Source organism: Anomaloglossus baeobatrachus, chromosome 9 (assembly GCF_048569485.1).
Source record: "Anomaloglossus baeobatrachus isolate aAnoBae1 chromosome 9, aAnoBae1.hap1, whole genome shotgun sequence".
Lineage (NCBI taxonomy): Eukaryota > Metazoa > Chordata > Amphibia > Anura > Aromobatidae > Anomaloglossus > Anomaloglossus baeobatrachus.
Window position 1 is genome coordinate 25,889,687 of NC_134361.1, and position 284,771 is coordinate 26,174,457.

The following is a 284,771-nucleotide window of genomic DNA, read 5'->3' on the forward strand; positions in this document are numbered from 1 at the left end:
TTAAAAAAGTTTGAGTGTGCAATGCAGGCAGACGTGCTGCAAATAACGTTCCAATACTGTGAATTGACAAAAGTACAATAGCCACGTTTAGGATACAACTAGGTACACTGAGTGTTTGCTACTATAAATGGCTGAGTTTAAAAAAGTTAGAGTGTGCAATGCAGGCAGACGTGCTGCAAATATCGTTCCAATACTGTGAATAGACAAAAGTACAATAGCCACGTTTAGGATACAACTAGGTACACTGAGTGTTTGCTAGTATAATGGCTTAGTTAAAATGAGTTTGAGTGTGCAATGCAGGCAGACGCGCTATGCAAATGTCTTTGCACTAGTGGGACTATAGCAAAGTCCAATAGCCACGTATAGGATGCCACTAGGTACACTGAGTGTTTGCTAGTATAATGGCTTGGTTTTAATGAGTTGGAGTGTGCAATGCAGGCAGACGCGCTCTGCAAATGTCTTTGCACTAGTGGGACTATAGCAAAGTCCAATAGCCACGTATAGGATGCCACTAGGTACACTGAGTGTTTGCTAGTATAATGGCTTGGTTAGAATGAGTTGTAGTGTGCAATGCAGGCAGATGTGCTCTGCTAATGTCTTTGCACTAGTGGGACTATAGCAAAGTCCAATAGCCACGTATAGGATGCCACTAGGTACACTGAGTGTTTGCTAGTATAATGGCTTAGTTAAAATGAGTTTGAGTGTGCAATGCAGGCAGACGCGCTATGCAAATGTCTTTGCACTAGTGGGACTATAGCAAAGTCCAATAGCCACGTATAGGATGCCACTAGGTACACTGAGTGTTTGCTAGTCTAATGGCTTGGTTAGAATGAGTTGTAGTGTGCAATGCAGGCAGATGTGCTCTGCTAATGTCTTTGCACTAGTGGGACTATAGCAAAGTCCAATAGCCACGTATAGGATGCCACTAGGTACACTGAGTGTTTGCTAGTATAATGGCTTAGTTAAAATGAGTTTGAGTGTGCAATGCCGGCAGACGCGCTATGCAAATGTCTTTGCACTAGTGGGACTATAGCAAAGTCCAATAGCCACGTATAGGATGCCACTAGGTACACTGAGTGTTTGCTAGTATAATGGCTTGGTTTTAATGAGTTGGAGTGTGCAATGCAGGCAGACGCGCTCTGCAAATGTCTTTGCACTAGTGGGACTATAGCAAAGTCCAATAGCCACGTATAGGATGCCACTAGGTACACTGAGTGTTTGCTAGTATAATGGCTTGGTTAGAATGAGTTGTAGTGTGCAATGCAGGCAGACGCGCTCTGCAAATGTCTTTGCACTAGTGGGACTATAGCAAAGTCCAATAGCCACGTATAGGATGCCACTAGGTACACTGAGTGTTTGCTAGTATAATGGCTTGTTTAGAATGAGTTGTAGTGTGCAATGCAGGCAGACGCGCTCTGCAAATGTCTTTGCACTAGTGGGACTATAGCAAAGTCCAATAGCCACGTATAGGATGCCACTAGGTACACTGAGTGTTTGCTAGTATAATGGCTTGTTTAGAATGAGTTGTAGTGTGCAACGCAGGCAGACGCGCTCTGCAAATGTCTTTGCACTAGTGGGACTATAGCAAAGTCCAATAGCCACGTATAGGATGCCACTAGGTACACTGAGTGTTTGCTAGTATAATGGCTTAGTTATCAGTTGGAGTGTGCAGAGGACAAGAGGGTACAGTGGCAGGATTGTGGTGCTCTGGGTAGAGGAATGGAAGCCTGCCTTTCTATTCCCTCCTAATGGTGAAATGCAGGTAGGAAATCCCTGACCTGGGCTACACAGACGCTGTTGCTGTTTGCAGGACCTGTCACCTATGGCTCTCTGACCCTGCCGGTTGGAGCCCTTAAAAGGACTGCTATAAAGTGCTCTCCCTAAGCTGTCTAACGCTGTGTATGCAGCGCATACAGCTGTATCGGCTATAGGACTCAGGAAGACGGAGCTGCGACAGTGATGTCTGACACCAAAGACGCAGAAGGCAGATAATGGCGTCCGTGAAGAAAATGTCCGGTTTTATAATGCAGGGACATGTGACATGCAGATCCTATCACACATGCCGTTGCTTCTCTGGCTCAAAGTCCACTTAGCTGTGTGTGTGTCTGGGATTGGCTGACATGCTGGCCCGCCCCACAAGACGCGCGCACTTAGGGAAGGAAGACAAGAAAAAAAAAAAAAAAAAATGGCGATCGCCATTATAGAAACAGCAGTGATCTGAAGGCGCTGTTCACGCACACTATACACTGAAATGTGATAATAGTTTGATTCACAGAGTGACTTACACTATTACAGCAGAAACCAAGCTATGATTTAGCTGTTTTTTGGCTGCTAGAACCGTTCTCGAACGTTTCTAGAACTACCGAGCTTTTGCAAAAAGCTCGAGTTCTAGTTCGATCTAGAACATGCCCCAAAATCACTCGAGCCGCGAACTGGAGAACCACGAACCACGAACCGCGCTCAACTCTACTCACTAGGCAAAACACTGAGCTTAGACTCTGGCTGGGGTAAATCGGACTAGCCGCCTCTCCACACTTAGACGTGGTGGAAGGAGCAGCCAACTGGACGACCCGAGGCACGGCCAAGAAAGGCAGCCGGCGCCTCGGCGTAACAGGAACCGCAGCAGGCTGCTTGCGGCTATGGCGGCGCCGCTTCATAACAGTCTGCTCCCAAGCTACAGTGAGTACAGACCAGGAAATGGTCTGCAGTGATGCCCAGAAGCTTTGAGTCAGATTCAGGCCCTGATGACCAAGTTTCTGAGCATAATGTAGACCCTCATTCCCAAACTGTAACACCTGTTGGTGGAGACAATGAGGAACATACTGATGACGATGAGACGCAGATACCAGATTGGGATGACAACTTAACTATTCAGTCAGGGCAGGAAGAGGTTAGGTCTGAGGGAGAGGGGAGTGCAAACACAACGCTTGATGATGAAGTTATAGATCCCACATACTGTCAACCCTCAGTCAGGCACTCGAGGAGGAGCAGAGGCGGTGGAGGAGGATGCAACTGACGAGGTTACCTTGCGCCTTCCTGGACAGAGTCAGAGTACTGGAAGCACATCAACAAGCCACCACTCTGCCTCTGAGCACTAGTCGGGGGGGCTCTGCAGGTCGCATGTCCTCTAAGCCTTGCCTAGCCTGGTCCTTTTTTGACCTTGCAAAGGATCTCCCAAATGATGTGATCTGTAAAATTTGTTGGCAATCTATAAGTAGAGGCCAAAACCTCACCAGTTTGATAACTTCTTTCATGAATCGTCACATGAATAACAAGCATAAGTCCCAGTGGGAAGCTCACTGTGCTGCAATGCGGCCTAGCGGAGCGGGCCATCCACCGCCTGCCCCTTCCAGTGCATCTGTGCGCTCTTCATCTTCTATGACTGTGGGGACAGCTGTCAGACCTGTTCTTCCACGCAGTCCTTCCACCATTTTAACCACAACAGGCAGTTTGCTTGGTAGGTCGTCAGTTGGTTTGGAAGGGGAAACAAGGGCTGGTGTACAGCTCTCTCAAACCTCGAGAGCACCAACTTTGGATGAAGGCAACATCATGTCTCTGCCTGCACTTTCCTCACAGGCCTGTAGTTTTGCAGGGACACCCAACTCACCACCGTCTCCACACAGCAGCCAGATCTCGGTCTCTCAGATGTGGACAAATAAAAGGCCATTTCCTCCGAGCCATGACAAAGCTAAGAGATTGACTTCATCCCTCTGTAAGCTCTTGGCTACCGAAATGCTGCCTTTCCGCCTGGTGGACACAGCAGATTTTCGAGACCTTATGTATGTCGCAGTGCCCCAGTACCAGATGCCCAGTCGCCACTACTTCTCCAAGAAAGGTGTGCCTGCGCTACACCAGCATGTCGCACACAACATCACCGCTTCCTTGAGAAACTCTGTGTGTGACATTTGTGCATTTCACCACCTATACTTGGACCAGTAAGCATGGACAGGGGCATTATTTGTCGCTGACTAGGCACTGGGTAACTATGGTGATAGATGGAGAAGGGTCTGCTCAACAAGTCTTGCCGTCCCCACGACTTGTGCGTTAATCCTCTGTATGTCGAAGTTCCTACACTGCTTCTGCCTCCTCAACCTCGTCTGGGTCCTCCACCTCCGCCCCAAGCCTGCCTGGTCAGGCCACCCGTGTTGCAACTGCGCACAAGGAATCCTGCACACCTCCTTACTATGATGGCAGCAGAGCTCAACGGTATCAGGCAGTCTTTAGCTTGAAATGTCTTCGAAATAAGAGTCACACAGCGGATGAGTTGTGGGCAGCTCTGCTGTCCAAGTTTCATAAATGGTTGTCTAGACTCAACCTGCAGCCAGGTAAAGCCATGTGCGACAATGCTGCAAACCTGGGTGTGGCCCTTCGCCTGGGCAAGGTGACACACGTGCCTTTTATGGCTCACGTGTTGAACCTTGTTGTGCAGCAATTTTTAACACACTATCCATCACACTGCCTCCGCCGTGTGTTACAGATGATGTGGTATGCTTTGGATCATGAGCTGTACCATGCCCGGCCATTACACTGCCTCTGCCGTGTGTTACAGGGGATATCTGCTTTGGATCATGAGCTGTACCCTGCCCATTCAGCACACTGCCTCCGCCGTGTGTTACAGATGATGTGGTATGCTTTGGATCATGAGCTGTACCATGCCCGGCCATCACACTGCCTCTGCCGTGTGTTACAGAGGATGTGGTATGCTTTAGATCATGAACTATACCACGCCCGATCATCATACTGCCTCCGCCATGTGTCACTGATGATATGATGTGCTTTAGATCATGAGCTGTACCATGCTTGGCCATTACACTGCTTCTGCCATGTGCTACAGATGATGTGGTGGGCTTGGGATCATGAGCTGTATCATACCCGCAAGCACACTGCCTCCACCGTGTGTTGCAGATGATGTGGTATGCTTTAGATCATGAGCTGTACCATGTCCGGCCAGCACACTGCCTCTGCTGTGTGTTACAGATGATTTGGTATGCTTTGGATCATGAGATGTACCATGCCCGGACATCACACTGCCTCCGCCGTGTGTTACAGATGATGTGGTATGCTTTGGATCATGGGCTGTACCATGCCTGACCAGCACACTGCCTCTGCTGGGTGTTACAGATGATGTGGTATGCTTTGGATCATGAGCTGTACCATGCCCGGCCATCACACTGCCTCTACCGTGTGTTACAGATGATATGGTATGCTTTAGATCATGGGCTGTACCATGCCCGGCCATCACACTGCCTCCGCCGTGTGTTACAGATGATGTGGTATGCTTTGGATCATTGGCTATACCATGCCCGACCAGCACACTGCCTCCGCCGTGTGTTACAGATGATGTATGCTATGGATCATGAGCTGTACCATGACTTCGCTATACTTTTTTCTTTCCACCATTCTGGTAGAGGTTGATCTTGGTTTCATCTGTCCAAAGAATGTTCTTCCAGAACTGTGCTGGTTTTTTAAGATTTTTGTTTAGCAAAATCCAATCTTCATTTTTATTCTTGAGGCTTATGAGTGTCTTTAACCGTGCAGTGAACCCTCTGTATTTTCTTTCATGCAGTCTTCTCTTTATGGTAGATTTGGAAATTGATACGCCTACATCCTAGAGAATGTTGTTCACTTGGTTGGATGTTGTGAAGGGGTTTGTCTTCACCATGGTAATTATTCTGCGATCATCCACCACTGTTGTCTTACGTGGGCGTCCAGGTCTTTTTGCATTGTTGAGGTCACCAGTGCTTTCTTTCTTTCTCAGGATGTACTCTTAATATTGTAGCAATTTGTTGGATGTTTTATTTCTTGTTGATGTTTTCGCAGATGAAGGATGGCTTGTTTCACCTGCATGGAGAGCTCCGTTGACTGCATGTTTATGTCTCAGCAAAAACTTCAAAATGCAAACACCATACCTCAAATCAACTCCAGGCCTTTCATGTGCCTAATTGACACTCAAATACTAAAGGAATTGCCCACACGGCCCATGAGACGGCCTGAGAGTCCCTTTAAAACTCTGGTGGCACATGTAAAGGAGCCAAAACTCCTAAACCCTTCATCAAAATTTAATGTGGATACCCTAAAAGGAAAGGACTGTATGTCCATTATATAACTAACAGGTAAAAAAACTAAATTTGTGTCAGTGTCCAAATATATATGGACCTAAATGTATGTACAGAAATACAAAAGCAGTGCTATACAATCTGTAAAGATGTTCCTATAAATAGTGTTGTTTTTTCTGAAGGACACAATCTTTGGGTGTCAGGCCTTCAACTGGGACGCATGATATCTCTTGGTCACTGTTAATGATACCACTGGGCTACAAACATACTGGCTTTGAGAGTGCAGAAGGTCTGGCTGCCTCCAATTTGCTCTACCAAGACGAATAAATCTCCACCAAAGAATGCTGTGATTTTGGAGAAAGTGCAAACCTGCAAAATTTGCAATTTTGGGACTTGGTAAATGCTAAATATTTGTAGTCTATTTGATCATTCTTAGATGGCGTTATAACTTCAATCCTTTCTAACAATCAGTTGTCCTAAATATCTTTCCTTAGTAGAACATAAGGCAAAGTTGTCCACCAAATTGATTTCGAGACAGTAAACCCAACTTTAGTCCATGGATCTTGGGCACAGCAGGTGCCATATGTCGGGCATTTTGGGGCCTTCCTTACGTAGCTCATCCTGTTGTACTACTTTACAGCACTCTACTAGTACATGATATTCATTCCGAGCTGGCAAGTTATTTTCCCAAAACATTAATGAACAAAATGTCTTGGCTAAGTCTTTTTTTCATCATTGATCAAATGGATAGATGTTTTCAGACGTGGCAAAAGTCATGCAAACATCCACTGGAGAATTTCTATACTGGACGTGAGTACTATGGTGCACATTACTTACAGTAAATACAAATGCAACATAGATGTAAATGTTCATGAAAATAAATATGTGCTTATACTCTGGGTCCTCGTTCTCCTTCAAAGGAGGGATTGGTGGGTTCATTTTAGGGGTTAATAATACCATAACTTGAGTGGTGATGGTTGTGATGGTATAGTGAATGACATTCTCTTCCATGGTGTTCATGTCGCGGTGGTTGTGGTGGTGAATGTCTTGGTGGGTGTCTCGGTGGATGTGGGTGATGGTGAGGTTCTGGATTAAATGTGAGGGCTGAGGGTTATTGTTATAAAAGGTATTGTGGGGATAGTACGATGTGTAGGTGGAGGGGCCAGTCAAAGTGCTTGTGGAACCTGGGAGAGCGCTAGCAACACCCGGACCAACACCTGAGCTTATAGCCAGAAAATTTGCAGGGTATAATAAAGAACAGACCTGCAAGAACAAAAGTGAAGTCAGATCATCAATATTCACTAGACACCTCCGAGGAGTAGTAGTAGGACATCTGTTACCAATTTTTTTGACAAACCTCTACAATTGGAGGTAAACTTTAGATATGTTTTGTTACTTTCCAAAATGCACGAGGTCCACCAAGACCGGCCAATGTCGAAGTAATAGATTTTTACAGTAACTTAAGTTGACGTTTTCTGATTTTTAACTAAATACCATTCAGTTTAATCAAACGTTTAAAGGGGTATTCCCACCTCCAAGACTCTATCACAGTATGTAGAAGGTGTAATAAAAATAATATTAGCAAATACCTGCAATTAGAAATGTATATAGTTCTCCTGATATAGCCATGTCACTTACCTCATGTGCAGGGCATTGCAGTTTAGCTCTCCATGGTTAATTCACATGACATCCCATGACGATACTGGCTCCACTGCATACCAAAGTCACAGCACACGGGCAAATTAGAAAACATGGCCGCACGCTGTGGCTTCAGACATTGTTTTTTGCCAGGAAATGCAGGTCTGATTGAACTCAGTTCATCTGAGAAGAGATCACTAAGTTCAATAAGGTCACCTTAGGTCAGTGTACCTGCAGTCACAGGTGGAGCAGCATGGGAACCTCCAGCTGTGACCACAGATAAATTGAGTGATGTCACCACTTACAGCTGTGGCTCAGTAAGTCTCTGCCTGAAGCCACAGCATCTGGGCATGTTCTCTAATGTGCCCGTGTGCTGCAGCTTGAGGATGTAGCAGAGCCAGAATCATCATGGGACCTTGTGTGGATTACGTTGGACCTAGGTGTTTGGGTTAATAAACTATATATTTTTTTAAATGATTATTATTATTATTATTTTAATTATTATTATTTTTTTAATTATTTCAAATAAAGGATTTTTTCTGTGTTTCTGTTTATTTCTATTTACTGACAGTATTAGTAAAAAGGGGGGTCACCTAGATGCCTCAGATTACTGATATAGAGCTTAGTGGCAGCTGTGATCTGTCTTTAACCCATTTTATTACCCCGATTGCCACCGCACCAAGACAATCGGGATGGGCTGGGTAAAGTGCCGGAATTGTCGCATCTAATGGATACAACAATTCTGGGTGGCTGCAAGTTGCTATTTTTAGGCTGAAGGGCCCAATAACCGTGGGTCTCCCAATCCTAAGATGTTAAAGGAAGCTGCATAGGGTCCATCTTAATTTGATACACAGCTAAGATAAGCATTCAGCTGGGGGCTGCAGCCTGTAGCTGTATGGTTTATCAGTACTGGGCATCACAACATGGGGGGACCTTATGAAAATGTATTTATTTATTTTTACACTATAGGGAAATAGACAGCATGTAATATTCCAATTAATCACAGACACTGTGACACAGGGTGGGGGCGTGGTCTAACTACAACCAATCAGAGATGACTGATGTGGGCAGGGGAAGCAGTGAATATGTATGAGGGTTAATGAGTGGACCCATAATTAGTGTAATAGCTGTGCTGGAGACTTGGTAAGTATAACAGTTCTGTTCTAATCTCCCTAGCTCTTGCTACCACCATTTTACAGCACAATGTTTGGGTCCCCATAGACTTATATGGGTTTCGGTGTCCTGGTAGATGTTCAGGTTCAAGTGTGGTCCTGAACCGGATTTTTTTTAAAAATCCAGCTACACCCGCCAAACCCGAATACCTGTGGATTTGCCCATCTCTACTAACAAATTACCATTTTCATCACTGGTGGTCAAAAAAGCTGACAGACTGGGAGTTTATTCACCTCCCCAGGGTCCAGCGATCTGTCCTTTCTGGATGTTCAGTCTTAGAGGATGCTGAATGCAAAATGATTAACGATTCAGCTTCGTCTCCTTTCCTGCCGGGAACTAAGTGAAAGGAAAATGCAGCTATAGAACAAATAGCTTATCAACTCACTCAATGATGGGGCTGAGCGCTTTATGATCACTCTGCCTAATCTTTAAGGAAATAAGTCTGGTGCTGCTGTAAGTGATGAGACGCCTACTTTTTTTTTTAGCAAAAGTTTTCCTTTTGTAAAACCTGTGTAAAGTCCACCAAATACAGTCATGGGACTTACTTGAAATTACTTGTACTTTGTGGTAATAAATCAGGTCCATTTTAGAAATGTTTAATACCTAAATAAAAAGATACTTACTGCAAATATACCAAGTATCCCTAAAATTAACCTAACAAAATGAGAATCACTTTCCAGTAGGGAAGTCCTCCAGAACTTGTAACTATAAATCAAACAAAAAAAAAATCAGAAAAAGTGATAACAACAACTAAAACTGTTGGTAAAAGCACAAGTCTGGGAAAAAGAAGTCATACAGTCATAAAAGAGCAAGTAGTTATTAGCATTTGAATTTTAAAGCAGCTGATAAAGATAATACTAAAACTGGAGCATAATGTTCAAATAAAAGCTACATGTGAGCTATCAATGCCAGGTAGCTGCTGCAAAAGCACAGAATAATTTATATAAAACCGGAGATACAAAATAATTGTATTCTAATAATAATAATAATAATTATTATTATTAGTATTATTATTATTATTATATAGATCTCTGATAACCAAATCTGACAACGATAGTTCTATTCACTACTCACCAGATGGCAGTATAATACAATTAATGTGAGCTCTCAAAAATGTAGTTTTCAAAGATTTTTTCCAATGAAAATAATTTATTACCAATTCTCAGGCATTAATTTATAGACTGGTGGAGGACCGACCAACTAGACCTCCAATTGATTTCCACAAGATTGTAAAGGCAAGTCCAATATTCAACCACTACGCTATGAACCTGCCAGGAAAAATTGGGTACTGTTCACTGCTGCTCCATTCTAACACTAATAAGGCTGCAATGTTGTGCTGATAGGTGGGTTTCCCAGTGGTCGGGCATCTTATAATCTATAAGTTATCACCTATCCCATAAATAAAAAACATCACCAGACAAAACCACTAGTATCTAACTTTACTCCTTTAGACAATAGTTTTATTCATTACTCACCAGATGGCAGTATTATACAACTAATGTGAGCCATTCATACTGCTGAGTAGAAGAAACTTCTCACATTGAGTATGTTTTCAATATGTTTTATGACAATGCAGCTTAATTATCGTATAAGTAGCAGTTCACACAAAACTCCAAAAATGGTACAGGTCAAAAATGTTGTCCCCCTCAACTTAATATTTGGTTGCAAAAAATAAGAAATACATAACTGCAATCAATCCCTTCCTTTAACCGTCCACAGCTTCTTCCTCCTCTCACCTGGAATTTCGGACTCTTCTTGATAAACTGCTCCAGGTCTTCCATATCTGAAGGCGTCTTCTCTTCTCTTCTCCCAACAGCAATTCTAAGATCTCTCCACAGGTGTCAATGGGATTTATATCTGGACTCATTGCTGCCACTTCAGGACTTTCCAGCACTTTGTTTCCATCCATTTCAGGGGCTTCTTGAAGTGTTTGGGGTCATTGTTCTGCTAGAAGAGCCAATGACCTAGGATGCAAACCCAGAATATGACACTGGGAACTACATTGTGACCCAAAATCCTTTGGTAATCTTCAGATTTCATGATGTCTTGCACACAGTTAACGCCCCCAGTGCCAGAGAGAGCAAAACAATCTCAAAACATCTCTGACCTCCACCATACCTGACTGTAGGTTCTGTTTCTCTTCTTTGTAAACCTCATTCCATTTTCGGTAAACAGTAGAATGATGCGCTTTACCACAAAGCTCTATCTTGGTCTCATCTGTCCACAAGACACTTTCCCAAAAGGACTTTTGTTACTCACATACATTTTGACAAATTGCAGCCAAGTTTTTTTATGCCTCTGTGTCAGCAGAGGGAGCCTCCTGGTCTCCTCTGTAGCATTTCATTTCATTCAAAGGTCAGTGGATAGTTTGTACTGACACTGATGCACTCTGAGCCTGCAGGACAGCTTGAATTTCTTTGGAACTTGATTTGGGCTTATCCACCATCCAGGTTATCCTGTGTTGCAACCTTTCATTAATTTTTCTCTGCTGTTCACGTCCAGGGAGATTATCTACAGTGCCATGGGTTGTCAACTTCTTGTTTATGTTGTGTGTCATGGACAAAGGAACATCAAGATCTTTGGAGATAGACTTGTAACCTTGAGATTATTAAAGGGAACCTGTTAGCAGATTTGGGGCCTATAAGCTTTGGCCACCACCAGTGGGCTCTTATATACAGCATTCTAACATGCCGTATATAAGAGCCCAGGCCGCTGTGTAGAACGTAAAAATCATTTTATAATACTTACCTAAACGGTCGCTGTGGAGCAGAATGGTCAAATGGGCGTCTGCTCGCGCCTCCTCTTTCGGCCATGTTTGTCCTCCTTCTGATGCCTGTGTGCATGACACATCATACGTCATACACACTAACCGGACCCGCATAGGCGCACTATAATACTTTGATCTTCTCAGGGAAGATCAAAGTGCGCCTGCGCAGGACCTCAATGCCGGCCTGTGTGTATGACGTAAGATGTGTCATGTACCCCGGCTTCAAAAGTAGGATGACAAAGATGGCCGAAAGAGGAGGTACCAGCACCGGAGAACGGACACACCCATATGACCCAACTCCACTGCAATGACCATAGGTAAGTATTATAAAATGATTTTTACATTCTACAGAGCAGCCTAGACTCTTATATACCGCATATTAGAATACTGTATATAAGAGCCTACTGCTGGTGGCCGCAGCTTAGGCTACTTTCACACCTCCAGTTTTTGCAATGCGGCACACTCCGGCACTTTGCAGGAAAATCGCAACCGTTTTTTTTTGCTGCTGGTTGCGTTTTTTCTGCATAGACTTTAATTAGTGCCGCATTGTGCCGCAAGGCCTTGCGTTCCATCCGGTTTTTGCCGCATGCGGCAGATTTAGCCGATGCGGCGGCCGGATGGAACGTTGCCTAGCACGTTATTTCGTGCGGCAAAAAAAAACCGCATCGCGCCGCATTCGGCCGATGCGGCGTATTTTTCAATACATGCATATGGCGGCCGGATGCGGCAAAAAACGCATCCGGCCGCCGCATGCGGTTTTTGCCACTGCGCATGCTCAGTAGCATGCCGCAAGCGGCAAAAACCGGACGGGCCGCATGGCAAAAACTTATGCAAAGGATGCGGTGTTTTCACCGCATCCGTTGCATAGCTTGCACAGCCGGATTGAGCCGCAGAGCTCAAGCCGGATGTGTGAAAGCAGCCTTATAGACCCCAAATCTGGTGACAGGCTCCCTTTAATATTTTTCTCCAATTTTGGTTTTCAAGTCCTAAGACAGTTCTCTTCCCCACTCTCTGTTCTCCATGCTTTGTGTGGCACACACACAGACACACAATACAAAGACTGACTGAACTTCTCTTTTTATCTGGTTTCAGGTGTGATTTTCATATTGCTCACATCTGTTACTTGCCACAGGTCAATTTGACTAAACAACACTTCCTTGAAACAAAGTTGATTATCTACAATTTTGTCCTGCCTATTTTTGAAGTTTTTTTTATAATTTTATTAACCCTTTTCCTCAGGCAATTTCCGCTTTTCTGTTGTTTTTTTTTGCTCCCCTTCCTCCGAGAGCCGTAATCCTTTTTATTTTTCCATCAATCTTGCCATATAAGGGCTTATTTTTTGCGGCACGAGTTGTACTTTTAAATGCAAGCAAGAGTTTTACCATATAGTGTACTAGAAAGCGGCAAACAAATCCCAAGTGCGGAAAAATTGCAAATAAAAAAGTATGATCGCATAATTGTTTTTGGGATATTTTATTCACCGCATTCACTATATAGTAAAACGGATGTATCAGTGTGGTGCCTCAGGTTGGTGTGAGTTCGTAGACACCAAAGATGTATAGGTTTACTTTTATCTAAGGGGGTAAAAATTATCACAAGTTTGTCCAAAAAAAGTGGCACATTTTTTGCGCCACATGACAAAACCCGTAGCGTTCTCATTTTTTGGGATATGTGGCTCAGTGATGGCTTATTCTTTGCATCTCGAGCTGATGTTTCTAATGGTATTTTTGCGCAGATGCTACGTTTTGATCACCTGTTATTGCATTTTGTGCAATATTTGTGGCGATCAAAAAAACTAATTTTGGAATTTGGATTTTTTTTGCGGCTATGCCATTTACCGATCACCTTAATTAATTTTATATTTTGATAGATTGGGCATTTCTGAATGCGGCGATACCAAATATGTGTATATTTTTATTTGTTTATCCCTTTAATATTCACTGGGGCCAATGGGGGGTGATTTGAACTTTTAGGCTTTTTTATTTTTTTTTAATTTTTTAAAACTTTTTTTTTCCTTTTTTAATTTTTCTAGTCCCTTAGGGGGCTATAAGTATCAGAAGTCTGATTGCTTGCTCATTTCTGTAGATCACAGCTGCACAGCTGAGATCTGCTGAAATGATGCTCTTCACTTACAGGGAGCGCTCTCCCGGCAGTAAGAGGAAGTGACTCATGATAGCTGCAAGAGTCATCACATGACCCTGTGCTACCATGGCAACTATCGACTCCACGTGATCATGTCACGGGACTTCTGATGGCGGTGGGTGAGTGAGCGCTTACTGTGCCAGGCATGTACATTGTTACAGTTTAACAGCACAATGTGAGGGGTTAGCAGGTGCGGGTGGATCGTGGATCCACTCGTGCCTGAGAGGAATACATGTCTGTTCAAATCAGCTGACATGTGCAGGGATCACCGCCGGCTCACTGTGGCAGCTGGCGGGGATTACCCTGACACGATCCATGACATACCCAGTACATCATGTGTCATGAAGAGGTTAATGTCCAATTTGTATTTTTTTATTATTTTGTGTTGTTCCAATATTCACAAACAAAATAAACCTATGTATAACAAAACACGTGTAATTGCAATAATTTTCTGTGGGAAATATTTAACTATCTGGAACAAAGTTGCAAACACTTTCAACCCTAATTGTATAAATGAGGACAGCCTACATGTGACCAAGCTATGGATTCACAGAGAAGAGCAGTTCACTGTTAATTTTGAACTTGTTACTGAGATAACTTCTTTTTTCACTTCCATTCACTTCATTAATAATTCTCAAGATGATGTAGCACAGCCCATTTCACTTTTTCTATTGTTCCGACCAAGTGTCGTCGCCTCAGACAGATGAATTTTCTCATCTCAACCAAGAAATATTAAGATAGGAAAACTCATTTATATGATTTGTTGCAAAAAAAACAACCCCTGTTTGAATAGACTGTGAAAAAAGGAACTTACTTGGTGCTGAACTTGCAGATTCAGTTGTTGCAGAATTTGATATGTTGGGACTGGTAGATGCAGTTCTTGTAGAAGCTTGAGTAGTGGTGAGAATTGAAGTAAGGCGGGAGTCACACTTGCGAGTGACTCGTGAAAGTCTCGCATCGCATCACCCGGTACGGCCGCACACTCTCCAGACTGGAGCGACTCAGCTTCATAGAAATACATGCAGCCGACCCGCTCCTATCAGGAGTGTATGAGGCCGTAATGGGGCTCCACATCATATGTATCACATAAGAAGACAAAAGAATTATATACACCACCCCATAGGTGGAGAACGTATTTCAATTTTGCTTCACGTAAGAAGCAGTTTGGCTGCAGCTTCACTTTCTTCATGTTTGCGTGTTTACAGGGTGTTTCCATGGAAGAGGAATTCACTAATTGGAGAATCTAGCAAGCCATGAATAATTGATGCAGCCTTGTTTTGTTACTTAATTATATGTTACAGATTGTATCGGAGTATTCAGAGGAAGCGCTATAATAATAAGAGCAGAACATCAGTCAGGTAGGATATGCAGCCTCCGAATTTGTGGGATTTTACGTTTTGCAAGAGTTTTGGTCTCTTGAGGTGCAGATATGGGTTCTGGTCTGCTACTATCTGGTCCATCCCAGGGGACTGGTGTTCACTTTTATTGTCAGAAAACAATATTTATCCTCTAGGACCCGTTGCATGGATAGTCTCTAATTCCTAGAATATGGGGCTATTCTTGCTCGATAACATGTCTCATCACTATGAACATGTTGGTGAACAGGTCCTTCCACCCATCGTGTTCATAATGATAAAAGATTTAATTGAGCAGCAGCAAAATGCCTCGGAATCATACAGATCTCTTACCAGTTTATAGATCTCTTATACTTCATGTGGCTGATATACTTCAATCCAAATGACTGTACAATCCTTTTTGAAAGTCCTTCTCGCTTATATTTCAATGAGCGTTTGTCCTATTTCAGTCCTTAACATGCTATTTTTTATGCAGGATTTCATAGGTATCTTAATTTGGATTTTCAGAGAGATTACATCAGGTTTAAGAGATCCAATTAATGTATGAAGATTGTATTATGACGTTTGATGACAATTTTAAGAGGCGGGGAAATAACCTTCAAGGAGCACATGCTGCCCGCTAAAACTATAGATGATATCAGACATTTCCCAAAATATTTTTCTTTAAAAGATGAAAACCTAATAATTGTGGGATGTAATATATATATATATATATATATATATATATATATATATATTCTTTTTTGTTTCTTTTCATGGCTTTTCTAATAGTTTTGCTCGTTTGGTAAATTTTTTTGCTTAAATAGAACTATGACTAAGGCGTAGGCGAAACGTGTCGGTTCCTCTTTCATCATGGTTTCAGTGTTTTACTCTTGTTATACATATTTTTACTGATTAAATAAATATTAAATTTTACTACTGTAATTTTTTTCATTGTGGAATGTTCCTCTATCCCTGAATTCTTCATTTTGTTTTGTGTCTACAATACCTCGTCAAGGGATTTTTCCATGCTGACTGAGAGGACCAAGATACAATATGGTGGAAGTGATGAGCTGATTCATAAAATCCCTTTTTTTCTGACTTGTTTAATTTTTTTCCCCATAATTAAACCTAAGAGTCCCAAAAATTGCTTGATTTCCAGTGAATATTTTTTTTTCATTAATTGACTGACATACAATAATGTTTCTTTGCATCCTAATAATAAAATTCTATGGCGTTTTTAGTTAGAAGGAAGGGTCATCTCAACAAACCTCACAATAAATGCTCACCTTAGTTCAGAGACAAAATATAAATAATAAATCTCCCCCCATTCTAAAATGTTTTAGCCGCTAAAATTCAGAATGGAGGACTACCCACCACCGGCGCAAGTATTGCCTTCGTTTTCCTAAATTATGAATTGTAATTTTATTTTCAAGGATTACCAATTTGGGGAAAATTCTTACTTTATTAATAAATAATTATTTTTTTTAAATATGTGTTTGAAATATTGACAATATTTTTAATTAATTTTATAGATTGTATATCATCTTAGGAATTTTATTTTATTTTTTATTTTTATTTATTGTCAGCCTCTAATTTTAAAAATTGATTTACAGAAAAATCTAAAAATAAAAATTTGTCATCGTCTTTATTGCTTATATATAATCTAAAAATAAAAAATTCCATCATTTTTATTGCTTATAGTATTTCTTTCATAAGTGTTTGTTAAATAATTTCTAAATCTATTTTGAAGCCTATTAATATTATTAAATTGGATCTTAAATAATTGTAATGCCAGCAATTTAGATTTAGTTGATAATACCAAAGTAAATGTCGTAACAAAACTAATTTTTTAAGCAATTTTACTAATTCAAATGGTTTTAAGAATTTATATCACCATCAAAAAATGTCCTTTATATTTCAATTTATTGTTAGCTTCAACATTTTAAGAATGTATTATCAAAAAAATCTATAATAAAAAGTTCCATCATCTTTATTGCTTAAATTATTTATTTCTAATTTTTGTCAAATCAGATCTAAATCTTATCTTTGTCCATTCATGTAATTATATTATATCTTAATTTATTATAACGCCAGCGTCTTAGATTTAGTTGATAAAACCAAAGATACTATAATGCCGAAAATAATTTTTTAAGCTATTTTATTAATTAAAATGATTTATAGTGAATGAGAATATATCTAAAATGAATCCAACTGGTATGGTACTTACCTTTTAGTAATAAGAGGAACAAGAGAAAAAGGATGGATGGACCAGGATGGAATGTATATTGGGACCAGAATGACATATAGGGCCAGGATGGAAGACATATGGGGACCAGGATGGGGAGATTTGGAGCCCAGGATGGGGGACATATGGGGACCAGGATAGGAGAGATATGGGAACAGGATGGTAACATATGGGCACCAGGATGGAGATCATGCAGGAAGGTCCAAGGATGCGGACATTGTTACAGAAAGGAGCCAGGACAGAGGACCTAGGGGCCTAGGATGAGGAGATCATTACAGGAAGATGACAGGATGGAAGACATACTTGCTGTAAGAGGAGCAAAATGAGGAATATTCAATATTAAATTATAGTGGCAATTGGGGACATAATTACTGTAGTTGTCAATTAAGGGACACAATTAAGGGACAGGTGCTATGGTTGCTGCATATCAAAATGCTGATTATACAACGTGAATATTGCACAGAGGTACCTTAGGCTGGCCACAATAAATTACCACCCTAAACTGTGCAGTTTTAAAGTATTGGGGGAATCTGAGGGGGTCATAAAACCAGTCGGTATCTAGTGTGACCACCATTTGGTTCAGACAGTGCAAAACATCTCCCTTGCATAGAGTTGATAAGATTGTTGATTGTGGTTCTATGTCTCCCATCCTGACATATATACATCCTATCCTGTGCCCATCCAAGTATATACATCCCGCATCTTTGTTTATATGTCTCCATCCTGGTATCATTCTGGTATATATGCCCCCATCCTGCTCCTATCCTGGAATATATGTGTTCCCCGCTCCAACAATGCATGGCATCCTCTTCTGCATCTCAAGACGTCCCTGCCATGTACCACCAGTAACTTGTAATTTTCAGAAGCGTCATTTATAGATTCATTTGCCTGCATAATCCCCCAAAAAATCCCCATTTACAAACCTAAAAATGTAGCAGAACCTTCCTCAGAAAACCATTCATACCCTCATTGATAGCAGATGAGATTGTAAGTGCAGGGATTTCAGCATGGGTGTCATACTTCATACTGAGAGAATCTAGAAGTTATGATTAAATTACTTGCATTTTTTGGCATTTACAGTCAGTAAAATGTCTCTATCCTGTGATTTCCATTATTCACCATCTTTAACGTCTTGATGTTGAAATTTCAATGCTGCAGAGCATATATACTTTATTACGTCTTAGGGCTCATTCATGTGTCTTTTTTTTCAAGTAAATGATATCATTTTGTGTCATTTTGTGAAAATTTGTAACGATTTTTCTCATTCCGTCAAATATCACTAACATATGAATGGCCTTGTTTTCTATTATATTGTAATGCTCATACTGGCATACCCAGCTGTTCTGCCCCCTCCCCCAGTGGGGATGTCGGCACTCTCAACTGCCTGGCTGCCCTGTGGTGGCTTCTCCATCCCCGATCCATGCTGCTGCCTCCCAGGGCTTGCGCACGCCGCACAGGCCTTCTGGGAATACCCGTAGGGTATGTGAGCGGGACACGCCCTTCTTTTTAAAGAGCCAGTATGCACTGTCCTAGAAGTGACCTCTCTGCTCGGTTGAAAGGCTGCACGTTTTCAAGGCACCTTTCCCTGAAGGGAAGAGCCTGGGCAATAAGTTCCTAATGAAGCTAGTCCTCTTTGTGCTGCTGCTGTCATTGTACTGTGTTCTGCTGCTGATTCGTATATGTTTCAGTGCATTACCAGTCCTCTGCTGCTGCTGCTGCTACCATTCACACCTGCCAGCTACCATGTTATCCGCAGCTGCAAGTATCCATGCCAGCCATTGCTACCTTATCCATCCATCCATCCATCCATACTGGCCAAATCCACAACACCGACTGCTGCTGCTATTGCTACAACCAGAGACTGTATTGCATCTGTGGCACCAGCTGCCAGGGTACCGCTGATCCCCTGTGGCTGCCCTTTGCTGGCTGACTATCTTTGTGTGTACCTATTGCCACCTCCGGTGGTGGTAAGGAAAGGGTACTTTACATGCTGCGATATCGCTATCGATATCACTAGCGAGCGTACCCACCCCCGTCGGTTGTGCGTCACGGCAAATTCGCTGCCCGTGGTGCACAACATCGCTAGGACCCGTCACACATACTTACCTGCCTAGCGACGTCGCTGTGGCCGGTGAACTGCCTCCTTTCTAAGGGGGCAGTTCGTGCGGCATCACAGAGGTGTCACTAAGCAACCGCCCAATAGAAGCGGAGGGGCGGAGATGAGCGACCGTAACATCCCGCCCACCTACTTCCTTCCTCATTGCCGGCGGCCGCAGGTACGGTGATGTTCCTCGTTCCTGCGGTGTCACACATAGCGATGTGTGCTGCCTCAGGAATGACGAACAACCTGCGTCCTGCAACAGCAGCGATAATTGGGATTAGAACGATGTGTCATCGATCAACGATTAGGTGAGTAATTTTGATCGTTAATGGTCGTTCCTGCGTTTCACACGTTTTGGGTCAAAGAATCCCATTCTACAAATGCTACAAATAATTAAGTAAGACAACCACTAAAGCAGGCTTTACACACAGCGACATCGCTAGCGATGTCACTGGTGAAAGCACCCGCCCCCGTTGGTTGTGCGTCACGGGCAAATCGTTGCCCATGGCGCACAACATCGCTAACAGCCGTCACACGTACTTACCTGCCTAGCAACATCGCTGTGACCGGCGAACCGCCTCCTTTCTAAGGGGGCGGTTTGTTCGGCATCACAGCGGCGTCACTAAGTGGCCGCCCAATAGCAGAGGAGGGGCGGAGATGAGTGTCCGGAACATGCCGCCCACCTCCTTCCTTCCTCATTGCCGGTGGATGCAGGTAAGGAAATGTTCATCGTTCCTTTGGTGTCACACATATTGATGTGTGACGCCGCAGGAACGACGAACAACCAGTGGCATGCACCACCAACGATATTTTGAAAAGGAGCGACGTGTCAATGATTAATATTTTTTGACGTTTTTGCGATCGTTGATCATCGCTCCTTGGTGTCACACTTTGCGATGTTGCTAACGGCGCCGGATGTGCGTCACCAATGACGTGACCCCGACGATATATCGTTAGCGATGTCGCAGCGTGTAAAGCACCCTGAAGACTCAGCGGCCGGTCCAGTTCTCTCCTTCAGGCAAGTTTTTGTAGCTTTGGCCCAGTGGACCCACTAATCCTGTGCTTGCCCCACGAGCATCATATATATGTATGAGTGCTATCAGCAAAAAAACAGATAACACTCATACTCACATACAGTAGTTGACATGTAAGTGATCCTTTATTGTAATTTTAGCTGTCCATTAAATGAACGTCACATTCAGAAATAAAAAAATGAACTTAAGTTGCATTGAAATTCTTGTTTAATATAAGCATTCAGTAAGTGAAATAAATATATAAATCAAATCTACATAATGATGTCGTAGTATAAAAAAATAATGAAATACATTCTGATATATACTATATCAAGTAAACATTATATGAAGCATTTTTGTGAATATGAATAAGGAAATTATACACAGATAGGAGCCAGCCCTGCTTGTTCATATAGTAAATTATATGGCAGAAAAAAATAAGTATCAGGGCAGGCAAAAGGTGTCAAAATGGCAGATAACTATTTTTTGTAAACTATTTATAGGTGTACTCCCATTTTGTTTAATTATTGCATAAATTAAATTTACATCATGGGAACATCTGTTTATTGGTGATCTACCATAAAAACTTGACGTTTGGTAAATATGAAATATATGTAATGTATTAGCTCATTTTCATATGGGGTGTTACCCTTTATAATGCTCCAGTTGTTCTAAATGTCGTTCCTTAGTAGAAACAGAACATAAATTTGCCAAAAATTTGATTTTGAGAGAGAAAATCCATCTTTAGTCCTTCATCTTGTCTTGGACACATCTGGTGCCATTTGTTAGACATTTCGGTGCTTTGGTTACGTAGCTCATCCTGTTGCACTACTACAGTACTATGGTAATATATGGTAATCATTTGGAGCTGGAAAGTTATTCTCCAAATCATGAAATCATTAAGTCTTTCCCAATATTGAACCTCAGCAGAAGGGGCAACAGTCATCCAAACATCCATTGGAAAATTTCCAAATTGGATGAGAGTACCATGGTGCTCATCCCTGAAAATAAGTACAAGTGGAACATAAATCTAAATATTTATGAAAATGATTTTGTGCTTATACTCTGTGTCCTCGTCCTTCTTCAACGGTGGGATTGGTAGACCCATTGAAGGGGTTAATAATGCCATGACTTGAGTGGTGATGGTGAGGGTGGTGATGGTGTAGTGAATGCCGTTCTCTTCCATGGTGCTCATGTCGTGGTGGTGAATGCCGTTCTCTTCTATGATGCTCATGTCGTGGTGGTGAATGATGTTCTCTTACATGGTGCTCATGTTCATGTCGTGGTGGATGTGAATGTCTTGGTGGATTTGGGTGATGATGAGGTTCTGGATGAAAGTGTGTGGGCTGAGGATTATTGTTATAAAAGGTATTGTGGGGATAGTATGTTGTGTAGGTGGAGGCACCAGGCAGAGCGCTTGTGGTACCTGGGAGAGCGCTAGCGACACCAGGACCAACCCCTGAGCTTATAGCCAGAAAACCAGAAGGGTATATTGAAGAACAGACCTGCAAGAACAAAAGTCAAAGTCAGATCATTAATATATTTCACAAGACACTCCCAAGTAATAGTAGTGTTACCAAATTTTTAGACAAGTCTTTACTATCATAGGTACATTTTCTACTAATCACGATACATTTTAGATACTTTTTGTTATTTTTTCAAAATGCACAAGGTCCATCAAAGCAAAACAATGCCGAAAAGCTGAAGGTTTCTGATTCTTATTAACGACCATTCAGTTAACTTCAAACTTTAAAGGAGTTGTCTTGTCCCATGATCGCAGCCTTCTCCTCATGTCCTGTTAATTCCATGTCTTAGGTCTTCTATTTTTGAGGAAGAGTGGACATATCTCTCTTTATACTTAAGACAAACACACCATGGATAACATGATTCACCAATGACTCTAATCACAATATACTACATTTCACCTATAGAGGTTTTTGAATGGCTAATTGTTACTTCTAAAACAGGAAGGCGACAGAGCACCGAAACGCGTTGTCTTTGTAATCTGCCACCTATATAGTCAGTATTAAATTTCCTGTGCATAGTGCTAATTTTTAATGGTTGAATAACAGCTATTTTTTATTATATCCGGAGGATCTCCAGCTGGACTATTTTTTCTTTCTCTTTGGATTCCTATGTGCAGTAGGCAGCCGTGAGTCCCTTCTTGGATCCTGGATGCACAGGAGGAGGTTTATCCGGGCACACTGTGAGCACTTCCATGTATCTTATTTTTTTATATATTGCACACAATATGCACATATTTATTTTCTTTATGGTCTTGACGGTAATGATGTGGACAAGAAACAATACAGCACCAAAGTCAATAATAATTGGAGCCATGAGAGAAAAATAATTTTCTTGGTTATAAAAGGGATGTGAAGATTTTTTCAAGATGTTCTCATGTATAATAGTGAGTATATGAGCATTCGGGGAACATAAGGGGGTTATTATCCTATTTTCGGTTAATCTACGGTAAAGTAGGAAGTAATACCCTATAGGGCGCATAATTAATGATGAACTCTTCCAAATTGTTCCTTATTGTGCTTTAATATCGTGAGGAATTATATCAGGAGCTTTCTCAGAGCTGAAAGTGCAGGGGATGAGTGGAGCTGATGGAAGAGGACATTGCATGCCATGGAGGAGTAAGGACGTGGAGTGAGGGAGATACTTGGAGGATCGGAGGGGAATTTGTGGCAGGGGGACAGGTGAATGGGGAGGATTATTTTTCTTATTTTTTTCCATCCTCCCATCCCACAAATTGACTGGCAAGCCATCATTTTATTGGATTTGTGCTAAGCAGATAAAAAAAATGGATTTGTTGAATGTGAATTATTTTTGGGATAATTTGAAGTTAATTCAGTGCGCCACAAAATCAATTTCCTCATCTTATTTTGGTAAAAAATTAACATTTTGTTTCATGGTGGTCAAAAAGGAGCCAATGCTTTAATACTTGGCAGTTGGTAGTTAGTTCACCTCCCCAGGCTCCAGCGATATTGGGTCATTCTTATTCTTTAGGTCAACACACACGGCGAGTAATACGGAGCGAGTGGAATGCAATAACAAACCACATTCCACTTGGACCAATATTACTCTATGGGGCAGCTTCCATGAGCGATTTTTTTTCTCAGCCATAATCGGACCAAGAAAACAGTTGCAGCATGCTGTGGGTGCAATGTGATCCTGTTTCACTCGCACCCATTCAAGTCTATGGAGGAGAGAGAAACATTGCATAGCACTTGCATTACAGCAGAGTACAATGCGATTCTCGCATCAGCCGGCAGCGGAGGAGATGGGAAGATAAATCCCTCCCCTCCACAGTGCCGGCCCTCCTCTCCGCAACTGTGGTCTGATGGCAGGATCGGACCACAGTTGTATGACACTCGCATGACACTCGGCTGCCGCTGCGAGCGGGTGCCGAGTGTCATGCGAGCACTCGCACTTATCCCCGTGTTGCCTCAGCCTTAGAGGAAGCTGAATGCATTGTGCACAACAATTCAGCTTCTCCACCCCTGATCATTTACAGTAGATCAGTGCCAGGAATAAAGGGAAAGGAAAATGCAGCAATAGCACGAATAGCTTATCATCAACTCTCTCAATGATGGGGCTGAGCACTTTATGATCCTTCTTGTTAATCTTTAAGAAACTTAGGGGTACTTTACACATTGCGACATCGCTACTGAAATATCGTCGGAGTCATGGTTGTTGTGATGCACATACGGCGCCGGTAGCGACATCGCAACGTGTAAATCCTAGGAGCGACGATGAACGAGTGCAAAACAGTCAAAAATCGTTGACCTGTGTTACGTCGTTCATTTCCATAATTTCTCTCCGGTTGCTGATTCGATGTTGTTTGTCGCTCCAGCGGCGTCACACATCGCTGTGTGTGAAGCCTCAGGACCGACAAACATCTCTTTACCTGCGTCCACCGGCTATGCGGAAGGAAGGAGGTGGGCAGGATGTTATGTCCCGCTCATCTCCGCCCCTCTGCTTCTATTGGCCGGCCGCTTAGTGACATCGTGGTGATGTCGCGGTGACGCCGAACGCACGTCCCCCTTGAAGGAGGGATTGTTCGGCGGTCACCGCGATGTCGCCGACCAGGTAAGTGCGTGTGAAGCTGCCGTAGCGATAATGTTCGCTACGGCGGTAGCAATCACAAGATATCGCATGTGCGACGAGGGCGGGTACTATCGCGCTGGACATCCCTAGCCGATGCTAGCGATGTCACAACATGTAAAGTACCCCTAACTGTAGATTACAAGACATACTTTCCTACCAAAAGTTTTTCTTGTGTAAAACTAGTGTAAACGTCCACCAAATATAATCATGGACATGTATATCATGGGACACATTTGAAGTTACGTTTTCTACATGGTAATAAATGTAATGTAAAGTCTAAATGAATTGACACTTACCCAAAATATACCAATTATCCCTAATATTAAGCCAGCTGCTACGCCGACCGAGATGAGAATCACTTTCCAGTATGGAAGTCCTCCAGAAGCGGCAACTATAAAACAAACATAACACAAATCATAAATTGTGATCACAACAGCTCGACGTGTTGGAAACAATTTTGTAAAAAATAAGTCAATATAAGAAATGAGTTATTATATATGTAAGGAAGCTGTTAAAAAAAATAATAAAACTGAAGTATACTAGTCAGCTATCACCCCATCACTGATTGGCAGTTTTCTGCCTATGCACTGGGTACATAAAAGCTGCCAAACAGTGATGGGGGCAGACAGTCATGAACATAGAGGACTGTCTAGAAGCTGGTTTAGTAGTCCTCTATTTATAATCTCCTTCTGATAAAAATGCGTTTTTATCAAAGTATGCAAGTGACACATCTCTGGAATCAGGGTCTGTGTCTCAATATTAAGTTGCTCTCAGATTAGGCAGCAAAAACTTCCCTTTAGGCTTGAAACACACATCCGTGAAACACGTGCGTGTTTGGTCCGTTTCCGTGTATACTGGAGACATGGCCAAACGTGCACCAATGTTACTATATCTCTGCGGTTACAATTGCGTTTTTGGTTATGTCCGTGAGTCCGTCTCCGTGATGCGTTTTTTGGTCCGTGTCTCACCAGTGGCCGCGGGTAACCTCAGTGACAGCAGCTGATCGCGCTACTCATCTCATTAGCTGCGTGGAGGTGACCGGAGCGGCGGTGTCTTCTGCTGCTCCTGTCACCTGCATGCAGCAGAGCTGGACGCGACGCTGGAGGTCCGTGGAGTACGCCGGACATGGAGGGTTTGTCGGGGTTAATAAATTGGTAATGAGGGAATTTGTTTGTGTTTTTTATTTCTAATAAAGGATTTTTCGGGCGTGTGTGTGTTTTTTTACTGTAACTTACAGATTAATCATGGAAGGTGTCTCCTAGACGCCTGACATGATTAATCTAGGACTTATTGGCAGCTATGGGCTGCCAATAACTCCTTATTACCCCGATTTGCCAACGCACCAGGGCAAATCGGGAAGAGCCGGGTACAGCCCCAGAACTGTCGCATATAATGTATGCGGCAATTCTGGGCGGCTACTGACTGATATTGTTAGGGTGGGGGGCCCCCCATAACGTGGAGCTCCCCATCCTGAGAATACCAGCCTTCAGCCGTATGGCTTTATCTGGCTCGTATTAAAATGGGGAGGGACCGCACGCCGTTTTTTTTAATTATTTATTTATTTATTTTACTGCACAGTATAGACACGCCCACCGGCTGCTGTGATTGGGTGCAGTGTGACACCTGTCACTCAGCGTGGTGGGCGTGTCTCACTGCAACCAATCATAGGCGCCGGTGGGCGGGTAAAGCAGGGAATACGAGATTGATTAATGGGCGGCCGGCTTTTTCAAATTAGAAAAAGCCGCCGGAACAGTGTGAACGTCGTGCAGCGCCGGTGATCGGGGAACGGTGAGTATGAGAGAGGGGGGGACACTTCAGTCACTCGGGGGATTAGTGGTCACCGGTGAATCCTTCACAGGTGACCGCTAATCAGTACACGGCACACAGACAGAGCCGCGGCATGACAATGAAGTCGGGTGAAGTTCACCCGAGTTCATTCTCATCCCGCTACTCTGTCTTCCGACATGTAGTAACGACATTTTGCATCACACACGTACATTTCACACGGACAACACATACACATGTCAGTTATTTCACTCACGCACACACGGACATTCCACACGCACATACGGCTAGCATACGGGATACACACGCAGGCCACACATACCATAAAAACGGACCTAAAAAACGGAAAACGGACCCGAAAAACGGCCCGTTTTACACGGACGTGGTTTTCACGGATGTGTGGCGGAGCCCTTAATTCCCTTTAAGATTCCATTTAATGTATAGATCAGTGGATCTATTATATGAGCCAGCCATTTCGCTCAGTAGACGAAACGTCAATCTTTGAAAATGTTTTCAATGTTTTATGAAAGTAAAATTTAATGGTCTTACAAGAGTCAATTCTAAGGTGGGCTTTGCACGTTGCGACATCGCAAGCCGATGCTGCGATGTCGCACGCGATAGTCCCCGCCCCCGTCGCAGGTACGATATCGTCTGATAGCTGGCGTAGCGAAAATTATCGCTACACCAGTTTCACATGCACTCACCTGCCCTGCGACCATCGCTCTGGCCGGCGACCCGCCCCCTTAGGAAGCCCCCATAGCGATGTCACACGGCAGGCGGCCAATAGCAGCGGAGGGGCGGAGATGAGCAGGATGTAAACATCCCGCCCACCTCCGTCCTTCCGCATAGCCGCCGGCGGCAGGTAAGGAGATGTTCCTTGCTCCTGCGGCTTCATACACAGCGATGTGTGCTGCCGCAGGAACAAGGAACAACATCGTACCTGTCATGGCACCAGCATTATGGAAATGTTGGTGAATGCAACGATGATACGATAACGACGTTTTTGCGCTCGTTCATCGTATCATCTAGCATTTACACAGTACGATGTCGAAAGTGACACCAGATGTGCATCACTTTCGATTTGACCCCACCGACATCGCACGTGCGATGTCGCAACGTGCAAAGCCGCTCTTAGGCGGGCTTTGCATGTTGCGACATCGCAAGCCAATGCTGCGATGTCGCACGCGATAGTCCACGCCCCCGTCGCAGGTACGATATCATGTGAAAGCTGGCGTAGCGAAAATTATCGCTACGCCAGCTTCACATGCACTCACCTGCCCTGCAACTGTCGCTCTGGCCGGCAAACCACCTCCTTCCTAAGGGGCGGGTCGTGCGGCGTCATAGCGACGTCACACGGCAGGCGGCCATTAGCTGCGGAGGGGCGGAGATGAGCAGGATGTAAACATCCCGCCCACCTCCTTCCTTCCGTAGAGCCGCCGGCGGCAGGTAAGGTGAAGTTCCTCGCTCCTGCGGCGTAACACACAGCGATATGTGCTGCCGCAGGAACGAGGAACAGCATCGTACCATCGCTGCAGCAAAATTATGGAAAAGTCGGAGCTTGCAACGACGATACGATAACGACGCTTTTGCGCTCGTTTATCGTATCATCTAGGATTTACACACTACGACATCGCAAGTGACACCGGATGTGCGTCACTTTCGATTTGACCCCACCGACATCGCACCTGCGATGTCGTAGTGTGCAAAGCCGCCCTTAGACTCTCTGATATTCTTCATGGGAAACCTACCAACGGCCAAGATACAGATTTACGAAAAATGTGCAGCTCACTGAGCCAACCTCCTTTTCTAACTTCCATTCATTAGGCTATTTCTGAACACCTGTGGTCGCCTATCTCTGGTAAATGTTCCCGTCTCAACCACGGATAACTAAGATACAAATACTCATTCACTTGTTTTGCCTTAAAATTTCTCATTGCATGGAATGCATAAAATGGCACTTACTTGCTGCTGGAGATGCGGTGCTCATTGAAGCTGAAGTTGTCAGGAGAAGGGTAAAACTAGTGGGAGGTGCAGTTGTAGTAGGCGGTCCTGTTGTAGTAGATGGTGATGTTGTACTGGGAGGTGCAGTTGTGGTGGGAGGAGCAGTGGTAGTGGGAGGTTCAGTAGTAGTGGGAGGTGCAGTTGTAGTGGGAGGTGCTGTTGTAGTGGAAGTTGCAGTAGTAGTGGGAGGTGCAGTTGTAGTGGGAGGTGCTATTGTTGTGGGATGAGCAGTTGTGGTGGGAGGTGCAGTTGTAGTGGGAGGTCCTGTTGTAGTAGGTGGTGCAGTTGTAATAGGAGGTGCAGTTGTAGTGGGAGGGGCAGTAGTAGTGGGAGGTGCAGTTGTAGTGGGAGGTACAGTTGTAGTAGGAGGTGCAGTTGTAGTAGGAGGTCCTGTTGTAGTGGGAGGTGCAGTTGTAGTGGGAGGTTCAGTTGTAATGGAAGGTGCAGTTTTAGTGGGAGGTGCTGTAGTAGTGGGAGGTGCAGTAGTAGTAGGAGGTCCTGTTGTAGTGGGAGGTACAGTTGTAGTGGGAGGTGCAGTTGTAGTGGGAGGTGCAGTTGTAGTGGCAGGTGCTTTAGAAGTGGGAGGTGCAGTAGTAGTAGGAGGTGCAGTAGTAGTAGGAGGTCCGGTTGTAGTGGGAGGTGCAGTTGTAGTGGGAGGTGCAGTGGTAATGGGAGGTGCAGTAGCAGTGGGAGGTGCAGTTGTAGTTGGAGGTGCAGTAGTAGTTGGAGGTGCAGTAGTAGTTGGAGGTGCTGTTGTAGTGGGAGGTGCAGTTGTAGTGGGAGGTGCATTTGTAGTGGGAGGTGCAGTAGTAGTAGGAGGTACAGTTGTAGTGGGAGGTGCAGTTGTAGTGGGAGGTGCAGTAGTAGTTGGAGGTGCTGTTGTAGTGGGAGGTGCAGTTGTAGAAGGAGGTGCAGTTGTAGTGGGAGGTGCAGTTGTAGTGGGAGGTGCAGTAGTAGTGGGAGGTGCAGTTGTAGTGGGAGGGGCAGTTGTAGTGGGAAGGGCAGTTGTAGTGGGAGGTGCAGTTGTAGTGGGAGGTGCAGTTGTAGTGGGAGGTGAAGTAGTAGTGGGAGGTGCAGTAGTAGTGGGAGGTGCTGTTGTAGTTGGAGGTGCAGTAGTAGTAGGAGGTGCTGTTGTAGTGGGAGGTGCAGTACTTGGTGCTGCTGTAGTAGTAGAAGGTGCTGTTATAGTAGGAGGTGCTGTTGTAGTAGGAGGTGCAGTTGTGGTGGGAAGTGCAGTAGTTGTTGGTGCAGTAGTAGTAAGAGGTGCTGTTGTAGTGGGAGGCGCAGTAGTAGTTAAAGGTACAGTAGTAGGTGGTGCAGTAGTAGTAGGAGGAGCTGTTGTAGTAGGGGGTGCTGTTGTAGTGGGAGGTGTAGTAGTTGTTGGAGGTGCAGTAGTAGTTGGAGGTGCTGTTGTAGTGGGAGGTGCAGTAGCAGTAAGTGGTGCAGTTGTAGTTGGAGGTGCAGTTGTAGTGGGAGGTGCAGTAGTAGTTGGAGGTGCTGTTGTAGAGGGAGGTGCAGTTGTAGTAGGTGGTGCTGTTGTAGTGGGAGGTGCAGTAGTTGTTGGTGGTGCAGTTGTAGTAGGAGGAGAAGTTGTAGTGGGAGGTGCAGTTGTAGTGGGAGGAGAAGTAGTAGTAGGAGGTGCTGTTGTAGTGGAAGGTGCAGTTGTAGTGGGAGGTGCAGTAGTAGTGGGAGGTGCAGTTGTAGTTGGAGGTGCAGTTGTAGTGGGAGGTGCAGTTGTGGTGGGAGGTGCAGTTGTAGTAGGAGGTGCAGTTGTAGTGGAAGGTGCAGTTGTAGTAGAAGGTGCAGTTGTAGTAGGAGGTGCAGTAGTAGTGGGAGGTGCAGTTGTAGTTCGAGGTGCAGTTGTAGTGGGAGGTGCAGTTGTGGTGGGAGGTGCAGTTGTAGTAGGAGGTGCAGTTGTAGTAGAAGGTGCAGTTGTAGTAGGAGGTGCAGATGTAGTGGGAGGTGCAGTTGTAGTAGAAGGTGCAGTTGTAGTAGGAGGTGCAGATGTAGTGGGAGGTGCAGTTGTAGTAGGTGGTGCTGTTGTAGTGGGAGGTGCAGTAGTTGTTGGTGGTGCAGTTGTAGTAGGAAGAGCAGTTGTAGTGGGAGGTGCAGTTGTAGTGGGAGGAGCAGTAGTAGTAGGAGGGGCTGTTGTAGTGGGAGGTGCAGTTGTAGTGGGAGGTGCAGTAGTAGTGGGAGGTGCAGTTGTAGTTGGAGGTGCAGTTGTAGTGGGAGGTGAAGTTGTGGTGGGAGGTGCAGTTGTGGTGGGAGGTGCAGTTGTAGTAGGAGGTGCAGTTGTAGTGGGAGGTGCAGTTGTAGTAGAAGGTGCAGTTGTAGTAGGAGGTGCAGTTGTAGTGGGAGGTGCAGTTGTAGTAGGAGGTGCAATTGTAGTGGGAGGTGCAGTTGTAGTAGGAGGTGCAATTGTAGTAGGAGGTGCTGTTGTAGGAGGTGCAGTTGTAGTGGGAGGTGCAGTAGTAGTTGGTGGTGCAGTTGTTGTGGGAGGTGCAGTTGTAGTGGGAGGTACAGTTGTAGTGGGTTGTGCAGTAGTAGTTGGAGGTACAGTTGTAGTGGGAGGTGCTGTTGTAGTGGGAGGTGCTGTTGTGGGAGGTACAGTTGTAGTGGGAGGGGAAGTTGTAGTAGGAGGTGCTGTTGTAGTGGGAGGTGCAGTTGTTGTGGGAGGTGCAGTTGCAGTAGTAGGTCCAGTTGTAGTGGGAGGTGCAGTAGTAGTTGGTGGTGCAGTAGTAGTAGTAGGAGGTGCTGTTGTAGTGGGAGGTGCAGTAGTAGTTGGTGGTGCAGTAGTAGTGGGAGGTGCTGTTGTAGTAGGAGGTGCAGTTGTAGTGGGAGGTGCAGTTGTAGTGGGAGGTGCAGTTGTAGTAGGAGGTGCAGTTGTAGTAGGAGGTGCAGTTGTAGTAGGAGGTGCTGTTGTAGTGGGAGGTGGAGTAGTTGTGGGAGGTGCCATAGTAGTTGGTGGTGCAGTAGTAGTAGGAGGTGTTGTTGTAGTAGGAGATGTTGTTGTAGTTGGGGGTGCAGTTGTAGTAGGAGGTGCAGTTGTACTGGGAGGTGCAGTTGTAGTAGGAGGGGTAGTTGTAGTGGGAGGTGCAGTTGTAGTGGGAGGTGCAGTAGTAGTTGATAGTGCAGTAGTAGTGGGAGGTGCTGTGGTAGTAGGAGGTGCAGTTGTAGTTGGTGGTGCAGTAGTAGTGGGAGGTGGAGTAGTAGTGGGAGGAGCAGTTGTGGTGGGAGGTGCAGTTGTAGTGGGAGGTGCAGTTGTAGTGGGAGGTGCAGTTGTAGTAGGAGGTGCTGTTGTAGTGGGAGGTGCAGTAGTAGTGGGAGGTGCAGTAGTAGTAGGAGGTGCTGTTGTAGTAGGAGGTGCTGTTGTAGTAGGAGGTGCTGTTGTAGTGGGAGGTGCAGTTGTAGTAGGAGGTGCTGTTGTAGTGGGAGGTGCAGTAGTAGTAGAAGGTGCAGTTGTAGTGGGAGGTGCAGTTGTAGTCGGAGGTGCAGTTGTAGTAGGAGGTGCAGTTGTAGTGGGAGGTGCAGCTGTAGTAGGAGGTGCAGTTGTAGTAGGAGGTGCAGTTGTAGTGGGAGGTGCAGTAGTAGTAGGAGGTGCTATTGTAGTAGGAGGCGCTGTTGTAGTAGGAGGTGCAGTTGTAGTGGGAGGTGCAGTTGTAGTGGGAGGTGCAGTTGTAGTAGGAGGAGCAGTTGTAGTCGGAGGTGCAGTAGTAGTGGGAGGTGCAGTTGTAGTGGGAGGTGCAGTAGTAGTGGGTGGTGGAGTAGTAGTGGGAGGGGCAGTTGTGGTGGGAGGTGCAGTTGTAGTTGGAGGTGCAGTTGTAGTAGGAGGTGCAGTTGTAGTAGGAGGTGCTGTTGTAGTGGGAGGTGCAGTAGTAGTGGGAGGTGCAGTAGTAGTAGGAGGTGCTGTTGTAGTAGGAGGTGCTGTTGTAGTAGGAGGTGCTGTTGTAGTGGGAGGTGCAGTTGTAGTAGGAACTGCTGTTGTAGTGGGAGGTGCAGTAGTAGTAGAAGGTGCAGTTGTAGTGGGAGGTGCAGTTGTAGTGGGAGGTGCAGTTGTAGTAGGGGGTGCAGTTGTAGTGGGAGGTGCAGGTGTAGTAGGAGGTGCAGTTGTAGTAGGAGGTGCAGTTGTAGTGGGAGGTGCAGTTGTAGTGGGAGGTGCAGTAGTAGTAGGAGGTGCAGTGGTAGTGGGAGGTGCAGGTGTAGTAGGAGGTGCAGTTGTAGTGGGAGGTGCAGTAGTAGTAGGAGGTGCTGTTGTAGTAGGAAGCGCTGTTGTAGTAGGAGGTGCTGTTGTAGTGGGAGGTGCAGTTGTAGTGGGAGGTGCAGTGGTAGTAGGAGGTGCTGTTGTAGTAGGAGGTGCTGTTGTAGTAGGAGGGGCAATTGTAGTAGGAGGTGCAGTTGTAGTGGGAGGTGCAGTGGTAGTAGGAGGTGCTGTTGTAGTAGGAGGTTCTGTAGTAGTTGGAGGTGCTGTTATAGTGGTAGGTGCAGTAGTAGTGAGAGGTACTGTTGTAGTAGGAGGTGCAGTTGTAGTGGGAGGTGCAATAGTAGTTGGTGGTTCAGCAGTAGTAGGAGATGCAGTTGTAGTGGGAGGTGCAGTTGTACTGGGAGGTGCAGTTGTAGTGGGAGGTGCAGTAGTAGTGGGAGGTGCAGTAGTAGTTGGTGGTGCAGTAGTAGTAGGAGGTGAGGTTGTAGTGGGAGGTGCAGTTGTAGTGGGAGGTGCAGTTGTAGTAGGAGGAGCAGTTGTAGTGGGAGGTGCAGTTGTAGTGGGAGGTGCAGTTGTAGTGGGAGGTGCAGTAGTAGTTGGTGGTGCAGTAGTAGTAGGAGGTTCAGTTGTAGTGGGAGGTGCAGTTGTAGTGGGAGGTGCAGTTGTAGTAGGAGGAGCAGTTGTAGTGGGAGGTGCAGTTGTAGTGGGAGGTGCAGTTGTAGTGGGAGGTGCAGTTGTAGTGGGAGGTGCAGTTGTAGTGGGAGGTGCAGTAGTCGTGGGAGGAGCAGTTGTAGTTAGAGGAGCAGTAGTAGTTGGAGGTGCTGTTATGGTGGGAGGTGCAGTTGTAGTGGGAGGTGCAGTTGTAGTGGGAGGTGCTGTTGTAGTGGGAGGTGCAGTTGTAGTGGGAGGTGCAGTTGTAGTCGGAGGTGCAGTTGTAGTGGGAGGTGCAGTAGTAGTTAGTGGTGCAGTAGTAGTAGGAGGTGCAGTTGTAGTGGGAGGTGCAGTTGTAGTGGGAGGTGCAGTTGTAGTAGGAGGTGCAGTTGTAGTAGGAGGAGCAGTTGTAGTGGGAGGTGCAGTTGTAGTGGGAGGTGCAGTTGTAGTGGGAGGAGCAGTTGTAGTGGGAGGAGCAGTAGTAGTTGGAGGTGCTGTTGTAGTGGGAGGTGCAGTTGTAGTGGGAGGTGCTGTTGTAGTAGGAGGTGCTGTTGTAGTGGGAGGTGCAGTTGTAGTGGGAGGAGCAGTTGTAGTGGGAGGAGCAGTAGTAGTTGGAGGTGCTGTTGTAGTGGGAGGTGCAGTTGTAGTGGGAGGTGCAGTTGTAGTGGGAGGTGCTGTTGTAGTAGGAGGTGCTGTTGTAGTGGGAGGTGCAGTTGTAGTGGGAGGTGCAGTTGTTGTGGTAGGAGCAGTTGTAGTGGGAGGAGCAGTAGTAGTAGTGGGAGGTGCAGTTGTAGTGGGAGGTGCTGTTGTAGTAGGAGGTGCTGTTGTAGTGGGAGGTGCAGTTGTAGTGGGAGGTGCAGTAGTAGTTGGTGGTGCAGTAGTAGTAGGAGGTGCAGTTGTAGTGGGAGGTACTGTTGTAGTAGGAGGTGCTGTTGTAGTGGGAGGTGCAGTTGTAGTGGGAGGTGCAGTTGTAGTGGGAGGTGCAGTTGTAGTGGGAGGTGCAGTAGTAGTGGGAGGTGCAGTTGTAGTAGGAGGAGCAGTTGTAGTGGGAGGGGCAGTTGTAGTGGGAGGTGCAGTTGTAGTGGGAGGTGCAGTTGTAGTGGGATTAGCAGTTGTAGTGGGAGGAGCAGTAGAAGTCGGAGGTGCTGTTGTAGTGGGAGGTGCAGTTGTAGTGGGAGGTGCAGTTGTAGTGGGAGGTGCTGTTGTAGTGGGAGGTGCAGATGTAGTGGGAGGAGCAGTTGTAGTGGGAGGAGCAGTAGTAGTTGGAGGTGCAGTAGTAGTTTGAGGTGCAGTTGTAGTGGGAGGTGCAGTTGTAGTGGGAGGTGCAGTTGTAGTGGGAGGTGCAGTTGTAGTCGGAGGAGCAGTAGTAGTTAGTGGTGCAGTAGTAGTAGGAGGTGAAGTTGTAGTGGGAGGTGCAGTTGTAGTGGGAGGTGCAGTAGTAGTTGGTGGTTCAGTAGTAGTAGGAGGTGCAGTTGTAGTGGAAGGTGCAGTTGTAGTGGGAAGTGCAGTAGTAGTTGGTGTTGCAGTTGTAGTGGGAGGTGCTGTTGTAGTAGGAGGTGCAGTAGTAGGGGGAGGTGCAGTAGTAGTTGGTGGTGCAGTAGTAGTGGGAGTTGCAGTAGTAGTTGCTGATGCAGTAGTAGTGGGAGGTGCAGTAGTAGTGGGAGGTGCTGTTGTATTAGGAGGTCTAGTTGTAGTGGGAGGTGTTGTTGTAGTGGCAGGTGCAGTAGTAGATGGTGGTGTAGTAGTAGTGGGAGGTGCAGTAGTAGTTGGTGTTGCAGTTGTAGTGGGAGGTGCTGTTGTAGTAGGAGGTGCAGTAGTAGTGGGAGGTGCAGTAGTAGTTGGTGGTGCAGTTGTAGTGGGAGGTGCAGTTGTAGTGGGAGGTGTTGTTGTAGTGGCAGGTGCAGTAGTAGTTGGTGATGCAGTAGTAGTGGGAGTTGCAGTTGTACTTGCAGTTGTATTAGTTGTTGCTGCATTGGTTATTTGTGCTTCACAAATAGTTAGAGCTGTAATATATTTTAATAGAAAATAGTAGAATTTAGGTGTAAAAATTGTTTTTTTTTCACATACAGTCTTACACATTATTTTCTGTACAATAGACCTCAATATTACATACACCCATGTTTGTTAACATGGCCTGGTGATATGTGTTGTATTCCACTCACTAAACCACAAAAAAACAAAAAAAAAACAAAAAACAAAACATTTTTGAGCCAGCAGAATATTGATATGACGGGGTGCCTCCTATGTGATGTCCATTAACTTCTATATAGTGCTGTAAATAATCAGGGGTCACCTACTTGGGGCACAGAGCACATTGTGACATTCTTATTTTGTAGCTGATTGATTGCTCTCAGTGAGAGAAACAAAATTATCATTTTGTAATCCTGATGCTGATTCTAATTTTGTTCATCTCACTGAGAGCTATCAATCATTTTTCATCTGGCTAACACGCTGCCAAAACTATTTTTCTTTTAACTATTTTGCAGTTGGCATGGCTCCTCCTTACATTACAGACATCTTGTGTGCTATAGTTTTATTCATGAGTCATGTAGTCTATTATATCCAGTTTTTCCCCGAGGTGCTTTAGATGTAATGTATAACCAGTTTGGTGAAGCACAATATCAATCAAGTTCTCACAGTTCAATGGTTGGATTGAAGTTACCACACTGCTTCAATAATGGCAGTCGAAGAAATGTAGATTATACTGGAATCATAAAAATAGGATGGATTGGATACTAAAATATGAACTTAGAGATTGGTTTAGTTGTGGGTCAAATCGGATGACCCTAGGTGTTAGGGTACTTTCACACTTGCGTTGTTTGGCAGCCATCGCAATCCGCCGTTTTTGGAAACAACGCAATCCGTTAAAGGATGTGTGATGTTTCCCATAGACTTGTAGTGATGACGCATTGCGACGGATGGCCTTGCGTTGTATCCGCCGGCCGAAGGTGAGGTGCATCTGCCGGGTGGAAAGAACGCAGCATGTAGCGTTTTTTTGCGCTTCCCAGAGCGTCAAAAATCACAAGCAGGACCATCCACCAAGGCAGCCAGAGATCAATGTTTGTATCTTCAGCAAGGACTGCTGGGAAACACCACTACTTAAACCTGAAGGGACATAGCTACAAAGCAGCTACAGCTGAAACACTAGGAACTGCTGAACAACAAAACTGACATTAACTCATAAGGTACTGAAAGAAATTAAACCACGTTTAAATGTTGAGTCCCAGATACAAAAGTGGAATTCCAACCCTGAATCCATTACTAGTCTCCAAAAATAGAGACGATCATGACATTTTGCTTGTGTAAATTTTGCTGGATTGAAAAAGACTATTTAGAAAAATTATATTCATTTCTCCCCCAGATCTTATCTTCTTCTTTTTCTGGTGCACTCTTCACTTACTGTCTGACGGTCTTCTTCGCACCTCTAGTATGAATACTTGGCATGAAGAAGACTGTCAGCCAAGGAGTGACGGCTGAAGAAGAATGACAAAGGAGGGAGCTGTGCCAATAAGAAAAGGGCTTGGGGAGAGGTGAAAAATATCTTCTTATTTTCCTTTTTTTTTCTCCTTATTATGCTTTTTGGTGTACAAAGACACCAAAGAACAATAAGACATTCATCTAGTAAATTCAACGCGAATCACGTTTTTCTGACCAAATTGGAGTAAACGTCTTCTAATTCACTCATTAATAGATATGTCATAAACATCTCCCGGCAGAGTAAATAACCATCATTTTCCAAAGCCTCGTCATCTCGCACTGCTTAACTCGGGATATCCTGACTCCAGTGGAAAAGTATGAGAGGACACATTTTAGGCCCAACTAGATATGGAGAAGGTGGAGCTCAATGTTTGTTTTGTTAATATCATTGTACGGCTTTTTTATTTGGATGGAAGTGACATCTCAGCAAGTCAGAAAGCCTCACATTAATGTTCACATTATTTTTGAGACCAAATATGAATTATAAATCTCCCCCTATTCTAAAATGCTTTGTCCTCTAAAAATTGAGAATGGAGAACTACCCATGAGCCAAATATTGCCTTCAATTTCCTAAATTATGAAATCACACTTTTTTTCCTAGAATTTACCGGCCCATGAGGATAATTCTTTTTATTAAACAACTCAATTTTTTGAATATTTGTTTGAAAAACTGACGATAATATTTTTAATATCTTTTATATTCTAGATTTTATATCATCATCAAAACTTTCCTTTAGATTTCTACTAGCTGTAGTACCCAGCATTGCCAGGATAGTAACTATCTCTCTTTCTTTCTTCCAGTCTCTGTCTCTCTCTCTCTGTGTGTCTGTCTCTCTATCTCTTTGTCTGTCTGTCTCTTTCCATTTGTCTCTCTATCTCTTTGTCTGTCTCTGTCTGTCTCTTTCCCTGTCTGTCTCTCTGTCTCTTTCACTGTTTGTCTGTCTCTTTATCTCTTTCCCTATTTGTCTCTCTCTTTCCCTGCCTGTCTCTATCTCTTTCCCTGTCTGTCTCTTTGTCTGTGTCTATCTGTGTCTGTCTGTCTCTTTGTCTGTCTGTTTCTGCCTGTCTCTTTCCCTGTCTGTCTCTTACCCTGTCTGTCTCTTTCCTTGTCTGTCTTTTTCTGTCTCTTTCCCTGTCTGTCTCTTTCACTTTCTGTCTGTGTCTGTCTTTATGTCTGTCTCTGCCTGTCTGTCTGTTTCCTTGTCTGTCTCTGTCTGTCTCTGTCTGTGTCTGTCTCTTTCCTTGTCTGTCTCTGTCTGTCTATGTCTGTCTGTCTCTTTCCCTGGCTGCAATGTGACACACCAACATTCTTCTGAAGTTCTGGCTGCATAGTGGCTCCCTGCTCCATTGACTTTAATGTAAGCAGGTTTTTTGTCGAATAACTGTAAAGCACAGGCTTAAAATTTCTCCTCAAAACATAGTCTATTACGATCCCTGAGTCACATGGGGTGTCTGTGTAAAATGTTGTGATTGTACATGCGACGGTGCGGATTCCTGTAGTGGACATACACACATACACACACACACACACACACACACACATAGATACATACATACAATCAGCTTTGTATATTAGATTTATTGTCAGCTTGAACATTTTGAAAACATATTACCAAAAAATCAATAATAAAAAGTTCCATCATCTTTATCGCTTATATTATCTATTTGGACTTTTTGTCAAATCAGATCCCAATCTTATCTTTGTCCATTCAAATAATTATATTATATCCTCATTTATTATAATGCCAGTGTGTTAAATTTAGTTGATAGTACCAAAGATAGTATTGTGACAAAAAAAAAAAATTTAAGCTATTTTACTAATTAAAATTATTTCAAATGAATGAGAATATATCTAAAATTAATCCAACTGGTAGGGTACTTACCTTTTAGTAATAAGAGGAACAAGAGAAAATGCCCATTGGGCCTCGTTCCACTCCCCATGGTACCTCTCTATTAGTCCTGTGTCTTGAAGATGCAGATAGAGAATATCCCAAACTCTTAGAAGTAGGAAGTGGCGTCTTTATATAGCCTTTGTGATTTGATGATTGTCTTTTTAAACAATGTCTGATGTGTAAGATTACAAAAATCTCACGCTCGGACAACCCCTATCACATTTAGTAAATTGATCTTTAATTCACTTAAGTAACATTAAAGCAGTTATAATCTCCCGACATAGCACATTATTTGCCTTCTCCATGTGTGACTCATCAGACTTATCCGAATGGAATGTGCCATGGCTCCCTGTTCATCTGACTATAATGATATTTAATTGTTAATTATCTCTTAATTAGAAACCAGTCTTAGGCAAGACAATTTAAATATCACAAGTAAAATTTTTATTGCAGCTACTGAAGGTTATGTAAAAAGTTCAGAAGGTCTACCGGACACCACTGCCTATTAGCACACTGTACAAAGAGCCAGTAAGATGTAGTACAGCGTATTCCCCACTAGGTGGCAGCAGAGTAGTGAAGGAGAGACAAAGTAATACTGTAACAGAAAGGCAGCCGAAGTACAGCAGAGTAACTTCAGCAGGCAGTTAACAGGCAAACCACCAGGGGGCAATAGAGTAGTCAAACAGTCAGGGTCTAGCCAGAAAAGTCAAGTCACTGCAAAGGGAGGCTCAAAATCAAGTCAGAAAATAGAACCGAGTCGGAAGTCGGGAAATCAGGAATGCAGAGAGAAACACAAATAACAGACAGGAGCGGAAAGTCAGAGACCGGGACAGGCAGATGAACGGGGGACGGTACAAGTCAGGACACAGTAGCAGGGAGGCAGAACAGATCGGAAACACTCACCAGAGCCAGTATACACGCTGCAAGGCAGAAATATCAATGGCACTGAACCATAGGTAGAGAAGCAAGATATAGCGTCCTGGGATCCAGAACGAGGCAAGGGAAGTTAACCTCTGACATGACCAGGCCAGAGCTGGGTGTAACCAGCAGCAGGGAAAAGCTGGCCTGGATCATGACACCTACTATGTTGAGCTTAACATCGAGTTCCCCAAAAAGAGTTATACCATGGATCTTTTTGGAATGGGTGCAGGTTGGCCAAAAGTTTCTTTGTAAGCAAGCACAAAAAGACTAGTTATGGGCGAGTATCGGGGGTGCTTGAGTGTCATGCACGAGTCCCCGCAGCTGATGCAGGGATTGCTGGCAAACACAGTAATGCTGTAGACATGTTGTCTATTTGCATTACTGGGTTTGGCCGGCTACATTGCATCATTGGGCTTTATATGGAACCAGAGGGAGCAATGGTTGGCATATTTCAGTTCAGGAAGAGTTGATGTAGGAGGGACAGCTTAGATTAGAGCAAGCATATAGGCACAGTTGTACACTTGCACCCTTTAGTGCCTTTAATGTGGCACTAAAGGATGTTTTTCGCCTTGTTTAATGTAATATTTAAAGAATGAAAGAATTTTACAAACTGGCGCCATCCCCCATAGTTTTCACAACCAGCCAAGGTAAAGCAGACAGCTTCAGGATGGTATTATCAGGCTAGGTAGGTCTATGGTTATTGAGTCCTTCCCAGTGGGTTACTTTTGGGTCACTTCCTCAGCATTTCATTTCTTTCAAATGTCGAAGAATGGTTTGCACTGACAAAATTTAGGACCTGCATTCCCTTCATGTTGTTCAGGTGTATAAGGCCTTGTAGCGAGACTTTTTCTATGTGCACAACAGGCCATTTGTATCAAATATTGTTCACTAATTTGTCTAAATCTGTTTTAGTGATCACTTCTCCTTTGCCAAGATAATCCATCCACCTCACAGGTGTTGCATATCAAGATGCTAATTAGACAGCATAGTTACTGGACAAGTGTGCCTTAGACTGGCCACAACAAAATATCACTCTTAAATGTGCAGTTTTAAAATATTGGGGGACCCAGGGGGTCAGAAAACCAGTCAGTATCTGATGTGACCACCATTTGCCTCACACACTGCAACACATCTCCTTTATATAGAGTTGATAAAGTTGTTCATTGTGGGTTGTGGTATATATGTCCCCTTTCCTGGTATATATGACTCCTAGCCTGGGCTCATCCTTGTATATATGTCCCCCATCCTGGTATATATTTCCCCATCCTGTGCTGATCCTGGCATATATGTCCCCATCCTGATATCTATGTCCTCCATCCTGGTATATATTTCACCCATCCTGGTATATATTTCCCTATCCTGTGCTCATCCTGGTATATATGTCCCCATCCTGGTATCTATGTCCTCCATCCTGGTTTATATATGTCACCCAACCTGTTATATATGATCCCCATCCTGGACCCATCATGGAGTTTATGTCCCCCATTCTGGTATAAAGGTCCAACATCCTAGTATATACTGTACAGTGGAGAAAAAAATTGATACATTGCCAATTTTGCAAGTTTTCCCACAAGAAAGAATGGAGAGGGCTGTATTTTTTATCATAGGTAACTTCAACTATGACTGACAGAATCCAAAACAAAATCCATAAAATCAAATTGTATGAATTTTAAATAATTATTTTTCATTTTATTACATAAAATACATTTTTGATCACCGACCAACCAGCAAAACTTTTGGCTTTCACAGACCTGTTATTTTTTCTTTAAGAAGCTCCTACCTGCACTTATTATCATTACCTGTATTAATTGCTCCTGTTTGAACTTGTTTTCTCTATAAAAGACAATTGTCCACATATTCAATCACACTGCAACCTCTCCACCATGGCCAAAACCAAAGAAGTGTCTAAGGCTACCAGGGACAAAATGACAGACCTGCACAAGGCTAGGATGGGCCACAGGATAATAGGCAAGCAGCTTGGTGACATAGCCATAACTGTTAGTGCAATTATTAGAAAATGAAAGAAACACAAAATGACTGTCAATCTTACTTGGTCTGGGGCTCCATGCAAGATCTTGCCTCATGGGGTAAGGATGATTTTGAGAAAGTTCACTAATTAGCCCAGAACTGCACGGAAGGTCCTGGTCAGTGACCTGAAGAAAGCTGGGACCACAGTCTCAAAGATTACAGTTACTAACCCTACACTGTCTTGGATTAAAATCCTGCAGAGCACACAAGATCCCCCTGCTCACTCCAGCCCCTTTTCAGGCCCTTTTGAAGTTTGTCAATGACCATCTGGATGACCCATAGGAGGCATAGAAGAAAGTAATGTTATCAGATGCGACCAAAATAGAACATTTTGGTATCAACTCTACTCGCCTTGTTTGGAGAAAGAAGAATGAGTACAACCCCAACTTTGTGGGTGTTTTTCTTCAAAGAGGACAGAAAAATGGCAAAGTATTAAATGGAGAATGGATGGGGTCATGTATTGTAAGACTTTGGGCAACAACATCCCTCCCTTGGTAGGAGCATTGAAGATGGGTCATAGCTGGGTTTTCCATCATAACAAGCATCCGAAACACACAGCCAGGACAATTAAGAAGTGGCTCCGTAAGGAGCATTTCAAGGTCCTGGAGTGGCATAGCCGGTCTCCAGACCTAAACCCAATAGAAAATCTTTGGGGAGGGCTGAAACTCAATGTTGCCCAGCAACAGCCTCAAAACCTGAAAGATCTGGAGAAGATCTGTGTGGAGAAGTGACCTGAAAGATCTGGAGAAAATCTGTATGGAAGAGTGACCTGAAAGATCTGGAGGAGATCTGTATGGAGGAGTGACCTGAAAGATATGGAGAATATCTGTATGGAGAAGTGACCTGAAAGATCTGGAGAAGATCTGTATGGAAGAGTGACCTGAAAGATCTGAAGAAGATCTGTATGGAGGAGTGACCTGAAAGATCTGGAGAAGATCTGTATGGAGGAGTGACCTCAAAGATCTGGAGAAGATCTGTATGGAGGAGTGACCTGAAAGATCTCAAGAAAATCTGTATGGAAGCGTGACCTGAAAGATCTGGAGAAGATCTGTATGGTGAAGTCACCTGAAAGATCTGGAGAAGATCTGTATGGAGGAGTGACCTGAAAGATGTGGAGAAGATCTGTATGGAGGAGTCACCAAAATCCCTTCTGCAGTGTGGGCAAACCTGGTCAAGAGCTAAACGTCTGACCTCTGTAACTGAAAACAAAGGTTTCTACCAAATATTAAGTCATGTTTTTCTATTGTATCAAATACTTATTTCATGCAATAAAATGCAAATTAATTATTTAAAAATCATTCAGTGGGATTTTCTAGATATTTTTTTTACCTCTTCATTCTTTGTAGATGGGAAAACTTTCAAAATCGGAGGTGTATCAATTACTTTTTCCCCCCACTCTATGTCCCCATCCTGGTATATATGTCCCCCATCCTGACCCCAGCCTGATATATATGTTCCCGTTCTTTAACTCCTTTACACCCAGCGATTTTTCATTTTTCTTTTTCGTTTTTTTCCTCCTCAGAGCCATAACTTTTTTATGTTGTTGTCTTGTTGTTTGCTGGACGAGCTGTACTTTTGAATGAAAAAAATGCCAAATGCGGTGAAATTACAAAAAGAAGTGCAATTGCATGACTGTTTTGGGTTGGTTTTTTTTTTACCATGTTCAATATATGGTAAAACTGACATGCCATTCTCATTTTTTGGGATCTGGAGCTCAGTGAAGGCTTTTTTTGTGACATGAACTAACATTTTTAATTATACTATTTTTGCACAGATATGATGTTTTGATCGCCAGTTATTGCATTTTAATGCAATGTTGCAGCCACCAAAAATGTAATTTTGGCATTTGGAATTTTTTTTATTGCTACTCTGTGTACCAATCAGGTTAATTGATTTTATATTTTGAACTAGGCGATACTTAATATGTGCATTTTTTTTAATTGCTGTATTTTCAATGGGGCGAAAGAGGGGTGATTTGAACATCATATTTTTAAAAGCTTTTTATTTTACCTTTTTGACTAATTTTACTAGTCCCCTAGGGGACTTTATCCATCTATACTCCGATCATTTGTGCTGATCAGAGCGATGCTGCAGCATCGCTCTGATCAGGAGAAATGCACTGTTCCTGTGAGTGTTGGCACTCTGTCAGCTCTCACAGGAAGTGTCGTGGTAGCGTCAGGGGTCATCAGCTGACCCTGCGCTACCAAGGCAACACCATGGCGCCACATGATTGCGTCACTTGGTCTGGCGTAATTGCTAGTGTGGCCATTTAAATTGCCCTGTCAGATGTTGACAGCATGATCTATGTGATTAGCAGGCGCGAGTGGATCTCTGATCGGATCAGCAAACATGTATGGAATTACCTTGGGCTTGCCACCAGAGCCCATGGTAACCAGGGGGACAAGACTTTAGAAGGAAGTATATATATGTCCAAGGTCGTGAAGGGGTTTATGCAAGTTTAAAAAAAAATGGTTCAACTCATCTTCTCCAGCTCCCACACCACATGGCGTCCTCTTTTGCAACCAGCAGCTGACTTCAGTACTATTGTGATTAATATGTAAAAATTAAGTTTTGTGTGAAATGCTTACAAATATTTCCTGTTTGCAGAATTTTTTTCTTTGCATTTTAAGTAGCCCAAGCATGTCTTCAAGCATGTGACATCTGATCTCTGAGCTATAAAGTGTGAATACCATATGGCCTATCCATTACTGAATAGCATTTGTGTCCACTGGTATGCGAGATAAATGCTATTCATATTTGGGGAATATTTAAAGAAATTCTTTAAACTAAAGATAATACTTTCATAATGCGCATTTATGCGCGTAATTAATAAAGAAAGAATAGTTTTGTTAACTGTATGTATATGTATGCATACTGTTACGGGGGGCTGTCTGATAATAAAACCTAAAGGAGTATCAGACAGTCAGGGTCCACCGTGCAAAGCTTCTGCTGCAGACTATGGCAGAGTGCAATACTTCTGTTAAACTCACAGAGGAATATAATTAGTAAATAAGGCAATTCCTCCCTTACTTGGAGGGTGTGTGGAATGGTCTCTGTTAATAATCACAGAGACAAAGGCAGTGAGTGTGAAATGGCACCTACCTAGGTCCGTTCCTCTAGTGGTGCCAGGAGACGGACAGCAGCGTAAACCGCACAAAGCTCCTACCTGCGTTCGCTCCACTAGTGTGCGAGGACACGAACCACTAGATATGGCACCTGCCTAGGTCCACTTTTCTAGTGGTGCTAAAGAGACGAACAGAAGCGTAAGCCGCACAAAGCTCCTACCTGCGTTCGCTCCACTAGTGTGCGAGGACACGAACCACTACATATGGCACCTGCCTAGGTCCGCTCTTCTAGTGGTGCAAAAGAGACAGACAGCAGCATAAGCCGCACAAAGCTCCTACCTCTGTTCGCTCCCCTAGTGTGCGAGGATACGAACAACTGCCAGACGCAGTATAAGGAACGTTACCCTAGCGGCAACATCCACCTACGAGTAGAATCACAAGGCCCAGCCGGACCATGTGCCTCAGGCACCTGCCTATGTCCGCTCCCCTAAGAGGTAAGGATACGGACTGCAGCTGAAGCTGTAAGGTATAACAACGCTACCCTGCCGGTAGCGCTCACCTAGCATAGACAGAGAGATGCCTAGAGGAACGTGCACAGAGCGTCTACTCTCATGCATGAACCAAGAGGACTGAGCGCCGTGCGGCATGCGTCAGGGTCTTATATAGACTCTGTGCCTCATCCAAGATGGAGGACACCTGAGCCAATCCGCTGCCAGAACGACAGGAATGACGTCACGCTGGCCTATCACCGAGCAAAGCGTCACAAGCACATGACCAGCGACCAATCGGCATAGAAGGTGTCAGAGACATGTGACCTCGTGTCAGCGATGATGTCACCCGCACATGTGCAATGGCTCCAAGATAGGACTTAATCTCCAGCGCTTGCACATGTGCAGTAGCAAGAAATCTGGACATAGTCTCCAGTGCTCACACATGTGCAGTAGCAAGAAATCTGGACATAGACTCCAGTGCCACAGCAACCGTAACACATACCTTCTTATGTGATCTGTATGGTTTGGAAAATATCACCTCTATGATAGTCGGAAGATATATGTGTGACAGACAAGTGTATGAGCAGCTGCTAACTGTAATGTGAGACAGTGACTTTGTATGTGCAGTGTATCTACAGAAATACATACAGCGGCACTCTAGAATGCTAATGTTGAGAAAGAATAAAGTTTGTGGACTGAACAATATTGAATGCAATAATGGATTGTATTATATTGATACGGTATGCAGTCATTTATTCCAAAGGAACTATCATCTAAAGATTGTGTTTATGCTGGAAAGAATCAACAGACATCAGATGAAGATGAGAAGATGCCACATGATGACCAGATGACATCAGTTGATGATCGGATCCATTTGCATTGTTTTAGATTTAGAGAAGTATAATTATGAGTTTTATATGAATATTAGTCATGGTGTACCATAACATGAATCCACATTGTTATATTATTGAACATATAACAATAATAATAATTATTATTATCATTATGGACATGAACCTATTGCCAAGGATGAAGAAGGAAGATCTATTATCCCAATGAAGAATATATTTTGAAGGCTTTTTTCAATGTATATCGCCTGTAATAGGGGGAATGTAAAAATGTAAAGGCCTAACTTAAATAATTACCGTATTTTTCGGACTATAAGACGCACCGGACTATAAGACGCACCCTGGTTTTAGAGGAGGAAAATGGGAAAATAAAACTTTAAGCAGAAAATTTAAGCAGAAAATGTGGTCATGACACACTGTTATGGGGCGAGGATCTGCTGCTGACACTGTTATGGGGGTAATGTCCCCAAATTCTCTACTAAGGTACCCCATCCTGGTAATGATCCTCCTGCCTTGTATATGATCCTGCTATAAACCCCCATCCTGCTCCTATACCAGCATCCTGCTCATATTCCCCCATCCTGCTCATATACTCCCATCCTGTTCATATACCCCATCCTGTTCATATACCCCGATCCTATTGATATACCCCCATCCTATTGGTATACCCCCCATCCATCCTGCTCATATTCCCCCATCCGTCCTGCTCATATACTCCCATCCTGTTCATATACCCCCATCCTGTTCATATACCCCCATCCTGCCTGCTCATATACTCCCATCCTGTTCATATACCCCCATCCTGTTCATATACCCCCATCCAGCCTGCTCATATACTCCCATCCTGTTCATATACCCCCATCCTGTTCATATACCCCCATCCTGCCTGCTCATATACTCCCATCCTGTTCATATACCCCCATCCTGTTCATATACTCCCATCCTGTTCATATACCCCCCATCCTGTTCATATACCCCCCATCCTGTTCATATACCCCCCATTCTGTTCACATACCCCAATCCTGCCTGCTCATATACTCCCATCCTGCTATATGCCCCCATCGTGCTCATATACCATCCTGGTATATGGCCTGTATCATATAGCACAGAGAAAAAAACAAACGTTTATACTCACCTTTTCCTCACTCCCTCCAGCACCGATCATCTTCCTCTCTGCGCCGCTGACCTGTGTCTGTGGAGCCGTTCCCCTGCTGCATCGTGATGTCTTCCTGTCTGTGCCGATCAGCTGACCAGCTCAGCACAGATCAGCTGACCGGCACAGACAGGAAGACATCGCGTGCAGCAGGGGGGCGGCTCCACACACGGGGACGGGTGAGTGTACTGATTCACTGCACCCCGCGCTGGTAATGATGTGCGGGGGGCAGTGAATACAGCCGCACATGATCACTCCAGGCTGTAATTGCCAGGGGTGATCATGCGGCCGGCTCTTTGCTATGCGCGCGTCCCCGCTCGTCCTCCCGCCCACCTGTCAGCGCTGGCTTCTGCACTGAGAGATGGGCGGGAGGATGGGCGTGCATATGTAATGAGCGGGCCCACGTGGTCACGGCAGGCGCTGCTGCTGCCTGCTCGTGCCCCCGATGACCCGCAGCACCTTCATTCCCAGCCGCAGCCCTATAGTCAGACCATAAGACGCACCCCCAACTTTCCCCCAACATTTGGGGGAAAAAAAGTGCGTCTTATGGTCCGAAAAATACGGTAATATACTGCATTGGGGACACGTACAGTCATATGAAAAAGTTTGGGCACCCCTATTAATGTTAACCTTTTTTCCTTATAACAATTTGGGTTTTTGCAACAGCTATTTCAGTTTCATATATCTAATAACTGATGGACTGAGTAATATTTCTGGATTGAAATGAGGTTTATTGTACTAACAGAATATGTGCAATCCGCATTTAAACAAAATTTGACAGGTGCATAAGTATGGGCACCCTTATCAATTTCTTGATTTGAACACTCCTAACTACTTTTTACTAACTTACTAAAGCACTAAATTGGTTTTGTAACCTCATTGAGCTTTGAACTTCATAGGCAGGTGTATCCAATCATGAGAAAAGGTATTTAAGGTGGCCACTTGCAAGTTGTTCTCCTATTTGAATCTCCTATGAAGAGTGGCATCATGGGCTCCTCACAACAACTCTCAAATGATCTGAAAACAAAGATTATTCAACATAGTTGTTCAGGGGAAGGTACAGAAAGTTGTCTCAGAGATTTAAACTGTCAGTTTCCACTGTGAGGAACATAGTAAGGAAATGGAAGAACACAGGTACAGTTCTTGTTAAGCCCAGAAGTGGCAGGCCAAGAAAAATATCAGAAAGGCAGAGAAGAAGAATGGGGAGAACAGTCAAGGACAATTCACAGACCACCTCCAAAGACCTGCTGTTATAAAGAAAAAAGCTTAACATTAATAGGGGTGCCCAAACTTTTTCATATGACTGTATATATATATATATATATATATATATATATATATATATATATATATATCACCTGTTATACCATCACCCATTCCCTGTAGACTGTGAGCCCTCGCGGGCAGGGTCCTCTCTCCTCCTGTATCAGTCTGTTATGTACTGTTAAAAAAAAAGTAAGGAATAACGTTTGGAACACCATTCTATGTCTGAATTGGGTGCAAAAACCTAAAAAACATCACTAAATGGAGATAAGGTATGCACACCAGTGACTATGCAAGCAGAATACATGTAATAGCAGAAACTGCTGTGTGAATACTGACATGAAAAATCCAATAGCTATATGTAAGAGTGAATATGTGAAAAATGGAACCTGCATTACTGCCATGAACATATGAATCAAGAGAAATTTAGCTACTGAATTGATCAATGCAGAAGAGCCCCAACACTACGCCAAAGTATTTCTCTACGTTGGGGTCCCTAGCTTGTGTGTGTCCTCTCATGCAGCTAAAAAACTTACCGTGTATGGGAAGCTGAGGTTTTTAGGTTTTTGCACCCAGTTCAGACATAGAATGGAGTTCCAAACGTTATTCCTATTTGTTAGTAGTTTTTCGTTTGTGAACCCTCCCCATACACACCTATTGCCAATCCACATGATACGCATAAATAGCCTGGGTCTCAGCCTCCCATACACGGTAAGTTTTTTAACTGCATGAGAGGACACACACAAGCTAGGGACCCCAACGTAGAGAAATACTTTGGCGTAGTGTTGGGGCTCTATTGCATTGATCAATTCAGTAGCTAAATTTCTCTTTGTTCATATGTTCATGGCAGTAATGCAGATTCCATTTTTCACATTTCATTCTTACATATAGCTATTGGATTTTTCATGTCAGTATTCACACAGCAGTTTCTGCTATTCCATGTATTCCCCTTGCATAGTCACTGGTGTGCATACCTTATCTCCATATAATATTGTTATGTACTGTTAATGATTGTTGTACGTATACCCTCTTTCACTTGTAAAGCGCCATGGAATAAATGGCGCTATAATAATAAATAATAATAATAATATTTGCTGACATCACATGTGTTATTTCTTGGGATTCCATGTTTTAAAGCCAGAAGTTACTAAGATGGACAAAACTAGGTACAAGTACTCATATAAATACCTCGTCACATGACACTCAGGGAGGCTCAATCGAGGGGCTTCATCAACAGAACACATGCTGCTTGATGCTGCAGCATGTCACACTATGACTTGAACCATTCAGGATCCAACAAAGATAGGTGAGAAAGATACTAAACTTCTTATGATTTTATAGAGAAATTGACTACTTTGCTCCAAATACTGACATATTTGGTATTTTGTTACTGTAATACTTTTTGGAAGGAAATCCATTAAACCATTATATGTTTCTATAATAATTATTGTCATATTTTCATTGGAATATTACATCTGGTGAACAAGTCCTGAACTTAAATATTTAAATAAATAAATATATATATATATATATATATATATATATATATATATATATATATATATATATATATATATATTATATAAAGCTGAATATGTGTGTATGTGTGTGTGTGTGTGTGTGTGTGTGTGTGTGTGTGTGTGTCCGGGATTGACATCTGCACCGTCGCAGCTACAGCCACAAAATTTTGCACACTCACACTTCTGGATCCAGAGAGTGTCATAGGCTATGTTTTGAGGGGAAATTTTAACCCCGCGCTTTACAGTTATTCGTTAAAAAACCTGCCTCCATTAAAGCGAATGGAGCTGGGAGCCACAGTGCAGCCAGAACTTCAGAAGAATGCGCAGCCACGCCCTTAAATGGAATGTTGGTGTGTCACAATGCAGCCAGGGAAAGAGACAGATATAGACAGGGAAAGAGGCAGACACAGACAGGGTAAGAAACAGACATAGACAGGCTAAGAGACAGACACAAATAGACAGACACAGACAAAGAGACAGACTGACAGGGAAAGAGACAGACAGACAAAGACAGAGACAGGTTAACAGACAGACACAGACAGACAAAGAGACAGAGACAGACACAGGGAAACAGACAGACAGGGAAAGAGAGCGAAAGAGAGAGACAGACAAAGACAGACAAAGAGACAGACACAGGGAAAGAGACAGACAGAGAAAGAGACAGACAGGGAAAGAGAGGGAAAGAGAGAGAAAGAGACAGACAGGGAAAGAGACAGACAGGGAAAGTGACAGAGATAGATAGGCAGACAGGGAAGGAAATTGAGACAGACGGAGAAAGAGACAGCGACAGTCAGAGACAGACAGGGAAAGAGACAGAGAGATATATACAGAGGGGGAGACAGACAGAGAATGGGAGAGAAACAGAGAGACAGTTACTATCCCGGGCGTTAATACATTCTATTTATACATTCTATTCCGGGAATGTTAATACATTCTATTCTGTTAACAACAGTTATTAACCCGGGCGAAGCCGGGTAATACAGCTAGTATATATATATATATATATATATATATACAAAGTATGTTTAACATAAGACTGTAAGTGCGGGGATTTCAACACGTGGTTCATACTCCATAATGAGTAAATCAAGATGTTTAGATTAATTTGCTTCCATTTTTTAATCATTTACAGATCAGTAAAATGTCTCCAGCCTGTGATTTCCATTATTCCCCAATTTTAACGTCTTGATGTTGAAATTTCAGTGCCGCAGAATGTATATACTATACTACACCTTATTGCTTATTCGCATGTCTTTTTTTTTACATATACTGTATATAGTTTCATCAGTCATTGTCTGCAAATTTGTAATGATGTTTCTCATTCCGTGAAATATCACAAACATATGAATAACCCTGTTCCCTATTATATGTATGAGTAATATCAGCAAAAAACACAGACTTTACTCGATAATGGACGTGTAAGCGATGCCTTATTCTAATTTTAGCTGACCATTAAATGAACGTCACATTCAGAAATAAAAAAAAAATAACTTTAGTTGCATTGAAATTCTTGTTTAATTTAAGCATTCAGTAAGTTTATTTATTTAATCGTATGAACGTATATCTTACCATCATATAAAAATAAACACCAGACAATAGACAGTGATTGAAAAATATCAAAAGGGTAAAAATCAAATTTGAATATCAAGATTTTCTATATATGCAATAGCGTTATCATTTACAATATAGAAATCCTTCTTGTCACCATGGTAGGATCTCAGGGGGCTCCTCAACAATGTTCTGGATAGTTTGTCGATCTGCTCCACAGTCACAGGTCGGAGAGTCATATTTTCCCCACTTATACATAAAATCTGCATTCAGTAAGTGAAATAAATATATAAATCAAATCTACATATTTATGTCTTAGTATAAAAAATAATGAAATACATTCTGATATATTCCATATCAAGTAAACATTATATGAAGTATTTTTGTGAGTATAAATAAGGAAATTATACAGATAGAAGCCAGCCCTGCTGGTTCATATAGTAAATTATATAGCAGAAAAAATAAATATCACTGCAAACAAAGTGTGTCAAAACGGCAAAACTATCTATTGTAAACTACTTAAAGGCGTATTCCCATTTTGTACAATTATTGCATAAATTAGATATACAGGATGGGTACATCTATTTATTGGCAACCTTGCATGAATATTTGCACTTTTGACATTTGGTAAATATTAAATATATATACATTAGCTCATTTACACATGACACATGTAACCTTTCATAATGATCCAGTTGTCCTAAATATCGTTCTTTTGAAGAAACAGAACATATATTTGCCAAAAATTTGATTTCGAGAGAGCAAGCTCATCTTTAGTCCTTCCCCTTTTCTTGGGCACATCTGGTGCCATTTGTTACACATTTCGGTGCTTTGGTTACGTAGTTCATCCTGTTGCCCTACTACAGCGCTCTACTAATGTATGGTAATCATTTGGAGCTGGAAAGTTATTCTCCAAATCATCAAGACACACAATCTCATGGCCAAGTCTTTCTCATTTTTGAACCTCAGCAGAGGAGGCAACAGTCATCCAAACATCCATTGGAGAATTTCCAAATTGGATGTGAGTACTATGGTGCTCATCCCTGAAAATAAGTACAAATGGAACATAAATATAAATGAAAATAATTTTGTGTTTATACTCTGGGTCCTCGTCCTCTTGTGAATGTGGAATTTGTAGGTAGAGTGTAGGAGTTAATACTGCCATGGTTTGGTTGACGATGTAGTGAATGCCGTTCTCTTCCATGGTGCTCATGTCGTGGTGGTGAATGTCGTTCTCTTCCATGGTGCTCATGTCGTGGATGGTGAATGCCGCTCTCTTCCATGGTGCTCGTGTTGTGGTGGTGAATGACATTCTCTTCCATTGTGTTCATGTTGTGGTGGTTGTGGTGGTGAATGTCTTGGTGGTTGTCTCGGTGGATGGGGGTGATGGTGAGGTTCTGGATGAAAGTGTGTGGGTTGAGGGTTATTGTTATAAAAGGTATTGTTGGGATAGTATGATGTGTAAGTGGAGGCACCAGGCAGAGCACTTGTGGTACCTGGGAGAGCGCTAGCGACACCCGGACCAACCCCTGAGCTTACAGCCAGAAAACCGGCAGGGTATAAAGAAGACAAGACCTGCAAGAACAAAAGTCAAAGTCAGATCATCAATATATTTAGCAAGACGTTTCCGAGTAATAGTAGTGTTACCAAATTTTTAGATAAGTCTCTACTATTATAGGATCATTTTCTACTAATTGTGGTAAATTTTTGATATTTTTGTTACTTTTCCAAAATGCACAAGGTCCATGAAAGCAAGACAATGCTGAATTGATAGATTTTTACAATAATTTGAGTTGAAAGTTTCTGATTCTTACTAACTAATGACCATTCAGTTAACTTAAAACTTTAAAGAATTTGTCCTCCTGTCCAATGATCACAGCCTTCTCCTCCTTCCCTATTAAATACATGTCTTGTGTCCTCTATTTTTTATCAAGAGTGGAATTATCTCTCTATATACTTACCCCAAACTTGCCATTGATAATATGAATCACTAATGACTCGAATCTCAATATAATACTACATTTCACCTACAGGGGTTTTGCATGGCTAATCTTTACTCCTAAAACAGCTAATCGTGAAGAGCAATAAGTTGCTGGTCCAACTTCTGCTTAAATGGACCTGCGACTTTTATTTTTATTTTTTAACCCGCCCCACCTATAAGGTTTCAGAGATTTGGGCCTTTTATTGAGTGCACACAATATGGACATTTATATTTTCTTTTTGGTCTTCTAATGATGTGGACAAGAAACAATACAACACCAAAGTCAATAATAGTTAGAGCCTTGAGAAAATATATCCCTTGGATATAAAAGGGATGTGAATATTTTTTCAAGATGTTCTCATGTAAAATTATGGGTACATGAGGATTCAGGGTCCATGGGGGTTATTATTCTGTTTCCTGGTAATCTAGGGAAAAATAGGAAGTTAATACCCTCTAGGGTACACAATTAATGATGAGCGATTCTTGCAACTTGATTGTTCCTTACTGTGCTCATGAGAAATTATATTGGACGTTTTCTCAGAGCTGAAAGACCAAATTTTGTAGGAAAATGGTGGAAGAGGAGGTTGCATGCCATGGAGGAGTAAGGACGTAGACTGAAGGAGATGCGTGGAGGACCGGAGGGGAATTTGTGCCAGTGAGACAGGTGAATGGGGAGGATTATTTTTCTTGTTTTTTTTTTCAACCCTTTAACACCCAATCCAAATTGTTAAAATATTGGCCACCATGTTATTGGATTTGCGCTGAGTCAATAAAAAAATGAATTTGAGAGAATGTGATTTGTTTTTTTGCAAAATTTGAAGTTAATTCAGTACGCCACAAAATCAATTTGCTCATCTTTATTTGTAATGGATTAACATTTTATTCCGTGGTGGTCTAAAAAAGAGCCAATGTTTAAATACTTGGCAGATTGATAGTTAGTTCACCTCCCCAGACTCCAGCGATATCTAGTCATCTTCAGTCTTAGGCCCCCTTCACACGTCCGTGAAACACGTGCGTGATTTTCACGGGCGTGTCAAAGGTGCGTTTTCCCCTCCGTGTGTCGTGTTTATTTCACTACGTGTGTTCTTCGTGTGTTATCCGTGATAACACACGGAGAATGGATAATTTCTACTCACATGTTGCTGGCGTCGCTGTCCGTGGTGCTGAACTTCGGTCTCCAGCCCTGCCGACTCCCCGCTTCCGGCCGCAGTGAAGTAAATATTAAATGAGCATATTGAGCATCGGTCGGCAGCAAGTGACAGCAGCGGCAGGGACAGGGGGGCTGGAGAAGGTGAGTATTATTGTGTTATTTTTTTCTCTGACGTGTGTTTTCTCCGGCGCGTGTCACACGGGATCGCATCCACACTACATCCGTGTGATATGGGTGCGGTCTGTGTGACACCCGTGCTGCCGAAGAAAAACGGACATGCATCCGTGTGGAGCACACAGACACACGTATGCTCCACACGGAGGCACGGGCCAATGGCTGCACACGTGCATGCACATAAACCCATTGATTTTAATGGGTTTACATGTGCCCGTGTCTCCGGTACATGCGGGCACGGACCTAGCACGTACCGGAGACACGTGCGTGTGAAGGGGGCCTTAGAGGAAGCTGAATGCAATGTTCACAAAGATTCAGCTTCTTCTCCTCCCCTGATCATATACAGTAGATCAGTGTCAGGAATAAATAGAAAGGAAAATGCAGCTATAGCACGGATAATTGATCAACTCACTCAATGATGGGGCTGAGCGCTTTATGATCGTTCTGCCTAATCTTTAAGGAAATAAGTCTGGTGCTGCTGGGCACCGCTAAGTGTAGATTACAAGGCATAAATCTCTACCAAAAGTTGTTCTTGTGTAAAATGTGTGTAAAAGTCCACCAAATATAATCATAGACATTTATATTATGGGACACATTTGAAATTACTTTTTCTACATGATAAAAAATCAGATTCATTATTAAGGCAATGTCTAAATGAATTGCTACTTACCCAAAATATACCAAGTATCCCTAAAATCAAGCCAGCTGCTACGCCTACCGAAATGAGAATCACTTTCCAGTATGGAAGTCCTCCAGAAGCGGCAACTATAAAACAAACATAACACAAATCATAAATGGTGATCACAACAGCTCAACCTGTGGAAACAATTCTGTAAAAAAATAAGTCATATATAAGCAAGGAGGTATTATCATTATAGTTGTAAGGAAGCTGTTAAAAAAATACTAAAACTGAAGTATACTGATCAGCTACAAGCTAAGTGTGAGGTATCAATGCCAGGCAGCTGCTGCTAAAGCACACACATTCATATGATCCGGAGCTACAAAAAGCTGTTTTACGTTTTACTTCCTCAAGTATTTAAAGATTAATTATTTTTTAAATCTTTTTACCAATACTCAAGGTTTCTCTAGTGCTGTCTGGCCAATGAAGGAGCAAACAGATGGGTTCTCAATAGTAGAAACTAGCTCTCAAAGGGGATTGTGAGCAGTGATTGCCATCTGTGATGGCCTCTGACATGGTCTATGAAGAGTGATTGTGCTCGCGTCATTGGGGACAGATTTTAAACAGATAAAATAAGGATTTTTCCTTAATTCATATTTTTAGTGGGTTTTTTTTACACCTACCATTTTAAATCTTTGTTATTATTATTATTATTATTATTATTATTATTATTATTATTATTATTATTATTAGTAGTAGTAGTAGTAGTAGTAGTAGTAGTATTAATAAATAGATCCCTGATAACCTCATCTGACAGCTCTCGGAAATGTAGTCTTCAAAAGTTGGTCCAGCAAAAATAATTTATTAGCAATCCTTAGAGGGAATCTGTCGCCAGGTTTTTGGCACTCCCTCTAACAGCGAAATAATTTTCGGGCAGAGACCCTGATTCCAGCAAAGTGTCACTTACCGATCTGCTAACTGTTATCTGAATGTTTAGCTCTGTCTATCACCACCATCACTGATTGGCAGTTTTCTGCCTATGCACAGTGTACACAAAAAGCTGCCAATCAGTGGTGGGGGCGAGGTTATACAGAGCTCATGCATATGGAGGACTACCTAGCAGCTGGTTTACTAGTCCTCTATTTATAATTTCCTGCTGATAAAATTGTGATTTTATCAAAACAGGTAAGTGACAACTCTGGAATTAACATGTCTGTCTACATTATGGTACTCTCAGATTAGGTAGCAAAAACTTGGTGACAGATTCCCTTTAGCGTATAGATCGGTGGAGGTCCAACCAACTGCACCCACAACTGATCCCTATTTTGCCGATTGAAGGGGTTCCCACTGTTGGACGCCCAAATTCTTTGTTATTAGCAATCCCATAAATAAGTTGTAATTTAAAACAAAACTATTCATCTTTTACATTCCGCCATTAAACAATAGTTGTACTCACTACTCGCCAGATGACAGTATGATACCATTAATGTGAGTCAGACATATTGTTCATTAAAATGAACTTTGCGCTTTGAAAATGTTTTCAATGTTTTATGAAAGTAAAGCTTAATGGTCGTTCAAGAGACAATTCTAAAACTTTCTGATATTCTTCATAGGAAACTTAAAGATGGTCATGATATAGATTTACGGAAAATGCGCGGCTCACTGAGCCAACCTCCTTCTAACGTCCATTCAAAAAGCTGTTTGTGAAATTCTGAACACCTGTGGTCACCTATCTCTGGGAAATGATCTCATCTCCACCATGGATAACTGAGATAGGAATACTCATTCATTTGTTTTGTCTTAAAAATTCTAATTAAATAGACTGCATAAAATGGCACTTACTTGCTGCTGGACTTGTAGTTGTAGTTGGAGCACTATTTGGTGTGGTGGTAATGGCAGTTGCAGTGCTTGCTGAAGATAAAGTTGTAGTGGGAGGTGCAGTTGTAGTGGAAGGTGCAGTTGTAGTGGGAGGTGGAGTTGGAGTGGAAGGTCCAGTTGTGGTGGGAGGTGCAGTTGGAGTGGGAGGTGCTGTTGCAGTAGGAGGAGCAGTAGTAGTTGGAGGTCCTGTTGTAGTGGGAGGTGCAGTTGTAGATGAAGGTGCAGTTGTAGTGGGAGCTGCAGTAGTAGTAGGTGGTACAGTTGTAGTGGGAGGTGCAGTTGTAGTTGAAGGTGCAGTAGTAGAAGGAGGTGCAGTTGTAGTGGGAGGTGCAGTTGTAGTGGGAGGTGCAGTAGTAGTTGGAGGGGCAGTAGTAGTGGAAGGTGCAGTTGTAGTGGGAGGTGCAGTTGTAGTGGGAGGTGCAGTTGTAATGGGAGGTGCAGTTGTACTGGGAGGTGCAGTTGTAGTGGGAGGTGCAGTTATAGTGGGAGGTGCAGTAGTAGTAGGTGGTGCAGTTGTAGTTGGAGGTGCAGTTGTAGTAGAAGGTGCAGTTGTAGTGGGAGGTGCTGTAGTAGTGGGAGGTGCAGTAGTAGTAGGTGGTGCTGTTGTAGTGGGAGGTGCAGTAGTAGTTGGAGGTGCTGTTGTAGGGGGAGGTGCAGTTGTAATTGGAGGTGCAGTAGTAGTGGGAGGTGCAGTAGTAGTGGGAGGTGCAGTAGTAGTGGGAGGTGCAGTTGTAGTGGGAGGTGCAGTAGTAGTAGGAGATGTAGTTGTAGTGGGAGGTGCAGTTGTAGTGGGAGGTGCAGTTGTAGTGGGAGGTGCAGTTGTAGTTGGAGGTGCAGTAGTAGTAGGAGGTGCTGTAGTAGTGGGAGGTGCAGTAGTAGTGGGAGGTGCAGTTGTAGTGGGAGGTGCAGTAGTAGTGGGAGGTGCAGTTGAAATGAGAGGTGCAGTAGTAGTAGGTGGTGCAGTTGTAGTTGGAGGTGCAGTTGTAGTGGGAGGTGCAGTTGTAGTGGGAGGTGCAGTGGTAGTTGGAGGTGCAGTTGTAGTGGGAGGTACAGTTGTAGTGGGCGGTGCAGTTGTAGTGGGAGGTGAAGTAGTAGTAGGTGGTGCAGTTGTAGTGGGAGGTGCAGAAGTAGTAGGTGGTGAAGTTGTAGTGGGAGGTGCAGTGGTAGTGGGAGGTGCAGTGGTAGTTGGAGGTGCAGTTGTAGTGGGAGGTGCAGTTGTAGTGGGAGGTGCAGTAGTAGTTGGAGGTGCTGTTGTAGTGGGAGGTGCAGTTGTAGTGGGAGGTGCAGTTGTAGTGGGAGGTGCATTAGTAGTAGGTGGTGCAGTTGTAGTTGGAGGTGCAGTAGTAGTAGGAGGTGCAGTTGTAGTGGGAGGTGCTGTAGTAGTAGGAGGTGCAGTAGTAGTAGGCGGTGCAGTTGTAATGGGAGGGGCAGTAGTAATGGGAGGTGCAGTTGTAGTGGGAGGTGCAGTAGTAGTAGGAGGTGCAGTTGTAGTGGGAGGTGCAGTAGTAGTGGGAGGTGTAGTTGTAGTGGGAGGTGCAGTAGTAGTAGGAGGTGCTGTTGTAGTGGGAGGTGCAGTTGTAGTGGGAGGTGCAGTAGTAGTTGGAGGTGCCGTTGTAGTGGGAGGTGCAGTTGTAGTGGGAGGTGCAGTAGTAGTTGGAGGTGCTGTTGTAGTGGGAGGTGCAGTAGTAGTAGGTGGTGCAGTTGTAGTGGGAGGTGCAGTTGTAGTTGGAGGTTCAGTAGTAGTAGGAGGTGCTGTTGTAGTGGGAGGTACAGTAGTAGTGGGAGGTGCAGTTGTAGTGGGAGGTGCAGTAGTAGTTGGAGGTGCTGTTGTAGTGGGAGGTGCTGTTGTAGTGGGAGGTGCAGTTGTAGTGGGAGGTGCAGTAGTAGTTGGAGGTGGTGTTGTAGTGGGAGGTACAGTAGTAGTAGGTGGTGCAGTTGTAGTGGGAGGTGCAGTTGTAGTTGGAGGTGCAGTAGTAGTAGGAGGTGCTGTTGTAGTGGGAGGTGCAGTAGTTGTGGGAGGAGCAGTAGTAGAGGGAGATGCAGTTGTAATGGGAGGTGCAGTTGTAGTTGGAGGTGCAGTTGTAGTGGGAGGTGCAGTTGTAGTGGGAGGTGCAGTTGTCGTGGGAGGTGCAGTAGTAGTTGTAGGTGCTGTTGTAGTGGGAGGTGCAGTTGTAGTTGGTGGTGCAGTAGTAGTTGGAGGTGCAGTTGTAGTGGGAGGTGCAGTAGTAGTGGAAGGTGCAGTTGTACTAGGAGGTGCTGTAGTAGTGGGAGATGCAGTAGTAGTAGGTGGTGCAGTTGTAGTGGGAGGTGCAGTAGTTGTTGGAGGTGCTGTTGTAGTGGGAGGTGCAGTTGTAGTTGGAGGTGCTGTTGTAGTGGGAGGTGCAGTAGTAGTGGGAGGTGCAGTTGTAGTTGGAGGTGCAGTAGTAGTAGGTGGTGCTGTTGTAGTGGGAGGTGCAGTTGTAGTGGGAGGTGCAGTTGTAGTGCGAGGTGCAGTTGTAGTTGGAGGTGCAGTAGTAGTAGGAGGTGCAGTTGTAGTGGGAGGTGCAGTTGTAGTAGGAGGTGCAGTAGTAGTTAGAGGTGCTGTTGTAGTGGGAGGTGCAGTTGTAGTTGGAGGTGCAGTTGTAGTGGGAGGTGCAGTAGTAGTAGGTGGTGCAGTTGTAGTGGGAGGTGCAGTAGTAGTAGGAGGTGCTGTTGTAGTGGGAGGTGCAGTAGTAGTGGGAGGTGCAGTAGTAGTGGGAGGTGCAGTAGTAGTAGGTGGTGCAGTTGTAGTTGGGGTTGCAGTTGTAGTGGGAGGTGCAGTTGTAGTGGGAGGTGCAGTAGTAGTTGGAGGTGCTGTTGTAGTGGGAGGTGCAGTTGTAGTTGGTGGTGCAGTAGTAGTAGGTGGTGCAGTTGTAGTGGGAGGTGCAGTTGTACTGGGAGGTGCAGTTGTAGGAGGTGCAGTTGTCGTGGGAGGTGCAGTTGTAGTGGGAGGTGCAGAAGTAGTGGGAGGTGTAGTTGTAATGGGAGGTGCAGTAGTAGTAAGTGGTGCAGTTGTAGTGAGAGGTGCAGGTGTAGTGGGAGGAGCAGTTGTAGTGGGAGGTGCAGTAGTAGTTGGAGGAGCAGTTGTAGTGGGAGGTGCAGTAGTAGTAGGTGGTGCAGTTGTAGTGGGAGGAGCAGTTGTAGTGGGAGGTGCAGTAGTAGTGGGAGGAGCAGTAGTAGTGGGAGGAGCAGTTGTAGTGGAAGGAGCAGTTGTAGTGGGAGGAGCAGTAGTTGTTGGAGGAGCAGTTGTAGTTGCATTAGTTGTTGGTGCAGGATTTGTTTGTGCTTCACAAATAGTTAGAGCTGTAATATAATTGAAAATAGTAGAATTTAGCTTTAAAAATGTGTTTTTCACATACAGTCTTACATATTATTTTCTGTAGAAAGGTCCTCGATGTTACATACATTCCCCCTTGATAAAGTGAGCACTAAAAGACATGTGAAATGCGCGTTGGGTGGTTTCTATCAGTCCCCCCTGCAGGTTTTATCTCCTTGAGCCGGTTTGTATGATGTTTATCTCATTCAATTGACTTAACCCTTTATACATTTTATTCACTGACTGGTTCAATCTCACATTGCCCTGCAGGGGGCTGACTGCTGATTTTTTTTCTACATGGCTTCCTAGCTGACAACTTTGAATGGGCAATTTGACCTTTATATGTACATTTAATCTGTCAGGATTTTGCCATTACCTTGATTCTTTAATGTTTGTCTGTTTTGTATGTCTTCACAGCTGGTCCATTTTCTATGCCATTTTGACTGTGTTATATAATCATGTTAGGTTTTTAAAACTTGTTACCAATAAAATCTAGTTTTATTTTCCTAAGTTCACCTTCTTTCTCCTTTATTATCATGTCTATTTTGGTGGACATATGCATATTGTATGGGTTTATCCCTTGATTTTGAATAATTGGACTGATGGATTTCTTGATCCTTCTATAATAACATAGGTTGGTGATATGTGTTGCATTTTGCGCCCTGCTTTACAAACAATCGTTTGTGAGCCACCAGAACATTCATAGGATGGCACTATGTATAAGCAATGTGTCCTGTATTCTGTTGTATTCCTTGATGCCCAAGTAGATAAACACCTATGTAGAACACAGCAGTGTCACTCTTTTCTGCTGTAGTGGGGGTCTCTCTTATGTGATATTCATACACTCATATGGGGCTGTAAATAATCAGGGTTCTCCTATTTGGGGCACAGAACACATTGTAACATTATTTCGCAGTTGGCATGGCTCCTCCTTACATTAAAGATGTCTTGTGTGCTATACTTTTATTCCTGAGTCATATAGTCTATTATATCCAGCTTTTCCCCGAGGTGCTTTAGATGTGATGTATAACCAGTTTGGTGAAACACAATATTAATGAAGTTTTTTCAGTTGCTATTGATAGTAGACCCATCTGTAAGATCAAATAACCTAAAAAGATATAACATATGGGAGCCTGTTCTAGTGTACCAACATTTTTCATTAAAAAAATGAAGATCTCTGGAATATGCACTAATTTTGTGATGGTTTGGGTCCCAACTCATGTATCTATGCAATTATAGGTGCCCTGATGGGTGGATGGAACCTGCACAGGTATGGAATGGAGATTACACTGGAATCATAAAAGTAGGCTGGATTGGATACTAAGATGGGAACTTAGATGAAGTAGCTGGAAAGACAAAAAGGCGCAGAGAGGGTCTTACCCGGATGGATTTCGGGTGTAGGATTCACGAGATTTGCTCACATGTAGTAAAAGGTTCTCGGCTGCTGAAATTCCCGTAGTATATGTACAGAAGATATCTTGGATTGAAGGGGTTAAACCCTGAGTGGCTATGCAGGAAAAGACTGCAGAGTTTAATATTCCAAATAGTGAGTTTATTTCTCTACGTGTTTAAGAGCTCAGGCTCCTTCATCAGGAAAATTCATCAGGATTTTTCTCCTGATGAAGGAGCCTGAGCTCCGAAACGCATAGAGAAATAAAATTATTATTTGGTATATTGAACTCTGAAGTCTTTTCCTGCATGGTAGTGTGGTCTTTAACTCCATCCATCCGAGATATCTTAAGAAAGGAACTTAGGCATGGATTTTAGTAGGGACTCAAATCAGATGACCTGTTAAGCGGTTTCAACAGTTTTAGGAGATAAGAGCAAGGAGGGCACAACAATCTTTTGTTATATGACAGCAAAATTCTTTAAAAAGTCGTAATTCAAATTGCATCCTCTGAGTGGCCACATATGTGATAAGAACTTCTTGGAAATGAATCTTATCTTCCTAAAACATCAAAAAGTTTGAGATTCACTAAAATCCCTATTTTAGGATTTGACTTGTGCAAAGTTTGCTGGATTTCAAAAGACCAGTTAAAAAAAATATATGTTTGCCTTTCCCCAGCCCTTATCTTCTTCTTGTTCTGGTCCACTCTTCACTTACTGCCTGCCGATCTTCTTCACACCAATAATATGAAGTCTTGGCATGAAGAAGACTGTCAGCCAGTGATTGAAGGCTGGATGAGAGTGACCAAGGAGGGAGATGTGCCGATAAGGTAACGGCTTGGGGAGAGGGGAAAAATATTTTCTTATTTTCCATTTTTTTCTCCTTACTATGCTTTTTGGTGTAGAAAGACACCAAAGAACAATAAGACATCCAAAAACATTGAGAATGGAGGACTACCCACCAGCCAAGTGATGATGAAATCACATTTTTTTTTCCCAGAATTTACCGGCCTATGAGGCTAATTTCTGCTTTATTAAATAACTTAATTTTGGAAATATTTGTTTGAAAAACTGACCATAATATTTTTAATATTGCTATATTATACAATTTATATCACCATCAAAACTATTCCATTATATTTCTATTTATTGTCAGCTTCAACATTTTGAAAACTGTACTACCAAAACATCTTTAAAAAAAAGTTCCATCATCTTTATTGCTTATATTATTTATTTAGACTTTTTGTCAAATCAGATCTAAATCTTATCTTTGTCCATTTAAATAATTATATTAGATCCTCATTTATTATAATAGCAGCGTCTTAAATTTAGTTGCTAATACCAAAGATAGTATTGCGCCGAAAATAATTTTTTAAGCTAATTTACTAGTTAAAAGGATTTAAAATGAATGAGAATATATATAAAATGAATCCAACTGGTATGGTACTTACTTTTTAGTAATAAGAGGAACAAGAGAAAAAGCCCATTGGGCCTCGTTCCGCTCCCCATGGTGCCAATCTATCTTAGTCCTGTGTCTTGAAGATGCAGATAGAGAATATCCCAAACTCTTACAAATAGGACATAGCGTCTTTATATAGTCTTTGTGATTTGATGATTGTCTTTATAAACAATGTCTGATGTGTCACATTACGCCCGGTCAACCCCTATCACGTTTAGTGGATTGACCTTTAATTTACTTAACTAACATATTAGAGAAGTTATAATCTGCCTACAATATATATATTATTTGCCTTCTCCATGTGTGAATCATCAGATTTATCCCGGTGGAATGTGCCAGGGCTCCCTGTTCTCCTGACTATAATGATACTTAATTGTTAAGTATCTCTTAATTAAAAATCAGAAGCAAGACACTGGAAATTTCACAAGTAAAATCTTTATTGTACTTAATGAAATTTCTGGAAAAAAAGTTAAGTAGGTCTACCGGACACTAGAGACGAGCGGTTCCGTAGAGGCTTGGTTCGTCGGCAACAATAAAACAAAGGCTTGACAGGGTCGATCCGGACCCGAACCCTGGAGCAAGTCACTGATTGTCAGGTGGAGTCTCCACCCACATAAAGCCAGCAAAATGGAAAACACGATCAAAGGTCCAGATATGAAAATTCATTTTTATTATACCAAAAAAGAGGAGGAAAAATGGTGACAAAAAATGTGGCGGATATAGCAAAAACCACCTGGGTTAGACGGTACATATAGGCAATCTAATTAATAATTATATATGGTAGTTGGAAAAATAATATTATATTACTGGTCAAATATACAAAAAGGGATATATGCCTAGTAAAATATTACCACAGTGAACAAAATATAGCCAGAGGACTGACACTGAACCATACTATAATAGACCAAATGAATAGTCCGATATAGAAAAATTACATACAAGAGTCCTGTGGTAAATAGGGGATATCAGACTGTACCTGAACGATAATTAGACCCAGGAGTGAGCGTCTACCCGACACACGGCGTTTGGGTGCAAACTTTCGTCAGGGGGCGGTGACCATACAGCCAGTCATAAGCACATCACTACTGGGAGAGGGTGGAAGGGCTTTTTCCAAAATTCTTTTGGGGTTGCACACTACATGTAATTACGCTGTTGTTACCCCCAGTGTGTTCCGTTCAATCCCTGCAAGGGGATCGCACTGGGCTGAGCACCGAGCATACCTAAGCACAACGTTGCTCATGTAAATTATGTTCGTACGTAAAGCATTTGATACTCAAGTCTTGATTTTTAAATTTGGTGTTCGGGTCGAAAGCCGATCCACAGGTTCGCACATCTTTATTGGACACCACTGCCTACGATGTTGGGCTTAACATTGAGTTCTCCAGAAAGATAATTATACCATGGTTATTTTTGGAAAGGATGAAGGTTGGCCAAAACTTCCTTAGTAAACAAACACAAAAGGACTAGCTATGGTTGACAATGCTTGGCACACTCATTGCTCGGCTAACTTACAGATTAATCATGGAAGGTATCTCGGGGAGACGCCTGACATGATTAATCTAGGATTTAGTGGCCGCTATGGGCTGCCATTAACTCCTTATTACCCCGATTGCCAACGCACCAGGGCAAATCGAGAAGAGCCGGGTACAGACCCAGAACTGTCGCATATAATGTATTCGGCAATTCTGGGCGGCTGCTGACTGATATTGTTAGGCTGGGGGCTCCCCATAACGTGGGGCTCCCCATCCTGAGAATACCAGCCTTCAGCCGTATGGCTTTATCTGGCTGGTATTAAAATGGGGGGGACCGCACGCCGTTTTTTTTAATTATTTATTTATTTATTTCACTGCACAGTATAGACACGCCCACCGGCTGCTGTGATTGGGTGCAGTGACACAGCTGTCACTCAGCGTGGTGGGCATGTGTGACTGCAACCAATCACAGGCGCCGGTGGGCGGGTAAAGTAGGGAATACGAGATTGATTAATGAGCGGCCGGCTTTTTCAAAATAGTAAAAGCCGCCGGAGTTTTTATAACAGCCGTGCAGCGCCGCACCGGAGATCGGGGAACGGTATGTATTAGAGAGGGGGGGAACTGACCGACAGACAGCGAGAGGGACAGACAAGACAGAGAGACCGACAGACAGACAGAGAGACCGACCGACGGACATAGAGAGAGACCGACCGACGGACTGAGGGAGAGAACGAAACAGAAAAAGAAAAAAGACCGACATCACATGAAAAAAAGCACAAAACATACAGGGAGCAAACAGAGATGCGTCCGTGTCACTCGGACATGCGCACAGACCCAATGATTTTCATTGGGTCCGTGCTGCGTGTTGCGTGCTGAAAACGGACATGCTTCCGTGCAAAACGGAGACACAAACGTAGCACGCACACGGACCCACGGACCTTAATGAAAAACGCACATGTGTCCTCAAACATTAAATAACATTGGTGCACGTTTGGCCGTGTCTCCGGTATATACGGAAACGGACCAAACACGCACGAGTTTCACGGATGTGTGCTTCAGGCCTCAGATGGTGACACTGTCAAAATCACCTTGAGATCTATAGATAAATCATATTGCTGTTCTGTATAGATATATACTACTCTATCTCAATATTCTTGTTTGGGACCAGCACATACTTTTTGCATTTTATATTGTTCTACCTCATTCAAATATTTATTATTCCTGTATAAAATATGAAAAGTATAATGATTGTGGTTGCTCCACTTTGTCTGCTGCAGGACAGTTTTTCATATACTATTATTTGGTTGTAGTATTTGGTTTTGTATTTGGTCCCTCTTTTTCTTCTGTACTATCACTCCTTTTTATGTTATGTATTTTAATAAGTAATTTAATAAAACATATTCATTTTATCTCTTGCTTTGCTTCATGTTATAGGGGTTTATTTTGATCTCTTTATCTCTTAAACTATAGAGAGGGTTCTACACTTGCACCCTTTAGTGCCTTTAATGTGGCACTAAAGGGTGCTCTTAGCCGGGCTTTTTTTAATAAATAAATAATTTTTAAAAAATGGCGTGGAGTTCTCCCCTATTTTTGATAACCAGCAAAGGTAAAACAGACAGCTGGGAGCTAGTATTATCAGGCTGGCAAGGTCCATGGTTATTGGGCCCTAATCAGCCTTAAAATAGCAGCCGACAGCTGCCCTAAAATTGATGTATCCATTTGTTGTCTCAATTCTGAAACTTCATCTCTTCCCAATTGTCCTGGTGCGGAAGCAATCGAGGTAATATTTTTTGAGGTTGATTTCAGCTGTGAAATATCATCTGGTATCAAACCCAGGGATCTGTAATGGAAATGAGGGATAGTGTTAGGGAGTCCTTATTCAAATAAACTATATTTTCCTGTGTGTATTTTTTTAACTTTACACTTACTGGAATAGTAATGGGGGTGTGAGATAGACACCTCTCCATTACTTAACCCTGGGCTTGATCCCAGCTGACAATTCACAGCTGACATCAACCCCCAAAAATATTATCCCCATTGCCACACCACCGGAGCAATCGGTAAGAGGTGGGGTAAAGTGCCAACTTATGGATGCGCCAATTCTGGGGTGATAGTGGGCTTGTGTTTTTACTCGAGCACTTTAGTGCTTACTCATCACTACAAAGACACAAAGAATGACTTTTTTAAATCCAAATTTTGCATTGCCATTGTTTGTTATTAACCAGAGATGAGTGGATCAATTCACAATGGATCGAATTTGTGTTTAATTTCATGAAATTTGCAGTTTCATGCAAAGTTGAACACTTTGACATTTGATTTATGGTTGGCAAAAAACACAACTTACCCACATTGCTGAAGCATCATGGAGAAGGTGAATGCCTTTTTACCTGACTATACCACATTTCCACAATGCCCTGCAGCTAAGACATCTAGCAGATTATCATTTCTTGTATAGTGGTGGACAATACCTGGGCTGTCACAGATTACCAGTTCCCAGTGGAGCAACGTTTGTACGACAGAGTTGTTTTCTATCTCCAGAGTCACTAAAGCGGGCTTTACACGCTGCGACATCGCTAATGCGAACTCGTTGGGGTCACGGAATTCGTGACGCACATCCGGCCGCATTAGCGATGCCGTTGCGTGTAACACCGATAAGCGATTTTGCATCGTTGCAAAAACGTGCAAAATCGCTAATCGGCGACACGGGGGTCCATTCTCAAATCTCGTTACTGCAGGAGTAACGAGGTTGTTCCTCGTTCCTGCGGCAGCACACATCGCTGCGTGTGACGCCGCAGGAACAAGGAAGCTCCCCTTACCTGCCTCCCGGCCGCTATGAGGAAGGAAGGAGGTGAGCGGGATGTTACGTCCCGCTCAGCTCCGCCCCTCCGCTGCTATTGGGCGGCGGTTTAGTGATGTCACTGTGACGCCGCACGGACCGCCCCCTTAGAAAGGAGGCGGTTCGCCCGTCACAGCGACGTCGCCGGACAGGTATGTATGTGTCACGGCCGGGCGGTCGGGCAGACCCAGGAGGTGGATCCACTGGACCGAACTCTCTGAGATGGTGGTAGGGAGTCCGGCAGCTGAAGCACTGATGTGCAGTAGAACAGTCCGTGCAAGTGAAGGCAGCGGAGGAGTCCCAGGGACCACGGAGTCACAGAAGGTGGTCTTGGTGACGTAGCTCAGGTTCGGAGGCCGAGGTGATATCAGGCGGGGTCCGGAACCTCTGGAGCAAGATGACGGGTCACCGCAGGGATCCGGGATGGTACGGACTGTCAGATGGCAGACGGACAGCGTGCGGGGATCAGGACACGGCAGACTGGATGGCGAGGCAGGTACGGCTCTACAAAGACAGATAGGTGAGTACAGGCACATAAACACCAAGAGACCTGACTCCTAGCTCAGGGAACACGAAGATCAGGCCCCGCCCCCTTGGACAATGACCCCCTATATACCCCGTACCTGTGCAACCTCATTTCCTGTTAATGGACGCTGGCCCTTTAAGAAAGGGTCAGTGACCGCGCGCGCGCCCTAATGCGCATGCGCGCCGCCCGGGTGCCAGAAGCCAGGGAAGGAGGCTGCGAGGAGGACGCAGGGGAGCCGGCCAGGTCCAGGGAAGCTGTCGGGCGCCGGGATCGGGGGCCCGGAGCCCTGGGACGGACGGAATCCGGTGACTGGGGAGCGGAGAGCGTGGCAGGTGAGCCGGGGAACGGGGGTGAGGACCCGGGGAGCGTGACAGTACCCCCCCCCCCACGCCCCCCTCCCCGCAACCGGGACATGAAGGCACGGATAAGAGGAGTGCCCACGTTCTCCCTGGGCTCCCAAGACCTATCCTCAGGACCATACCCTTCCCAGTCCACCAGGAAGAACTGTCGACCTCGTACGGTCTTCATGGCCACGATATCCCTTACCGCATAGATGTCATCATCGGCAATAGGAGGAGGGGCCGGACTGGCAGCAGCGGAGAAGGGACCAAGGACAACCGGCTTGAGCAGAGAGACGTGGAAGGAGTTGGGTATCCTCATCGTGGCCGGGAGCTGTAGCTTGTAGGATACCTCATTGATCTTGCTGAGGACCTTAAACGGCCCGATGTAGCGAGGACCCAGCTTGTAGGAAGGTATCTTCAATCGGATGTACTGGGAAGCAAGCCAGACCAGGTCACCAGGAGAGAAACACGGAGGATCCAGACGTCTCTTGTCAGCGTGTTTCTTCATCCGCTGGGAAGCGCGCCCAAGGGACGCTTTGACAGAGTCCCAAATGGTAGCAAAGTCACGAACTGCAGTATCAGCAGCCGGGACATCCGATGAAGGGGATATAGGCAATGGGACGGCGGGCTGGAGTCCGTAAACAACATGGAAGGGAGATTCGGAGGATGACTCACTGACGTGGTGGTTATGGGAGAATTCAGCCCAAGGCAGAAGCGAGGACCAGTCGTCGTGATGGGCGTTGACATAGTGACGTAGGTATGAGGTCACGATTTGATTGACCCTCTCCACTTGGCCGTTAGACTGAGGATGGTAAGAAGAAGAAAAGTCCAGAGTCACTCCCAGATGTTTGCATAGAGCCCTCCAGAAGCGGGAGGTGAACTGAGTTCCTCTGTCGGACACTATGTGGGATGGAAAGCCATGCAAGCGGAAGATGTGATGTATATAGGCTTCCGCGAGTTCCTGAGCAGAGGGCAGTCCGGCCATAGGAACGAAGTGGGCCATTTTGGAGAATCGATCAACCACGACCCATATGACTGTGTGCCCGGAGGATAATGGCAAGTCCGTAATAAAGTCCATTGCTATGTGTTGCCACGGAACTGAGGGTATCGGCAGAGGCAGAAGACGGCCATGGGGCAAGTGTTTGGGCGTCTTGTTCCTGGCACAGGAGGAGCAGGCAGAGACAAAAGCAGCGACGTCCGTGCGAAGGGATGGCCACCAGTAATGGCGTACAATCGCACCCCATGTTCTCTTCTGACCAGCATGCCCGGCTGTTTTTGAGGCATGACCCCAGTGTAACACTTTTTGCCTGTCGGTATCGGAGACATAGGTCTTCCCGGGCGGTATCTGGGCTAGGGTAACAGGGGCCACCGGAATGATGTTGCTAGGACAGATGATGGGTTGGGTAGTCTCTTCCTCCTGCTCCATGGGCATGAAAGACCTGGACAAGGCATCAGCGCGTACATTCTTGTCCGCGGGTCGGAAGTGAAGCTGAAAGTCGAACCTGGCAAAGAATAAGGACCACCTGGCTTGCCGTGGGTTCAGTCGCTGAGCGGACCGCAGGTATTCTAGGTTCTTGTGGTCCGTGTAGATGATCACGGGATACACTGCACCTTCCAGGAGGTAGCGCCATTCCTCCAGTGCCAGTTTGACTGCCAAGAGCTCTCGGTCCCCGATGGTATAGTTGCGTTCAGGCGCTGAGAAGCCCTTGGAGAAGAATCCGCAAGTCACCATCTTCCCGGAGGAGGACTTCTGCATGAGCACTGCTCCGGCTCCTGAGGAGGAGGCATCCACCTCCAAGGTGAACTGGCGGTTCAACTCCGGACGGTGAAGTACAGGCGAGGAAGCAAAAGCCCGCTTCAAAGAGCCAAACGCGGCGTCGGCCGCAGGCGACCAGTCCTTTGGATTTGCCTCTTTCTTAGTCAAAGCGGAAAGTGGAGCAGTCAGAGCAGAGAAGTGAGGGACGAATTGGCGGTAGTAGTTGGCGAATCCCAGGAAGCGTTGGATTGCCTTCAGTCCAGAAGGGGGAGGCCAGTTGAGAATGGCGGAGACCTTCTTGGGATCCATCTGCAGTCCAGTCTCAGAGATGATGTACCCCAGAAAGGGGAGAGAAGACTGCTCAAAGACACACTTCTCATACTTTGCGTACAGACGGTTCTCTCTTAGTCGTCGTAGAACCAGCTGTACGTGCTCTCTGTGGGTTGGGAGGTCCGGAGAGAAGACAAGGATGTCATCTAGATATACTACCACACAGGTGTAGAGGAGGTCTCGGAACACGTCGTTCACCAGTTCTTGGAAGACGGCAGGGGCGTTACACAGGCCGAAGGGCATCACGCAGTACTCATAATGTCCATCGCGCGTATTAAACGCGGTCTTCCATTCGTCACCAGAGCGGATGCGCACCAGATTGTAAGCACCCCGAAGATCCAGCTTGGTGAACAGACGAGCTCCTCTAAGCCGGTCAAACAATTCGGGGATGAGCGGCAGAGGGTACTTGTTCTTAACAGTGATCTGATTCAGACCCCGGTAGTCGATGCAGGGACGTAAATCGCCCTCTTTTTTCTTGACAAAGAAGAAACCTGCTCCAGCAGGAGAGGAGGATCTCCGAATGAATCCCCTAGCCAGGCTCTCTGAGATGTAAGTCGACATAGCCCTTGTTTCGGCTGGAGATAAAGGATATATCCGTCCTCGTGGTGGCGTTGTTCCAGGGAGCAGGTCGATGGCACAATCGTAGGGGCGATGTGGCGGCAGTACCTCGGATTCTTTTTTATCAAAGACATCAGCAAAGGACCAATAAGCCGAGGGCAGCCCCGGTAGGTTCTCAGGAACCGGAGGTCGTCGGATGGGTTGTGTGGATTTTAGGCATCTCTCATGGCACGAAGCACCCCAGCGGGTGATTTCGCCAGTGCCCCAGCTGACTGATGGTTCGTGAGTCCGTAACCATGGAAGGCCCAGCAGGATCTGATGGGACATGTGCGGAAGGACGTAGAAGGCGATGTTCTCGGTGTGAAGAGCACCGATGCGCAGTTCAACCGGCCTGGTGGTCCAGGAGATGGTGTCAGAAAGGGGTCTCCCATCCACAGAGGCAATCACCAGGGGCTTGTTGAGTGGGATAACAGGCACCTGGTATTTGTCCACGGTGGCTTGCTGGATGAAATTGCCTGCTGCCCCGGAATCAAGATAAGCCTCAGCCGTGAACCGCGTCTCTCCCGTTGTCACTTGCACGGTCCATGTGACCGGATCAGAGAGAGTCCCAGCACCTAGGGTGGCCTCTCCTACCAACCCTAGGCTTTGGAGTTTCCCGGCCTTTCCGGACAGGAACGGAGGAGGTGTGTGCCCTCACCGCAGTAAAAGCAGAGACCCTGGGCAAGCCGCTCTGCTCTACGTTGTGCAGACTGACGCACTCGGTCAATCTGCATGGGCTCGTGGACGGGACTCCCAGCTGTTGATGACTGAGGTACGGAGGGCTTCTGAGGAGGAGATGAATGCCGTAACGGGCGTCTCTCACGAGATAGCTCTTTGGAGCGCTCCTGAAAACGTATGTCCACACGAGTTGCTAGGGCAATCAGGGCATCTAGGGTGGAGGGCACGTCCCGACCCGCCAACTCATCCTTGATGCGACTCGAGAGTCCCTCCCAGAAGGCGGCTGTTAGGGCCTCATTATTCCACCCGAGTTCTGAAGCCAAAGTGCGAAAACGGATGGCGTATTGGCCCACCGTCAGTGTTCCTTGACGTAGGCGGAGGAGTGATGAAGCAGAGGCAGAAGCGCGTCCCGGCTCGTCAAAGGTGCTGCGGAATGCCTGCAGGAACTGTTGAAGATCCTTGGTCATGGGGTCCTCCTTCTCCCACAAGGGGTTCATCCACGCCAGCGCCTCGCCCTCTAGGTGGGACATTATAAAGGCGACCTTGGCTTGGTCGGAGGCGAACAGATGTGGCAGCTGCGTGAAATGAAGGGAACATTGATTTATGAAGCCCCTGCAGGTCTTGGGATCTCCAGCATAACGAGGAGGTGACGCCAAACGGAGTCGGGAAGCATCTGACGAGGTTGCCACTGGTGCGGGGGCCATGGCTTGCCTGGCGGGGGACCTGGGTGCCGCAGGCGTCATTGATGCTTGTAATGTGTACAGGCGGGTGTCCACGGAGGTCATGAATTGCAGCATGCGGGTCTGGACTTCACGCTGGCGTTGGAGTTCCTCTTGCAGAGCCATTAGTGCTGCAGCGGGATCCATGGCCTGATCTTACTGTCACGGCCGGGCGGTCGGGCAGACCCAGGAGGTGGATCCACTGGACCGAACTCTCTGAGATGGTGGTAGGGAGTCCGGCAGCTGAAGCACTGATGTGCAGTAGAACAGTCCGTGCAAGTGAAGGCAGCGGAGGAGTCCCAGGGACCACGGAGTCACAGAAGGTGGTCTTGGTGACGTAGCTCAGGTTCGGAGGCCGAGGTGATATCAGGCGGGGTCCGGAACCTCTGGAGCAAGATGACGGGTCACCGCAGGGATCCGGGATGGTACGGACTGTCAGATGGCAGACGGACAGCGTGCGGGGATCAGGACACGGCAGACTGGATGGCGAGGCAGGTACGGCTCTACAAAGACAGATAGGTGAGTACAGGCACATAAACACCAAGAGACCTGACTCCTAGCTCAGGGAACACGAAGATCAGGCCCCGCCCCCTTGGACAATGACCCCCTATATACCCCGTACCTGTGCAACCTCATTTCCTGTTAATGGACGCTGGCCCTTTAAGAAAGGGTCAGTGACCGCGCGCGCGCCCTAATGCGCATGCGCGCCGCCCGGGTGCCAGAAGCCAGGGAAGGAGGCTGCGAGGAGGACGCAGGGGAGCCGGCCAGGTCCAGGGAAGCTGTCGGGCGCCGGGATCGGGGGCCCGGAGCCCTGGGACGGACGGAATCCGGTGACTGGGGAGCGGAGAGCGTGGCAGGTGAGCCGGGGAACGGGGGTGAGGACCCGGGGAGCGTGACAGTATGTGTGACCGGTCTGGGCGATGTTGTGCGGCACGGGCAGCGATTTGCCCGTGTCGCGCAACAGATGGGGGCGGCTACCCACACTAGCGATATCGGGACCGATATCGCAGTGTGTAAAGTAGCCTTTAGTCTTTCTCTCATTGATGGTAAGGTCTTATGATTATTGGGGTCCTCTCTCTTTGTCTCTAAATTGTAGAGTGTAGGTTCTTATGGTCAGGGGCGTCTTTTCTCTCTGTCCTGTAGCGTGTAAGCTCTTATGTTCAGCAGGGTCCTCTCTCGCTTTCTCCTATAGAGTGTAAGCTGTTTTGTTCAGGAGGGTCCTCCCTCTTTCTCTCTCGCTTTCTCCTGTGAGTGTAAGCTCTTATGATTATCAGAGTCCTCTCTCTCTCTTTGTCGCTCTCCTCTAGAGTCTAAGTTTTTAAGGTCAGCAGTGTCCTCTTTCTCGCTTCTGTAGAGTGTAGGCTCTTATGTCAGCGGTCTCCTCTCCCTCCTGTACAGTGTAAGATCTTAGGGTCACCAGGATCCTTTCTCTATTGTCTGTAGACTATAAGCTCTTGTCAACAGTGGAATTCTCTTTCTCTCCTGTAGAGTATAAGCCCTTATGATAAGCAGAGTTCTTTCTCTCTCTCTCTCTCTCTCTCTCTCTCCCCCTCCTGTAGTGTGCAAGATCTTATGGTCAGCGTAGTCCTCTCCTTCTGTATCTTGTATTTTCCTAGCAATTACAAGGCTTCCAGTTGAGATCCGAGCCAATTTATTCACTGCTAATTGATTATTTGGCAAAATTTGGTGGTCAGTGAATTCAAATTTCAAAAGATCTGCTCATTGTTATTATTAACTGGTTACTAATTGGTTTAGTTTTGTTCAGTGGCCATCCTAGTTACTGATGTATACACATGGAAAAACCATCAACTGGCTTAGAAACCCTAATAAAGCTGTAAATCCCATCATGACCACATGGTGATTACAAATAGACATACATATAACACATGGATTGCCTTCACTTCCATTGAGAGTGTTTTTCAAAGTTGGTCATTTCATGCGACTCATTCTCAGATATGTAGAGCCACAAGAGAAGAATCGGAAGTAGTGTTGAGCGAGTAGTTAATTATTCGTACTCGCTAAGCTTTTAGTGAGTACTGTCCACTACTCGCATATTCGTTACGAGTAGCAGGCGCAATGAAGGTCAAATGGAAATACTCGCTAAGTAGCGAGTAACCCAACAGCTGTACTTTTTGTGCGAGTAGCGAATAGTACGGCTTTCAGGTTACTCGCTACTTAGTAAGTATTTCTCATTGACTTACATTGCGATCACTACTTGTAACGAGTATGCAAGTAGCTGACAGTAGCGAGTACAAATAGTTAACTACTCGCTCAACACTAATCGTAAAGGCACATTGGTTTTTCTATCTCCATGGAAAAAGGTAAGAAACATAGATGTTGCAAATTAATTTGCAAGTCTTGGTCTACTAGGTACATCAATGATCTGTGGCTACCGGATGGGAACACTATGAACTGACTGCCTTTCAGCATCTACAGCTCTTCTTTTGATTAGCTAGCACAATGAAAAGTCACATTTGATGATGGCAAATTTGGGTTATCAAAAAGAGGAAAAGGGGATTTGATTGTGTAAGAGGCGGTTTTCATGGCTCCAGTCTTGAGGCCACAGATTACCAACATGGCCACTACATCGGTTCCTGCAAACCAATTTGCACTATTAGTAGTAAGATACAAAGGCAAGATTCATTGTAGAGTAGGCAAAAGTATCCAAACTTTTCGGGAAGTCAAATACCTCCAAAACAAAGCTAACTTTATATTTAATTAAGTAAGACCTCCAGAGCTTACCTAAACGATTGTGAGTGGTCACCAATGGTTTGCTTCCTACTCTGCCCCTGCAGTTAGAATTCAGTGTACTTTTATATGATATATTTTTCATCGTGTTTGACTCATATTGTTCAGAAAGGTCATTTATAGTTATATGTGCTTGCCTAATGCAAAAAAAGCCACAAAGTCTCAATTGTGAGCCCAAAAACACACCAAATGTCTAAAAATAAACAACAGGAAACAAAAAGACAAAACCTTCTGTTAAAATCAACCACAGTCTTCAAACAAAAGACATGAATGAAATTTGTCACTACTGGAAGATTTTTTACATGCCATTCATATGCTGATTCCAGCTATTGTAATGCTGGTTTCAATTATTGCAATCCAGACTCCAATTATTCTGGATGTGATCAGCTGTTGAGTCATGTTTTTAATTTATAATGAAGAAATATTAAGTTCTAAATATGGCTCGAGCGCTGATAAACACCTCAACATACTGAAATGGTAAGCTCACGCAGGAGTGGCAATTCAAAGTGACAAGTCGAAATTCAAAGGAAACTCAAAAAATGTACAAACTTTCCAAATGTGGTGGCTCCAAAGATAAGCCCTATTATTTGGAGAAGTACCAGAATTAAGACTCTGCACATGGAATTTTTAAAAAATTTTTTTGAGGGGAGTGGATCATAAAATCACCTAAATACACTTGAACCACCCCACCCCATTTATGTCAATGTTAATTCACTTTGGTATATAGAGTTGTTTTGAGCTTTTTCTACTTTGGGTTCTTGAAAAATAGCTGGTGGGAAACAAAGGATATGTTCTCCATTCGCCTTTTATACCCAGGACAACCCAACGTGTTTTTGAGTTTTTAGGAAACTAGAGTTTTTATTCCTGAATCATCTTTTCAGGCTGTTCTTGGTCGTTTTGGTAATCTGAAGGGTTTTTTTAAGGGTTTTCCTTTTTTGTGGTCTTTTTTCCTGTCTTTATTTTTTTTTGTTCATTCCATTGAATAATGACAAAACTAATAGCATTTTTTCAATCAGAAATGATGGCAAACTGCTCCAAAACTGTCAGGTCATCTTCCAGGCAACTTTTGAGCTGTCCCTTTAACTTGCATTGTGAAGTACAGATCATATGAAGACTTTCCTTGTCCCTGCTAATTGTCCTGAGGAAGGGGGCTGTGACCCCTGAAACGCGTTGACCTGTATTGTGCGTCTGCAAATAAAGACATGGAATAATTTATTTTGGACTGGAATTGGTGATAAGCGCGGCGTGACATTCAGTTTCCTTCCAATATTCCCTCTGACCTCTTCGGGGCTGCAGCTATTTCACCTAGCTACCACGTCATTATAGGAGTTGTGACTGGCACAACTCCTATAGGTGAGTGCACCTTACTTACTAAGATTTGGTATTTCCCTGTGAAGACCCTATGCGTTTTTGCTCCACAGCCTCTGATTTTCCTGAGTATGAAACGATAGGATGGACATATCACGTCTTTTCACTATCACTTGACGTTTGTAGAAACCTGAAAATTGTTAAAAGGCGATCAAATACCTTTACAGCAAGTTGTTTTTGTATAGAAAAGTATAGATTCATTCTTTTGAATGTTTTAATAGGTTTTTCAGGTGGTTTCCACAGCAGAATCCATTCGAAAAAGACGTTATGTGCCTCGTCCCATTTTTTACTCAGTTTCTGCTTCAAAAACTCAACAAATAATCTCAATGTGAACACACCTGAAGGGACACTGAGTCTTCTTGCTGAGTTTTTGGAGTGGAAACTCCAAGTTTTTAGGAGTCAAAATGCAATAAACAAGCCCTCAGATGGCTATTTAGATGGAAAAATAAAAAAGTTATGGCTATTGGAGGAAAAAGAAAACCATAAAATAGCAATATTGGGAAGGAGTCAAGGACCCTACAAAGTTTCCTGTTTGGATGTATTTCTTATGAATAGAGATGAGTGGTGTTCGAATCGAACTGTTCGCCAATCTCAAATTCGACCTGTTTTAGGCGATGTTCGAGTCGTTCGACGAACGCGAACAATTAGCTTCAAGTTCGATAGTTCGAGGTTATGTTCGATAACGGTTCGATCAGCAAAAGCGTAACTGGCTTTTCACAGTAATACTGTCATTCAATGTTCATACAGTGGAACCTTGGTTAACAGAACAATCCGTTCTGGGAGTGTGCTTGTTAACCAAGTTACTCGTTCAGCAAAGCAAGATTTCCCATAGGAAATCATTGCAATGCAGACAATTCGTTCCACAACTTGTTAAATGTCCCATCCTGGTCCCCTATTGTACCATTCCACACATACAGAAACATACACAAACACTTACAAGCACATACAAACAGAGACAAACATATACGCATACACACATATTATGCTCACCTTACCTTCCGTTCCATCGCCGGCCTCCTGGGACTTGCAGTTCGCCGGTACAGGATGTGTATCAGGTAACCATGTGACCGATGCCCCGGAGCTTCCGCTGCCAGTGCGCTGATGTCAAAGGCAGGAGCTGCTTGCCTCTGGTTTGCCAGCGCGCTGCCTTTGAGTAGAGTCTGACAGAGGAAGTTCCTCCCTCGTCGCGATGGTTACCCAATACACGTAGTTCGCAGCTACAGGATGTGTATCGGGTAAACCATCGTGACAAGGGAAGAACTTCCTCTGCCAGACGCTACTCAAAGGCAGTGCGCTGGCCAATCAGAGGCAAGCAGCTCCTGCCTTTGACATCAGTGCTCTGGCAGCGAAAGTTTCGGCATCGGTCGCATATGTTACCCGATACACATCTTGTACCGACGAACTGCAAGTCCCAGGAGGCTGGCGATGGAACGGAAGATTAGGTGAGCATAATATGTGTGTGTGTGTTCGTGTTTGTGCATGTTTGTGTGTTTGTATTTGCCTGCCATTATTTTCAATGGTGTTCAAAAGTGTTCGACGAACGTTCGACGAACACACCTGCCATTCGACGAACCGAACTCGAACACTAGATTGGTGGCTCATCTCTACTTACGAAGCCCTCATGTAGAAAATAAACTGGTAGAATGCGAACAACAAGCTTTGTCTACTTACTAAACAAGTCATAGTCTGTAACTATGGATCAGTACAAGATAAATAATGTCAAGTATTTAAATTGAGATATGACTCAACTTTTTATATAGATTGATTACTCAACATATGTAAATTGCAAAAACATGTAAATTAAAATAATAAACTCATCAAACTAAATTGTGACAAAATTATTTTAAAAATAAGTAGTGAAACATTGTGCACAAAAATCTGTAAATTTAGAAAAGTTTTTCCGCTGATTAAAAGAAAAGAAAGCAAAGTAATAATATTTCAATTTTATTATTAGTTTCTAAACTATCGAGAGAATTTATGACTCTTGTTTGTACATGTTTATTAGAAACCAAAACCTGGCAGCGGAGCTGTTACTTTATGTGCCGCTCTCATAAAATAGGGTTTTATTTTATTGTTTATAGAAATTTAAATACTTTGAAGTTCTCATAAATGACAAGTCTAGTCCTCAAGCCATCCAAAATGATTTATTAAAGTAGAGCAATGACTTTTACAATTAAGTTTTGAGTCATCTGTTTGGTTACAGCATTTATAGTAATATAGATCATTTAAAACACCACTCCAGTGTATTTTTTTTATTGTACTACTGGAGTGGCGCTTTTAATCTAAATCCCCAGCCACCTGTCTCATACTCACCTTCTGGCGGCTTCAATTTCTATTACCGCTGCTCTGATCAGACTCTAGTGACTTGTGTACTGCCTGCAGTTCCAGTGTTTCATGGAGGCGCCAGAGGCCACAATTCCATACAAGTCCATGAGAGGATCACTCTGAATTGTTCTCCCTCGTTCTGCCTTGTTCTGACATTGTTCTGACCTCATTCTATCCTCATCCTGGCCTCGTTGTGGCTTTGTCCTGGCCTTGTTCTGACATCGTTTTGACCTTGTTCTGTTCTCATCCTGGCCTCGTTGTGGCCTTGTTCTGACATCGTTGTTCTGTCCTCATCCTGGCCTCGTTGTGGCTTTGTCCTGGCCTTGTTGTGGCCTTGTTCTGACATCATTCTGACCTTGTTCTGGCCTCATCCTGGCTTTGTTCTGCCTTTGTTCTAACATCATTCTGACTTTGTTCTGTCCTCATCTTGGCCTCGTTGTGGCCTTGTCCTGGCCTCGTCCTGGCCTTGTCCAGGCCTTGTTCTGGCCTTGTTCTGACATCGTTATGACTTTGTTCTGGCCTCGTCCTGGCTGCGTTCTGGCCTTGTTCTGACATCGTTCTGACCTTGTTCTATCCTCATCTTGGCCTTGTTGTGGCCTTGTCCTGGCCTTGCTCTGGCATCGTTCTGACCTTGTTCTGGCCTCGTCCTGGCTTCGTTATGGCTTTGTTCTAACATCATTCTGACTTTGTTCTGTCCTCATCTTGGCCTTGTTGTGGCCTTGTCCTGACCCTATTCTAGCCTTGCCCTGACATCGTTCTGACCCTGTTCTGGCCTCGTCCTGGCTGCGTTCTGGCCTTGTTCTGTCCTCACCTTGGCTTCGTTGTGGCCTCGTTCTGGCCTTGCTCTGGCATTGTCCTGGCCTTGTTCTGGCCTTGTTCTGACATCGTTCTCACCTTGCTCTGGCCTCATCCTGGCCTCGTTCTGGCCTCATTCTGACATCATTCTGGCCTCCTTCTGGCTCTCATAGAGATGCATTGGGAGCTTGTGAAGTAATTTCTGACTTCCGGCCAGTGAGAAATTACTGTCACAAGATGGCAGAGTGACATCAGTAGGAGGTAAAACCACCAAAAGATGAGTACTGTATATGACAGGGGGCTTAAATTTAAAGTCAGTCTAAATAAGAGTAAGTGGTAATCCAGCACCTGTAGTCCAGTCTTCAGTGAAAATTAAGACATCCTTTTTTCACAAAACATGTTAAAAGCATACATGTTTAAAATCAGAACTGGCTCACGCATTTCAGGTAATAGAGACCCTTACTCTATGACCCGAAATGCGTAAGGGAGTTCTGAATTTAAACATGTATGTTTTTAACGTGTTTTGTGAATAAAGGATGTCTTAATTTTTACTGAAGACTGGACTACGGGTGCTGGATTACCACTTACTCTTATTTAGACTGACTTCTGCAGGGGTGTACCGCCCCTTTTCTTCATCCGTGCACCCTAGGTGGTTTGGATCTTATGGCTATGGTAGGCTGAAATGTACTCCTTTTCAGTTGGAATTTGCTTAAATTTAAAGTGCCCCTCTATGCTGGAGTAGTGCTTCAAAGGGTTTTTCTGCCTTCTGGATTTACAAGCAATTGGCTATAATCTATGGAGACACCTCGCAGCAGGTGCTGAATAGAGATGAGCGAACTCAAACTTTAAAGTTCGGTACACTGAAGACAGACTTTGCAAATAGATCATTGTTCGGCTTTGGAGTTCGGGTGTTTTATGCATCCAAATCACTCAGGCAAGCATCATTGTGCTCGGGTACGCTCGGTGCTCGGCCCAGTGCGAGCCACTTGCAGTGTCTTCAAATATGACATGGTGTCCGCAATATATTCTAGCCAAGATGTTACTAGTTGCTGTCTGATCCATGCCGTGCAGACAAACAGTAGTTTTCCACCACATATGGGGTATTAGCATACTTAGGAGAAATTGCACAAATGGCATGGTCCATTTTTTACTGTTACTTTTGTGAAAATAAAAAAATTAGGACTAAAGCAATATTTTTGTGGGAAAATGTAATTTTTTATTTTCACGGCTCAATGTTATAAAATTCTGTGAAGTACCTGGGAGTTCAAGGTGCTCACCACACATCTAGATAAATTCTTTGATGGCTGTAATTTCCATAACAGGGTAATCTGTGGGGGGTTCCATTGTTTAGGCACATCAGGGGCTTGGCAAATGTGCCATGGTGCTTGCTATCAATTCCAGATGATTTTGCATTCCAAAAGTCAAATGGTGCTCCTTCCCTGCCAAGCCCTGCTGTGAGCACAAACATTAGTTTTCCACCCCATATAGGGAATCGGCATAGTGAAGAGAAATTTCACAACCTTTCTGATTCATTTTTCCTGTTACACTTGTGAAGAGAAAAAATTTGGAGCTAAACCAAACTTTTTGTGAGAAAAATTAGATTTTTTTTTATATTCACAGCTCAACATTCTAAAATTCTGTGAAGCACCTGAGATTTCAAAGTGCACACCACACATCTTCATAAATTACTTGAGTGGGGTAGTTTACAAAATAGGGTCACTTGTGGGGTGTTTTCACTGTTTAGGCACATCATGGGCTCTGCAAACATGACATAGGGTCCACTATCGTTTCCAGAAGATTTTGCATTGCAAAAGTCAAATGGCCCTCCTTCCCTTCCGAGCCCTGTCTTGCACACAAACAGTAGTTTTCCATACAGGGTATCTGCATACTCAGGAGAAATTGCACAAAAAATTATGCAGTGCATTTGTTCCTGTTACCCTTGTGAATATTAAAAAGTACGGCTAAAGTAACTTTTTTTGGGGAAAAGTAATGTTTTCATTTTTTCCTTCCACATTGCTTTAATTCCTATGAAGCACCTAAGGGTTAATAAACTTCTTGAATGTGGTTTTAAGCACTTTGAGAGGTGCAGTATTTAAAATGGTATCACTTTGGAGTATTTTATGTCACATATGCCCCTCAAAGTCACTTGAAATGTGATGTGGTCCTTAAAACATATATTTTAAAATTTTTGCTGAAAAATGAGAAATTACTAATAAACTTTTAACCCTTCTACCTAGAGATGAGCGGACCCATGGATGTTTAATCTATACAGAAATTTCCAGACAATCTATCCATTAGAGGTGTAAAGGAGGATCAGGCATGTAGAATTTCAATGTGCCTGATCCTTCTAGCTGTAGATATGCTTCTGATATTTTCTCACACTTCATTGCATATGCATTTTAAACCGTGCATGAACATCTATGGAGGAGTGGGAGAAATAGTCGTCAGCATGGTCAATGGCCAACCTTACAGGGGCTTCCAGGAATAAAAAGAAAATGAAATAACTAAAATAAAGGTCATTATAAAGCAGTTCCTAAATACATTTAATTAGCAAATCATAATTGTTTTCTCTGTAGAGGTCATCACTATAGAATTAAACTGAAAGAAAAGGCCACTTTACACGCAACGACGTCGCTAACGATGCCGGATGTGCGTCACGGAATTCGTGACCCCGGCGATATACGTCGCTGCGTGTGATGGGGCCTTTACGAGATGTCGTTGGGGTCACGGAATTCGTGATGCACATCCAGCCTCGTTAGCAACGTCGTTGCGTGTGAAACGTACGAGCGACCGATAACGATGCAAAATACTCACCTAACCGTTGATCGTTGACACGTCGTTCCTTTACCAATTATCGTTGCTGTTTTTGGATGCATGTTGTTCGTCGGTCCTGCGGCAGCACACATCGCTACGTGTGACACCGCAGGAACGAGGAACAACATCGTACCTGTGGCCGCCGGCAATGAGGAAGGAAGGAGCTGGGCGGGATGTTTCGTCCGCTCATCTCCACCCCTCTACTTCTATTGGCTGGCCGCTTAGTGACACCGCTGTGACGCCGAACAAACCTCCCCCTTAAAGGAGAGATTGTTCGGCGGTGACAGCGGAGTTGATGAACAGGTAATAGTGTGAGAAGCTGCCATAGCGATATTGTTTGCTACGGCAGCGATCACCCCGTGACGCGCTACCGACGTGAGCGGGTGCTATCGCTCGCGACATCGCTAGCGATGTCGCGGCGTGTAAAGCCCGCTAAGCATGTCCTAGAATGCTAGGAAAGATACCTGAGATCATGTGCAGTGAGAAACCCGACCCCCTTCATATGTAAGAAGATGTGCTGCACTTATACAAGCTGAGATGCTGAGCGAAGAAGAAGCTGCTCACACTGCTGTCTACCCTGTGTATCTGATCTAATACTGGAAATACAATGGTTGAGGGAAACAAAATCTGCTCACACTAGTGTTCACCTTATCTGATCTAATACAGAGGATTTGAAGGTAGCTGAGGTATTAAGACGCTACTCTGCTGTTCACCCTGTCTATCTGATCTAATACTTCTAATACTGTAGATACCAGGAATGCTGAGGTAAGAAAACGCTGTCACACTGCTGTCTACTCTGTATATCTGATCTAATACTGGAGATACAAGAGGTGCTGAGGAAAGAAGTAGCTGCTCACACTGCTGCCCACCCATCTTTCTGATATAGTACTGGATAACTGGGGATGCTGTCACGCTCCCCGGGTCCTCTGCTCCGCTCCCCGGGTCCTCTGCTCCGCTCCCCGGCTCACCTGCCACGCTCCCCGCTCCCCAGCCTCCAGTACCCGCGCTTCCCAGGCCTTCTGGTCCCCGCTCCCGGCGCCCGTCGGCTTCCCAGTCCCTGGCCGGCTCTGCTGCGTCCTCCTCTCAGCTTCCTGCCCTGGCTTCTGGCACCCGGGCCGCGCGCATGCGCATTAGGGATCGCGCGCGGTCACTGACCCTTTCTTAAAGGGCCAGTGTCCACTGACAGGAAATGATGCATACAGGTACAGGGTATAAAGGGGGTTAATGTCCAAGGGAGCGGGGCCTGTTCTTCGTGTTTTCCCAAGCTAGGAGTCAGGTCTCCTTGTGTTCTGTGAGATACTTACCTCTCTGTCTTCTAGAGCCGATCCTGCATCGCCATCCGGTCCTGCTGTATCTCGAACCCCGAACGCTGCCCATCTGCCATCCTGACAGTCCGTACCATCTCGGTTCCTTGCGGTGACCCGTCATCTCGCTCCAACGGTTCCGGACCCCGCCTGACATCATCACGGCTTCCGAACCTGAGCTCCGTCACCCGGACCACCACCAGTGACCTTGTGGTCCCAGGGACTTCTCCATTGTGTTCCAGTGCACGGACTGTCCTGCTACCTAAAGTGCTCCGGCTACCGGACTCCTTTCCCTCATCGGGGAGTTCGGCCCAGTGGATCCACCTCCCGGGTCTGCCCGTCCATCTGGCCCTAACAGTAAGAACAGGCCATGGATCCCGCCGAAGCACTAGCGGCCTTGCATGAGGAACTCCAACGCCAGCGTGAAGTCCAGACCCGCATGCTGAACTTTATGACCTCCGTGGACGCCCGCTTGAACACGCTACAAGCCTCGGTCACATCTTCAGCGCCCCGGGTCTCCACTAGTCAATCCACGGCCCCCGCTCCCGTGGCAGTCTCCTCGGATGCTTCCAGACTGCGTTTGGCCTCACCACCCCGGTACGCCGGAGATCCCAAGACCTGCAGGGGGTTTATAAACCAATGCTCCCTCCATTTCACGCAGCTGCCACATTTGTTTGCCTCCGACCAAGCCAAGGTCGCCTTCATCATGTCTCACCTAGAGGGCGAGGCACTGGCGTGGATGAACCCCTTGTGGGAGAAGGAGGACCCTATGACCAAGAACCTCCAGGAGTTCCTGCAGGCCTTTCGCAGCACCTTTGACGAACCCGGACGCGCCTCCGCGTCTGCTTCATCTCTTCTCCGGTTACGTCAGGGAACTCTGACGGTGGGTCAATACGCCATCCGTTTCCGCACCTTGGCTTCAGAACTCGGGTGGAATAACGAGGCCCTAACCGCCGCCTTCTGGGAAGGACTCTCGGGTCGAATCAAAGATGAGCTGGCTGGACGTGACGTACCGTCCACCCTGGACGCCCTGATTACCCTAGCGACTCGAGTGGACATACGCTTTCAGGAGCGGTCCAAAGAGGTGTCCCGTGAGAGACGTCCGGTAAGGCATTCCTCTCCTCCACAGAAGCCCGCCGTACTCCAGTCAACGGCCTCTGGTGTCTCCGTCCATGAGCCCATGCAGATCGACCGTGTGCGACAGTCTGAACAACGCCGAGCAGAGCGGCTCGCCAAGGGTCTCTGCTTCTACTGCGGAGAGGGCACACACCTGCTACGCTCCTGTCCAGAGAGGCCGGGAAACTCCAAAGCCTAGGGTTGGTAGGAGAGGCCACCCTAGGTGCTGGGACTCTCTCAGACCCAGTTACATGGACTGTGCAAGTGACAACGGGAGAGACGCGGTTTACGGCTGAGGCGTACCTCGATTCTGGGGCAGCAGGCAATTTCATCCAGCAGGCCACGGTGGACAAGTATCAGGTGCCTGTTACTCCACTCGCCAAACCTCTTGTGATTGCCTCTGTGGATGGGAGACCCCTCTCTGACACCATCTCCTGGATCACCAAGCCGCTTGAACTGCATATCGGTGCTCTGCACACCGAGAACATCGCTCTCTACGTCCTCCCACATATGTCACATCAAATCCTGCTGGGCCTTCCTTGGTTGCGGACACACGAGCCTTCAGTCAGCTGGGGCACTGGCGATATCACTCGATGGGGGTCTTCTTGCCATGAGAACTGTCTGAAGACCATACAACCTATCCGGCGACCTCCGGTTCCCGAGTCCCTACCGGGACTGCCCTCAGCCTATTGGTCCTTCGTGGACGTCTTTGATAAGAAGGAATCCGAAGTACCCCCGCCACATCGTCCTTACGATTGTGCCATTGACCTGCTCCCGGGAACTACACCACCTCGAGGACGGATATATCCACTGTCTCCAGCCGAAACAAGGGCCATGTCTACGTACATCACAGAGAGCCTGGCTAAGGGATTCATTCGGAGATCCTCCTCTCCTGCTGGAGCAGGCTTCTTCTTCGTAAAGAAGAAAGAAGGCGACTTACGCCCATGTATAGACTACCGGGGATTGAACCTAATCACCGTAAAAAACAAGTACCCCCTGCCGCTCATCCCCGAATTGTTTGATTGGCTCAGAGGAGCTCGTGTGTTCACCAAGTTGGATCTTCGGGGTGCCTACAACCTGGTCCGTATCCGCTCAGGGGATGAATGGAAGACCGCGTTCAATACTCGCGATGGGCACTATGAATACTGCGTGATGCCCTTCGGCCTGTGTAACGCACCAGCAGTCTTCCAAGAATTAGTGAACGATGTGTTCCGGGACCTTCTCTACGTTTGTGTGGTGGTATATCTGGATGACATCCTTGTCTTCTCTCCGGACCTCCAGACCCACCGAGAGAACGTGCAACTGGTTCTACAAAGACTGAGAGAGAATCGCCTGTACGCCAAGTACAAGAAGTGCGTCTTCGAACAGTCTTCTCTCCCCTTCCTGGGTTACCTCATCACCGATACCGGACTGCAGATGGATCCAAAGAAGGTCTCTTCCGTTCTCAACTGGCCTCCTCCTTCTGGACTGAAGGCAATCCAACGCTTTCTGGGATTCGCCAACTATTACCGCCAGTTTATTCCTCACTTCTCGGCTCTGACTGCTCCTCTTTCCGCCTTGACCAAGAAGGGGGCTAATCCAAAGGACTGGTCACCTGCGGCCGACGCCGCGTTTGGCTCTCTAAAGCGAGCCTTTGCCTCCTCTCCTGTACTCCACCGTCCAGAGTTAAACCGCCAGTTCACCTTGGAGGTGGATGCCTCCTCCTCGGGAGCCGGAGCAGTGCTCATGCAGAAGTCCTCCTCCGGGAAGATGGTGACTTGCGGTTTCTTCTCCAAGAGCTTCTCAGCGCCTGAACGCAACTACACCATCAGTGATCGAGAGCTATTGGCAGTCAAACTGGCTCTGGAGGAATGGCGCTATCTTCTGGAAGGAGCAGTGTACCCCGTCATTATTTACACGGACCACAAAAACCTGGAATACCTGCGGACGGCTCAGCGACTGAACCCCCTGCAAGCCAGGTTGTCTTTGTTCTTTGCCCGGTTCGACTTCCAGCTCCATTTCCGACCCGCGAACAAGAATGTACGCGCTGATGCCTTGTCTAGGTCTTTCATGCCCATGGAGCAGGAGGAAGAGACATTCCAACACATCATCTGTCCTAGTAAGATCATTCCGGTGGCTCCTGTCACCCTGGCCCAGATACCGCCTGGGAAGACCTATGTCTCTGAGCCTGACAGGCAAAAAGTGTTACACTGGGGCCATGCCTCGAAAACAGCCGGTCATGCAGGTCAGAAGAGAACATGGAGTGCGATTGCACGTCATTACTGGTGGCCATCTCTTCGCACGGACGTCGCCTCTTTTGTCTCTGCCTGCTCCTCCTGTGCCAGGAACAAGACTCCCAAACACCTGCCATATGGCCGTCTTCTGCCTCTGCCCATACCCTCAGTTCCCTGGCAACACATAGCGATGGACTTTATTACAGACTTGCCATTGTCCTCCGGACACACAGTCATATGGGTCGTGGTGGATCGGTTCTCTAAAATGGCCCATTTCGTTCCTATGGCTGGACTGCCCTCTGCCCAGGAACTCGCGGACGCCTATATACATCACAACTTCCGCTTGCATGGCTTTCCATCACACATAGTGTCCGACAGAGGAACTCAGTTCACCTCCCGCTTCTGGAGGGCTCTCTGTAAACATCTGGGAGTGACTCTGGACTTTTCTTCGGCCTACCATCCTCAGTCGAACGGCCAAGTGGAACGGGTCAATCAGATATTGACCTCTTTCTTACGTCACTACGTCAACGCCCATCATGACGATTGGTCTACGCTTCTTCCTTGGGCTGAATTCTCCCATAACCACCACGTCAGTGAGTCCTCCTCCAGTTCTCCCTTCCATGTTGTCTACGGACTTCAGCCGTCTGTCCCCTTGCCTGTATCCTCTTCCTCGGACATCCCTGCTGCTGATGCAGTACTCCGTGACTTTACAACCATTTGGGACTCAGTTAAGGCCTCCCTTGCACGTGCATCCCTGCGGATGAAGAGACACGCGGACAAGAGACGTCTGGATCCTCCGTGTTTCTCTCCGGGAGATCTCGTCTGGCTTGCTTCCAAATACATCCGACTGAAGATACCATCCTACAAGCTGGGAACTCGCTACATCGGACCATTTAAAGTCCTCGGCAAGATCAATGAGGTCTCCTACAAACTACAGCTCCCGGCCACGATGAGGATACCCAACTCCTTCCACGTGTCTCTGCTCAAGCCGGTTGTCCTTGGTCCCTTCTCCGCTGCCGCCAGTCCGGCTCCTCCTCCTATTGCTGAGGACGACATCTATGCGGTAAGGGATATCGTGGCCATGAAGACCGTACGAGGTCGACAGTTCTTCCTGGTGGACTGGGAGGGGTATGGTCCTGAGGATAGGTCCTGGGAGCCCAGGGAGAACGTGGGCACTCCTCTGATCTGTGCCTTCCTGTCCCGGTTGCGGGGAGGGGGGCGTGGGGGGGGGTGCTGTCACGCTCCCCGGGTCCTCGGCTCCGCTCCCCGGGTCCTCTGCTCCTCTCCCCGGCTCACCTGCCATGCTCCCCGCTCCCCAGCCTCCAGTACCCGCGCTTCCCAGGCCTCCTGGTCCCCGCTCCCGGCGCCCGTCGGCTTCCCAGTCCCTGGCCGGCTCTGCTGCGTCCTCCTCTCAGCTTCCTGCCCTGGCTTCTGCCACCCGGGCCGCGCGCATGCGCATTAGGGCGCGCGGTCACTGACCCTTTCTTAAAGGGCCAGTGTCCACTGACAGGAAATGATGCATACAGGTACAGGGTATAAAGGGGGTTAATGTCCAAGGGAGCGGGGCCTGTTCTTCGTGTTTTCCCAAGCTAGGAGTCAGGTCTCCTTGTGTTCTGTGAGATACTTACCTCTCTGTCTTCTAGAGCCGATCCTGCATCGCCATCCGGTCCTGCTGTATCTCGAACCCCGAACGCTGCCCATCTGCCATCCTGACAGTCCGTACCATCTCGGTTCCTTGCGGTGACCCGTCATCTCGCTCCAACGGTTCCGGACCCCGCCTGACATCATCACGGCTTCCGAACCTGAGCTCCGTCACCCGGACCACCACCAGTGACCTCGTGGTCCCAGGGACTTCTCCATTGTGTTCCAGTGCACGGACTGTCCTGCTACCTAAAGTGCTCCGGCTACCGGACTCCTTTCCCTCATCGGGGAGTTCGGCCCAGTGGATCCACCTCCCGGGTCTGCCCATCCATCTGGCCCTAACAGATGCTGAGGTAAGAAGAGGTTACTCACACTGCTGTCCATCTTGTCTATCTGATATAATACTGGAGATGCAAAAAAGTGCTGATTTAAGAAGAGGCTGCTCACACTTCGGTCCATCAAGTCTTTCTGATCTAATACTGGAGATACCAGCTGTGCTAAGGTAAGAAGAGGTTGTTCACACTGCTGTCCACCCTGTCTATCTGATCTAATACTGGAGAAATCAGGGATACTGAGATAAGAAAAGACTGCTCACACTGCTGTCCACCCTGTATATATGATCTAACACTGGAGATATCAGGAGTGCGGAGGTAAGAAGAGGCTGCTCACACTGCTGTCCACTCTGTCTATCTGATCTAACGCCGCAGATATTGGGGTACTGAGGTAAGAAGGGGCTGCTCACACTGCTTTCCATTATGTTTCCTTGATTTAATACAGGAGATACCAGAGGTGCTAAAGGGAGAAGAGGCTGCTTACACTGCTGTCCACCATGTCTATCTTATCTAATACTGAAGATTCCAGGTGTGCTGAGGTAAGAAGTGATTGCTCACACTGCTGTTTACCCTGTTTATCTGATATAATACTGGAGATATCAGGAGTGCTGAGGTAAGAAGAGGCTGCTCACACTGCTGTCAATGCTGTCTTTCTGATCTAAGACTGGAGATACCAGGGGTACTAAAGGAAGAAGACGCTGCTCACACTAATGTCCACCCTGTCTTTCTAAATAACAATATAAGTATCTCCAGATCACAGCAATGGCACTTCCTACTGTACATTCTCACCAGCACCTGTCCTAGCATTCTTGGACCTGTTTTCCTTAGTGAAACAATATGACATTTTAACTCTATACTGATTATCTCTTTGGACAAAATCAATTATGATTTGCTTATTAAATATATTTAGGAATTTATCTATAGAGACATTTCCATTAGTTATTTATTTATTTCTATTCCCAGAGACTTTCTCTATGTCTCCCGGAGGTTTGATTATTGTAGTAACAGTAGACATGGGGTCAAGAGCTAAAGCAACAAAACCTCTTTCACCACTATGTAATAACGTATTCATGGATGTATGAAGAAGAAAGTGGAGTTTTCATCATAGCAAATATCAATGTCAAAGGTCAGGAAAACCATAATGTGTAGGAGACGGAGACTGGAGGAAGATATTGCTTATACTTTTGGATACTAATTTTAAATGCCAGATATCCAAAACTCATTGGTTGGAATTGAATTAGGTTCTTTATAACAGTCGGAGCAAGAAGATGAAATTGTTTTTATAATCCATTGTCCCATATTGCAAAAATGTGTGATACTTGCCCTCCAATGTTCAAATAAATCGTCCTCTACAGAGTTGGAAACAACTATGTAAACATTTATCCTGACAAATAGTTTATAATATTTGACATTTTAATATTCTCAAAGTTTTATTTTTATGCAAAATAAATATATATTACAATAGCATTTGTGCTTATTTACTATAACGTCCTCGTCCTTCTTCATGGGTGGGTACGAATGTTGTATGGATTAATATAACCATGATCTGCGTGCTGTGCTTGTACGTGATGCTGAAGACATGGTGGTTGTTGTGGGGAATGCTGCGGAGGCTGTCTGGGTTGATGTCTTTGTGGTTGTGGATCAAGATGAGGTCCTTGGTTAAACTGCAGAAGCTCAGGGTTATTACTGCAAAAGTTAGTAGAGTGTGGCATGTAGGTTGAGGGGCCAACCAAAGTGCTTGTGGTTCCTGGTAGAACACTGGAGACACCTGGACCAACACTTGAGCTTATAGCCAGAAAACCAGAAGAATATATTAAAGACAAGACCTGAAAAGACAAAACTTAGTTAAAGTCACTCATCAATCTTCTTCACAAGATATTACCCAGCAGTACTGAATGAGACCTTCACAGTGATAGTAGGACATCTATATTTGCATTTTTGCCTCTGGATTTTAAAGGGAACCTGTCACCTGATTTGTCCCTTATAAACTGCGGCCACCACCGGTGAGCACTTATATACGTCATTCTAGAATACTGTATATATAAGAGCAAAGGCCACTCTGTAGAACATAAAAACATATTTTCTTATACTCACCTGTGAGGCGGTTGGGTCCGATGGGTGTCGCTGGTCTAGGTCCGGTGCCTCCTCTTTTCATTTCATGGCCGTCCTCCTTCTCAGCTCCGTGTGGATGATGTGTCCTACATCATCCACACAGAGGCCGCCATTGCACTCCTGCGCATGCGCACTTTGATCTACCCTACTGAGCGCAGATGAAAGTATTTTAGTGACCATGTGCGGGCGGTCGTTCACCTTTCCCAGTGTCTGCGCATTACAGTACATTGCTCTGCCCACAACAGGGCAGAGAAAAGTGCGCATGTGCAAGAGCACAACGGCAGCCTCTGTGTGGATTACCTAAGATGCTTCATCCACATGGAGCTGGGAAGGAGGACGGTGATGGAAGGAGGAGAAGAATAGGTGCCGGACTGAGGCCAGCGACACCCTTCAGACCCGACAGCGCCCCACAGGTGAGTATCATAAAAGATGTTTTTTACTTTATAAAGAGTGACCTGGGCACTTATATACAGTAATGTAGAATGCTGTATATAAGAGCTCACTGGTGGTGGCCGCAGCTTATTGGGGTCAAATCTTTAACATTTTCCCTTTAAGGAGATTTTCCCATGAATTCTATCCCTTTGAATATAATCTCTTAGGTTCCCTTTATGCAGATTTTCTCATGAATTCTGTCCCTTTGAATGTGATCTCTTAGGTTTCTCACTTGCAAAATCACTCTATGATCCAAACCAGAAAACCAGAAGTGTCTTTTTTTCTTCTAGTTGTCAATCTCCATGTATAGCATGGTCCATCATTGGTTTTAATGGACTTCTAAACTTTGTGTATAACCAATCCAAAGAATCCTAAACAGTTCATGCACTGTCACTCTTTCTCAAAATGAATGGTTCTTTATTGGTTTTATGAGAAAGTGACAATGCACTGTATGTACAACCCTGCGATTACATGGAATTACGAGCTGATCTACAAAAATTTACAAGCCAATGCTCCTTAGTAAAAATTGGCTAATATTCATTCCTTAGTCATGTTGCGAGGCTTATTAAATGGTGAACCAAAGATTTATAGGGTAGCTTCTAGAAAACGTATAAATAAGAACACAGCTTCTTTCATCCATGAGACCTAATTTGAATGCACTTGTCCCCGGGAGTCCTCCTGGACCTATAAAATCATGTATGAGACATTTCTCTCTCCACAAAAATAAACATTTCCCCTACAAGACCAAAATCAACATCTAGAGATCCTCTTGGATATACGAGGGCTATGAATATTATATTTCCTGGGTGTCTATCGTAAAACAATAAAGGGGGCTTTACACGCTACGATATCGTTAATGTTTGGTCGCCGGGGTCAAGTTGTTAGTGACGCACATCCGGCGTCATTAACGATATCGCAGCGTGTAATACTTACCAGCGACCTTAGGCGACCTCAAAAATGGTGAAAATCGTTCACTTATGGAGAGGTCGTCCCAAAGTCAAAAATCGGTAAGGGTTGTTTAGCGTCGTGGTTCATCGCTCATGCGGCAGCACACATCGCTATGTGTGACACCGCATGAGCGAGGAACGTCTCCTTACCTGCCGCCGGCCACAATGCGGAAGGAAGGAGGTGGGCGGGATGTTACGTCCTGCTCATCTCCGCCCCTCTGCATTGATTGGCCGGCCGCTGTGTGACGTTGCGGTGACGTTGCTGTGATGCCGAACGTCCCTCCCCCTTGAAGGAGGGATTGTTCGGCAGTCACAGCGACGCCGCCGACCAGGTAAGTATGTGTGACGCTGCGTAGCGATAATGTTCGCTACGGCAGCAATCACAAACAATCGCATGCGCGACGGGGGCGGGTACTTACACGCTCGCTATCGCTAGAAATTGCTAGCGATATCGCTAACGTGTAAAGCCCCCTTAATACTTTTGTCCCCGGTAGTCTAAAATAAAACAAGTAGTTGTTATTTAATGTATTCTCTTCCCCAAAGCTATGACCTGTCTACGTGTTCTACCCCACATGAAGCTGAACATGGTTAGCATGTCCCATACAATTTTCTTTTTTCCCCTGATCATACAGATCAGTGCAGATGAGGAGAACATCAGAGGTTTTCTCGCTATTTAATTTCTTCCACTAAGGCCTCTTTTACACATCAGCCTAAAAGACATGTTTTTCACTAACATGTTAAAGATGCATTTGGCCCTCCGTGTGCCGTGATTTTGGCACACGTGTGTTCTCCTAGCGATCAGGCACTCCTATGCTCACCTGTCCCCGCTGCTGCTCTCCGTGGTGCTGATGTCTCCAGCTCTGCTGTCTCCGGCCGCCGCTGTCTTCCCTCTGCTGTTACTTCCGGGTGGCAGTGCAGTGAATATTTATGAGCATAATGAGCCAGCCTGGAAGTAAGTGATAGCAGCGGCCGGAGACAGAATTGCTAGAGACAGGTGAGCATGAAAATCCCATTATTTCAAAGATACGTGTTTTCTCTGGTACAATTCACACGGATCACACCATAATGTGGTCCATGTGACATCAGTGACGCCAGAGAAAAACTAACTTGTTTCCGTGAGGAACACATGGACACACATGTGAGCTGCACGGAGATACGGTCACTGAGAAATCACTGATGTTTGCGCCGATCCATTGATTTTAATGGGTCTGCGTATGTCTGTGATTCTGGTACATGCAAAACAGCAACATATGTACCAGAATCACTGATGTGTGAAGGAAGGGGGCCTAAAATGGTTGGTTGTTCGTTACTCGAGCCGAACAATTGTTGATGTCGTCTCGAATGACGAGCATAATGGAAGTTAATGGGACTCTAGAGCATTTTTCCAGCAGAAATCACTAAAATGAGTGCAAACACCACTGAAGAAGAATAGGAACAGCATGAAGAAGATGCCTGGACGCATCTCTGACTCCCAGGTCGCTGCTGAAAAAAATGTTGTCAGGGTATTAGGCCACTTTTATGGAGTGGCAATAAAACATACAAAACTGAACACCTAAAATGGATTTCTCTGAAAAAAATGTTAAGAAACATGCTTTACTGGATAATGACTTGTATATAAGGCAAAATAAAAAAGAGAAAAAAAAAAACGCCTCTGCAACTTTAGGCTATGTGCACACGTAGGGATTTTGCACTTTCTCATTGCTTTCAATGTTGAAAAAATGATTCAAAAACACTGAAAGCACTGACATGCTCCTTATTTAAAAAACGCAGCTTTTTTCTATTTCAATCAGGAAAATAAAAAGGAATTGTGTGCATGAGATTTTGCAATTTTTTTCACATTTGTAAGGAATGGGACTCATAGACTCCAATTTTTTATAGGGCCTCAGGCAGCCCTCACTCATAATTATTAGAGGAACATCAAGCAGGCAATTCTACCCAAACGCTAGCTGCTCAGAATTAAAGAGGAAATTTTGCAAGTGGACTTTGTGATGGAGTAAGCACACTGGGTGTTATGTACTTGCATATCCTGACTGCTTGTCCTGTAAATGCTGCCATTTAGGCTTGTGGAGATTGAGGCTTTCACAACCTGATGGCGGCAGCCGTCTTAGGATGCTCAGTCCCTAGCCACCAATACATTTCCTAGTGTGCCATCCCTGCCTTACACCTGCACTTCTCCCATAACATCACCCTTGCCCGGACCAACACAGTTAGTTTGCATCAGCAGTATACTTATAGAAGGACTGTAAAGCAATATAACGGGATTATATGTCTCTAATCCAAAACTATCCCTCCTCCAGCAGCTATCCCTACACTAAATGCAGTTAGTAACGGAAATAATAGGGAAAAGAACAGATGTAGACTTGAAATGGATTTTTTGGTTTTAGGATGCAGCAGCCAGCTCTGTAAGGCTAGCATTACAATGAATGCAGCTAAGAGCGATATTATTAAATAGTAAATGATTTTTTTTAGGTATCAGCAGCACAGTCTGTAAGGGTACAATCACTGCCTACAGGCCTCCAATACACAATCCCTACTCCAGAAGCTTGCCCTACACTAAATTCAGTTAAGAGCGGTATTATTAGAGAATGCAATAGATTTATTTTGGGTAGCAGCACAGTCTGTAAGGCTACAATCACTGCCTACCTGCCTTTACACAATCCCTACTCCAAAAGCTTGCCCTACACTAAATGCAGAATTAGAATGGTATTATTAGATAATAGAATTTCTTTCAATTACCAATGAAAAGAACTGTTTATTTAATGTTGTACCATAAGGTACTGTCACACTATAAGACACTGTCCCTTCTCCAGCAATATCTCTCCCTAGTCCCTACACTATTTCCGGGTAGAGTGCGGCACATATGGCGTCTCTGGGTCTTCCCGATGATGCTATGCGGCCAACCAATCACAGTAATTTCAATATTAGGAGGCAATCCCAGCATGTTTACTGGTTGATAAAAAGCCAGGAAACATGCGGGGTGGGAACTCGATCATGGCATCCAAACAGCAAAATGCTCGATCAAGTACTGAGCACATTGAGCACACTAATGCTCGATCGGATACCGAAGCAGAGCCACTCACGTTCACTCATCAATAGATAAAATCCTCTATTTTATTGTTATAAGAAATTAATTAATACTTACTGAAAATATGCCCAGTATTCCTAGAATGAGGCCAGCCGCGGCAGCAGCTAGAGCGATAAGAATGACTGCCCAATTTGGAAGTCCTCCAGTGCCCGTGCCTATAAATCAAACATTGCTATAATGTTAAACAGCTTTACAACAACTTTAAATATAGGACATGTCTGTGGAAAAGAAGTCACGCTCATGAGCAAATTTATTGGCAACTAGCATTACTCCATCGATTGTAAAACTAGACTCTACGGGTTAAATATAAACCAAGCATTGGCCCTCAATGCCAAGCAGCAGCTGCAAAAGCAAAGAAATCAGGTGATAAAAAACAGAAGGTAGAAAAGGGTTTTACTAATATAAAGCTTAGCACACAATGGCTAAGTGAAAATAACCAGTATAGTTATGTGCACAACAGCAAAACATCATCCAATGTACAAAACATATAATCAAAACCGATTCAACTCAATCCAGAATATATGTTAAAAGATAAATGAACAAGATGCAAAATAATAAATATGTAATATACTCATTCTCTTTGCTTTTATCTGTATTAAATCTTTTACAACCACATTTTATCCAACAGGAGTAGACTTAAGGAGGTTGTCCGGTACTTTAATATTGATGGCCTAGAATTAGAATAGGCCATCAGTACCAAATCGATGAGATTACGACATTTTGTCTCTGCTCCCGATGCTGACAGTGGCTGGATGTGATGAGTTGTAGAGTTGCACAGCTTCATCAACCGCATTGTGGCCGTGACTGGATACTGCACATCCGCCTCTATTCCAATGAATTGGGCTGGATCTCCAGAAACCCACTGTGGCCACTATACACGTGACCAAGCTATGCTTTTCAGCTCAACAACTAAACAAGTCCTACCACGGCCGACACTTAAAACAAATGAGTGATAAAAATTCCATTTGTCAAACTGATCTGGTATTGATGACCTGTCATAAGGCTATCAATATAAAGCGCTGTCCAAGCCATTAAACCTTCTGCACACTTCACCTGGTCTTCCACAGGTAAAATAGTATAATGCATAGGTTTCTTTGCATCTTGTTAATATACTTTGTATATCCAATATGTTGTTTTTTATTTGTTTTGAATTTAGCTTTTGATCATATCCTTTGATACTTCCTGTTTTGTTTTTTTTTTAAAAAAAAAAAACAAAACTATTTTTTTCCTATGTATTTGCCTTTTTTACCTTATGGGGTGGTCCAGTGTAAACAAGTTATAACCTACCTGTTGTAACCTATCTACATGATAGGTGAAAACTTGACTTTTACCTGTATGTCTTACTCCTGTTTGGGTTTGCTATCCAAATAAAGCTTGTTGAAAGGTTACAAAGCAGCCAATCAGTAAGCTTTTCCTATGCGGGCCATCGCAGACATGTCAAGTATTACTATGTGGTTGGCTAGGAAAATCACTGGTAAAAAAAAATGCTGTGTGCTCCCGCCTAGAGATGAGCGAAACGGTCGCGGTTCGGCTCGAGGTCGGTTCGCCAAACGGAGGTCCCGTTCGAGTTCGGTTCGTCGAACGTTCGACGAACCGAACTCGAACTGCATAAGAAACAATGGCAGGCAATCACAAACACATAAAAACACCTAGAAAACACCCTCAAAGGTGTCCAAAAGGTGATAAACAACTCACAACACAACACAAACACATGGGAAAGTGACAAGGACAAATTCTCATGTGAAAACAAAACAGCGTTACAAGGAAAAAGAGGACGAGACACAGATATAGGCATGGCATGCCCTTCTAAAATCATGTAAAACACCGCAAGGTGACTCCAAGCGGAGTCTCCCTTTTTTCCAAAAATTGTGCCCCACACACACCCACCCCTTCAGTGGCAGCAGTTGTGCCCTAGTTGTACACTTCACAGCTAGATTTGCATCAAGCACATTCAAAAATACGCTATTCTTAACCGTCCCCAGGATGACACCGGGATAGGTAGCAAAGTCTTTGCTAAACCATGACTTGTTCATTTTGGCTTCTTTTAAAAACAATGTAAGCAAGGGTTACACCAAGCAGAGTCTCCCTTTTTTCCAAAAATTGGGCCCCACACACACCCACCCATTCAGTGGCAGCACTTGTGCCCTAGTTGTACACTTCACAGCTAGATTTGCATCAAGCACATTCAAAAATACGCCATACTTAACCGTCCCCAGGATGACACCGGGGTAGGTAGCAAAGTCTTTCCTGATCCCAGCTCTGTTCATCTTGGCTTCTTTTAAAAACAATGTAAGCAAGGGTTACTCCAAGCGGAGTCTCCCTTTTTTCCAAAAATTGGGCCCCACACACACCCACCCCTTCAGTGGCAGCAGTTGTGCCCCAGTTGTACACTTCACAGCTAGATTTGCATCAAGCACATTCAAAAATACGCTATTCTTAACCGTCCCCAGGATGACACCGGGGTAGGTAGCAAAGTCTTTCCTGATCCCAGCTCTGTTCATCTTGGCTTCTTTTAAAAACAATGTAAGCAAGGGTTACTCCAAGCGGAGTCTCCCTTTTTTCCAAAAATTGGGCCCCACACACACCCACCCCTTCAGTGGCAGCAGTTGTGCCCCAGTTGTACACTTCACAGCTAGATTTGCATCAAGCACATTCAAAAATACGCTATTCTTAACCGTACCCAGGATGACACCGGGGTAGGTAGCAAAGTCTTTGCTGAACCATGACTTGTTCATCTTGGCTTCTTTTAAAAACAATGTAAGCAAGGGTTACTCCAAGCGGAGTCTCCCTTTTTTCCAAAAATTGTGCCCCACACACACCCACCCCTTCAGTGGCAGCACTTGTGCCCTAGTTGTACACTTCACAGCTAAATTTGCATCAAGCACATTCCAAATCCACCAGCATTTACTCTCCCCAGGATAACACAGGGGTAGTAAATTCCTGGTGGATCCATGACTTGTTCATTTTGATGAACGTTAGTCTGTCCACATTGTCACTGGACAGACGCGTGCGCTTATCTGTCAGCACACACCCAGCAGCACTGAAGACACGTTCAGAGACAACACTGGCAGCTGGACACGATAAGATCTCCAAGGCGTAACTGGAGAGCTCTGGCCATTTTTCTAGATTTGAAGCCCAAAATGAGCAAGGCTCCATTTGCAAAGTCATGGCATCGATGTTCATTTGGAGATACTCCTGTATCATCCTCTCCAGCCGTTGACTATGTGTCAGACTTGTTGTCTCTGGTGGCCTTGCAAAGGAGGGTCTAAAAAAATTATGAAAAGATTCCATAAAATTGCTGTTACCAGCACCAGATACGGTGCTACTAGTACGGGTAGACTGTTGAAGATGACGAGACCGTCCCATGTTTGTCAAGTTACAACTGGGAGATTCACTCCCTGCACCTGCACGGTTGTTTGGTGGAAAAGCCGAGCTAAGATCGAGTAACAGCTTCTGCTGATACTCCTGCATACGTGCGTCCCTTTCTATGGCTGGAATTATGTCACAAAATTTGGACTTGTACCGGGGATCTAATAGTGTGGCAATCCAGTAGTCATCATCACTTCTAATTTTGACAATACGAGGGTCATGTTGGAGGTAGTGCAACAAGAAGGCACTCATGTGTCTTGCGCAGCCATGCGGACCAAGTCCACGCTGTGTTTGTGGCATAGAGGTGCTACCCGTTCTTTCTTCCTCTGACATCTCCCCCCAACCTCTTTCAACTGAAATTTGACCAAGGTCTCCCTCATCCGCTGAGTCTTCCATGTCCATGGACAGTTCGTCCTCCATTTCTTCATGTTCTCCTGCACCTTCCTCAACATTTCGCCTGCTACTATGCGCCCTTGTTGATCCCTGTCCCCAATGGTCCCATGCCTGCTGCGTTGGTGATGATGAACGTCTGGACCTTGGTGATGTTGTTGTCCCTTGCGCATATGAATCCTCCTGTAGTTCCTCCCCTTCCTGTTGTCCCACCCCCTGACTCCGAATAGTGTTTAGCGTGTGCTCCAGCATGTAAATGACTAGAATTGTCATGCTGATAATGGCATTGTCAGCGCTAAACATATATGTCGCCATGTCGAAACTGTGCAGAAGGGTGCATAGGTCCTTGATCTGAGACCACTCCATCAGGGTGATCTGCCCCACCTCTGCATCTCGTTGGCCCAGGCTATACGTCATGACGTATTGCACCAGGGCTCGGCGGTGCTGCCACAGTCACTGTAACATGTGGAGAGTCGAATTCCAGCGTGTCGGCACATCGCATTTCAGGCGATGAACCGGCAGACCGAAAGACTTCTGGAGCGATGCAAGTCGCTCAGCTGCGGCGCTTGAACGGCGGAAGTGAGCAGACAGTTTTCGTGCCCTGGTCAGAAGGCCATCTAGGCCGGGATAGTGTTTTAAAAATTGCTGGACAACAAGGTTCAACACGTGAGCCATACAAGGTACGTGTGTCACCTTGCCCAGGCGAAGGGCCGCACCCAGGTTTGCAGCATTGTCGCACACGGCCTTACCAGGCTGCAGGTTGAGTGGAGACAACCATTTATTAAACTCGGACCGCAGAGCTGACCACAACTCCTCAGCTGTGTGACTCTTATTCCCAAGACATGTCAAGCTAAAGACCGCCTGATGACGTTGCGCTCTGCTGCCAGCATAGTAATGAGGGGTGCGTGATTCCTTCTGCGCAGTGAGAACGCTGGTGGCCTGACCAGGCAGGCTTGGGGCGGAGGTGGAGGACCCAGATGAGGTGGAGGAGGCAGAAGCAGTGGCGGAACTTGGACAGACAGAGGATTGACACACAAGTCGTGGGGACGGCAAGACTTGTGCAGCAGACTCTTCACCATCTATCACCATAGTTACCCAGTGCCCAGTCAGCGACATGTAACGTCCCTGTCCATGCTTACTGGTCCAAGTATCGGTGGTGAAATGCACCCGTTCACACACAGAGTTTCTCAAGGAAGCGGTGATGTGTGCGACATGCTGGTGTAGCGCGGGCACACCTTTCTTAGAGAAGTAGTGGCGACTAGGCATCTGGTACTGGGGCACAGCGACAGATATAAGGTCTCTAAAATCCTGTGTGTCCACTAGGCGGAAAGGCAGCATTTCGGTAGCCAAGAGCTTACAGAGGGATAGAGTCAACCTCTTAGCTTTGTCATGGGTCGCAGGAAATGGCCTTTTATTTGACCACATCTGAGGGACAGAGATCTGGCTGCTGTGTGTAGACGGTGTTGAGTAGGGTGTCCCTGGAAAAATGCAGGTTTGTGAGGAAAGTGCAGGCGGAGACATGATGTTGCCTTCATCCAACGTTGGTGCTATCGATGTCTGAGAGAGCTGTACACACTCACTTGTTTTCCCTTCCAAACCAACTGACGACCTACCAAGCAAACTGCCTGTTGCGGTTACAGTGGTGGAAGTTGTGCGTGGAAAACCAGGTGTGACAGCTGTCCCCACAGTCCTAGAAGATGAAGAGCGCGCGGATGCACTGGAAGGGGCAGGCCGTGGATGGTTCGCTCCGCTAGGCCGCATTGCAGCACGGTGAGCTTCCCACCGGGACCTATGATATTTATTCATGTGACGATTCATGGAAGAAGTTGTCAAACTGCTGAGGTTTTGACCTCTACTAACAGAATCACGACAAATTTTACACATCACATAATTTGGGTGATCTTTTTCTATGTCAAAAAAGGACCAGGCTAGGCAAGGCTTAGAGGGCATGCGACCTGCTGAGCCCCCCCGACTAGTGCTCAGAGGCAGAGTGGTGGCTGATGATGCAGTTGTAGACGTGCTACCAGTGCTCCGACTTTGTCCAGGAAGGCGCAAGGTAACTTCGTTGTCGGTTGCATCCTCCTCCACCGCCTCTGTTGACCTCCTCGAGTGCCTGACTGGGGGTTGACAGTAGGTGGGATCTAGAACTTCATCATCAATTGTTGTGTTTGCACTCCCCTCCCCCTCAGACCGAGCCTCTTCTTGCCCTGACCGAATATTTAAGTTGTCATCCCAATCTGGTATCTGCGTCTCATCGTCATCAGTATGTTCCTCATTGTCTATAACCACAGGTGTTACAGTTTGTGACAAAAGGTCAACATTATGCTCAGAAACTTGGTCCTCACGGCCTGAATCAGAGTCACAAAGGTTCTGGGCATCACTGCAGACCATTTCCTGGTCTGTACTCACTGTAGCTTGGGAGCAGACTTCTGATTCCTAGGCTATAGTGTGACTGAACAGCTCTGCAGACTCAGCCATCTCAGTACCACCATACTGTGCAGGGCGGATGGAGACTTCAGAGCTGGGAGAATGCAAGTGTGATTGGGCTGACAACTCAGAGGACTGGTGTTTTTTGGATGCGGTACTTGAAGTGGCTGAGAGGGCACTTGTTGGACCACTTGAGATCCATTCAAGCATTTTCCTTTTTTGGCCATCATCTACCTTTGTTCCTGTTGTTCGTGTCCATTAGAAAGGGAGCACATCGGATTGTCCACGGTAAGTAGTAGACATCTTACTTTTGCTGGTAGATGGTCTATCTTCAGCAGATGATAATGGAGCTTTGCCACCTTCCCCACGGACAAACCCTTTTTTTCCTTTTCCACCACGCCTCTTCCCCTTTCCACCAGCATCTGTCATTTTGCCACTCATGTTGATTGCGACAAGATTGTGCACTGAAAATGTGGTAGTAAAAATTGAGAGGTGGTGTAGATTGCAGCGGTGGTCTAGCTTTATTAACAGCAGAATAATAAAGAATAAATATCCCTGACAATGCAACTACGGCCCTTAAACTGGCAGCATAAATTGCTAGTATAATGGCTTAGTTATAATGAGTTTGAGTTTGCAATGCAGGCAGACGTGCTGCAAATATCTTTGCACTAGTGGGACTATACAGAAGTCCAATAGCCACGTTTAGGATGCCACTAGGTTCACTCAGTGTTTGCTAGTATAATGGCTTAGTTATAATGAGTTTGAGTGTGCAATGCAGGCAGACGTGCTGCAAATATCTTTGCACTAGTGGGACTATACAGAAGTCCAATAGCCACGTTTAGGATGCCACTAGGTACACTCAGTGTTTGCTAGTATAATGGCTTAGTTATAATGAGTTTGAGTGTGCAATGCAGGCAGAGGTGCTGCAAATATCTGTGCACTAGTGGGACTATACAGAAGTCCAATAGCCACGTTTAGGATGCCACTAAGTTCACTCAGTGTTTGCTAGTATAATGGCTTAGTAACAATGAGTTGGAGTGTGCAAAGTCCAGGAGGGTACAGTGGCAGGGTTGTGGGTCTCTGGGTACAGGAAAGGAAGCCTGCCTTTCTATCCCTCCTAATGGGGAAATGCAGCGAGGAAATCCCTGACCTTAGCTACACAGACGCTGTCATCTTGTGTAGCTGTTAAACTCTGTTTTCAGGACCTGTCACCTATGGCTCTGACCCTGCCGGTACGAGCCCTTAAAAGGACTGATAGAAAGTGCTATCCCTAAGCTGTCCAGCGCTGTGTATGGAGCGTAATACAGCTGTATCGGCGATAGGAGCTGCGCCAGTGATGTCTGACACCAAGGACGCAGAAGGCAGATAATTGCGTGCTGGAGGAAAATGTCCGGTTTTATAATGCAGCGACATGTGACATGGACATCCTATCACACATGCTGTTGCTTCTCTTGCTAAAAGTCCACTTAGCTGTGTGTGTGTCTGGGATTGGCTGACATGCTGGCCCTCCCCACTACACGCGCGCGCTTAGGGAAGGAAGACAAGGGGAAAAAAAAAAAAATGGCGATCGCTATTATACATACAGCAGTGATCTGAATGCACTGTTCCCGCACACTATACACTGAAATGTCATAATAGTGTGAGTCACAGAGTGACTTACACTATTACAGGGGAAAGCCAGCTAGGAATTAGCTGTTTTTTTTGCTGCTAGAACCGTTCTCGAACGTATCTAGAACTATCGAGCTTTAGCAAAAAAGCTCGAGTTCTAGTTCGATCTAGAACAGCCCCCAAAATCACTCGAGCCGCGAACTGGAGAACCACGAACCGCGCTCAACTCTACTCCCGCCCTATTTTGAGGGAGGGTAAAATAACAGCTACATGCTGCAGCCCCCAAATGTGAGCTTTGCAATGGATGGATATCAAAATAGAGGGGGTCCTACAGCATTTTTTAAATACATTTTTTAAATGATTTTAAAATATTTTATGGTCCCCTCATTTTTTATAACCAACCAGGCAGTTGGGGGCTGGTATTATCAGGATGGGAGGAGCCATGGACATTGGCCCACCCAGCCTAAAAATACCAGCCCGCAGCTGCCTAGAACTGGCACATCACAGTAGATGTGCCAATCCTGGCGCCTAATCCGGTTCATCCCAATTGCCCTTGTGCATTCGCAATAGGGGCAATATAAGGGGTTGATGACAGCTGTGTTTTGTCAAAAAATAACAGCTGCTATCAAGGCCTGGATTAATAATGGGGAAGCATATATAAGACATCCCCATTATTAATCCTGTATGTGAAAAGTAATAAAACACATAAAGCTTAAAAAAATTCCTTTATATGGAATAAAAAACACACTCTTTCACTTCTTTATTAACTCCAAATACACTTTTGCAGATTTGACATAATCCATACGAAGTCCGACAATGATCTTCAGCTCTGCTAAATCTAAAGGGTGAAGAGAGGGAAAACATGTCCATTCTCTGCATGCTTTGGGAATTACTGACAGCCGAGTGGGGACCTGGCTGTGAGCAGGTGTTGTTACACCCGGTGTAGCGCTGGCATCCCTGCACTCCTTGCTCCTGAACACTTCGCTCCTGAAGCTGTGGTACATTACCAGACTCTCATCTGATGCCTTCAGATGCCCTTGAAGGTGTCGTGTTTGGGTGGAATGCTCCAATCTGAATCCAAACTCTTTGTTCCAGAACCTGTAGGAGATACGCCTTTTTAGAAGATCCGCTTCCTTGAGGTCCCAAAACTGCATTGTCTGTCTCGGTCTGCCTTGGATATGTGCTCTTAAGTTTTCTCTCAACTGGAAATCCAGTGACATGCCCCGTTGGGTCCTGTTATGCCACGAGAACTGCCTGGTTTGTGCCCTTCCATGCCGGATTCCTGTGATTTCAGCTTGCCAGCATGTCCTGCTTCCCTCCTGTCTGCTGGCTACCATTGACTTAGAGCAGAGAGGCCCTTAATCAGGCCTAAAGAAGAGGGGGTGTAAGGTGGGTGTACTGTAGCACTGGTGTCCCCGCACCCCTTGCTCTCCTCCCAACAAGAACGCGAACTTGCTCACTGCCACGGCCGGCTTTCTCCACACTACCTGGTGACTCTGCGGTGCTCCATGTGGGTGCCTCCTACTTCCACCTCTCGAGGCCTCTGCACGTGGCACAGGTCCTTCGGGAGTGCTCGTAGGGTGTGCGTGTGCACCACTGCAATTCCCTTAAAGGGTCAGCGCATCACTCCCAGGAAGTACATCTCAGCCTATCGCTGAGAGGCACTGGGTACTTAAGGCACTCCCACTAGGGGATGGGCTTGATTAATGCCCTAGTTCAGTTAGTGTTCTGTGCTCTATCCAGTAAGTTGCCAGGTCCCTGTCTGTCCTGTCCATCCTGTCCTTCCTGTACCTGTTCCCAGCCCCTCCTGTTGGCACCTGGTTCCAGTCCTGTCCTGCCAGTACTTGGTTCCAGCTCATCCTTTCCTGTTGGCACCTGGTTCCAGTCCTGTCCTGCCTATACCTGGCTCGAGACTGTCTTCCCCTTTTGGCACCCTGTTCCAGCCAGTCCTGTTCTGGCAGTACCTGGTTCCAGTCCTCTCCTGCCCTTTTTACATCTGGTTATAGTCTTGTCCTGCTTGTACCTGCTACCAGTCTGTCCTGTCCTGTTGGTACCTGCTACCTGTCTGTTCTGCCCAGTTGGTACTTTTGACTGTGTCTATCCTGGCCGTGCCACCTTCCTTAGCCACTATGGTGGTCCCAGATTTGCTAGTGACTCTGCCTGTCTGTCCTGGTCGTACCATCTGCCTCAGCCTCTTCAGTGGTCTCAGCCTTGCTGGTGATCCTGCCTGTCTGTTCTGGCCATGCTGTCTGCCTTGCGGTGGGTGTGTACACAAGCCCCTCCCACTAAATGGTAGGCCTGGGGTCCGATGTGGTCCAGTGGGTCCATTTTAGCTAGGAGCTGTACCATCTTTGTTGGCGAGCATTACACCCGGTTTCCCAGGATGTCAGTGAGGACACCTGTTCACTGGCGGGTCCCCCTCAGCTGTCAATGCTTTCAGAGCCTGCAGAGAGTGGACATGCTTTCCCTCTCTATAGCCTCTGGATGTAGTAGAGCTGAGGATCGTCATGGGACTTTGAAAGGATTACATCGCATCTGCAAGGGTGTTTTGAGAGTAAAAAAAAAATGGGTGAAAGAGGGTGTGTGTATTTTATTTCAAATAAAGGATTTTTTGTTGTTTGTGTTTTATTGCTTTTCACTTATAGGATTAGTAATAGGTGTATTTCATAGATACCTCCCATTAGTAATCCAAGGCTTGATGACAGCTGTCTTTTCTCGACAAATCACAGCTGTTATTAACCCTTTATATTACCCCAATTGCCAAGGCACCAGGACAGTCTAAACGAGCAGGGTAATGAGCCAGGAATGGCACATCAAATGCAAAGTGGCAATTCTGAGCAGCTGCAGGCTAGTATTTTTAGGCTGGGGGGCAATATCCAAGGTTCTTCCACTCCTGATGATACCAGCCCCCACGTTTATGCTTTACCATGGCTGGTTATCAAAACTGGGGGGGAAGGGGGCTACGCCTTTAGTAAAAGTATTTTTTTAATTTATTTAATTTTTTAAATACTGTAGGATGCCCACTATTTTGATACCCAGCCATTGTAAAGCTCACAAGTGGGGGCTCCAGCATGTAACTGTTTTTTTTACCGGCACTGGCTATCAAAATAGGGCTGGAGCACAAGTCATTTTTTTAATTTTTTTTTCTTTTTACACTACCATACAGCAAACTGACTAACTGACTGCAACCATTCAAAGATGTGGACACAGGTAAGAGGCGTGTATAGCAGTCTGCAACCAATCACACACACTGGCAAAGAAGGTGGAAGAAGGAAGCAGTGAATATTGATGAACCTTAATAAGCGGGCCCAGAAAATAGTTTGACTGCAGTGTAATCCTCCAGGAGAGACAATATGTATAACTATCCTGCTCTTACTACCATTTAATTTCCATTTGTAGACCCCTAGAAATTACAACAGCCATTTTACAGGCCAGAATTTCTCGTCCAAATTGACTAGTGTGGGGATCGTTGTCCAGTGTCAAGTTTCGAGTCAACTTTGCCTACCAGTCCTTGCTGGTTCAGTGAACCCATATATCCACTGGTTTGCTCATCACTATTATGTTATAGCACCTATTGTTCAACCCAACCAAGATCGGGCATAAAGTATTCACTGAGGCATATATTTTGAATGCTCTGCATTATTATCTACTCAGTAACAAAACCTTGGTAACAACAACCATAAAAATTAGTACTAAATAAAAAAGCAACATAGGTGAAAAAAGACATAAAACCTTTGAAACCTGAACATTCCTGATGTTCTTGGTTGAATATTCTGATCAAACTGCATAAAGCCCACAAGCATCTCACGGCAAACTTCTGCCAACAAACGCCGTAGTGACAGTGCACCAGCAGGGCAGGTGACCTGGTGCCTCACAACAACCATGCTGCAAGGCTGAGCCCCAAAGACTTCAGGCCACACTGACCCACTGACACAAGCCAACCACAAAAATGGCTCCGCACAGAAGAACTGCCCTGTGATTGGAGGTGGACAACCCATCTTTCACAACCTCCCAGTCTGTGAACTGAGCAAAAAGGCATGGATTAAATATTTTACTTACTGATGACCGAAGTGGCAGTAGTAGTTGGAGCTAAAGAAGTTGTTGAAACTGCAGCAGTTGTTGTAGCTGCAGTAGTAGCTAGAGATGGAGTAGTAGTTGGAGTTCCAGTAGCAGTTGGAGCTGCAGTAGTAGTTGGAGCAACAGTAGTAGTTGGAGCTGGAGTAGTGGTTGGAGCTGCAGTGGTCGTTGGAGCTGTAGTAGAAGTTGGAGCTGCAGTTGTTGTTGGAGCGGCTGTAGTAGTAGGAGCTGTAGTAGTTGAGGGAACTGCAGTAGTTGTTGGAAATGCAGTAGTTGTTGAAGATGGAGTAGTGGATGGAGCTGCAGCAGTAGTTGTAGTGGCAGTAGTTGTTAGAGCAACAGTAGTAGTTGGAGCTGGAGTGGTTGTTGGAGCAACAGTAGTAGTTGGACCTACAGGAGTTGTTGGAGCTGCAGTCGTAGTAGGAGTTGCAGTAGTAGTTAGAGCTGCAGTTGTTGTTGTTGGAGCTGCAGTTGTTGTTGGACCTGCAGTGGTAATTGGAACTGCAGTAGTTGTTTGAGCTGCAGTAGTAGTTGGAGCTGCAGAAGTAATTGGAGCTGCAGTAGTAGTTGGAGCTACACTTGTTGTTGGGGCTACAGTAGTTGTTGGAGCTGCAGATGTTGATGGAGCTGCAGTAGTAGTTGGAGCTGCAATTGTTGTTGGAGCTGCAGTTGTTGTTGGAGCTCCAGTGGTAGTTGGAGATGCGGTAGTAGTTGGAGCTGCAGTTGTTGTTGGAGCTACAGTTGTTGTTGGAACTGCAGTTGTTGGAGCTGCAGTTGTTGTTGGAGCTGAAGAAGTTGTTGGAGCTTCAGTGGTGGATGGAGCTGCAGTAGTTGTTGAAGCTACAGTGGCAGTTGGAGCTATAGTTGTTGTTGGAGCTGCAGTAGTTGTTGGAGCTGCAGTGGTAGTTGGAGCTGCAGTAGAAGTTGGAGCTGCAGTGGTAGTTGGATTTGCAGTAGTTATTGGAGCTGCAGTGATAGATGGAGATGCAGTAGTAGTTGAAGCTGCAGTTGTTGTTGGAGCTGCAGCTGTTGTTGGAGCTGCAGTGGTAGTTGGAGCTGCAGTGGTAGTTGGATCTGCAGTTGTTGTTGGAGCTGCAGTCCTTGTTGGAGCTGCAGTTGTTGTTGGAACTGCAGTTGTAGTTGGAGCTGCAGTAAATATTGGAACTGCACTGGTAGTTTGAGCTGCAGTAGTTGTTGGAGCTGCAGTGGTAGTTTGACCTGCAGTTGTTGTTGGAGCTGCAGTTGTTGTTGTTGTTGGAGCTAAAGTGGTAGTTTGACCTGCAGTTGTTGTTGGAGCTGCAGTTGTTGTTGTTGGAGCTGCAGTTGTTGTTGGAGCTGCAGTGGTAGTTGGAGCTACAGTAGATGTTGGAGCTGCTGTAGTAGTTGGAGCTGCAGTAGTAGTTGGAGCTGCAGTTGTTGGAGCTGCAGTTGTTGTTGGAGCTGCAGTAGTTGTAGCTGCTGTAGTTGTTGGAGCTGCTGTTGGAGCTGCAGTAGTAGTTGGAGCTGCAGTAGTAGTTGGAGCTGCAGTTGTTGGAGCTGCAGTTGTTGTTTGAGCTGCAGAAGTTGTTGGAGCTGCAGTAGTTGTTGGAGCTGCAGTGGTAGTTGGAGATGCAGTAGTTGTTGGAGCTGCTGTAGTAGTTGGAGCTGCAGTAGTAGTTGGAGCTGCAGTTGTTGTTGGAGCTGCAGTTATTGTTGGAGCTGCAGTGGTAGTTGGAGCTGCAGTAGTAGTTGGAGCTGCAGTAGTAGTTGGAGCTGCAGTTGTTGTTGGAGCTGCAGTGGAAGTTGGAGCTGCAGTAGTAGTTGGAGCTGCAGTTGTTGTTGGAGCTGCAGTAGTAGTTGGAGCTGCAGTAGTTATTGGAGCTGCTGTAGTAGTTGGAGCTGCAGTAGTAGTTGGAGCTGAAGTTGTTGTTGGAGCTGCAGTAGTTGTTGAAGCTGTAGTAGTTGTTGGAGCTGCAGTGGTAGTTGGAGCTGCAGTAGTTGTTGGAGCTGCTGTAGTAGTTGGAGCTGCAGTAGTAGTTGCAGCTGCAGTTGTTGTTTGAGCTGCAGTTGTTAGAGTTGCAGTTGTTGTTGGAACTTCAGTGGTAGTTGGAGCTGCAGTAGTTGTTGGAGCTGCAGTGGTAGTTGGAGCTACAGTAGATGTTGGAGCTGCTGTAGTAGTTGGAGCTGCAGTTGTTGTTGGAGCTGCAGTGGTAGTTGGAGCTGCAGTGGTAGTTGGAGCTGCAGTAGTAGTTGTAGCTGCAGTTGTTGTTGGAGCTGCAGTAGTTGTTGGAGCTGCAGTGGTAGTTGGAGCTACAGTAGATATTGGAGCTGCTGTAGTAGTTGGAGCTGCAGTAGTAGTTGGAGCTGCAGTTGTTGGAGCTGCAGTTGTTGTTGGAGCTGCAGTAGTTGTAGCTGCTGTAGTTGTTGGAGCTGCTGTTGGAGCTGCAGTAGTAGTTGGAGCTGCAGTAGTAGTTGGAGCTGAAGTTGTTGGAGCTGCAGTTGTTGTTTGAGCTGCAGAAGTTGTTGGAGCTGCAGTAGTTGTTGGAGCTGCAGTGGTAGTTGGAGATGCAGTAGTTGTTGGAGCTTCTGTGATAGTTGGAGCTGCAGTAGTAGTTGGAGCTGCAGTTGTTGTTGGAGCTGCAGTTGTTGTTGGAGCTGCAGTGGTAGTTGGAGCTGCAGTAGTAGTTGGAGCTGCAGTAGTAGTTGGAGCTGCAGTTGTTGTTGGAGCTGCAGTGGAAGTTGGAGCAGCAGTAGTAGTTGGAGCTGCAGTTGTTGTTGGAGCTGCAGTTGTTGTTGGAGCTGAAGTAGTAGTTGGAGCTGCAGTAGTTATTGGAGCTGCTGTAGTAGTTGGAGCTGCAATAGTAGTTGGAGCTGAAGTTGTTGTTGGAGCTGCAGTAGTTGTTGAAGCTGTAGTAGTTGTTGGAGCTGCAGTGGTAGTTGGAGCTGCAGTAGTTGTTGGAGCTGCTGTAGTAGTTGGAGCTGCAGTAGTAGTTGGAGCTGCAGTTGTTGTTGGAGCTGCAGTTGTTAGAGTTGCAGTTGTTGTTGGAACTTCAGTGGTAGTTGGAGCTGTAGTAGTTATAGGAGCTGCAGAGGTAGTTGGAGCTGCAGTGGTTGTTGGAGCTGCAGTGGTAGTTGGAGCTGCTGTAGTAGTTGGAGCTGCAGTAGTAGTTGGAGCTGCAGTAGTAGTTGGAGCTGCAGTTGTAGTTGGAGCTGCAGTTGTTGGAGCTGCAGTTGTTGTTGGAGCTGCAGTAGTTGTTGGAGCTGCTGTTGGAGCTGCAGTAGTAGTTGGATCTGCAGTAGTAGTTGGAGCTGCAGTTGTTGGAGCTGCAGTTGTTGTTGGAGCTGCAGTATTTGTTGGAGCTGCAGTAGTTGTTGGAGCTGCAGTGGTAGTTGGAGATGCAGTAGTTGTTGGAGCTGCTGTAGTAGTTGGAGCTGCAGTAGTAGTTGTTGCTGCAGTTGTTGTTGGAGCTGCAGTTGTTGTTGGAGCTGTAGTGGTAGTTGGAGCTGCAGTAGTTGTTGGAGCTGCTGTAGTAGTAGGAGCTGCAGTAGTAGTTGGAGCTGAAGTTGTTGTTGGAGCTGCAGTAGTTGTTGAAGCTGTAGTAGTTGTTGGAGCTACAGTGGTAGTTGGAGCTGCAGTAGTTGTTGGAGCTGCTGTAGTAGTAGGAGCTGCAGTAGTAGTTGGAGCTGAAGTTGATGTTGGAGCTGCAGTAGTTGTTGAAGCTGTAGTAGTTGTTGGAGCTACAGTGGTAGTTGGAGCTGCAGTAGTTGTTGGAGCTGCTGTAGTAGTTGGAGCTGCAGTAGTAGTTGGAGCTGCAGTAGTTGTTGGAGCTGCAGTGGTAGTTGGAGCTTCAGTTGTAGTTGGAGCTGCAGTTGTTGGAGCTGCAGTTGTTGTTGGAGCTGCAGTAGTTGTAGCTGTTGTAGTTGTTGGAGCTGCTGTTGGAGCTGCTGTTGGAGCTGCAGTAGTAGTTGGAGCTGCAGTTGTGGGAGCTGCAGTTGTTGTTGGAGCTGCAGTAGTTGTTGGAGCTGCAGTAGTTGTTGGAGCTGCAGTGGTAGTTGGAGATGCAGTAGTTGTTGGAGCTGCTGTAGTAGTTGGAGCTGCAGTAGCAGTTGGAGCTGCAGTTGTTGTTGGAGCTGCAGTTGTTGTTGGAGCTGCAGTGGTAGTTGGAGCTGCAGTAGTAGTTGGAGCTGCAATTGTTGTTGGAGCTGCAGTTGTTCTTGGAGCTGCAGTAGTAGTTGGAGCTGCAGTAGTTATTGGAGCTGCTGTAGTAGTTGGAGCTGCAGTAGTAGTTGGAGCTGAAGTTGTTGTTGGAGCTGCAGTAGTTGTTGAAGCTGTAGTAGTTGTTGGAGCTGCAGTGGTAGTTGGAGCTGCTGTAGTAGTTGGAGCTGCAGTAGTAGTTGGAGCTGCAGTTGTTGGTAAATCTGCAGTTGTTGTTGGAGCTGCAGTAGTTGTAGCTGTAGTAGTTGTTGGAGCTCCAGTGGTAGTTGGAGCTGCAGTAGTTGTTGGAGCTACAGTGGTAGTTGGAGCTATAGTTGTTGTTGGAGCTGCAGTAGTTGTTTGAGCTGCAGTGGTAGTTGGAGCTGCAGTAGTAGATGAAGCTGCAGTGGTAGTTGGAGCTGCAGTGGTAGTTGGAGCTGCAGTAGTAGTTGGAGCTGCAGTGGTTGTTGGAGCTGAAGTTGTTGTTGGAGCTGCTGTAGTAGTTGGAGCTGCAGTAGTAGTTGGAGCTGAAGTTGTTGTTGGAGCTGCAGTAGTTGTTGAAGTTGTAGTAGTTGTTGGAGCTGCAGTGGTAGTTGAAGCTGCAGTAGTTGTTAGAGCTGCTGTAGTAGTTGGAGCTGCAGTAGTAATTGGAGGTGCAGTTGGTGGAGCTGCAGTTGTTGATGGAGCTGCAGTAGTTGTTGTAGCTGCAGTAGTTGTTGGAGCTGCAGTTGTAGTTGTAGCTGCAGTAGTTGTTGGAGCTACAGTAGTAGTTGGAACTGCAGTGGTGGTTGGAGCTGCAGTAGTTATTGGAGCTGCAGAGGTAGTTGGAGCTGCAGTAGTAGTTGGAGCTGCAGTTGTTGTTGGAGCTGCAGTGGTAGTTGGAGCTGCAGTAGTAGTTGGAGCTGCAGTTGTTGGAGCTGCAGTTTTTGTTGGAGCTGCAGTTGTTGTTGGAGCTGCAGTAGTAGTTGGAGCTGCAGTAGTTGTTGGAGCTGCTGTAGTAGTTGGAGCTGCAGTAGTTGTTGGAGCTGCAGTTATTGGTGGATCTGCAGTTGTTGTTGGAGCAGCAGTAATTGCTGTAGCTGCAGTAGTTGTTGGAGCTGCAGTGGTAGTTGGAGCTGCAGTTGTTGTTGGAGCTACAGTGGTAGTTGGAGCTATAGTTGTTGTTGGAGCTGCAGTAGTTGTTTGAGCTGCAGTGGTAGTTGGAGCTGCAGTAGTAGTTGGAGCTGCAGTTGTTGTTGGAGCTGCAGTTGTTGTTGAAGCTGCAGTGGTAGTTGGAGCTGCAGTGGTAGTTGGAGCTGCAGTAGTAGTTGGAGCTGCAGTTGTTGTTGGAGCTGCAGTAGTTGTTGGAGCTGCAGTGGTAGTTGGAGCTACAGTAAATGTTGGAGCTGCTGTAGTAGTTGGAGCTGCAGTTGTTGTTGGAGCTGCAGTGTTTGGAGCTGCAGTTGTTGTTGGAGCTGCAGTAGTTGTAGCTGCAGTAGTTGTTGGAGCTGCAGTGGTAGTTGGAGCTGTAGTAGTAGTTGGAGCTGCAGTTGTTGGAGCTGCAGTTGTTGTTTGAGCTGCAGAAGTTGTTGGAGCTGCAGTAGTTGTTGGAGCTGCAGTGGTAGTTGGAGATGCAGTAGTTGTTGGAGCTGCTGTAGTAGTTGGAGCTGCAGTAGTAGTTGGAGCTACAGTTGTTGTTGGAGCTGCAGTTGTTGTTGGAGCTGCAGTGGTAGTTGGAGCTGCAGTAGTAGTTGGAGCTGCAGTAGTAGTTCGAGCTGCAGTTGTTCTTGGAGCTGCAATGGAAGTTGGAGCTGCAGTAGTAGTTGGAGCTGCAGTTGTTGTTGGAGCTGCAGTTGTTGTTGGAGCTGCAGTAGTAGTTGGAGCTGCAGTAGTAGTTGGAGCTGCAGTAGTTATTGGAGCTGCAGTAGTAGTTGGAGCTGAAGTTGTTGTTGGAGCTGCAGTAGCTGTTGAAGCTGTGGTAGTTGGAGCTGCAGTACTTGTTGGAGCTGCTGTAGTAGTTGGAGCTGCAGTAGTAGTTGGAGCTGCAGTTGTTGTTGGAGCTGCAGTTGTTATAGTTGCAGTTGTTGTTGGAACTTCAGTGGTGGTTGGAGCTGTAGTAGTTATAGGAGCTGCAGAGGTAGTTGGAGCTGCAGTTGTTGTTGGAGCTGCAGTGGTAGTTGGAGCTGCAGTTGTAGTTGGAGCTGCAGTTGTTGGAGCTGCTGTAGTTGTTGGAGCTGCTGTTGGAGCTGCAGTAGTAGTTGGAGCTGCAGTAGTGGTTGGAGCTGCAGTTGTTGGAGCTGCAGTTGTTGTTGGAGCTGCAGTATTTGTTGGAGCTGCAGTAGTTGTTGGAGCTGCAGTGGTAGTTGGAGATGCAGTAGTTTTTGGAGCTGCTGTAGTAGTTGGAGCTGCAGTAGTAGTTGGAGCTGCAGTTGTTGTTGGAGCTGCAGTTGTTGTTGGAGCTGAAGTTGTTGTTAAAGCTGCAGTGGTAGTTGGAGCTGCAGTAGTTGTTGGAGCTGCTATAGTAGTAGGAGCTGCAGTAGAAGTTGGAGCTGAAGTTGTTGTTGGAGCTGCAGTAGTTGTTGAAGCTGTAGTAGTTGTTGGAGCTACAGTGGTAGTTGGAGCTGCAGTAGTTGTTGGAGCTGCTGTAGTAGTAGGAGCTGCAGTAGTAGTTGGAGCTGAAGTTGATGTTGGAGCTGCAGTAGTTGTTGAAGCTGTAGTAGTTGTTGGAGCTACAGTGGTAGTTGGAGCTGCAGTAGTTGTTGGAGCTGCTGTAGTAGATGGAGCTGCAGTAGTAGTTGGAGCTGCAGTTATTGGTGGAGCTGCAGTTGTTGTTGTAGCTGCAGTAATTGTTGTAGCTGCAGTAGATGTTGGAGCTGCAGTGATAGTTGGAGCTACAGTTGTTGTTGGAGCTACAGTGGTAGTTGGAGCTATAGTTGCTTTTGGAGCTGCAGTAGTTTTTTGAGGTGCAGTGGTAGTTGGAGCTGCAGTTGTAGTTGGAGCTGCAGTTGTCGGAGCTGCAGTTGTTGTTGGAGCTGCAGTAGTTGTAGCTGTTGTAGTTGTTGGAGCTGCTGTTGGAGCTGCAGTAGTAGTTGGAGCTGCAGTTGTGGGAGCTGCAGTTGTTGTTGGAGCTGCAGTAGTTGTTGGAGCTGCAGTAGTTGTTGGAGCTGCAGTGGTAGTTGGAGATGCAGTAGTTGTTGGAGCTGCTGTAGTAGTTGGAGCTGCAGTAGCAGTTGGAGCTGCAGTTGTTGTTGGAGCTGAAGTTGTTGTTGGAGCTGCAGTGGTAGTTGGAGCTGCAGTAGTAGTTGGAGCTGCAATTGTTGTTGGAGCTGCAGTTGTTGTTGGAGCTGCAGTAGTAGTTGGAGCTGCAGTAGTTATTGGAGCTGCTGTAGTAGTTGGCGCTGCAGTAGTAGTTGGAGCTGAAGTTGTTGTTGGAGCTGCAGTAGTTGTTGAAGCTGTAGTAGTTGTTGGAGCTGCAGTGGTAGTTGGAGCTGCTGTAGTAGTTGGAGCTGCAGTAGTAGTTGGAGCTGCAGTTGTTGGTAGAGCTGCAGTTGTTGTTGGAGCTGCAGTAGTTGTAGCTGTAGTAGTTGTTGGAGCTCCAGTGGTAGTTGAAGCTGCAGTAGTTGTTGGAGCTACAGTGGTAGTTGGAGCTATAGTAGTTGTTGGAGCTGCTGTAGTAGTTGGAGCTGCAGTTGTTGTTGGAGCTGCAGTTGTTTTTGGAGCTGCAGTGGTAGTTGGAGCTGCAGTAGGAGTTGGAGCTGCAGTTGTTGTTGGAGCTGCAGTTGTTGTTGGAGCTGCAGTAGTGGTTGGAGCTGCAGTAGTTGTTGGAGCTTCTGTAGTAGTTGGAGCTGCAGTAGTTGTTGGAGCTGCAGTAGTTGTTGGAGCTGCAGTGGTAGTTGGAGCTGCAGTAGTAGTTTGAGCTCCAGTTGTTGTTGGAGCTGAAGTTGTTGGAGCTGCAGTAGTTGTTGAAGCTGTAGTAGTTGTTGGAGCTGCAGTGGTAGTTGAAGCTGCAGTAGTTGTTAGAGCTGCTGTAGTAGTTGGAGCTGCAGTAGTAGTTGGAGCTGAAGTTGTTGTTGGAGCTGCAGTAGTTGTTGAAGCTGTAGTAGTTGTTGGAGCTGCAGTGGTAGTTGAAGCTGCAGTAGTTGTTAGAGCTGCTGTAGTAGTTGGAGCTGCAGTAGTAGTTGGAGGTGCAGTTGTTGGTGGAGCTGCAGTTGTTGATGGAGCTGCAGTAGTTGTTGTAGCTGCAGTAGTTGGTGGAGCTGCAGTTGTAGTTGTAGCTGCAGTAGTTGTTGGAGCTACAGTAGTAGTTGGAGCTGCAGTTGTTGTTGGAGCTGCAGTAGATATTGGAGCTGCAGTGGTAGTTGGAGCTGCAGTAGTTGTTGGAGCTGCTGTAGTAGTTGGAGCTGCAGTTGTTGTTGGAGCTGCAGTTGTTGCTGGAGCTGCAGTGGTAGTTGAAGCTGCAGTGGTACTTGGAGCTGCAGTTGTTGGAGCTGCAGTTGTTGTTGGAGCTGCAGTGGTAGTTGGAGCTGCAGTAGTAGTTGGAGCTGCAGTTGTTCTTGGAGCTGCAGTTGTTGTTGGAGCTGCAGTAGTTGTTGTACCTGCAGTAGTTGTTGGAACTGCAGTGGTAGTTGGAGCTGCAGTAGTAGTTGGAGCTGCAGTAGTAGTTGGAGCTGCAGTTGTTGGAGCTGCAGTTGTTAATGGAGCTGCAGTAGTTGTTGGAGCTGCAGTAGTAGTTGGAGCTGCAGTTGTTGGAGCTGCAGTTGTTAATGGAGCTGCAGTAGTTGTTGGAGCTGCAGTAGTTGTTGGAGCTGCAGTAGTAGTTGGAGATGCAGTAGTTGTTGGAGCTTCTGTAGTAGTTGGAGCTGCAGTGGTTGTTGGAGCCGCAGTACTAGTTGGAGCTGCAGTTGTTGTTGAAGCTGCAGTAGTAGTTGGAGCTGCAGTTGTTGTTGGAGCTGCAGTTGTTGTTGGAGCTGCAGTAGTAGTTGGAGCTGCAGTAGTTGTTGGAGCTGCTGTAGTAGTTGGAGCTGCAGTAGTAGTTGGAGCTGCAGTAGTTGTTGGAGCTGCAGTAGTTGTTGGAGCTGCAGTGGTAGTTGGAGCTGCAGTAGTAGTTGGAGCTCCAGTTGTTGTTGGAGCTGCAGTTGTTGTTGGAGCTGCTGTAGTAGTTGGAGCTGCAGTAGTAGTTGGAGCTGCAGTTGTTGTTGAAGCTGTTGTAGTAGTTGGAGCTGCAGTAGTGATTGGAGCTGCAGTAGTTGTTGGAGCAGCAGTAGTTGTTGGAGCTGCAGTGGTAGTTGGAGCTGCAGTAGTACTTGGAGCTCCAGTTGTTGTTGGAGCTGCAGTTGTTGTTGGAGCTGCTGTAGTAGTTGGAGCTGCAGAAGTAGTTGGAGCTGAAGTTGTTGTTGGAGCTGCAGTAGTTGTTGAAGCTGTAGTAGTTGTTGAAGCTGCAGTGGTAGTTGAAGCTGCAGTAGTTGTTGGAGCTGCTGTAGTAGTTGGAGCTGTAGTAGTAGTTGGAGGTGCATTTGTTGGTGTAGCTGCAGTTGTTGATGGAGCTGCAGTAGTTGTTGTAGCTGCAGTAATTTTTGGAGCTGCAGTTGTAGTTGGAGCTGCAGTAGTTGATGGAGCTACAGAGGTTGATGGAGCTGCAGTAGTTGTTGGAGCTGCTGTAGTAGTTGGAGCTGCAGTAGTAGTTGGAGCTGCAGTTGTTGTTGGAGCTGCAGTTGTTGTTGGAGCTGCAGTAGTTGTAGCTGCAGTAGTTGTTGGAGCTGCAGTGGTTGTTGGAGCTGCAGTAGTTATTGGAGCTGCAGTTGTAGTTGTAGCTGCAGTAGTTGTTGGAGCTAAAGTAGTAGTTGGAGCTGCAGTTGTTGTTGGAGCTGCAGTAGATATTGGAGCGGCAGTGGTAGTTGGAGCTGCAGTAGTTGTTGGAGCTGCTGTAGTAGTTGGAGCTGCAGTTGTTGTTGGAGCTGCAGTTGTTGCTGGAGCTGCAGTGGTAGTTGGAGCTGCAGTGGTACTTGGAGCTGCAGTAGTAGTTGGAGCTGCAGTTGTTGTTGGAGCTGCAGTGGTAGTTGGAGATGCAGTAGTTGTTGGAGCTGCTGTAGTAGTTGGAGCTGCAGTGGTTGTTGGAGCTGCAGTTGTTGTAGGAGCTGCAGTGGTAGTTGAAGCTGCAGTAGTAGTTGGAGCTGCAGTTATTGTTGGAGCTGCAGTTGTTGTTGTAGCTGCAGTAGTAGTTGGAGCTGCAGTAGTTGTTGGAGCTGCTGTAGTAGTTGGAGCTGCAGTAGTAGTTGGAGCTGCAGTTGTTGTTGGAGCTGCAGTTGTTGTTGGAGCTGCAGTAGTTGTTGTAGCTGCAGTAGTTGTTGGAACTGCAGTGGTAGTTGGAGCTGCAGTAGTAGTTGGAGCTGCAGTAGTAGTTGGAGCTGCAGTTGTTGGAGCTGCAGTTGTTAATGGAGCTGCAGTAGTTGTTGGAGCTGCAGTAGTTGTTGGAGCTGCAGTAGTAGTTGGAGATGCAGTAGTTGTTGGAGCTGCTGTAGTAGTTGGAGCTGCAGTGGTTGTTGGAGCTGCAGTTGTTGTTGGAGCTGCTGTGGTAGTTGAAGCTGCAGTAGTAGTTGGAGCTGCAGTTGTTGTTGGAGCTGCAGTTGTTGTTGGAGCTGCAGTAGTAGTTGGAGCTGCAGTAGTTGTTGGAGCTGCTGTAGTAGTTGGAGCTGCAGTAGTAGTTGGAGCTGCAGTAGTTGTTGAAGCTGCAGTAGTTGTTGGAGCTGCAGTGGTAGTTGGAGCTGCAGTAGTAGTTTGAGCTCCAGTTGTTGTTGGAGCTGCAGTTGTTGTTGGAGCTGCTGTAGTAGTTGGAGCTGCAGTAGTAGTTGGAGCTGCAGTTCTTGTTGAAGCTGCTGTAGTAGTTGGAGCTGCAGTAGTAGTTGGAGCTGCAGTAGTTGTTGGAGCTGCAGTGGTAGTTGGAGCTGCAGTAGTAGTTGGAGCTTCAGTTGTTGTTGGAGCTGCAGTAGTTGTTGGAGCTGCAGTGGTTGTTGGAGCTGCAGTAGTTGTTGTAGCTGCAGTAGTTGTTGGAGCTGCAGTGGTAGTTGGAGCTGCTGTAGTAGTTGGAGCTGCAGTTGTTGGAGCTGCAGTTGTTGTTGGAGCTGCAGTAGTTGTTGGAGCTGCAGTAGTTGTTGGAGCTGCAGTGGTAGTTGGAGATGCAGTAGATGTTGGAGCTGCTGTAGTAGTTGGAGCTGCAGTTGTTGTTGGAGCTGCAGTTGTTGTTGGAGCTGCAGTTGTTGTTGGAGCTGCAGTGGTAGTTGGAGCTACAGTAGTAGTTGGAGCTGCAGTTGTTGTTGGAGCTGCAGTTGTTGTTGGAGCTGCAGTAGTAGTTGGAGCTGCAGTAGTTGTTGAAGCTGCTGTAGTAGTTGGAGCTGCAGTAGTAGTTGGAGCTGCAGTTGTTGTTGAAGCTGCAGTTGTTGTTGGAGCTGCAGTAGTAGTTGGAGCTGCAGTAGTTGTTGGAGCTGCTGTAGTAGTTGGAGCTGCAGTAGTAGTTGGAGCTGCAGTAGTTGTTGGAGCTGCAGTGGTAGTTGGAGCTGCAGTATTAGTTGGAGCTCCAGTTGTTGTGTGAGCTGCAGTTGTTGTTGGGGCTGCTGTAGTAGTTGGAGCTGCAGTAGTAGTTGGAGCTGAAGTTGTTGTTGGAGCTGCAGTAGTTGTTGTAGCTGCAGTAGTTGTTGGAGCTGCAGTTGTAGTTGGAGCTGCAGTAGTTGTTGGAGCTACAGGGGTAGTTGGAGCTGCAGTAGTTGTTGGAGCTGCTGTAGTAGTTGGAGCTGCAGTAGTAGTTGGAGCTGCAGTTGTTGTTGGAGCTGCAGTTGTTGTTGGAGCTGCAGTAGTTGTAGCTGCAGTAGTTGTTGGAGCTGCAGTGGTTGTTGGAGCTGCAGTAGTTGTTGGAGCTGCAGTAGTTGTAGCTGCAGTAGTTGTTGGAGCTGCAGTGGTTGTTGGAGCTGCAGTAGTTATTGGAGCTGCAGTTGTAGTTGTAGCTGCAGTAGTTGTTGGAGCTAAAGTAGTAGTTGGAGCTGCAGTTGTTGTTGGAGCTGCAGTAGATATTGGAGCGTCAGTGGTAGTTGGAGCTGCAGTAGTTGTTGGAGCTGCTGTAGTAGTTGGAGCTGCAGTTGTTGTTGGAGCTGCAGTTGTTGCTGGAGCTGCAGTGGTAGTTGGAGCTGCAGTGGTACTTGGAGCTGCAGTAGTAGTTGGAGCTGCAGTTGTTGGAGCTGCAGTTGTTGTTGGAGCTGCAGTGGTAGTTGGAGATGCAGTAGTTGTTGGAGCTGCTGTAGTAGTTGGAGCTGCAGTGGTTGTTGGAGCTGCAGTTGTTGTAGGAGCTGCAGTGGTAGTTGAAGCTGCAGTAGTAGTTGGAGCTGCAGTTATTGTTGGAGCTGCAGTTGTTGTTGGAGCTGCAGTAGTAGTTGGAGCTGCAGTAGTTGTTGGAGCTGCTGTAGTAGTTGGAGCTGCAGTAGTAGTTGGAGCTGCAGTTGTTGTTGGAGCTGCAGTTGTTGTTGGAGCTGCAGTAGTTGTTGTAGCTGCAGTAGTTGTTGGAACTGCAGTGGTAGTTGGAGCTGCAGTAGTAGTTGGAGCTGCAGTAGTAGTTGGAGCTGCAGTTGTTGGAGCTGCAGTTGTTAATGGAGCTGCAGTAGTTGTTGGAGCTGCAGTAGTTGTTGGAGCTGCAGTAGTAGTTGGAGATGCAGTAGTTGTTGGAGCTGCTGTAGTAGTTGGAGCTGCAGTGGTTGTTGGAGCTGCAGTTGTTGTTGGAGCTGCTGTGGTAGTTGAAGCTGCAGTAGTAGTTGGAGCTGCAGTTGTTGTTGGAGCTGCAGTTGTTGTTGGAGCTGCAGTAATAGTTGGAGCTGCAGTAGTTGTTGGAGCTGCTGTAGTAGTTGGAACTGCAGTAGTAGTTGGAGCTGCAGTAGTTGTTGAAGCTGCAGTAGTTGTTGGAGCTGCAGTGGTAGTTGGAGCTGCAGTAGTAGTTTGAGCTCCAGTTGTTGTTGGAGCTGCAGTTGTTGTTGGAGCTGCTGTAGTAGTTGGAGCTGCAGTAGTAGTTGGAGCTGCAGTTCTTGTTGAAGCTGCTGTAGTAGTTGGAGCTGCAGTAATAGTTGGAGCTGCAGAAGTTGTTGGAGCTGCAGTGGTAGTTGGAGCTGCAGTAGTAGTTGGAGCTTCAGTTGTTGTTGGAGCTGCAGTAGTTGTTGGAGCTGCAGTGGTTGTTGGAGCTGCAGTAGTTGTTGTAGCTGCAGTAGTTGTTGGAGCTGCAGTGGTAGTTGGAGCTGCTGTAGTAGTTGGAGCTGCAGTTGTTGGAGCTGCAGTTGTTGTTGGAGCTGCAGTAGTTGTTGGAGCTGCAGTAGTTGTTGGAGCTGCAGTGGTAGTTGGAGATGCAGTAGATGTTGGAGCTGCTGTAGTAGTTGGAGCTGCAGTTGTTGTTGGAGCTGCAGTTGTTGTTGGAGCTGCAGTGGTAGTTGGAGCTACAGTAGTAGTTGGAGCTGCAGTTGTTGTTGGAGCTGCAGTTGTTGTTGGAGCTGCAGTAGTAGTTGGAGCTGCAGTAGTTGTTGAAGCTGCTGTAGTAGTTGGAGCTGCAGTAGTAGTTGGAGCTGCAGGAGTTGTTGAAGCTGCGGTTGTTGTTGGAGCTGCAGTAGTAGTTGGAGCTGCAGTAGTTGTTGGAGCTGCTGTAGTAGTTGGAGCTGCAGTAGTAGTTGGAGCTGCAGTAGTTGTTGGAGCTGCAATGGTAGTTGGAGCTGCAGTATTAGTTGGAGCTGTAGTTGTTGTGTGAGCTGCATTTGTTGTTGGAGCTGCTGTAGTAGTTGGAGCTGCAGTAGTAGTTGGAGCTGAAGTTGTTGTTGGAGCTGCAGTAGTTGTTGTAGCTGCAGTAGTTGTTGGAGCTGCAGTTGTAGTTGAAGCTGCAGTAGTTGTTGGAGCTACAGGGGTAGTTGGAGCTGCAGTAGTTGTTGGAGCTGCTGTAGTAGTTGGAGCTGCAGTAGTAGTTGGAGCTGCAGTTGTTGTTATAGCTGCAGTTGTTGTTGGAGCTGCAGTAGTTGTAGCTGCAGTAGTTGTTGGAGCTGCAGTGGTTGTTGGAGCTGCAGTAGTTGTTGTAGCTGCAGTAGTTGTTGGAGCTGCAGTGGTAGTTGGAGCTGCTGTAGTAGTTGGAGCTGCAGTTGTTGGAGCTGCAGTTGTTGTTGGAGCTGCAGAAGTTGTTGGAGCTGCAGTAGTTGTTGGAGCTGCAGTGGTAGTTGGAGATGCAGTAGATGTTGGAGCTGCTGTAGTAGTTGGAGATGCAGTTGTTGTTGGAGCTGCAGTTGTTGTTGGAGCTGCAGTGGTAGTTGGAGCTACAGTAGTATTTGGAGCTGCAGTTGTTGTTGGAGCTGCAGTTGTTGTTGGAGCTGCAGTAGTAGTTGGAGCTACAGTAGTTGTTGGAGCTGCTGTAGTAGTTGGAGCTGCAGTAGTAGTTGGAGCTGCAGTTGTTGTTGAAGCTTCAGTAGTTGTTGGAGCTGCTGTAGTAGTTGGAGCTGCAGTAGTAGTTGGAGATGCAGTAGTTGTTGGAGCTGCAGTGGTAGTTGGAGCTGCAGTATTAGTTGGAGCTCCAGTTGTTGTGTGAGCTGCAGTTGTTGTTGGAGCTGCTGTAGCAGTTGGAGCTGCAGTAGTAGTTGGAGCTGAAGTTGTTGTTGGAGCTGCAATAGTTGTTGTAGCTGCAGTAGTTGTTGGAGCTGCAGTTGTAGTTGGAGCTGCAGTAGTTGCTGGAGCTACATGGGTAGTTGGAGCTGCAGTAGTTGTTGGAGCTGCTGTAGTAGTTGGAGCTGCAGTAGTAGTTGGAGCTGCAGTTGTTGTTGGAGCTGCCGTTGTTGTTGGAGCTGCAGTAGTTGTAGCTGCAGTAGTTGTTGGAGCTGCAGTGGTTGTTGGAGCTGCAGTAGTTGTTGTAGCTGCAGTAGTTGTTGGAGCTGCAGTGGTAGTTGGAGCTGCTGTAGTAGTTGGAGCTGCAGTTGTTGGAGCTGCAGTTGTTGGAGCTGCAGTAGTTGTTGGAGCTGCAGTAGTTGTTGGAGCTGCAGTGGTAGTTGGAGATGCAGTAGATGTTGGAGCTGCTGTAGTAGTTGGAGCTGCAGTTGTTGTTGGAGCTGCAGTGGTAGTTGGAGCTACAGTAGTAGTTGGAGCTGCAGTTGTTGTTGGAGCTGCAGTTGTTGTTGCAGCTGCAGTAGTAGTTGGAGCTGCAGTAGATGTTGGAGCTGCTGTAGTAGTTGGAGCTGCAGTAGTAGTTGGAGCTGCAGTTGTTGTTGAAGCTGCAGTTGTTGTTGGAGCTGCAGTAGTAGTTGGAGCTGCAGTAGTTGTTGGAGCTGCTGTAGTAGTTGGAGCTGCAGTTGTTGTTGGAGCTGCAGTTGTTGCTGGAGCTGCAGTGGTAGTTGAAGCTGCAGTGGTACTTGGAGCTGCAGTTGTTGGAGCTGCAGTTGTTGTTGGAGCTGCAGTGGTAGTTGGAGCTGCAGTAGTAGTTGGAGCTGCAGTTGTTCTTGGAGCTGCAGTTGTTGTTGGAGCTGCAGTAGTTGTTGTACCTGCAGTAGTTGTTGGAACTGCAGTGGTAGTTGGAGCTGCAGTAGTAGTTGGAGCTGCAGTAGTAGTTGGAGCTGCAGTTGTTGGAGCTGCAGTTGTTAATGGAGCTGCAGTAGTTGTTGGAGCTGCAGTAGTAGTTGGAGCTGCAGTTGTTGGAGCTGCAGTTGTTAATGGAGCTGCAGTAGTTGTTGGAGCTGCAGTAGTTGTTGGAGCTGCAGTAGTAGTTGGAGATGCAGTAGTTGTTGGAGCTTCTGTAGTAGTTGGAGCTGCAGTGGTTGTTGGAGCCGCAGTACTAGTTGGAGCTGCAGTTGTTGTTGAAGCTGCAGTAGTAGTTGGAGCTGCAGTTGTTGTTGGAGCTGCAGTTGTTGTTGGAGCTGCAGTAGTAGTTGGAGCTGCAGTAGTTGTTGGAGCTGCTGTAGTAGTTGGAGCTGCAGTAGTAGTTGGAGCTGCAGTAGTTGTTGGAGCTGCAGTAGTTGTTGGAGCTGCAGTGGTAGTTGGAGCTGCAGTAGTAGTTGGAGCTCCAGTTGTTGTTGGAGCTGCAGTTGTTGTTGGAGCTGCTGTAGTAGTTGGAGCTGCAGTAGTAGTTGGAGCTGCAGTTGTTGTTGAAGCTGCTGTAGTAGTTGGAGCTGCAGTAGTGATTGGAGCTGCAGTAGTTGTTGGAGCAGCAGTAGTTGTTGGAGCTGCAGTGGTAGTTGGAGCTGCAGTAGTACTTGGAGCTCCAGTTGTTGTTGGAGCTGCAGTTGTTGTTGGAGCTGCTGTAGTAGTTGGAGCTGCAGAAGTAGTTGGAGCTGAAGTTGTTGTTGGAGCTGCAGTAGTTGTTGAAGCTGTAGTAGTTGTTGAAGCTGCAGTGGTAGTTGAAGCTGCAGTAGTTGTTGGAGCTGCTGTAGTAGTTGGAGCTGTAGTAGTAGTTGGAGGTGCATTTGTTGGTGTAGCTGCAGTTGTTGATGGAGCTGCAGTAGTTGTTGTAGCTGCAGTAATTTTTGGAGCTGCAGTTGTAGTTGGAGCTGCAGTAGTTGATGGAGCTACAGAGGTTGATGGAGCTGCAGTAGTTGTTGGAGCTGCTGTAGTAGTTGGAGCTGCAGTAGTAGTTGGAGCTGCAGTTGTTGTTGGAGCTGCAGTTGTTGTTGGAGCTGCAGTAGTTGTAGCTGCAGTAGTTGTTGGAGCTGCAGTGGTTGTTGGAGCTGCAGTAGTTATTGGAGCTGCAGTTGTAGTTGTAGCTGCAGTAGTTGTTGGAGCTAAAGTAGTAGTTGGAGCTGCAGTTGTTGTTGGAGCTGCAGTAGATATTGGAGCGGCAGTGGTAGTTGGAGCTGCAGTAGTTGTTGGAGCTGCTGTAGTAGTTGGAGCTGCAGTTGTTGTTGGAACTGCAGTTGTTGCTGGAGCTGCAGTGGTAGTTGGAGCTGCAGTGGTACTTGGAGCTGCAGTAGTAGTTGGAGCTGCAGTTGTTGTTGGAGCTGCAGTGGTAGTTGGAGATGCAGTAGTTGTTGGAGCTGCTGTAGTAGTTGGAGCTGCAGTGGTTGTTGGAGCTGCAGTTGTTGTAGGAGCTGCAGTGGTAGTTGAAGCTGCAGTAGTAGTTGGAGCTGCAGTTATTGTTGGAGCTGCAGTTGTTGTTGGAGCTGCAGTAGTAGTTGGAGCTGCAGTAGTTGTTGGAGCTGCTGTAGTAGTTGGAGCTGCAGTAGTAGTTGGAGCTGCAGTTGTTGTTGGAGCTGCAGTTGTTGTTGGAGCTGCAGTAGTTGTTGTAGCTGCAGTAGTTGTTGGAACTGCAGTGGTAGTTGGAGCTGCAGTAGTAGTTGGAGCTGCAGTAGTAGTTGGAGCTGCAGTTGTTGGAGCTGCAGTTGTTAATGGAGCTGCAGTAGTTGTTGGAGCTGCAGTAGTTGTTGGAGCTGCAGTAGTAGTTGGAGATGCAGTAGTTGTTGGAGCTGCTGTAGTAGTTGGAGCTGCAGTGGTTGTTGGAGCTGCAGTTGTTGTTGGAGCTGCTGTGGTAGTTGAAGCTGCAGTAGTAGTTGGAGCTGCAGTTGTTGTTGGAGCTGCAGTTGTTGTTGGAGCTGCAGTAGTAGTTGGAGCTGCAGTAGTTGTTGGAGCTGCTGTAGTAGTTGGAGCTGCAGTAGTAGTTGGAGCTGCAGTAGTTGTTGAAGCTGCAGTAGTTGTTGGAGCTGCAGTGGTAGTTGGAGCTGCAGTAGTAGTTTGAGCTCCAGTTGTTGTTGGAGCTGCAGTTGTTGTTGGAGCTGCTGTAGTAGTTGGAGCTGCAGTAGTAGTTGGAGCTGCAGTTCTTGTTGAAGCTGCTGTAGTAGTTGGAGCTGCAGTAGTAGTTGGAGCTGCAGTAGTTGTTGGAGCTGCAGTGGTAGTTGGAGCTGCAGTAGTAGTTGGAGCTTCAGTTGTTGTTGGAGCTGCAGTAGTTGTTGGAGCTGCAGTGGTTGTTGGAGCTGCAGTAGTTGTTGTAGCTGCAGTAGTTGTTGGAGCTGCAGTGGTAGTTGGAGCTGCTGTAGTAGTTGGAGCTGCAGTTGTTGGAGCTACAGTTGTTGTTGGAGCTGCAGTAGTTGTTGGAGCTGCAGTAGTTGTTGGAGCTGCAGTGGTAGTTGGAGATGCAGTAGATGTTGGAGCTGCTGTAGTAGTTGGAGCTGCAGTTGTTGTTGGAGCTGCAGTTGTTGTTGGAGCTGCAGTTGTTGTTGGAGCTGCAGTGGTAGCTGGAGCTACAGTAGTAGTTGGAGCTGCAGTTGTTGTTGGAGCTGCAGTTGTTGTTGGAGCTGCAGTAGTAGTTGGAGCTGCAGTAGTTGTTGAAGCTGCTGTAGTAGTTGGAGCTGCAGTAGTAGTTGGAGCTGCAGTTGTTGTTGAAGCTGCAGTTGTTGTTGGAGCTGCAGTAGTAGTTGGAGCTGCAGTAGTTGTTGGAGCTGCAGTAGTTGTTGGAGCTGCTGTAGTAGTTGGAGCTGCAGTAGTAGTTGGAGCTGCAGTAGTTGTTGGAGCTGCAGTGGTAGTTGGAGCTGCAGTATTAGTTGGAGCTCCAGTTGTTGTGTGAGCTGCAGTTGTTGTTGGGGCTGCTGTAGTAGTTGGAGCTGCAGTAGTAGTTGGAGCTGAAGTTGTTGTTGGAGCTGCAGTAGTTGTTGTAGCTGCAGTAGTTGTTGGAGCTGCAGTTGTAGTTGGAGCTGCAGTAGTTGTTGGAGCTACAGGGGTAGTTGGAGCTGCAGTAGTTGTTGGAGCTGCTGTAGTAGTTGGAGCTGCAGTAGTAGTTGGAGCTGCAGTTGTTGTTGGAGCTGCAGTTGTTGTTGGAGCTGCAGTAGTTGTAGCTGCAGTAGTTGTTGGAGCTGCAGTGGTTGTTGGAGCTGCAGTAGTTGTTGGAGCTGCAGTAGTTGTAGCTGCAGTAGTTGTTGGAGCTGCAGTGGTTGTTGGAGCTGCAGTAGTTATTGGAGCTGCAGTTGTAGTTGTAGCTGCAGTAGTTGTTGGAGCTAAAGTAGTAGTTGGAGCTGCAGTTGTTGTTGGAGCTGCAGTAGATATTGGAGCGTCAGTGGTAGTTGGAGCTGCAGTAGTTGTTGGAGCTGCTGTAGTAGTTGGAGCTGCAGTTGTTGTTGGAGCTGCAGTTGTTGCTGGAGCTGCAGTGGTAGTTGGAGCTGCAGTGGTACTTGGAGCTGCAGTAGTAGTTGGAGCTGCAGTTGTTGGAGCTGCAGTTGTTGTTGGAGCTGCAGTGGTAGTTGGAGATGCAGTAGTTGTTGGAGCTGCTGTAGTAGTTGGAGCTGCAGTGGTTGTTGGAGCTGCAGTTGTTGTAGGAGCTGCAGTGGTAGTTGAAGCTGCAGTAGTAGTTGGAGCTGCAGTTATTGTTGGAGCTGCAGTTGTTGTTGGAGCTGCAGTAGTAGTTGGAGCTGCAGTAGTTGTTGGAGCTGCTGTAGTAGTTGGAGCTGCAGTAGTAGTTGGAGCTGCAGTTGTTGTTGGAGCTGCAGTTGTTGTTGGAGCTGCAGTAGTTGTTGTAGCTGCAGTAGTTGTTGGAACTGCAGTGGTAGTTGGAGCTGCAGTAGTAGTTGGAGCTGCAGTAGTAGTTGGAGCTGCAGTTGTTGGAGCTGCAGTTGTTAATGGAGCTGCAGTAGTTGTTGGAGCTGCAGTAGTTGTTGGAGCTGCAGTAGTAGTTGGAGATGCAGTAGTTGTTGGAGCTGCTGTAGTAGTTGGAGCTGCAGTGGTTGTTGGAGCTGCAGTTGTTGTTGGAGCTGCTGTGGTAGTTGAAGCTGCAGTAGTAGTTGGAGCTGCAGTTGTTGTTGGAGCTGCAGTTGTTGTTGGAGCTGCAGTAATAGTTGGAGCTGCAGTAGTTGTTGGAGCTGCTGTAGTAGTTGGAACTGCAGTAGTAGTTGGAGCTGCAGTAGTTGTTGAAGCTGCAGTAGTTGTTGGAGCTGCAGTGGTAGTTGGAGCTGCAGTAGTAGTTTGAGCTCCAGTTGTTGTTGGAGCTGCAGTTGTTGTTGGAGCTGCTGTAGTAGTTGGAGCTGCAGTAGTAGTTGGAGCTGCAGTTCTTGTTGAAGCTGCTGTAGTAGTTGGAGCTGCAGTAATAGTTGGAGCTGCAGAAGTTGTTGGAGCTGCAGTGGTAGTTGGAGCTGCAGTAGTAGTTGGAGCTTCAGTTGTTGTTGGAGCTGCAGTAGTTGTTGGAGCTGCAGTGGTTGTTGGAGCTGCAGTAGTTGTAGCTGCAGTAGTTGTTGGAGCTGCAGTGGTAGTTGGAGCTGCTGTAGTAGTTGGAGCTGCAGTTGTTGGAGCTGCAGTTGTTGTTGGAGCTGCAGTAGTTGTTGGAGCTGCAGTAGTTGTTGGAGCTGCAGTGGTAGTTGGAGATGCAGTAGATGTTGGAGCTGCTGTAGTAGTTGGAGCTGCAGTTGTTGTTGGAGCTGCAGTTGTTGTTGGAGCTGCAGTTGTTGTTGGAGCTGCAGTGGTAGTTGGAGCTACAGTAGTAGTTGGAGCTGCAGTTGTTGTTGGAGCTGCAGTTGTTGTTGGAGCTGCAGTAGTAGTTGGAGCTGCAGTAGTTGTTGAAGCTGCTGTAGTAGTTGGAGCTGCAGTAGTAGTTGGAGCTGCAGGAGTTGTTGAAGCTGCGGTTGTTGTTGGAGCTGCAGTAGTAGTTGGAGCTGCAGTAGTTGTTGGAGCTGCTGTAGTAGTTGGAGCTGCAGTAGTAGTTGGAGCTGCAGTAGTTGTTGGAGCTGCAGTGGTAGTTGGAGCTGCAGTATTAGTTGGAGCTGTAGTTGTTGTGTGAGCTGCATTTGTTGTTGGAGCTGCTGTAGTAGTTGGAGCTGCAGTAGTAGTTGGAGCTGAAGTTGTTTTTGGAGCTGCAGTAGTTGTTGTAGCTGCAGTAGTTGTTGGAGCTGCAGTTGTAGTTGAAGCTGCAGTAGTTGTTGGAGCTACAGGGGTAGTTGGAGCTGCAGTAGTTGTTGGAGCTGCTGTAGTAGTTGGAGCTGCAGTAGTAGTTGGAGCTGCAGTTGTTGTTGGAGCTGCAGTTGTTGTTGGAGCTGCAGTAGTTGTAGCTGCAGTAGTTGTTGGAGCTGCAGTGGTTGTTGGAGCTGCAGTAGTTGTTGTAGCTGCAGTAGTTGTTGGAGCTGCAGTGGTAGTTGGAGCTGCTGTAGTAGTTGGAGCTGCAGTTGTTGGAGCTGCAGTTGTTGTTGGAGCTGCAGTAGTAGTTGGAGCTACAGTAGTTGTTGGAGCTGCTGTAGTAGTTGGAGCTGCAGTAGTAGTTGGAGCTGCAGTTGTTGTTGAAGCTTCAGTAGTTGTTGGAGCTGCTGTAGTAGTTGGAGCTGCAGTAGTAGTTGGAGATGCAGTAGTTGTTGGAGCTGCAGTGGTAGTTGGAGCTGCAGTATTAGTTGGAGCTCCAGTTGTTGTGTGAGCTGCAGTTGTTGTTGGAGCTGCTGTAGCAGTTGGAGCTGCAGTAGTAGTTGGAGCTGAAGTTGTTGTTGGAGCTGCAATAGTTGTTGTAGCTGCAGTAGTTGTTGGAGCTGCAGTTGTAGTTGGAGCTGCAGTAGTTGCTGGAGCTACATGGGTAGTTGGAGCTGCAGTAGTTGTTGGAGCTGCTGTAGTAGTTGGAGCTGCAGTAGTAGTTGGAGCTGCAGTTGTTGTTGGAGCTGCCGTTGTTGTTGGAGCTGCAGTAGTTGTAGCTGCAGTAGTTGTTGGAGCTGCAGTGGTTGTTGGAGCTGCAGTAGTTGTTGTAGCTGCAGTAGTTGTTGGAGCTGCAGTGGTAGTTGGAGCTGCTGTAGTAGTTGGAGCTGCAGTTGTTGTTGGAGCTGCAGTTGTTGTTGGAGCTGCAGTAGTAGTTGGAGCTACAGTAGTTGTTGGAGCTGCTGTAGTAGTTGGAGCTGCAGTAGTAGTTGGAGCTGCAGTTGTTGTTGAAGCTTCAGTAGTTGTTGGAGCTGCTGTAGTAGTTGGAGCTGCAGTAGTAGTTGGAGATGCAGTAGTTGTTGGAGCTGCAGTGGTAGTTGGAGCTGCAGTATTAGTTGGAGCTCCAGTTGTTGTGTGAGCTGCAGTTGTTGTTGGAGCTGCTGTAGCAGTTGGAGCTGCAGTAGTAGTTGGAGCTGAAGTTGTTGTTGGAGCTGCAATAGTTGTTGTAGCTGCAGTAGTTGTTGGAGCTGCAGTTGTAGTTGGAGCTGCAGTAGTTGCTGGAGCTACATGGGTAGTTGGAGCTGCAGTAGTTGTTGGAGCTGCAGTAGTTGTTGGAGCTGCAGTAGTAGTTGGAGATGCAGTAGTTGTTGGAGCTGCTGTAGTAGTTGGAGCTGCAGTGGTTGTTGGAGCTGCAGTTGTTGTTGGAGCTGCTGTGGTAGTTGAAGCTGCAGTAGTAGTTGGAGCTGCAGTTGTTGTTGGAGCTGCAGTTGTTGTTGGAGCTGCAGTAATAGTTGGAGCTGCAGTAGTTGTTGGAGCTGCTGTAGTAGTTGGAACTGCAGTAGTAGTTGGAGCTGCAGTAGTTGTTGAAGCTGCAGTAGTTGTTGGAGCTGCAGTGGTAGTTGGAGCTGCAGTAGTAGTTTGAGCTCCAGTTGTTGTTGGAGCTGCAGTTGTTGTTGGAGCTGCTGTAGTAGTTGGAGCTGCAGTAGTAGTTGGAGCTGCAGTTCTTGTTGAAGCTGCTGTAGTAGTTGGAGCTGCAGTAATAGTTGGAGCTGCAGAAGTTGTTGGAGCTGCAGTGGTAGTTGGAGCTGCAGTAGTAGTTGGAGCTTCAGTTGTTGTTGGAGCTGCAGTAGTTGTTGGAGCTGCAGTGGTTGTTGGAGCTGCAGTAGTTGTAGCTGCAGTAGTTGTTGGAGCTGCAGTGGTAGTTGGAGCTGCTGTAGTAGTTGGAGCTGCAGTTGTTGGAGCTGCAGTTGTTGTTGGAGCTGCAGTAGTTGTTGGAGCTGCAGTAGTTGTTGGAGCTGCAGTGGTAGTTGGAGATGCAGTAGATGTTGGAGCTGCTGTAGTAGTTGGAGCTGCAGTTGTTGTTGGAGCTGCAGTTGTTGTTGGAGCTGCAGTTGTTGTTGGAGCTGCAGTGGTAGTTGGAGCTACAGTAGTAGTTGGAGCTGCAGTTGTTGTTGGAGCTGCAGTTGTTGTTGGAGCTGCAGTAGTAGTTGGAGCTGCAGTAGTTGTTGAAGCTGCTGTAGTAGTTGGAGCTGCAGTAGTAGTTGGAGCTGCAGGAGTTGTTGAAGCTGCGGTTGTTGTTGGAGCTGCAGTAGTAGTTGGAGCTGCAGTAGTTGTTGGAGCTGCTGTAGTAGTTGGAGCTGCAGTAGTAGTTGGAGCTGCAGTAGTTGTTGGAGCTGCAGTGGTAGTTGGAGCTGCAGTATTAGTTGGAGCTGTAGTTGTTGTGTGAGCTGCATTTGTTGTTGGAGCTGCTGTAGTAGTTGGAGCTGCAGTAGTAGTTGGAGCTGAAGTTGTTTTTGGAGCTGCAGTAGTTGTTGTAGCTGCAGTAGTTGTTGGAGCTGCAGTTGTAGTTGAAGCTGCAGTAGTTGTTGGAGCTACAGGGGTAGTTGGAGCTGCAGTAGTTGTTGGAGCTGCTGTAGTAGTTGGAGCTGCAGTAGTAGTTGGAGCTGCAGTTGTTGTTGGAGCTGCAGTTGTTGTTGGAGCTGCAGTAGTTGTAGCTGCAGTAGTTGTTGGAGCTGCAGTGGTTGTTGGAGCTGCAGTAGTTGTTGTAGCTGCAGTAGTTGTTGGAGCTGCAGTGGTAGTTGGAGCTGCTGTAGTAGTTGGAGCTGCAGTTGTTGGAGCTGCAGTTGTTGTTGGAGCTGCAGTAGTAGTTGGAGCTACAGTAGTTGTTGGAGCTGCTGTAGTAGTTGGAGCTGCAGTAGTAGTTGGAGCTGCAGTTGTTGTTGAAGCTTCAGTAGTTGTTGGAGCTGCTGTAGTAGTTGGAGCTGCAGTAGTAGTTGGAGATGCAGTAGTTGTTGGAGCTGCAGTGGTAGTTGGAGCTGCAGTATTAGTTGGAGCTCCAGTTGTTGTGTGAGCTGCAGTTGTTGTTGGAGCTGCTGTAGCAGTTGGAGCTGCAGTAGTAGTTGGAGCTGAAGTTGTTGTTGGAGCTGCAATAGTTGTTGTAGCTGCAGTAGTTGTTGGAGCTGCAGTTGTAGTTGGAGCTGCAGTAGTTGCTGGAGCTACATGGGTAGTTGGAGCTGCAGTAGTTGTTGGAGCTGCTGTAGTAGTTGGAGCTGCAGTAGTAGTTGGAGCTGCAGTTGTTGTTGGAGCTGCCGTTGTTGTTGGAGCTGCAGTAGTTGTAGCTGCAGTAGTTGTTGGAGCTGCAGTGGTTGTTGGAGCTGCAGTAGTTGTTGTAGCTGCAGTAGTTGTTGGAGCTGCAGTGGTAGTTGGAGCTGCTGTAGTAGTTGGAGCTGCAGTTGTTGTTGGAGCTGCAGTTGTTGTTGGAGCTGCAGTAGTAGTTGGAGCTACAGTAGTTGTTGGAGCTGCTGTAGTAGTTGGAGCTGCAGTAGTAGTTGGAGCTGCAGTTGTTGTTGAAGCTTCAGTAGTTGTTGGAGCTGCTGTAGTAGTTGGAGCTGCAGTAGTAGTTGGAGATGCAGTAGTTGTTGGAGCTGCAGTGGTAGTTGGAGCTGCAGTATTAGTTGGAGCTCCAGTTGTTGTGTGAGCTGCAGTTGTTGTTGGAGCTGCTGTAGCAGTTGGAGCTGCAGTAGTAGTTGGAGCTGAAGTTGTTGTTGGAGCTGCAATAGTTGTTGTAGCTGCAGTAGTTGTTGGAGCTGCAGTTGTAGTTGGAGCTGCAGTAGTTGCTGGAGCTACATGGGTAGTTGGAGCTGCAGTAGTTGTTGGAGCTGCTGTAGTAGTTGGAGCTGCAGTAGTAGTTGGAGCTGCAGTTGTTGTTGGAGCTGCCGTTGTTGTTGGAGCTGCAGTAGTTGTAGCTGCAGTAGTTGTTGGAGCTGCAGTGGTTGTTGGAGCTGCAGTAGTTGTTGTAGCTGCAGTAGTTGTTGGAGCTGCAGTGGTAGTTGGAGCTGCTGTAGTAGTTGGAGCTGCAGTTGTTGTTGGAGCTGCAGTTGTTGTTGGAGCTGCAGTTGTTGTTGGAGCTGCAGTGGTAGTTGGAGCTACAGTAGTAGTTGGAGCTGCAGTTGTTGTTGGAGCTGCAGTTGTTGTTGGAGCTGCAGTAGTAGTTGGAGCTGCAGTAGTTGTTGAAGCTGCTGTAGTAGTTGGAGCTGCAGTAGTAGTTGGAGCTGCAGTTGTTGTTGAAGCTGCAGTTGTTGTTGGAGCTGCAGTAGTAGTTGGAGCTGCAGTAGTTGTTGGAGCTGCTGTAGTAGTTGGAGCTGCAGTAGTAGTTGGAGCTGCAGTAGTTGTTGGAGCTGCAGTGGTAGTTGGAGCTGCAGTATTAGTTGGAGCTCCAGTTGTTGTGTGAGCTGCAGTTGTTGTTGGGGCTGCTGTAGTAGTTGGAGCTGCAGTAGTAGTTGGAGCTGAAGTTGTTGTTGGAGCTGCAGTAGTTGTTGTAGCTGCAGTAGTTGTTGGAGCTGCAGTTGTAGTTGGAGCTGCAGTAGTTGTTGGAGCTACAGGGGTAGTTGGAGCTGCAGTAGTTGTTGGAGCTGCTGTAGTAGTTGGAGCTGCAGTAGTAGTTGGAGCTGCAGTTGTTGTTGGAGCTGCAGTTGTTGTTGGAGCTGCAGTAGTTGTAGCTGCAGTAGTTGTTGGAGCTGCAGTGGTTGTTGGAGCTGCAGTAGTTGTTGGAGCTGCAGTAGTTGTAGCTGCAGTAGTTGTTGGAGCTGCAGTGGTTGTTGGAGCTGCAGTAGTTATTGGAGCTGCAGTTGTAGTTGTAGCTGCAGTAGTTGTTGGAGCTAAAGTAGTAGTTGGAGCTGCAGTTGTTGTTGGAGCTGCAGTAGATATTGGAGCGTCAGTGGTAGTTGGAGCTGCAGTAGTTGTTGGAGCTGCTGTAGTAGTTGGAGCTGCAGTTGTTGTTGGAGCTGCAGTTGTTGCTGGAGCTGCAGTGGTAGTTGGAGCTGCAGTGGTACTTGGAGCTGCAGTAGTAGTTGGAGCTGCAGTTGTTGGAGCTGCAGTTGTTGTTGGAGCTGCAGTGGTAGTTGGAGATGCAGTAGTTGTTGGAGCTGCTGTAGTAGTTGGAGCTGCAGTGGTTGTTGGAGCTGCAGTTGTTGTAGGAGCTGCAGTGGTAGTTGAAGCTGCAGTAGTAGTTGGAGCTGCAGTTATTGTTGGAGCTGCAGTTGTTGTTGGAGCTGCAGTAGTAGTTGGAGCTGCAGTAGTTGTTGGAGCTGCTGTAGTAGTTGGAGCTGCAGTAGTAGTTGGAGCTGCAGTTGTTGTTGGAGCTGCAGTTGTTGTTGGAGCTGCAGTAGTTGTTGTAGCTGCAGTAGTTGTTGGAACTGCAGTGGTAGTTGGAGCTGCAGTAGTAGTTGGAGCTGCAGTAGTAGTTGGAGCTGCAGTTGTTGGAGCTGCAGTTGTTAATGGAGCTGCAGTAGTTGTTGGAGCTGCAGTAGTTGTTGGAGCTGCAGTAGTAGTTGGAGATGCAGTAGTTGTTGGAGCTGCTGTAGTAGTTGGAGCTGCAGTGGTTGTTGGAGCTGCAGTTGTTGTTGGAGCTGCTGTGGTAGTTGAAGCTGCAGTAGTAGTTGGAGCTGCAGTTGTTGTTGGAGCTGCAGTTGTTGTTGGAGCTGCAGTAATAGTTGGAGCTGCAGTAGTTGTTGGAGCTGCTGTAGTAGTTGGAACTGCAGTAGTAGTTGGAGCTGCAGTAGTTGTTGAAGCTGCAGTAGTTGTTGGAGCTGCAGTGGTAGTTGGAGCTGCAGTAGTAGTTTGAGCTCCAGTTGTTGTTGGAGCTGCAGTTGTTGTTGGAGCTGCTGTAGTAGTTGGAGCTGCAGTAGTAGTTGGAGCTGCAGTTCTTGTTGAAGCTGCTGTAGTAGTTGGAGCTGCAGTAATAGTTGGAGCTGCAGAAGTTGTTGGAGCTGCAGTGGTAGTTGGAGCTGCAGTAGTAGTTGGAGCTTCAGTTGTTGTTGGAGCTGCAGTAGTTGTTGGAGCTGCAGTGGTTGTTGGAGCTGCAGTAGTTGTTGTAGCTGCAGTAGTTGTTGGAGCTGCAGTGGTAGTTGGAGCTGCTGTAGTAGTTGGAGCTGCAGTTGTTGGAGCTGCAGTTGTTGTTGGAGCTGCAGTAGTTGTTGGAGCTGCAGTAGTTGTTGGAGCTGCAGTGGTAGTTGGAGATGCAGTAGATGTTGGAGCTGCTGTAGTAGTTGGAGCTGCAGTTGTTGTTGGAGCTGCAGTTGTTGTTGGAGCTGCAGTTGTTGTTGGAGCTGCAGTGGTAGTTGGAGCTACAGTAGTAGTTGGAGCTGCAGTTGTTGTTGGAGCTGCAGTTGTTGTTGGAGCTGCAGTAGTAGTTGGAGCTGCAGTAGTTGTTGAAGCTGCTGTAGTAGTTGGAGCTGCAGTAGTAGTTGGAGCTGCAGGAGTTGTTGAAGCTGCGGTTGTTGTTGGAGCTGCAGTAGTAGTTAGAGCTGCAGTAGTTGTTGGAGCTGCTGTAGTAGTTGGAGCTGCAGTAGTAGTTGGAGCTGCAGTAGTTGTTGGAGCTGCAGTGGTAGTTGGAGCTGCAGTATTAGTTGGAGCTGTAGTTGTTGTGTGAGCTGCATTTGTTGTTGGAGCTGCTGTAGTAGTTGGAGCTGCAGTAGTAGTTGGAGCTGAAGTTGTTGTTGGAGCTGCAGTAGTTGTTGTAGCTGCAGTAGTTGTTGGAGCTGCAGTTGTAGTTGAAGCTGCAGTAGTTGTTGGAGCTACAGGGGTAGTTGGAGCTGCAGTAGTTGTTGGAGCTGCTGTAGTAGTTGGAGCTGCAGTAGTAGTTGGAGCTGCAGTTGTTGTTGGAGCTGCAGTTGTTGTTGGAGCTGCAGTAGTTGTAGCTGCAGTAGTTGTTGGAGCTGCAGTGGTTGTTGGAGCTGCAGTAGTTGTTGTAGCTGCAGTAGTTGTTGGAGCTGCAGTGGTAGTTGGAGCTGCTGTAGTAGTTGGAGCTGCAGTTGTTGGAGCTGCAGTTGTTGTTGGAGCTGCAGTAGTAGTTGGAGCTACAGTAGTTGTTGGAGCTGCTGTAGTAGTTGGAGCTGCAGTAGTAGTTGGAGCTGCAGTTGTTGTTGAAGCTTCAGTAGTTGTTGGAGCTGCTGTAGTAGTTGGAGCTGCAGTAGTAGTTGGAGATGCAGTAGTTGTTGGAGCTGCAGTGGTAGTTGGAGCTGCAGTATTAGTTGGAGCTCCAGTTGTTGTGTGAGCTGCAGTTGTTGTTGGAGCTGCTGTAGCAGTTGGAGCTGCAGTAGTAGTTGGAGCTGAAGTTGTTGTTGGAGCTGCAATAGTTGTTGTAGCTGCAGTAGTTGTTGGAGCTGCAGTTGTAGTTGGAGCTGCAGTAGTTGCTGGAGCTACATGGGTAGTTGGAGCTGCAGTAGTTGTTGGAGCTGCTGTAGTAGTTGGAGCTGCAGTAGTAGTTGGAGCTGCAGTTGTTGTTGGAGCTGCCGTTGTTGTTGGAGCTGCAGTAGTTGTAGCTGCAGTAGTTGTTGGAGCTGCAGTGGTTGTTGGAGCTGCAGTAGTTGTTGTAGCTGCAGTAGTTGTTGGAGCTGCAGTGGTAGTTGGAGCTGCTGTAGTAGTTGGAGCTGCAGTTGTTGGAGCTGCAGTTGTTGGAGCTGCAGTAGTTGTTGGAGCTGCAGTAGTTGTTGGAGCTGCAGTGGTAGTTGGAGATGCAGTAGATGTTGGAGCTGCTGTAGTAGTTGGAGCTGCAGTTGTTGTTGGAGCTGCAGTGGTAGTTGGAGCTACAGTAGTAGTTGGAGCTGCAGTTGTTGTTGGAGCTGCAGTTGTTGTTGCAGCTGCAGTAGTAGTTGGAGCTGCAGTAGATGTTGGAGCTGCTGTAGTAGTTGGAGCTGCAGTAGTAGTTGGAGCTGCAGTTGTTGTTGAAGCTGCAGTTGTTGTTGGAGCTGCAGTAGTAGTTGGAGCTGCAGTAGTTGTTGGAGCTGCTGTAGTAGTTGGAGCTGCAGTAGTAGTTGGAAGTGCAGTTGTTAATGGAGCTGCAGTTGTTGATGGAGCTGCAGAAGTTGTTGTAGCTGCAGTAGTTGTTGGAGCTGCAGTGGTAGTTGGAGCTGCAGTAGTAGTTGGAGCTAAAGTTGTAGTTGGAGCTGCAGTTGTTGTTGGAGCTGCAGTAGATGTTGGAGCTGCAGTGGTAGTTGGAGCTGCAGTAGTTGTTGGAGCTGCTGTAGTAGTTGGAGCTGCAGTTGTTGTTGGAGCTGCAGTTGTTGTTGGAGCTGCAGTTGTTGTTGGAGCTGCAGTGGTAGTTGGAGCTGCAGTAGTAGTTGGAGCTGCAGTTGTTGTTGGAGCTGCAGTTGTTGTTGGAGCTGCAGTAGTTGTAGCTGCAGTAGTTGTTGGAGCTGCAGTAGTAGTTGGAGCTGCAGTAGTTGTTGGAGCTGCAGTAGTTGTTGGAGCTGCTGTAGTAGTTGGAGCTGCAGTAGTAGTTGGAGCTGCAGTAGTTGTTGGAGCTGCAGTGGTAGTTGGAGCTGCAGTATTAGTTGGAGCTCCAGTTGTTGTGTGAGCTGCAGTTGTTGTTGGGGCTGCTGTAGTAGTTGGAGCTGCAGTAGTAGTTGGAGCTGAAGTTGTTGTTGGAGCTGCAGTAGTTGTTGTAGCTGCAGTAGTTGTTGGAGCTGCAGTTGTAGTTGGAGCTGCAGTAGTTGTTGGAGCTACAGGGGTAGTTGGAGCTGCAGTAGTTGTTGGAGCTGCTGTAGTAGTTGGAGCTGCAGTAGTAGTTGGAGCTGCAGTTGTTGTTGGAGCTGCAGTTGTTGTTGGAGCTGCAGTAGTTGTAGCTGCAGTAGTTGTTGGAGCTGCAGTGGTTGTTGGAGCTGCAGTAGTTGTTGGAGCTGCAGTAGTTGTAGCTGCAGTAGTTGTTGGAGCTGCAGTGGTTGTTGGAGCTGCAGTAGTTATTGGAGCTGCAGTTGTAGTTGTAGCTGCAGTAGTTGTTGGAGCTAAAGTAGTAGTTGGAGCTGCAGTTGTTGTTGGAGCTGCAGTAGATATTGGAGCGTCAGTGGTAGTTGGAGCTGCAGTAGTTGTTGGAGCTGCTGTAGTAGTTGGAGCTGCAGTTGTTGTTGGAGCTGCAGTTGTTGCTGGAGCTGCAGTGGTAGTTGGAGCTGCAGTGGTACTTGGAGCTGCAGTAGTAGTTGGAGCTGCAGTTGTTGGAGCTGCAGTTGTTGTTGGAGCTGCAGTGGTAGTTGGAGATGCAGTAGTTGTTGGAGCTGCTGTAGTAGTTGGAGCTGCAGTGGTTGTTGGAGCTGCAGTTGTTGTAGGAGCTGCAGTGGTAGTTGAAGCTGCAGTAGTAGTTGGAGCTGCAGTTATTGTTGGAGCTGCAGTTGTTGTTGGAGCTGCAGTAGTAGTTGGAGCTGCAGTAGTTGTTGGAGCTGCTGTAGTAGTTGGAGCTGCAGTAGTAGTTGGAGCTGCAGTTGTTGTTGGAGCTGCAGTTGTTGTTGGAGCTGCAGTAGTTGTTGTAGCTGCAGTAGTTGTTGGAACTGCAGTGGTAGTTGGAGCTGCAGTAGTAGTTGGAGCTGCAGTAGTAGTTGGAGCTGCAGTTGTTGGAGCTGCAGTTGTTAATGGAGCTGCAGTAGTTGTTGGAGCTGCAGTAGTTGTTGGAGCTGCAGTAGTAGTTGGAGATGCAGTAGTTGTTGGAGCTGCTGTAGTAGTTGGAGCTGCAGTGGTTGTTGGAGCTGCAGTTGTTGTTGGAGCTGCTGTGGTAGTTGAAGCTGCAGTAGTAGTTGGAGCTGCAGTTGTTGTTGGAGCTGCAGTTGTTGTTGGAGCTGCAGTAATAGTTGGAGCTGCAGTAGTTGTTGGAGCTGCTGTAGTAGTTGGAACTGCAGTAGTAGTTGGAGCTGCAGTAGTTGTTGAAGCTGCAGTAGTTGTTGGAGCTGCAGTGGTAGTTGGAGCTGCAGTAGTAGTTTGAGCTCCAGTTGTTGTTGGAGCTGCAGTTGTTGTTGGAGCTGCTGTAGTAGTTGGAGCTGCAGTAGTAGTTGGAGCTGCAGTTCTTGTTGAAGCTGCTGTAGTAGTTGGAGCTGCAGTAATAGTTGGAGCTGCAGAAGTTGTTGGAGCTGCAGTGGTAGTTGGAGCTGCAGTAGTAGTTGGAGCTTCAGTTGTTGTTGGAGCTGCAGTAGTTGTTGGAGCTGCAGTGGTTGTTGGAGCTGCAGTAGTTGTTGTAGCTGCAGTAGTTGTTGGAGCTGCAGTGGTAGTTGGAGCTGCTGTAGTAGTTGGAGCTGCAGTTGTTGGAGCTGCAGTTGTTGTTGGAGCTGCAGTAGTTGTTGGAGCTGCAGTAGTTGTTGGAGCTGCAGTGGTAGTTGGAGATGCAGTAGATGTTGGAGCTGCTGTAGTAGTTGGAGCTGCAGTTGTTGTTGGAGCTGCAGTTGTTGTTGGAGCTGCAGTTGTTGTTGGAGCTGCAGTGGTAGTTGGAGCTACAGTAGTAGTTGGAGCTGCAGTTGTTGTTGGAGCTGCAGTTGTTGTTGGAGCTGCAGTAGTAGTTGGAGCTGCAGTAGTTGTTGAAGCTGCTGTAGTAGTTGGAGCTGCAGTAGTAGTTGGAGCTGCAGGAGTTGTTGAAGCTGCGGTTGTTGTTGGAGCTGCAGTAGTAGTTGGAGCTGCAGTAGTTGTTGGAGCTGCTGTAGTAGTTGGAGCTGCAGTAGTAGTTGGAGCTGCAGTAGTTGTTGGAGCTGCAGTGGTAGTTGGAGCTGCAGTATTAGTTGGAGCTGTAGTTGTTGTGTGAGCTGCATTTGTTGTTGGAGCTGCTGTAGTAGTTGGAGCTGCAGTAGTAGTTGGAGCTGAAGTTGTTGTTGGAGCTGCAGTAGTTGTTGTAGCTGCAGTAGTTGTTGGAGCTGCAGTTGTAGTTGAAGCTGCAGTAGTTGTTGGAGCTACAGGGGTAGTTGGAGCTGCAGTAGTTGTTGGAGCTGCTGTAGTAGTTGGAGCTGCAGTAGTAGTTGGAGCTGCAGTTGTTGTTGGAGCTGCAGTTGTTGTTGGAGCTGCAGTAGTTGTAGCTGCAGTAGTTGTTGGAGCTGCAGTGGTTGTTGGAGCTGCAGTAGTTGTTGTAGCTGCAGTAGTTGTTGGAGCTGCAGTGGTAGTTGGAGCTGCTGTAGTAGTTGGAGCTGCAGTTGTTGGAGCTGCAGTTGTTGTTGGAGCTGCAGTAGTAGTTGGAGCTACAGTAGTTGTTGGAGCTGCTGTAGTAGTTGGAGCTGCAGTAGTAGTTGGAGCTGCAGTTGTTGTTGAAGCTTCAGTAGTTGTTGGAGCTGCTGTAGTAGTTGGAGCTGCAGTAGTAGTTGGAGATGCAGTAGTTGTTGGAGCTGCAGTGGTAGTTGGAGCTGCAGTATTAGTTGGAGCTCCAGTTGTTGTGTGAGCTGCAGTTGTTGTTGGAGCTGCTGTAGCAGTTGGAGCTGCAGTAGTAGTTGGAGCTGAAGTTGTTGTTGGAGCTGCAATAGTTGTTGTAGCTGCAGTAGTTGTTGGAGCTGCAGTTGTAGTTGGAGCTGCAGTAGTTGCTGGAGCTACATGGGTAGTTGGAGCTGCAGTAGTTGTTGGAGCTGCTGTAGTAGTTGGAGCTGCAGTAGTAGTTGGAGCTGCAGTTGTTGTTGGAGCTGCCGTTGTTGTTGGAGCTGCAGTAGTTGTAGCTGCAGTAGTTGTTGGAGCTGCAGTGGTTGTTGGAGCTGCAGTAGTTGTTGTAGCTGCAGTAGTTGTTGGAGCTGCAGTGGTAGTTGGAGCTGCTGTAGTAGTTGGAGCTGCAGTTGTTGTTGGAGCTGCAGTTGTTGTTGGAGCTGCAGTAGTAGTTGGAGCTACAGTAGTTGTTGGAGCTGCTGTAGTAGTTGGAGCTGCAGTAGTAGTTGGAGCTGCAGTTGTTGTTGAAGCTTCAGTAGTTGTTGGAGCTGCTGTAGTAGTTGGAGCTGCAGTAGTAGTTGGAGATGCAGTAGTTGTTGGAGCTGCAGTGGTAGTTGGAGCTGCAGTATTAGTTGGAGCTCCAGTTGTTGTGTGAGCTGCAGTTGTTGTTGGAGCTGCTGTAGCAGTTGGAGCTGCAGTAGTAGTTGGAGCTGAAGTTGTTGTTGGAGCTGCAATAGTTGTTGTAGCTGCAGTAGTTGTTGGAGCTGCAGTTGTAGTTGGAGCTGCAGTAGTTGCTGGAGCTACATGGGTAGTTGGAGCTGCAGTAGTTGTTGGAGCTGCTGTAGTAGTTGGAGCTGCAGTAGTAGTTGGAGCTGCAGTTGTTGTTGGAGCTGCCGTTGTTGTTGGAGCTGCAGTAGTTGTAGCTGCAGTAGTTGTTGGAGCTGCAGTGGTTGTTGGAGCTGCAGTAGTTGTTGTAGCTGCAGTAGTTGTTGGAGCTGCAGTGGTAGTTGGAGCTGCTGTAGTAGTTGGAGCTGCAGTTGTTGTTGGAGCTGCAGTTGTTGTTGGAGCTGCAGTTGTTGTTGGAGCTGCAGTGGTAGTTGGAGCTACAGTAGTAGTTGGAGCTGCAGTTGTTGTTGGAGCTGCAGTTGTTGTTGGAGCTGCAGTAGTAGTTGGAGCTGCAGTAGTTGTTGAAGCTGCTGTAGTAGTTGGAGCTGCAGTAGTAGTTGGAGCTGCAGTTGTTGTTGAAGCTGCAGTTGTTGTTGGAGCTGCAGTAGTAGTTGGAGCTGCAGTAGTTGTTGGAGCTGCTGTAGTAGTTGGAGCTGCAGTAGTAGTTGGAGCTGCAGTAGTTGTTGGAGCTGCAGTGGTAGTTGGAGCTGCAGTATTAGTTGGAGCTCCAGTTGTTGTGTGAGCTGCAGTTGTTGTTGGGGCTGCTGTAGTAGTTGGAGCTGCAGTAGTAGTTGGAGCTGAAGTTGTTGTTGGAGCTGCAGTAGTTGTTGTAGCTGCAGTAGTTGTTGGAGCTGCAGTTGTAGTTGGAGCTGCAGTAGTTGTTGGAGCTACAGGGGTAGTTGGAGCTGCAGTAGTTGTTGGAGCTGCTGTAGTAGTTGGAGCTGCAGTAGTAGTTGGAGCTGCAGTTGTTGTTGGAGCTGCAGTTGTTGTTGGAGCTGCAGTAGTTGTAGCTGCAGTAGTTGTTGGAGCTGCAGTGGTTGTTGGAGCTGCAGTAGTTGTTGGAGCTGCAGTAGTTGTAGCTGCAGTAGTTGTTGGAGCTGCAGTGGTTGTTGGAGCTGCAGTAGTTATTGGAGCTGCAGTTGTAGTTGTAGCTGCAGTAGTTGTTGGAGCTAAAGTAGTAGTTGGAGCTGCAGTTGTTGTTGGAGCTGCAGTAGATATTGGAGCGTCAGTGGTAGTTGGAGCTGCAGTAGTTGTTGGAGCTGCTGTAGTAGTTGGAGCTGCAGTTGTTGTTGGAGCTGCAGTTGTTGCTGGAGCTGCAGTGGTAGTTGGAGCTGCAGTGGTACTTGGAGCTGCAGTAGTAGTTGGAGCTGCAGTTGTTGGAGCTGCAGTTGTTGTTGGAGCTGCAGTGGTAGTTGGAGATGCAGTAGTTGTTGGAGCTGCTGTAGTAGTTGGAGCTGCAGTGGTTGTTGGAGCTGCAGTTGTTGTAGGAGCTGCAGTGGTAGTTGAAGCTGCAGTAGTAGTTGGAGCTGCAGTTATTGTTGGAGCTGCAGTTGTTGTTGGAGCTGCAGTAGTAGTTGGAGCTGCAGTAGTTGTTGGAGCTGCTGTAGTAGTTGGAGCTGCAGTAGTAGTTGGAGCTGCAGTTGTTGTTGGAGCTGCAGTTGTTGTTGGAGCTGCAGTAGTTGTTGTAGCTGCAGTAGTTGTTGGAACTGCAGTGGTAGTTGGAGCTGCAGTAGTAGTTGGAGCTGCAGTAGTAGTTGGAGCTGCAGTTGTTGGAGCTGCAGTTGTTAATGGAGCTGCAGTAGTTGTTGGAGCTGCAGTAGTTGTTGGAGCTGCAGTAGTAGTTGGAGATGCAGTAGTTGTTGGAGCTGCTGTAGTAGTTGGAGCTGCAGTGGTTGTTGGAGCTGCAGTTGTTGTTGGAGCTGCTGTGGTAGTTGAAGCTGCAGTAGTAGTTGGAGCTGCAGTTGTTGTTGGAGCTGCAGTTGTTGTTGGAGCTGCAGTAATAGTTGGAGCTGCAGTAGTTGTTGGAGCTGCTGTAGTAGTTGGAACTGCAGTAGTAGTTGGAGCTGCAGTAGTTGTTGAAGCTGCAGTAGTTGTTGGAGCTGCAGTGGTAGTTGGAGCTGCAGTAGTAGTTTGAGCTCCAGTTGTTGTTGGAGCTGCAGTTGTTGTTGGAGCTGCTGTAGTAGTTGGAGCTGCAGTAGTAGTTGGAGCTGCAGTTCTTGTTGAAGCTGCTGTAGTAGTTGGAGCTGCAGTAATAGTTGGAGCTGCAGAAGTTGTTGGAGCTGCAGTGGTAGTTGGAGCTGCAGTAGTAGTTGGAGCTTCAGTTGTTGTTGGAGCTGCAGTAGTTGTTGGAGCTGCAGTGGTTGTTGGAGCTGCAGTAGTTGTTGTAGCTGCAGTAGTTGTTGGAGCTGCAGTGGTAGTTGGAGCTGCTGTAGTAGTTGGAGCTGCAGTTGTTGGAGCTGCAGTTGTTGTTGGAGCTGCAGTAGTTGTTGGAGCTGCAGTAGTTGTTGGAGCTGCAGTGGTAGTTGGAGATGCAGTAGATGTTGGAGCTGCTGTAGTAGTTGGAGCTGCAGTTGTTGTTGGAGCTGCAGTTGTTGTTGGAGCTGCAGTTGTTGTTGGAGCTGCAGTGGTAGTTGGAGCTACAGTAGTAGTTGGAGCTGCAGTTGTTGTTGGAGCTGCAGTTGTTGTTGGAGCTGCAGTAGTAGTTGGAGCTGCAGTAGTTGTTGAAGCTGCTGTAGTAGTTGGAGCTGCAGTAGTAGTTGGAGCTGCAGGAGTTGTTGAAGCTGCGGTTGTTGTTGGAGCTGCAGTAGTAGTTGGAGCTGCAGTAGTTGTTGGAGCTGCTGTAGTAGTTGGAGCTGCAGTAGTAGTTGGAGCTGCAGTAGTTGTTGGAGCTGCAGTGGTAGTTGGAGCTGCAGTATTAGTTGGAGCTGTAGTTGTTGTGTGAGCTGCATTTGTTGTTGGAGCTGCTGTAGTAGTTGGAGCTGCAGTAGTAGTTGGAGCTGAAGTTGTTGTTGGAGCTGCAGTAGTTGTTGTAGCTGCAGTAGTTGTTGGAGCTGCAGTTGTAGTTGAAGCTGCAGTAGTTGTTGGAGCTACAGGGGTAGTTGGAGCTGCAGTAGTTGTTGGAGCTGCTGTAGTAGTTGGAGCTGCAGTAGTAGTTGGAGCTGCAGTTGTTGTTGGAGCTGCAGTTGTTGTTGGAGCTGCAGTAGTTGTAGCTGCAGTAGTTGTTGGAGCTGCAGTGGTTGTTGGAGCTGCAGTAGTTGTTGTAGCTGCAGTAGTTTTTGGAGCTGCAGTGGTAGTTGGAGCTGCTGTAGTAGTTGGAGCTGCAGTTGTTGGAGCTGCAGTTGTTGTTGGAGCTGCAGTAGTAGTTGGAGCTACAGTAGTTGTTGGAGCTGCTGTAGTAGTTGGAGCTGCAGTAGTAGTTGGAGCTGCAGTTGTTGTTGAAGCTTCAGTAGTTGTTGGAGCTGCTGTAGTAGTTGGAGCTGCAGTAGTAGTTGGAGATGCAGTAGTTGTTGGAGCTGCAGTGGTAGTTGGAGCTGCAGTATTAGTTGGAGCTCCAGTTGTTGTGTGAGCTGCAGTTGTTGTTGGAGCTGCTGTAGCAGTTGGAGCTGCAGTAGTAGTTGGAGCTGAAGTTGTTGTTGGAGCTGCAATAGTTGTTGTAGCTGCAGTAGTTGTTGTAGCTGCAGTTGTAGTTGGAGCTGCAGTAGTTGCTGGAGCTACATGGGTAGTTGGAGCTGCAGTAGTTGTTGGAGCTGCTGTAGTAGTTGGAGCTGCAGTAGTAGTTGGAGCTGCAGTTGTTGTTGGAGCTGCCGTTGTTGTTGGAGCTGCAGTAGATGTAGCTGCAGTAGTTGTTGGAGCTGCAGTGGTTGTTGGAGCTGCAGTAGTTGTTGTAGCTGCAGTAGTTGTTGGAGCTGCAGTGGTAGTTGGAGCTGCTGTAGTAGTTGGAGCTGCAGTTGTTGGAGCTGCAGTTGTTGGAGCTGCAGTAGTTGTTGGAGCTGCAGTAGTTGTTGGAGCTGCAGTGGTAGTTGGAGATGCAGTAGATGTTGGAGCTGCTGTAGTAGTTGGAGCTGCAGTTGTTGTTGGAGCTGCAGTGGTAGTTGGAGCTACAGTAGTAGTTGGAGCTGCAGTTGTTGTTGGAGCTGCAGTTGTTGTTGCAGCTGCAGTAGTAGTTGGAGCTGCAGTAGATGTTGGAGCTGCTGTAGTAGTTGGAGCTGCAGTAGTAGTTGGAGCTGCAGTTGTTGTTGAAGCTGCAGTTGTTGTTGGAGCTGCAGTAGTAGTTGGAGCTGCAGTAGTTGTTGGAGCTGCTGTAGTAGTTGGAGCTGCAGTAGTAGTTGGAAGTGCAGTTGTTAATGGAGCTGCAGTTGTTGATGGAGCTGCAGAAGTTGTTGTAGCTGCAGTAGTTGTTGGAGCTGCAGTGGTAGTTGGAGCTGCAGTAGTAGTTGGAGCTAAAGTTGTAGTTGGAGCTGCAGTTGTTGTTGGAGCTGCAGTAGATGTTGGAGCTGCAGTGGTAGTTGGAGCTGCAGTAGTTGTTGGAGCTGCTGTAGTAGTTGGAGCTGCAGTTGTTGTTGGAGCTGCAGTTGTTGTTGGAGCTGCAGTGGTAGTTGGAGCTGCAGTGGTAGTTGGAGCTGCAGTAGTAGTTGGAGCTGCAGTTGTTGTTGGAGCTGCAGTTGTTGTTGGAGCTGCAGTAGTTGTAGCTGCAGTAGTTGTTGGAGCTGCAGTAGTAGTTGAAGCTGCAGTTGTTGTTGGAGCTGCAGTTGTTGTTGGAGCTGCAGTGGTAGTTGGAGCTACAGTAGTAGTTGGAGCTGCAGTTGTTGTTGGAGCTGCAGTTGTTGTTGGAGCTGCAGTAGTAGTTGGAGCTGCAGTAGATGTTGGAGCTGCTGTAGATGTTGGAGCTGCTGTAGTAGTTGGAGCTGCAGTTGTTTTTGAAGCTGAAGTTGTTGTTGGAGCTGCAGTAGTAGTTGGAGCTGCAGTAGTTGTTGGAGCTGCTGTAGTAGTTGGAGCTGCAGTAGTAGTTGGAGGTGCAGTTGTTAATGGAGCTGCAGTTGTTGATGGAGCTGCAGAAGTTGTTGTAGCTGCAGTAGTTGTTGGAGCTGCAGTGGTAGTTGGAGCTGCAGTAGTAGTTGGAGCTACAGTTGTAGTTGGAGCTGCAGTTGTTGTTGGAGCTGCAGTAGATGTTGGAGCTGCAGTGGTAGTTGGAGCTGCAGTAGTTGTTGGAGCTGCTGTAGTAGTTGGAGCTGCAGTTGTTGTTGTTGAAGCTGCAGTTGTTGTTGGAGCTGCAGTTATTTTTGGAGCTGCAGTGGTAGTTGGAGCTGCAGTGGTAGTTGGAGCTGCAGTAGTAGTTGGAGCTGCAGTTGTTGTTGGAGCTGCAGTTGTTGTTGGAGATGCAGTGGTAGTTGGAGCTGCAGCGGTAGTTGGAGTTGCAGTAGTAGTTGGAGCTGCAGTTGTTGTTGGAGCTGCAGTTGTTGTTGGAGCTGCAGTAGTTGTAGCTGCAGTGGTAGTTGGAGCTGCAGTTGTTGTTGGAGCTGCATTAGTAGTTGGAGCTGCTGTAGTAGTTGCAGCTGCAGCAGTAGTTGGAGTTGTTGTTGGAGAAACAGTTGTTGTTGGAGCTGCAATAGTTATTGTAGCTGCAGTAGTTATTGGTGCTGCAGTGGTAGTTGGAGCTGCAGTAGTTGTTGGAGCTGCTGTAGTAGTTGGAGCTGCAGTAGTAGTAGGAGCTGTAGTAGTAGTTGGAGCTGCAGTTGTTGTTGGAGCTGCAGTTGTTGTTGGAGCTGCAGTATTAGTTGGAGCTGCAATAGTTGTTCTAGCTGCTGTAGTAGTTGGAGCTGCAGTTGTTGTTGGAGCTGCAGTTGTTGTTGGAGCTGCAGTGGTAGTTGGAGCTGCAGTGGTAGTTGGAGCTGCAGTAGTAGTTGGAGCTGCAGTTGTTGTTGGAGCTGCAGTTGTTGTTGGAGCTGCAGTGGTAGTTGGAGCTGCAGTGGTAGTTGGAGCTGCAGTAGTAGTTGGAGCTACAGTTGTAGTTGGAGCTGCAGTTGTTGTTGGAGCTGCAGTAGATGTTGGAGCTACAGTGGTAGTTGGAGCTGCAGTAGTTGTTGGAGCTGCTGTAGTAGTTGGAGCTGCAGTTGTTGTTGGAGCTGCAGTTGTTGTTGGAGCTGCAGTAGATGTTGGAGCTACAGTGGTAGTTGGAGCTGCAGTAGTTGTTGGAGCTGCTGTAGTAGTTGGAGCTGCAGTTGTTGTTGGAGCTGCAGTGGTAGTTGGAGCTGCAGTGGTAGTTGGAGCTGCAGTAGTAGTTGGAGCTGCAGTTGTTGTTGGAGCTGCAGTTGTTGTTGGAGCTGCAGTAGTTGTAGCTGCAGTAGTTGTTGGAGCTGCAGTAGTAGTTGAAGCTGCAGTTGTTGTAGGAGCTGCAGTTGTTGTTGGAGCTGCAGTGGTAGTTGGAGCTACAGTAGTAGTTGGAGCTGCAGTTGTTGTTGGAGCTGCAGTTGTTGTTGGAGCTGCAGTAGTAGTTGGAGCTGCAGTAGATGTTGGAGCTGCTGTAGTAGTTGGAGCTGCAGTAGTAGTTGGAGCTGCAGTTGTTGATGGAGCTGCAGAAGTTGTTGTAGCTGCAGTAGTTGTTGGAGCTGCAGTGGTAGTTGGAGCTGCAGTAGTAGTTGGAGCTACAGTTGTAGTTGGAGCTGCAGTTGTTGTTGGAGCTGCAGTAGATGTTGGAGCTGCAGTGGTAGTTGGAGCTGCAGTAGTTGTTGGAGCTGCTGTAGTAGTTGGAGCTGCAGTTGTTGTTGTTGAAGCTGCAGTTGTTGTTGGAGCTGCAGTTGTTGTTGGAGCTGCAGTGGTAGTTGGAGCTGCAGTGGTAGTTGGAGCTGCAGTAGTAGTTGGAGCTGCAGTTGTTGTTGGAGCTGCAGTTGTTGTTGGAGATGCAGTGGTAGTTGGAGCTGCAGCGGTAGTTGGAGTTGCAGTAGTAGTTGGAGCTGCAGTTGTTGTTGGAGCTGCAGTTGTTGTTGGAGCTGCAGTAGTTGTAGCTGCAGTGGTAGTTGGAGCTGCAGTTGTTGTTGGAGCTGCAGTAGTAGTTGGAGCTGCAGTAGTAGTTGTAGCTGCAGTAGTTGTTGGAGCTGCTGTAGTAGTTGTAGCTGCAGTGGTAGTTGGAGCTGCAGTTGTTGTTGGAGCTGCAGTGGTAGTTGGAGCTGCAGTAGTAGTTGGAGCTGCAGTTGTTGTTGGAGCTGCAATAGTTATTGTAGCTGCAGTAGTTATTGGAGCTGCAGTGGTAGTTGGAGCTGCAGTAGTTGTTGGAGCTGCTGTAGTAGTTGGAGCTGCAGTTGTTGTTGGAGCTGCAGTTGTTGTTGGAGCTGCAGTAGATGTTGGAGCTACAGTGGTAGTTGGAGCTGCAGTAGTTGTTGGAGCTGCTGTAGTAGTTGGAGCTGCAGTTGTTGTTGGAGCTGCAGTTGTTGTTGGAGCTGCAGTGGTAGTTGGAGCTGCAGTGGTAGTTGGAGCTGCAGTAGTAGTTGGAGCTGCAGTTGTTGTTGGAGCTGCAGTTGTTGTTGGAGCTGCAGTGGTAGTTGGAGCTGCAGTGGTAGTTGGAGCTGCAGTAGTAGTTGGAGCTGCAGTTGTTGTTGGAGCTGCAGTTGTTGTTTGAGCTGCAGAGGTAGTTGGAGCTGCAGTGGTAGTTGGAGCTGCAGTAGTAGTTGGAGCTGCAGTTGTTGTTGGAGCTGCAGTTGTTGTTGGAGCTGCAGTAGTTGTAGCTGCAGTAGTTGTTGGAGTTGCAGTGGTAGTTGGAGCTGCAGTAGTAGTTGGAGCTGCAGTAGTAGTTGGAGCTGCAGTTGTTGGAGCTGCAGTTGTTGTTGGAGCTGCAGTAGTTGTTGTAGCTGCAGTAGTTGTTGGAGCTGCAGTGGTAGTTGGAGCTGCAGTAGTTGTTGGAGCTGCTGTAGTAGTTGGAGCTGCAGTAGTAAATGGAGCTGCAGTTGTTGTTGGAGCTGCAGTTGTTGTTGGAGCTGCAGTGGTAGTTGGAGCTGCAGTACTAGTTGAAGCTGCAGTTGTTGTTGGAGCTGCAGTTGTTGTTGGAGCTGCAGTAGTTGTAGCTGCAGTGGTAGTTGGAGCTGCAGTTGTTGTTGGAGCTGCAGTAGTAGTTGGAGCTGCAGTAGTAGTTGGAGCTGCAGTAGTTGTTGGAGCTGCTGTAGTAGTTGGAACTGCAGTAGTAGTTGGAGCTGCAGTTGTTGGAGCTGCAGTTGTTGTTGGAGCTGCAGTTGTTGTTGGAGCTGCAGTAGTAGTTGGAGCTGCAGTAGTTGTTGGAGCTGCTGTAGTAGTTGGAGCTGCAGTAGTAGTTGGAGCTGCAGTAGTTGTTGTAGCTGCAGTAGATGTTGGAGCTGCAGTGGTAGTTGGAGCTGCAGTAGTAGTTGGAGCTCCAGTTGTTGTTGGAGCTGCAGTTGTTGTTGGAGCTGCTGTAGTAGTTGGAGCTGCAATAGTAGTTGGAGCTGCAGTTGTTGTTGAAGCTGCTGTAGTAGTTGGAGCTGCAGTAGTAGTTTGAGCTGCAGTAGTTGTTGGAGCTGCAGTAGTTGTTGGAGCTGCAGTGGTAGTTGGAGCTGCAGAAGTAGTTGGAGCTGAATTTGTTGTTGGAGCTGCAGTAGTTGTTGAAGCTGCAGTAGTTGTTGGAGCTGCAGTGGTAGTTGAAGCTGCAGTAGTTGTTGGAGCTGCTGTAGTAGTTGGAGCTGTAGTAGTAGTTGGAGGTGCATTTGTTGGTGTAGCTGCAGTTGTTGATGGAGCTGCAGTAGTTGTTGTAGCTGCAGTAGCTGTTGGAGCTGCAGTTGTAGTTGAGGCTGCAGTAGTTGTTGGAGCTACAGGGGTAGTTGGAGCTGCAGTAGTTCTTGGAGCTGCTGTAGTAGTTGGAGCTGCAGTAGTAGTTGGAGCTGCAGTTGTTGTTGGAGCTGCAGTTGTTGTTGGAGCTGCAGTAGTTGTAGCTGCAGTAGTTGTTGGAGCTGCAGTGGTTGTTGGAGCTGCAGTAGTTGTTGAAGCTGCAGTAGTTGTTGGAGCTGCAGTGGTAGTTGGAGCTGCTGTAGTAGTTGGAGCTGCAGTTGTTGGAGCTGCAGTTGTTGTTGGAGCTGCAGTAGTTGTGGTAGCTGCAGTAGTTGTTGGAGCTGCAGTGGTAGTTGGAGATGCAGTAGATGTTGGAGCTGCTGTAGTAGTTGGAGCTGCAGTTGTTGTTGGAGCTGCAGTTGTTGTTGGAGCTGCAGTTGTTGTTGGAGCTGCAGTGGTAGTTGGAGCTACAGTAGTAGTTGGAGCTGCAGTTGTTGTAGGAGCTGCAGTTGTTGTTGGAGCTGCAGTAGTAGTTGGAGCTGCAGTAGTTGTTGGAGCTGCTGTAGTAGTTGGAGCTGCAGTTGTAGTTGGAGCTGCAGCTGTTGTTGAAGCTGCAGTTGTTGTTGGAGCTGCAGTAGAAGTTGGAGCTGCAGTAGTTGTTGGAGCTGCTGTAGTAGTTGGAGCTGCAGTAGTAGTTGGAGCTGCAGTAGTTGTTGGAGCTGCAGTGGTAGTTGGAGCTGCAGTATTAGTTGGAGCTCCAGTTGTTGTGTGAGCTGCAGTTGTTGTTGTTGGAGCTGCTGTAGCAGTTGGAGCTGCAGTAGTAGTTGGAGCTGAAGTTGTTGTTGGAGCTGCAGTAGTTGTTGTAGCCGCAGTAGTTGTTGGAGCTGCAGTTGTAGTTGGAGCTGCAGTAGTTGTTGGAGCTACAGGGGTAGTTGGAGCTGCAGTAGTTGTTGGAGCTGCTGTAGTAGTTGGAGCTGCAGTAGTAGTTGGAGCTGCAGGGGTAGTTGGAGCTGCAGTAGTTGTTGGAGCTGCTGTAGTAGTTGGAGCTGCATTAGTAGTTGGAGCTGCAGTTTTTGTTGGAGCTGCAGTAGTTGTAGCTGCAGTAGTTGTTGGAGCTGCAGTGGTTGTTGGAGCTGCAGTAGTTGTTGTAGCTGCAGTAGTTGTTGGAGCTGCAGTGGTAGTTGGAGCTGCTGTAGTAGTTGGAGCTGCAGTTGTTGGAGCTGCAGTTGTTGTTGGAGCTGCAGTAGTTGTTGGAGCTGCAGTAGCTGTTGCAGCTGCAGTGGTAGTTGGAGATGCAGTAGATGTTGCAGCTGCTGTAGTAGTTGAAGCTGCAGTTGTTGTTGGAGCTGCAGTTGTTGTTGGAGCTGCAGTGGTAGTTGGAGCTACAGTAGTAGTTGGAGATGCAGTTGTTGGAGCTGCAGTTGTTGTTGGAGCTGCAGTAGTAGTTGGAGCTGCAGTAGTTGTTGGAGCTGCTGTAGTAGTTGGAGCTGCAGTAGTAGTTGGAGCTGCAGTTGTTGTTGAAGCTGCAGTTGTTGTTGGAGCTGCAGTAGTTGTTGGAGCTGCTGTAGTAGTTGGAGCTGCAGTAGTAGTTGGAGGTGCAGTTGTTAATGGAGCTGCAGTTGTTGATGGAGCTGCAGAAGTTGTTGTAGCTGCAGTAGTTGCTGGAGCTGCAGTAGTAGTTGGAGCTGCAGTAGTAGTTGGAGCTACAGTTGTAGTTGGAGCTGCAGTTGTTGTTGGAGCTGCAGTAGATGTTGGAGCTGCAGTGGTAGTTGGAGCTGCAGTAGTTGTTGGAGCTGCTGTAGTAGTTGGAGCTGCAGTTGTTGTTGGAGCTGCAGTTGTTGTTGGAGCTGCAGTTGTTGTTGGAGCTGCAGTGGTAGTTGGAGCTGCAGTGGTAGTTGGGGCTGCAGTAGTAGTTGGAGCTGCAGTTGTTGTTGGAGCTGCCGTTGTTGTTGGAGCTGCAGTGGTAGTTGGAGCTGCAGTAGTAGTTGGAGCTGCAGTTGTTGTTGGAGCTACAGTAGTTGTTTTAGCTGCAGTGGAAGTTGGAGCTGCAGTAGTTATTTGAGCTACAGTGGAAGGTTGAGCTATAGTTGTTATAGGATCTGCAGTAGTTGTTGGAGCTGCAGTGGTAGTTGGAGCTGCAATAGTTGTTGGAGCTCCAGTTGTTGACGGTGCAGTTGTTGTTTGAGCTACAGTTGTTGGAGCTGCATTAGTTGTTGGAGCTGCAGTGGTAGTTGGATTTGCAGTAGTTGTTGGAGCTGCAGTAGTAGTTGGAGCTGCAGTAGTAGTTGGAGCTGCAGTTGTTGGTGGAGCTGCAGTTGTTGGTGGAGCTGCTGTGGTAGTTGGAGCTGCAGTAGTTGTTGGAGCTGCAGTAGTTGTTAGAGCTGCAGTTGTAGTTGGAGGATCAGTAGTTGTTAGAGCTGCAGTAGTAGTTGGAGGAGCAGTAGTTGTTGGAGCTGTAGTATTTGCTGGAGTTGCAGTAGTTGGTTGTCCTGTTTGTGCTTTACACATGATTAGGACTGTAATAGTAATTTAAGAGAAAACATTAGAAAATATTTATGTTACTGAAGAATTTAAAATACTTTATTTTAAGATACATTATTTCTAGAGATAGGTGACCAGTAAAATTTTCGGCCCTGTATTATTCAAGCCAAATAACTTCTATTATTTGTGTATTTCTCAGGATTCATGACTAAATCCCCATGCAAGTCAATAAGTAACTTTAATTATTTTCATTAAGACCTTTGTATTCGGTCTGGGAGAGCTGTAAGAATGCTGAAATGGATAAAAAGTGTAGAAACTGAATGGGAACAGCATGGGAAAGATGTCTGGAAGCATTTCCGACTCAGCTTTTGTTTCTGGGAATAATATTGTCAGAGATTTACATGGATTAAAAGCATAAGAATAACACTTACTGTGATTCCCCGCAGCTGTGACTTTACTTCCTAGTCCACTCATTGGAACTCATACTTATGCACTGCTTCCTTTGCTCACCCTCTCTGAAAGCGACTGTGATTGACTACAGTCACACTGCCAACATCTCTGATTGTCTGCCCTCAAAGTAGCTGCTTGGGTCAACGAATGGAGTGTTAAAAGATATAAAAATGTGAAAAAAATGTTGCAGGGACCCCATTTATAAATACCCGGCACAGATAAAACAGAAAGCTACAGGCTGCAGCCCCCAGCCATGCATATTATCTTGGGTGTGTATCAAAATAGGAGGGATCCCAAGTGTTTTTCTTTTAATTATTTTCATAAATAACTTTTAAAAAAGCATGCAATTATTTCTCCCCTCCCCCATTGTCACGAACAGACGGATGGTTGTCTTACAAGATCCACCCACTGTTGATCAATTTGTCAAAATTCGACTGCTCTCTAACGCCCCATTTGTCGGCAGGTCACTTTTGGTTCTGCCGAACAAATACAAAATGAAGCTGCTGAGCTACTATTGCCGAATATTGAAGGTCTGCCAACATGGGTAATGTATATATCACTGATTCCCACTAATGGAATAATTATATACCTCGGTACCCCTTGCTGATAGTACCCCAATAATTCTACACAATAATAATTCCGCTACCACCATCAAAACTTTTCTACAGGTAGTTCAGTCCCCCGTTACAGATAGTAAAAGGCCCTTTGGGTTGGCATTCATATATAGAACAGGAGGAAACAAACTATTACATTTTATATATTTAATCCGAAAATAGGCATTGTTTATAAAATACACAAGATATTACAAAAGGGAACAATACAAATACAGTGTAGACAATTACATAAAAATAAAAGGGATAAACATGAAACTTACTAAACTCGTGACATAGATGTAACATCCAAATTTATGGAGAGAAGGTCCCCAGAATAAGATGCAAATGGGCAGCACCGCAGTCTAGCTGTGCCTTCCGGAAAAGAACATCTCTAAAAATGAGCTTCGGACTTTTAAGACCTAAGTTCACCCACCCACCTGTGACCTCATTTTACGATACCTTGTAGTCTGTGCCAAGATGTTCAGCAAAAAAAGATAATTCTATTCTTTTTGCATATCTTTGTCCCTGGGTCACACAGGGTAGAGATATTTGTATCATATTTTATATCTCAATTTTACATTTGCATAGATCCCAAACACAACACATTTAGCATGATTGTATTTCCCAATACTGATTTGTCGCGATACCAGCGATTTCCTAGTAAAGCCAAATGGTGCGCTGGATTCTTGCAATATGCTTTTCATTTTTCTAGCATTAACGTGGCATCTAAATAACTGAGTTCATAGCTTTTCCCTCCAAAAGAGCAAAGAGATATTTCTGTGTGTACAGATTTGGTTGTAGCTCTACCATCACCTGAGTCATAAATACCTCACTTACAGCCAGATCAGATAGTCATCATGGTGATCTCCATCTCTGTGCTAGCTGACGGTCAGAAGGAGGGGTGGTATAGGGACCTTAACAGTTAACATAACACCCATCGTTTTGATACCCAGCTAAGTTAAAGCTGACAGTTGGGATCTGGTATTATCATGCTGAGGAGTGCCATGATTATTGGACCCCACAGCTTAAAAAGAGAAGCCCTTATGCGGGCGTCACACGATACGATCTATCGTGCGATCGCATGAGCGATCGTACCTGTCCCCGTCATTTGTGCGTCACGGGCAAATCGCTGCCCGTGTCGCACAAAGTCGTTAAACCCCCATCACACGTACATACCTGCTGAGCAACGTCGCTGTTGGCGGCGAACATCCACTTCCTGAAGGATGTGGGTTGTTCAGCGTCACTGCGACGTCACAAAGCGGCCATCCAATAGAATCGGAGGGGTGGAGATGAGCGGGATGTAAACATCCCTCCCACCTCCTTCCTTCAGCATTGCTGGCGTGATGCAGGAAAGCTGCAGTTCATCGTTCCCCGGGTGTTACACAGAGCGATGTGTGCTGCCCCGGGTACGATGAACAATCTGCGCAAATAAGATTAAACGATTTTTTAAAAATGAGTGACGTGTACACGATACATGATTTAAAACTGATTTGCGAACGTTAAGAGTCCGTCTTAGGTGTCATACGAGACGGCGTCGTTAATGATGCCGGATGTGCGTCACGAAAACCGTGACCCCGACAACATATCGCACGATAGATCATCTCATTTGACACCCACATTAGCCAAACAGAATTGTCACATCCATGGGATGTCACAATTTCAGTGCTTTACTCTGCTTATATTGGTTGCCCTGTTGCAGTGGCAATCAAGGTAATATAAGGAGTTAATGACAGCTGCGACTTGTAAAAAAAACACAGCTGCCACTAAGGGGTACTTTGCACATTGCGACATCGCTACTGCCATATCGTCGGGGTCAAGTCGAAAGTTACGCACATCCGGTGCCGGTAACGACGTCACAACGTGTAAAGCCTAGATGCGCCAATAAACGATCGCAAAAGCGTCGTAAATCTGTGATCTGTGTAGCGTCGGACATTTCCATAATGTCGCACCAATAGGAGATACGATGTTGTTCCTCGTTCCTGCGGCAGCACACATTGCTGTGTGTGAAGCCGCAGGAGCGAGGAACATCGCCAGGTGGGCAGGATGTTTACCTCCCGCTGATCTCTGCCCCTCCACTCGTCGCTGTGACGCCGCACGACCCGCACCCTTAGGAAGGAGGCGGGTCGTCAGCCAGAGCGACGTCGCAGAGCAGGTAAGTGCGTGTGAAGCTGCCATAGCGATAATGTTTGATACGGCAGCTATCACAAGATATCGCATTTGTGACGGGGGCGGGTACTATCGCTCTCGGCATCGCTATCATCGTTTTTGTCTGTTGGTCCCCATTCTCCGAGAGCTGTAACTTTTTAATTTTCTATCAATCTTGTCATATTTGGGCCTTTTTTTACTGGATGAGTTGTACTGTTGAAGGAATCCATTACTTTTACCATATACACTGTGTGCAGAATTATTAGGCAAATGAGTATTTTGATCACATGATACTTTTTATACATGTTGTCCTACTCTAAGCTGTATAGGCTTGAGACTCAACTACCAATTAAGTAAATCAGGTGATGTGCATCTATGTAATGAGGACTGGTGTGGTGTAATGACATCAACACCCTATATAAAATGTCCTTAATTATTAGGCAACTTCCTTTCCTTTGGCAAAATGGGGCAGAAGAGAGATTTGATGGGCTCTGAAAAGTCCAAAATTGTGAAGATGTCTTGCAGAGGGATGCAGCAGTCTTTAAATTGCCAAACTTTTGAAGCGTGATCACCGAACAATCAAGCGTTTCATGGCAAATAGCCAACAGGATCGCAAGAAGCGTGTTGGACAAAAAAGGCACAAAATAACTGCCTATGAATTGAGGAAAATCAAGCGTGAAGCTGCCATATTTCAGAGCTGCAACGTTACTGGAGAATCAAAAAGCACAAGGTGTGCCATATTCAGGGACATGGCCAAGGTAAGGAATGCTGAAAAACGACCACCTTTGAACAAGAAACATAAGATACAACGTCAAGACTGGGCCAAGAAATATCTTTAGACTGATTTTTCAAAGGTTTTATGGACTGATGAAATGAGAGTGACTGTTGATGGGCCAGATGGATGGGCCAGAGGCTTGATCAGTAAAGGGCAAAGAGGTCCACTCCAACTCAGACGCCAGCAAGGTGGAGGTGGGTACTGGTATGGGCTGATATCATCAAAGATGAACTTGTGGGACCTTTTTGGGTTAAGGATGGAGGGAAGCTCAACTCCCAGACCTACTGCCAGTTTCTGGAAGACAACTTCTTCAAGCAATGGTACAGGAAGAAGTCGGTATCGTTCAAGAAAAACAGGATTTTCATGCAGGACAATGCTCCATCACATGAATCCAACTACTCCACAGCGTGGCTGGTCAATAAAGGTCTAAAATATGAGAAAATAATGACATTGCCCCCTTGTTCACTTGATGTGAACCCCATAGAAAACCTGTGGTCCCTCATAAAATGTGAGATCTACAGGGAGGGAAAACAGTACACCTCTCGGAACAGTGTCTGGGGGCTGTGGTGGCTGCTGCACGCAATGTTTATCATAAACAGATCAAGCAACTGACAGAATCTATGGATGGTAGTCTGTTGAGTGTCATCATAAAGAAAGGTGGCTATATTGGTCACTAATTTTTTGGGGTTTTGTTTTTGCATGTCAGAAATGTTTATTTCTAAATTTTGTGCAGTTATATTGGTTTACCTGGTGAAAATAAACAAGTGAGATGGGAATATATTTGTTTTTTTATTGAGTTGCCTAATAATTCTGCACAGTAAGTAATAGTTACCGGCACAAACAGATATCCTCCTAAGATAGCCAAATCTAAAAAAAACCCACTCCAACTTCCAAATATATTAAGCTTTGATATTTATGAGTCTTTTGGGTTGATTGAGAACATAATTGTTAATAATAAAAAAAATCCTCTAAAATACAACTTGCCTGGGGGGCGTGGCCAGCAGGCAGCATGAGCGGTCGCATCTGAGAGCAGCTCCGCAGTCCAACGCTGATAAATACTATTAATCCTGCCGAAATTGGTGCCTAAATACACCTCCGGATTCCCTGTGGTGCGGTGAGCATTCTGATCGGTACCATGAGCAGAGGTCGCAGCGCAGCGGCGGCTGAAAAGCTGAAGAAGTTTGCTCGGGACTCCCAGCAAGATGGCGTCGGCAAGCAGTCGGAGCGGGAATCCAGTGAGGCGGAGGAGGAGGAGAGCATGGAGGCCGGATCCAAGGAGCCGCAGGAGTTAACCCTGCAGCAAGTTACTTCGCAGTTACTTGCGGCGATCCAGGATTCAAAAGTGTCGCTGACAGGCAAAATCGAGGAGGTTAAGATTGATGTGGGACTCCTCCGGCTGGATCTGCAAAATCTGAGAGAGCGGGTAAAGGAGACGGAGCAGCGGATCTCCACGCTGGAAGACGACGCAAGAGCGACGCCGGGCAGGTTGTCCTCTTTGGAGAGCGCGGCAAATAACTGGGCGCAAAGGGCTGACGATCTGGAAAACCGCCTGCGTCGCAATAATTTAAGAATTCTGGGGATGCCGGAGAGAGCAGAAGGGAGCGACCCATGTAAGTTCATGGAAACATGGCTTTCTGAAACTTTCCCTGATGCGACGCTGTCAGCGGCATTCGCTATAGAACGAGCCCACCGGGTACCGGCCAGACCTCCTCCCCCGGGAGCGCAGCCTAGACCTCTCCTGGCCCGACTGTTGAGCAGCAGGGATAGAGATGCGATCCTTGGTGCGGCGCGACGCAAAGGCCCGATCCTGCATCATAATGCTCCCATACTGATTTTTCCTGACTTCTCTGCGTCTCTTCAGAAAACGAGGGCATCCTTCATTCAGGTGAAAAAACGCCTTAGAGATCAACATATTGCTTATTCCATGATCTTCCCGGCTCGTCTCAGAGTGGTTCATCAAGAGCGATCCTTGTTCTTTACATCTCCGGCAGAGGCGGATGACTGGATCAATACACTGAAGAGGAAGCGCTGATGCGTTACAGCCATGAGCGACGCCGGGAGGATCGCTGTTGTGATGGCATCGTGGCTCTGATTGTTTATTTCATCTCCTTTGGATTGAGGTTGGTGATACGATTCCTTTTCCTGGGACGCCTGGAATCGCTGTTGCGATAGTTTTCGGATCAACCTATGTTGATATTCGGCGTCCCTTGATACTGAAGGCGCGATAAATCTTTGGTTCCCCCATCTCTCCTACCGTGCGAGTGGAGCGCTGTTCGGGATCGCAGTTGCGTCCGCGTCCAACTCCATTGGTTCCAGTTTTTGGAGAAATTGAAGATTCCATCAGGATGCGATGGTGCGCTTGCGACCCCCGGAAGCATGTGAGTTACTGGATGTGTTTATTATTGGCCGTCCATTGTGCCGGTCTCCAGGTTGGCCCCCCTCTCAAGGCTGGGCAGCTGGAGATGGTGCCTCTGAGTGTGTCGGGACCTGAGCTCACTGCGATTACTACTAAGCCCTGTTTGAGTTCTGGAATACTCGTCGCTGGTGGGACCGGATTGAACTGTCTTCAGGCGGGACATGTGCCAGAACGCTGCTGCGGGGCCATGACCACTTTCCTGCGATCTTGCATTACCCTGCATCTTGCGATCCAAAAGGGGACTTTACTCCGGGTTTGCAGTGTTTGGCAACGCACTTAAGTTCAGGATGCTGAATTTTGTCTTTAAAGCTATATTAAGGTTTTTTGGGGTCACCATACATGATAGTCACTTATAATTTGGGATTGCCTGCAAATTCTCCTTCCATTTCCTTTACACCCCTATCTCTTCTTCCCCCCTCTCAGTTTCACTTACTTGTCTAATCCCTCGGCCCCTTTATCTCAGCCTCATACCCATCCTTGCTTTCCTATTCCTATCTACCTCTACGCCTTCTTTGCTATTTTCTCCAACTTCCCTCTTCAACCTTCATCTCTCTTCTTCAGTTTCCACCCAGTATGCCCTCCGTTACCTCTCTTCTTCTTATATCTCTATTTTCCCTCCTCTTCACATTCTCTCTTCTGCCGCCCATCTTAATTTCTTTCCTCTTTCTTCTCTTCCCTTGCCCCTTTCTCTATTCCTTACCCCCCCCCCTTTTTTTTTTTTTTTTTTTTTTTTTTCTTTCTCCATTTCTCCCTTCTCTCCTTTCTCTTCTCTCTTCTTTTTCTCTTTTTCTATATTTTTACGCCTACTTACTCTGGGTTCTCTTACCTAAGTATGATTAAAGGTTATGTTGCAGGATAATTTGATACGTTGGACTGCAGGAGAAGCTTAAGTCCTTGTTTCGAGGACACCCCCGTACCAAGTACACCATCTAGCCACGTTGGTTCACCCTGGTCGTTACTAGGGACACCCTCTCCTGGTCACACTACTGGATCAGTTCTTTCGGCTGTGTGTTTGCAACCGATAGTTTGTATTTAAGGGTACGTTTGCCCAAGTTCTACTGTGGGTTAAGTTTTTGACATTCCCCTATTAATTCAGTACGAGATACATTTCAATGGCTTTAAGTTTGATGACATGGAATGTTAGGGGGCTGGGCACATCCAGGAAACGGGCGGCAGTATTTGCACATATCAAAAAATCTAAAGCTCAGATTGTATGTCTACAAGAGACCCATTTGTTGCTGGAAACCACGAGAGTGCTTCAGAAGCCTTGGGTTCAATGGTCAGCTCACTCTGTTCATTCCTCATATTCGAGGGGAGTATCGGTACTGGTCCATAAAGCATTGCGGTGCGACCCGGGTAAGATTATAAAGGATAATGATGGGAGGTATGTGTTTATCCAGGCTCACATCGATGGGATCATGATAGTGATCTTGGCCATATACATCCCCCCTGCGATGGGAATCTCAATTTTGTATGAAGCGGCTAAGTTTGCCTCTCAATTCCCACAAGCCTTGGTGCTCTGCATAGGGGACTTCAATTTGATTAGTAACATAGGGCTGGATAGATTCAACACCCGACAGGTCCCGATCTCCCCTACGATGCAAACTAGACTGAGTGCATTTCTACAGGAGGTGGGATGGAGTGACATGTGGCGATTTTTTAACCCAGTACTGAGAGAATACACATGTTATACCCCAGGGAAAAACTCATTGTCTAGAATTGATTACATCTGTGGAAATGAAAGAGTCTGTGCCCATATACAATCGGTGTGTCATCTACCCAGATCAGTATCAGACCATTCTCCGGTATTTGTCAGCATTAAATGGGAAGGATGTAAATCTCGTAAAGTGTCACGGAAGATTAACCCTTGGTGGCTGTCACTCTTTGGCACCAATGATAGGATTCCTGATCAGCTCAGGGCATACACCGAGACTAACTCCGTGGAAGAGAATCACTCGGCCTACTGGGACGCGCTTAAGGCGTATCTGAGGGGTTGCTGTCACTCCTCTATCTCTTATGTCAAGAAACAGGCGGCCAGAGAGGAGGAGGAATTGGCCACTCAAAATAGAATGCTTGAACACAGATTTAACTCAGACCCTTCTGAAGGAAACAGATCCCAGTGGCTACAGGCTGGGAGGAAATATCTTTTGTTCCTGCAGGATAAGGCTAAGAGGCATGTCTTCTTCATGAACCAGAGATATTTTGAGCAGGGGAACCAATCTAGTAGTTTACTAGCGTTCCTGGTGCGCCAATCCACTAGCTCACCTGCGGTCCTTAAGATCAGAGACTCCGGTGGAGAATCAATCACCTCTGTCACTGGCATCTTGAAGGTGTTTCTGGACTTCTATAGGAACCTATATGAGTCCAGGCTGGCTGTGTCAGGGGAGGAGATCACTGAATACTTGCGGGATCTGGAGCTTCCCAGATTGACTTTGGCCCAGAGGTCGGCCTTGGATGAGCCCATTAGCATGGAAGAGATGGTGGAGGCGATGGGAGCCCTCAATAGGGGTAGGGCGTCCGGCCCAGACGGACTCCCGATTGAGATATTCGACAAGTATAGGGTGGAGCTGGTTCCGGCTCTCTTGGAGACGGCTGAGGCTTCGTTCCGCAGGGGACGGTTGCCTGATTCCTTCTATGAGGCGACCATCGTGCTACTATTGAAACCAGATAAGGATCCACTGGATTGTGGCTCATACAGACCGATCTCTCTGTTGAACTCTGATTACAAAATTCTTACCAAAATTTTAGCAACTAGACTCAATAAGGTGATCTCCTCCATAATACACGAGGACCAGTCTGGATTCATTCCGGGTAGAAGTACTTCGGATAATCTGAGGAGGGCACAGGTGATTCTACAGATGGGCACCAAGTTAGAGGAGGATTGGGCTTTGGTCTCCTTGGATGCGGCCAAGGCCTTTGACTCTATAGAATGGCCATACCTGCTGGAGGTGCTGCGGGCATTTGGTTTCGGCAATGATTTTATTAGATGGATTGAGATTATATATAAAGCCCCAACGGCTAACATTCAGGTGGGAGGCGGAGTATCGGAAACCTTCCATTTGGGAAGGGGAACCAGGCAGGGATGTCCTCTATCCCCCCTTCTGTTCGCCCTTGCCATGGAACCGTTGGCAGTGCGCATTCGGACGGACCCAATCTACCGGGGAGTGAGACATCGTAAGGGAGATGAACGTTTGTCTCTGTATGCAGACGACCTGTTATTGTTTGCTTCGGATCCGGATTCCTCCATTCCTAGAGCCGTAGAGTTAATCGACCGATTCGGGGAGTTCTCGGGCCTGTCAATAAATTGGTCAAAATCGTACCTTCTCTTCCTGTCCCGGGACAGGGAGGAAATGATGGATACCCACATATGTAGGGTTCCAGTGGTGGATCATTTTAAATACCTGGGGATTATATTGACGGGAAGCCCTTTGGAGATGATAGCAAGAAACATTGCCCCCTTATTATCACACCTCGGAGAGAAATTTAATAGATGGAGCCAACTCCCGCTCTCAGTGGCGGGAAGGATTAATCTCCTTAAAATGATAGTGCAACCAAAGTGTCTTTACATAACCCAACATGTATTCGTGCAGATTCCCCGCTCTTTCTTTCGGTCCCTGGAATCTCTGATGATCACCTTTGTCTGGGGTCCTTCCAGATCAAGGGTCCAGTTGGCCAAATTACAGAGACCCAAGGACATGGGGGGTATGGCCCTTCCTGATCTGTACTTATACTATCTGGCCGGACAATTGAAATATTTGGGACAATGGACACTTCCTGGGGTGAGGGGTTCTCCGGAGGGTCTTCTATGGCCATTGTTGACGGACCACAAGAGGGCTCCTGAGGGTCGGGTCCTCCCAATACACAAACTGGGGGCCAGGGTCTGGAGGGAGGCTAAAACCATTTTTGGTTTCCATGATATGCCAACTGAGACACCAATATGGGGTAACCTGGACCTTCCACACTTTTGTGGGCTGCCGGGGTTTGGCGAATGGAGGAATCGAGGAATAGTCTCCTTGGGATCACTGGTCCGGGATGGTGATCTCCGTCCCTTTGCGCAGCTGCGAGCAGAATTTGATTTGCCGGAATCTCATGGGTTTCAGTATCTCCAGATTAGGCACGCCTTTCGGGCTCAGTTCTCTGGTCGTGGGATTAGATTCTCTTCCTTTCCAGTCATTGGAATTATCAGATCACAGGGCCCTGGAGGCCTCATTTCCAAACTGTACTCCTCCCTTATTCGGGCCAAGGCCATGACCAGTCCTCTTTCTGTTCGGGAGAGGTGGAGTGCCAGGATCCCTGAAATTGATGATGTAGTGTGGGACGACATTGTCGAATCCCACACGCTAGTCTCTCCGGCAGTCAATAATAGACTGATTCAGTTATACATAATACACCAAAGTTATATGACTCCTCAAAGATTGAACAAGATGAAAAAGGCGAATAATCTGGTGGGGGTGGGTTGTCCAAGGTGCGGGAGAGACGGTGCTGATTTCTGGCACATGATATGGGATTGCCGGGTCATTCTCTCCTATTGGAGCGAGGTTGTAACGATTCTATCCACCATACTTCAGAAAGGAGTTGCTCTGTGCCCAATTCTGTGTCTGTTTGGGGTGGTGGACGTACGCTCCTGGTCCCAAAATGAAAACTTGCTAATAAAAAAGGTATTATTTTTGGCCCGGAAGGGCATTATATTAAACTGGATGGGCATCCACCCTCCAACTAGAGCCTCATGGATTGCGTTGGTAAATGCTATAATTCCGTCAGAACACTATGTTTATAAGATAAGGGGATCATTACATAAATTTGACAAAATATGGGGTAGATGGATGGACTCGCCCTTGACCGGAGGATCACCCGGCTCCCTAACTGATAGCCTACAGTCGGTACTGCCGTGATAGTAACCAATGGTATTCTGATGGGTGGAAAGGAGAAATATGTGGTTTATGATATAATGTATTGGGGATACTACGAGACCGCTGTAATCTGGGTTGCGCTTCCCTTATTGAAGTGGGCTTTCGCCCCAGAATGGATATGTTTCATGATCTGACTCCTCTGCAATGATTAATGTGCTAAGGCCAGATTGAATGTAATAGTTGTGGTTTTAATTGTTGTTGCTTTATCACTCTGCTTATCAAACAGTATATGTGTATACTTGTAAAGTACAAATTGCTGACTTATCCTGTAATGTAATGTCTTACTTAACCTTCAATAAAACGAGTTTAAAAAAAAAAAAAATACAACTTGCCTAATAATTCTGCACACAGTGTAGTCTAGTGGAAATGGGGAAAACATTCCAAGTCCAGTGAATCTGCAAAAAAGTGCAATTGTACAATTGTTTTGGAGATATTTTATTCACCGTGTTTCCTATATTGTAACACTTACATGTCTGTGTGATACCTTAGGTCTTTATGAGTTTGTAGATACCAAACATGTATATTTTTCTCTAAGGGGTTAAAACAAAATCAGAAGTTTGTCCCACAAAAATAATTCTGCTTTTGTCGCCATTTTCCGAACAGAGGTCAGAGTTCCTTGGGCAACCAAGGAGGAGAGAGTAGGAAGAATCACACCAGGTCCAACATAGCCAAGGGGAGGTAACAATCTGGGACAATCTTGTCTGGGACAATTTCATTAGACCCTCAACCACACAGGCCAGTGTCAGTAAAATGGAGGTCAGAATCCACAGATTAATTTAGAGTCAGGTGATGAGCCTGAAGTGTCGGTGTGCACACAACACAACCCTGGGGACTTCTTCTGCCACATCTACAACCAGAGAGACTGACAACTTTTCAAAATGCAGAATGTGTCCCATGGAAAGTTTTGTACACAGAACAAATCAGAGGATATCGCCCAGTGAGAGAAAGGATCTATGGAGCGTATTATGCAGGTGACGGGAACTGGTACAGAGATTAGATGAAGGATATCGTAGAACCGAACTTGCCAATGTTGGTGTTCCACAATGTGCAAGGGTGGACCAACAAGTTAGAAAGAAGATATCTGATACACACTGGAAGAGACAGTGAGGAGGGACTCATAAAACATTGTGTTACCATTGTTAAAGAATGGCACTCCAAGAATGGTGAAGCCAATGCACTATGTACAAGAGCGGACCAATGAATTATCCCTGGGGGTCTTTAATACACACTAGAAGAGATGGTGAGGAGGACCTTATAAGACATTGTGTTACCATTGGTAAAGAATGGCCCTGCTAGAGTGGTAGAGCCAATACACTATGTGCAATGGCGGACAAAAAAAATTACCCCGTGGGGTATACATTTATCATGATGAGCCTCAAAATACGGTAGAGAAAGAGGATGAGTAGGATCTGAGAAACAAAAAAAACATATACCCTTTTTTGGATGGCCAGGGATTCCCGCTTATAAAACTTACAAAACTGAACAATTTTGGGTGACATTAGGTTTGCTTTGTGTTATCTCGTAGGAGGACAAAATCTGTGGGAATCCAGCCCTTGTTCAATTTTATAAGAGTCAGCCTCTTTGTATTTCCCTGTGACAGGCGGCTGCACCTATCTGTTATGATGGCCCCGGCGGCACTAAAAACCCGATCAGACACAACGCTAGTGGCAGGGCAGGCGTAGAAGAAGAGTTTGTGCCATGTGTCCAGCTTAAACACCCAAATGTTAAATAGCACTGAGGAATTATGGAGTACGCTGGTGCTGTCACCTAGGTTCTCCTTCACCAACTGCATCAACTTCACCCTCCTTGTCAGAGTACCCCGCACAACCATTACTTGGTCTTGGGACAGTTTGATGAAACCGTATAAGGTGTTAGACATTGTATCCCTGCCTGTGTTGCACCTGGTGTGCGTGTCTGTCCTTTCTAATCCTTGGTTGTCCAAAGAAGTGATAGCTATGCAGACAGCATTATGTGAGGGGAATTTTTGGAGCAACTGTTCAACAATGGCCTTCTGGTATTGTTACATTTTATTAGCCCATTCTGACACCGTAAGGAGAGATGGAAATTTGTCCTTGTACCACTGGGTTGAGAAAGAGGCACAACCTGTGTTTTGTCATAGCCAAAATGCGTATCACATGAGGGTTTTGGGAAAGGCAGTAGGACATGAACTCTGCCATGTGTATCAGACTACCTAGAGGCAACCTTTCATTGTGCCCTCCAGAACGAATACTGTCCATCATCTCCTCCTCTTCTGCCTCTCCTCCTCCTGCTCCTCTTCTTTAGGCCATCCACGCTGAACAGACAAGAAGCTGGTGTTGATAGTCCCCTCTCTAGAGCAAACAAGCAACTCCTGTTCCTCCTCCTCCCTAGCATGCTCCTCCTGATTAACTCCCAATCTGGTCTGAGATGATAGGGTGAGGCTGGACTGGGTAGTATTATCCAGTGTAATGTCTTGCTCCATAACCACCTGCCTGGCATGCAAAGCTTCCTCTTTCAGAGTGAGCAGCTAGCGTCTCAGTAGACACAGCAGAAGGATGGTTAGGCTGATTAGGGAGTCATCACCGCTGACTATCTTTGTGGAGTTCTCAAAGTTTTGGAGAACCTCACAGATTTCAGACATCTATGTCCCCTCAGCAGTTGTTAAGTGTGGAGGCTGATTGGAAGTCCAAAGAGCATGTTAGAGCTGGTAATTAACTACTGTCCTCAGCTGCTCACTAATCCTTGCCAACATGTGTAATGCTGAGTTTCAGTGCGTAGGCAGGTTTGGAAAGCATTCAGTGAGGTGGCAATTGAAAGTAATGCTGCAGTACTGCCAGACTGGGGGCAGCTGTAGGTGACTTTTTGAAATGGGCAAAGACGCGGCGTACCCTGCCAAGTAGCTCTGGCAAGTTTGAGTATTTTTTTCAGAAATCGCTGTACAACTTAGTTAAGCATGTAGGCCAGGCATGGAATGTGGTCCATCTAGCCAAGCTTCATGGCAGCCACAAGGATACACCCATTATGACCAGGCCTGGTTCTAGGTTCAGCGGCGAGAGCCACCAATTCGTCTGGTCTATTAGACCTTTCAACAGCTCTGGTAAGGTATGGCGTTTATCACCCAAAGAGATGAGTTTCAGTGGAGCGTTATGCAGCTTCACCGAGGCAGTCCTGCAGCATTTCCAGCTTGGGACTGATGGCTAGTTCAATTTGGCCAAGGATAAGGAGGAGGAGGAGGAGTAAGCGCATGAACTGGCATACAAAGAGTGGGAAACCCTGATGGAACTTGGGCTTGCTATTCTACGTGTCGGAAGCACGTGTGGTGTCCCAAAGTTTGACTCCATCTCAGCCTCCACCAGGTTCACCCAGTGTGCCATCAAGGAAATGTAGTGTACATGTCCACATGTCTGTGGTTAAGTGGACCTTCCCAGTAACTGCATTGGTCAGAGCACAGGTGATGTTGTGCTGGTGTAAGGAGAAGATGGCAGACTGGGAGAAATAGTGCAGATCCAAAAACCATCTGTGTTAATCTGTGTTAATGTGACTCCTAATCAATCTTGAGCTAGATTGAATTTAGTTAATCTTGTTGTGTTTGTTTCACAGAAATTTTCCACAATGGATATTAAAGCCAGACTCCTAACCAATCTTGAGCTAGATTGGATTTTCGAGAAATAGTGGCAGCAACTGACCGAGTATTGAGGGACAGCAGATGCCAAGAGGTTGTGGAAAGAGTCATTCTCCACAAGCCGAAATGGCAACATTTCGAGGGTGAGAACTCTGGCAATCTGGCCATTTAGAGTTTGTTCCTGTGGGTGGGCGGCTGAGTATTTCCTCTTCCACTCCAAAGTCATCTAGATCTGCACAACGACAAGGAAATGGACACTGGTTTTCTACCCAGGGGTTCCAACCACCTGGTGGGGTGCTTGGCTAATATGTGCTAGAGCATGCTGGTGGTGCTCACCTTGATAGTTATCTTGCTTCTGCTCAGCTTGGCATTGCAGATGCTGCAAATAACTGTCCTTTTGACTTTCACTAAAAAATAGCCAGACTGTGGGACATCGAACCATTGGCCTGTGATCTGGCCTCGTGGGAGTGCTCTGTGGAACACTGATGTCTTCTCCCTCTGGTCAGCCCACTGCCTGGTCAGCCCACTTGCTTCATTTGTGGTGCTATAGATCCCCACCCCAAATAGGGCTCGTTTGAGCAGAGGAGCTAATTCATATGTATGTGGCACTGGTGGTGAGCTGACATTGACTTCCTTTTTTTCCTCTATATAGACTCAATGACATGATCTGGAGATCCAATCACAGTAATGCCAGTAGCAAAGATGGCAAGCAATTAGTGATCCACTAGATTATTCAAAGCTTGGCACCATATTTATATATTAGATGCAACAGAATACAGGACTTAATAACCATGTTAAAGAGTCATTATGACCAAAGTCACCATACTTAATATGAAGAGAAACTGACCCAGTCAATGATTCATAACCATTATTAATAAAGGCAAATACCCAATAGTTTTGCAAAAGTACAAAAATATTTATTTTGTTTTATTTGTGACCGCAACACAAACAGACATACACAGAAACGTGATTTAAAATCAACACAGAAGAGCGGTGTGATACAGATGGAAACTCGCTTATATATGATGTAAATACATAAAATGTATAATATCTATAGGTGTGAGCTCTCTGAACAGGTAAGTAACTGCTCTAGGAAAATCCAAATAATTAATTCTGGATAGAAAAATGTAAGATGACCTGCAGTAATAAAAGGTTATCTATAATATCATAACTTGATAGTATCTATCGGCGGACATATAGACCATCATATAGTAATATTAATATTCAAGGTAAAATACCCATTTACACATGATGCTACAATAGGTCAGATAATATACACTCACATATATCACGATATAAAAGATAACCTGCCGGATCAAAGGTGCCAGATGAAAAATTGTAAAGCAAAATAGATTGCTATAAGGCAACAATTAATCCAAAAGGATGTAAGATTGAGTGCAGGTGCTAAGATACCTTATACTAGTGGCAGCAAATAGTTACATAGCAGCAGTGCCATTAATACTGGGATCGTGTAGAGCTGCTATAATAGCAAACCAATAGCCCAAAGCTCTGCTGCTAATGCCAACAGGTGACCTGTGATGATAATGAGAGAAACTCAGAAAATAATACCAACCAAAGTGGTGTCCCCATCAAAACACCGCCCCCACCTCGACGCGCGTTTCACAACAGCTTCGTCGGGAGGTGTAGGGGCTGTGTGTCTGGACCCTTAAGAACCCCCAGTATGCCGCTTACCAGCCTATCGCGGCGCTCGTCGGATCACCGATGCCCGTCCCACACCACACGTCGGAGTCCAGACAATCATGATGCAAAGTGCAAATCATGAAAGCCATGTGGACGCCAGGTGCAGCGGGGAGAGGCATACGGGAGCCGGCGCGTGCACAGGCAGGAAGCTGAAACTACCATGTCAGCGTCGGGCAAAGTGAGGGCAAACAAAATGCATAGAGCAATGTCATCCGAACTCAGAATATGAAACAGTTAGTATCTGATCATAAGGACAGTATATTATAACAATACATACTAGACAATACATTAAAGGCAGTAATAAAAGTTCTTGATAATCTTTAGTTCCAAATGTATTGCCATATGTAGTATGGCAATGCTAAGAATATGTTATATAAAAAGGAGGCAAGATGGATTACTATTCTAAATACCACCAAGCCGGAAGGTCTGAATGACATTGTCAGTTTCAGGCCTTTCCTGTTGTGATGTCTGATTTTATGACATCTCTATCTCTTTATCTTTCTTTTATTGGACGTTCTGCGGTTCACTTCATTGTAAATAAACTGGGAGTATTCCATCATTGGATATATTTCTAATCTCCCTAGATATTGTGCATTGTCCTTGGTATCAGTTTTCCTGCTATACGTTCTTGCCATAAATCCTGTTTTTAATTTGTATATATATTTCTTTTATAGATCTGGTTCATCTTCTGTGCTCCCTATGCAGCTGCGACTGGAACAACTACATATGGCAATACATTTGGAACTAAAGATTATCAAGAACTTTTAAAGTATGAAAACCATGAATGTGTGAACATGGACCTGCATTACTGCTAAGGAAAATCTAAAAAAAATGAGATATTTAGCATATAGAAATGGCCATTTGTATATCTTCCCAGTTGCCCCTTCACGGCATATCTCGTAACTGGGTACCTAACGCTATTCTGAAGCCTCTCTCTGGGTTAAAAGCCTCCTGTGTATGGGCACGTAGGAACCTGCTATATAGAATGAACTTTTATTACTGCCTTTAATGTATTGTCTAGTATGTATTGTTATAATATACTGTCCTTATGATCAGATACTAACTGTTTCATATTCTGAGTTCGGATGACATTGCTCTATGCATTTTGTTTGCCCTCACTTTGCCCGACGCTGACATGGTAGTTTCAGCTTCCTGCCTGTGCGCGCGCTGGCTCCCGTATGCCTCTCCCCGCTGCACCTGGCGTCCACATGTCTTTCATGATTTGCGCTTTGCATCATGATTGTCTGGACTCCGACGTGTGGTGTGGGACGGGCATCGGTGATCCGGCGCGCGCTGCGATAGGCTGGTAAGCGGCATACTGGGGGTTCTTAAGGGTCCAGACACACAGCCCCTACACCTCTCGACGAAGCTGTTGCGAAACGCGCGTCGAGGTGGGGGCGGTGTGTTCTGATGGGGACGCCACTTTGGTTGGTATTATTCTCTGAGTTTCTCTCATCATCATCACAGGTCACCTGTTGGCATTAGCAGCAGAGCTTTGGGCTATTGGTTTGCTATTATAGCAGCTCTACACGATCCCAGTATTAATGGCACTGCTGCTATGTAACTATTTGCTGCCACTAGTATAAGGTATCTTAGCACCTGCACTCAATCTTACATCCTTTTGGATTAATTGTTGCCTTATAGCAATCTATTTTGCTTTACAATTTTTCATCTGGCACCTTTGATCCGGCAGGTTATCTTTTATATCGTGATATATGTGAGTGTATATTATCTAAGCTATTGTAGCATCATGTGTAAATGGGTATTTTACCTTAAATATTAATATTACTATATGATGGTCTATATGTTCGCCGATAGATACTATCAAGTTATGATATTATAGATATCCTTTTATTACTGCAGGTCATCTTACATTTTTCTATCCAGAATTAATTATTTGGATTTTCCTAGAGCAGTTACTTACCTGTTCAGAGAGCTCACACCTATACATATTATACATTTTATGTATTTACATCATATATAAGTGAGTTTCCATCTGCATCACACCGCTCTTCTGTGTTGAGTTTAAATCACGTTTCTGTGTATGTCTGTTTGTGTTGCGGTCACAAATAAAACAAAATAAATATTTTTGTACTTTTGCAAAACTATTGGGTATTTGCCTTTATTAATAATGGTTATGAATCATTGACTGGGTCAGTTTCTCACCATATTTATATGTACACTGTTTTGTTGCAGTATTGCATGATGCTTACTTAATCTAATGTGTGACATGTGCATTGTTATGTATTTGTGCCCCAGAATTCTTCTTTAGAGTGGCTTTATCTAACTAGTAGAGGGGAGTCAGAATGATGTTCATACGCTCTGACATTTTCTGCCCAATTTGGGGAACATGCATAATTTCTGTTTTGCTGTTGGTACAGGCTCCCCTTAGGCCCCTTTCACATTGCGTTTTTCTCTACGTCCACAGGTCCCGTCGGGGCATCCGTCCGGACCGCCCCTCCCCCACTCTGCAAAACGTGCTCCGGACGCATGCGCCCGACAGGGCCATTCACTGTTATGGAGCGCACTGCGTTAGCATGTACTCTGTTTTGTGCCATTTTGTGCATATATACGTTTATGCAGACGGACACCCGAATGTAGGTGGTCTACGTTCGGGTGTCCGTCTGCAGAAACGTATATGTGCAAAAAATTCGCAAAACAGAGCACACGCTAACGCAGTGCACTCCATAACAGTGAATGGCCCTGTCGGGCGCATGCGTCCGGAGCACGTTTTGCAGAGTGGGGGAGGGGCGGTCCGGACGGATGCCCCGACGGGACCTGTGAACGTAGAGAAAAACGCAATGTGAAAGGGGCCTTACAGTAGAGGTGTGCTCTGCACTTGTGCTTTATTCCAGTGTGATGCAGTCTATTGAATCCACACAATAGCCTTGGGGTCTATTGTGGGTGTGACGTTTATCCAGTTTTGATGAGACACAGTGTTTTTTTAGTGCTCTTGAAATCAAATCTAATGAGTTTGGGAAGAAGGAACAACAAAATAAGGATTTCTTGGATATGCCATGACTTTGTGATGGGATTAAAGTCAACTACTAGAACCATGACCAATCTCAAAAATGAAGAGGCCACCGACTCAATTACTGCTCCATTCTCTTCAAAGTTTTCTTGCACAATATAGCTCTGGACACCCAACTAATATTGTCAATGTGCAGAGAAAGACAGAGAAGGAATCTGACCATAGAGTCTCAGATTGGTGTGCGTCTCCCAATCCTTATGAAAGGAATAAAATACCGATTTAAATGGATTTAAAGGAGACCAAGAAGACCAAGGCATGTGGTCTCCAAGATGCTTTAATATTATTCACTAGGTATTCACATATGTAGAATATATCTTAAAAGGAACCTGTCACTTGTCCATAAACATCTATTTTTTCTTTTAGCCTGGTGTAAATGCTGCTGTTCTTCTGAATCCAGTGTTGTTTTCCTGTTGTTTTTGCGACTTTCCGTTCCAGAGATATTGGTCTCATTTTCATGTATGGAAATTGTGTCTTTTAAGCCAAGTGGGCACTGTCATTATCTTTTCTATATAAACATCTTCTTTAGGGTAAGTTCACACAGTGCGTTTTTCGCGGCGTTTTTGCACAGTTTTCGGGTGCGTTTTTGCTCAAAAAACTGCATGACTTTGCTTCCTCAGCAAAGTCTATGAGTTTTCATTTTTGCTGTCTGCACACAGCGTTTTTTTCAGCTGCGTTTTTGTGGTGCCACAAAAACGCAGCATGTCAATTATTCCCGCGTTTTTCACTGCGCTTTTCATCCATTAAGTGCAATGGGATGTTGAAAGACGCAATGAGAAACGCAAATAGGTGCGTTTTGGTGCGTTTTAGTGCGTTTCTAAGACCAAAAACGCAGCTATAAACGCAGGAGGTGGGTAGTAAAGTGACGTGTACAGGAAGAGGATTCCTTCTGTCAGTAAACACAGAAGCGTGAATCCTCCCGGTACCGTCACCGCCGCTTCCACCTCCAGTCCTGTGCATGTATGCTACCGTGCGGCGCCATGTCTGGGCGGGAGGTGGAAGCGGCTGCGAAAACAAAAGTTAACAGTAGAAAAAAAAAAAGTCATACTCACCTGTCTGCAGACTCCCGGTGCCATGCCCGCTCCCAGATCCTCCTACCGGTACCGCCGCTCCGGGTGTGTGCAGTCTTCCCGGGTACGTATGCCTGCAGGATGCGGAACCTGGCGATGGATCACCTGATGCAGTCACCTGACGCGTCAGCTGATCGTAAGTCTCGGGCTGACGCCGGCGCCTGGCCGGTTATCAGCGGATGCGTCAGGAGACTTCATCCCTGATTACCGGCAGCTGCTGCAGCGATCGGACGGGATCAGACTCCTCCAATCGCTCTAGGAGCTGCCGGTAATCAGCACATAAGTGAGTATTTTTTTTTTTTTGCACCGATGCATCTGCTGATTGTATAAACGGCTTTTATACAATCAGCTGATGTGTGATGTGCTTCAGCCCCTAGAACCTGACACATCATCTGATCGCTTTGCCTTCCAGCAAACCGATCAGATGATATTGGATCCGGATTGGACGGTGCGGGACCCTTGACCCAGGATTACTGCGGAGGGGGGTTCTTTATTTCAATAAAGATGGAGTCACTAATTGTGTTGTGTTTTAATAAAAATATTTTTCTGTGTGTTATTTTTTTTTATCTTTACTAGAAATTCATGGTGGCCATGTCTAATATTGGCGTGACACCATGAATTTCGGGCTTAGGGCCAGCTGATAATATACAGCTAGCCCTAACCCCATTATTACCCAGTGAGCCAAGCGGCATCAGGGCAGCTGGAAGAGTTGGATACAGCGCCAGAAGATGAAAGCGCCATTTTCTGGGGTGGCTGCAGACTGCAATTCGCAGCGGGGGTGCCCAGAAAGCATGGGCACCCTGCACTGTGGATTCCAATCCCCAGCTGCCTAGTTGTACCCAGCTGGACACAAAAATTAGGCGAAGCTCACGTCATTTTTTCTTTTAATTTCATGAAATTCATGAAATAATTAAAAAAAAAGGGCTTCTCTATATTTTTGGTTCCCAGCCGGGTACAAATAGGCAGCTGGAGGTTGGGGGCAGCCCGTACCTGCCTGCTGTACCCGGCTAGCATACAAAAATATGGCGAAGCCCACGTCATTTTTTTTTGTTTGGGGGGGCAAAGAAATCCTGCATACAGTCCTGGATGGAGCATGCTGAGCCTTGTAGTTCTGCAGCTGCTGTCTGCTCTCCTGCATACACTATTGGATGGAGTATGCTGAGCCTTGTAGTTCTGCAGCTGTCTGCTCTCCTGCAAGAACATATTGAAGAAGGAAATGACATCAGACCTTTTTTTTTGTTCACTGATAAAAAACGCATAAAGACGCAGTGAGCAAAAATGCAGCAAAACGCAGCAAAAAACGCACCAAATCGCGGCAACACGCGTGCGTCTTTTGCTGCGTTTATTTGACGCGGGTGCGTTTTCGTGCGGTTTTTGCCGCAAAAAACGCACAAAAACGCAGAGTCAAAAAAACGCAGTGTGTGAACCTAGCCTTAGAGCCATGCCCAGTTGGTTCAATAAAAGATTAGATTTACACACAGAGAACAGAAGGCCATATTTCTAGGACTGAGAGACACAGGGAAAAACAAAGACAATGCCTCATTCAGGAGAACAGCTGCATTTGCACCAAAAAAATACACAGCTCTGAAAGTAAACATCTTCTAATGGAGGATCATGATTCTTTTTAATACCTGGTCATCCACACTACTCATACTATGTTGAATAAAGCAAAAAAGTAGGGACGATATATTGATGACATCTGTACCATATTGAACCCTAGGGACTATGGGTGGTCTTGGCATATTTTAAAACCACTGCTTTGTCTACAAGTCAAAAATTTAAATCAATTCTTTATGCTATGAGGAATATGATATTGATGAATAATGAAAGACATATTGGAGAATGAATCTTCCAATAACTTGCGTAAACCCCAGGGTCGCAGTCGCAATGGCTCTGTGGCCAAAGGAAGTTCAATGAGAAGACGTTATAGGGTAATGTATGTAGGCAATTTGGCTGTAGCTTCACTTTTTCATGTCTGACTACTTGTCATTAGTTGCGTGTAAAGTGTTTCCAAGAAATAAAAAGGAATTCACTAATTGATATTTTGAGCATTTCATTCACAGGTGGTTCCTTGTTAACTTAATTATATGTTACTTATAGTGTAGGAATCTTCACAGTAGCAGTGTAATATTGAGAGCAGCAATATCTGTCAGGTAAGATGCACAGCCATCAGATTTGTGGGGATATTAGGTTTTGGCAACATTTAGGATCTTGAAGTGCAGATAAAGGTGCAGGAACACTTATTTTATCCATTCCTGGTGTCTGGTTTCAAGAAGGTGCCAACAAGTCAACTCTGTCTTGGCAAGGACACTTCCAAGATATTGTAAATTGATTGTAAATTATACTTTAATTTTACTCTCTCATTCTAAGGGATCGCTGACAGGATACAGGAGGGGTGTCCGATGTTTTATCGGATAGTACATGGCGCAGTGTTAACACAGGGCATGGCATCACCGACATTTGTTCTCATGCCAATTCCACATGAGAAAAAAATTGCAGAATGCTGTGAGTACATCCGATAATCGAATGACACGGACCCATAAAAGTCTATGGATGCATATAAATCATCGAACTGCACTGGGATGTCATATGTCCGATTTATGCCGACCCACAATGGAGAAGATGGAGAGATTAAGTTCTCCTTCTTCCAATTCTTACATGCAAGAGAATCGGATCACAGTGAAAAGAATTCAGCTCAAAATTATAATCAGAGTTTGATCCGACCATCATTAACACATTTTGGTCGATTCTCTCTCAGGAGAGCGAGCCCTAATTATAATTAAAAAAAAACGGTGAAGGGTAAATTTATCGGACTACCTCCTAGTTGCAAGTTTAAGATATAGCAGTTTCCAGTCCCACTTCCTCAGTGCGTCTGCAGTAAGGAGTTGTTTTATGGAACTTACACAATGTTAATTCTTGTAACTTTTCAGGAGAGCGTATAGCAATATAACATTGGAAATATTTACTACTTATAGGGTTAATCCACGTAATTAGTAAAATATCTAAATCCTATAAGACATTTTTCTATGTCTCTTTTTTTTCTTCTTCTTCTCCTTCCTTCTACTTTTTTTTCTTAATTATTATATTAGTTACATTAGGTGCCAAAATCAATATTTGCGCTTTTTCTTTTTAAACCACTTTTCTTTATGTCTCTGATGAAATTCTTTGATGTTTTCCTTTTGCTTTAAATTCTTCAAAACTTTACAAAATGAAAATTGCTATTTATTTTTGACTTTTTTTTTTTTTTCTTTTGCTGCATTGTAGTGTAGACAAAATTAGTCCAAGTAGTAATTAAATATATAGGCACAACATAATGTATGATATCTTAAAACGTTGTAATTGTTGAATCACCTGAAACATCTGGGAACCTGAAACCATTCCCACAACAATGGGCATAAAAAAAACCCCCATGTACAATTGATTTACAAAAAACACAGATTGAAAAATAAATAAAACATAAAAGAAATAAGAAAAACACCGAAAACTAGACAAAAAAAACAAATGCAATAATTAATTGGGCTTTAAAAGTCTGTCTCATTTTTCAGCTTAAATAAATAAAAAAACTTTGTCCCGTGAAGAATAAGGTATTCCCTAACTTGAAGAATGAAGAATTATCACTTTCTTAAATTATTAAATTTACTTAGCTACTAGACTTTAACAGCCTACAGTACTTTTTTAATGACTACATACTCTTTTACTCTATATATTTTTGCTTTTAAATATATATATATATATATATATATATATATAACCAGGCTGTGTCTAACCTCCATTATAGCTGGATCCTTTAAACTTATAGCTTGATCCTTTAACCCAGGTAGAGGTATTTTAACTTAGGGTCCTGATATATAAGGGATCACCTTGTCGTGGTAATTGGGCTCACATGCATTGGCCAATACATAAGCTAAATATCTATTTTTTCCAAATATCCCTATGGTAGTAATGCAATACTAGAGTTCCCTTATTCATTGTTAGCATTTTAGAGAGCAGCTGTATATGGTTTTTGTAGTTATATTGTCTATATATATATATATATATATATATATTTATATGTACTGCTCAAAAAATAATGGGAACACTTAAACAGCAAAGTGGCATTTTAGTGTTCCATTTATTTTTTTGAGCAGTATATATATATATATATATATAGATATATATATATATATTTAACATTTTCTCAATTTTTGTATTTATTATCCATATATGTATTAAGTCTTAAGGTAGAAACTGTATTACAGAGAAGCCCCTTAAATACTGTATGTGCATTAAGTCTTCCAGCATATAACATCTTCTTATCTACAGTACATTAATTTATCATTTTTTAATATATATATATATATATATATATATATATATATATATATATATATATATATATATATATATATATATATATATATATATATATATATATATATAAAATATATATATATATATATATATATATATTTATTTTTTAATATATATATATATATATAAAAAAATATAATATATATTTATTTTTATATATATATATATGTATTCTATGTTCTTTCTGCATATAACTTTTTCTTATTTGTTGCCTTCTGTTCTAAGAAAAAATAATGTCTTAGATTTGGTTGTTGAAACCTATTTACGGTACTGGCGATACTAACTTGTTTTTATCTATATCAGTAACTAAATTGCTTTAAAATATATATCATACATCCTACTTGTAGGGTACTTACTTTTAAGCAATATCAGGAACAAGAGTAAATGCCCATTGGGCCTCGTTCCGCTCCCCATGGTGCCTATCACTTAGTCCTGTGTCTTGAAGATGTAGAGAAGTAATATCTCAAACTCTTAAGAATAGGAAATATCATCTATATATAGTCTTTGCCTTAATAGACTTCTCTATCAATTTCTGATGTGTCACATTTCAAAAATTTCACACTCGGACAACCCCTACCAGGTCTGGTAAATTGACGTTCAATTCACTGAAGAAAATTATTAAAGTAATTATGAGCTACTTACAATGTATGTTATTTGTCTTCTACATGTCTGACACATGACAGTCATCCCATTGGAATGTATTAGGCCACCAAATTTCCGATGATGTTTAATTAATCATATTTTCTCTTGAAACATACACTATAATGTATATATATATATATATATATATATATATATATATATGTGTGTGTGTGTGCGTATAGAGGGAGCAATATGAGGTGGGGAAATATATGGCCTGGAAAGTATGCAGCTAATGGGTTGTTTTGAGAACCCTGCGATTAACAGTGGACAGGAAGAACAAAGACAACTAAATCTGAAAGAAGGTAGAGAGTCAAAAGAAACGACTACAAGCTATAATGTGGCTCTATAAATGCACAGAGCATGGGAAAGAAGGAAAACTGGAGCTGCTAGTACTGGAGGAGATTTATAGTGTCAAAGGCATCATTGAAACTTGGTGGGATGAGACTCATGATTGGAATACAAACCTTGAAGGCAACAGCTTATTTATAAGAAGCAGGCATAACAAGAGGGAAGGAGGTGTTGCATTGTATGATATGAAAGCATATACTGTATATACACAAGTATAAGCTGACACAAATATAAGCCGAGACCCCTAATTTTGCCTCAAACAAATTGACTCGAGTATAAGCCTAGGACTATAAGGCTATGTCCGCACGTTGCTTTTTACCTGCTTTTTACCTGCTTTTTTGCTGCTTTTTCAACTGCAGCGTTTAATGCCAAAATGGTTGTGCTCTGCTTTTCAAGCAAAGTCTATGGGAATTTGGGTTTCTTGTTCACACTATGTTGTTCAAACTGCAGCCTTTTTGTTGCAGAACTTTGGTCAAAAACTCAGCTTTGCAGTGCAAAACCCAAATGGCAAAAACAACTGACATGTGAATTGTTTTTGCCATTTGGGTTTTGCACTGCAAAGCTGAGTTTTTGACCAAAGTTCTGCACCAAAAAGGCTGCAGTTTGAACTGCATAGTGTGCACAAGAAAACGAAATTCCCATAGACTTTGCTTGAATAGAAGAACACATCCATTTTGGCATTAAACAGCGCAGAAGAAAAAGCAGCAAAAAAGCAGGTAAAAAGCAGGTAAAAAGCAACGTGCGCACATACCCTAAGACACACCCCAAAGGAAAACTGTATAAAATAATTTTTAATGTTAAAATGGGGGTTCATTTTTTAATCCTAGTGTGTCGTATATTAACTCACCAGCACGGCACGGCGATGGCGGCAGAGTGGCTCAGGAGGCTCGGTTGGCAATGCTGCGGGCTCAGAGTATGGGGGTGTCTGCAGTTCAGGAGGGTCATAAGAAGGAAAGTCGGGAATACTTTGGGCTCAGGGTTGTCGTGGCTCAGGAAGACCGGCAATTCTGCAGGCTCAAGGGTCTTGTGGCAGGCCCCATTGAACCTGCTGGTGGGCTGTGGGTAGTTGATGTGATAGACTTAAAAAAAATGGCTACGGAAGCAGCGCGTGTGCAGATTCAGATGTCGACTATCCAAGATCTCAATCTGCACACGCGCCACTTCCGTGGCCATTTTCTTCAAGTCTATTGTGTCAACTCCGGTGGGATGAATGGAACCCGCAGCCCGCTGGCAGGTTCAATAGTGCCTGCCGCAACACCCCTGAGCCCACAGTAGTGCTTACCTTCCTTAGCTGCGCCGCCGCCTCAACAACTTGAGCCACAGTATTGACAACCCTCCATCCTGTAACCTCGCTCCAACGTGCCACACCAATCCGGTAAGCCTTATCCAGATTTGGGGGAAAAAAGTTCATTTTATAATCCAGAAGTGGGACCCTCACTTGATCATAAGCTGAGGGGGGCTTTTTCAGCATTAAAAAATGTGCTGAAAAAGTTGGCTTATACTCGAGTAAATATGGTATCTCCACAGAAATTCAAGCTTCCGAGAATGGTAGCTCTGTAGAAACTGGTTAGGTAAGAATACAAGGAGAGAAGAACAGCAAGGACATTATTGTAGGTGTTTACTATAGGCCACCAGGATAGACTGAAGATATGGATGAACTGTTTTTACATCAGATGTCTTTGTTCTCAAAAACCGTACAACATAGAGATCATGGAAGATGTTAACTATCCAGATATTTGTTGGGAAATTCAATTACGCAAAAGTAATGGGTTAAAAAATTCTTATCTTCTCTCACTGACAATTTTATCTTTCAAAAGGTAGAAGAGAAAACAAGAGGATCTGCCATCTTGGAAATAATGCTTACCAACAGGGAGGAAATGGTTGAGAATGTAAAGGTGGCAAGGAATTTAGAAGGCAACAATTAGGCTATTCTTAAATTTTGGCTTACAAGAGCAGGATGCCCTGTGAGGACTTATGCTTTAACCCCTTCATGACCGGCCGATTTTTCGCTTTCCGTTTTTTTTCACCATTCTTTTTCAGAGAGACGTAACTTTTTTATTTTTCAGTCAATATGGTCATGTGAGAGCTCATTTTTTGCGGAACGAGATGTACTTTTAATTGAAACCATAATTATTACTATATAGTGTACTGGAAAACGGCAGAAAAATTCCAAATGCAGAAAAATTTCAAAAATTGTTTTTGAGATATTTTATTCATTGTGTTCACTTTATGGTAAAACTGATGTGTCAGTGTGATGCCTCAGGTCAGTGCAAGTTATAACCCTGTGCTACCATGACAACCACCGGAAGTCACGTGATCGTGTCATGTGACTTCCGGTATTGGGCGGTAAGTAAATGTTTACTGCCAATGCCTTTATAATGGCGCTGCCATATATTGACAGCGCTATTTAAGGGGTTAAATGGCACGAGCAGATAATGATTTTGCTCGTGCCTGGCAGTCACATATCTCAGCTGTGAAAATCAGCTGATATGTGCGTCGATCGTGGCAAGCTGCCGACAGCAGACCGTGGGCAGTAACACTATGACCGCTAGGGCGTAATATTACTGCTCGCGGTCGTTAAGGGGTTAAAGGTGGGACATCGGAAAGGCAGGTTTTAATGGACTCAGAGAGAGGTTAGGAAAGGTCCAATGGCTGGATGTTGTAAAGGACAGAAATGTCCAAGAAGGATGGGAGACTTTGATAAATTAAATTCTCACTCCACAATCAGTAACAATCCCTAAAAGAAGGAAGAATAGGAAGTATTTAAAGAGACCAGGATGGATGAACACAGAACTTAAACACCTGCTAAAAAGGGAAAAAAAAGAAATGTGTATCAAATGTATAGAGGGGAGCATATCTAGAAAAGAATATAATGCTGTCAGTAGGGACTGTAGGTGTCACAGGTGACAGATAGTCATGTGGTTTCTGGCAATAGAAGGTCACAGTGTTTGGCTGCACTGAATGCTCCCTGACTTTCCATTGTTTCTGCTGTCAGTATTCATTGGTATAGCTAGCTTTCCTGCTGGATTCATCTCTCCCCTTTTGGACCCAGCAGGAGCTCGTCTTCCTCCCAGCTGCTGATCATCAGCATTCTCTTGGTGTTTAAGTACCCCTTCCTTTCTTGGACTGGTGCTGGTGATATTTTTCACTCCATTCAAGCCTTGGTTTGCAAGTGGGACCTTGTACTCCTCTTTGGTATCGTTGATGAAAGCTTTGCTGAACTTTTGCATGAGTCATCTGTCGATAAGTAGCTCTCCCCGTTTGTCACCCTTGTGTCTTCTATAGTGTTTAGTTGGGTTGACAAAGAGCTCATCACATCCATTTCCTATTTAGGGCACTAAGGGCACCTAGGGTCAGGTATCCGGCTCAGTGCATAGGTGGGGAACATATCTAGGGTGGTGAGGGACCCCAGGGACCAGCAGTAGGTTTGGTCAAGGGTCACCTTCTTCCCTTTCCCCAGACACAGGTTTCCTTTCCCTTTCGCCATTCGCTTCGTACTTCCCCGTACCTAGCGTGACAGTAGAGAAAGCGTTAGAAGAGCTAAAGCCAGTAATCAAGTGGAGTCTTGCACGGGAAACCAAAAGGAATAAAAAAGGATTTGGGGGTATGTCAAAAACAAAAGAAAAGACAGAGATGCAATTTTTTAACTCTTTTTATTACAAAATTATTCACAATAAAGATTACAAACATACAATGACTTAGGATAAATTTGAATTTTCTACAATTTGTTATCCGTTCAGCACAATGATACAAATGCCATATCATACTCTCAATGATGAGAATATTATAGCAGGATATGTTCTTTTATAACGCACTACACTTTCTAACAGTATCAGAATATCCATAGGGAATGTCATGTACTGTGTTAATGCTATATTAATATACACTCTGAAGTCTATATGTAACAATAACTTCACTCTACAAATTTAGAAGCTTGCAATTCATCAGGATGCATTGCGTGAGATTGAGGAACTCATAGCATTGGGCAATAAATGTGTTAAAGGAGAATCACTTCAATTCTCCCAGATACTGTGGAACTTCTGTGGACAACCTCTGTTTCTATACACTATATTCTCCTATGGAATGATATAAATCACCAGCTTTTTCTATTGATTAATAATTGGTGTCTTCGTTCCCATCCATAGTAGTGCTATCGCCTTCCTGGCACTAAATGTAACTTCACACACAAATAGTTAATCATGGTGTGGCCATTTTTCCTCATCTACAATTCCTAAAATACAAATCTCTGGGGTGCAATCAATAGGTGCACCAGCTATCCACATCAGTGTTGATACTACATCACCCCAGTATCTCCTTATTATCCCACAATTTCATATAAGATACCAGAAGTCTTCACCCGATTCCTCACATTTTATCACGAAGTATGTAATGGGAAGTCAGGGGCCCCTAGGCCCCTCAGACTGGAGACCCTGCGCTGTGCCTTATCTCGGAGGTAGGCTTGATGGTAGCCAGGTCCGAGCCCCCAGCGTGACCCTGACTCCTGTCTGAGCCCTGATCTTACTCCCCTTCTCCCACACCCTCGGGGCAGGCCGGAAATTCAAATACCGAAACCCCAGAAACACAGACAAGGGAGAACGGAACCTTGTAAACACTGCACTCAAAACACACAGGGGAGACAATATGTGTACAGAAGAGGAAAAAAAAGGGAATGAAGTAACTCACAACAGGGGAATGTTCACATCACTCAATATTACAACAAAAATCACCATCAACAGGTTCACCAGCAAGACTGGTATCAATTGGAGCTAATGCTGAAGCTATAATCGCCACTGAGTAATGAGATCCAGGATCTTATATAGAAAATAGATGACTTTAATTGGCAATTGACAACCTGAGCTCCCAGTAGAGTTCCCCAGGTCAGCAGGAATTAACCCCTGCAGGACTGAGGAACAGAGCACATTAAACAGCCGACGCTCGGCTCTGGCTGAACATCAGGAGACATCAGGTTGCCTGTCAGGCTCTGCAGTGTGAACAGAGCCCGACGCTGCTGTAACACCTAATGAGTCTGGACCTGAACACCGCATGACACATCTAAGACACGCATCAGACATTAATCTGCCAAATCTCTATAGTTTAAGCAGTTTTAAGTAAGGTTTCTGTAGAATATATAATTGTATTAATTTATTTGCCACTGGTGATACCACCATATGGGTCTCTAAAGAATCACTCCACTGTTCTTCAGTCATCGAAGGTATTAATTACCGCCAATTGCTCTCTATAGGAAGATGGGTAGACAGAATCATAGAGTGAAATAAAAAGGTATATATATATATATTTATATAGCGCTATTAATGGCACAGCACTTTACATACATTGGCAACACTGTCCCCATTGGGGCTCACAATCTAGAGTCCCTATCCGTATGTCTTTTGGAGTGTGGGAGGAAACTGGAGAACCCGGAGGAAACCTACGCAAGCACGGGGAGAACACATAAACTCCTTGCAGATGGGTCCTTGGTTCGATTCGAACCCAGGACCCCAGCGCTGCAAGGCTGCAGTGCTAACCACTGAGCCACCTTGCCGGCCTATATAATATAACATGGATAGTAAACCTGTAGGGCCTTCAGTGGTGAGCACTTCTATCAGGGGTTATCTTGATATTTGCATCCTAGCATGTGGAAATTGGCGTGTCGCGGCATGTCTCATTTGTTGCTGTCTATAACATATTGTATGTGAATTAGTTCTAAAGATAACAAAGTTAAATTTTAAAAAATTTGATTAGTAATAGGATTTTTACATGAGGAAAAGGGTGACGTGGTCACAATTGATGTTGAGAAGGCCAAACTTTTAAATTCCTTTTTTGCATCCGCGTTTTCTAAGATAACATCAACTGATCTTCATTGTGCAATCAAAGGACTTAAACAATCCATAATATCTCTAAGGAAAGAGATGGTGAGGGAACACTTAGCTATTTTAAACTAATTTAATTCTTATACCCCGTGAACTTGTCCACATGTTTTCATGTTACACACAAAAGCTTACATTTTGTCTATTGGGGCGTTATTTACCAACACTAAGGGGTACTTCTCACATAACGAGATCGCTGCTGAGTCCCAGGTGTTGTGACGTACCAGTGACCTCATTAGCGATCTCGCTGTGTGTGACACTAAGCAGCGACCTGGCCCCTGCTGTGAAATCGCTGCTCGTTACACACTGTTCTGGTTCATTTTTTGGTTATCGGGCTCCCGCTGTGCAGCACACATTGCTGTGTTTCACTGCGGGAGACCAACGAGCACCGACTCTGTATAAGCAGCATACGCTGGTAACCAGGGTAAATATCGGGTAACTAAGCAAAGCGCTTTGCTTGGTTACCCGATATTTACCCTGGTTACCAGCGTACACCGCTTACAGGCTGCCAACGCTGGCTCCCTGCACACGTAGCTAGGGTAAATATCAGGTAACTAAGCAAAGCGATGTGTACCCTAGCTACGTATACAGGGAGCCAGCGCTGGCAGCCTGTAAGCGGTGTACACTGGTAACCAGGGTAAATATCGTGTAAGTAAGCAAAGCGCTTTGCTTGGTTACCCGATATTTACCCTGGTTACCAAGCGCAGCATCGCTACACGTGTCGCTGGTGGCTGATGGCTGGTCACTGGTGAAATCTGCCTGATTGACAGCTCACCAGCGACCATGTAGCGACGCACCAACGATCCTTGCCAGGTCGGATCACTGGTGGGATCAACGGTGCGTCGCTACGTGTGACGGGACCCTAACTAGAAAGTATTTGTGAAGTGTAAAGGAAAGGATACCTGGTTTTGTAATGATTTTAAAGATATAAATCTGAAACTTGTGAAGTGCATTTGTATTCAGCCCCCCTTAGGCAATACTTCATAGGATGACCTTTTGCTGCTATTACTGCTGCAGTCTTTTGGGTGATGTCTCTCCAGCTTTGCTCATCCAGAGCTGACATTTTCCTCTTCTTCTTTGCACACTCGCTCTCGCTCGGTGAGATTGGATGGAGACTTCAGTGAATAGCATTTTTTAAGTCTTGTCACAGATTCTCAATGGGATTTAAGTCTAGACTGTGGCTGGGCTGTTTACACACATGAACATGCTCTGATATAAACCCTTATAGCTTTGGCAAGAGATTTAGGGTCGTTGTCATGCTGGAAAAGTGGACCTAAGACGCTTATCCACAGCATGTTAATTTCTTGTGTGAAGACGCTTGAATCTTCTGCATGAGAGCACACAGTATCAAAAATATGCTGAGCCCAGGATACCACATATTCCTAATTGTGGCCATGTACCCTAGCAAGTTTTCCACCAGGTCTGCCCTATATTTAGCTCCACCCATCTTCCCCTGACCAGCTTCCTTGCTTCTACTGAACCCCCCCCCCCCCCCCCCACAGTAGCATGCTGTCACCACCATGTGTGACAGTGGGGATGGTGTTTTCAGGGTAATGTGCTGTTACGAACCGGCGCCGCCATAGCCGCAAGCAGCCTGCTGCGGTTCCTGTTGCACCCAGGTATCGGCTGCCGTTCTTGGCCGTGCCTCGGGTCATCCAGTTGGCTGCTCCTTCCACCACGTCTAAGTGTGGAGAGGCGGCTAGTGCGCATGCGTGCGCCGATTTACCCCAGCCAGAGTCTAAGTCTGGTGTTTTGCCTACTGAGCATGCTCAGCCTGATTGTGTCATTTCTAAGACTAAGTTCTCAGTTCAGGCTACTGAGCATGCTCCCACAATTAAGCCTAACAGCCTCTTTGCACAGGTACTTGGACTTCGTGCTGTGTCTAAGTTCTGGGATGTTCCTACTGAGCATGCTCAGGCAGATAGTCTGATTTCTGAGTCTGTTGTTCAGGCTACTGAGCATGCTCAGGCATTTAGTGCATCAGAGGTCAGGTCCGGTAAGGACCACACTGAGCATGACCGTGAGGTGGCAGGCCCTCATAGGGCAGAGGATGTCAGGTTTCCTGATGACGTGGCCACTCCGGACTGGCTCGCAGATGCCCGACCCTATGATCTGGCACCTCACCATTGGTCGTCAGACGATGACTGGTGAGGTGTTTGGGGCGTGGCTACCATGAGGTCATCAATGACGTGGCGGTTCCGGATAGGTCGGTGGTGATGTCACTGATGACATGGAACTCTGCTATTGGACCTTGGACCTTGGTGGTTTCACCCTGGGTTTGGCGCGGACCCAGGTTATAAAAGGGGCTGGAGACAACATGGAGGTGCGCAGTCTTCACTTAGAATTCATGGTGGCATAAGCCTTGTTGGAAGTGGTAGGTAGGGCTAGGCGAACGGTGCTTGTCACACCAAGATTCGTGGCTCAGCACATGAGGGTCAGGCGCCGTGCTTCTTTGCAACCATTCCTGTTGTGCTAGAGCAGTCCAGTGGCGTTAACTGGGCTGCGGCTGCTGCGTCACCTGTCTGGTTGTGTCTCCTACGCGCACGGACAGCATACCCCAGGACCCCTGTGGAGTTAACAGGGTGTTCCAGGATTGGGTGTGTGAACTTATTATCCTCCTTGGCTTCCCAGTCAACGCTACTGGTGTGATCCCTTGGCCTGACGTGTCCTCTACACACGTGGCCATTCGTGTAGTGACCAGAAGCGCTAATCGAAGGACCGCTCGGCCTGACGTGTCTTATACACGTGGCCGGCAGGGCGCTGTCGCAGCAGTCTTCTCGGTCAACGCTAACTGGTTACCATCCGGCCTGACGTGTTCCCTACACACGTGGTCGGAGTAACGCCCGCTCCACCGAAACACTAACTGGGTTGTCGTCCGGTTTGACGTGTCTCTACACACGTGACTGGTTCCCAGATCTCCTGGGTTATCTCTGAGTCATCCGCTCTATAGTCTCCGCCTAACCCACAGGGTGCCAGCAGCTCCATGGGTGTTGAGGTTAGAAGAGGCTGCTTACACTGCTGTCCACCCTGTGTATCTGATGTAATATTGAAGATACAAGGAGTGCTGAGGTAAGAAGAGGCTGCTCACACAGCTGACCAGTATGTTTTTCTGATCTAATACTAGATATAAAGGAGTTGCTAAGTTAAGTAGAGGCTGCTCATACTGCTGCTCACCCTATCAGATCTAATAATAGAGATATGAGGTGTGCTGAGGTAAGAAGAGGCTGTTCACACTGCTATCCACCCTGTCTAGCTGACCCAATACTGGAGATATCATAATGCCTGAGGTAAGAACAACACACTCACACTGCTGTACACCCTGTTTATCTAATCTACTTATGGAGATATGAGGAGTGCTGAGGTAAGAGGCTGCTCATACTGCTGTCCATCATGTCAATCTGATCTAAGACTGGAGATACCAGGTGTTCTGAGATAAGAAGAGGATGCTTACACTGCTGTCCACCATGTCTATCTTATCTAATACTTGAGATTTCAGGCATGCTGAGGTAAGAAGAGACTGCTGTTCACAATATTTACCTGATATAATACTGGAGATACCATGGGGCTTGAGGTAAGAAGAGGCTGCTCACACTTCTGTCCACCCTGTCTATCTCATCTAATACTGGAGATATCAGTGGTGCTGAGATAAGAAGAGGCTGCTCTCACTGCTGATCATTACATATTTCTGATCTAATACAGGAGATACCAGAGGTGCTAAAGGACTAAGAAGCTGCTAATGTTCACCCTTTAGTCATAAATAACAATATAACTATCTATCTCCAGATCACAAAAGTGGCACTTCCTACTGCACATTCTCACCGCCACCTGTGGTAACATTCTAGGACAGGTTTCCTCAGTGAAATAATGTGACATTTTAACTCTACACTGATTATCTCTTTAGACAAAATGATTGTGATTTGCCAATTAAATCTTCTTATGAATTTATCTACAGAGACATTTCCATTAGTTATTTACTTAGTTCTATTCCCAGAGACCTTCTTTATGTCTCCCGGAGGTTTGATTTTCGCAGTAAAAGTAGAAATGGGGTCAAGAGCTAAAATAACAGAACTATTTTCACAACTAGATAGTAACACATTTATGGATGTATCTAGAATAAAGTGGAGTTTTTGTCACAGCAATGTGGTATTGAATAGTGATGTGCGAATATTAACTAGCTGTGTTCAGATTATGCGTACTAAATACCAAGTACTATCATAGTATTAAGGGCGCTTTACACGCTGTGACATCGCTAGCGATGTCGCTAGCGATAGCACCCGCACCCGTCGTTTGTGCGTATCGGGCAAATCATTGCCCGTGGCGAACAATATCGCTAGGACGCGTTATACATACTTACTTTCCTAGTGACGTCGCTGTGGGCGGCGAACAACCTTTTTTTTAAGGGGGAGGTTCGTGCGCCGTCACAGCGACGTCACACAGCAGCACGCCAATAGAATTGGAGGGGCAGAGACCAGCCGCATTAACGACACACCCACCTCGTTGCCGGAGGATGCAGGAAGATGTTCATCGTTCCCGAGATGTCACACATAGCGATGTGTGCTGCCTCAGGAATGAAGAACAACCTGCGTCCAGCACCAGCAATGATATTCGGGAAATGAACGAAGTATCAACGATCAACGATTAGGTGAGTATTTTTGATCGTTAGCGGTCGCTCGTAGGTGTCACACGCAACGACGTCGCTAACAAGGATGGATGTGCGTCACAAATTCCGTGACCCCAACGATATCTCGTTAGCGATGTCGTTGCGTGTGAAGCGGCCTTTAGTCATAACAAGAAAAATGCTCGGGTTTCTCAGTGCCTTGCATTAGGGGTACTTTGCACGTTGCGACATCGCTAGCATTGGCTAGCAATGCCGAGCGCGATAGTACAGGCCCCCGTCACACATGCGATATCTTGTGATAGCTGCCGTAGCGAACATTATTGCTACGGCAGCTTCACACGCACTTACCTGCCCTGCGACGTCACTCTGGCCGGCGATCTGCCTCCTTCCTAAGGGGGCGGGTCGTGCGGCGTCACAGCGACGTCACACAGCAGGCAGCCAATAGAAGCGCAGGGGCCGAGATGAGCGGGATGTAAACATCCCGTCCACCTCCTTCCTTCCGCATAGCCGGTGGAGGCAGGTAAGGAGATGTTCCTCGCTCCTGCGGCTTCACACACAGCGATGTGCGCTGCCGCAGGAACGAGGAACAACATCGTATCTCCTATTGGTGCGACATTATGAAAATGACCAACGCTACACAGATCACCAATTTACGACGCTTTTGCGATAGTTTATCGGCGCATCTAGGCTTTACACGATGCAACGTCGTTACCGGCGCCGGATGTGCGTCACTTTCGATTTGACCCAGACGATATTGCAGTAGCGATGTCGCAGCGTGCAAAGTATCCCTTAGGGTCATTATTTGGGACAAATACTGGAAAAGTACTTCGTGATTCATTACGAAATATCCGAACAGGAATAGTTACTAATCGCCCAGCTCTAGTATTGAATCGGTTCCTGGTTTAAAAATGTCACTTTCCATTCAAGTAGCATACAAGAAATCTCGTGATTTAACCCCTGAATTACTTTTTTGAATATATATCCATGGTAATAAACAAAAACATAAGTGAACACCTTTCAGGGTTCCAAAGTTCGGAATCATGCCATTTTCAGAAAGCATCGAAACAGTAGCATTTTCTAGCCATTGCAGTAGCAAAGGTCATAAAAACCACAATGTGTAGGAGCCGGAGACTGGAGGAATATATTGCGCATGAGGGAGTCTATTTGGATACTAACTTTAAATACCAGATATCCCAATTTCATTGGTTGCAACTACATTTGTCTCTTTACAGATGGATTCGTTTTATTATTCATTGTCCCATATTTCAGAAACGGGTGATGCTTGCCCTCCAATGTTCAAATAAATAGTCCTCTGCGGAGTTGGCAACGGCTACATCAACATTTATCTTGGCAAATTGATTTTAAAATTCAAAACTTTAATATTTTCTAAAAGTTTATTTTATATGCAAAATAAATATATATTACAATCGCATATGTGCTTATTTTCTATAACGTCCTCGTCCTTCTTCATGGGTGAGTACGATTATTGTATGGATTAATATAACCATGATCTTCGTGCTGTGCTTGTGCATGATGCGGAAGATATGGTGGTTGTTGTGGGGAATGCTGCGGAGGCTGTCTGGGTTGATGACTTTGTGGTTGTGGATTAAGACGAGGTCCTTGGTGAAACTGCAGAAGCTCAGGGTTATCGCTCCAATAGTGTGGCGTGTAGGTTGAGGGGCCAACCAAAGTACTTGTGGTTCCTGGTAGAACACTGGAGACACCTGGACCAATACTCGAGCTTATAGCCAGAAAACCTGACGGATATATTAAAGACAAGATCTGCAAAGACAAAACTTAGTTATAGTCACTCATCAATCTTCTTCACAAGATATTACCAAGCAGTACTGAATGAGACCTTCACAGTGATAGTAGGACATCTATATTTGCATTTTTACCTCTAGATTTTAAGGGGATTTTCTCATAAAGTCTAACCCATCTCTTAGGTTCCTCACGTGGAAAATCACTTTATGTTCCAAACCAGAAGTGTCTTCCACTCTTCTAGTTGCCAATCGCCATGTATAGCATGGTCCACCATTGGTTTTAATGGACTTCTAAACGTTTGTGTATATCAAAGCCAAAAATATCCTAAGCAGGTAGTTTATTCACTGTCACTCCTTCTCAAAATTAATGGTTCTTTATAGGTTATATGAAAAAATGACAATATATATATATAAAACCATGCCATTACATGGAATTACGAGCTGACCTAGAGAAATTTACAAGCTGAGCAATGCTCTCTGATAAACGTTGGCTAATATTCATTCCTTGGTTATGTTGAGAGTCTTTTTTAATAGTGAACCATAGATTTATAAGTTAGCTACCTACAATGAGAGCTAATTTGAATGTCCTTCTGGGCCTATAAAATCATCTATAAAACCTGTCTCTCGCCACAAAAATAATCATCTCTCTACTAGACCAATATCAACACTGGAGGTCCTCTTGGATGAGGACTGTGAATATTATGCTTCCTGGCTGTCCTGCCTGACATGAACCTGAACATGATTTGCATGTCCCATACAATTTTCTTTTGGCCACCTAATCATACAGATTGGTTTAGACAGGGAGAACAACAGTAGTGTCCTCACTCTTAAATTTCTTTCACCAAAATGCTTGGGTGCTCGTTACTCAAGCCGAGCAGTTTCTAATGCTTAGGTGCTCATCTCGAGTAACAAGCTTAATATTAATGGAAGTCAATGGGAAACTCCAGCATTTTTCCAGCAGACCCCCCAAAAGGTCTGAGGGGGGCCTGGAAATCACTAATATGGATGCAAACACCACTGAAATGGTATGGGAACAGCATGGGGGAAGACAACTGGATGCACATCTGACTCCCAGGTAGCTGCTGAAAACAATGTTGTGAGAGTATCACGCCACTTTTACGGACTGACAATACAACATACTAAACCAAATCAAAAATGGATTTCACGGGAAAAAATGTTAAGAACCATGCTTTACTGGATATTGACTTGCATATAGGGCAAAAGAAAAACCCCACTTCCTCCACTTTAGGCTATGTTCACACTTAGCATTTTTTGCTGCAGTTTCCACTTTCTCATTGCTTTCAATGTTGAAACAAATGCTGCAAAAATGCTGAAAGCACTGACATGCTCCTTATTCCAAAAAATGCAACATTTTTCCATTTCAGTCAGGAAAAAAGGAATTGTTTGCATGAGATCTTGCAATTTTTTTCCCCCATTTGTAATGAGTGGGACTTCTAGACTGATGAAGCCTGTGCACTAAGGGTAAGGCCTTTCAAAAATTGAAAGGAGGGATTGCAATACACCCTGAAATACACATGGCGAATGACCACCAAAAACATTTTTTCTCCCTTTGGAAAGAGGGGGACTCTTAAGGGTGCTTTACATGCTGCAACATCGCTAACGATATATCGTCGGGGTCACAGTGTTTGTGACGCACATCCGGCGTCATTAGCGACATCGCAGCGTGTGACAGCTAGGAGCGACGATCAACGATCGCAAAAACGGCAAAAATCATTGATCGTTGACACGTCGCTCCTAATCATAACGTCGTTGGTGTTTCATTCCGCAGATTGTTCGTCGTTCCTGCGGCACCACACATTGCTATGTGTGACACCGCAGGAACGACGAACATCATCCTATCTGCATCCACCGGAAAGGAGGAAGGAAGGGAGTGGACGGCATGTTCCGGCCGCTCATCTCCCCTCCTCTTCTATTGGGCAACTGCTTAGTGATGTCACTGTGACATCGCTGTGATGCCGAACAACCCTCCCCCTTGAAGGAGGGTTTGTTCGGCGGCCACAGCAACATCGCTGAACAGGTATGTGCATGTGACACTGCCGTAGCGATATTGTTCGCTACGGCAGCGATCACCACATGACGCACGAACGACGGGGGCGGGTGCTATTGCTCGCAACATCGCTAGCAATCGCTAGCGATGTCGCAGCGTGTAAAGCACCCTTTAGACTGGTAAAGCGTATGCACCTAGTGAGTAGGGCCTCAGAAAATATTTACATTTACAAAACCTATCAGGGTCCTCAAAATAATGTCCCTGAAGAAACCTAAATATAGGAACCTACAAAAACAATCAGGGACTTAATAATACAATAAAATATATACATTTTATTTCATGAATACACAAAATTGTCCATAACATATAAGCAAACTCCTTAAAGGACCATATTGCATGGCATATTGATGGACCATATTTCATTGCATATTGATATAGTTACTTATATTGGGAATTTATTATACATCTATTGTATATTTGTGCAATATTAGGGCAGAGTGCAATATCCGTTTGCAGATGCGGTTATTTGGATATATGGTGTGATACCCCATTAATTGAGCCACTTATACTGTATTTGTGTTGAGTTCACCTCTCATTCCTTTTAGGAGTTTGCTTATATTGTATACACAATTTTGTGTATTTATGTTATAAGAGTTATACTGTATATATATATATGATTCAGTCCCTGATTGTTTTTGTAAGTTCCAACATTTACATTTAGAAGGAGTGGGACTTCTTTGGCCAACAACAAGGAGTTACGGAGGCCATTACTCAGGGGACAATTGGCACAACAAGGACTTTCAGACACCCGACTCCGATTTTGCTCCAGCTATGGTGGGTGGCAATTCCTCCTGTGCCGGATCAGGGCATCTGGCAGCCCCCAAGGCTTGAAATACATTTAAGCAGGGGTTTTCAAACATTTGCCAATGAAAATCCATGAACCCTGTGGGGAAAACTTCTCCAACCCCTTTTACTGTTGTACCAGCAGGTACTGTCACCCTATAACACACTGTCCCTTCTCCAGCAGAATATCTTCCTAGTCCCTACACTATTCTCGAGTAGCGTGCGGCCAACATGGCGTCTCTGGGTCTTATGTAGACACGATGATGCAATGCAGCCAACCAATTACAGTGATGCCAGCAGCCAAGATGGCTATGGCATTACCATGATTGGCAGGCAATCCCTATATGTTTACTGGCTGATAAAAAGCCAAGAAACATGCAAGGTGAGGACTCAAGCATGGCGTCCGAGCAGCAAAATGCTTGATCGGGTACTGAGCAATGCCGAGCACGTTCACCCATCAATAGAAATAATCCTTTTTTTCATTGTATAAGGAATTAATTAATACTTACTGAAAATATGCCCAGTATTCCTAGAATGAGGCCAGCCGCGGCAGCAGCTAGAGCGATAAGAATGACTGCCCAATTTGGAAGTCCTCCAGTGCCCGTGCCTATAAATCAAACATTGCTATAATGTTAAACAGCTTAACAACAACTTTGTGAACAACAGCAAAACATCACACAATGTACAAAGCATATAATCAAAGCTGATTTAATACCATCCACAAAATATGTTAAAAGATAAATGAACAAGATGCAAAATAATAAATATGTAATATTACGTATTGGGTGTGTCATGGCTGATGTCGGTGAGCCGGCGATGAGTCCCGCACATGTCAGCTGATTTGAACAACTGACATGTGATGCTATCAGGCCGGGTGGATCCGCGATCCACTTGCGCCTGTTAACCGCTTAGATCGCACTGTCAAAATGGCACCGGCGGGGAACGTGCCTTTCCTCACTGCCATCAGAGGCCTCGTGATGTGATCACAGGGAGCCGATGGTTGCCATGCTAGCACAGGGTCAAGTGATGACTCTTATAGTTATCATGACTCACTTCCTCTTACTGCCAGCAGAGGGCTGTGTGCGAGAGGAGAGCAGCATTTCTCCTGCTCTGAGCTGGGCAGCTATTATCAGGATAAAGGAACAAGCGATCAGATTGATGATACTTATAGCCCCCTTAGGGGTCTAGTAAAATAAAAAAAGTTTTAAAAAATTTAAAAAAAATAAAACCCCTAAAATTTTAAATCAGCCCCCATTCACCCCATTGAAAATTAAAGGGTTAAAAAAATAAAAAATATAGAGGCATTTGATATCACTGTGCTCAAATGCCTGATCTATCAAAATATAAAATCAATTAACCTGATCGGTAAACATCGTAGCAGCAAAAAAATTCCAAAGGCCAAAATTACGCTTTTTGGTCTCCACAAATTTTACGCAAAATGCGAAAACAGGTGATTAAAATGTAGCATCTGCGCAGCTTGAGTCATAATAAATAAGCCATCACTGAGCCTTGTATCTCAAAAAATGAGAAGGCTACGGGATTCGGATAATAGTGTAAAAAGTATGCCACATTTTTGGGACAAGCTTCTGAATTTTTTTTTAACCCCTAAGATAAAAGTAAAAGTATACATATTTGGTATCTACGAACTTGTAACAAACTGAGGCATCATACTGACACATCAGTATTACCATGTAGTGAACATGGTAAATAACATACCCTAAAAACAATCGTGCAATCACACTATTTTTGCAATTTTTCCGCACTTGGAATTTTTTTTCCCATTTTCCAGTACACTATATGGTAAAACTTATGGTTTCATTTGAAATACAACCCATACCACAAAAACTAAGCCCTTATATGGCAAGATTGACGGAAAAATAAAAATAATATGGCTCTCGGAAGAGGGGGAGAAAAAAAAAACAACAACGGAAAAACAGAAAATCACCCGGGGGTGAATAGGGTTAAGGAGGTTGTCTGGTGCTTCAATATTAATGGCTTAGGCCGGCGTTACACGGGACGATATATCGTGCGATTGAATGAGCGATCACACCCGCTCCCGTCGTTTATGCGTCACGGTCAATTTGTTGCCCATGGCGCACAAAGTCGTTAACCCCCCGTCACACGTACTTACCTCCCGAACGACCTCGCTGTGGGCGGCGAACATTCTCTTTCTGAAGGGGGAGGGACGTTCGGCGTCACAGCGACATCACACAGCGGCCGCCCAATAGAAGCCGAGCGGCGGAGTTGAGCGGGACGTAAAATCCCGCCCACCTCCTTCCTTCCTCATTGCCGGCGGGACGCAGGTAAGTTGTTGTTCGTCGTTCCCGGGGTGTCACACGTAGCGATGTGTGCTGCCACGGGAACTACGAACAACCGGCGCGCAGAAGGAGGAACGACATTATGGAAATGAACGACGTGTCAATGAGCACGCATAAGGTGAGTATTTTTGCTCATTCACAGTCGTTCATAGCTGTCACACACTACGATATCTCTAACAATGCCGGATGTGCGTCACAGAATCCGTGACCCCGACGACATATCGCACGATATATCGTAGCGTGTGACGCCGCCCTTATCATTAGGATAGGTCATCAGTACCAAATCAATCAGATTACAACGTCCGGTCTCTGCTCCCGATGCTGACAGTGGCTGGATGTGATCAGTTGTAGAGCTGCACAGCTCCATCAACTGCATTGTGGCCGTGACTGGATACTGCACATCCGCCTCTATTCCAGTGAATTGGGGTGGATCTCCAGAAACCCACTGTGGCTACTATACACGTGACCAAGCTATGCTTTTCAGCTACACAACTAAACAAGTCATGCCACGGTCGACACATAAAACAGCTGATTGACAAAAATTCCAGTTTTCGCACCGATCTGGTATTGATGACCTGTCATAAGGAAAGGCTATCAATATAAAGTGCTGTTTAAGCCATTAAACCTTCTGCACACTTCACCTGGTCTTCCACAAGTAAAGAAGTACAATGCATAGGTTTTTTGCCTCTTGTTATATACATTGTATATCCAATATGTAGTTTTTGATTTGTTTAGAATTTAGCTTTTGATCATATCCTTTAATATTTCCTTTTAAAAAAATATAAATATATATATTTTTCTTATGTTTTTGCCTTTTTTACCTTAAGGCTTGGTCCAGTGTTAACAAGTTATAACCTACCTGTTATAACTAGGGATGATCGAATACCAAAATATCCGCTTCGACGAATATCCGACGACTAGGTCGCCGCTATTCGCGTATTAGCAAATATTCAATGCCCATTGTAAGTCTATGGGAAACTCAAATAATTTCACGCTGGACCTAACGGTGAGCTGTGGAGACTGAGGAAAAGGCTGAAATGGATAGGAAAAGGCAGAATCAGTATGGGCACAGTTTCTCTCTCCCCTCAATACAGCAGAAGCCACCAGAGCAGTGTGACAGCCGTGCAGCACCATGCCAGTGATCGGTGAGTATGAAAGAGAGAGGGAGAGACCGACTGAACAGAATGCCCGCTGGCTTATATAGCCCCTATGATGCTGTGCGGCCAAGCCAATCACAGTAACACCACAACAAAGATGGCTGCGGCGTTACTGTGAGAGCAAGCAACATCAGATGTGTTCATTGGCTGGAAAACAGGCACCAGGAAGTCAGAAATGAAACTGAAAGTATCGGACCGGATACTGTTTTATTTGTCGGATAGCGAATAGTGCGAATACCCCATTATCTGTCAGATACGGAATAGTGGCGAATAAATTTTCTCATCCCTAGTTATAACCTATCTACATGATAGGTGAAAACTTGACTTTTACCTGTATGTATGGCTCCTGTTTGGGTTTGCTATCCGAATAAAGCTTGTTGAAAGGTTACAAAACAGCCAATCAGCAAGCTTTTCCTGTACGGGCCATTACAGACATGTCAAGTATTGGTATGGCTGTGGTTGGCTAGGAAAATTACTGTAAAAAAAAATGCTGTGTGCTCCTGCCCTATTTTGAGGGAGGGTAAAATAAAAGCTACATGCTGCAACCCCCAAATGTGAGCTTTGCAATGGCTGAATATCAAAATAGAGGGGATCCTACAGCATTTTTTAAACAAATTATTTAAATAATTGTAAAATATTTTATGGTCCCCCCACTTTTTATAACCAAACAGACAAGTGAGGGCTGGTATTATAAGGATGGGAGGAGCCATGGACATTGGCCCGCCCAGCCTAAAAATACCAGCCCACAGCTGCCTAGAACTGACACATACCAATAGATGTGCCAATCCTGGCGCCTAACCCGGTTCATCCCGATTGTCCTTGTGCGTTGGCAATAGGGGTAATATAAGGGGTTGGTGACAGCTGTGTTTTGTCAAAATATACCAGCTGCCATCAAGGCCTGGATTAATAATGGGGAAGCATCTAAAAGACACCCGCATTATTAATTTTATATGTGAAAAGTAATAAAACACATACAGCTGAAAAATTTCCTTTATATGAAATAAAAAACACACACTCTCTTTCACTTCTTAATTAACTTCAAATACACTTTTGCAGATTTGAAATAATCCATATGAAGTCCCACAATGATCCTCAGCTCTGCTACATCCAGAGGGTGAAGAGAGGGAAAACATGTCCATTCGATGTATGCTCTGGGAATTACTGACAGCTGAGTGGGGACCTGGCTGTGAGCAGGTGTCGTCACACCCGGTGTAGCGCTAGTGTCCCTGCACCCCTTGGTCTCCTTCCAACAAGAACGCAAAGTTACTCATTGCCTCGGCCAGCTTTCTCCACACTATCTGGCGACTCTGTGGTGCTCCATGTGGTTGCCTCCTACTTCCACCTCCCGGGGCCTGTGCACATGGCACAGGTCCTCCAGGAGTGCTCCTAGGCTATGCATGTGCACCACAGCCCTTCTCTGAAAGGGTCAGTGCGTCACTCCCAGGAAGTGCATCTCAGACTATTGCTGAGAGGCACTGGGTACTTAAGGCACTCCCACTAGGGGATGGGCTTGATCAATGCCCTAGTTCAGTTAGTGTTCTGTGCTCTATCCAGTTATTTGCCAGGTCCCTGTCCGTCCTGTCCATCCTTTCCTTCCTGTACCTGGTCCCAGCCCAACCTGTTGGCACCTGGTTCCAGTCCTGTCCTGCCTGTACTTGGTTCCAGCCCTTCCTTCCCTGTTGGCACCTGGTTTAAGTCCTGTCCTGCCTGTACCTGGCTCGAGACTGTCTTGCCCTGTTGGCACCTGGTTCTAGTCCGTCCTGTCCTGCCTGTACCTGAACCCAGCCCACCTTGCCCTGTTGGCACCCTGTTCCAGCCAGTCCTGTTCTGGCAGTACCTGGTCCCAGTCCTGTCTTGTCTGGTAATAGTCTAGTCCTGCTTGTACCTGCTACCAGTCTGTTCTGTCCTGTTGGTACCTGCTACCTGTCTGTTCTGCCCAGTTGGTACTTTTGACTGTGTCAATCCTGGCCATGCCACCTTCCTTAGCTACTTCGGTGATCCCAGATTTGCTAGTGACTCTGCCTGTCCGTCCTGGTCGTACCATCTGTCTCAACCTCTCCGGTGATCCCAGCCTTGCTGGGGACTCTGCCTGTCTATTCTGGCCATGCTGTCTGCCTGAGTTACCCTGGTGGTCCCTGTCTACACTAGAGACTCAGCATATCTGCACCTTTGTCCATCCCTGCCCTGGAGATCAGTTGCCACAGTCCTGGTCTTTGCCTTGGGGGTAGCACCTGGCGTTCACCTTGCGGTGGGCGTGTACACAAGCCCCTTCCACTAAATGGTAGGCCCGGGTCCCATGTGGTCCAGTGGGTCCATTTCAGCTACTGAAGGTGCTGTACCATCTTTGGTGGAGAGCGTTACACCCGGGTTCCCACGATGTCAGTGAGGACACCTGTTCACTGGCGGATCCCCCTCAGCTGTCAATGCTTTCAAAGCCTGAAGAGAGCGGACATGCTTTACCTCTATATAGCCTCTGGATGTAGTAGAGCTGAAGCCATTGGACTTCGCATGGATTACATTGCATCTGCAAGGGTCTTTTGGAAGTAAAAAAATGGGTGAAAGAGGGTGTGTGTATTTTATTTCAAATAAAGGATTTTTTGGTGTTTGTGTTTTATTGCTTTTCACTTATAGGATTAGTAATAGGTGTATTTCATTGACGCCTCACATTAGTAATCCAAGGCTTGATGACAGCTGTCATTTCTCGACAAATCACAGCTGTTATTAACCCTTTATATCACCCCGATTTCCAAGGCACCAGGACAGTCAGAACGAGCAAAGCAATGAGCCAGAAATGGCACATCTAATGCAATGTGGCAATTCTGGGCAGCTAAAGGCTAGAATTTTTAGGCGGGGGGGGCAATAGCCATGGTTCTTCCAATCCTAATAATACCAGCCCACACCTGCATGTTTTACCATGGCTGGTTATAAAAACTGGGGGGGGAACCTATGCCTTTTGTAAAAGTATTTTTTTAATTTATTTAGTTTTATTTTTTAAACACTGTTGGATGCCCTCTATTTTGATACTCAGCCATTGTAAAGCTCACAAGTGGGGGCTCCAGCATGTAGCTGTTTTTTTTTACAGGCGCTGGCTATCAAAATGGGGCTGGAGCACAAGTCATTTTTTTTTTTAAATGATTTTTTTTCTTTTTACATTACCATACAGAACACTGACTGCAACCATTCAAAGATGCAGACATTGGGTGGGAGGCCTGTATAGCAGTCTACAACCAATCACACACACTGGCACAGAGGGTGGAAGAGGGAAGCAGTGAATATTGATGAACCCTAATAAGCGGGCCCAGAAAATAGTTTGACTGCAGTGTGATCCTCCAGGAGAGACAATATGTATAACTATCCTGCTCTTACTACCATTTAATTTCCATTTGTAGACCCCTAGAAATTACAACAGCCATTTTACAGGCCAGAATTTCTCGTCCAAATTGACTAGTGTGGGGATCGTTGTCCAGTGTCAAGTTTCGGGTCAACTTCGGCTACCAAAACCAAAATTTTTTAGTCCTTGCTGGTTCAGTGAACCCATATATCCACTGGTTTGCTCATCACTATTATGACTTATAGCACCTATTGTTCAACCCAACCAAGATCGGACATAAAGTATTCACTGAGGCATATATTTTGAATGCTCTGCATTATTATCTACTCACTAACAAAACCTTGGTAACAACAACCATAAGAATTAGTACTAAATAAAAAAGCAACATAGGTGAAAAAAGACATAAAACCTTTGAAACCTGAACATTCCTGATGTTCTTGGTTGAATATTCTGATCAAACTGTATGAAGCCCACAAGCATCTCACGGCAAACATCTGCCAACAAACGCTGTAGTGACAGTGCACCAGCAGGGCAGGTGACCCGGTGCCTCACAACAACCATGCTGCAAGGCTGAGCCCCAAAGACTTCAGGCCACACTGACCCACTGACACAAGCCAACCACAAAAATGGCTCCGCACAGAACAACTGCCCTGTGATTGGAGGTGGAAAACCCATCTTTCACAACCTCCCAGTCTGTGAACTGAGCAAAAGGCATGGATTAAATATTTTACTTACTGATGACCGAAGTGGCAGTAGTAGTTGGAGCTAAAGTAGTTGTTGAAACTGCAGCAGTTGTTATAGCTGCAGTAGTAGTTAGAGATGGAGTAGTAGTTGGAGTTCCAGTAGTAGTTGGAGCTGCAGTAGTGGTTGGAGCTGCAGTGGTCAATGGAGCTGTAGTAGTAGTTGGAGCTGCAGTTGTTGTTGGAGCGGCAGTAGTAGTAGGAGCTGTAGTAGTTGAGGGAACTGCAGTTGTTGTTGGAGCTGCAGTAGTTGTTGGAGATGGAGTAGTGGTTGGAGCTGCAGCAGTAGTTGTAGTGGCAGTAGTTGTTAGAGCAACAGTAGTAGTTGGAGCTGGAGTGGTTGTTGGAGCAACAGTAGTAGCTGGAGCTGCATTTGTTGTTGGAGCTACAGGAGTTGTTGGAGCTGCAGTGGTAGTAGGAGCTGCAGTAGTACTTAGAGCTGCAGTTGTTGTTGGAGCTGCAGTTCTTGTTGGAGCTGCAGTGGTAATTGGAGCTGCAGTAGTTGTTGGAGCTGCAGTAGTAGTTGGAGCTGCAGAAGAAATTGGAGCTGCAGTAGTAGTTAGAGCTACACTTGTTGTTGGGGCTACAGTAGTTGTTGGAGCTGCAGTTGTTGAAGGAGCTGCAGTAGTAGTTGTAGCTGCAGTAGTGGTTGGAGCTGCAGTAGTAGTTGTAGCTGCAATTGTTGTTGGAGCTGCAGTTGTTGTTGGAGCTCCAGTGGTAGTTGAAGATGCAGTAGTAGTTGGAGCTGCAGTTGTTGTTGGAGCTGCAGTAGTAGTTGGAGCTGCAGTAGTAGTTGGAGCTGCAGTTGTTGTTGGAACTTCAGTTGTTGGAGCTGCAGTTGTTGTTGGAGCTGAAGTAGTTGTTGGAGCTTCAGTGGTGGATGGAGCTGCAGTAGTTGTTGAAGCTACAGTGGCAGTTGGAGCTATAGTTGTTGTTGGAGCTGCAGTAGTTGTTGGAGCTGCAGTGGTAGTTGGAGCTGCAGTAGTAGTTGGAGCTCCAGTTGTTGTTGAAGCTGCAGTTGTTGTTTGAGCTGCAGTTGTTGATGGAGCTGCAGTAGTTGTTGGAGCTGCAGTGGTAGTTAGATTTGCAGTAGTTATTGGAGCTGCAGTGGTAGATGGAGATGCAGTAGTAGTTGGAGCTGCAGATGTTGTTGAAGCTGCAGCTGTTGTTGGAGCTGCAGTGGTAGTTGGAACTGCAGTTGTTGGAGCTGCAGTCCTTGTTGGAGCTGCAGTTGTTGTTGGAACTGCAGTTGTAGTTGGAGCTGCAGTAAATATTGGAACTGCAGTGGTAGTTTGAGCTGCAGAAGTTGTTAGAGCTGCAGTGGTACTTTGACCTGCAGTTGTTGTTGGAGCTGCTGTTGTTGTTGTTGGAGCTACAGTGGTAGTTTGACCTGCAGTTGCTGTTGGAGCTGCAGTTGTTGTTGGAGCTGCAGTGGTAATTGGAGCTGCAGTAGTAGTTGGAGCTGCAGTTGTTGTTGGAACTGCAGTTGTTGTTGGAGCTGCAGTTGTTGTTGCAGCTACAGTGGTAGTTGGAGCTGCAGTGGTAGTTGGAGCTACAGAAGTAGTTGAAGCTGCAGTAGTAGTTGGAGCTCCACTTGTTGTTGGAGCTGCAGTTGTTGTTGGAGCTGCAATTGTTGTTGGAGCTGCAGTAGTTGTTTTAGCTGCAGTGGTAGTTGGAGCTACAGCAGATGTGGGAGCTGCTGTAGTAGTTGGAGCTGCAATAGTAGTTGGAGCTGCAGTTGTTGGAGCTGCAGTTGTGGTTGGAGCTGCAGTATTTGTAGCTGCTGTAGTTGTTGGAGCTGCTGTTGGAGCTGCAGTAGTAGTTGGAGCTGCAGTAGTAGTTGGAGCTGCAGTTGTTGGAGCTGCAGTTGTTGTTTGAGCTGCAGTAGTTGGAGCTGCAGTAGTTGTTGGAGCTGCAGTGGTGGTTGGAGATGCAGTAGTTGTTGGAGCTGCTGTAGTAGTTGGAGCTGCAGTAGTAGTTGGAGCTGCAGTTGTTGTTGGAGCTGCAGTTGTTGTTGGAACTGCAGTGGTAGTTGGAGCTGCAGTAGTAAATGGAGCTGCAGTAGTAGTTTGAGCTGCAGTTGTTGTTGGAACTGCAGTTGTTGTTGGAGCTGCAGTAGTAGTTGGAGCTGCAGTAGTTATTGGAGCTGCTGTAGTAGTTGGAGCTGAAGTTGTTATTGGAGCTGCAGTAGTTGTTGAAGCTGTAGTAGTTGTTGGAGCTGCAGTGGTAGTTGGAGCTGCAGTAGTTGTTGGAGCTGCTGTAGTAGTTGGAGCTGCAGTAGTAGTTGCAGCTGCAGTTGTTGTTGGAGCTGCAGTTGTTAGAGTTGCAGTTGTTGTTGAAGCTACAGTGGTAGTTGGAGCTATAGTTGTTGTTGGAGCTGCAGTTGTTGTTGGAGCTGCGGTGGTAGTTGGAGCTGCAGTGGTAGTTGGAGATGCAGTAGTAGTTGGAGCTGCAGTTGTTGTTGGAGCTGCAGTAGCTGGAGCTTCAGTAGATGTTGGAGCTGCTGTAGTAGTTGGAGCTGCAGTAGTAGTTGGAGCTGCAGTTGTTGGAGCTGCAGTTGTTGTTGGAGCTGCAGTTGTTGTAGCTGCTGTAGTTGTTGGAGCTGCTGTTGGAGCTGCAGTAGTAGTTGGAGCTGCAGTAGTAGTTGGAGCTGCAGTTGTTGGAGCTGCAGTTGTTGTTGGAGCTGCAGTAGTTGTTGGAGCTGCAGTAGTTGTTGGAGCAGCAGTGGTAGTTGGAGATGCAGTAGTAGTTGGAGCTGCAGTTGTTGTTGGAGCTGCAGTTGTTGTTGGAGCTGCAGTTGTTTTTGGAGCTGCAGTGGTAGTTGGAGCTGCAGTAGTAGTTGGAGCTGCAGTTGTTGTTGGAGCTGCAGTAGTAGTTGGAGCTGCAGTAGTTATTGGAGCTGCTGTAGTAGTTGGAGCTGCAGTAGTAGTTGGAGCTGAAGTTGTTGTTGGAGCTGCAGTAGTTGTTGAAGCTGTAGTAGTTGTTGGAGCTGCAGTGGTAGTTGGAGCTGCAGTAGTTGTTGGAGCTGCTGTAGTAGTTAGAGCTGCAGTAGTAGTTGGAGCTGCAGTTGTTGGAGCTGCAGTAGTAGTTGGAGCTGCAGTAGTTATTGGAGCTGCTGTAGTAGTTGGAGCTGCAGTAGTAGTTGGAGCTGAAGTTGTTGTTGGAGCTGCAGTAGTAGTTGTAGCTGTAATAGTTGTTGGAGCTCCAGTGGTAGTTGAAACTGCAGTAGTTGTTGGAGCTACAGTGGTAGTTGGAGCTATACTTGTTGTTGGAGCTGCAGTAGTTGTTTGAGCTGCAGTGGTAGTTGGAGCTGCAGTAGTAGTTGGAGCTGAAGTTGTTGTTGGAGCTGCAGTAGTTGTTGAAGCTGTAGTAGTTGTTGCAGCTGCAGTAGTTGTTGGAGCTGCAGTGGAAGTTGGAGATGCAGTAGTAGTTGAAGCTGCAGGTGTTGTTGGAGCTGCAGTTGTTGGAGCTGCAGTTGTTGTTGGAGCTGTAGTGGTAGTTGGAGCTGCAGTAGAAGTTGGAGCTGCAGTTGCTGTTGGAGCTGCAGTTGTTGTTGGAGCTGCAGTAGTATTTGGAGCTGCAGTAGTTGTTGGAACTGCTGTAGTAGTTGGAGCTGCAGTAGTTGTTGTAGCTGCAGTAGTTGTAGCTGCAGTGATAGTTGGAGCTGCAGTAGTAGTTAGAGCTCCAGTTGTTGTTGGAGCTGCAGTTGTTGTTGGAACTACTGTAGTAGTTGGAGCTGCAGTAGTAGTTGGAGCTGAAGTTGTTGTTGGAGCTGCAGTAGTTGTTGAAGCTGTAGTAGTTGTTGGAGCTGCAGTAGTAGTTGAAGCTGCAGTAGTTGTTGGAGCTGCTGTAAAAGTTGGAGCTGCAGTAGTAGTTGGAGGTGCAGTTGTTGATGGAGCTGCAGTAGTTGTTGTAGCTGCAGTAGTTGTTGGAGCTGCAGTGGTAGTTGGAGCTGCAGTAGTTGTTGGAGCTACAGTGGTAGTTGGAGCTGCATTTGTTGTTGGAGCTGCAGTAGATGTTGGAGCTGCAGTGGTAGTTGGAGCTGCAGTAGTTGTTGGGGCTGCTGTAGTAGTTGGAGCTGCAGTAGTAGTTGGAGCTGCAGATGTTGTTGGAGCTGCAGTTGTTGTTGGAGCTGCAGTAGTAGTTGGAGCTGCAGTAGTAGTTGGAGCTGCAGTGCTAGTTGGAGCTGCAGTAGTAGTTGGAGCTGCAGTTGTTGTTGGAGCTGCAGTTGTTGTTGTAGCTGCAGTGGTAGTTGGAGCTGCAGTGGCAGTTGGAGCTGCAGTAGTAGTTGGAGCTGCAGTTGTTGTTGGAGCTGCAGTTGTTGGAGCTGCAGATGTAGTTGGAGCTGCAGTGGTAGTTGGAGCTGCAGTAGTAGTTGGAGCTGCAGTTGTTGTTGGAGCTGTAGTAGTTGTTGGAGCTGCAGTGGTAGTTGGAGCTGCATTAGTTGTTGGAGCTCCTGTAGTAGTTGGAGCTGCAGTTGTTGTTGGACCTGCAGTTGTTGTTGGAGCTGCAGTAGTTGTAGCTGCAGTAGTTGTTGGAGCTGCAGTGGTTGTTGGAGCTGCAGTAGTTGTAGCTGCAGTAGTTGTTGGAGCTGCAGTGGTAGTTGGAGCTGCAGTAGTAGTTGGAGCTGCAGTTGTTGGAACTGCAGTAGTTGTTGGAGCTGCAGTAGGTGTTGGAGCTGCTGTAGTAGTTGGAGCTGCAGTAGAAGTTGGAGGTGCAGTTGTTGGTGGAGCTGCAGTTGTTGATGGAGCTGCAGTAGTGTTTGTAACTGCAGTAGTAGTTGGAGCTGCAGTTGTAGATGGAGCTGCAGTAGTTGTTGGAGCTACAGTGGTAGTTGGAGCTGCAGTTGTTGTTGGAGCTGCAGTTGTTGTTAGAGCTGCAGTGGTAGTTGGAGCTGCAGTGGTAGTTGGAGCTGCAGTAGTAGTTGGAGCTGCAGTTGTTGTTGGAGCTGCAGTTGTTGTTTGAGCTGCAGAGGTAGTTGGAGCTGCAGTGGTAGTTGGAGCTGCAGTAGTAGTTGGAGCTGCAGTTGTTGCTGGAGCTGTAGTAGTTGTTGGAGCTGCAGTGGTAGTTGGAGCTGCAGTAGTTGTTGGAGCTGCTGTGGTAGTTGGAGCTGCAGTAGTAGTTGGAGCTGCAGTTGTTGTTGGAGCTGCAGTTGTTGTTGGAGCTGCAGTAGTTGTAGCTGCAGTAGTTGTTGGAGCTGCAGTGGTAGTTGGAGCTGCAGTAGTAGTTGGAGCTGCAGTAGTAGTTGGAGCTGCAGTTGTTGGAGCTGCAGTAATTGTTGGAGCTGCAGTAGTTGTTGGAGCTGCAGTAGTTGTTGGAGCTGCAGTGGTAGTTGGAGATGCAGTAGTTGTTGGAGCTGCTGTAGTAGTTGGAGCTGCAGTAGTAAATGGAGCTGCAGATGTTGTTGGAGCTGCAATTGTTGTTGGAGCTGCAGTTGTTGTTGGAGCTGCAGTGGTAGTTGGAGCTGCAGTAGTATTTGGAGCTGCTGTAGTAGTTGGAGCTGCAGTTGTTGTTGGAGCTGCAGTTGTTGGAGCTGCAGTAGTTGTTGGAGCTGCAGTAGTTGTTGGAGCTGCAGTGGTAGTTGGAGAAGCAGTAGTTGTTGGAGCTGCTGTAGTAGTTAGAGCTGCAGTTGTTCTTGGAGCTGCAGTTGTTGTTGGAGCTGCAGTGGTAGTTGGAGCTGCAGTAGTAGTTGGAGCTGCAGATGTTGTTGGAGCTGCAGTTGTTGTTGGAGCTGCAGTAGTTGTTGGAGCTGCAGTAGTTGTTGGAGCTGCTGTAGTAGTTTGAGCTGCAGTAGTAGTTGGAGCTGCAGTAGTTGTTGGAGCTGCAGTAGTTGTTGGAGCTGCAGTGGTAGTTGGAGCTACAGTAGTAGTTGGAGCTCCAGTTGTTGTTGGAGCTGCAGTTGTTGTTGGAGCTGCTGTAGTAGTTGGAGCTGCAGTAGTAGTTGGAGCTGAAGTTGTTGTTGGAGCTGCAGTAGTTGTTGAAGCTGTAGTAGTTGTTAGAGCTGCAGTGGTAGTTGAAGCTGCAGTAGTTGTTGGAGCTGCTGTAGTAGTTGCAGCTGCAGTAGAAGTTGGAGGTGCAGTTGTTGGTGGAGCTGCAGTAGTTGTTGTAGCTGCAGTTGTTGTTGGAGCTTCAGTAGATGTTGGAGCTGCAGTGGTAGTTGGAGCTCCAGTAGTTGTTGGAGCTGCTGTAGTAGTTGGAGCTGCAGTTGTTGTTGGAGCTGCAGTGGTAGTTGGAGCTGCAGTGGTAGTTGGAGCTGCAGTAGTAGTTGGAGCTGCAGTTGTTGTTGGAGCTGCAGTTGTTGGAGCTGCAGTGGTAGTTGGAGCTGCAGTGGTAGTTGGAGCTGCAGTAGTAGTTGGAGCTGCAGTTGTTGTTTGAGCTGCAGTTGTTGTTGGAGCTGCAGAGGTAGTTGGAGCTGCCGTGGTAGTTGGAGCTGCAGTAGTAGTTGGAGCTGCAGTTGTTGTTGGACCTTTAGTAGTTGTTGCAGCTGCAGTGGTAGTTGGAGCTGCAGTAGTTGTTGGAGCTGCTGTAGTAGTTGGAGCTGCAGTATTAGTTGGTGCTGCAGTTGTTGTTGGAGCTGCAGTTGTTGTTGGAGCTGCAGTAGTTGTAGCTGCAGTAGTTGTTGGAGCTGCAGTGGTAGTTGGAGCTGCAGTAGTAGTTGGAGCTGCAGTAGTAGTTGGAGCTGCAGTTGTTGGAGCTGCAGTTGTTGTTGGAGCTGCAGTAGTTGTTGGAGCTGCAGTAGTTGTTGGAGCTGCAGTGGTAGTTGGAGATGCAGTAGTTGTTGGAGCTGCTGTAGTAGTTGGAGCTGCAGTAGTAAATGGAGCTGCAGTTGTTGTTGGAGCTGCAGTTGATGTTGGAGCTGCAGTTGTTGTTGGAGCTGCAGTGGTAGTTGGAGCTGCAGTAGTAGTTGGAGCTGCAGTAGTAGTTGGAGCTGCAGTTGTTGTTGGAGCTGAAGTTGTTGTTGGAGCTGCAGTAGTTGTTGGAGCTGCAGTAGTTGTTCGAGCTGCAGTGGTAGTTGGAGATGCAGTAGTTGTTGGAGCTGCTGTAGTAGTTAGAGCTGCAGTAGTTGTTGGAGCTGCTGTAGTAGTTGCAGCTGCAGTAGAAGTTGGAGGTGCAGTTGTTGGTGGAGCTGCAGTAGTTGTTGTAGCTGCAGTTGTTGTTGGAGCTTCAGTAGATGTTGGAGCTGCAGTGGTAGTTGGAGCTCCAGTAGTTGTTGGAGCTGCTGTAGTAGTTGGAGCTGCAGTTGTTGTTGGAGCTGCAGTGGTAGTTGGAGCTCCAGTGGTAGTTGGAGCTGCAGTAGTAGTTGGAGCTGCAGTTGTTGTTGGAGCTGCAGTTGTTGGAGCTGCAGTGGTAGTTGGAGCTGCAGTGGTAGTTGGAGCTGCAGTAGTAGTTGGAGCTGCAGTTGTTGTTTGAGCTGCAGTTGTTGTTGGAGCTGCAGAGGTAGTTGGAGCTGCCGTGGTAGTTGGAGCTGCAGTAGTAGTTGGAGCTGCAGTTGTTGTTGGACCTTTAGTAGTTGTTGGAGCTGCAGTGGTAGTTGGAGCTGCAGTAGTTGTTGGAGCTGCTGTAGTAGTTGGAGCTGCAGTATTAGTTGGAGCTGCAGTTGTTGTTGGAGCTGCAGTTGTTGTTGGAGCTGCAGTAGTTGTAGCTGCAGTAGTTGTTGGAGCTGCAGTGGTAGTTGGAGCTGCAGTAGTAGTTGGAGCTGCAGTAGTAGTTGGAGCTGCAGTTGTTGGAGCTGCAGTTGTTGTTGGAGCTGCAGTAGTTGTTGGAGCTGCAGTAGTTGTTGGAGCTGCAGTGATAGTTGGAGATGCAGTAGTTGTTGGAGCTGCTGTAGTAGTTGGAGCTGCAGTAGTAAATTGAGCTGCAGTTGTTGTTGGAGCTGCAGTTGATGTTGGAGCTGCAGTTGTTGTTGGAGCTGCAGTGGTAGTTGGAGCTGCAGTAGTAGTTGGAGCTGCAGTTGTTGTTGGAGCTGAAGTTGTTGTTGGAGCTGCAGTAGTTGTTGGAGCTGCAGTAGTTGTTCGAGCTGCAGTGGTAGTTGGAGATGCAGTAGTTGTTGGAGCTGCTGTAGTAGTTAGAGCTGCAGTTGTTGTTGGAGCTGCAGTTGTTGCTGGAGCTGCAGTGGTAGTTGGAGCTGCAGTAGTAGTTGGAGCTGGAGTTGTTGTTGGAGCTGCAGTTGTTGTTGGAGCTGCAGTAGTAGTTGGAGCTGCAGTAGTTGTTGGAGCTGCTGTAGTAGTTGGAGCTGCAGTAGTTGTTGGAGCTGCAGTAGTTGTTGAAGCTGCTGTAGTAGTTGGAGCTGCAGTAGTAGTTGGAGCTGAAGTTGTTGTTGGAGCTGCAGTAGTTGTTGAAGCTGTAGTAGTTGTTGGAGCTGCAGTGGTAGTTGAAGCTGCAGTAGTTGTTGGAGCTGCTGTAGTAGTTGGAGCTGCAGTAGTAGTTGGAGGTGCAGTTGTTGGTGGAGCTGCAGTTGTTGATGGAGCTGCAGAAGTTGTTGTAGCTGCAGTAGTTGTTGGAGCTGCAGTGGTAGTTGGAGCTACAGTGGTAGTTGGAGCTGCAGTTGTTGTTGGAGCTGCAGTAGATGTTGGAGCTGCAGAGGTAGTTGGAGCTGCAGTGGTAGTTGGAGCTGCAGTAGTAGTTAGAGCTGCAGTTGTTGTTGGAGCTGTAGTAGTTGTTGGAGCTGCAGTGGTAGTTGGAGCTGCAGTAGTTGTTGGAGCTGTTGTAGTAGTTGGAGCTGCAGTAGTAGTTGGAGCTGCAGTTGTTGTTGGAGCTGCAGTGGTAGTTGGAGCTGCAGTGGTAGTTGGAGCTGCAGTAGTAGTTGGAGCTGCAGTTGTTGTTGGAGCTGCAGTTGTTGTTGGAGCTGCAGAGGTAGTTGGAGCTGCAGTGGTAGTTGGAGCTGCAGTAGTAGTTGGAGCTGCAGTTGTTGTTTGAGCTGTAGTAGTTGTTGGAGCTGCAGTGGTAGTTGGAGCTGCAGTAGTTGTTGGAGCTGTTGTAGTAGTTGGAGCTGCAGTAGTAGTTGGAGCTGCAGTTGTTGTTGGAGCTGCAGTTGTTGTTGGAGCTGCAGTAGTTGTAGCTGCAGTAGTTGTTGGAGCTGCAGTGGTAGTTGGAGCTGCATTAGTAGTTGGAGCTGCAGTAGTAGTTGGAGCTGCAGTTGTTGGAGCTGCAGTTGTTGTCGGAGCTGCAGTAGTTGTTGGAGCTGCAGTAGTTGTTGGAGCTGCAGTGGTAGTTGGAGATGCAGTAGTTGTTGGAGCTGCTGTAGTAGTTGAAGCTGCAGTAGTAAATGGAGCTGCAGATGTTGTTGGAGCTGCAATTGTTGTTGGAGCTGCAGTTGTTGTTGGAGCTGCAGTGGTAGTTGGAGCTGCAGTAGTAGTTGGAGCTGCAGTAGTAGTTGGAGCTGCAGTTGTTGTTGGAGCTGCAGTTGTTGTTGGAGCTGCAGTAGTTGTTGGAGCTGCAGTAGTTGTTGGAGCTGCAGTGGTAGTTGGAGAAGCAGTAGTTGTTGGAGCTGCTGTAGTAGTTAGAGCTGCAGTTGTTGTTGGAGCTGCAGTTGTTGTTGGAGCTGCAGTGGTAGTTGGAGCTGCAGTAGTAGTTGGAGCTGCAGTTGTTGTTGGAGCTGCAGTTGTTGTTGGAGCTGCAGTAGTAGTTGGAGCTGCAGTAGTAGTTGGAGCTGCAGTAGTTGTTGGAGCTGCAGTAGTTGTTGGAGCTGCAGTGGTAGTTGTAGCTGCAGTAGTAGTTGGAGCTCCAGTTGTTGTTGGAGCTGCAGTTGTTGTTGGAGCTGCTGTAGTAGTTGGAGCTGCAGTAGTAGTTGGAGCCCCAGTTGTTGTTGGAGCTGAAGTTGTTGTTGGAGCTGCAGTAGTTGTTGAAGCTGTAGTAGTTGTTGGAGCTGCAGTGGTAGTTGAAGCTGCAGTAGTTGTTGGAGCTGCTGTAGTAGTTGCAGCTGCAGTAGTAGTTGGAGGTGCAGTTGTTGGTGGAGCTGCAGTAGTTGTTGGAGCTGCAGTTGTTGTTGGAGCTGCAGTAGATGTTGGAGCTTCAGTGGTAGTTGGAGCTGCAGTAGTTGTTGGAGCTGCTGTAGTAGTTGGAGCTGCAGTTGTTGGAGCTGCAGTGGTAGTTGGAGCTGCAGTAGTAGTTGGAGCTGCAGTTGTTGTTGGAGCTGCAGTTGTTGGAGCTGCAGTGGTAGTTGGAGCTGCAGTGGTAGTTGGAGCTGCAGTAGTAGTTGGAGCTGCAGTTGTAGCTGCAGTAGTTGTTGGAGCTGCAGTGGTAGTTGGAGCTGCAGTAGTAGTTGGAGCTGCAGTTGTTGTTGGAGCTGCAGTTGTTGTTGGAGCTGCAGTAGTTGTAGCTGCAGTAGTTGTTGGAGCTGCAGTGGTAGTTGGAGCTGCAGTAGTAGTTGGAGCTGCAGTAGTAGTTGGAGCTGCAGTTGTTGGAGCTGCAGTTGTTGTTGGAGCTGCAGTAGCTGTTGGAGCTGCAGTAGTTGTTGGAGCTGCAGTGGTAGTTGGAGATGCAGTAGTTGTTGGAGCTGCTGTAGTAGTTGGAGCTGCAGTAGTAGTTGGAGCTGCAGTTGTTGTTGGAGCTGCAGTAGTTGTTGGAGCTGCAGTAGTTGTTGGAGCTGCAGTGGTAGTTGGAGATGCAGTAGTTGTTGGAGCTGCTGTAGTAGTTGGAGCTGCAGTAGTAAATGGAGCTGCAGTTGTTGTTGGAGCTGCAGTTGTTGTTGGAGCTGCAGTTGTTGTTGGAGCTGCAGTGGTAGTTGGAGCTGCAGTAGTAGTTGGAGCTGCAGTTGTAGTTGGAGCTGAAGTTGTTGTTGGAGCTGCAGTAGTTGTTGGAGCTGCAGTAGTTGTTGGAGCTGCAGTGGTAGTTGGAGATGCAGTAGTTGTTGGAGCTGCTGTAGTAGTTAGAGCTGCAGTTGTTGTTGGAGCTGCAGTTGTTGTTGGAGCTGCAGTTGTTGTTGGAGCTGCAGTAGTAGTTGGAGCTGCAGTAGTTGTTGGAGCTGCTGTTGTTGTTGGAGCTGCAGTTGTTGTTGGAGCTGCAGTAGTAGTTAGAGCTGCAGTAGTTGTTGGAGCTGCTATAGTAGTTGGAGCTGCAGTAGTAGTTGGAGCTGCAGTAGTTGTTGGAGCTGCAGTAGTTGTTGGAGCTGCAGTGGTAGTTGGAGCTGCAGTAGTAGTTGGAGCTCCAGTTGTTGTTGGAGCTGCAGTTGTTGTTGGAGCTGCTGTAGTAGTTGGAGCTGCAGTAGTAGTTGGAGCTGAAGTTGTTGTTGGAGCTGCAGTAGTTGTTGAAGCTGTAGTAGTTGTTGGAGCTGCAGTGGTAGTTGAAGCTGCAGTAGTTGTTGGAGCTTCTGTAGTAGTTGGAGCTGCAGTAGTATTTGGAGGTGCAGTTGTTGGTGGAGCTGCAGTAGTTGTTGGAGCTGCAGTTGTTGTTGGAGCTGCAGTAGATGTTGGAGCTGCAGTGGTAGTTGGAGCTGCAGTAGTTGTTGGAGCTGCTGTAGTAGTTGGAGCTGCAGTTGTTGTTGGAGCTGCAGTGGTAGTTGGAGCTGCAGTGGTAGTTGGAGCTGCAGTTGTTGTTGGAGCTGCAGTTGTTGGAGCTGCAATGGTAGTTGGAGCTGCAGTGGTAGTTGGAGCTTCAGTAGTAGTTGGAGCTGCAGTTGTTGTTGTAGCTACAGTTGTTGTTGGAGCTGCAGAGGTAGTTGGAGCTGCCGTGGTAGTTGGAGCTGCAGTAGTAGTTGGAGCTGCAGTTGTTGTTGGAGCTGTAGTAGTTGTTGGAGCTGCAGTGGTAGTTGGAGCTGCAGTAGTTGTTGGAGCTGCTGTAGTAGTTGGAGCTGCAGTTGTTGTTGGAGCTGCAGTTGTTGTTGGAGCTGCAGTAGTTGTAGCTGCAGTAGATGTTGGAGGTGCAGTGGTTGTTGTAGCTGCAGTAGTTGTTGTAGCTGCAGTAGTTGTTGGAGCTGCAGTGGTAGTTGGAGCTGCAGTAGTAGTTGGAGCTGCAGTTGTTGTTGGAGCTGCAGTAGTTGTTGGAGCTGCAGTAGTTGTTGGAGCTGCAGTGGTAGTTGGAGATGCAGTAGTTGTTGGAGCTGCTGTTGTAGTTGGAGCTGCAGTTGTTGTTGGAGCTGCAGTTGTTGTTGGAGCTGCAGTTGTTGTTGGAGCTGCAGTGGTAGTTGGAGGTGCAGTAGTAGTTGGAGCTGCAGTTGTTGTTGGAGCTGCAGTTGTTGGAGCTGCAGTAGTAGTTGGAGCTGCAGTAGTTGTTAGAGCTGCTGTAGTAGTTGGAGCTGCAGTAGTAGTTGGAGCTGCAGTAGTTGTTGGAGCTGCAGTGGTAGTTGGAGCTGCAGTAGTAATTGGAGCTCCAGTTGTTGTTGGAGCTGCAGTTGTTGTTGGAGCTGCTGTAGTAGTTGGAGCTGCAGTAGTAGTTGGAGCTGAAGTTGTTGTTGGAGCTGCAGTAGTTGTTGAAGCTGTAGTAGTAGTTGGAGCTGCAGTTCTTGTTGGAGCTGCAGTGGTAGTTGGAGCTGCAGTAGTAGTTGGAGCTCCAGTTGTTGTTGGAGCTGCAGTTGTTGTTGGAGCTGCTGTAGTAGTTGGAGCTGCAGTAGTAGTTGGAGCTACAGTGGTAGTTGGAGCTGCAGTTGTTGTTGGAGCTGCAGTAGATGTTGGAGCTGCAGTGGTAGTTAGAGCTGCAGTAGTTGTTGGAGCTGCTGTAGTAGTTGGAGCTGCAGTTGTTGTTGGAGCTGCAGTTGTTGTTGGAGCTGCAGTTGTTGTTGGAGCTTCAGTAGTAGTTGGAGCTGCAGTAGTTGTTGGAGCTGCAGTGGTTGTTAGAGCTGCAGTTGTAGTTGGAGGAGCAGTAGTTGTTGGAGCTGCAGTAGTAGTTGGAGCTGTAGTAGTTGTTGGAGCTGCAATTGTAGTTGGAGGAGCAGTAGTTGTTGGAGCTGTAGTATTTGCTGGAGTTGCAGTAGTTGGTTGTCCTGTTTGTGCTTTACACATGGTTAGGACTGTAATAGTAAATTAAGAGAAAAGATTAGAAAATATTTATGTTACTGTAGAATTTAAAATACTTTATTTTAAGATACATTATTTCTAGAGATAGGCGACCAGTAAAATTTTCGGCCCTGTATTATTCAAGCCAAATAACTTCTATTATTTGTGTATTTCTCAGGATTCATGACTAAATCCCCATGCAAGTCAATAAGAAACTTTAATTATTTTCATTACGACCTTTGTATTCGGTCTGGGAGAGCTGTAAAAATGCTGATATTGATAAAAAAAAAGTGTAGAATCTGAATGGGAACAGCATGGGAAAGATGTCTGGATGCATTTCTGACTCAGCTTTTGTTTCTGGGAATAATATTGTCAGAGATTTATATGGATTGAAAGCATAAGTATAACACTTACTGTGATTCCCCGCAGCTGTGACTTTACTTCCTAGTTCACTCATTGGAACTCATACTTATCCACTGCTTCCTTTGCTCACCCTCTCTGAAAGCGACTGTGATTGACTACAGTCACACTGCCAACATCTCTGATTGTCTGCCCTCAAAGTAGCTGCTTGGGTCCCCGAATGGAGTGTTAAAAGATATAAAAATGTGAAAAAAATGTTGCAGGGACCCCATTTATAAATACCCGGCACAGATAAAACAGAAAGCTACAGGCTGCAGCCCCCAGCCATGCATATTATCTTGGGTGTGTATCAAAATAGGAGGGATCCCAAGTGTTTTTCTTTTAATTATTTTCATAAATAACTTTTTAAAAAGCATGCAATTATTTCTCCACTCCCCCATTGTCACGAACAGACGGATGGTTGTCTTACAAGATCCTCCCACTGTTTATCAATTTGTCAAAATTCGACTGCTCTCTAACGCCCTTTTTTTCGGCAGGTCACTTTTGGTACTGCCGGACAAATACAAAATGAAGCTGCTAAGCAACTAATGCCGAATATTGAAGGTCTGCCAACATGGGTAATGTATATATTACCGATTCCCGCTAATGGAATAATTATATACCTCAGTACCCCTTGCTGATAGCACCCCAATAATTCTACACAATAATAATTCCGCTACCACCATCGAAACTTTTCTACAGGTAGTTCGGTCACCCATTATAGATAGCAAAAGGCCCTTTGGGATTGGATTCGTATATAGAACAGGAGGAAACAAACTATTACATTTTTTATATTTAATCCGAAAATAGGCAGTGTTTATAAAATATACAAGATATTACAAAAGGGAACAATACAAATACAGTGTAGAGAATTACATAAAAATAAAAGGGATAATCGTGAAACTTACTAAACTCGTGCCATAGATGTGACGTCCGAATTTATGGAGGGAAGGTCCCCAGAATAAGATGCAAATGGACAGCTCTACAGTCTAGCTGTGCCTTCCGGAACTGACCATCTCTAAAAATGAGCTTCAGACTTTTATGACCTAAGTTCTCCCACCCACCTGTGACCTCATTTTACGATACCTTGTGGGTTGTGCCAAGATGTTCAGCAAAGAGAGATAATTCTATTGTTTCGCATATCTTCGCCCCTGGACCACACAGGTGAGAGATATTTGCATCATATTTTATATCCCGATTTTACATTCGCATAGATACCAAACATAACATATCTAGCATGATTTTATTGGCCAATACCTATTTCTTGCGATACCAGTGATCTCCTAACAAAGCCAAATGGTGCGATGGACTCAGCGCTTCGCAGGGATTCTGGCAATATGCTTTTCATTTTTCTAGCCATTCATGTGGCGTCTAAAAAACTGAGTTCATAGCTTTTCCCTCCAAAAGAACAAAGAGATGTTTCTGTGTGTAAGGATTTGGTTGTAGCTCTACCATCACCTGAGTCGTAAATACCTCACTCTCAGCCAGATAAGATGTCATCGTTATGGCGATCTCCATCTCTGTGCTGGCTGAGGGGGAGAAGGAGGGGTGGTATAGGGACCTAAACAGTTAACATGACATCCATCATTTTGATACCCAGCTAAGTTAAAGCTCACAGTTGTGATCTGGTATTATCATGCTGAGGAGTGCCATGATTATTGAACCCCACAGCTTAAAAAGAGCAGCCCTCAGCCAACCAGAATTGTCACATCCATGGGATGTCACCATTTCAGTGCTTTACTCTGCTCATACTGATTGCCCTGTTGCAGTGACAATCAAGGTAATATAAGGGGTTAATGACAGCTGCCACTTGAAAAAAAAACACAGCTGCCACTAAGCCTTGGATTGGTAATGGAGATCCCCCCATTACTAATCCTGCAAGTAAAAAGAAATAAAAACCAAAACCCTCTTTCTTTAATTTATTGACCCTCAAAACACCCCGATCCGACATAATCCATACCACAACGTCCCATGATGGTCCCGGCTCTGCCAAATACTGAAATCGCAGCACACATGCACATTAGAGAACATTCTCAGGCAGACAATGACTGAGCCGTAGCTGTGAGGATTGATATCACTGAGTTTACCTGCTGTCACAGCTGGAGGTTACCACCGTACCCTACCTTTTACCACAGTTAACCTCTTCACTCCCGGGTGATTTTTGGTTTTCGTTTTTGTCTGTTGCTTTCCATTCTTCAATGAAAGGTCTGGGACAATTTCATTACACCCTCCAAACACCCAGGCCAGTGTCAGTAAAATGGAGGTCAGAATCCACAGGTTCATTTAGAGTCAGGGGATGAGTCTGAAGTGTCGGTGTGCACACAACACAACCCTGGGGACTTCTTCTGCCACATCTATAATCAGACAGATTGACAGTTTTTCAAAATACAAATCGTGTCCCTTGACGAGTTTTGTACACAGAACAAATCAGAGGATATCGCTCAGTGAGAGAAAGGATCTCTGGAGTGTATTGTGCAGGTGACGGGAACTGGTACAGAGATCAGGTGAAGGATATCATAGAACCGAGCTTGCCACTGCTGGTGTTCCACAATGTGCAAGGGTGGACCAACAAGTTAGAAAGAAGATGTCGGATACACACTGGAAGAAACAATGAGGAGAGCTTCATAAAAAATTGTGTTACCAATACCATTGTTAACTCCTAGAATGTTAGAGCCAATGCACAATTTACAAGAACGGACCAAAGAATTATCCCTTGGGGCTCTCTGATACAAACTAGAAGAGACTGTGAGGAGGGCCTTATAAAACATTGTGTTACCATGTGTAAGGAGTATCACTCGTAGAATGGTAGAACCAATGCGCTATGTACAAGAGTGGACCAATGAATTACCCCTGGCGGTTCTCTGATACACACTAGAAGAGACAGTGAGGAGGGCCTTACAAAACATTGTATTACCATAGGTAAAGAATGGCACTACTAGAGTGGTAGAGCCAATGCACTATGTGCAACGGCGGACAACAAAAAATGACCCCTTGGAGTATACATATATCATGATGAGCTTCAAAACACAGTGGAGAAAGAGGAGTAGGATCTGAGAAACAAAAAACACATATACCCTTTTTTGGATGCGCAGGGATCCACGTTAATAAAACTTACAAAACTGAACAATTTTGGGTGACTTTAGGTTTGCTGTGTGTCATCTGGTAGGGGGACAAAGTCTGTGGGAATCCAGCCCTTGTTCAATTTTAGAAGAGTCATCCTGCTTGTATTTCCCTGTGACAGGCGGCTGCACCTATCTGTTATGATGGCCCCGGCGGCACTAAAATCCCCATCAGACACAACGCTAGTGGCATGGCAGGCGTACAAGGAGAGTTTGTGACATGTCCGGCTTAAATACCCAAATGTCAAATGGCACTGAGGAATTATGGAGCACGCTGGTACTATCACCTTGGTACTCCTTCACCATCTTCATCAACTTCACCCTCCTTGTCAGAGTACCCCGCACAGCCATCACTTGGTCTTGGGACAGTTTGATGAAACCGTAAAAGGTCTTAGACATTGTACTCCTGCCTGTGTTGCACCTGGTGTGCATGTCGGTCCTTTCTAATCCTTGGTTGTCCAAAGAAGTGGTAGCTATGCAGCCAGCATTATGTGAGGGGAATTTTTGGAGCAACTGTTCAACAATGGCCTTCTGGTATTGTTGCATTTTATTAGCCCTTTCTCACACCGGAAGGAGAGATGGAAATTTGTCCTTGTACCACTGGGTTGAGAAAGAGGCACAACCAGTGTTTTGTCATGGCCAAAATGGGAATCACGTGAGGGTTTTGGGAAAGGCAGTAGGACATGAACTCTGCCATGCGTATCAGACTATCTTGAGGCAACTTTTCATTGTGCCCTCCAGAACGAATACCGTCCATCATCTCCTCCTCTTCCTTCCTCTCCTCCTCCTGCTCCTCTTCTTTAGGCCATCCACGCTGAACAGACAAGAAGCTGGTGTTGGTAGTCCCCTCTCTAGAGCAAACAAACAACTCCTGTTCCACCTCCTCCCTAGCATCTCCTCCCTAGCATGCTCCTCCTGATTAACTCCCAATCTGGTCTGAGACGATAGAATGAGGCTGGACTGGGCAGTATTATCCAGTGTAATGTCTTGCTCCATAACCACCTGCCTGGCATGCAAAGCTTCCTCTTTCAGAGTGAGCAGTGAATGTTTCAGTAGACACAGCAGTGGGATGGTTAGGCAGATTAGGGAGTCATCACAACTCACCATCTTGGTGGAGTTCTCAAAGTTTTGGAGAACCTCCCAGATTTCAGACATCTATGCCCCTCAGCAGTTGTTATGTGTGGAGGCTGACTGGAAGTCCAATGGGCATGTTAAAGCTGGTAATCAACTTTTGTCCTCAGCTGCTCATATGTGTAATGTGGAGTTCCAGCATGTAGGCTTGGAAAGCATTCAGTGAGGTGGCAATTGAAAGCACTGCTGCAGTACTGCCAGACCGATGGCAGCTGTAGGTGACTTTTTGAAATGGGAGAAGACATGGCGTACCTTGACAAGTAGCTCTGGTAAGTCTGGGTATGTTTTCAGAAACCGCTGTACAACTTAGTTAAGCACATAGGCCAGGCATGGAATGTGGTCCATCTAGCCAAGCTTCATAGCAGCCATAAGGTTACACCCTTTACAACCATGCCTGGTTTTAGGTTCAGCAGTGAGAGCCACCAATTGGTCTGGTCTTTTAGACCTTTCAACAGCTCTGTTAAGGTGTGTGGTTTATCTCCTAAAGAGATGAGTTTCAGTAGAGCATTATGCTGCTTCGCCGAGGCAGTGCTGCAGGATTTCTAGTTTGGGACTGATGGGTAGATAAATTCAGCTGAGGATAAAAAGCAAGAGGAGGAGTGGGTGCATGAACTGGTATACAAAAAGTGGGAAACCCTGATGGAACTTGGGCCCGCTACTCTACGTGTCGGAAGCACGTGTGGTGTCCCAGAGTCTGACTCCATCCCAGCCTCCACCAGGTTCACCCAGTGTGCCATCAAGAAAATGTAGTACGTGTACACATGTCTGTGGTAAAGTGGACTTTCAAAGTAACTGCATTGGTCAGCGCATAGGTGATGGCACATTGGGAGGAATAGTGGCGGCGGGGGACTGAGTACTGAGGGACAGCAGCCGCCATGAGGTTGTGGAAAGACTCTTTTCTATAAGCCGAAATGGCAACATTTCCAGAGTGAGCAGTCTGTCAATGTGGCCATTTAGTGTTTGGGCCTGTGGGTGGATGAGTATTTTCTCTTCCTTTCCAAAGTCTGGGGGAGGGGCATCTTAATGTTTCACTGCGACAAGAAAGTGGACATAGTTGCTGATATTAGTTGTGTATGTGGGGAGGAGGCATCCGCACATGCTCACTGGACAGCGAATTAGAAAGCATGTAGCCCCGGTGTAAGTGGCAGTGGTTTCATCTTAAGAGACTGGTTTTCTACCCAGGGGTTCCAACCACTTAGTGGGGTGCTTTGCTAACAGGTGCTTGAGCATGCTGATGGTGCTCAGCTTGGTAGTAATCTCACCTCAGCTTGGCATCGCAGATGCTGCAAATAACTGTCCTTTTGTCATTATGACTTTCACTAAAAAATAGCCAGACTGTGGGACACTAAACCCTTGGCCTATGATCTGGCCTTGTGGGGTTGCTCTGTGGATCATTCACCAACTTCTCACTCTGGTAAACCCACTGCCTCTTTCTTCCTTTTGTGGTGCTATAGATCCCCAGCCCAAATAGGGCTCATCCAAGCAGAGGAGTTGTGTCACATGTATGTGGTGTGGTGTTGAGGGTTAGCTGACATTGACTTCCTTTTCTTTCTCTATATAGACCCAATGACGCAGTAATGCCAGTAGAGAGTTGGCTACGCATTACCATTACTGTGATTGGCAAGCAATCCCAGCATGTTTAAGGATCCACTAGATTATTCAAAGCATGGCACCATATTTATACGTACACTATTTTGTTGTAGTATTGCATGATGCCTACTTTATCTAATGTGTAACATATGCTTCATTTGTGCCCCAGAATTTTTCTTTAGAGTGGCTTTATCTAACTAGTAGAGGGGAGTCAGAATGATGTTCATACGCTCTGACATTTTCTGCCCAGTTTGGGGAACATACATTATTTCTGTTTTGCTGTTGGTACAGGCTCCCCTTACAGTAGAGGTGTGCTCTGCACTTGTGCTTTATTCCAGTATGATGCAGTCTACTGAATCCACGCAATGCCTCAGGGTCTGTTGTGGGTGTGACATATAACCAGTTCTGATGAGACACAGTGGTTTTTTTTAATGCTCTTGAAATCAAATCTAATGAGTTTGGAAAGAAGGAACAACAAAATAAGGGTTTCTTGGATATGCCATGACTTATTGATGGGATTAAATTCAACTACTGGATTCACGACCAATATCAAAAATGAAGAGGCCACCTACTCATTTACTGCTCCATTCTCTTCAACGTTTTTCGTGCACAATATAGCTCTGGACACCCAACTAATATTGTCAATGTGCAGAGAAAAACAGAGAAGGATTCCCCACACCAAGCCATCTCTTCTGACCATATATTCTCAGATTGGTGTGTCTCCCAAACCTTATGAAAAGAAGAAAGTACCAATTGTAATGGATTTAAAGAATATGCACAGGTATGTGGTCTCCAAGATGCTTCGATATTATTCACTAGGTGTCCACATATATAGATATACATTTTAAAATGGACCTGTCACTTGTCCATAAAATCTATTTTTTGCCTGGTGTAAATGCTGCTGTTCTTCTGAATCCGGTGTAGTTTTCCTTTTGTTGTTGCTCCTCTCTGTTCCAGAGAAATTGGCCTCATTTTCATGTATGGAAATCTTGTCTTTTAAGCCAAGTGGGTGTGGTCGTAATCTCTTCTATATAAGCATCTTCTTTTGGGCCATGCCCAGTTGGTTCAATAAAAGGCTAGATTTACTCACAGAAAATAGGAGGCTCTATCTCTAGGACTGAGGGACGCAGGGACAAATCAAAGACTTTGCCATATCAGGAGAACAGCTGCATTTCCACCACAATAAAAAAAATACATAACTCTGGCAAGTAAACATCTCCCAATGGAGAATCATGATTCCTTTTTACACTACTTCCACACTACTCATACTATATGTTGAGTCAAGTAGAAAAGTAGTGACAGTATATTGATGACATCTGTACCATATTGAACCTTAGGGACTATGAGTGGTCTTGGCTTCTTTTAAAATCACTGCCTTGGTGTCCAAGTCAAACATTTCAATCATTTCTTCATGGAATGAGGGAATTATTATTAATGAATAAGGACACATTGAAGAATGGATCTTCCAATAACTTGTGTAACCAAAGGGGTCGCTGTCACAATGGCTCTGGTCTTTGGCTGTAGCTTACCTTTTTCATGTTTGACTACTTGTCATTAGTTGCATGTAAAGTGTTTCCAAGAAATAAAAAGGTATTCACTAATTGATATTTTGAGCATTTCATTCACAGGTGGTTTCTTGTTAACTTAATTATATGTTATTTATCGTGTAGGAATCTTCACGGTAGCAGTGTAATATTAAGAGCAGCAATATCTGTCAGGTAAGGTGCACAGCCGTCAGCTTTGTGGAGATATTAGGTTCTGGTAACGTTTAGAATCTTGAAGAGTAGATTAGAGTGCAGGACCATAATTTCATCCATTCCTGGTGTCTGGTGTCAGGAAGGTGCCAACAAGTCAACTCTGTCTTAGCCAAGAAACTTTACTATAGTGAAAGGATAGCAAATTAATCTTTCATTTTACTCTCTTATACTATGGGATCGTTGACACCAGACAAGGGCTATCCAATGTTTTGTCGGATAGCACTCGGCACAGTCTTATACTATGGGGAATCTCATGGATTTAGATATAGCTAGTCAGAAATGTGAGGATTGCAAGGACCTTAGGTAACCTTTAACATTTTCACGTACATTTATACTTTTTTTACGCTTTTGTTACATTGGAAAGTAATTCAATAGTTATATATTTATGTCTAAGTTATAGCTCTTGAGTTTAACTATGTAGAATAAGCTTGATATATTGTAAAGCAAAATAATAAAATTGCATAAAAACTAAAATAAAACTTAAAAAGAATTTGCAATCTCTTATGCAGCACTGCTGGGGTTTTTTTTACTTGTTAGTTTGCTTGTTTTTTGTTGTTTGTTTTTTCTCATTGCTATTTCAGGCTTCTTTGTTTCTAAAATATTTTTTTATCTATTTTTTCTTTAGAAATTAAAATCTTAAGAGTGTCTTATCTTGTAGGGTTAATCCACGTATTTACTAAAATATGAAGTTCCTTTAAGGAACATCTCCTTCTCCTTCTTCATCTTCTTCTTCTTCTTCCTCTTCTTTTTCCTCTGCTTCTTTCTTCTTTTTCTTCTTCATTATTAAATAATTTACATTAGGGGCCAAAATCATCATTTGTGCTTTTTTTTTGTCATTTTTCTCTTTTTCTCTAATGGAATTCTTTGATGGTTTTTTTGCTTCCAATTCTTCAAAACTTTTCAAAAATTAAAATTTCAATTTTTTTTTTGCCCCTGTTTTTTTGTGATATTTTTGTATGCATAAAATGAGCAAGAGAAAATGAAATATATTGGCACAAAAAAAGTATGACTTTATAAAAAGTTGTAATTGATGAATCACAGGAAAAATCTAATAACGTGAAACCATTCCTACATCAATGAGCATAGCAAAAAACATATATAAAGAAGCCTTAAAATAATGCATATTAAAAACTTAATGAGGCACAATAAAAAAAAAAAAGAGAAACGCCAAAAGCGAATGGTGGTTAAATGAATTGGTGGTTAAATGTCTTTTAGGCTTCAATAAAATAAGGAATCATTGTCCATCCAAGGACAATGTATTCCCTAACATTAAGAATGAAGAATTACCCCTTTCTTAAATTAGAAAATTAATTTAGCTACTAGACTTTAAGGGTCTAGAGCATATTTTAATATTTTAATAACTACAGTACATTGGTTTATTGTAAATCTTTACCGTATGAATTTCTGCCTTTATTATTTTTTACACACATATATATATATATATATATATATATATATATATATATATATATATATTATTTCTTTTCCCTCAGTTATTTTTTATCTATATTAGTATTGAGTTGCGGGTATTGCAGCATATAACTTTTTCCTAACTACAGTAGATTGATTTATTATATTTTTTTACTTTATATATTTTCATTTTTACTATTTTAGAAACATATAGCTTTTTATTTAATTTTCTCTTATTTGTTTATTTCTTATCTATATTTGTACTAAATCTCAATACTAACTGCATTACAGAAAATACATATATTCTATGTTCTCACCAATATAACATTTTCCTATTTGTTGGTATCTGTCCAAAAAAAAGTAATGTCTTAGATAGGGTACTTACTGTTAAGCAATATCAGGAACAAGAGAAAATGCCCATTGGGCCTCGTTCCGCTCCCCATGGTGCCTATCACTTAGTCCTGTGTCTTGAAGATGTAGAGAAGTAATATCCCAAACTCTTAAGAATAGGAAATATCATCTATATATAGTCTTTGTCTTAATAGACTTCACGAACAATTTCTGATGTGTCACATTTCAAAAATTTCACACTCGGACAACCCCTACCAGGTCTGGTAAATTGACGTTCAATTCACTTAAGCAAAATATTAAAATAATTATGTGCTCCTTACGATGTATGCTATTTGTCTTTTACATGTGTGACATACGACAGTCATCCCATTGGAATGTATCACCATGTTCCACTTATGATATTTGATAATGAATCATATTTTCGCTTGAAATTTATATACAGCATCTGTATATATTTACAGTATATATATATATATATATATATATATATATACTGTATATATACAGTATATACATAGTTCCTGTAAAAATATTTCCACAAGTTGTCATGTTACACACACACGATGGGTTTTTATGCAGAAGAGAGGATACTTGGTTTTCTAATGACTTAAAAATTTATAAAAAATATATAAATCTAAAAATTGTGAGGTGCATTTATTTTGAACCCCCTGAGTCAATACTTTGTAGGACCACCCACCTTTTGCTGCAATCACTGCTGTAAGTCTTTTGGTGGATGTGTCTCCAACTTTGTACATCTAGAGGTGACATTTTTGCCCCTTCTTCTTCTTTGGACACTCGCTCTCGCTCAGTGAGATTGGATGGAGACGTCTGTGATCAGCAATTTTTACGTCTTGTTACATATTCTCAGTGGGTTTCGGTCTGGACGGTGACTGGTCCGATCACACACATGAATATTCTTTGATCTAAACCCTCCATTGTAGCTGTGGCAGGATGTTTAGGGTCATTGTCCTGCTGGAAGGTGAACATATGCCCCGGTCTCAACTCTTTTACAGCCTCTAAGGCTGCATGCCTACGATCAGAATAACTAGAATTCTGGACACTGTGAATTTTTCCAATACACTGCATACAAGCACAGTGGATGGCATTAATAGAAATCCCATGACCACTGTACGTTTTTACGCTGTGTAAACTTACCTGTGGTGCGTGTTTCCGAGCCGAAGCATGCCAATTTCTCTTGCTGAGTCGCTGAGTAGTAAATATTCAGTTTCCAAAAGACACATGCATTATAAATGAGTTTACGTAGTATAAACACACCTAAAAAATGCATCTACTCAAACATTAGAGGTGTCAATAAAGTTGACAGGAAATAGAACAAACAGGAAGTTAAACAGAGCAAAGAAATGTCCCACCCACTACATATTATACACTTGCACCCTTTAGTGCCTTTTATGTGGCACTTTAGGGTGTTTATAGCCTTGCTTAACTTAATAAATAAATCATTTTAAATAATGACATGAAACCCCAGTATTTTTTATAGCAAGCCAAGATAAAGCAGATAGCTGCGGGCTGGTGTTATCAGACTGGAAAGGTCCATAGTTATTTGAGCCTTACCAGCCTAAAAATATCAGCCCACAGCCACCCCAGAAGTGGTGCATCACATTAGATGTGACAATTTTGGTGCTTTTCCCAACTCTTCCTTATTGCCCTGGTATGGTGTCAATCAGGGTAATACTTTTGGGGTTGATATCAGCTGTGTCATGTCAGCTGGTATCAAGCCCTAGTGTTAATATTAGAGCTGTGTCTATCCGAAACCCCTATTACAAACCCAGTAAGTGAAAAGAAAAAACTAAAAATTTTTTAAAAAAAAAGACTTCCCAACTTTTGCCCGGGTTCACTAATTTATTATGAAAAAAAGACATGCATATCTGAAGTAGTCCATCGGATCCGACTAGGTCCACAAATTGAAACCTGAAAGACATACAAAGAGAGAATTGCTGATGTTACAGCTCCTGAAATATTCTGGCTGCGGGACACTGCCACCACCGTGTGTGATGGTGGGGATGTTGTTTGCTTCAGCTGCGTCCAAAACGCTGTGTTCTACAGTACAAGCATAGTGGATGGAATTCTAGAAATCCCATGCCAACTGTGCTTGTTTTTTCCGCAGCAAACACTGACCTGTGGTGCGTATTTCCAGACCTCAATATGTAAATTTTTTGCTGCGGATTCGCATGCGTCCTCCATAGGAAGAACACAAGCGATAGAGCGCACTGAATCCTGATCGTGGGTACGAGCAGCTGCAGTCTCCTGCATTCTCCTGCAGAGGAGACGCGCGGCCCCGCTGGTCAGGATCCACTGCGTCCAGGACGCAGTGAGTCCTGATCGTGAGCACATATCCTAATGGATGCAAATCATGTTACATTCTTCTATATACAATGATACAGATAGTGTCATTAAATGGCCATACATACAGATTAAATCCTCTCCCCTTGGAAAAGTACTAATTGCAAAACGCGCGTCGGGGCATTTGAAGTGGACATTATACTACGCATAAAATGATAAGCAGCAAATGATTTTTTTCTTTGATATTGCTACTTAATTGTTTACCTCTTTGGGTGCACTGGCACTTTATTTTGGTATGCATTGGCATGTTTGCCTCACCATACTCTTGGAGCACATTGACACAGATAGATACATGCCCATTTGATAATCATATATGTTATGTGGTCCATACTCCATATAACTGTTGCTCTTTAAAGACCCTATTTTTAATATATGTATATTTTGTCTAAATTGTTTAATAACATTATTTATTTTTAATATTTGTGGGTGGTTTATGAGCACTTTGGCTGCTAATCTGTAGGATGTATAATAATAACAATAATAATAATAATAATACATTGGGTAGTTTGTTAAATAAATGATGAGATGTTGTATTTGTGCCAATTACTAGTCATATAGATTTGAGAAAGGTCCCCTGTGGGATTCTCTATATCTACTGTGGGCCAGTTTGACCCTGCATGCATAGAATAGCCAACATGTACATTACCCCTACAAAGAAAATGTATAGAAACTGTACTACCATTATTTAATTAAAGGGGTTTTGAAACACTTGAATTTTTGGGGGGGCATGAATGATTTTAAATAATCAGTAGAGTTATACTCACCTGTCAGCACCCCCCAGACCCAAGGCTTGCCAGTTAGGTGACTAGAGGGGTGCCTCATTGGATGTTTCTCTGATGATGATGATGATGATGCACATTTCTAGTCACCTGATTGCTGCAGACAATCACAGGCTGCTGTAGACTTGGTAAATTTCCAACAGAGTAGACATCGCTTCCGGAGCTGGTGCAGACCTCCAAAGTCACTTGGGTCTAACTATAAGTTTTCCTCTATTATTTTAAAACCATTAATGCCCCCCCAATAAATTACTTATGTCAGCCAACCCATCTAAGGAGTTACTTTTATGAAAAGTCTTCTAAAGATCATTATTTTGTAGCCCGATTATTTACGTCAGTTGCCCGTTCTTCAATGTCTGCCGGTACAGCAAACGTTTCCTTGTTGAACAACACGTGATGTCACTAAATAATTATCATCTGGTATTTCAAAAATATATTATGTCTTACGAAATTAAAAAAATGAGACATCAACAGGAAACAAAATGATACGACCTTCCATTTAGATCAAACAAATTGGGCAATCCGACTTCCAACCAAACTATGGGTGAAATTTTTCACTGCTGGAATTTTTTTTTATATGGCCATTCATAGATTGATTCCAATTATTGTAGTGATGACTCCAATTCTTTTCATGTATCATCATCAGTTATTGAGTCACATATTTAATTTGCATTGAAGAAATATTAATATCTAAAAGTAACTCATGCACGGGTGAACACTGAACTCAACATAGTGAGATGGTAAGCTCACGCAGGAGTGGCGGTGGCAAATCTAAATTCTAAGGAAATTCTTAAATATTGCTAAGAATATCTTTGAATTTAGATTTACCATTACCACTCCTAAATTAGCTTACCATTATAGTATGGTGAGGAGTTTAGTGTTCACCCGTGCATGAGTTAAAAATTAAAGTTTTAAAAAAACAGGTTACTATAAAGATCTGCCACAAGGAGGTTTTTGTAGGCATCGCCGACTGTCTTGGTGGCATCAGGATTTGTGGAAATGACAGATTCTGGCACTCTGCCTGCTAACTTCTTTGATGTCTGTGATCAACACAGGGAGACTCGGGCATTAATCCACAGATTTGTCAGGCTTTCACCAGGGGGCGCCGAAGCAGAATGGAGATTGAATTCCTAGGAGCAGTTAGACTAAAGCCCACTAGGGGGAACACACACCAGTGAAAGGGAAGTCAGCAAGCCTAAAGCGGGCTTTACACGCTGCGATCTCGCTAGCGAGATCGCAAGCGATCGTACCCGCCCCCATCGGTTGTGCGACACCGGCATATCGCTGGCCGTGTCGCACAACCTCGCTTACCCCCGTCACAAGGACTTACCTGCCCTGCGACGTCACTGTGGCCGGCGAACTGCCTCCTTCCTAAGGGGGTGGGTCGTGCGGCGTTACAGCGACATCACACGGCAGGCGGCCAATAGAAGCGGAGGGGCGGAGATGAGTGGGATGTAAACATCCCGCCCACCTCCTTCCTTCCGCATAGTCTGTGGAGGCAGGTAAGGAGATGTTCCTCACTCCTGCAGCTTCATACACAGCGATGTGTGATGCCGCAGGAACGACGAACAACATCGCTAACATCCTGAAAACGATTTTATGTTTCAGGACGACCTCTCCACGGTAAACGATTTATTTTGCCCTCTTTTGCGATCGTTTAAGATCGCTCTAAAGTGTTACATGCTGCGATCTCGTTAATGACACCGGATATGCGTCACAAACACCGTGACCCTGACGATAATTCCTTAACGATATCGTAGCGTGTAAAGCCTGCTTTAGTCTTGACCAGGAAGTCACTTCTGAACAGGGGAGTGAGCAAGCCATAAACAAATAGAAACACGAGGGTCAGGAGTCAAGAGGTCACGTCAAATGCCAAAAAGGGAAGCAAAGCCATGGTCAGGAAAAGTTACTAAGGTCAGAGGCTGGGAGGGCAAGTAAATACAAAGGAGGGGACCGAGACATAGAATGGGACCGGGGTCTGGGAAACAGGGCAGACAAACAGTACAAGGGAAATGGAGGTCAGGGAGAGGTAAGCTGGGTAGGTGGACAGAACAGGGCTAACTTACAAGAACCAGTTGTGTACATTGCAAAGCAGGAGCTATCACTGGTGGCATTCTGGAGGTCTTCACACCATATTAAAGCAGCATGAGTCCCAGAACGAGGCACAACAGAACAGACTCCTCCCTCCTGACTTAACCTCGTCAAAGCCAAGCTACAGTCATGACATGTATAGCTTATAGGCTGGCTAGGAAGAGTTAATCTCTGCTAGTCTACTTGTTAATCTCCTTTGATCACATGCTATGAGAGAGCCAGTCCCATTCACTCCCCTCCTATATATGCTGGCTGGACACTTCCATTATTGCCAGCTATAGTTGATCTATACTGGTCTGGAGAGGCAGTTTGATCCAGAGTTACTGTTGTTTTTTGTTCATTATTGCGTTGAGCGCTTGTGATGTGAACCCTTATTGTCCTATTGTTGCTGTTTTACTTCTCTTGTTTTTCTCCTTAGTTTCTTATTGTTTGTTCCTGTGAGTTTGCTGTGTGTCTGAGTTCATGTTTTTCTATGTCTGTACAAATCTGTTTTTCCATCACGCTCCTGCTCCTTCCCTGCGGGAGAAACAAATTAGCTCTGGTCTGAAGACTATCCAGGTACGTGACCCAGGCATCTCCACCAGTAGAGGTAACTCTGGGGTTAGGGATGCCCTTGGGTTCCTTAGCGTATCTATACTGGTCTGGAGAGGTAGTTTGATCCAGAGTTACTGGTGTTAGTTGTGCATTATTGCGTTGAGTGATTTTGATGTTAACCCTTATTGTCCTTTTGTTGCTGCTTTACATCTCTTGTTTTTCTACTTAGTTTCTTATTGTTTGTTCTTGTGAGTTTGCAATGTGTCTGAGTTCATGTTTTTCTATGTCTGTATAAATCTTTGTTTCCATCACACTCCTGCCCCTTTCTTCCCTGATGGGGAACAGATTAGTTCTGGTCAGGAGAATAGCCAGGTACGGGACCCAGGCATCTCCAATAGTAGGGGTAACTCTGAGGTAAGGGACAGTATGGGAGCCCCCTGTCCATCGCTATCACATCATGACATGATCAGCAAAGTGTATTTATTTTATGTATTTTATTTTGATACGATGCTAATAAAATTATTTTTTAATTTTTAGGAATTCAATGAAAAAACTGAATTCGAACAATAGAAGATATCATCATCCAGGAAGACTCACATGACTTCAGGGACATGCCCCGATTTTGCTTTGCAGCTACCACATTACATGGTATAGAAGAACCAGGAAGGATGGAATATCAGCCTAAATAAAAGTCGAGGCAGGGAATGCAGCGGCTGTTTTATAGTGAATCTGGATAGTAGGAGGATGTGACATCTCACTCCTCAGCCATGAAGATACAGAGAGAGAAAGTCATAAAATACTGAAGAAAAATGTACAATGGCGTGTACCAGCACAGGAGCGAAGAAGATTAGAGTGTTAAGAAATGTTAAGAAAATAAATAATACAGATTTAATTAATAGGGAAAGAAATACGACAGTCACTGTGTATGTGAGGCAGGGCCAAGAAGGGCCACAGAGTTGCCACCTGCTGCTTTATTTATCATTGTGGCTATAGTGCTTCAAAAATACAGTTAGAGAAGCAGAAAAAAGAGAAAAGGATCCAGCCCAGACTCCAAGGAAGAGATGTGTATAAAAATTAACTTTTAATCCATCATTAAAAATACAAAATATAACACTGGCAATATACGCAGTGTCTGCACCAGCAGAATAGTGAGTGCAGCTCTGGAGTATAATACAGGATGTAACTCAGGATCAGTAATGTATGTACGCAGTGTCTGCACCAGCAGAATAGTGAGCGCAGCTCTGGAGTATAATACAGGAGGTAACTCAGGATCAGTAATGGAATGTATGTACGCAGTGTCTGCACCAATAGAAGAGTGAGCGCAGCTCTGGAGTATAATACAGGATGTATGTAATGAATTAGTATCAGTAATGTATGTACACAGTGGCTCAACTATTTTAAATATGTTTATGATTACATATTTATTAACTATAAAATTATTTATAGAAAATAAAAAGTCTGTTATTCTGAATACATTTTTTACTAAAGCATTGTACTTTTTTCTTGTATATTTCTAGGCAGTTTTCCTACTGATTAAAAGGAAAACAATAACCTTTCATTTCCTGCTTTTCTTCCTTCTGGGAGAATGTGTCTTGTTTGCACAGGTCTCCAGTGATTCACACCCGGCAGCGGAGCTTCTTCCTTTCTGTTCCGCTTCTATGAAACATTTTTTATAGTGAAATTAAAATCCTTTGAAGCCCTCGCAAACAGCAAATGTAGTCCTGAAGCCAAAATAATTGTACAGTTCTCAAGGTTTTTCTATTTGGTATTTTTTTTTTTATTCCACAGTGTGTAATGCAGCACAACATCCCATACAATAAAGCTTTGATTCTTGTTTTTGGCTTCATTATTTACACAAATCATAGAAGGTTTGATCATTTGATTCTCTGCTTTAGGCAATGTCTAGGAGTGTCTGGACATTAATCTGATCACAAATAGTTCTCCCTGCTGCCCCCACCCCTGTGAGATCAGCTCTCTTCTGTGCTGAAACCCAGTAGTAAGCATTCAGTTTCTCTACAGCACCCCCAAAGGGCAAATGAAGCATTACACAGTGATCACTCATACAGGCAGGGAAAGGTCCTCCAGCGCGAGAATCACTCCTTGTAACTGTTCTCCAATATATTAGAAAACTGGATTTAATCCCTTAATAGGGTGTATGAAAATGTTTGTGTCTCATCTAGACAGCCCTACTGTATTAACGAATGTCCACTCTCTGACTCTTTGATTATTTTTGTGTAATAGTGATGAGCCAAACTTTTGAAAATTGAATTCTCTCGCTTTACTGAGTTTCACCTGGAAATTAAATTTGCAGCAAATAAATTAACAGAAAAATAACTTGCTGCAAGTCAAAAGTACTCCAAAACCTCCAATCGCCCTTTTTAGACACCTATGGCACTTTTAAGGGTGCTTTACACGCTGCGACATCGCTAACGATATATCGTTGGGGTCACGGTGTTTGTGAAGCACATCCGGCGTCGTTAGCGACATTACAGCATGTAACACCTCTGAGCGACCTAAAATGATCACAAAAGAGGTAAAAATCGTTGGTATTGGAGCGGTCGCTCCAACACCAAAAATCGTTGACAGGTGAGTAGCGAGGTTGTTTGTCGTTCCTACGACAGCACACATCGCTATGTGTGACACTGCAGGAACGAGGAAACTCATCGTACCTGCGTCCGCCGGCAATGAGGAAGGAAGGAGGTGGGCGGGATGTTACGTCCTGCTCATCTCCACCCCTCCTCTGCTATTAGGTGGACACTTAGTGATGTCGCTGTGATGCCGAACGAACCGCTCCCTTAGAAAATAGGCGGTTCACCGGTCACAGTGACTCACTAGGCAGGTAAGTTCGTGTGACGGGTGTAAGCGATGTTGTGCACCACGGGCAGCGATTTGCCCGTGCCGCACAACCGACCGGGGCGGGTACGCTCGCTAGCGATATCGGTACCGATATCACAGCGTGTAAAGTGCCCTTTAGTGTTATGGAGAAATGCACAGTTTCGGGAAATCTCCTTCTTCTAATGAATGTCTGCTGAATCTCAAATTGAAGGTCACTAAGCGCCGGTAGAAGAAATTCAGACTATACAAATACTGCTGATATAAATTCCTTTCTCAGTGAAACGAAGGTGCACATGTCACGTGCTTTATTGTTACAAGCCTTTTTATAGAGCAATAATGGGTTAATTTCTTAGCAACATTTCTAAGTATGCCATTGGTTATATTAAATGCATATGCAGAAAACCTGTGATGTTTGTCCATATTTGAAATCAGCCATAGCTAGCAAAGTCCTTATCACGTAGCCCACCAGGAACAAATCCAAACTTACACAGATGCAGGCAATTATCATTATCAATATTTTCATTCTGTTCCCTTGTATTAGACATCAGCGGTAGACTTCAGTGTACACATGCTTGCTTACATGAAAAAAGTTAGAGAATTATCCAGCTCTCCTATTCCTTGGAGACCATATATTCGACTGTGCATGGACCAAGGAAAGTGAGCCAACTTCTTGTGTAGAAAAAATCGTAGTTTGAGATCCAGCAGTCAAGTCCATAAAGTGTTAAGAAAATAAGAAAACTTTTATTTCTTTTTTTTTTTAATAATTTATGGACTTGACTACTGGATCTCACCCTGCGATTTTGTCTACATGCTTGCTTACAGTATCTTGTTACTCATATAGAAAATAAAACTTGGTTAAAGAAAAGCATATAGAAAAATATATTGTATTCTCACATTAGGTCTCCTATCTCTCTGCTTATCAGATAAACTTATATTAATCTCTTTCTTCAGACACTAATATTTTTCACTGCAACAGTGGTCTTTTTTCAACCTAAGTAACTATGTAACTATGTAGAACTGGTGGAGGAAGGTTGAACTAGATGGACCTAGGTCTTTTTTCAACCTAAGTAACTATGTAAGTGCTGTCACACACTATCTGTGCAGACAACAGAGGTTGGTACCCTAAGATTACACAGTGGCACCCCCAGTAAATGTCAGTTGACCCTAAGTGTCCTTAACTGCACCCTCAACAAAGTGTATCACAAAACAATAATAACCATAAAGGAAGTGCACACAAGCAGAGAATGAGATACAGGGCTGCAAGTGTGTTCACACAATCGTACAGGGAAGATGGAGGAAAGCAGAAATATTCCAAAAGCCTAATGGAATATGTGGAAACTCCCCAAATTCTAAAGATAACAGAAACAGAAGAATGCTGGGAAGGGAAACCCACAACCGGCAGGAAAAATGATAGAGATAATTCAGCAAGAAAATGCTTAACTGAAGAGTTGGGACTACATCCACTTAGGAATATAGCCAGCAAAGAAGGCATGTGTACAGGGAGTTTAAATAGACCTCCCAAGATGTGATAGGGCAGAAAAAATGAGGAAGTGAAAAAAACCCTGAATAGAAATAAAGCGTAAAGCAAAAGAAAGGAAAGACAAAAGAACTAAAAGACCGGGCAGAGACAAAACAGGCTGTAGCTCAACAGAAATGGAAACCAAGCACATAACCAGAAGTCACTAGATCAAGCCCCAAAGTTGAGGCATTACAGCACCCACCTTCTACATGGGCCACGGGACCCTCAGAACCCCCTATCCTCTGAAGAAACTGATGGAGCGATCTTATCCACATGTAGATCCTCCAAATTGACCCAGGAGTTATCTTCAGGACTGTAACCCTTCCATTTGACCAGATACTGCAAGTCGCACCTGACCCACCTGGATAACAGGACTCACTCTGCTTTATACAACCAATTCTCTTCCAGTTCCACAGCAACAATGTCTCAAGGACCAAGCATCCCTTCAAATCTTTTCAGAAGGGAAGAATGGAATGAGTTGTTGATTTTCCAAGCTACAGGGAGTTGAAGCTTAATAGTCACTGAATTTAAAACTTTAGTAATACAGTAAGGACTTACACTTTTGGAAGCAAATTTCCTAGATGCCAATTTAAGATGCAAATTCTTCAAGAACAACCACACAGACTCCCTCATCCTAATACAGGAGCCATTTTGTGCCTATGGTTTTCTTTTTGGACCAATCATTAGTAACCAAAAGACCCCATTCGACCTCACTCCAGACTTTTATCAAATGGAAATTTTCTTCTCATCTGGCATGAAGGTCTGCAACTCTCAAATTCTCAAAAATTTAATCCCAGGGAAGAAAGGGGCAGGAGTGTGATCGTAACACAGATTAAAAGGGGCTTTACATGCAACAACATTGCTAACAAGATGTCGTTGGGGTCACGAAATTCATGATGCACATCCGGCCTCGTTAGCGACGTTATTGCGTGTGAAACATACGAAAGATCGCTAACGATCAAAATTACTCACCTAATTGTTGATCGTTGACACGTCGTTCTAATCCCAAATATCGTTGCTGTTGCAGGACGCAGGTTGTTCATCGTTCCTGAGGCAGCCCACATTGCTACGTGTGACACCGCAGGAACGAGGAACAACACCTTACCTGCGTCCTCCGGCAACGAGGTGGGCGTCACTTTCTTTCGGCTGCTCTCCACCCCTCCGCTTCTATTGGACGGCTGCCGTGTGACGTCGCTGTGACGCCGCACGAACCGCCCCCTTAGAAAGAAGGCAGTTCGCTGGCAACAGCGACGTCGCTAGGCAGGTAAGTCCACGTGATGGCTCGAAACAATTTTGTGCACCACGGGCAGCGATTTGCCCGTGACGCACAAATGACGGGGGCGGGTGCTTTCATCAGCGACATCGCTTGCGATATCGCTGCATGTAATACCCCTTAAGACAGACAGGGCAAACCCAAACTCAGACACACTGCAAACTCAAGTAGCAGTTGGGTATACAATAGAAGTTGGCAATAAACTAATTCTTAGGCCGGCGTCACACGGTATGATATATCGGGCAATATGTCGTCGGGGTCACAGATTCCGTGACGCACATCCGGCATCGTTAGAGATGTCATACCGTGTGACACCTCCAAACGAGTGTGAACAAGCAAAAATACTCACCTTATTGTTGCTCGTTGACACATCGTTCATTTTCATAATGTCGTTCCTCCTTCGGCATGCCGGTTGTTCGTTGTCCCACCGGCAATGCGGAAGGAAGGAGGTGGGCAGGATGTTACGTCCCGCTCATCTCCGCCCCTCCGCTTCTATTGGCCGGCCACTGTGTGACGTCACTGTGACGCCGAACATCTCTCCCCCTTCAGGAAGAGGATGTTCGCCGCCCACAACGACGTCGTCTGGGAGGTAAGTGCGTGTGACAGGGGTTAACGACTTTGTGCGCCATGGGAAACTAATTGCCCGTGACGCACAATTGACGCGGGCGGGTACGATCGCTCTTGCGATCGCACGATAGATTGTACCGTGTGACACCGGCCTTAGTGATAGAGTATTTGTTGGAGCTTCAAAAGTAGCTAGTGTAACGGTAGTATTTGGGGCTTCTGTAGTAGTTGGGACTTTAGCAGTAGTTGACAATTCAATAGTAGTGGAGTGTATGACAGATCTGCTTTAAAAGAAGACATTTTTGAAATTATAAACTATATTTATAACTGCAGCACATGATGGCTATGGACTTTAATTCCTTTATACCATTGTTACAAACAGTAGTTTGATTTCACGGTTATGAAGATGAGAGATTGCACAGAACTTCTTTTGTTAAAATGAAGCACGCTTTCTTAGCTCACATCCCCATTGTGACTTCTAGGCTTGGAATCCCAATAGTTGCACCCTTGCTTTGACGGTACGTGTATTCATTCAATGTCTTTTAATCCACAACAGATGATTACCTTATGACTGTTCTAAATTGCAGTTTGGATTTTTTTTTTAATTTAGAATATTACAAGATTTATTTAAATCAAATTTTATGAGTTTGTAGAAGTGTTTGACAGAGGTGTTTGAAAGTTCATGAACCTTCCACAAAAATTTACCTAAACCTACATCAGATTTTCACCTACAAATCCTAAAAGTAGATAAAGAGATCCAAATCTAACAAATGAGTAAAAAAAAAATTCAACTTTCTAATTATTTATTGAGACAAATGCTCTAATTTCACATGTCTGTTAGTGGGGAAACCATGTGAACCTTAAAGGGAACCTGTCAGGTGCAATATGCACCCAAAACCACGAGCAGTTCTGGGTGTATATTGCTAATCCCTGCCTAACCGTCCCTGTATCTAGTTGCATAGATAGAGATCTTTAGAAAAAGTATTTCTAAAGATTGTTTATTATATGCTAATGAGGCCCATGACTAGTCAAAAGGGCGTGAGTTCCCTTGGCTAGTCGGCCCACATAGCATGCTAGCACTAATGAATGCGCAGCTTTGCCGCATATACCTCACTCTTCATGGTGGCCGGTAACACGCTAAAGAGGTCAACTAGCCAAGGGAACTCACACCCTTGCAACTAGTCTCTGGCCTCATTAGCATATAATAAATGATCTTTAGGCTACTTTCACACATCCGGCTGTAGCAGTGTGGCACAATACGGTGCTCTGCTGAAAAAGCAAAACCGTTTTTTTGGTGCCGCATTGTGCCGCATGGGCTTGCGTTCTGTCCAGTTTTTTCCGCATGCGGCAGATTTAGCCGATGCGGCGGCTGGATGGAACGTTCCCTGGCACGTTTTTTGCTCCGGCAAAAAAACCGCATTGTGCCGCATCAATGCATGCCTATGGACGCCGGATGCGGCGCGATGCAGCAAAAACCGCATCCGGCCACCGCATGCGGTTTCTTCCACTGCACATGCTCAGTAGCGTGCTGCAACCGGAGAAAACCGGACAGGCCACATGTAAAAACTTATGCAAAGGATGCAGTGTTTTCGCCGCATCCGTTGCATAGGTTTCACAGCCGGATTGAGCCACAGTGCTCAAACCGGATGTGTGAAAGTAGCCTTAGAAATACTTTTTCTAAAGATCTCTTTATGCTAATGTATGCAGGGACAGTTAGACAGGGATTAGCAATATACACCCAGAACTGCCCGTGGTTCTGGGTCAATATTGCACCTGACAGGTTTCCTTTTAAAGGTGTCAAAGAAAATGTAAAAATTAAATTAAAGTATGACATTTTAAATCAAATGGATATAAATAAGATGTGAGTGGTTAACCCATTTTTTTATAGCTCAGGAATCTACCAAAATTTCATCTTCACAGTACATTTGTAGAAGTGTATCATTGTTCGAACAAATGACATTTCTGAATATCTCAGAAGAAAATTTGTTGATGCTCATTAGACTGAAAAAGGTAACAAAAACATTTCTAAAGAGCTTTGATTCTACCAATCCACAGACAGATTATGTAAATGACGCAAATAGAAGACCATTACACTCCACAACCCAGTAAAGATCACTCTAAAAGCAAGGTATGTAAGTTCACAAAGGAACTCAAGACAACCCCTAAGCAACTAAAGGCCTGTCTCACATCAAGTATTCTAAAGTCTCATAATTCCATCATTAGGAAAACACCAATAATCAATTATTTACATACCCAAACTGTAAGGAGAAAGCCAAAAAGAACATTACTGGCTATCTGAAGTATGCTATGGATCACCTAGACAAGCTAGAAAGTAATTGGTTGTTGTTTTGTGGACAAATTATACTAAAATTATGTTGTTTTTTTGTTTAAATGAGAAGTGTAATGTATGGAGAAAGAAAAACACTCATTACAGAAAGCATACAAATCTAATAATATATGTGAAACATGGGTAGTATTATAGTTTGGGCCTGTTTTGCTGCATCTGGGCCATGATGGCAGCCATCATTGATGGAACAATGAATGAATTCTGAATTTTACCAGCAAATTTTAAAGGAAAATGTCAGGACATCTGTCCATGAGTTGAATCTCAGGACAGTGTAGGTCATGCAGCAAGACAACAACAGAAAGCACAAAAGTCAATTCTATAAAAGAATAGTTACAGAAGAAGAAATTAACCCCTTCACGACCATGGACGGATCTTTCCGTCATGGATCGTGTCCCAGTAAGCCCCGCCCCCTGCCGCGGGCAGGCGGCGTGGATCGGCACACATATCAGCTGTTTTCAACAGCTGACATGTGTGCCTACATGTTCCGAGTGGAATCGCATTCCACCCGGAACATTAACCCCTTAGATCTCGCTGCCAAAGTTTGGCAGCGAGATCTATATGCGCGCGGCCATGTTTTCTACTTACCGCCGCCCCCTCCGGACGTCACGTGAGTGATCACGTGACGTTCGGTGGTTGCCATCGTAGCACAGGGTCATGTGATGACGCCTGCTGCTATGAAGTTTCACTTTCATTCTTCCTCGGCATGGAGCAGAGGAAAAAAGAAAGTGACTATTTCTGCTGTTTACAGCGGTATAGCTGTGATCAGCAGATAGCGATCAGCAATCGGATTGCTGATCGCTATAGCCCCTTAGGGGGACTAGTAAAATAAAATAAAAAAAGTTAAAAAAAAGTTTTAAAAAATTAAAAAAAAACAAAAAACCTAAAAGTTCAAATCACCCCCCTTTCTCCCCATTGAAAATTAAAGAGTTAAAAAATAAATAAATATACACATATTTGGTATCGCCGCGTTCAGAAATGCCCGATCTATCAAAATATAAAATCAATTAATCTTATTGGTAAACGGCGTAGTGGCAAAAAAATTCCAAACGCCAAAATTACGTTTTTTGGTCGCCGCAAGTTTTACGCAAAATGCAATAACAGGCGATCAAAACGTAGCATCTGCGCAAAAATGCTACCATTAGAAACATCAGCTCGAGACGCAAAAAATAAACCGTCACTGAGCCATAGATCCCAAAAAATAAGAACGCTACGTGTTTCGGAAAATGGCGCAAAATGTGCGCCACTTTTATTGGACAAACTTGTGATTTTTTTTAACCCCTTAGATACAAGTAAATCTATACATGTTTGGTGTCTACAAACTCACACCGACCTCAGGCATCATACCCATACATCAGTTTTACCATATAGTGAACACCGTGAATAAAACATCCCAAAAACTATTGTGCCATCACACTTTTTTTGCAATTTTTCCACACTTGGAATTTTTTTGCTGTTTTCCAGTACACCATATGGTAAAACTTATCGTTTCATTTAAAAGTACAACTTGTCCCGCAAAAAACAAGCCCTCATATGGCAAGATTGACGGAAACATAAAAAAGTTACGGCTCTCGGAAGAAGGGGAGCAAAAAACAAAAACGCAAAAACGAAAAGTACCCCGGGGCTGAAGGGGTTAAAGGGAACCTGTCAGGTCCAATAAGCACTCAGAACCACAAGCAGTTCTGGGTGTATATTGCTAATCCCTGCCTAACCATCCCTGTATCAAGTAGCATAGATAAAGAGATCTTTAGAAAATGTATTTCTAAAGATCCCACATGATATGCTAATGAGTGCAGGGACTAGTCACAAGGCCAAGTAGTTCCCTTGGCTAGTCTGCCTCCTTAGCATGCAAGCATGTCCCTGTGGGCAAGCTAACATGCTAATGAATGCAGAGAATCAGAAAATGATTTCACTCACCTCTCTGCTGCCATCACGTCTGACTCCTGATTTCACCTCAGTGTGCATGATCCTGGACTTTCGGTCCACTATGAAGTCGGGTGTACGACTCCAGGCTCCAAACCTATGTAATGCTAATGCCCAAAGTCCAAGGTCATGTGCACGGAGCCAAAGTCCAGCGTCGGAAGCGATGGTAGCAGACAGGTGAGCGTGACCTTCCTCTGGCGCTGTGCATTCATTAGCATGTTAGCATGTCCACAGGGGCGTTCTTACATGTTATGGAGACCAACTAGCCAAGGGAACTAACGCCTTTGCGACTAGTCCTTTCGCTCATTAGCATATCATAAAGGATCTTTAGGAATACTTTTTCTACAGATCTCTTTATCTATGCTAGTGTATACAGGGACGGTTAAGCAGGGATTAGCAATATACACCCAGAACTGCTCGTGTTTCTGGGTGCATATTGGACCTGACAGGTTCCCTTTAATCCTACAAAACTCATGTCGAAGGACCGGAAGGGAGCAGATCAAGAGAAAAACTCAGCAATATAACAAAGTTGAAGCTGTTTTGTAAGGAGGAATGGGCTAAAATTCCTCCAAGCTGATGTGCAGGACTAATCAGCAATCACCGGAAATGTTTCGATGAAGTTATTGGTGCACAAGGGGGTCACATCTGATGCCGAAACCAAAATCTGACATCTGTGACCTCCACAGCACTAGTGTCACACAGTGATCCTTAATTAATTTCTTCTTCACTAGCCAATGCTTTTGGCCACCAGCAGTTTAAGAAACTGATGTCATGGTGACATGGCTCAATGAATTTTAGGGGTATTGCTGCACCGGGAATATGGGTTCATTGGGCTACACCGGAGGTTCCTAAACTGAAACAAAACTTGAATAAGAGGCGTGCAATGCCTAGCAATATGCCATTATTGTACGATGAGTGTATTATTCAATATGAATTCTTTGGGGCTGCTGCCCAACAAATATTTAGTAATTAGCATTGCAAAAAGTAATTAATAATATATCATGCCATTGTAAGTTACATAATTATATGTTTTGAATGAGTTGTATATCGTCTCTTCTATCTTATTGTCTTTCCTCGCATTGTCTCCTCCTTCTGTCTCACATGTTTTTATCTTTTACGCTGCCTTCCAAGAACTGTTTATGTCACGCAAATTACTGCCTTCACCATGACCTCTATCATTTTTGCTATATTATTTTCTAAGTAAGGCCCGACTGTACTGATGTGTTATATCCTCCTTAATTATACAGTCTTCTAAGAAGGACCTTAAAGACCAAACAAGATGTATTTTGAATGACACCATTCACTTTACCATATACCATATTTTTCAGATTATAAGACACACTTTTTTCCCAAAACAAACTGGGGGGAAAATGAGAGTGCATCTTATAATCCGGACATGCCTTACCGGCGGGGCGGCAGTGGTGGGACAGGGTCGGGGATACTGAGGGCTCAGTTGAGGGGCGAACGTCACTGCAGTGGAGTGGCTCAGTACCGTCATAGGACAGAGGGTTGGTGATAACTGCGGGCCCGGTGGTTTTGCGGCGCTGGGCGCCATTGATCTGCCAGCGCATTGCGAGCTCTATTGTACTGCTGGCGCTTGATGAGATGGACTTCAAGAAAATGGCCGCGAAGGCCAATCTGTGCACGTGCTGCCTCCGCAGCCATTTTCTTGAAGTCCATCGTGTCAACTGCTGGCAGATCAATGGAGCCCACAGTGTGTCGGCAGATCAATGCTGCCACGATACCCCGGAGCCTCACTGACCCTCTTGAGCTGTGACACTTCCTTTTCTGAGCCCACAGCATTGCCGACCCTCCATGCACTGACCCTACTGAACTGCAACACTCCCTTCTCCGAGCCCACAGCATCGCCGACCCTCCATCCACTGACCCTCCTGAGCTGCAACACTCCCTTCTCCGAGCCCACAGCATCGCCGACCCTCCATCCACTGACCCTCCTGAGCTGCAACACTCCCTTCTCCGAGCCTGCAGCAACGCCGACCATCCGTGCACTGACCCTTCTGAGCCACGACACCCCCTCCTACGCGCCTGCAGCATCGCCGATCCTGTCTCCTATGACCCTCCTGAGCCGCTCCACTACCGCCGCTCCCCTCTGGTTAGCTATTATAAGATGCACTAGGATTATAAGACGGACCCCCATTTTAACATTAAAAAAATGTTTTTCTATATTCCTCCTCTAAATTTGGGGTGCATTTTATAATCCAGTGCATCTTATGAAATGATAAATACGGTAATATGCTAAAAAAGAGGAAAAAAATCCAATTGAAATGAAACAGTAAATTGATTCTGATTTTGAGCTGTTCATTGAGCGGCTACATTATTCTCCAGTTCAGTAAGTTAATGGCGATACCAAGTTTTTATTGTTTTTTTATATTTACTGCTAAAAAATATTAACCATTTCAGCTGCCAAGCTATTCAGCTAATCTACGCGTTCTTTCTACACTGAGTTTCAAGTCGACCCACCCTCAGGCTGCCCTCGTTGCATCCCTCACTAATTATTACAAAGAAAATAATTAGCAAAAGGAAAAGCATCCCTTGAATTAAAATATTAACAAGTTTTGGTAAAACTATTTTAAGTTAAAAAAATTGTAACTTGAGACCATAAATTTAAAAACGCCAAAATATCAAAAATGTAGACATTCACTGACAAGCAAAAGGGTAACAATGTTTTGAACTTTTTACTCTCAGGCTCCATATCTCACTATCCACTACAGAGTGTCCGACAACCTTGCTTTTATAGACAATAATCTTGGCTATCTCATACATAAGTCTGACTTGTAACTATTTAGCATATGATTAGTTATGCAGATTCTTGTCCTGTCACTGCATTGTTACTGTTTTGCTCCTGGTGGTGGAAAAATCTTTTTCTTCCTGTATACTACAAACCACAACCTGTTCTCACATTCCCTAATAGCTCAATGTGTTATTAGGCTGATTCACAAGTGAAAGGTCATTGGTTTGAATTGAGGAGCAGCCATGACAAAGATTTCCCAAGAAAAGAGAAACATTATCCAGCTCATCGATAGCGGTCTCTAAAGCCAAGAAAATTGCCAAATTCCATCATGTGAGGCTATGACAGTTGGATGAATATGAAATGAAGTACATCTGTATATTCAAAAGCAAAGATATGTAAGTCCAGGTATAATATTGGAGTCAAAAGTCAAGATTGTGCAATCTTCTCTGCAATCTGCAAACATGGACAGATCAGGGGGCTTCTAACCTTTCAGTGGCCCCCTAGTCAGAGGTGGTTGAGGTAGAAAAATGGGCAAAATTATGTGACACTTTCATCAAAACTGGAGTTTTATAAGATTAGTGAAACACATGGCCATTTGAGCATCTCACTACAAACTACAAAATGGAGCAAAAAGGGTGGAATCCAAAGATTGCAATCTTAATCATCTTCCTTTTCATCTTCCTTGGCTTCATGGTGTCTCTTTTTGTGGAGCACCAACTTTGTTAGAAAGTGATAAATGTGAATCTGGCACCTAGAATCATTGATAACACTCCAAGATCCAAGCCCTCTTCACCTCCTGCCAACTACAACTCAAAAATATCTCCTGGATTCGTGCATTCCTTAACCAAGAATCAGCAAAACATTAGTGCATGCCCTCATAATCTCCCCGAATCGACTACTGCAACCTCCTGCTCTGTGGCTTCCCCTCCAACCTCTTGCACCCCTCCAATCTATCCTAATCTTATCAGCCCGATTAATCCACCTCTCCCTCGGCTATTCCCCGACCTCTCCTCTCTGCCAATCCCTTCACTGGCTTCCAATTGTCCAAAAACTCCAGTTCAAAACACTAACCATGACAAACAAAGGCATCCACAACCTGTCCCCTCCTTACATCTGTGACCTAGTCTCTCGGTATTTACCTGCACGCAACTTCCGATCCTCACAAGATCTCCTTCTCTACTCTTCTCTTATCTCCTCTTAACTTCTCTTCCCACAATCACATGCAAGATTTCTCTCCTTAGATGTGTATAGTAGCTCCTTGGATTGGTCGAATCTAAGGGGTACTTTTCACGTTGCGCCATCGCTTCCGAAATATCGTCGGGGTCACGATTGTTGTGATGCACATCCAGCGCCGGTAGCGACATTGCAATGTGTAAATCCTAGGAGCGACGATGAACGAGCGTGAAACAGTCAAAATTCGCTGATCTGTGTCACGTCGTTCATTTTCATAATGTCGCTCCTGCTGCAGGTACGATGTTGTTTGTCGCTCCAGTGGCGTTACACATCGATGTGTGTGAAGCCGCTGGAACGACAAACATCTCCTTACCTGCGTCCACTGTCAATGCAGAAGGAAGGAGGTAGGCGGGATGTTACGTCTCACTCATCTCCGCCCCTCTGCTTCTATTGGCCGGCCGCTTAGTGACGTCGCAGTGACGCCGAACACACCTCCCCCTTGAAGGAGGGATTGTTCGGCGGTCACCGCGACGTCGCCGACCAGGTATGTGCGTGTGATGCTGCCGTAGCGATAATGTTTGCTACAGCAGCAATCACAAGATATCGCATGTGTGACGGGGGTGGGTGCTATTGCGCTGGACATCGCTAGCCGATGCTAGCAATGTCGCAACGTGCAAAGTACCCCTAAGAATGTGGGACTTGGACTAAAAAAGGTTCTGTGTCCTTGTCCTTAATAAATACTCTGATTTAAAACAGAGGTGATGAAGCATCAAAAAAGATTGAATAAGCAGAGACAGACTCTCCATGTCATCCTCTGGTCACCTAAGAGTCTACTTGAGGCACGACAATGTACCGATAAAAAACCACAAAAAAATTGACCAATGGACTTAGTTTAAAATAAAAACATTTAAATAAAGTTTATTCTATATAGTTAAAATATTATATTCTGCATGTATATAAAAAAATCCAGTGAGTATGTGCAAAAGCAAAATGTTCCATATATTACAAAATTAATACAAAAATATAAAGCTTTACCAAACATTTCAAGACTTAAGGAAATCAGTAAAATAAACTCCAGCCCTGCTGGACACAAATTACAAGAACAATACATTGAAATGAAAAGAGTTTTAGGAATTTATGGTGGATCCATAGACTATATTGTCAATGTTTAATAAGTTTCGATCCAACCTATGAAAAAGTCAACTCAAAGCATCAATGGTAGACAAAAATTTGAAGGAAAAAAAATACACAAAGCCGGATGATTTTTCCATTAAGGACAGTGTGAATGCCGGAGACAGTCAAGCTGTATACTATAGTAGAGACCAGCTACATTTTCGACCATCTCTACTTTCTTTCTTGGTCATTACTGGTGGTTGTCTAGTAAATGTGCAAACGGTAGACAAGGAGGTAGTTTTGATGGTCGCCAAAGCAGTTGACTTGGTCATTGCTGAAGTGATTGAATTTATAGATATCTTCATGGTCAGTAAAGTGATGGGTGTGGATGAGGCTTTGGATTACAGTGAAAGCTTTGGGTAATGGTCAAGTTGATCTGTCCCCAGAAATTGAATATAAAAAATACGGAGTGCAAAACCTCAAGACAAATAACGACAATAGTCAAGTTGAAAGGATTCCTTCATATACTCATTAATAAGTGAGCCAAATGTAGACAATTTAGGACGCGGATGACTATTCCTTCACGCATCTTTTCTTCTCAATTGTTATCTGCTTGGTTTACAAGGTGATTGCCTGTATTCTTGGCTTGGTGGTTAACAGTTTGATTAACGGGGTGGTTGATGAGGTGGTTGGTGTGGTAGCTCTGGTCGATTAAAATGAGGTTACTCATAATTATTGCTCATGAAGTTAATATGCGTATGGTATGTTGGATATGTTGGGGCTGGCATAGAGACTGCAGTAGTCGGCAGAACACTGGTAACAGTAGGTGCGATAGTTGGTAGGGTGTATGTGCCAAAACTCAGGAAACTTCCAAAGAAAGAAAAGACCTGCAATACAACCAATATTACTAATTAGCACATTTTTTCTACATTGTACAGTATCATTATCAAAGATTTCTTTTAACTATAAGGAAAATTCCAATTAATCTGGCTGATGACTATTTCTGACCCTTACCGGAGAAACGAGCTTTCCAAGACAACAAATTACAATATGTTCTTACATGGCTAAACCTGGACTATCCTGACATACAAAGTATGCAAGTTTATGGAATACAGTTCAAGTGGAGTTACTAATTGGATAATTCAAGATACAATTTAATTACTTTAAGACTGATACTTACAAAAGATATTACAACGACAGCCACAATAGCGCCAAGTGCAACACCGCCTGATACTAGAATTACTCCCCAGAATGGAAGGGGTTCCTCAACAGAACCTATAAATAAGAACACACATAAATTTATTCTAGATGGTTCATAGCAAACAACTACTACCAGAAGGTTTATACGAAAAGTCTGTTGGTGTGTGTCAAAGATGAGGAAAAGAAAGAGAAAGATACAATTCCGCTGCCCAGTAGAGATGACTATATCATTTTCTGTGGTTTTAGTTTCACTGAGTTGCAAATCTACACAAGTTAATTTGCCAGATTTCAGACTAATTTTTGGTAAAGTGAAAAAAATAGCAAATTTGTAGGGTTGACTTGGTTAGTGTGTAACAGCGCAGCAGTGAAGAAGATTAGTGTGTTACAGCACCATATTTAAGAGTAAGGTGTAAAGGGGGCTTTACATGCTGCGACATCGCTAACGATTGCTAGCGATGTCGCGAGCGATAGCACCCGGCCCCATTGTTTGTGCGACATGTGGTGATTGCTGCCGTAACGAACAATATCGCTACGGCAGCATCACACGCACATACCTGTTCAGCAACGACGCTGTGACCGCCGAAAAATCCCTCCTTCAAGGGGGAGGTGCGTTTGGCGTCACAGCGACGTCACAGCGGCGTCACAAAACCGCCGCCCAATAGAAGAGGAGGGGAGGAGATGAGCGGCCGGAACATGCCGCCCACCTCCTTCCTTCCTCATTGCCAGTGGACGCAGGTAGGATGATGTTCATCGTTCCTACGGTGTCACACACAGCGATGTGTGGTGCCGCAGGAACGACGAACAACCTGCGGAATGAAACACCGACGACATTATGATTTGGAGCGACGTGTCAACGATCAATGATTTTTGCCATTTTTGCGATCGTTGACCGTCGCTCCTAGCTGTCACATGCTGCGATGTCGCTAACGACGCCGGATGTGCGTCACAAACACCATGACCCCGACGATATATCGTTAGCGATCTTGCAGCATGTAAAGCATCCTTAAGGAAAAGAATATAGTGTCACACATGTTTTTTCATATCTAATATATAAAGCTGAATGTGTGTGTGTGTGTGTGTGTGTATGTGGGTGTGTGTGTGTGTGTGTGTGTGTATGTGTGTGTGTGTGTGTGTGTGTGTATGTCCGGGATTGGCATCCGCACCGTCACAACTGCAGCCACAAAATTTTGCACATTCACACTTCTGGACCCCGAGAGCGTCATAGGCTATGTTTTGAGAGGAAAATTTAACCCCGCTCTTTACAGTTATTCGCCAAAAAACCTGCCTCCATTAAAGCGAATGGAGCTGGGAGCCACAGTGCAGCCAGAACTTCAGAACAATGCGCAGCCACACCCTTATATGGAATGTTGGCATGTCACAATGCAGCCAGGGAAAGAGACAGACATAGACAGGGAAAGAGGCAGACACAGACAGGGAAAGAAACAGACATAGACAAGGTAAGAGACAGACACAAAGAGACAGACAGACAGGGAAAGAGGCAGACACAGACAGGGTAAGAAACAGACATAGACAAGGTAAGAGACAGACACAAAGACAGACACAGACAAAGCGACAGACTGACAGGGAAAGAGACAGACAGGGAAAGAGAGGGAAAGAGAGACAGGTTAAGAGACTGACAAATGGAAACAGACAGGGAAAGAAAGGGAAAGAGACAGACAGGGTAAGAGACAGACAAAGAGACAGACAGAGGGAAATAGGGAAAGAGACAGATAGACAAAGAGAGAGACAGAGATATATACAGAGGGGGAGACAGACATAATTACATTTCTATGTATTTGTTTTGTGGTTTTTGTGTGAAGAATACATTTTTGTTAATACATTCTATTTTGTTTACAGCAGTTATTAACCCGGGCGAAGCCGGGTAGTACAGCTAGTATATATATATATATATACTGCATATATATATATATATATATATATATAGTATTGTTGCATTGCATAGTTCAGCACAGCTAGAATTAAAATTTAAATTAAGAAATGCTGAATTGTGCCATGATTTGTTTTATACTTACTGTTGGTGGTAGTCGTATTTTCTCCTGCAGTAGTGACGAGACTATTTTGAATGACTGGAGCTGTAGTAGGACCTGTTGTGCGTGGTGTCACAGAAGTAGGAGTAGTTGTTGGAGAAACTGTTGAAGCTGTGGATCCAGTAGTTGTTGATGCTGTAGTTGCAGATGCTGCTAGGAAAGTAGTTGGTGCTGCAGCAGTACTTTTTTCTGGAGTAGAAATAGGTGCTGCAGTAGTTGGAGCTAAAGTAGATGCTGACATTGCTGTAATTGTTGGAGCTTGAGTAGTGATTTGAGCTGCAGCAGTAGTTGATGTTCCAATAGTAGTTGAAACTGGAGAAGTAGTTACTTCTGCAGTGGTAATTGGAGATGGAGTAGTGGTTGAAGATGGAGTAGTAGGTAGTGCTGAAGTAGTAACTAAAGCTGCAATTGTAGTGGATGCCAAAGTTGTAGTTGATGATCCAGAAGCATTTGGGGCTGCGGTGGTAGCTAGTCCATCAGTAATAGTTGGCACAACAGTAGTTGGGCCTTCTGTCGTAATTAACACTACAGACGTAGTTGATCTAACAGAAGCTGTTGGAGATTCAGCAGTAGTTGGTGTTTCAGTAGAAGTTGTAATTATTGTAGTATTTGCTAAATTATTGGTTGTTTTAACCTTGGTTGTCATTGACTCTATAGTAGTAATTGGTGATACAGTAGTAGTTGGGGCTTCCGTAGTAGTTGGGGTTACAGTGGTAGTTAGCACTACAGTGGCAGTTTGGACAACGGTCGAATTTTGGGTTTCAGTAGTAGTTATTGGTGCAATGGTAGTAGTTGAGGCTTCTGTAATAATGGGCGTTAAAGTAGTAGTTGTAACTGTAGTAGCAGTTGGGGCTTCATGAGTAGTTGGTGGGGAAGTTGTAATTGGTGCTTCAGTAGTAGTTGTGACTTCAATTGTAGTTGTCCCTACAGTAGTATTTGACAATAAAGTAGTAGTTGGGGCTTCAGTAGTAGTTGGTGCAATGGTAGAGATTCGGGTTTCAGTAGTATTTGGTACTACAGTAGTAATTTGTGCTTCAGTAGTAGTTACTGCAACTGTAGTTGGGGTTTCTGTAATACTTTGATGTACAGTTGTAGGGGGTGCTCCAGTAGTAGTTGGTGCTCCAGAAGTAATTGGTGCCTCAGTAGTAGTTGGTGCTTCAGTATTAGTTGGTGCAATATTAGTGGATGGGGCTTCAGTAATAATTGATGCTTCACTAGTAGTTGCTGCAATGGTAGTGGTTGGGGTTTCAATAGTAGTTGGTGCTTCAGTTGTACTTGGCATTTCAGTGGTGTTTGGAGCTTCAGTAGTGGTTGTTGCTTCAGTGGTAATTGGTGCACTTGTAGTTGGTGATTCAGTAGTAGTTGATGTTTCAGTGGTAGTTGGAGCTTCAGGGGTAGTTGGTGCTTTGGTGGTAGATGGTGCACTTGTAGTTAGTGCTTCGGTAGTAGTTGGTGTTTCACTGGTGATTGATGCACTTGTAGTTGGTGATTCAATTGTACTTCGTGTTTCAGTTGTATTTGGAGCTTCAGTAGTAGTTGGTGCTTCAATGATAGTTGGTAAACTTGCAGTTGGTGCTTCGATGGTAGTTGGTGCACTTGTAGTTAGTGCTTCAGTAGTAGTTGATCTTTCAGTGGTAGTTGGAGCTTCAGTAGTATTTTGTGCTTTGGTGGTAGTTGGTGTACTGGTAGTTGATGCTTCAGTAGTATTTAGTGCTTCAGTGGTAGTTGGAGCTTCAGTAGTAATAGGTGATTCAGACGTAGTTGGTGCCCTACTAGTTGCTGCTTCAGTAGAAGTTAGTGTTTCAGAGAAAGTTGGAGCTTTAGTAGTAGTCGCTGCTTCATTGGTAGTTGACACAATGGAAGTAGTTGAGGATTCAGTAGTATTTTTCTCTATAGTTGTAGTGGACAAAAAAGTTGTAGTTTGTGTTTCAGTAGTTGTTGGAGCTTCAGAAGTAGTTGGTACTTCAGTAGTAGTTGTCTCTATGGTTGCAGTTGGCAAAACAGTTGTGGTTGGTATTTTGGTGGTAATTGGAGCTTCAGTAGTAGTTGATGCTTCTGTGGTACTTGATGCACTTGTAGTTGGTGCTTCAGAATTAGTTGATTCTTTAGTGCTACTTGGCACAATGGTAGCAGTTGAGGCTTCAGAAGTAATTGTCTCAATAGTTGTAGTTGGTAATAAAGTTGTAGTTAGTGTTTCAGTGGTTGTTGGAGATTCAGTAGTAGTTGGTGCTTCAGTGGTACTTGGTGCACTGGTAGTTGATGCTTCAGTAGTATTTGGTGCTTCAGTGTTAGTTAGAGCTTGAGTAATAGTTGTTGCTCCAGTGGTTGCTGATGAACGTGTAGATGGTGCTTCAGTAGTCATTGGTTTTTCAGTAGTAGTTGGAGCTTCAATGGTAGTTAGGGCTTCAGTGGTAGTTGATGCACTTGTAATTGGTGCTTCAGAAGTACTTGGTGTTTCAGTGGTATTTGGAACATCAGTATTAGTTGGTGCTTCACTGGTAACTGATGTTTCAGTGGTAGTGGGAGCTTCAGAAGTAGTTGGTGCTTGGGTTGTAATTGGTGAACTTGTAGTTGGTGCTTCAGTTGTACTTGGTGTTTCAGTGGTATTTGGAGCTTCAGTAGTGGTTGTTGCTTCAGTGGTAGTTGATGTTTTAGTGGTAGTGGGATCTTCAAAAGTAGTTGGTGCTTTGGTGGTAGTTGGTGAACTTGTAGTTGGTGCTTCAGTTGTACTTGGTGTTTCAGTTGTATCTGGAGCTTCAGTAGTAGTTAGTGCTTCAGTGGTAGTTGGTGCACTTGTAGTTGGTTCTTCAGTAGTAGTTGATCTTTCAGTGGTATTTGAAGCTTGAGTAGTAGTTAGTGCTTTAGTGGTAGTTGGTGCACTTGTAGTTAGTGCTTCAGTAGTAGTTGATGTTTCAGTGGTACTTGGAGCTTCAGAAGTAGTTGGTGCTTTGGTGGTAGTTGGTGAACTTTGTGCTTCAGTTGTACTTGGTGTTTCAGTTGTATTTGGAGTTTCAGTAGTAGTTAGTGCTTCAGTGGTAGTTGGTGCACTTGTAGTTGGTGCTTCAGTAGTAGTTGATCTTTCAGTGGTAGTTGGAACTTCAGAAGTAGTTCGTGCTTTGGTGGTAGTTGGTGAACTTGTAGTTGGTTCTTCAGTTGTATTTGGTGTTTCAGTTGTATTTGGATCTTCAGTAGTGGTTAGTGCTTCAGTGGTAGTTGGTGCACTTGTAGTTGGTGCTTCAGTAGTTGTTAATGTTTCATTGGTAGTTGGAGCTTCAGTGGTAGTTAGAGCTTCAGTAGTAGTTGAGACTTCAGTAGTAGTTGTCTCCATAGTTGTAGTTGGCAAAACAGTTGTAGTTGGTGTTTCAGTGGTAGTTGGAGCTTTAGGGGTGGTTGGAATTTCAGTGGTAGCTGAAGCTTCAGGAGTAGTTGGTGCTTCAGTGGTAGTTGGTGCACTTGTAATTGGTGCTTCAGTAGTACTTGGTGTTTCAGTGGTATTTGAAGCTTCAGTAGTGGTTGTTGCTTCAGTGGTAGTTGATGTTTTAGTGGTAGTGGGATCTTCAAAAGTAGTTGGTGCTTTAGTGGTAGTTGGTGAACTTGTAGTTGGTGCTTCAGTTGTACTTGGTGTTTCAGTTGTATTTGGAGCTTCAGTAGTCGTTAGTGCTTCAGTGGTAGTTGGTGTACTTGTAGTTGGTTCTTCAGTAGTAGTTAATGGTTCAGTGGTAGTTGGAGCTTCAGTAGTAGTTGAGACTTCAGTAGTAGTTGTCTCTGTAGTTGTAGTTAGCAAAACAGTAGTAGTTGGTGTTTCAGTGGTATTTGGAGCTTCAGTAGTAGTTAGTGCTTCAGTGGTAGTTGGTGCACTTGTAGTTAGTGCTTCAGTAGTAGTTGATCTCTCAGTGGTATTTGGGGCTTCAGTAGTAGTTGATGTTTCAGTGGCAGTTGGAGCGTCAGTAGTAGTTAATGTCTCAGTGGTAGTTGGAGCTTCAGAAGTAGTTGAGACTTCAGTAGTAATTGTCTGTGTAGTTGTAGTTGGCAAAACAGTTGTAGTTGGTGTTTCAGTGGTAGTTGGAACTTCAGAAGCAGTTGGTGCTTTGGTGGTATTTAGTGAACTTGTAGTTGGGGCTTCAGTTGTACTTGGTGTTTCAGTTGTATTTGGAGCTTCAGTAGTAGTTAGTGCTTCAGGGGTAGTTGATCTTTCAGTGGTAGTTGGAGCTTCAGTAGTATTTTGTGCTTTGGTGGTAGTTGGTGTACTGGTAGTTGATGCTTCAGTAGTATTTAGTGCTTCAGTGGTAGTTGGAGCTTCAGTAGTAATAGGTGCTTCAGACGTAGTTGGTGCCCTACTAGTTGCTGCTTCAGTAGTAGTTAGTGTTTCAGAGAAAGTTGGAGCTTTAGTAGTAGTCGCTGCTTCATTGGTAGTTGACACAATGGAAGTAGTTGAGGATTCAGTAGTATTTTTCTCTATATTTGTAGTGGACAAAAAAGTTGTAGTTTGTGTTTCAGTAGTTGTTGGAGCTTCAGAAGTAGTTAGTACTTCAGTAGTAGTTGTCTCTATGGTTGCAGTTGGCAAAACAGTTGTGGTTGGTATTTTGGTGGTAATTGGAGCTTCAATAGTAGTTGATGCTTCTGTGGTACTTGATGCACTTGTAGTTGGTGCTTCAGAATTAGTTGATTCTTTAGTGCTACTTGGCACAATGGTAGCAGTTGAGGCTTCAGAAGTAATTGTCTCAATAGTTGTAGTTGGTAATAAAGTTGTAGTTAGTGTTTCAGTGGTTGTTGGAGATTCAGTAGTAGTTGGTGCTTCAGTGGTACTTGGTGCACTGGTAGTTGATGCTTCAGTAGTATTTGGTGCTTCAGTGTTAGTTAGAGCTTGAGTAATAGTTGTTGCTCCAGTGGTTGCTGATGAACGTGTAGATGGTGCTTCAGTAGTCATTGGTTTTTCAGTAGTAGTTGGAGCTTCAATGGTAGTTAGGGCTTCAGTGGTAGTTGATGCACTTGTAATTGGTGCTTCAGAAGTACTTGGTGTTTCAGTGGTATTTGGAGCATCAGTATTAGTTGGTGCTTCACTGGTAACTGATGTTTCAGTGGTAGTGGGAGCTTCAGAAGTAGTTGGTGCTTGGGTTGTAATTGGTGAACTTGTAGTTGGTGCTTCAGTTGTACTTGGTGTTTCAGTGGTATTTGGAGCTTCAGTAGTGGTTGTTGCTTCAGTGGTAGTTGATGTTTTAGTGGTAGTGGGATCTTCAAAAGTAGTTGGTGCTTTGGTGGTAGTTGGTGAACTTGTAGTTGGTGCTTCAGTTGTACTTGGTGTTTCAGTTGTATCTGGAGCTTCAGTAGTAGTTAGTGCTTCAGTGGTAGTTGGTGCACTTGTAGTTGGTTCTTCAGTAGTAGTTGATCTTTCAGTGGTATTTGAAGCTTGAGTAGTAGTTAGTGCTTTAATGGTAGTTGGTGCACTTGTAGTTAGTGCTTCAGTAGTAGTTGGTGCACTTGTAGTTAGTGCTTCAGTAGTAGTTGATGTTTCAGTGGTACTTGGAGCTTCAGAAGTAGTTGGTGCCTTGGTGGTAGTTGGTGAACTTTGTGCTTCAGTTGTACTTGGTGTTTCAGTTGTATTTGGAGTTTCAGTAGTAGTTAGTGCTTCAGTGGTAGTTGGTGCACTTGTAGTTGGTGCTTCAGTAGTAGTTGATCTTTCAGTGGTAGTTGGAACTTCAGAAGTAGTTCGTGCTTTGGTGGTAGTTGGTGAACTTGTAGTTGGTTCTTCAGTTGTATTTGGTGTTTCAGTTGTATTTGGATCTTCAGTAGTAGTTAGTGCTTCAGTGGTAGTTGGTGCACTTGTAGTTGGTGCTTCAGTAGTTGTTAATGTTTCATTGGTAGTTGGAGCTTCAGTGGTAGTTAGAGCTTCAGTAGTAGTTGAGACTTCAGAAGTAGTTGTCTCCATAGTTGTAGTTGGCAAAACAGTTGTAGTTGGTGTTTCAGTGGTAGTTGGAGCTTCAGGGGTGGTTGGAATTTCAGTGGTAGCTGAAGCTTCAGGAGTAGTTGGTGCTTCAGTGGTAGTTGGTGCACTTGTAATTGGTGCTTCAGTAGTACTTGGTGTTTCAGTGGTATTTGAAGCTTCAGTAGTGGCTGTTGCTTCAGTGGTAGTTGATGTTTTAGTGGTAGTGGGATCTTCAAAAGTAGTTGGTGCTTTAGTGGTAGTTGGTGAACTTGTAGTTGGTGCTTCAGTTGTACTTGGTGTTTCAGTTGTATTTGGAGCTTCAGTAGTCGTTAGTGCTTCAGTGGTAGTTGGTGTACTTGTAGTTGGTTCTTCAGTAGTAGTTAATGGTTCAGTGGTAGTTGGAGCTTCAGTAGTAGTTGAGACTTCAGTAGTAGTTGTCTCTGTAGTTGTAGTTGGCAAAACAGTAGTAGTTGGTGTTTCAGTGGTATTTGGAGCTTCAGTAGTAGTTAGTGCTTCAGTGGTAGTTGGTGCACTTGTAGTTAGTGCTTCAGTAGTAGTTGATCTTTCAATGGTATTTGGGGCTTCAGTAGTAGTTGATGTTTCAGTGGCAGTTGGAGCTTCAGTAGTAGTTAGTGCTTCAGTGGTAGTTGGTGCACTTGTAGTTAGTGCTTCAGTAGTAGTTGATCTTTCAGTGGTATTTGGAGCTTCAGTAGTAGTTAATGCTTTATTGGTAGTTGGTGCACTTGTAGTTAGTGCTTCAGTTGTACTTGGTATTTCAGTTGTATTTGGAGCATCAGTAGTAGTTAGTGCTTCAGTGGTAGTTTGTGCACTTGTAGTTGGTTCTTCAGTAGTTGTTAATGTCTCAGTGGTAGTTGGAGCTTCAGAAGTAGTTGAGACTTCAGTAGTAATTCTCTGTGTAGTTGTAGTTGGCAAAACAGTTGTAGTTGGTGTTTCAGTGGTAGTTGGAACTTCAGAAGTAGTTGGTGCTTTGGTGGTATTTAGTGAACTTGTAGTTGGGGCTTCAGTTGTACTTGGTGTTTCAGTTGTATTTGGAGCTTCAGTAGTAGTTAGTGCTTCAGGGGTAGTTGATCTTTCAGTGGTAGTTGGAGCTTCAGTAGTATTTTGTGCTTTGGTGGTAGTTGGTGTACTGGTAGTTGATGCTTCAGTAGTATTTAGTGCTTCAGTGGTAGTTGGAGCTTCAGTAGTAATAGGTGCTTCAGACGTAGTTGGTGCCCTACTAGTTGCTGCTTCAGTAGTAGTTAGTGTTTCAGAGAAAGTTGGAGCTTTAGTAGTAGTCGCTGCTTCATTGGTAGTTGACACAATGGAAGTAGTTGAGGATTCAGTAGTATTTTTCTCTATAGTTGTAGTGGACAAAAAAGTTGTAGTTTGTGTTTCAGTAGTTGTTGGAGCTTCAGAAGTAGTTAGTACTTCAGTAGTAGTTGTCTCTATGGTTGCAGTTGGCAAAACAGTTGTGGTTGGTATTTTGGTGGTAATTGGAGCTTCAATAGTAGTTGATGCTTCTGTGGTACTTGATGCACTTGTAGTTGGTGCTTCAGAATTAGTTGATTCTTTAGTGCTACTTGGCACAATGGTAGCAGTTGAGGCTTCAGAAGTAATTGTCTCAATAGTTGTAGTTGGTAATAAAGTTGTAGTTAGTGTTTCAGTGGTTGTTGGAGATTCAGTAGTAGTTGGTGCTTCAGTGGTACTTGGTGCACTGGTAGTTGATGCTTCAGTAGTATTTGGTGCTTCAGTGTTAGTTAGAGCTTGAGTAATAGTTGTTGCTCCAGTGGTTGCTGATGAACGTGTAGATGGTGCTTCAGTAGTCATTGGTTTTTCAGTAGTAGTTGGAGCTTCAATGGTAGTTAGGGCTTCAGTGGTAGTTGATGCACTTGTAATTGGTGCTTCAGAAGTACTTGGTGTTTCAGTGGTATTTGGAGCATCAGTATTAGTTGGTGCTTCACTGGTAACTGATGTTTCAGTGGTAGTGGGAGCTTCAGAAGTAGTTGGTGCTTGGGTTGTAATTGGTGAACTTGTAGTTGGTGCTTCAGTTGTACTTGGTGTTTCAGTGGTATTTGGAGCTTCAGTAGTGGTTGTTGCTTCAGTGGTAGTTGATGTTTTAGTGGTAGTGGGATCTTCAAAAGTAGTTGGTGCTTTGGTGGTAGTTGGTGAACTTGTAGTTGGTGCTTCAGTTGTACTTGGTGTTTCAGTTGTATCTGGAGCTTCAGTAGTAGTTAGTGCTTCAGTGGTAGTTGGTGCACTTGTAGTTGGTTCTTCAGTAGTAGTTGATCTTTCAGTGGTATTTGAAGCTTGAGTAGTAGTTAGTGCTTTAATGGTAGTTGGTGCACTTGTAGTTAGTGCTTCAGTAGTAGTTGGTGCACTTGTAGTTAGTGCTTCAGTAGTAGTTGATGTTTCAGTGGTACTTGGAGCTTCAGAAGTAGTTGGTGCCTTGGTGGTAGTTGGTGAACTTTGTGCTTCAGTTGTACTTGGTGTTTCAGTTGTATTTGGAGTTTCAGTAGTAGTTAGTGCTTCAGTGGTAGTTGGTGCACTTGTAGTTGGTGCTTCAGTAGTAGTTGATCTTTCAGTGGTAGTTGGAACTTCAGAAGTAGTTCGTGCTTTGGTGGTAGTTGGTGAACTTGTAGTTGGTTCTTCAGTTGTATTTGGTGTTTCAGTTGTATTTGGATCTTCAGTAGTAGTTAGTGCTTCAGTGGTAGTTGGTGCACTTGTAGTTGGTGCTTCAGTAGTTGTTAATGTTTCATTGGTAGTTGGAGCTTCAGTGGTAGTTAGAGCTTCAGTAGTAGTTGAGACTTCAGTAGTAGTTGTCTCCATAGTTGTAGTTGGCAAAACAGTTGTAGTTGGTGTTTCAGTGGTAGTTGGAGCTTCAGGGGTGGTTGGAATTTCAGTGGTAGCTGAAGCTTCAGGAGTAGTTGGTGCTTCAGTGGTAGTTGGTGCACTTGTAATTGGTGCTTCAGTAGTACTTGGTGTTTCAGTGGTATTTGAAGCTTCAGTAGTGGCTGTTGCTTCAGTGGTAGTTGATGTTTTAGTGGTAGTGGGATCTTCAAAAGTAGTTGGTGCTTTAGTGGTAGTTGGTGAACTTGTAGTTGGTGCTTCAGTTGTACTTGGTGTTTCAGTTGTATTTGGAGCTTCAGTAGTCGTTAGTGCTTCAGTGGTAGTTGGTGTACTTGTAGTTGGTTCTTCAGTAGTAGTTAATGGTTCAGTGGTAGTTGGAGCTTCAGTAGTAGTTGAGACTTCAGTAGTAGTTGTCTCTGTAGTTGTAGTTGGCAAAACAGTAGTAGTTGGTGTTTCAGTGGTATTTGGAGCTTCAGTAGTAGTTAGTGCTTCAGTGGTAGTTGGTGCACTTGTAGTTAGTGCTTCAGTAGTAGTTGATCTTTCAATGGTATTTGGGGCTTCAGTAGTAGTTGATGTTTCAGTGGCAGTTGGAGCTTCAGTAGTAGTTAGTGCTTCAGTGGTAGTTGGTGCACTTGTAGTTAGTGCTTCAGTAGTAGTTGATCTTTCAGTGGTATTTGGAGCTTCAGTAGTAGTTAATGCTTTATTGGTAGTTGGTGCACTTGTAGTTAGTGCTTCAGTTGTACTTGGTATTTCAGTTGTATTTGGAGCATCAGTAGTAGTTAGTGCTTCAGTGGTAGTTTGTGCACTTGTAGTTGGTTCTTCAGTAGTTGTTAATGTCTCAGTGGTAGTTGGAGCTTCAGAAGTAGTTGAGACTTCAGTAGTAATTCTCTGTGTAGTTGTAGTTGGCAAAACAGTTGTAGTTGGTGTTTCAGTGGTAGTTGGAACTTCAGAAGTAGTTGGTGCTTTGGTGGTATTTAGTGAACTTGTAGTTGGGGCTTCAGTTGTACTTGGTGTTTCAGTTGTATTTGGAGCTTCAGTAGTAGTTAGTGCTTCAGTGGTAGTTGGTGCACTTGTACTTGGTTCTTCAGTAGTTGTTAATGTCTCAGTGGTAGTTGGAGCTTCAGAAGTAGTTGGTGCTTTGGTGGTAGTTGGTGAACTGTGTGCTTCAGTTGTACTTGGTGTTTCAGTTGTATTTGGAGTTTCAGTAGTGGTTAGTGCTTCAGTGGTAGTTGGTGCACTTGTAGTTGGTTCTTCAGTAGTAGTTAATATTTCAGCGGTAGTTGGTGCACTTGTAGTTGGTTCTTCAGTAGTAGTTAATGTCTCAGTGGTAGTTGGAGCTTCAGAAGTAGTTGAGACTTCAGTAGTAATTGTCTGTGTAGTTGTAGTTGGCAAAACAGTTGAAGTTGGTGTTTCAGTGGTAGTTGGAGCTTCAGGGGTGGTTGGAATTTCAGTAGTAGCTGAAGCTTCAGGAGTAGTTGGTGCTTCAGTGATAGTTGGTGCACTTGTAATTGGTGCTTCTGTAGTACTTGGTGTTTCAGTGATGTTTGGAGCTTTAGTAGTACTTAGTGCTTCAGTGGTAGTTGGTGCACTTGTAGTTGCTTCTTCAGTAGTAGTTGATCTTTCAGTGGTATTTGGAGCTTCAGTAGTAGTTAATGCTTTATTGGTAGTTGGTGCACTTGTAGTTAGTGCTTCAGTTGTACTTGGTGTTTCAGTTGTATTTGGAGCATCAGTAGTAGTTAATGCTTCAGTGGTAGTTTGTGCACTTGTAGTTGGTTCTTCAGTAGTTGTTAATGTCTCAGTGGTAGTTGGAGCTTCAGAAGTAGTTGAGACTTCAGTAGTAATTCTCTGTGTAGTTGTAGTTGGCAAAACAGTTGTAGTTGGTGTTTCAGTGGTAGTTGAAACTTCAGAAGTAGTTGGTGCTTTGGTGGTATTTAGTGAACTTGTAGTTGGGGCTTCAGTTGTACTTGGTGTTTCAGTTGTATTTGGAGCTTCAGTAGTAGTTAGTGCTTCAGGGGTAGTTCGTGCACTTGTAGTTGCTTCTTCAGTAGTAGTTGATCTTTCAGTGGTAGTTGGAGCTTCAGGGGTGGTTGGAATTTCAGTTGTAGCTGAAGGTTCAGGAGTAGTTGGTGCTTCAGTGATAGTTGGTGCACTTGTAATTGGTGCTTCTGTAGAACTTGGTGTTTCAGTGAAATTTGGAGCTTCAGTAGTAGTTAGTGCTTTAGTGGTAGTTGGTGCACTTGTAGTTAGTGCTTCAGTAGTAGTTGATGTTTCAGTGGTACTTGGAGCTTCAGAAGTAGTTGGTGCTTTGGTGGTAGTTGGTGAACTTTGTGCTTCAGTTGTACTTGGTGTTTCAGTTGTATTTGGAGTTTCAGTAGTGGTTAGTGCTTCAGTGGTAGTTGGTGCACTTGTAGTTGGTTCTTCAGTAGTAGTTAATATTTCAGTGGTAGTTGGAGCTTCAGTAGTAGTTGAGACTTCAGTAGTAGCTGTCTGGGTAGTTGCAGTTGGCAAAACAGTTGTAGTTGGTGTTTCAGTGGTAGTTGGAGCTTCAGGGGTGGTTGGAATTTCAGTAGTAGCTGAAGCTTCAGGAGTAGTTGGTGCTTCAGTGATAGTTGGTGCACTTGTAATTGGTGCTTCTGTAGTACTTGGTGTTTCAGTGATATTTGGAGCTTCAGTAGTAGTTAGCGCTTCAGTGGTAGTTGGTGCACGTGTATTTGGTGCTTCAGTAGTTGTTAATATTTCATTGGTAGTTGGAGCTTCAGTAGTAGTTGGAGCTTCAGTAGTAATTCTCTGTGTAGTTGTAGTTGGCAAAACAGTTGTAGTTGGTGTTTCAGTGGTAGTTGGAACTTCAGAAGTAGTTGGTGCTTTGGTGGTATTTAGTGAACTTGTAGTTGGGGCTTCAGTTGTACTTGGTGTTTCAGTTGTATTTGGAGCTTCAGTAGTAGTTAGTGCTTCAGGGGTAGTTCGTGCACTTGTAGTTGCTTCTTCAGTAGTAGTTGATCTTTCAGTGGTAGTTGGAGCTTCAGGGGTGGTTGGAATTTCAGTTGTAGCTGAAGGTTCAGGAGTAGTTGGTGCTTCAGTGATAGTTGGTGCACTTGTAATTGGTGCTTCTGTAGAACTTGGTGTTTCAGTGAAATTTGGAGCTTCAGTAGTAGTTAGTGCTTTAGTGGTAGTTGGTGCACTTGTAGTTAGTGCTTCAGTAGTAGTTGATGTTTCAGTGGTACTTGGAGCTTCAGAAGTAGTTGGTGCTTTGGTGGTAGTTGGTGAACTTTGTGCTTCAGTTGTACTTGGTGTTTCAGTTGTATTTGGAGTTTCAGTAGTGGTTAGTGCTTCAGTGGTAGTTGGTGCACTTGTAGTTGGTTCTTCAGTAGTAGTTAATATTTCAGTGGTAGTTGGAGCTTCAGTAGTAGTTGAGACTTCAGTAGTAGCTGTCTGGGTAGTTGCAGTTGGCAAAACAGTTGTAGTTGGTGTTTCAGTGGTAGTTGGAGCTTCAGGGGTGGTTGGAATTTCAGTAGTAGCTGAAGCTTCAGGAGTAGTTGGTGCTTCAGTGATAGTTGGTGCACTTGTAATTGGTGCTTCTGTAGTACTTGGTGTTTCAGTGATATTTGGAGCTTCAGTAGTAGTTAGCGCTTCAGTGGTAGTTGGTGCACGTGTATTTGGTGCTTCAGTAGTTGTTAATATTTCATTGGTAGTTGGAGCTTCAGTAGTAGTTGGAGCTTCAGTAGTAATTGTCTGTGTAGTTGTAGTTGGCAAAACAGTTGTAGTTGGTGTTTCAGTGGTAGTTGGAGCTTCAGAAGTAGTTGGTGCTTTGGTGGTATTTAGTGAACTTGTAGTTGGGGCTTCAGTTGTACTTGGTGTTTCAGTTGTATTTGGAGCTTCAGTAGTAGTTAGTGCTTCAGGGGTAGTTGATCTTTCAGTGGTAGTTGGAGCTTCAGTAGTATTTTGTGCTTTGGTGGTAGTTGGTGTACTGGTAGTTGATGCTTCAGTAGTATTTAGTGCTTCAGTGGTAGTTGGAGCTTCAGTAGTAATAGGTGCTTCAGACGTAGTTGGTGCCCTACTAGTTGCTGCTTCAGTAGTAGTTAGTGTTTCAGAGAAAGTTGGAGCTTTAGTAGTAGTCGCTGCTTCATTGGTAGTTGACACAATGGAAGTAGTTGAGGATTCAGTAGTATTTTTCTCTATAGTTGTAGTGGACAAAAAAGTTGTAGTTTGTGTTTCAGTAGTTGTTGGAGCTTCAGAAGTAGTTAGTACTTCAGTAGTAGTTGTCTCTATGGTTGCAGTTGGCAAAACAGTTGTGGTTGGTATTTTGGTGGTAATTGGAGCTTCAATAGTAGTTGATGCTTCTGTGGTACTTGATGCACTTGTAGTTGGTGCTTCAGAATTAGTTGATTCTTTAGTGCTACTTGGCACAATGGTAGCAGTTGAGGCTTCAGAAGTAATTGTCTCAATAGTTGTAGTTGGTAATAAAGTTGTAGTTAGTGTTTCAGTGGTTGTTGGAGATTCAGTAGTAGTTGGTGCTTCAGTGGTACTTGGTGCACTGGTAGTTGATGCTTCAGTAGTATTTGGTGCTTCAGTGTTAGTTAGAGCTTGAGTAATAGTTGTTGCTCCAGTGGTTGCTGATGAACGTGTAGATGGTGCTTCAGTAGTCATTGGTTTTTCAGTAGTAGTTGGAGCTTCAATGGTAGTTAGGGCTTCAGTGGTAGTTGATGCACTTGTAATTGGTGCTTCAGAAGTACTTGGTGTTTCAGTGGTATTTGGAGCATCAGTATTAGTTGGTGCTTCACTGGTAACTGATGTTTCAGTGGTAGTGGGAGCTTCAGAAGTAGTTGGTGCTTGGGTTGTAATTGGTGAACTTGTAGTTGGTGCTTCAGTTGTACTTGGTGTTTCAGTGGTATTTGGAGCTTCAGTAGTGGTTGTTGCTTCAGTGGTAGTTGATGTTTTAGTGGTAGTGGGATCTTCAAAAGTAGTTGGTGCTTTGGTGGTAGTTGGTGAACTTGTAGTTGGTGCTTCAGTTGTACTTGGTGTTTCAGTTGTATCTGGAGCTTCAGTAGTAGTTAGTGCTTCAGTGGTAGTTGGTGCACTTGTAGTTGGTTCTTCAGTAGTAGTTGATCTTTCAGTGGTATTTGAAGCTTGAGTAGTAGTTAGTGCTTTAATGGTAGTTGGTGCACTTGTAGTTAGTGCTTCAGTAGTAGTTGGTGCACTTGTAGTTAGTGCTTCAGTAGTAGTTGATGTTTCAGTGGTACTTGGAGCTTCAGAAGTAGTTGGTGCCTTGGTGGTAGTTGGTGAACTTTGTGCTTCAGTTGTACTTGGTGTTTCAGTTGTATTTGGAGTTTCAGTAGTAGTTAGTGCTTCAGTGGTAGTTGGTGCACTTGTAGTTGGTGCTTCAGTAGTAGTTGATCTTTCAGTGGTAGTTGGAACTTCAGAAGTAGTTCGTGCTTTGGTGGTAGTTGGTGAACTTGTAGTTGGTTCTTCAGTTGTATTTGGTGTTTCAGTTGTATTTGGATCTTCAGTAGTAGTTAGTGCTTCAGTGGTAGTTGGTGCACTTGTAGTTGGTGCTTCAGTAGTTGTTAATGTTTCATTGGTAGTTGGAGCTTCAGTGGTAGTTAGAGCTTCAGTAGTAGTTGAGACTTCAGAAGTAGTTGTCTCCATAGTTGTAGTTGGCAAAACAGTTGTAGTTGGTGTTTCAGTGGTAGTTGGAGCTTCAGGGGTGGTTGGAATTTCAGTGGTAGCTGAAGCTTCAGGAGTAGTTGGTGCTTCAGTGGTAGTTGGTGCACTTGTAATTGGTGCTTCAGTAGTACTTGGTGTTTCAGTGGTATTTGAAGCTTCAGTAGTGGCTGTTGCTTCAGTGGTAGTTGATGTTTTAGTGGTAGTGGGATCTTCAAAAGTAGTTGGTGCTTTAGTGGTAGTTGGTGAACTTGTAGTTGGTGCTTCAGTTGTACTTGGTGTTTCAGTTGTATTTGGAGCTTCAGTAGTCGTTAGTGCTTCAGTGGTAGTTGGTGTACTTGTAGTTGGTTCTTCAGTAGTAGTTAATGGTTCAGTGGTAGTTGGAGCTTCAGTAGTAGTTGAGACTTCAGTAGTAGTTGTCTCTGTAGTTGTAGTTGGCAAAACAGTAGTAGTTGGTGTTTCAGTGGTATTTGGAGCTTCAGTAGTAGTTAGTGCTTCAGTGGTAGTTGGTGCACTTGTAGTTAGTGCTTCAGTAGTAGTTGATCTTTCAATGGTATTTGGGGCTTCAGTAGTAGTTGATGTTTCAGTGGCAGTTGGAGCTTCAGTAGTAGTTAGTGCTTCAGTGGTAGTTGGTGCACTTGTAGTTAGTGCTTCAGTAGTAGTTGATCTTTCAGTGGTATTTGGAGCTTCAGTAGTAGTTAATGCTTTATTGGTAGTTGGTGCACTTGTAGTTAGTGCTTCAGTTGTACTTGGTATTTCAGTTGTATTTGGAGCATCAGTAGTAGTTAGTGCTTCAGTGGTAGTTTGTGCACTTGTAGTTGGTTCTTCAGTAGTTGTTAATGTCTCAGTGGTAGTTGGAGCTTCAGAAGTAGTTGAGACTTCAGTAGTAATTCTCTGTGTAGTTGTAGTTGGCAAAACAGTTGTAGTTGGTGTTTCAGTGGTAGTTGGAACTTCAGAAGTAGTTGGTGCTTTGGTGGTATTTAGTGAACTTGTAGTTGGGGCTTCAGTTGTACTTGGTGTTTCAGTTGTATTTGGAGCTTCAGTAGTAGTTAGTGCTTCAGGGGTAGTTGATCTTTCAGTGGTAGTTGGAGCTTCAGTAGTATTTTGTGCTTTGGTGGTAGTTGGTGTACTGGTAGTTGATGCTTCAGTAGTATTTAGTGCTTCAGTGGTAGTTGGAGCTTCAGTAGTAATAGGTGCTTCAGACGTAGTTGGTGCCCTACTAGTTGCTGCTTCAGTAGTAGTTAGTGTTTCAGAGAAAGTTGGAGCTTTAGTAGTAGTCGCTGCTTCATTGGTAGTTGACACAATGGAAGTAGTTGAGGATTCAGTAGTATTTTTCTCTATAGTTGTAGTGGACAAAAAAGTTGTAGTTTGTGTTTCAGTAGTTGTTGGAGCTTCAGAAGTAGTTAGTACTTCAGTAGTAGTTGTCTCTATGGTTGCAGTTGGCAAAACAGTTGTGGTTGGTATTTTGGTGGTAATTGGAGCTTCAATAGTAGTTGATGCTTCTGTGGTACTTGATGCACTTGTAGTTGGTGCTTCAGAATTAGTTGATTCTTTAGTGCTACTTGGCACAATGGTAGCAGTTGAGGCTTCAGAAGTAATTGTCTCAATAGTTGTAGTTGGTAATAAAGTTGTAGTTAGTGTTTCAGTGGTTGTTGGAGATTCAGTAGTAGTTGGTGCTTCAGTGGTACTTGGTGCACTGGTAGTTGATGCTTCAGTAGTATTTGGTGCTTCAGTGTTAGTTAGAGCTTGAGTAATAGTTGTTGCTCCAGTGGTTGCTGATGAACGTGTAGATGGTGCTTCAGTAGTCATTGGTTTTTCAGTAGTAGTTGGAGCTTCAATGGTAGTTAGGGCTTCAGTGGTAGTTGATGCACTTGTAATTGGTGCTTCAGAAGTACTTGGTGTTTCAGTGGTATTTGGAGCATCAGTATTAGTTGGTGCTTCACTGGTAACTGATGTTTCAGTGGTAGTGGGAGCTTCAGAAGTAGTTGGTGCTTGGGTTGTAATTGGTGAACTTGTAGTTGGTGCTTCAGTTGTACTTGGTGTTTCAGTGGTATTTGGAGCTTCAGTAGTGGTTGTTGCTTCAGTGGTAGTTGATGTTTTAGTGGTAGTGGGATCTTCAAAAGTAGTTGGTGCTTTGGTGGTAGTTGGTGAACTTGTAGTTGGTGCTTCAGTTGTACTTGGTGTTTCAGTTGTATCTGGAGCTTCAGTAGTAGTTAGTGCTTCAGTGGTAGTTGGTGCACTTGTAGTTGGTTCTTCAGTAGTAGTTGATCTTTCAGTGGTATTTGAAGCTTGAGTAGTAGTTAGTGCTTTAATGGTAGTTGGTGCACTTGTAGTTAGTGCTTCAGTAGTAGTTGGTGCACTTGTAGTTAGTGCTTCAGTAGTAGTTGATGTTTCAGTGGTACTTGGAGCTTCAGAAGTAGTTGGTGCCTTGGTGGTAGTTGGTGAACTTTGTGCTTCAGTTGTACTTGGTGTTTCAGTTGTATTTGGAGTTTCAGTAGTAGTTAGTGCTTCAGTGGTAGTTGGTGCACTTGTAGTTGGTGCTTCAGTAGTAGTTGATCTTTCAGTGGTAGTTGGAACTTCAGAAGTAGTTCGTGCTTTGGTGGTAGTTGGTGAACTTGTAGTTGGTTCTTCAGTTGTATTTGGTGTTTCAGTTGTATTTGGATCTTCAGTAGTAGTTAGTGCTTCAGTGGTAGTTGGTGCACTTGTAGTTGGTGCTTCAGTAGTTGTTAATGTTTCATTGGTAGTTGGAGCTTCAGTGGTAGTTAGAGCTTCAGTAGTAGTTGAGACTTCAGTAGTAGTTGTCTCCATAGTTGTAGTTGGCAAAACAGTTGTAGTTGGTGTTTCAGTGGTAGTTGGAGCTTCAGGGGTGGTTGGAATTTCAGTGGTAGCTGAAGCTTCAGGAGTAGTTGGTGCTTCAGTGGTAGTTGGTGCACTTGTAATTGGTGCTTCAGTAGTACTTGGTGTTTCAGTGGTATTTGAAGCTTCAGTAGTGGCTGTTGCTTCAGTGGTAGTTGATGTTTTAGTGGTAGTGGGATCTTCAAAAGTAGTTGGTGCTTTAGTGGTAGTTGGTGAACTTGTAGTTGGTGCTTCAGTTGTACTTGGTGTTTCAGTTGTATTTGGAGCTTCAGTAGTCGTTAGTGCTTCAGTGGTAGTTGGTGTACTTGTAGTTGGTTCTTCAGTAGTAGTTAATGGTTCAGTGGTAGTTGGAGCTTCAGTAGTAGTTGAGACTTCAGTAGTAGTTGTCTCTGTAGTTGTAGTTGGCAAAACAGTAGTAGTTGGTGTTTCAGTGGTATTTGGAGCTTCAGTAGTAGTTAGTGCTTCAGTGGTAGTTGGTGCACTTGTAGTTAGTGCTTCAGTAGTAGTTGATCTTTCAATGGTATTTGGGGCTTCAGTAGTAGTTGATGTTTCAGTGGCAGTTGGAGCTTCAGTAGTAGTTAGTGCTTCAGTGGTAGTTGGTGCACTTGTAGTTAGTGCTTCAGTAGTAGTTGATCTTTCAGTGGTATTTGGAGCTTCAGTAGTAGTTAATGCTTTATTGGTAGTTGGTGCACTTGTAGTTAGTGCTTCAGTTGTACTTGGTATTTCAGTTGTATTTGGAGCATCAGTAGTAGTTAGTGCTTCAGTGGTAGTTTGTGCACTTGTAGTTGGTTCTTCAGTAGTTGTTAATGTCTCAGTGGTAGTTGGAGCTTCAGAAGTAGTTGAGACTTCAGTAGTAATTCTCTGTGTAGTTGTAGTTGGCAAAACAGTTGTAGTTGGTGTTTCAGTGGTAGTTGGAACTTCAGAAGTAGTTGGTGCTTTGGTGGTATTTAGTGAACTTGTAGTTGGGGCTTCAGTTGTACTTGGTGTTTCAGTTGTATTTGGAGCTTCAGTAGTAGTTAGTGCTTCAGTGGTAGTTGGTGCACTTGTACTTGGTTCTTCAGTAGTTGTTAATGTCTCAGTGGTAGTTGGAGCTTCAGAAGTAGTTGGTGCTTTGGTGGTAGTTGGTGAACTTTGTGCTTCAGTTGTACTTGGTGTTTCAGTTGTATTTGGAGTTTCAGTAGTGGTTAGTGCTTCAGTGGTAGTTGGTGCACTTGTAGTTGGTTCTTCAGTAGTAGTTAATATTTCAGCGGTAGTTGGTGCACTTGTAGTTGGTTCTTCAGTAGTAGTTAATGTCTCAGTGGTAGTTGGAGCTTCAGAAGTAGTTGAGACTTCAGTAGTAATTGTCTGTGTAGTTGTAGTTGGCAAAACAGTTGAAGTTGGTGTTTCAGTGGTAGTTGGAGCTTCAGGGGTGGTTGGAATTTCAGTAGTAGCTGAAGCTTCAGGAGTAGTTGGTGCTTCAGTGATAGTTGGTGCACTTGTAATTGGTGCTTCTGTAGTACTTGGTGTTTCAGTGATGTTTGGAGCTTTAGTAGTACTTAGTGCTTCAGTGGTAGTTGGTGCACTTGTAGTTGCTTCTTCAGTAGTAGTTGATCTTTCAGTGGTATTTGGAGCTTCAGTAGTAGTTAATGCTTTATTGGTAGTTGGTGCACTTGTAGTTAGTGCTTCAGTTGTACTTGGTGTTTCAGTTGTATTTGGAGCATCAGTAGTAGTTAATGCTTCAGTGGTAGTTTGTGCACTTGTAGTTGGTTCTTCAGTAGTTGTTAATGTCTCAGTGGTAGTTGGAGCTTCAGAAGTAGTTGAGACTTCAGTAGTAATTCTCTGTGTAGTTGTAGTTGGCAAAACAGTTGTAGTTGGTGTTTCAGTGGTAGTTGAAACTTCAGAAGTAGTTGGTGCTTTGGTGGTATTTAGTGAACTTGTAGTTGGGGCTTCAGTTGTACTTGGTGTTTCAGTTGTATTTGGAGCTTCAGTAGTAGTTAGTGCTTCAGGGGTAGTTCGTGCACTTGTAGTTGCTTCTTCAGTAGTAGTTGATCTTTCAGTGGTAGTTGGAGCTTCAGGGGTGGTTGGAATTTCAGTTGTAGCTGAAGGTTCAGGAGTAGTTGGTGCTTCAGTGATAGTTGGTGCACTTGTAATTGGTGCTTCTGTAGAACTTGGTGTTTCAGTGAAATTTGGAGCTTCAGTAGTAGTTAGTGCTTTAGTGGTAGTTGGTGCACTTGTAGTTAGTGCTTCAGTAGTAGTTGATGTTTCAGTGGTACTTGGAGCTTCAGAAGTAGTTGGTGCTTTGGTGGTAGTTGGTGAACTTTGTGCTTCAGTTGTACTTGGTGTTTCAGTTGTATTTGGAGTTTCAGTAGTGGTTAGTGCTTCAGTGGTAGTTGGTGCACTTGTAGTTGGTTCTTCAGTAGTAGTTAATATTTCAGTGGTAGTTGGAGCTTCAGTAGTAGTTGAGACTTCAGTAGTAGCTGTCTGGGTAGTTGCAGTTGGCAAAACAGTTGTAGTTGGTGTTTCAGTGGTAGTTGGAGCTTCAGGGGTGGTTGGAATTTCAGTAGTAGCTGAAGCTTCAGGAGTAGTTGGTGCTTCAGTGATAGTTGGTGCACTTGTAATTGGTGCTTCTGTAGTACTTGGTGTTTCAGTGATATTTGGAGCTTCAGTAGTAGTTAGCGCTTCAGTGGTAGTTGGTGCACGTGTATTTGGTGCTTCAGTAGTTGTTAATATTTCATTGGTAGTTGGAGCTTCAGTAGTAGTTGGAGCTTCAGTAGTAATTCTCTGTGTAGTTGTAGTTGGCAAAACAGTTGTAGTTGGTGTTTCAGTGGTAGTTGGAACTTCAGAAGTAGTTGGTGCTTTGGTGGTATTTAGTGAACTTGTAGTTGGGGCTTCAGTTGTACTTGGTGTTTCAGTTGTATTTGGAGCTTCAGTAGTAGTTAGTGCTTCAGGGGTAGTTCGTGCACTTGTAGTTGCTTCTTCAGTAGTAGTTGATCTTTCAGTGGTAGTTGGAGCTTCAGGGGTGGTTGGAATTTCAGTTGTAGCTGAAGGTTCAGGAGTAGTTGGTGCTTCAGTGATAGTTGGTGCACTTGTAATTGGTGCTTCTGTAGAACTTGGTGTTTCAGTGAAATTTGGAGCTTCAGTAGTAGTTAGTGCTTTAGTGGTAGTTGGTGCACTTGTAGTTAGTGCTTCAGTAGTAGTTGATGTTTCAGTGGTACTTGGAGCTTCAGAAGTAGTTGGTGCTTTGGTGGTAGTTGGTGAACTTTGTGCTTCAGTTGTACTTGGTGTTTCAGTTGTATTTGGAGTTTCAGTAGTGGTTAGTGCTTCAGTGGTAGTTGGTGCACTTGTAGTTGGTTCTTCAGTAGTAGTTAATATTTCAGTGGTAGTTGGAGCTTCAGTAGTAGTTGAGACTTCAGTAGTAGCTGTCTGGGTAGTTGCAGTTGGCAAAACAGTTGTAGTTGGTGTTTCAGTGGTAGTTGGAGCTTCAGGGGTGGTTGGAATTTCAGTAGTAGCTGAAGCTTCAGGAGTAGTTGGTGCTTCAGTGATAGTTGGTGCACTTGTAATTGGTGCTTCTGTAGTACTTGGTGTTTCAGTGATATTTGGAGCTTCAGTAGTAGTTAGCGCTTCAGTGGTAGTTGGTGCACGTGTATTTGGTGCTTCAGTAGTTGTTAATATTTCATTGGTAGTTGGAGCTTCAGTAGTAGTTGGAGCTTCAGTAGTAATTGTCTGTGTAGTTGTAGTTGGCAAAACAGTTGTAGTTGGTGTTTCAGTGGTAGTTGGAGCTTCAGGGGTGGTTGGAATTTCAGTGGTAGCTGAAGCTTCAGGAGTAGTTGGTGCTTCAGTGGTAGTTGGTGCACTTGTAATTGGTGCTTCGGTAGTACTTTGTGTTTCAGTGGTATTTTGAGCTTCAGTAGTGGTTGTTGCTTCAGTAGTAATTGTCTGTGTAGTTGTAGTTGGCAAAACAGTTGTAGTTGGTGTTTCAGTGGTAGTTGGAGCTTCAGGGGTGGTTGGAATTTCAGTGGTAGCTGAAGCTTCAGGAGTAGTTGGTGCTTCAGTGGTAGTTGGTGCACTTGTAATTGGTGCTTCTGTAGTACTTCGTGTTTCAGTGGTATTTGAAGCTTCAGTAGTGGTTGTTGCTTCAGTGGTAGTTGATGTTTTAGTGGTATTCGGATCTTCAAAAGTAGTTGGTGCTTTGGTGGTAGTTGGTGAACTTGTAGTTGGTGCTTCAGTTTTACTTGGTGTTTCAGTTGTATTTGGAGCTTCAGGAGTAGTTAGTGCTTCAGTGGTAGTTGGTGCACTTGTAGTTGGTTCTTCAGTAGTAGTTAATGTTCCAGTGGTAGTTGGAGCTTCAGTAGTAGTTGAGACTTCAGTAGTAGTTGTCTCTGTAGTTGTAGTTGGCAAAACAGTAGTAGTTGGTGTTTCAGTGGTATTTGGAGCTTCAGTAGTAGTTAGTGCTTCAGTGGTAGTTTGTACATGTGTAGTTGGTGCTTCAGTAGTAGTTGATGTTTCAGTGATATTTGGAGCTTCAGTAGTAGTTAGTGCTTCAGTGGTAGTTGGTGCACTTGTAGTTAGTGCTTCAGTAGTAGTTGATGTTTCAGTGGTAGTTAGAGCTTCAGTGGTAGTTAGAGCTTCAGTAGTAGTTGAGACTTCAGTAGTAGTTGTCTGTGTAATTGTACTTGGCAAAGCAGTAGTAGTTGGTGTTTCAGTGGTAGTTGGAACTTCAGGGGTGGTTGGAATTTCAGTAGTAGCTAAAGCTTCAGGAGTAGTTGGTGCTTCAGTGATAGTTAGTGCACTTGTAATTGGTGCTTCTGTAGTACTTGGTGTTTCAGTGATATTTAGAGCTTCAGTAGTAGTTAGTGCTTCAGTGGTAGTTGGTGCACTTGTAGTTGGTGCTTCAGTAGTAGTTGATCTTTCAGTAGTAGTTGGAGCTTCAGAAGTAGTTGGTGCTTTGGTGGTATTTAGTGAACTTGTAGTTGGGGCTTCAGTTGTACTTGGTGTTTCAGTTGTATTTGGAGCTTCAGTAGTAGTTAGTGCTTCAGTTGTAGTTGATGTTTCAGTGGTAATTGGAGCTTCAGTAGTGGTTGGTGCTTTGGTGGTAGCTGATGTACTGGTAGCTGATGCTTCAGTAGTATTTAGTGCTTCAGTGGTAGTAGGAGTTTGAGTAGTAATTGGTGCTTCAGAGGTAGTTGGTACCTTTGTAGTTGGTGCTTCAGTAGTGGTTAGTGTTTCAGTGGTAGTTAGAGCTTCAGTTGTAGTTAGTGCCTCAGTGGTAGTTGGTTTACTTGCAGTTGGTACTTCAGTAGTAGTCGCTGCTTCATTAGTAGTTGATACAATGGATGTAGTTGAGGCTTCGGTAGTAGTTGTCTCTATAGTTGTAGTGGGCAAAACAGTTGTAGTTGGGGTTTCATTGGTAGTTGAAGCTTCAGAAGTAGTTGGAAGTTCAGTGGTGGTTGGGGCTTCAGGAGTAGTTGATGCTTCAGTGGTAGTTGCTGCACTTGTAGTTGGTGCTGCAGAATTAGGTGAATTTTTAGTGCTACTCTGCACAGTGGTGGCAGTTGAGGCTTCAGAAGTAATTGTCTCTATATTTGTAGTTAGCAATACAGTTGTAGTTAGTGTTTCAGTAGTATTTGGTGCTTCAGTGGTACTTGATGCACTTGTAAGTGGTACTTCAGTTGTACTTGGTGTTTCACTGATATTTGGTGCTTCAGTGGTAGATATTAAACTTGTAGTTGGTACTTCAGTTAAAGCTTCAGTAGAAGTTGGCTCTACAGTAGAAATTGGAAAATGTAAATATTTAGCAGAATACTAGATTTCTGATTGCCCCTTGCAGATTTTATAAATGCTTGGAAGGAATAAAAAAAATTTGATACTTATCCAGCTCTCACCAGTCTTCTTTGGTCTTGTCACTGTGATGGTCTCATATGGCTCATCTTCAGCATCTTCTGCCACCTAAAATCTTTTATGTTTCTAGCGCAAACAAGGTTATATGACAGCATGTATGCATGCTGCAATGTGATAATGTCACAGCTTACTTAAATTGGAGATGCAAGTTGCTGGAAGACGCTGAAGATGGCCATTCATTGAAGACTGCACTGCAGCCCACAGGGAAGAAAGCAAAGCTGGGCTACGTGGCGAAAAGTGGTAATAGCCTATTTAGTCAGAACTAACCTGGCGGAGCATTAAATCCTTAAGTTAGTCCCCGTCTCAAGTACCATATTCATGCCCATTCAGAGTGATTGACACCTTATTAATATGCCAAATCATGGCTTCAGTGCAGGACATTGTGTGGTTGCACCAATGTATACAGAAGTTCAGGAAGCAAAACTCCTGGAATGGAGATGATTATGGCATCCAAGATTTGGAGTAGTCTAGGGGAATAGATCTCCTGCTGGATTAGTCTTGTCTAATTAGCTTATAATTAGCCAATAAACAAAATTGATATTAGCTCTCCGATGGTAGCACCAGCGTTTCAGTTTTACACATTCTACACTTGAACAAACCACAAGGATAAGGCTCAGTATGATGTTAGTGGCGGATTTGGGGTCGTAGAGAATCCGATAGGTTCCCTTGAAAGGGATTGTCTATTAGTGTGGGGTAAAAAAAAGTTTTCATTTGCACTCGGAGATTACAGCTAAATTTGACAAGTAGGAACTACACAGATTATCTAAAATCCTCCAGCAACTGGAAGTATCCGGCAGTGACCCAGGGGTTGCTGGGAAGCAGGGAGTGTGTATCTGCCTCTGCAAAAGGAAAGAAGTGTCTGTTTGTCTCCCTGCAAAGAAGCAGTGTTTAGCAAGTGTAGTGTATGTATACTGAGAAAAGAGTCACACTACAGAGATCTGTTATTTTAGGACAGAGACTGCCAGGAGTGGAGAACAGCTCAGGATAGTTCAAAAGCAAACTGTTGTGCAGCAGAAGGATAGAGAAGAGTGACCTGCACAGGATCTACCCTCCCCCTCACATCACTGGATAAGGTACAGTGTTCCACTTTGTGTACATCCAGATTGCAAGGAGAAATACTCTGTGTAAGCAGAGAAGATAATCTGTGAACATTCTGTAATGTATGTTATTCTGGAAGCCCTGTGTGAACAGTATTAAAGTCTTCATTCTATTGGAACAGTGTTATATACCTGTGTTTTTGCTGGAAACTGTTACATCATCTCATGTATGGAAGATGCTGGTTAAGTGTGCTCTGAATTAATCACTCAAATTTCCAAAGAACAAATGTTTACTTTACCCAGCCTCCCTCTAGAGAGTGACGGACATACAACATAAAGGCTGGGTACTGAGTGTCTCAGCAAGAGGACACTTTGTGGTCATTTTTTTGTCCAATCAGTAGGAATTGTCCAAGACAGACAACCCCTCTGAGATATATTGTCATTGTTGTTAATCTCCACTCTGTATTGCCATTGGTTCCAGAATAAAATTAACAATCTTGAAATTGCAAAAATTATTTCTAACATGTTTAGCCTGGAGTGCCCAATATTATTCTAATTTGTAAAATCGAAGCTTTACCTTCCCATACATGAGGCAAAGTTACCACCCCCTCCAAATTTAGGCATAGCTTTACAAGCTCATAGTAGCAGTAATAGCTTGTTACCACCTATATTCGGCTGAAATCCGCCCCTAACTAAGCTCCGTACTATATGCAACTTGGCTTTTAAACCATCACAAGAAGACATCTTGCCATGAACACATTTTCTAGATCTTCTTCAAGCTATGTATCCTTTAACATCACCATATGGATAATGCGGAGCACCATCCAGCCTGATGTAATGCCTCCGTTTTGCTAAATATTCCTTGGATAGATAATGGCTATATGTTATATGGTTATATGCAGCTTCCTAAGCTGGTGAAGAAGAGCTAAAATTGACACTTAGTGACACAAGTAATTGAGATAAAGAGTAGGTAATTTAAAGTGTTGATATTTTGTAGAGTTGATTTTATTGCTGGGGGACCTATTCCTGAGACCCCTACTGATTACTTAAAGGACAAAAAAGAATTATACATCTAATCCGAGGAGGGGAAGCCGAATGGTGGTCAGATTCATAGACTTTCCATCACGGATACACAGCTAATTGAGTTAAAGGTTAGGTAAACGTAAAAGTGTTGATACATTGTAAACATTGTTGAGTTGATTTAATTGGTGGCAGACCTATTCCTGAGACCCCTACTGATTACTCAATGGACCAAAAAAGAACAATAAAGAATTATACAACTAATCCGAGGAGGGAAAGCAGAATGGTGGTTGGACCCATAGACTTTCCATCACCAATACACAACTAATTGAGTTAAAGGGTAGATAAACCTAAAAGTGTTGATATTTGCTACACATTGTTGCGTTGATATTATTGGTGGCGGTCCTACTGAGACTCCTACTGATTACTCAAAGGACAAAAAAGAATAATACAACTAATCCGAGGAGGAAAAGCAGAATGGTGGTCAGACGGTTAGACTTTCTATCAACGATGCGCTGTGCCTCTCGACCAAATCCCAACCAATCAAAACCATTAAACTAGAATATGGTTCAACTTTTGTATACTGCAGTTTTGACAACAGTCCTTTGGAGAAACTCCTGTAACTTTGTGATATCACAATATATTTTCCTAAAAAAAATGTAATAAACATTAGAATCCGATATAACAAAAATAGCTTCTTAATGGTCCTTTGGTTCTAGTTGTATTAGAAAATTGGAATTACCTAACAATAGATAATAGAGTTGAGCAAAACAATATTGGCAGCCCTAGTCCGATGTCCAGTCCCGGTCCTTCTTGGCAGTCTTCACTTTGCAAAGAGGTGAAGACTACCCTCATCTGGCTGCCAAAGAAGACCAGACGGTCACCAAGCCAGGAAAACAACTATGATAACTTTAGCTCAGATTTGATGGATATAGCAAAGATAAGAAAATTGTGACATGGGTTTACAATATTTTACACTCACCATGAAGAAGAACCATAAGTAAGAGGAAAAGTGCCTTGGATCTACAAACAGTCTCCATGGTGTCTATCATTTAGTTCTGTGTCTTGAAGATGTAGATAAGCAATATGCCAAACTTTGGAAATAGGAAATACTTTATATAGTACTCGTGACATCACGATAGCCTTTGTCAACAATGACTGATGTCTCACATTACAAAAATGTCACACTTGGGCAACCCTTATCACGTTTTGTAAAGTAAAATGTATTCAAACGTCAAGGAAATTATCTAAGCGCTTCTGATTTACATACATTAATCCTCTACATGTGTGACTCATTAATCTGATAACAATGGAATCTACCAGGTCTTCCCTGATCTGAACTGTTCGGTAACCATGAGTTTCATTTTCTCAACTGGTGACTACATTATGTAAAGTTTACTTTTCAAATGAGACTTTTTAAAAGGATTGTCCACTTTGGATAATCCATGCTCCTACTGCCGTGACCAATTGTCATCAGTGTGGAAACTCAGCAATGCTGAATTTCCCTATATCACCACCTCAGTTGAAATAAAGCATTACACTGGTTGTGTATATACTCTTCCCAAGAGTGTGAGAGGGAGTCTTTATTAAAATAAAAAAAAAATTCCAGTGTCTGTGTGTTTTTTAACTGTACACTTACCGGATTAGTAATGGTGATCTCTGATAGACACCTCTACATTACTAACCCCTGAGCTTGATGCCAGCTGACATTACACAGCTGACATCAATCCCAAAAATATTAGCCCGATAGCCACTGCACCAGGGAAATCGGGAAGCGCAGGACAAAGCTCCAGGATTGAAAGGTGAGCCAGTAAAAAGAAGGAAAAGGCTGCACCCGTAAAATAGCATCCACACTTTATTGAAAATGGTGCATAAAAATCACGAAGGTATTGGGCCAGGTGCTGGAACCTTGCTAGATCCAGAATTGACACATGTAATGAATTTTCCACTTTTGGGGCTGCTATTTTTAGGCTGGGAAGGGCCAAATAACCATGGGCCTCCCCAGCCTGATAATACCGGCCCACAGCTGTCTGCTTTACCTTGACTGGTAATCAAAAATTGCCATGACATCACAACTTGTTTTTAATTATTTATTCCATATCCAAATTTGTTTGCAATTATCCCTTAGCCCTTACTATGACCATTTTACAGCACCAAAATTTGGGTCCCCATTGAATTATGTGGGGCAAGTGCAGGTATCAAACCAAATTTTTAACTAAAGTTTGGCCTAACCTGGTGAACCCGAACATCCATTGGTCTGCTCATCCCTAGTATGTAATTTTGGGGATATCTGTTTTACATATGACAGTCAGAAAGAACTCGGCACTGCGTGCTGAGTTTTTTCTGATTGTTGTATAAAGAGTGGGACTGAACCAGAGCACCACCATTTTTAAGGAGTGCCGTATTTCTCTACATATGAGTCAATGTGACTTTTGACACATTTATTTCCTCGATTATTAACCCCTTCACGACCGCGGGCAGTAAAATTACGTCCTATTTTAACGTGACTTAACGACCAGGGACGTAATTTTACTGCCTAAACTTCATTTGATTGCCGTGGCCATAGCAACGGCTTTCAAATGATGTCCCCTGCTGTTTCTTACAGCAGGGGACCTTTGCTTGACCCCAGGGGGGGCGGCATCGCCACCCCCTATCGACGATCGATGTGATTGGCTGTTCAAATCTGAACCGCCAACCACATCGATCGCACTAATTTCGGCAAAAATAATGCCCGAATTAGTGCGATCCTGTGAGATCCAGCTATGAGATGCCGCAGCTGCTGCAGCATATCATAGATGGACCTCAAACATGCCGCCCCCAGCCCCTGCAGCACTGATTGGAGCGATCGTGCTATGACGCGCAATCGCTCCAATCAGTGTGCAGTGGGGCGGTCTGATCTGCCGGTGGCCGCCCTCCCCAGGCCTGTGCTGGCCTGTGAGCCCTCCCCCAGCATGTCTGCAGCATGGAGTGGCTGGTACTTTTGGTACCACGCCACCGCTGCTGCTGCCGCCGCCTCTGATGTCACCGCCGCTGCAGCTCTAATGGTAACTAATCCGCTCCCTGCGCGCTCCCGTGAAGGCCCCTGCGCGCTCCCGTGAAGGCCCCTGCCCGTGCCCCCCCCCCCCGATCTGCCCCCCTACGCCCCGGTCTGCCCCCCGGCATCCCGATCTGCTACCACCGCTGCTGCTGAGGTCACCGCTGCTGCTGCAAAGTGAGTACTGTGCTCACTTTGCAGCCCGTGCGCGCTCCCGTGGTGCCCCTGCGCGCTGCCGTGATAGCCCCTGCCGTGCCCCCCCCCGCGATCTGCTCCCCCCAACCACCACCCCCCCCCCCCCGACATCCCGATCCGCTCCCCCGGCGATCTGACTGCCTCCCCCATTATCTCTATTCTGCTTCTGCAGCTCCCTCTCCGGTCTCCCCCTCTGCTCTCCCCCTCTGCTGTCCCCCCCTCTGCTCTCAACCCCCCCTCTGCTCTCCCCCCCCCCCCCACCTCTCCCCCTCTGCTCTCCCCCCCCACTCTCCCCCTCTGCTCTCCCCCGACGTCCTCTTACCTGTCTTCACCGGCCTGATCACATCTGCGTCCATCGCTGGGTCCTGCCTGCTGCTCCTGTAAAGCTGTCCATCTCTCTGCCATCTGTTCCTCTGCAGCTCTTCTGGTCAGTGATCCTCCTGCTAGTCCTCTGGGTACTGTGAGTATAACTTTTTTTTTTTTCCCGTATCCCCTGTCCATTTTTACACCTCATCCGTCCGTGCGTCTCGCCGAGCGCTGATCAGGGATGCAGATAACGGATCGGCATCCCTGCTCAATTTTTGGCGTGACTTTTTTCCGTATCCCCGACGCTTTTTGTATCCCATCCGTCCGTGCGTCCCGCCAAGCGCTGATCAGGGATGCACATAACGGATCGGCATCCATGGTCAATTTTTGGCGTGACTTTTTTCCGTATTCACGACGCTTTTTGTATCGCATCCGTCCGTGCGTCCCGCCGAGCGCTGATCAGGGATGCACATAACGGATCTGCATCCGTGGTCAGTTTTTGGCGTGACTTTTTTCCGTATTCACGACGCTTTTTGTATCGCATCCGTCCGTGCGTCCCGCCGAGCGCTGATCAGGGATGCAGATAACGGATCTGCATCCATGGTCAGTTTTTGGCGTGACTTTTTTCCGTATTCACGACGCTTTTTGTATCGCATCTGTCCGTGCATCCCGCCGAGCGCTGATTAGGGATGCAGATAACGGATCGGCATCCCTGCTCAATTTTTGTCGTGACATTTTTCCGTATTTGCGACGCTTTTTGTATCGCATTTGTCCGTGCATCCCGCCAAGCGCTGATCAGGGATGCACATAACGTGTCTGCATCCATGGTCAATTTTTGGCGTGACTTTTTTTTTTACGTATCCCCGACGCTTTTTTTTATCGCATCCGACCGTGCGTCCTGCAGCGGCCGATCAGTGCACTGCGTCTGTGCGTTTGAAAAGTCAAATTGCGCTCCTTCTCTTCTGAGCCCCGCCATGCGCTCAAACAATTACTTTCCACCACATGTGAGGTATCTGCGTACTCAGGAGAAATTGCACAATACATTTTATGGTGCATTTTTTCCTGATAGCCTTGTGAAAAAAAAAGCTACCTAGTTGAAGCAACCGTTTTGTGGTAAAAATAATTTTTTTTTCTTTTCACGGCTCAACGCTATAAACTTCTGTGAAGCCCCCAGGTGTTCAAAGTGCTCACCAAACATCTAGAAAAATTATTTGAGGGCTCTAGTTTCCAAAATGGTGTCACTTGTGGGGGAGCTCCACTGTTTAGGCACCATAGGGGGTCTCCAAACGTGACATGGCGTCCGCTAATGATTCCAACCAATTTTGCTGTCAAATGGCGCTCCTTCTCTTCTGAGCCCCGCCATGCGCCCAAACAATTACTTTCCACCACATATGAGGTATCTGCGTACTCAGGAGAAAATGCACAATACATTTTATGGTGCATTTTTTCCTGATAGCCTTGTGAAAAAAAAAGCTACCTAGTTGAAGCAACCGTTTTGTGGTAAAAAAAATTTTTTTTCTTTTCACGGCTCGACGCTATAAACTTCTGTGAAGCCCCCAGGTGTTCAAAGTGCTCACCAAACATCTAGAAAAATTATTTGAGGGCTCTAGTTTCCAAAATGGGGTCACTTGTGGGGGAGCTCCATTGTTTAGGCACCTCAGGGGGTCTTCAAACCCGACATGGCGTCCGCTAACAGGTGCAGCTAATTTTGCACTCAAAAATTCAAATGGCGCTCCTTGCCTTCCGATCACTGCTGTGTGTCCAAACATTTGATTTCCACCACATATGAGGTATCTGCGTACTCAGGAGAAAATGCACAATACATTTTATGGTGCATTTTTTCCTGATAGCCTTGTGAAAAAAAAAGCTACCTAGTTGAAGCAACCGTTTTGTGGTAAAAAAAAATTTTTTCTTTTCACGGCTCGACGCTATAAACTTCTGTGAAGCCCCCAGGTGTTCAAAGTACTCACCAAACATCTAGAAAAATTATTTGAGGGCTCTAGTTTCCAAAATGGGGTCACTTGTGGGGGAGCTCCATTGTTTAGGCACCTCAGGGGGTCTTCAAACCCGACATGGCGTCCGCTAACAGGTGCAGCTAATTTTGCACTCAAAAATTCAAATGGCGCTCCTTGCCTTCCGAGCACTGCTGTGTGTCCAAACATTTGATTTCCACCACATAACAGGTATCTGCGTACTCAGGAGAAAATGCACAATACATTTTATGGTGCATTTTTTCCTGTTACCCTTGTGAAAAAAAAGCTACCTAGTTGAAGCAACCGTTTTGTGGTAAAAAAATTTTTTTTTTCTTTTCACGGCTCAACGCTATAAACTTTTGTGAAGCCCCCAGGGGTTCAAAGTGCTCACCAAACATCTAGAAAAATTATTTGAGGGCTCTAGTTTCCAAAATGGGGTCACTTGTGGGGGAGCTCCATTGGTTAGGCACCTCAGGGGGTCTTCAAACCCGACATGGCGTCCGCTAATGAGTGCAGCTAATTTTACGTTCAAAAATTCAAATGGCGCTCCTTCCCTTCCGAGCTCTGCCGTGCGCCCAAACAATTGATTTTTACCACATATGGGGTATCAGCGTACTCAGGAGAACATGCACAATAAATTGTATTGTGTACTTTCTCTTTTCTCCCTTGTAAAAATGAAAATTTTATGGCTAAAGTAACATTTTTGTGTTAAAAAGTAAAATTTTCATTTTTTCCTTACACATTGCTTTGGTTCCTGTGAAGCACCTAAAGGGTTAATAAACTTATTGGATGTGGTTTTGAGCAGTGTGAGGGGTGTAGTTTTTAGAATGGGGTCACTTTTGGGTATTTTCTGTCACCTAGGCCTCTCAAAGTCACCTCAAATGTAATGTGGTCCCTAAAAAAAATTATTTTGTAAATTTTGTTGGAAAAATGAGAATTTGCTGATGACCTTTGACCCCTTCTAACTTCCTAACGGAAAAAAAATTTGTTTCGAAAATTGCGCTGATGTAAAGTAGACAAGTGGGAAATGTTATTTAGTAACTATTTTGTGTGACATATCTCTCAGATTTATGGGCATAAATTTTCAAAGTTTGAAAATTGCGAAATTTTCAAAATTTTCGCCAAATTTCCTAAATTTTCACAAATAAACGCAAAACATATCGGCCTAAATTTACCACTGACATGAAGTACAATATGTCACGAAAAAACAATCTCAGAATCGCCAGGATCCGTTGAAGCGTCCCAGAGTTATAACCTGTCAAAGTCACACTGGTCAGAATTGCAAAAAATGGCCCGGTCATTAGGGTGTTTTAGTGGCCGGGGGTGAAGGGGTTAATTAAATCTTTTAATAGCTATAGAAATAAGGAAATAAATGGAACAGAAAAGTAGAACCAGTCATCCCATAGCTCTACCTTGTCCACAGTGATGTTAAGAAAAACCTGATGGAATAAGCAGAATTGATTTCTTTCCTTTACATGATGACATCTTTTCTTTTTTAATGAAGTCTTTCACCTTGGAAAATGCTGTAGCTTGGTGCGAAACAGGTCTGTTTCTAAGACTAAGGCGGGCTTTGCACGTTGCGACATCGCAAGCCGATGCTGCGATGTCGCACGCAATTGTCCCCGCCCCCGTCGCACGTACGATATCGTGTGATAGCTGGCGTAGCGAACATTATCGCTACGCCAGCTTCACACGCACTCACCTGCCCTGCGACCGTCGCTCTGGCCGGCGACCCGCCTCCTTCCTAAGGGGGTGGGTCGTGCGGCGTCATAGCGACGTCACATGGCAGGCGGCCAATAGCGGCGGAGGGGCGGAGATGAGCAGGATGTAAACATCCCGCCCATCTCCTTCATCCGCATATCCTACGGAAGCCGCAGTGACGCCGGTAGGAGATGTTCCTCGCTCCTGCGGCTTCACACACAGCGATGTGTGCTGCCGCAGGAACGAGGAACAACATTGGACTGTCGCGTCAGCGTAATTATGGATTACGCCGACGCTGCACCGATGATATGATTACGACGATTTTGCGCTCGTTAATCGTATCATCTAGGCTTTACACAGTACGATGTCGCATGCGATGCCGGATGTGCGTCACTTTCAATTTGACCCCACCGACATCGCACCTGCGATGTCGTAGTGTGCAAAGCCGCCCTAAGTCTAATCAATAAATATGTGAGGTTTCTGCTGTATCTCTAGAAGTCATGTGCAAGTAATAGTCTCCGTAACTGTGGAGATCCATATTGAATCCGAGTATCATGACTGTGGGCCTTTGGCAGTGCATCTATTTTTGGCAACTGGTGAAAGCTCAATATTCTGCAAAGCAAGGGAGACCAGAAACAGTGACTCAAACCTTCAAATTTTCTAGTTACCAAAATTGTATCTCTCTAAAGCCTGCTTTACATGTTACGATTTAGCATAAGATATCGCATATGCGATCGCAACCACCCCCATCGTGTGTGCGACACGTTCAATTTGTTGAACGTGTCGCACATACGAGTAACCCCCGTCACACGTACTTACCTGTCCATACGACCTCGATGTGGGCGGCGAACGTCCACTTCCATGAGTGGGAGGGCCGTTCGGCGTCACATCGACGTCACGCGGCAGCCGGCCAATAGAAGCGGAGGGGCGGAGATGAGCGGGACGTAAACATCCCGCCCACCTCCTTCCTTCCGCATTGCCGGCCGGGAGCCGCTGGACGCAGGTAAGATCTGTTCATCATTCCCGGGGTGTCACACACAGCGATGTGTGCTAACCCGGGTACGATGAACAACCTGTCGTTCAATTTTTCAGAATTGAACGACGTGTGTGCGATGAACGTTTTACCGTTCAATCGCAATCGCACGTAGCTGTTACATGTTACAATGTACCTTACAATGCCAGATGTGCGTCACTTACGACGTGACCCCGCCGACACATCATAAGATATATTGTAGCGTGTAAAGCGGCCTTTAGTTTACCCTGAAGCTGCTTCACATGTGTACCTTATGTATAGAACGTCCAAGATTTGTGCCTCTTCCCTAGTAAAGTTCACCTGCATCAAGATTGAGTCAGCGTTAAGACCGCTTTACAAGCTGCGATCTCACTAGTGAGATCGCTAGCAAGCGTACCCGCCCCCATTGTTTGTGCATTACGGGCAAATCGCTGCCCATGGCGCACAAAATCGAGTGGACCTGTCACACTACTTACCTGCCTAGCGATGTCACTGTGACCGGCGAACCGCCTCCTTTCTAAGGGGGTGTTTCGTTCAGCGTCACAGCAACGTCACTAAGCGGGCACCCAATCGAAGCAGAGGGGCGAAGATGAGCTGGACGGACATCCCGCCCACCTCCTTCTGTCCTCATTGCCGGCGGCCGCAGGTAAGGAGATGTTCCTCGTTCCTGCGGTGTCACACATAGCGATGTGTGCTGCCGCAGGAACAACGAACAACATCGTACCTGCAGCAGCAACGATAATTGAGAATAGGGGAGCATGTCAACGATTAGCAAATTTGCACGTGTTTGCGATGATTTTCGATCGCACGTAGGTGCATGGCCGGCATTAGGCATGTGCGACTTGTACGGTCGCACAGGACACCGACGGCCATGCTTTGGGGGGGGGGGACCCAGAGAGGTAACAAGTCATTACTTACTTAACTTTATGTAGCGCCTGGCCAGCCGGACCCACCACCTTCACCGAGCCCCAGTCGCAGCTGCAGCAGAGGGGTGCAGTGTTGCTTCAGCCACTACTGCAGTCTGCACATGACTAAGGTACATGCAAAGTCCTTCTAGGGCATCGCATGCAAATTAGCCATGTGGAGGGGGAGTCAATGTGAATGGAGCATAGTAGGGAGGTAACACGGCATCCCGCAGCCCAATGTGATGAGGTCATCACTCTGCACCTCATCACAGTGCTGCAGGCAATGCGGAGCTGGTGAGCGTGCGGCATTTGGCAGGGAGAGATAGGCGCTCTGTGAGCTGAAGATTGCCGTGGGGGGCTGCTGACTACAGCCGCGAGTGGTGAGGGGGCCGCTGACTACAGGCGCGGGGGGCGGAGGAGGGGCCGCTGACTACAGCCACGGTGGGCGGGGGAGGGGCCGCTGACTACAGCCACGGGTGGTGGGGGGGGCGCTGACTACAGCCGTGGGGGGGCCGCTGACTCCAGCCGCGGGGGGTGGGGGGGGGGGGCGCTGACTACACCATATGGTCAAGCTGCTTCCACAACAGCTCTATAGGGTTGAGGTCTGGTGACTGGGCGGCCCCTCCATTACAGATAGATACCAGCTGCCGGCTTCTTCCCTAAATAGTTCATGCATAATTTGGAGGTGTGCTTTGTATATTTATTTTGGAGAGTCGGATCCCAACAGGTTTGAAACAAAGAAAAGATTTGATAATGTGCTATCGGTGAAACCGTGGCATGGACTATACTGTTTACCTGTGGAGATTCTCATACATTTCTTATTATTAAGAATTTTTTTTCTTTTTTTTTCCTCTCCTTTTTCTTTTGTATTGGTAAAATCATGTAAGTTCCGAGTATATTTGTCCATATTTATAAAAACAACCCAAAATTTAACTATACATATATTTTTCGCAAAAAAGTAACTAGGGATTTTTGAAACTGTTTGCTTTTAGCCTCTGATATTAGAAGGATGTACTCCCATTTTGAATTGATCATGTGATCTGTGGATTTAAGTAGATGAGCTTTTGTGGCTTTCAGAATACAGACCATAATGAAGGCGTAGCATAGTCTGGGACACCCTGTTAGTTTCTCTACCAGCCATTCAAATATAGTGTTTTTTTAATAAAATTAACAAATATCATTTAGAATTTTTTAAAGGAATTTTTTTTTTGTCCACTTGCATTCGGTTTACATTTTGAAGCTGCTTCACTCTTTGCTGCTGGAAGGGTATCCACCCGGCTCCGTGCGGCTTCACAGGACATAGACGCTACATGAGGGATCTCCACTACCGGTAAGCTGGCCTTTTTTCTTTTTCATGTAAATATTATTCCAATGTGGTGAATTCCTATTGGCTGCAATGAGCGATGAGGTCATTATCAGGTCTCAGTGACGCTGCCGGTGACATCACAGAACTTAGAATATTAGGTTTCCCCAGTGTTCCATCTCAGACATTGGCCTGGTGAAGAATTTCTGTGAAGACGTTTTCAGGAGCTTCTAATAATTACAACATGGAGAATACTAATATATATTCTTGTGATGAAGAAGCCTTCAACATGGAGAGTTCACGTCTACTAGCAGAGAATGCGCAGCTGCGCAAGATGATGGGGCTAATGCAGGAGAACGTGGAGCTTCGCTGTGTTTTGAAAGACCATGAAAGAAAAGCTCAAATTATAACACCTCCAGGACAACACAAGAAAGACCACAATGGTAAGACTGGGATAACACAAAGGGATTTCCACCAAATCCGACTTTTTAATGGGTTGATGTTGACGTTTCCTAAAGCGATTGGTAGAATCTGGATACAGAATGTCTAGAGATACAGATTACTATTTTTTGTATTCTAGGCATGAAAAATAAGAAAAATACAGAAATATTGCAACATCAATGTGAGATATATTTATTACTTTTGTATTCTCTTGATTCCTGATATTTCATATATTACTCCACTTTTAAGATCCAGTTTTTCAAAAAAATTGCATTTGGCCATGACCGTTATTGTAATGGTGAAAAATTGTTTAGGTAGAACCTGAAGTGTTTAGGTAGATCTGATCATTCAGGGTTTATCATGGATTAACTATTTTTAATCCATGATACATTTTTTTTAGATTTATAGATCTAGTTTTGGGGCAGGAGAACCTGTCGGGCGCCCTCTGGCTCCAAGCCCCGGCTATGACTGATACCTGTTTATCTCATCCCTGGTGTATGGTTATTATCAAGGGAGCTTTATCATTTATGTTTATTACAGACAACTCATTTTAATATTATTCATTTGTTCTAGACCTCAAAGAAGAAGCAAAAATGGTCAATTCAGGCACACAAATAGGTGACAATTCTTAAATCTATATTCTCAGTATATGTCATTTTAAGGATTTCACTAAACCGTAATTTTATTATTGAACTTTTATAGACCCTGAAAAAGTGAAGAAATGTCAGCGCATTGTCGGAGAGATTGACCAGGGCAATTTAC

General features: G+C 45.0%; 3 protein-coding genes across 4 annotated transcripts in view; 1 reads left to right on the top strand and 2 right to left on the bottom strand.

Moving 5' to 3' along the window:
* Positions 1–20,682: 20,682 nt before the first annotated feature.
* Positions 20,683–63,503, bottom strand: LOC142251749 (uncharacterized). The gene is made up of 7 exons (XM_075324799.1): positions 63,406–63,503; positions 57,199–60,555; positions 55,408–55,502; positions 52,683–53,007; positions 28,336–35,229; positions 24,885–24,979; positions 20,683–21,977 (listed from the first exon to the last, which is right to left on the bottom strand). The coding sequence occupies exons 1-7, from the start codon at positions 63,461–63,463 to the stop codon at positions 21,531–21,533; spliced, it is 11,271 nt and encodes a 3,756-aa protein (XP_075180914.1). The 5' UTR covers positions 63,464–63,503; the 3' UTR covers positions 20,683–21,530.
* Positions 63,504–90,826: 27,323 nt separating this feature from the next.
* Positions 90,827–218,331, bottom strand: LOC142251750 (uncharacterized). Its single transcript, XM_075324801.1, has 7 exons — positions 218,281–218,331; positions 217,744–217,990; positions 203,810–204,483; positions 194,247–194,367; positions 150,499–151,205; positions 112,261–112,866; positions 90,827–91,150 (listed from the first exon to the last, which is right to left on the bottom strand). The coding sequence occupies exons 1-7, from the start codon at positions 218,329–218,331 to the stop codon at positions 90,827–90,829; spliced, it is 2,730 nt and encodes a 909-aa protein (XP_075180916.1).
* A 65,399-nt stretch (positions 218,332–283,730) lies between these two features.
* LOC142250336 (speriolin-like) overlaps positions 283,731–284,771 on the top strand; it is a 2,785-nt gene continuing 1,744 nt past the window's right edge. The window contains exons 1-3 of one of the 2 annotated variants that reach the window (XM_075322476.1): positions 283,731–284,011; positions 284,149–284,190; positions 284,583–284,627. In XM_075322476.1, coding sequence (XP_075178591.1) covers positions 283,813–284,011; positions 284,149–284,190; positions 284,583–284,627 — 286 coding nt within the window. In that variant the 5' untranslated portion in view covers positions 283,731–283,812. The remainder of the gene's footprint in view (positions 284,012–284,148; positions 284,191–284,582; positions 284,628–284,771) is intronic. The other variant, XM_075322477.1, reaches the window with a different exon arrangement.

Bases quoted from the DNA above. Each gene is read 5' to 3' on its own strand.
- LOC142251750 (XM_075324801.1), bottom strand. From the start codon at position 218,331: ATGTCTGAAATCTGGGAGGTTCTCCAAAACTTTGAGAACTCCACCAAG. The intron at 194,368-203,809 runs GCAGCTCCAACA...TTATTTTACTAG, and splicing joins CTGCAGCTCCAACTACTACT to ACCCCTAAGGGGGCTATAAG. The intron at 112,867-150,498 runs GTAGCTCCAACA...CCAACAAAAACT, and splicing joins CTGCAGCTCCAACTACCCCT to GCAGCTCCAACAACTGCAGC.
- LOC142251749 (XM_075324799.1), bottom strand. From the start codon at position 63,463: ATGGGGAGCGGAACGAGGCCCAATGGGCTTTTTCTCTTGTTCCTCTTA. The intron at 60,556-63,405 runs GTAAGTACCATA...ATTATATTACAG, and splicing joins GTTCCTCTTATTACTAAAAA to CTCTAACTATTTGTGAAGCA. The intron at 55,503-57,198 runs GTAAGTGCCATT...TTTGTTTTATAG, and splicing joins AACTACAAGTCCAGCAGCAA to TTGCCGCTTCTGGAGGACTT.